This window comes from Eublepharis macularius, chromosome 4 (assembly GCF_028583425.1).
Source record: "Eublepharis macularius isolate TG4126 chromosome 4, MPM_Emac_v1.0, whole genome shotgun sequence".
Taxonomy (NCBI): Eukaryota; Metazoa; Chordata; class Lepidosauria; order Squamata; family Eublepharidae; genus Eublepharis; species Eublepharis macularius.
The window spans coordinates 49,887,642-50,149,422 of record NC_072793.1 but is presented as its reverse complement, the minus strand read 5'-3'; the positions used below and the strand labels follow the sequence as shown (position 1 = coordinate 50,149,422).

At 41.2% G+C, this 261,781-nt stretch overlaps 1 protein-coding gene across 2 annotated transcripts; it reads left to right on the top strand.

The window, feature by feature from the left end:
* Positions 1–93,703: 93,703 nt before the first annotated feature.
* On the top strand, positions 93,704–255,514 carry GABRB2 (gamma-aminobutyric acid type A receptor subunit beta2). Of its 2 annotated transcripts, XM_054977307.1 has the most exons (10): positions 93,704–93,780; positions 93,921–94,012; positions 94,929–94,996; positions 165,699–165,919; positions 184,944–185,026; positions 230,545–230,682; positions 232,469–232,621; positions 233,857–234,101; positions 242,132–242,242; positions 255,167–255,514. In XM_054977307.1, exons 1-10 carry the CDS (start codon positions 93,704–93,706, stop codon positions 255,512–255,514), a joined length of 1,536 nt encoding a protein of 511 aa, XP_054833282.1. The 2 variants fall into 2 exon arrangements, with proteins under 2 accessions (XP_054833282.1, XP_054833283.1); XM_054977308.1 differs by lacking the exon at positions 242,132–242,242.
* Positions 255,515–261,781: the final 6,267 nt, after the last annotated feature.

Below are 261,781 nucleotides of genomic sequence, written 5' to 3'. Positions count from 1 at the left end.
AGAACAGAAATTAGCATCTGTAGTAAGATAAGAATCCCATGTCTCTATTAAGCCCCAGGGGATTCCATTTCTCTGAATTTGTAAATTAACTCAAAATCAGCAATCTCAGATTGTAATGTGCCCTCGAAGCTTCTTTGTTTGAGGACAGCCACTTTTAGGTCAGCAATGTCCTAATTTCTGCTCTAATCAGCTAATTTCTCACCTAATCAGCTGTATTATACCTTTACATCTTGACTGAGAGCCAATTTGGTGTAGTGGTTAAGAGCAGTAGGACTCTAATCTGGAGAACAGGGTTTGATTCCTCACTCCTTTTCCTGAAGCCAGCTGGGTGACCTTAGGTCAGTCACAGTTTCTTGGAGTTCTCTCAGCCCCACCTACCTCACAGTGTGATTGTTGTGGTGCTGTGTAAACGGCTCTGAGTGGGTGATAAGTTATCCTGAAGGGCAGTATATAAACTGAATGTTGTTGTTGTTCCTTTCTTTATTTCACCCCCACACCTCCTGACTCAGGGATCTCCACTCCTCCCTGTATCTGGAGAAAGAGCTTTGACTCTCAAATGCTTATATCTTTCAAAAATCTTGTTGGTCTCTAAGGTGCCACTGGACTCAAATCCTACTATAAGTGTGAGTCTGTAAGCACTGACTCATTTTGAATCCAAGTACTTTAGATTAGGCAGGTCATGAAATGAGCTTGTGGTTCATATTTCTAAAAAGCAGTCTTTTGAAGAAGTTGGGATAATGATGAGCATTGCTCCATCTAAGTTGTAATCCTATTGTGTGTACTTATCAGGACTTCCAAGAGAAGTAGGATTCAGCTCTAAGAATTCACTCCTGCACTTAAACACTTCTGGATCCCACTGGCCAAACCAGCTGAGCAGCTGGGAAACTTGAATTCAGTGGGTATTAATCCTACCACACTAGTATGCAAAGTTGGAAGCCTTCTACCAGCCTAATGAGCCTTTCTCCAACTTAAGCTGGAGAACTTAACTATCACCTTCTGGTACTGGTATCCTTCCTTCCTTCCATATCAAGATTACAAAACATTTTATATGCTGTTTTATTGATGCCAAGTTGGCTGAATTTACATCTTTATATTGTTTTAGTTGCTGTTCCTTTTGATTTTATGGTAAATTATACTGTTTTCCTCTTTTTTAAAGTTTGTTATCTATTTTTAATTGCATTTTTTTTACTCTGGAGCACCCTTGAAAACCTTCTCTCTTATGAGAATGGAATATGAACAGTTAAACAGAGAAATTACCTTATGGCCCATGGAGCTAAACACAGTCCACCAGCCTTATATGGTGGCCACCAGGGGCTTGATTAAGCATTGCTGCCTTCTTGAAAGGAAGTTTGTCACAATATATGGCTGGTGGCATGGAAGGTGTAGCAGAACTGGATTCCTTAGTGAATCATCATAATTAAATTTATATACCATAACTTATGCCAGACATTAAACTTTCCTTTTCCACAATCATAAACAACAGCAGTACTAGATTAGAAAAACAAAACCACAAGCATTAACACATTGAAATGTATTTATCTATTAAAATATGTGTACCCCACCTTTCATTTTTGCTCAAGGGAGCTATTTGCATAATCATATATTTAACACACTGTGGACAAACAAAATAATGAGCCTGAAATCATACTACAAGTGAGAGTGGTTCATTACACTATAACTTCTGTATTATGTTAAATAATTTTAATATGTAAATAATAAACAGCTTTTTCAGGGCCATTGGGAAGAGAAACTAGAGGGGCATAATTCCAGCAGCCCTGGTGCTGTGCGGGACCCAAGAAGCTGGGCATTGTTATATGCCTTGTTTTCATGTGATGTTTAGGATGAGTCTGAATTGTGCAAGGGGGCTCCAGGAGGTAATCTTTGGAAGCCCATGGTGGCTGTCAGGATTCTAAGATACTTTAATTGATGCATCTCATATTATATTTTTTGTACAATTCTGCCTTTCCCTTTGATCTCCTTCTTTTGTTGACCCAAGTCTGTCAATGAGCTTTGACTTCATGTCACTCATGGACACTGATGTTTTGCCAGCTGTGATTCAAACCCAGAGCCATAGGGAGAGAGCAGACTTTATAAATCCAAATAAACATATTAAAATATTTTCCAGCAGCTAAACAGATACAGTTAGACTTGGAGGGAAGCAAGTTCAGGAATACTGTTATTCATCTAAAGCCAATTAAAAAACCAGAAGGCGTGCCTGTCAGACCAACTGTCAACTACACAACTGGATCTGTATGTTACAGTGTAGCAGTATTCAACGAAGTCCACCCAGTCTCATTCTTCATGGTCTTTTTAAAAGTTCAGATTTGTTTTTAATCCCAAAATCTATCAGCAAATATACTGACAGCAAAATTGACAGATGGCAATCCATGTTTGTCTCTGAAGATTCATTTGACATTAGAAATATGCTTAGAGCTCAACAGTGGGCTCACTAGGATTCTGCATTCACAGTGTTAGGCATCTTTTTAAAATAAAATATTATAAGACAATTTATTGTGAGGTTTACATGAAGTGCCAGCTGCAGACTTGATGTTAATATTCTCTTTGACTATATACTCATGTAGGGTTTTCGTTCTTTCTCGTATTCTATAGATTTGAATATACCCTGGTACTAATTAGATAAAGACATTGTGTATCGATATAAATTTGTGAAGCTGTTCTCTTGGATTCCAGAGCTACTATTTGTGTCTTTTGCCCCAGGCTCACAGATATGCTCAGACTTTCTACTTTTTGTATCCAGTCTAGTCAGAATTTAAAACAGCATTTCGCCTCTTCACTACTAACACCTTTTTGGAGTTTATGGTATGTGTTTTCAAAAACACAGTTCCATTAGTATTAAATATTTAAAAACCTCTTTTATGTTAACAGTTTTAGGCTACTAGACTTGCTTCTTGTAGAGCTATTAATATGTTGTGGTTCTCGATCACTCCCTTCCTAGAATGAGCCTTTCTAGGTCTTTAACATTCCTTATTTTGAATGGTTGGTCACAAGTCCCAAGGATTCTTAGATGGCCAATGGAGACAACATTAATGATTGAGAAATGTCTTTTATTTTTGAAGTTACAGATCTCTGATACTGCAGTACCTAAGGCAATAACACTTTTCTGCATGCTTTGCTATTCAAACAGTTGTTACATTTCCAAAATGCTTTCTCTTGAATGCTGTTGTTCTAGGGAAGTAAAATTTTCCTGTTAATCACCTCAAGCGCACTTCAAAATAAAGTGTGTAGGGTTGCCTAGTACCCTGTACTGCTAAAGTTATTGAACCTTGCAGCACATAAGTAAAATTGATCTACCACAGGTTTTTCCCGCCTTTTCTCTAAAGAGCTGAGGGTTGCATAGATGACTCCCTACTCCTCTGTTTTATCTTTACAACAACCATGAAATGTAAGGCTGAAAAGTGATTGGCCAAGGTTGCCTAATGGTTGCCTTGGGTGTCCAGTCCATGACTGAATGGAGATGTGAACTTGGGTGTCCAGTCCAGCACACTAACCACCACACCAGAGTGGGGAATTTAGGGCAAAGCTACAAGTGATGAATGTCACTTGAACGGCAAGTGGATTGAGTGGAGAGCAAGTGGAGGGCAAGTGTACAGGGAGGAATACACTTGCCATTCAAGTGTCATCCGTCACTTGTAGTTTGGCCCATAGAGTCACCAGAGCCTAACCCTCTCATTGGGCATTAGAGTAGCAGAGTGTATTCAACTTGGCCTCAGCTGTATATTGACTTCCACCAGTATCTTCAGTGATTGTGCCAGTTTTAGACAGCCGGTTTTCCCCTGCAAGATTTGCCAAACCATTGGCCTTTGTATATGTTGTTCTGTACTTGAGCATTCTAGAAATATGACCAAGGGGGAAAAGCAAGCTTTATTTAAAAAATCTATTATCACACACTTGAGCAGTTTGTTGCTTGCCTTTCTGAAACAGCAGCCTCTTAGGCCGTCGTCACACGGGCTTTTATTTAGCGCGAAAATGGCGCAATTTCCCAGCAAACACCCACCTTATTCCAACACTGATGCGATTTTCTCTCTTCTGCTTTGTGCTTGATAGTCGCGATATTTTGTGCCTCAGTGTGAATGCCTCACATCGATGTATTTTGCCTCGCAACGTCCTATGCCCTCCCTTCAATCCCAGAATCCATTTCTCCCCGCGACTCCCTTTTTAAAAAAAAAAAAATTACATTCTCATAACGACATAACACAATGCAAATTTTCTGCTGAAGTAAAAATGACTCAATCACCATTGGAGAAATATTTTAACCCAAAACCACACCTCGCTAAAGTTGGAAAAACAAAAGGGTCAACCAATGTTCTGACCACTCCATGGGCGGGAAAAAAGGGCAACCTATCAGCGTTGTTCTGGGTTGGTCTACGGGAATGTTTATATAATGTTATTCCGTTATAGCGGAATTAAACGGCAAAAAAATAAAAAAGGGGGGGGGAGCTGCTTCTGCACCATTAGAGAGAATGGAACAGAGCGCTTCGGTGTGGACAGCTCAGAGCGCAAAGAGCCGTGAGGTGACCCAAAGAAACGTTACTGTGCCGATATCAGGTATGACGCTATATACTGTAAATTTAACGGAACAGATGCCCGTGTGACAACGGCCTTAGTGTCACACGTCACTAAATTGGGAAGGACTTTGAAAAAGTATAGCTTGGATTCTCCTGTCTAAGGCAGAGGATCACAAAATTCGCTGCATGTGCTAAAATCATTGGAGCCTGGCAGCCTATATACTTTTTCCCAAAAACATCTTTCAGATTCAACAAAGGCTGATGCAGTCTGCTCATCTTCAAAAGCCACTCAAAAATGACTCATTTATTGTAGCTGCTTCATCCCTTTTGTTCTCTTATGTCATAGACATACCTTCACTTTTCCAGTGCTGAACCAACCTCTATACTGTCATTGTTTTGAGTCTAACTGATACATTCCTTATAGCACTTTTACAGGATTCCTGAGATAAAGGTTGGAAAAATGGAGGAAACGCACAAAAGAACACCTTACACCAGTATCCATGCCTCTGTTTACAAAATGAAAGGGTGATTACAGCAAAGAAAAACAAATGCCAAACATGACTCACACCAAAAGCAACAAAAATTCCCTGAAATAGGTTAAGTGGAGAAGCTATTCTTGCTATAGTGCTGTAGTATGTAAAGCAAGAAAAAAATTGAAATGATGCTGAATTAGGGAAGAGTGATCCCAGGATGCTCAAAAGCTCAATGAGGAGAGATTGCTTTGCTTACTTCACCAAGGCACACCTGCTTACAGAGCAGGTTGAGTCCTGTAGCAAATCACACCTCTTCAGCTATCTCTGCCACAAACCAGAACTGCTGGTTCATGATGTAGCAGTATTCTGTGTTAGTAAACCACCACGTGGCAATAGCAACCCTCTTCTCCGTAGTTACAGGCTCCATCATTATTGTTCACTGTTCCTCTATATCTGCAATCTGTGGAGGTGCATGATGCTGAAGACCCTGGCATGGCTCAAGCAGAAGTTCTCCCTATCAATCTTTTTTTAACATCAGATTTGCAAATCAAGTTATTGCGCCAGACCTAGCTGCAGGGGACACACCAAGCAGCAATGTGTAAAACAGACTTCAGCAAAGGTATGTCAGTACTTGCTTACTAGGAAAATTCAGCAGAGCAGTGCAGCCTTTTTCTCTTGTCACACAGAGATTTATTTTTACTCCCTGTGTTGAGATGGGGGGAAAGGATGGGGGGAGCTCTTCTCTGGCTTGGATAGACAATGTAAGTCAAAGAAGTGTTTGTGTGTGTCATGTGCCGTCGCCTCCGACTTGTGGCGACCCTATGAAGGAAAGACCTCCAAAACATTCTATCATTAACAGACTTGCTCAGATCCTGCAAACTGGAGGACATGGCTTCTTTTATTGAGTCAAACCATCTCATTTTAGGTCTTCCTCTTTTCCTATTGCCTTCCATTTTTCCTAGCATTATTGACTTTTCCAGAGAATCTTGTCACAAGATGTGATCAAAGTACAACAGCCTCAGTTTTGTCATTTTAGCTTCTAAGGAGAATGTTTTAGTTGAAACAGAGAAAAGTACTCAGGGTCATAAATTTGCCTTCATATTGAAGAATTGAGTGTTATTCAGTATGGTACATACCATTACATTCAGTAAAAGGCAGTAGAAAATAAGAACAGTTATTTTCTTATTTATTTACTCCATTTATACCTTGCCTTTCTCCCCAGTGGTGACTCAAATTGACTTACATCATTCTCCTCTCCTCTATTTTTCCTCATAACAGCCCTGGTTTAGTCATTGGTTTCAAACTCTGCACTTTTTCTGTAAAGAAAAGGAAAATGGCAGCACTTGTGGTGAATGAATATTGGTGTAGTATAGCACTATAGTGCATGTGATAAGACATCCCTCAAGTGAGTTGTCACAATGAACACCCCCCACAATGAACACCTCTCCCCCCAAAAGCTAATAGTGATTCCCTGAAAAGCATGTGTGGAAGGAAAAGTTTGAAAAACAGATGGAAGGAAGTGCACAGAAAATCCCCTTTCTGGAAGCTGCATCACCAACACTCATTTGCAGTGGTATGCAAGCGATGCAGAGAGTTCTTGCGATGAGGAATCAGCCTTACATGTGGCACAGAGAATTCAACCCATCCTTGTTTCCATGGATATCCAATTAACAATCAGATGTTGTGAGATGTTGTTCATTATGTGAGCAAATGCTATCGAGGCATTCTTATACATGTTGCAGTATGTTTCTTCCTTGTAAATTGTCATCTAGACGAGGGCTGCACTGAATGTTCACCTGCAAGTTTTCAGATTAAGATGTATGTCTTCAAGGTACTGCAGTGTTCCCTGAAACCCTCCCTGTCTTTGGAGCATTCACCTTTTTCATACCTGTTTGCAGCCCCTGCTTTTTGCTGTTTTGATGCCATTTTTCCAGCTCTTTTGTTCTTCTCTGTGTGATCCAAGTCAATCATGGGACATAGCAAATGTCCCTCCACCCATCCATTGGCTAGTTGCCTGGCTGCTGCCTTAGCTAGCATGTCATCATGACAGCATCTGCAAAGTCAGTAGGATAGGGGGAGGATAGGGGAGCAGCTCTTATCTTACCTGGATATATAATATGAGTCAGAGAAGAACTCAGGTTCATAATATTCACCTTCATATTGAATATTAGCATTATGAACTACCAAAGTTTATTGTCTGAGTCTTGGAAATGCACACTTTAGTATCATCTCTTATCACAATTGCCAAGGCAACCCTGCCAAAACTTCCTGTTCTGATGCACTGCAATGCATGTGGTATCTTCATTTTCCATAACACAATATGAAAAAACACAGCATTTCATCCCAGTTATCTTTGTATTGAAGAGATATTCTCTTGACCCCAAAACCCATTCCACAAAGAGGATGAACATTTTCACCCGTTCCACAGTATCGCTGAGAAGAGGGAAACTTTTGCAAAGAGCAAAAGAGGCTATGAAAAGTGCCTCCTCTCCATTTCTCTCTGGTGGTGGAGAGTGCCCTCAAGTCAGAACTGACTTATGGCGACCCTTGGTGGGGTTTTCATGGCAAGAGACTAACAGAGGCGGTGTGCCATTGCCTTTCTCTGCAACCCTGGTCTTCCTTGGAGGTCTCCCATTCAATTACTAACAACCTATACAAAAAGTTTAAATATGTTGATATGGGTCTATCTCCATGTTGGCAGTGACCTCCATTTACCTGAGAGTCTGACTGCTAAATGAGCATGTCGATTTGGAATCAGAGACATTCATGTTCATATTTTGTGGAAATAAAAAAGATCTTTTATATTACATTATTCTACATCCATGCACATCTTTTTGCACTCAGTATTCTTCCTGCCAGTACAGATAGGAGAAGTACTATCTGAAACAGCAGAAGGTTCATGGGCAGGGAAAAGAGTCTGCTTGGAGAGCAGATGTGCTCAAAATGACCTTTCTCCACATAAACTCCAGAAAGGAATATGACACTGCTTTCCTCCAGCAACTATTGCCCTTTTATGCCTAGGAACTAACAGGTTTCATTTTATTCATTAAAGGAGATTTTACTGGAACTGTAAAGAGAATCCAGGGCAGGAATTCTCTATCTTCTGACACTACAATATCAGGGGCAAGATGGACAAACAAGTTTTCATAGAGGCAGTGATGGTAGAGGAGCAAAGCTGGCCTTAAGGTTTCCTATACTACTCACATTACGAATGTCTGTTTCATTGCTGCAAACTCCTTGGGAAGCCATTTGGTCAAATGGGCTTGGGGAGACAGCATCTAAGAGTTCTCCTCCTCCTCCTAGGCATCTCCCAATTCCAAAGTTAACTAGGGCTAGGCTGCTGTAGCATAGTGGTTAAGTGGTTGGGTTGTGAATCAGCACTTTGCTGGTTTGAATCCTGCTACTGCCATGAGCTCAACAGGCAGCCTTAAGTAAGCCACTGCTCTCAGCACCAGCTCCCCAGCTGTAATTTGGGGGTGATTATGATAATAACACTAACTTTATTTACCACTCTCAGTGGGCACTATTCTGTCTAGAAGAGCAGTATGTAAGCACACGGTTATTATTAGGCTGCCTATCAGTAAATCCAGTTAATTAATATAGCCCCATCTCCTACTCTTCAGGTTGAGAATTTTGCATCCACAAGGTTCCAGGTTCCCTGGAAAGGTGGCATAGAAATTGTCTAAATAAATGAATGAATATGGATTCTACATGTTGATGGGGGAATTAAATCAACTGATCTACTTCTCTGCTTCTAAAAAATCAAGTCCTTGCACATTTAGAATTGAGTTCAACTTATGCAAGCTACTTGCCCCAATCTCAGTAGTATATGACTATACCCTTCTTGCTCTTCATTTCTCAGCACTCTTGGAAATAATTCTATGCCTGTTTTCCACAGCTTCTGCATGTAGAACTACTCAATCCACAGCATTTTTGAGATTGTAAGTAGTATTGGATTGGAGCTAAAGGTTTCAGTCCACAAATCATTTACTCTGGAACAGTATCCGTTGTAATATTAGAATTATAGTGGAGTACACAAGTATAAATTGACTTCTGTTGGTTGAGAATGAATGATGTGAAACTCTTCTCAGATCAAATCATCAGATGCAGGCAGCTGTGAATGTGGGGGGAAAACTCACTTGCCTTTCAGAGGTCTGCACTGGCTTGCCTTCTATCACATGTGCACATGCAAGCATTGCTGCTTGGGAATTGCAGTGCAGGGGAGAGATGAGCAAGGAAACAAGGTTGCAACTTTTAAATTAATTTGCTTCTTTTCTCTATCAGGTTTTTCAAACGGGTGGTTGATTTGGTGTTCATGAGGAGAGAGCTCCCCCCACCCCCAGTGATCAACCTCCCAACTTTTGTAAAGGTCACATTTGGAATGTGAAACTCTTGTCCATGTTGGTTGCTCCAGTCTCGACTCATAGGAGACAGGGTATTGTTTTGTAAATTAAACACCCATTTTAATACATTCAAGTCAATTTCAGCTATCAAGCTTGCAAAGCAGCCGCTGCCTTTTTTGAGCACCTTGAAAAGTATGGGCCACGTAGGCACCAAATCACCACATCAACTCATAATATTTGTATTCAGTTTATGATCAGAAGACCTACTGAGGAGCACAGCTTTGAAATACAGTTGAATATTGCATTATATATTGAGCCCATTATATTTGAACTTTGGCTACACAATTAGTTGAAACTGGATGAAATCCAAGCACTCCATCTTGTTAAACTTTCAGAACAAATTGTAAATGCTTCAGTGCCAACACGGTCACTTAAAGTCCATATAGAATTGCTGTTTAATTAAAAGGGTTGAGAAGGAATAATAATATTTTACAACAGAGCATAAGGTAACGTGTACCGTAGCGAGCCAGGCATTTTGAGACATAATCGCAATAAAATAATGCATACTTTCTATAGAGCCCCAAAAAATAAAGAAAATGTGGATGAAAAATTGAACTCAATAGCCCATAGTAAACCAACGCAGATAGAAATATTGCCCTAAAATCACATAGATGAAAAAACTCCACAAAGGACTATATTTGTTCCTAACTCAGTACAGATATTCACTGATTTATTTATTTTAATTGAAGCTATAAGTATAAATCAAAGATTCTGATCAATAGCATCTTAAATGTGTTGCGCTAGAACCAAGTTAAAGATACTCTATTGCACCCTAGTTCAGTGACTTTATAATTTTAGAATTATTTGCTACCTATATTACAAAAGTATAAAAACATGCTATGTTATTGCTTGTAATTTATGTCAAATTGCCATTTTCTGTGGAAAATATCTGTGCTGTTACAATCTATATTTCTGGCTGGCCATTTAGGGTGGAAAAATCATATTTCTCAGATGAGACTATTTGGTTCAGTGTAATTTATTATAAAACATAGAAATTGTTATAGTAATTGCTTTCTTGATATTTATAGATTTCAGTGGGAAGAAAGCTGGCAAGAACTGTAAGAAGAGCGAGGGAGAAGGAGGCATAAACAATTACAGTGCATCCTGTGCGGAGTTGTCCCAGTATAAATCCATTAATTTCATTGGCTTAAACTAGAGTAACTCTACATAGGATTGCACTGTTAATTTGTTCAGCATAATTGCCAGATGCTATTTTGCAAATTCTTGTTTAAAAGATGGTAGAATAACACAGTGGGCCCAATTCACTAGAAAATGCTCCCGTGCGACTCAACTGAAATGAGCAGAGATTTTGCAACGGGACAGCTATTCTATTGTACCCTCCCTCATACACATTTGGGTAACTTTATTACTGAGGTACTATAATGGGCAGTGTGTGGAATGACAGTTGAAAAGTTTGAAGTCTTCTCTTGCTCTCATTGTCCATATTTGCCAGTGACAGTCCTTATTTTCTGGTACCTCTTCCTAGTAAATAGCTATGGCTATTTTTTTCATAGTTATGCCTTTTGAAGATGCCCTGTTAAAATTTTGTTAGCATAATTTGCTAATGTGGCCATTCTTCAGGGCTCAGATTCCTTCTGTTGTGGTCTCTAGAGATCATGGTCTCCAGAAGTTTTCTGAAATAACTAAATGAATTGTTCTTAAATGATGCACAAAATAATCAAAACTTCAGTAAAATAAGAGTTTTCTATGCACTCTAGTACATGGCAGCCCATATTGCATATTTGAATAATATATCACTATAGGTAGTATGACAGACCTCCATTCCCCCAGTTTGAGGCAGATTTTCCGCCAAAATTCATTTGCCGGATTTGGCTTTGCAGCTCCAGGTAGTACGTATCTATTTCTGGTTTGAACATCTGTTTGTCCCACCCTGCTAAGCAATTATAATTTTGGCTTATTAGCCCAGCCCAGAAACTTGATGGGAGGAAAGCAGGAGCCCCCTTCCTTTGTGTTAGAAATGACACTGGAAACTGTATAATGCTCAAAATCAAACAACAACTTTATTGAACAGGCAGGGATGGAAAAAGTTTAGTCAAGGAATGAAAGTGCTGAGGTAGAATGTGTTTGATAGTACAGATTACACTAATAGGCAAAATATTTTCCTTGAAGCTTAGTTTTTTATGTGCGTGGTCATTGAGAGGTGGTTTACTTCTTTAGTTACAGCAACAATGTTTCTTTACAGAGTTCTCTTGGACAACTCAGGTTTAAACAACAGTTTAAAACTGTTTCCCCTTCACAACAGACCCAGGGTCCTTCTCAAAGCCAAACTCCCTTTAGAAACTGGGCAGGAATTAATCTTCTTCTCCTAAGAAGATATAGCCCTTCTTCACTTGGCTTGAAAGGCAGTCTCCACTTACTACTCAATCACTCTTGCCAAAAACACCCCACCAGTTCTATGGTGTGCGTCAAGTGGGCTTCAGCTTATGCTGACACACTAAGAATTCTGAACTAGAATTCTTCTTCAGGAAAGTGTTGTTACACTTAAGGCAAAATATTCCTTTTCCCTCACTCCAGAGGGGAACCTGTCTGACTTTCCCTGTCAGACTCTCACATACCCTCTCCTCCCCAAAACAAAATCATGTCAGCAACCGACTGTCAACCTGAAGGCTAGTCCTGACTGGTCAATCAGAGAGGAGGGAGCAGCTCTATCACGCTCTAATTCCAGGCAATTGTTAACTCTCTTCCAGCTGTTTGATTGCTACACTTAGGAAAACTCCTTTAAAGTGCATTTAGTTTTTTAATGTAATAAATTTTATAATGTTATAATGACCTAACATTGTAATAATAGATGAATCCCTCAGCTTTTATTTTAAAAATCTGTAGCCCCTTCCATTGTGGAGATAAGCTTTTGCCTTATATCTCCACAATGGAAGGGGCTAGAGACTTACTTTTTTTTAAATGAAAGCTGGTGATTCAGAGAATATGCTGGATCTATTGTTACAATGTTAGGTCGTTACAACATGACAACACAGAAGGTAATATTTATCTGACCTGAATGGCATAATTCTGTCAGATTAGAAGCTTAGCAGGGGCAGCCCTGGTTAGTACTTGGTTGGGAGACCACCAAGGAAGTCCAGGGTTGCTACACAGATGCAGGCCATGGTAAACCACCTCTGAATGTCTCTTGCCTTGAAAACCCTATGGGGTTGCCATAAGTCAGTGGTGACTTGACAAAACTTGACACATACTCATCAAATCTTATTTATCTGGCAGTTATCTTTATATCTGCAGTTTGGTCCATTTATTAGAACCAGTCCACACACAGGAAAAGATGGGTTCTCACATTTCCACACCATGTCACCTATTAAATCTTTTCTGCAGATGTTGAATGTTAGGCACACCCTTGCAAATTACAAATGCACATCTAGACATTACAGCCAATTATTGGTTCTAATACTGTTTTTCACATCTTGGTATACACACACTCCTCTCCTTTCAGACATTACAGATGTTAGAGAAAGGAGGTGGTCAGTGTGAGAATGCAAAGATCTGGGGGAAGGTTGTTTCTGTGTAGAGCAACATTTAGGATTCTGCTGGTTTCAACATTTCATGCTTTTAATTACAAATATATTCTTTACACCTGTTTTTATGTGAGCATTAAAATTCTTTAATAGTAAATTGATCATCATCAAGAGTTAAAGCCATTTCAGTTACACATGATAAACATCTGAAATATATCTGTAATAACTGCAAGAAAGCTGGATATGACTGTGTTAAATGTGTCAAGAAAAAGGATTTCTCCTAACCAATAACTGAACAAAAACCAGCTTGAAGATAATCTTTACTCCAACAATCTATCATCATTACTCCTAAAGTGTACTCATCTTCACACAAGCAATTGGTTTAAACCAAGAGCAAGCAGATCCAAAGTTTCCATGGTCCTTGATGCGTATTTTAGAGTGCCAGATCTCAAAGTTGAGACCTGAAAATTAGATGACTCCAGTTGAAATCTCATCATGGCCCTGAAGTCATATGGCATCCCCACAGACAAACACCATTTACAGGACAGTGATAATACCAAGGACATACCTTAAAGGGTTCTTGTGTTACTGAAATTCATGAGAAGTGCTTTGAACGCATTGAAGTGCTAGTGAATTGTAAATTATCATTGTTTCCTACAGTGAAATCCTAAACAGTTACTCTAGTCTAAGCCCATTGATTTCAGTGGGTTTAGACTGGAGTAACTGCTTAGGATTTCACTGTTAGTGTAGTTATGAAAATCACTCCAGTTAATTGCTAGCTAAGAAAAATACAAGTGTTTGGAATTACTTTTTTGCCAGTTCTTTTATTTTATTTTGAAGGAGTCAAATTATGTTCTGGAAAAAAATAGCCAGTCCTAAGATAATATTACTTACTTTTTGATACCATTCATTTTTCTTGTCTCTTTAGATTTATAGCAGTGATAGAAAATGCGGTCTGTAGGCATTCCTGTGGAAAATTTAATTCTATGTAATTCAGCATTCCTGTTATATACACCATTAACATGCTTGTGGAGACTTTTCCCCTTAGCTTTTAGATATGGAGACTTTCCCTGAAACCCTTTCTCACTCTATTAGTAAACTTGAAAGCTGGCTAAGCAAGTTTCTCTGTTTGTAAATTTTCTCTCCTAAAGAATGGGGAAGCAATCCAAGTATTCTTGTTCATGTTTTATTTGTTGGAGAAATTCTTGTTAAACCTAAAAACTATAATACCCAGACACAAATTTATTTTGTTACCTTTTCTTACCTACTTGGAGACACTGAAGTATTCAGTTATTTGACAATATATTCTGGCTGCAGTTTGTGGTACATAGAAGCCTCATTGAACTTAGCTGAACTAAAACTAACCTTCACAAGCAGTTGATGTGATACCCATTCACTTCAGTGGAAGGGCCAGCTCTGTGTACAGAGCCCACTGACTACATGCAGTTTTCTTCTTTCAGGTAAGCACGGAGGGACCAACACATGAGTGTCCTTGTTCACAAAGAATTGTTGGATCAGAGCATTTTATGAATCGAAAAATGACCTTTTCCATGTTTCGTAATTCAGTATTTTTGTACATCCTACTATATAAAAGGCAAGCCATATTGGTGATGACTCACTTTTTATCCCCACACAGGCACACTCACAGGCCCCACTGTGGGGATAAAAACTGAGTTGTCGGCAATGTGGCAAGAAGGCCCAGTGTAGCAGGTGCGCCCGCTGCACCGGGCCTTGGAAGGGCTGCACCACCTTTCAGGGCTAGAAGGGTGCCAGCAGGGAAGGCTTACCTTGCAAGTCCTGCCTGGAAATGCCCACTCCACTCAGCAGCAGCAGCAAGGGGCGGAGGACGAGGGGCCTTTGGAGGAGTGTTCATTGCTCCATCGCTGCCTCCAGCAGGGGGGCTGGGCTAAGGAAGGGGCAGCATTGCTGGGACAAAGGGAAGCACTGGAGATGCCTGGCTCACTTTGAACAGGATCCGTGATGACCCTGCCCATCCAAGCCTGTCCTCTCATAGATCAGACAGTCCTGAGCAGATTTGCAGGCTGGTGGGGGTGGGGGACTAGCCTCGGAGCTCCTTTGCCGACTACAGGACCTTTGGGCAGAACTCTTGGCAAAGGCTCCTGCACTATTAAGAGCTGCCAGGCACTGAAGCTTTCTCATCCTTTGTGGCTCTTCAAATAAGGGGTGAAGCCAGAGCTGTGCTGTGATGCTATTAAAGGTACAGGAGCATTAGGAGGATGCTTTTAGGAAGCATCAAGTACTGTGTGAACAGTCCTCCTTTGCAGTGTGTCTCCAGGAACTGGTATATCAGAGATAGACTGCTTATGGCTGTGAATGATCTACTCTTCACTAGCTTGGTTTATAGCTAATGACCTGGCTACTAAGAGCCCTCTCTCATCATTTATCCCACAAGCAATTGGCATTTGTGGGATTTGGTGGTGCGCCTGCTGCAGGGCCTTGGGAGAGCCACACCAGGCCTCCCTGCTCTCTGTGCCAGGCCTCTGAGGGGCCGCAGAGATGGCAGGGAGGGTCAGCGTGGCAGTGCGGCCTTCCCAAGGCCCCACAGTGGCCGCAGAGGTGATGGGGAGGCTCAGCGTGGTGGTGCAGCCCTACCAAGGTGCTGCAGTAGGGCCCTGCTGAATCATTTTCCTAAAGCTCGTAGTATTTTTCCACACAACCGGCTCTGTTGCTAGTTTATCATGTTTTTTCCTCAAGTTCACTGCAATATTAAAGTGGAAGAGTCCCACCCCCAGCGTATTAGTATCACACTTGCAAAACAATATGTTAACAACATGCAGCATGATTCCAATTTTTCACAGTAATGTGAACTAATTACAAAAGTAAAGCATAACAAATTAACAAAAGTCGTTTGCCACAACAAATGTACATTTTTAACAATAATAGTCTATGAGAAAGTAGACAATATGAAAAAATCTTTCACCTGCAAAATTGTACCAATATACCAGGGGGGGAAATGGGGGGGGGGCGGGAATCGCTCTGCAATGTGAATATGGGCGGTGGGTTTAACACATGTTGTTACAATTTATCTTTTTATCATATTAAAATACTGTTTATTTACATGGTATCATAATTGTGTAAAATTTTTAAAGTATATATGTATGTTTGCTTCATGGCTCATTTCTTATCTTTACTGCATTCTCCTCCTCTCTGATGTCATGTTATGTTATGTTATCAAAACTACGTGGCCTAAACAAATGTGATGTTTTTCACATATACACTTACAGGTAACTTAAATGTGCCATGCCCAGTTATGGCCACTAGAGTAGAGGTTGCTGCTCCTCCAGTACAGAAGAAATGAACTTATACTACTTGGGAAAAAGCACATGGAGAAATGTTAAAAATCCCATTGTAAATGTGGAGAAAAGTAAAGAAGGACAGTATACGGATTGTTTCCAACCCAACCAAGCAACCTTATAGCATAGTCATGAGGAGTGATGGTAGCAATAGAGGAGGATGCATCTATCAGAAGGGACAACTGCAGGGGCACCTTGCCTTCAAAGTTTCTCATCGCTACCTTCAAAGCTATTGTCTCCCTAATCTCTCCACTTCCATAACCTAAAGCACATCCCAGTCTGTGACCTTCTCTCCAGTTATGCCATTTTCTGCATTCCAAAAATCTTCTGTGCTCTTTCTCCTTTTCTGCCCCTTTTGTCTAGAACTAACTCCCAGAATAACTGTGTGATGCCACCACAGCTCTCTCACTTTATTTTCCCATGAACCCTTCGGCACTAGGTCCCCATTCACAGAGCCCAAATAAACTACAACTGAAATGAAGGCATATTTTCCACACTTCTACTCTTTTTGCTGTTCCATTATGTCAAATTTTAGATTGTAAGATCTTCATGTCAGACATCTTGTACCCTGTAAAGCTCCATTCACACAAGTGACGGTGCTAATATTAATAACAAAAATAATAAAGAGAGATTCTGGTCTCCAAAGTTCTTCCAATCTAAAGTCTTATCAGTGTATAGTGATTGGACTGATGGGCCAGAAAGGGATGGCAAGTGACTTAAGTATTTAAGCACAATTACATGTTCTGAAAAGGTAGAATGTGAGAAAGGATTGAAAAGAAATGATGGTTGGCATTGCACAGAGATATGAGATACTTTTCGAAGTGTACATTGATGATAAGCTCAGAAACAGGAGTTTATTAACCTGAAGTGGGAGCACAATATTATAAATATACTCTTTTAAATTCATATTTCTATAAGATTTTAACAAAAGAGTGATTTATTGTCGAAGGCTTTCACGGCCGGAGAACGATGGTTGTTGGGGGTTTTCCGGGCTGTATTGCCGTGGTCTTGGCATTGTAGTTCCTGACGTTTCGCCAGCAGCTGTGGCTGGCATCTTCAGAGGTGTAGCACCAAAAGACAGAGATCTCTCAGTGTCCAACACTGAGAGATCTCTGTCTTTTGGTGCTACACCTCTGAAGATGCCAGCCACAGCTGCTGGCGAAACGTCAGGAACTACAATGCCAAGACCACGGCAATACAGCCCGGAAAACCCCCAACAACCAAAAGAGTGATTCACTGGCTGATATAGAACCCAGTTAATTCAAACATCTTTTATTAAACCATTTGAATTCTAGATGCAGTTAGGCCTTTTTCTCTTCCATGCTACCCCCTACTCTTGAATGCTGGCAAACCAGTTATGGTAATTAGAGATGGGCATGAACTGGGAAAAAAACCAACCACGTGGTTCGTGGTTCATCGAATTTTATGAGCCATGAACTTTCACGAACCTGCCCCTGGTTCACAAACTGGTTCATTTGGCTTGTGAAAACGGCACATCCAGGCCAGAAAACCATCACTTCTGGCTCAGCAGAAGGTCGCTTCCGGGTCAGCAGAAGGTCTGCAGGAAGTCCATCCCCTGTTGCCTAGGAAACTGATTGATTGGCACCAGGCTGTCTGCAGTGATGAACCAAAAAATGAACCAAACGAACCAACCTAATGTTCATGGCAGCTCGTCAGAAATGGGATCGGACGGACCACTGGTTCGCAAACCACGAACCGGCCTGGTTTGTGCTTAATTTTGGTTCATATTTCGGTTCATGCCCATCTCTAATGGTAACCATGCTTTAGTTCAGGTGCATACCACCAGGTTATCCAAACCCCACTTAATTTTTCTAAGGCACTATGTCTAATCTGACCATTTTATTTTATGTAATTAGGATGCCATTCAGCTGCAAGTTGCAGTTATTTACTGTGGGTGAAGAAATGAGTCTGGAAAACAATACAATAACAAAAGGCAGGGAAACATCATTTGTTTTTTCTCTTGTCTTTCCTTCATCTTGAACTGGCAGCTATTCTGATGCGTATCTATTTTGTCTATATTGTCAAACATCTTTTAGCTTTTATGAAGTACAGCTGTAAACTTACTCCTTTTGGTCAGAATCCAAGAACAACACTGTAAAACAAATCTTATGATGAAGGAGAAGATGGCTATATTAGGCTTTTATCATCACCTGCTGTATTTTATGATGAAATTTATATTCAAAAACGGATGGATCATGATAGACATAATAAAATCACAATAAAAGTAGTTTGTCTTATCTTTCTGTGATGACTTTTTTTTAGTTATCAGAGGATGCTGATTTTCGGGTGTTACCAGTAAAAATCAGTTTCTGCACTCCTGCACTTCCCTCAACATTTCCTCTCTTGATTTTTATGACAAATATTCTCTTGATGTTGTCCCAATGTTCAAACATTTGGTATATACTTCAGCATCAGCATAAACATGTCCAATTTTACCAATCTACTTCCATTGGTCATACCTTTCATTTCTCATATAAGATGTAACAATAGCATGAACATACAAGAAAAGCTAATCCACTCTGAAAGAAGGTTCAAAGTAGAGCCAGTGTTGTGTAGTGGTTACAGTAATGGACTAGGTTCTGGGGATCTCAAGTTCATTTCCCTGCTCTGCCATGGAAGCTTGCTGGGTGACCTTGGGCCAGTTACATACTCTCACCCTAAACTATTTCACATGGCTATTGTGAGAATAAAATGAAGGAGATGAGAATGATGTAAGCTGTTTTGTGTCCCCATTGGGGTAGAAAGATGGGAAATAAATGAAGTTTTTAAAAGGTTCACACAATACAATTAGGTAATAAACTGCTTGGTGTAACATGCATATGGTAATGCCTTTTCAGTGTTTTAATAACATAAAACATATCATTTATAATTTAATTAGAATATAAAATTTTCCTTACTGGAATATTTATGGAATTTAAAAGTATAAATGCCTAAGTTTCCTATGAGCAAAATGCAAATATACCCAACAGTTGACAAAGAGCTGTAAAGTGCTTCATTCTATGCTACTTTAGCATACATATTTAATTTTTATCACCTTAGAGGTAGGAAAAAATAAGTTGAAAGTAGAAAACACATTTTGTAGTAAATAAAAGAAAGCGTATTATTGGGACAGAAACAGTCATAGGTAAGACAACCAGCATATTTGGAAATCAAACTTCATCACACTTATAACACTCTGTGTTGATAATTTATTTTCCTACTTATTATATCTTATTCATTGATGCCAAAATTAATCACATTTCAACAATAAATATATAATTAAAATATTTTATATGCATCTACATTAGTCATAGGAATTATCATTATTTAATGCTGTAGATTGTTTTTTCAGAGCTACCCCAAATGTCCCAATTTTACCATCAGAAGCACAGGGCAAGGTGGTACAGCTCCTTTCCTCTTTTTTGTGCTTTTGCCTCTAGTCTGTTTGAAGAAGCCTTAAGGGGTTAGGGGTGTGCTGTGGGCATGAACCTGTAGGGCATGACCCCTCCCCTCCCTGCCCCACCCCTCTGTTCCCATTTTTGAGTGTCTAAGTCTTGTCTTGAAAAACAGTCCACGCATTCCCCCCCCCAAAAAATGTATATATAGGATTTTTCTTTCAGTGCTGCCAGAGGGAGAATATTTTTTCCAGTCCTTCATATCTCTACCTATTTTAGCTGTATCATGTACATTTATCCAACTCAAGCGAAAAATCCATTTTTTTTTGGTGAGAATAGGAGCTACTACTACCAGAGTTGCTGGAGTTGCAAAAGCTGCTACTGTTTCTACTGTTTTGCTAACATAAACAATATTAAACAGGTCAAATCTATACACCCAATTAGATAAAACCAGAGTATAACAAAGGTACAATACGAACTCCAATTAGCAAACATATACACACTGCAACATCCATGTCTACCAAAGAGCATTCAAGAATGGGCAAGTCTTTGATATATGATCAATTTATCTGATATGTTTGAAAGTACTTAGGAATGAAATTATGCACACCCCTATCCAAAGCTGGAGGACTTTTTTTTTGTATTGCATTACACTGAAAATGCTAGTAGTTTTTTTTTAAAAAGAAAACATTTCATGATATCAGACAGACAGACAAATGCTTTTCACTTATTCTAGCAAGTCACATAAGAAGCCTCTTCTAAAATGATACAGAAAATTAACATACTTGATCTTAAATTTCAACTATTCTTAAAATCTATTGATAAAGTGTTAATTTTCTATTGTTTGCATTTATTATATTGGAGCCAAGCTGTATGCTGAGGAAGTTTAACATATTAGATCTTCTTTTAGTTACTTTCCCTGAATACTCTGCTGATTACCATCTTGAAATCTTCTTTTAGGGACTGGCAAAAGGACTACAGTAACAGTTGTCACATTTATTTCATGGGCACAAAAACTTCATGGCACAATCTTGAAGCCATTTTGGTAGGTGGGATTTCATGGGATGTGATTTAATGTTTAGAGATATATGTAATTTTAATATGTAAGGTTTTTAAAAAATTTAACTATGTTAATTATTTATTATGTGACTTTTTTCAGGGGTTTGATTTGTGTTTGTATATGTATTGTAGCTTACTCAGCCTCTGCTTAGAGTGAACAGGTTCGGATAGGCTAATAAACCATTATGTTTTATAGACCATTTTACTGAGAAAAAAGACAGTATATTAAGGCCAAAGAGATCACTTTGTACCAATAGGGAAAGTATGACTCATTTCCAAGTATGGGGGTTTCAGAGAGCAGGAAAGAGCCTAATCAGACAGCAATGTAATATAGATATACATGTTATTCCCTTCTGCCACTGAAGCCCTTGACAAAAATTCCAAAAGTAATGAAAAACCAAGTCTTAAAAACAAACTAATTATACAGAGCAGACACAAAAATGTGAACACAACTGACATACAGCTTTACAATGCAAATTTAAGCATGTTTACTCAAAAGTCCTGTTAGGCCAATGGTGCTTGCTCCCTAGTAACTATATTTAGGATTTTGCATGTATTCTGCACACAGAAGTGAGGCTTCATCAGAACTCTGATCATATTGGGCACAATCTATGGCTGTACAGGCTAGGGCTGCTAGGTCCTCTGGTAGGGGCAGGGGATGCTACACTGCCAGCCTCTGCCCCCAAACCGCCACTCACCTGGCTGGCAGCCCTAGCTTATATGGCCATGGGAACAGGCCCAAGAAGCAAGAAACTCCCAGGCTAGCACATAGTGGGTGCGTTGCCCATGGGCACAATGACATCACTTCTGGAAGTGATGTCATTGTGCCTGCTGGGAGTGCATGCACAAAAAGGGTGCGTGCAGAAACATTGCCAAGACAACTGTCAGATCCCTCCTTCCCACCAGGAGGTTAAGGGGACCTGGCAACCTTAGTGCAGGTGAATGCAAAACATTTCTTTTTACAAACACCTTTAGTGACTCGCTGCAAGCAGAGTTTGTGTTGATGATGATAATGGACTGTATCATTTAGATAGCAGTGACTGTTGTCATATACAGATTGAGGATTTTATCATACCTTAACACTCATTCCCTTTTGTCATTCGTTAGACAGGGCAGAAAAATTTTGAAGTAAACTGTGCATGCAAATTTTTCATTATTTTATGGCTGCAGAAAAATTACACACAGGAAGCATTCACATGCTTCTGGAAAATCATGAAAAATGCTGCAAAATGCTGTCAGATTATGACTTCATTTCTGTAGGCTGAGTGTGCGTTGCCAATGAACTCCAGCATTATGAGATATCTACTGCCAGAATCTATTTTGCAGTTCATGATTGGATTTTGATGGTCCATTAGTTATTTTTTTCAGTATTTACTTATTTGATCTATATCATATTTTATCCTGTAAATGGCTTACAGTAGATTGCAAATTGCAAATCTACTGTAAATTGCAAATACTGCTGACCTCAGAAGAACAGCCTAAGAAAATTAAGGTTGCTTTGTCCTCTGTGGCTCAAAGCAGAGGATGAGGAGCATGGGGTGCGTGACGGGGATACCTACACTGCATGTGTGCTCAGTCTATTCACCCTGGAATGTGTCATGATGGGAATGATGTCATTCCCAGCACAACATGGAAGCATTCAAGAGCATATGGAATCACACTCCGAGACGGGGAGGGAGTTGGACCATTCCCATACTTTCCCTCTGCTGGCAAGGTGAGAGGTGGGGTAGCAGAGGCTGGGAGTGGCGGATTCCCCCTTCTCTGCTGGGAGAACGATAACCCTAAAGGAAATAAATGATCTCAAGGATAAAAGCACTTAAATGAAGTAAATAGGAAAATTTATAGTGTGTGTGTTTTTTTAAAAGCAACCTTACCACAACATACATGGCTGGTCCCAGCAATCACCAAAGCCCATACTTTTTGCAGGCAGAGAACTAGTAAACAGCTATTTCTTGAAGATGTACTGCAGAGTGAGAGGGCTTGGGGATGGAACAGTAGTCCCAAGTGTGGTAATGATGTTTTCTCAGGGAATTACAAGACAGATGGATCTTCCATATCCTGAAATTTTCCTCTTTTCTAGCAGCGCCATTTAATATCCAATCTGATGGAAAATTCTTATAAATCTTGATTTCAGTTAGTTTTCCCTGAGATCTGATATTAAATAAGAAAATGTCTGAGACCAAATCCACTTCCATTCTTCATTTAGTATTCTCGCACTTAGCTCTTTTCCCCACTTCTGTGCAATCTTCAAACTTACTACTTGCCATTACACTATATGTGCTAGAGCCTGCCTACTACCCATGATATACTGCTACCTTCCATCATTAATTCAAAGTCATTTTCTCCCCTTAAAAATTATGTTCCTTTGAAAATAACGTAATCACATGCCTAACTTAAAAAAATTATTAAAATAAAAGAGGTCTGTGCCTTGCCATCACCTCCCTAACTTGATGAAAAAATAAAACCTGCCCTTTGCATATTATTGTGCCTAACAGTACAATCTGATGCATAGTTACACCAGTCAAACCCCATTAATTTAGATAGGCTTAGACTGGAGAAACTCTACAAGGGTAAGGAACACATATCATACTGTCTCTATTTGTTTCTATAACCACCCAAAATCAATCAATTTGGGAGACTGTTTTTTATTATAAATATCTGAATGAAAGGGGAGAAACCTGTGGATAATTGATTTCTAATTGTAGAAAATTTATACCAGACAGCCAACAAATGCAATACAAACTTGCGTCCTGTCCACTGTGCTTTCCTCACATGCCCACACCATTAACCAGCAGTGCAATAGGGAAGTGTGAGATCCAGAGACCTGTCCCCCCTCCACCGCCTCCCTTGCTAGGGCAGACATGCCTCTCCTTTGACCACCCCCAGCCTGCTCCCTGTGTGAGCTTCATACAGCAACCAACAGCGCTTGTGACTGGGGAAAGGGTAGGGACTGCAGAGGTATGGCTGAGTTCATCTGTGAACATCATATGTGCTGCAACACACGAAAGCTCATAGTGAACTATATGTCATCTGTCTTTAACGTACCATGGGACTATGTTATATTTTGCAGCTAAATGAAACAGGAGTTCAGTGGCACCATGATGGCTGGCAACACTGATCCCAGAATGAGCTTCCTTGAGTCAGAGTCCACCCACCCAGGTGGGTGAAAGAGAGAAATGGTGATCATTCTGGAAGACACTATGGGGAAATTACAGAAAGGGGTAAAGAATGGTGTACTTTGAGGGGGTGGGAGGGGGCATGGAGCAAACATCACCCACTCAACAAGAGACAGACAGGAACAGAGTTCATTCCAGACATTACTTAACAGTAACAAAGCATCTAATATGGCCCTCTGCCGTTGCAAGCTGCTCTAGGAAGCCATGGGGAGATGGGACAAGCCCTCCTTATCACAGCATGCCTGTGAGTTGGGTGGAGTTGCCGGATGCAGCTGCAGGCTGTGATCCTGGTTGCTTGGCCAGCAGATCCCTCGAGCTCAGTGGGGCAGCTGCCCCTCAAATGAGGGGCATGGGCACCCTTGCATGGGGCTGAGCTAACAGCCCAGTACGAAACTGCCAGCATCCCTACCACCAGTATCATGGCATCACAGCCAATGCTCCTAGGTAGTATGCTTCATTACATTCCTGGCAGTATGCCCCATCACATGACACAGGGAACATTGCTGAGTCCAGGTGCCTTGGACTGTCCCTGTATATATGCACCACTAGCCTTAGTTGTAGGTCCTGCGTTGTTGAAGTGGCATGCAGAGTGAGTGCAAAGGGGGGAAGATTAGGTGGGTGCACACTCCTAGACAGGGCCCTCTGAATCCCTCCCCTGCTCACCTGTCAGTGTGTGGTTGCGCCTTCTGTGTGCATCTCCAGAGATGAGCTACCTGTAAGGATTCTGAAATCAGATATGTTAGTCACATGGCAAGACTTACCCCCCCTGCCCCAATATGTGTTAAGTGGTGGTAAGTGATGAACTTAAAAACTACACTAATTGGAGCCCAGGTAGAATACATTCCCCAGGTTAGGAAATGTACAGCCAAGTCTAACAGGATATGTTTTAAAGTCCTGATTAGTTTTGTTTTCAAAATGAACACTATAGCTCATTACCTCTAGTGACAAGCATTGGTGTAGATTTGTTTAACCTCGACTGGCAGGTCAGAAGAAATGTTTTTTTCCAAAGCTGCTGCTTTACAGGTTTAAATTTTTCTTTGTACTATGTTAAATTGTCTTTTGGAGGATGATACATTACTTAATATAGTACAAGATGTTCATTTTAAATGTCCTTTTTCTAGCATATGGTTGTGGTTTTATTTTCATGATTAGATAGCAGTATTTAGCTAAATTGGGGTAATATTAAAAATGTGGTATGATTTTGATTGTGTGATATAAAATATTTTTATAATCTTATGCTATGTTTAAACATCAGATGCCATATTATTATTGGAAGGAGCAGATTACTAAAGGAAGCAAGACAAACAATAAACATTCCTTTAAATATATCCAGAACAGGAAACTAGCCAGAGAAGCAGTTGGGTCTTCATATGACCAAGGAATAGAAGGATTGCTAAAGGAAGATGGGAAGATGGCAGAGAAGCTAAATAAATCCTTTGCATCTGTGTTCACTATGGAAAGTGTGGAGTATGTACCCAGGCCACAGCCACCATTTTCAGGAAGGGAGTCTGAAGAACTGAGTCAACTTGAGGTGTCAAGAGATGAAGTTCTAGACCTACTGGGGAAATTAAAACCTAGTAAGTCTGCAGGTCCTAATAGCATAGACCTATACATTTTTGGGTACTCAAATGTGAGATTGTTGATCTACTAACCTGTATCTGTAACTTATCACTAAAATCAGCTACTGTACCAGAAGAGTACGTTGGAGAGTAGCCGATGTTACACCAGTTTATAAACGGGCGTCCAAAGGAGAACTGTGATGGACTGCACTTAACAGCACATTTCAGAGAGCTGCGGGAGGAAGGTTAACTGTTCCCTAGAACGGAGAGCTTGAGTAATAGGCTACTCCCTCTTTTCTGATTGGTCAGTTATTTTTATTCCATACTGGAGCTTTTGTCAGTTAGTATCAGTCTGAAGGGAGTCAATTGTTTTCTGACAGGATTTGGAGTCACGAAGTCTGACAGGAAATTACAGGCCACTCAGAGCAGAACCACAAGTGACAAAAGGCACAGATTGGACACTTGTCTGCTTCCCTCAAGTTTTGATGGGAAATGTAGGCGTCCTGGTCTTCCAGCTTGGCTCTCCGACTGCTGTCCAATGGACTTTTCAACTGTCACTTGTCCAACATTCCGCCAAGCTGCCTACATTTCCCATCAAAACTTGAGGGAAGCAGACAAGTGTCCAATCTGTGCCTTTTGTCACTTGTGGTTCTGCTCTGTCAGTCTAATGTCTATCCCAAGCAACTTAGTAGTACAAGATACAATTATTAGGCATGTAAAGGAAGAAAGCATGCTGAAGGAAAATCTGTATGGCTTCTGCAAAGGGAAGTCCTGCCTGACCAGCCCTTTGGGGTTCACTGAGAAAGTTAACAAGCATGTAGATAATGACTACCTGGTAGGCTTTATATACTGGGACTTTCAAAAGGCACCTCACCAAAGAATTCTGTGTAAGCTTAGTAGTCACGGGGGAAAGGAACAGGTCCTCTTTTGGATTAAAAATTGGTTAAATGACAGGAAGCAAAGAAATAAATGGACAGTTTGGGATTCCAGAAGGATTGGTATTGGGGCCAGGGCCATTTAATTTGTTTATAAATGATCCAGAACTGGAACTGTGAGCAGTGTAGTGGCCAAGTTTACAGATGACACAAAATTTTTCAGGATGGTGAAAACTAATGCTGACTGTGAAAAGGAGGATCTCCACAAATTGGATGAGTGGGAAACAATGTGGCAAATTAAGTTCAACGTAGGAAAGTATAAGGTGATGCACATTGGAACAAAAAATACCAAATTCAAGTATATGTTAATGAGGTTTGTACTTGTTGAGACTGAAAGGGAAAGAGACCTTGGAGTCATAGCACATAGCTCAATTAAAATGTTGACTCAGTGCTGCAGAGGTGAAAAAAAGCAAATTCTGTGCCGTGGATTTTTAGGAAAGGACTTGAAAATAAAATGGCCAATATTATAATGCCCCTGTATAGTGTGGCCTCATTTGGAATACTGTGTGCAGTAGTGGTCTCTGTATTCCAAAAAGGACGTTGCAGAGCTGGAAAAAGTACAGAAGAGAGCAACCAAGATGATTAATGACGGGACTTTTCAGTTTAGAAAAGAGACAAGGAGGGACATGATAGAGGTTTATAAAATTATGCATGGGGTAGATAGACAAAACTTTTTCTCCCTCTCCCCAAAATATTAGAACTTGAGGACATTCAATGAAGTTTGTGGGTGGTAGATTCAGGACAGTCAAAAGAAAATACTTCCATACACAATGAGTGGTTAAGATGTGGAATTCACTGGCAAAGGGATGACCATGGTGATTAAAGGGAAGCTCCACATTCAGAGGCAGTAAACCTTTGGATACCAATGCTTGGAGGCAACTTCAGGGAAGTCCTCAGCCTCTGTTCCTTCTTGTTGGCTCTCCATAGTAACTGGTTGGCCACTATTTGTGAGACAGGATTCTGGAGTAGATGGACCACTGGTCTGATCCAGCAGAGTTCTTCTCATGTTCTTAAGTGCCATCTCTGTGTATTTCCCACCATCAAGTGAAATACTGTGCACTCATAAGTGTGCAAATGGAAATTTTGGAGATGGTTTATGTACCCTGGCTCTGGTTTATCTGTGGCGGGGCGGGGGCTGTGATTGGGGCAGGGGGTTAGCTGCTGGTGGTGGTGGTGCTGCTGGGGAGGGGTGTGATTGGCTGCAGCTGTAGTGAGCATCCTATGCTATCCTGCAGTTTGAGGTGGGTCTGTGGGCACCTATGGTCTATGCTGCAGTTTTGAAGGCATACTTTTATGACCCAGGGGCCTTCCCAGGCTAAGGGGAGGGGGACTTAGGGGGCCAGCTCACTCCTACCACTCTCTTAGGCCTATCCTTCCCCTACTGGCACAGATGGTTGTACCAGTTGCACTCTGGTGGTGGTTCACAGTGTCGAGGTGCAGGCAATTGGCCATAGCATAGCAAAGCAGGGCACTATGAGAACAAATCTCTGAGAGTCTCTCTACACATGATGTCTTACACGGGAACGTTCAAGTGACTTGCTTCCTGTGTGGTCTTATATTCAGGTGTACTCTGTCTCCCTAGAGGTGCCTGTGTACCCACAATGGGAGAACAAATGTCAGATCTTTTACTTGATCCTACTTGTGAGATATGCCAGTGTAGAGGCTGGTTTGCCCCCTGAGTGCTTTCACCTCTTTGTAATCTTATCTCTACCCTTCTTTTCGTTTTCATGAAGTATATTAAAAAAACAAATTTGGCAGTGCTACATATAGACTCAACTGAGCAAGGATCCACCAGAACTGGTAAGACATAAATATGAACAGAATTAAGTAATGATGTAACTGGAATTGGGTCTAATTCAAAGAACTGGCATCCTCTTGCCCAATTCATATAGTTGGCAGGGTTCTGGCGCAAAGAATCAGTGGGCTGTGGGAGATGTTAGGTACATAGGATGAACCAACAGATGGAAATCACTCGTGCATGCTGTGAGACAGGATTTGAAACACTTTGTGTTATGAGATGAAGCTGCCAAGTGCACAGGCAACCAAGTATATAATACATAATCAGAAAGAAGGCAAAAAACTGCCCAACAACATAGAGTTTTATTATGTATAAAATGCATATTAATTACTAAATACTTTTTTACCACATATAATGGTACACACTGTCCAGGGTCTGAGTCCCAGCCCCCAGACTTGCCAGGAGGGAACAGTGGGAGGCAACCGGGAGGCAGCAGCCCTGCCGCCCCAGCCAGCAACCAGGTCCAGGACCTGCCTACTCCAGGGGGAAGGGGCGAAAGGCCAAAGCCTTAGAGGGCTGGAGGGAGCTGGGAGAGACCAACTAGTCCCACCCTCCAGGGGGAGAAGAGGGAGCTAAGCAGGCCAGAGGAAAAGGGCCAAGGCAGGGGGAATAGGGGCCCAGCAGCAGCCCAAACAGAGCTCTTACCTGGCATGGAGGAGAAGCAGCCACAGCAGCTCAGAGCCACACCCCAGCCTCCACCTCAACTTGAAGACAGCAGCTTGGCTCAGGAGATGCTCACAACCAAGCCCCTCCAGGTGCAGCTGCTGAAGGCATTCTGTGGGAAGAGCTGGGCAGCCAGCCAAGGGGCCACAGCTGGGCCTACTTTCAGTAATCAGCTCAGCCAGAGAGGCCTGGCAGCCAGCCAACATACCGCAGCTGTTGCTGATCCAGGCAGCCCAGCCAGGAACCCCAGCTGCAGCAGCTTGAGACAGCCCAGGCCAATGCTGGGAGGCCAAGGAGGGGTGTGGCCTGGCAGGCAGGACCTGCAAGGAGGGCGGAGTGCTGAGAGAAGGCCCTATAAAAGCTGGCTGGGAAGAGCTCTGGGGTGGTTGGGTGTGAGCAAGGAGTGATGGCGAGGGCGAGGGCGAGGGCGAGGGCGAGGGCGAGGGCGAGGGCGAGGGCGAGGGCGAGGGCGAGGGCGAGGGCGAGGGCGAGGGCGAGGGCGAGGGCGAGGGCGAGGGCGAGGGCGAGGGCGAGGGCGAGGGCGAGGGCGAGGGCGAGGGCGAGGGCGAGGGCGAGGGCGAGGGCGACCACCACCACCACCACCAAAGAGGGTGAGTGGCACAGGTTGAGCAGGCCAGCGAGTGGACTGAGAGGGAGTCTGGGTGATGTTTCAGCAATTCTTCAACTTTGTATTGGATCCTTGCTAATACTATGTCTTTGTAAAATTGTGTTTATTTACCCTATGGCATTGTTTATGGAAATGTTCTTAACACTGTATGTCCTTGATACTGATTGTACTAATCTCACTGCCGTGGACTGGGCCTGCCCAAGTTGATAGTCCAAAGTATGAGAACCAACACGAAGCCAAGGGGGAGTTCAGGATTCAAAAGCCAAGTCCAATCCATAGTCAAAGCACAAGGTAAACACCAGGGGTGTGTCCAGAATCCAAAAGCCAGGTCAAGTCCAGTCCAAGGTCAGTTACCAATAGCATCAGGTCTAAGAGTAGGCACAAGCACACAGCAAGAGACACACAGAGTAGTTACAGGTAGGTAACACTTTGCTTCCACGCCTGGCAGTTTCTCCAGCCAGGCTTCTATAGCCAGGTGTGGTTTGCAGCCAGCTGTTCAGGCTCCACCCTGACTTTACTCATCACTGCTCTCCAGCAGCTGGTGTCGGCTCAGGAGACAAGCACTGCACCATCTCTCCTGCAGTCCCAATCTCTGCTGTTGTCTACAGCACTCTTTGGGTGTGGGTGAACCTGGGGGGGGGGGTGGAAACCCCTGGCTGGGCTTCACTTGTGATGTTGGATGTCCCTGGCTGAGCTTCCCCTGTGGTATTGGGGCCGGAGGGTGCTGGTGCCTCTGCCCCAGCTGCTGGCTGTGAACTCTGATCAGCCAGCAGCTGTTGCTCCTGATTGCTGGCTTCTGCTGAACCAGGGCTAGGGCTGGCTACACAGGGCTCCTCTTCTCCTGAGGAGTCCTGGCTGGTTACATGAGGGTCCTGTCCTCCATAGGAGTCCTCACTCTCATCAAGTCCAGACTGGGCTATGACACTCACAGTATGTAATCTACCTTGAGTCTCAGTAAGAAAGGTGAATGATAAATGTCATTAATCAATCCATTAATTAATTAAATAAATAAACAAATAAATAAATAATGGACAGAAACCCTGTTTCTCAGAGCCAAACTACACGAGACAAATTACATGAGGACACTCAAGTGAAGGGAGATGCAATGTTAGCCTGGAAGTGTAGTTTGAATTTCACCTCTCTCTACAGAGCCGGCAAAGATTGCTCCTCAGAGGGGTTGTTAATATCACCTCTCTGCACCTCTCTATCACCTCTCTATCACCTCACTTCCCAGAAGGTTTGTTAATAACTAACAGAGCCTTTGAGGAGGCAAAGAGGAATTTAACAAACCCTCTGAGAAGCAATCTTTGCTGGCTCTGTAGAGAGGTGTTACCAGGGACCCCCCTCCTTCCGTTATGGGGCCTGCCATGGACTGTGTCAGTTTCCTGCGTTGCTGTTTTAAAGATCCACCAAAGACTCTGATTTGGGGCAGCATTGCCCATGCCTATTTCCTGTTCTTACTGTTACAATGAACTATGCCATCCATGCCTGTTTCCTGCCTCCTTGGGCACCTATCTCACCTGGGCCCAGAGCCATGCTGCCAGCAGCACAGTGTCAGCCGGAGGGAGTCTCCACGAGCCTGGCCAGGCACCCCCTGGTCAGTTCCCGCGGAGAGCCCCTTGCAGGCCGGTCACTGAGTCTGCCCTCACCACTGGGCAGCTTGCTAGCAAGCCCAAGCCATGCCAAGGAAGAAGCCATGTTCCCAAGCAGTAAAGAGCCAGCCTGGACAGTTTACTTCAAGGCTGCCATTTTGTGAAAGAAAGCTGGTCATGTCCGCAGCGGCCGACCTTGCCCCGCTCTGCATATCTTGAAAGCCGCCCCAGAATGGAAGCTAAGTGCCGACTGTCCAGAACATCTAATGGATGCATCTCAATGCAGCCACCGCATTCCAGAACTGATGCCATCAAGACAACACCAGCTTCCTGACCGATCCAATCAACCCGCCCAGTACTCCCCTCCCCTCCTTTGTCCCCTCTTCCCGAGGTGTCACGATCATGCAATTAGACACTAAAGTGGTCCATTAAGGATAGTTGTAGAGCCATCAAGCCTTTGTTCCCCTTTTGAGAACCACAGGGAAAGGCACCAGCCCCAGGGTATGTTTTGGGGTATTTAAGCTGGCTTCCATGGCCAAGAGGTGCGCGTGCCATTCCTATCCTGAACCTCCGCTGCCTCTCTCTCTACGGGTCTAGTGCAGGCATTAGATACCACCACGCTTCGCTGCTACATCTTTCTTCCACGCCATGACCAGGTGAGTATACCCAGTTCCGTCGATCTCAAGTGGGCTCTCCTGCTAATGCAACCGGCTCTATTTTTCCAACTCTTTATTTCCTAGTTCCTTGTATGTACCTTGTTTGTGTGTGTTATTTCAGGCATACGCAACACTATTAGTAAAACACGTCTGATCTTTATTAGTCTCGCCTCTTTATTTCACGAGTGATCTGGAAGAGGGACTCTGGTATAGCTAGCCAAGATCCGCAATAATAAAACCCAGACTGCAGCTAATTTCCCCATAAAAAGCAGTTCTGGTAACAGAACAAACCCTCTGAGGAGCAATCTAGCTGGCTCTGTAGAGAGAGGTGAAATTCAAACTATGCTTCCTGGCTAACATTGCGTCTCACTTCATTTGAGTGTCCTCGTGTAATTTGCCTTGTGTAGTTTAGCTCTCAGTCTCATATGGCAAGAAGCTTGACCCATGTCAAAATTGAAGGTAAAAGAGGAAAACTAAAACACAGTCCCAATAATAACCCTTATATAGAAGAAGAAATGAACTACAAAATATAGAACAGAACTGAAATGTTCTCTGGCATATAATTCATTGATACAGATACTGAGATCAATATAGTACTTCAAAGAAGAACTTTAGCAACTGTTTCTCCATGTTTATTCTGGTTCACTCTTTCTGTGTAGAAGTCAAATCTAATCTCCAGCCACCAGTGCCATTGCTTATCTTGGCCTGCTTCTTCTGACACTTTATCTAAGCAGTGACTAGCGGTCATTCCGAATGCTTCCTTCTCTCTGCAAAATGAGGACGCTTGTTCTGGAAGTGACCCTCATCTGCTATAACAGCCTTACTGAGTGCTGTAACAGGTGACAATGGATTTGATTCCATATATTCCCTGAATAACAATGTAACTAGTAAATCATCTCTCCTGTTACATAATGTACATTCTACATACTAGTTCAACTACATAGTTTTCAAAGTGTGAGGCAAGGGAGCACACAGCATTGATAGAACAAATACAAGTTCCAACCCTGATGTATGTCTTAGGTATGTCCATTATTTATATGGTCATACCTACATGTTCTAAGACCTACTGGAAGACAACTTCCAGATGTCTTAGAACATGCTTTAAAAGACTTGTGGATAAACCATGGTGCAGTCAAGTAATTTTAGATTGGGACATAATCATGTTATTGATAGTGATGTACACTCCAAATGCCAAGTTGCAGCCCACTTTTAGGGCCACACTGCTGAGGCCATGGAGGGGGGCTGGTCTTTACCCAAAAGTTTGGCCTTGATGGCACTACTGTGCAGAGGGTCCTTGTCATGCCCCCCCCCGCCAGCCTTCTGCCCAGCCAAGTGACTCTGCCTCGGAGTGCTCAAGAGAAGAGTTTGAGGAGCCAAGGCCAGGGAACCAGAAGGACCAGCAGGATCAGGGAGGGCCTGGCACCTGCTGACCATGCTACCTTGCTAGAGCCTGCAAACCCTTACCTCTGACCCCTGAGATCACCACGAGGCCTCTGCCAGGCAGGACATATATTCAGGTTCATAGTCTCCCCATAGGGGATTCTCTCATCTTACTCAATTTGGTTGGACAATCTGACCTGGAATTTAGGGATACTGAAATTTTATGTTATCCCTGATACCTGGATCTGGATTGAACTTTTTTTTTGGTGCACACTCCTACTCCAGACCCCTGCCACTCTATGTTTCTATACCTAGCTGGCCAAGCAGTTGTCCCTACTCCAGAGGAGTCCAGACCTGGCTATCTCAAAAGACTCAGGATAGTTGATCCAGTCCTCACAGATGAAGAGCTTGGTAGCTGCCAACAAGGGCTCAGGTGAGCCTTCTAAGCTGGCAAGTGGCCACCCTACAAGGACCAATGGTAGGTGGTTCCTCCGGTGCTGCCATCTGCTCCTCCACAAAGGAAATCCTTGGTAAGCCTATCTGAGAAATGTGAGGGGGGGGCAGTCTATTCCCATCCTTCCTGGTGCAGTGCAAGTTATATATGGAACGCAAGAAGATGATTTCTCTGATGATTTTACCAAAGTCTGCTTTGTGATCAGCCTTGTTAAAGAGCTGCAGCCTACTAGGTTGTTGCTGAAATCCTTGGAGAATTTCTAGGGATTTGAGGCCCACCTGCAGATAGTGTTTGCTTAGCCTCAGAAGGCCTAAACTGTTAACAGGAAGATTCATCAGCTCCAGCAAGGGAAAGACTTGGTCACTGAGTACCTGATGGAATTTCAGCTCCTGGAAGGATGCAGTATTGGCAGACAAGTCCAGGAGGTGCTCTCCAAGGAAGTCCTGGGCGAATTGACCCAGGTAGATGGGCCAATAACTCTGAAAGACCTGATTGAGCTGTGCCTCCAGATTTCAACAGAAAAATAGGAGGCCTGCCCACCAACTTCCAGCAAACAAGCCCGGCCTCACTGCCCCTGCCAGATGAAAGAGCTGTGCCAGGCAGGGCTGCTGCCATTCGCAGATTCACCAGCCACAGAAAAACCCATGCAATTGGGTGGACAACTGAAACTGACCCGTGAAGAAAAAAGCAGGCAGAAGGAGGCTAACCTCTACCTCTACTGTGGCAATAACTTCGTAGAAGCCATTATATGTAGACTAGCCTTGGATCAGAAGGGAGTGTGTCAAATAATCCACACTAAGTCACAATGCTATAGGCAGCTGTGAGTACCAGCTTTCTTTCTTGACAGCATTGGGAGTCCACAGCACAGCTGCCACTTTTTCACAAGTTTCCTGTCCTATTGACACATTAAAGCTACCAGAGCTGTCCAAGCAACCCTGTGCTCTAATCCATTTGTCTGCCAGCCAAATGTTCCCATCTTTGTCTTGTTTAGTTACACTTGGAAAGGTAGAAACTGTTGTTGTTTCTTTTATTTCCACTTGGGAAGGCTTATTATAGTAAAGCTTGAGAATCCCTGTTTTAGCTGAATTAATGTGTCCAAAGATCTGTCAGAACATTACTGTTCCCTGATGCATGCTGTCATTTCAGTCGGTAGTTCTCTCTCTCTCGCCTAAAATAATTCTGTTCTGGGCATCAGCCCAACGTGAAGATTTTTGGACCAAATGCCGCTATTCCTTCAATGACCTTCATACTTGATTTCAAAAAGATTGCAGCCAACAACATATTTACTAATTGATGTGTCACCTCTATAAACTGCGACTATGCATATGAATATATAACATACTGATAGGACTGATATCTGAATACAAATCTGTGTTTCTTAATCCATTCATGTGAACATAAAATCACAAGAATTGCCTTGCTGTACACTCTTGGGAAGCTCATAAGCTAGGCTCAGTAGGGAAAGCCAGTCCTGATGCTTGTCTCAAGCATCTCGTGTCTGAACATGAGATTACACTTAACTATCATGAATAAAAATCGTTGATAGATACTCTACATATTTGTCTAATAATGTTTTGATGTTATCTGTTTAATACTAGTGACCATCACAACATCTTGTACCAAGGAATAATTACATAATGCATGGAAAATTATTTCCTCTCTGTGTGTGTTCTGCAGTTTCACTGGGTGAGCCTGAGACCTAATAGTCTGTGAGAAAGAGAATAAATTCTCTTTATTTAGCCATGCTACATTGTTCATAATTTTGTAAATCTTTACCAAAACTGTAACTATTTAAACTACTGAAGTTTTACCTTAAAGCCAATGCGTAGGGCACATCATACTGTCAAAGTTAAGCACTTCTAAACTCCAGTTATTTCAATGAGACAGCTAAGTATCTGTTTAACTCTCTACAACTAAAGTCGGTTTAGACTCGCAGCCCAATCCTAAGAAGGGCACGGAAAGTGAACAGGAACCGAACTAAGGCTTGCGAGGGCGCATCTAGCCCGTACGCCCGCGTAAGTGGCCTTCCGCCCGCGCTGGGACGCGGTGCTGGCCCGCCGGCGGGCCAGCACCGGTGCAAGCCACAGGCGCCCGGGCGGCGGCGCAGGAGTGGCGTAGAGCCCTACGCCGACGCAGGGGGGGGCGGGGAGCAAGGCGGGGTCGGAGTTAGTCCGCTCCCTAAGCTCCTCCAGAAGCGGGAACGCCCACAGCGGCGCAAAAAAGCTACGCCACGGAAAAAGAAGGCGTAGCCCATAGGCGTCCATGGAACGGCGAAAAATCAGCCCCCTCTCTGAGCGCCCCGCCCCGCCCCTATGGCCCGAAGGAGCATAGGATGAGAACTATCCCGGGGACCAATCAGCGTGCGCGCCCGGCGTGGACGAGCCCCCCTCTCTGCACCCAATCACCTGCGACCGCGCCCTACAAAACATCCGGCCAGCGCCGCCCAAACCCCCAGGTAAGTGAGCACTCGGCCGGAGGCTCTGCCCGTCTGCTGAGTGGCATTGCCCCTTTGAAAACCGAAACGGGCTGAGGGCATTCACATTGGCAGGCGCAGAATGCACTCGGGGGACTTTGCGAAAAACTGGGGGAACTTCGCATAAAGGGGAAGAGGTGCAAATGTCTGCCTAACTCTCTTTCTACCGTGATAGAAAGAATGACTCCACAGCTAACTGATGCATGCTAGTTGCTTCTAACTAAGCACAAACAAACTAACCCTTCCGTGGCAGAAGGGAATGACACTTTGCAAATTAACCGCATGCTCTCCCGTTTCCTTGCAGGTGCCCTGACTCTGGCGCTCCCACCTGGTGATGACCGACGGAGCGCTGACAGGTAAGGAGGAGGTGGGGGGGCATTCCACAGATTAGTGCAAACCGCCCATTCACCTGAACCACCCGCTCACTTGCTGCTTTGGGTGAGGCCCAGCAGGGGTGGGGGGCAACCATGGCCGCCCCTGGCTGTCTCAGAGGCAGGCGCCTCGAAAACCACATGTGGCCAGGTGTTTGTTGTGACCAGCTCATTCCCTCCCATAAAGGTAAAGGCTTCCCAAGGCTGAGTGCATCCTCGCCAGACTGTCAGGCATCAGCTGCTGCCCTCGACCATGTGCAACCCCCCCCCCCCGGATGGCGGAGTGTGGGGCTTGCCTTGCCAGTGGAACGAGGCAAAGCCCACACGTGTCTTTTCCCCCCACAGGCACGTCCAGGGCATGGCTGCTCCCCCGCGCCCCGCCCTCCCCAAACATCTCTGACGGACGGTTGGCTGCAGCCCAGGAAGCACCGTCGCGCCGCGGCCTCCCTCGCCAGCCTAAACGCAAGCCCGCTCTTTCCAGTGCAATAAAACGAGATGTACAACAACTGTCTTCTGTGTCTGCGAGTCTGACTTCGTCCTCCGCCCCTCCCCCAACACTCCCGTCACATCTCCCCACCTGCACATTGCCACAAATGTATCCGACACACCCCGTCTTGCCTCCCCGCCCCCTCCCTCCCCTCACAGTAACACCCCCTCCCTCCCTCCTCCTCCCCCCCCTCCTCCTCTGTATTTGACCAGTGTCTGTACCACCCATCTGCCGAAGAGAACTTGATTCTCAGAAGCCTATGCCACAATAAAATTGGATAGTTTTAAAGGTGCTACGGGACCCTTTTTGAATTCGCTACCACAGGCTAACACGGCTAACCCCCCTGTATCTATGGCCAGGTAGAGGGTTGGGGCGGGGCATGTGAGCGGGGAGGGGGATCAATCCCCGGTGGGGAGAGTAGCTGGCACCCCATAAGCCAGGGAGAGGGTGGTGCGAGCTGCCGCTGCAAGGGGGTGGGAGATGGCAGGGGAAATGGTCCGCTCGCGGGAACCCTAGCCCCCACCAATGGAGAATCCAGGGTGGTGGCAGGCGGATGCCATATCCCGGGCAGGAGGTCTCGCGCGCCTGGGGAGGGTCGCCCCCATCGCAGCCGCAGCCCCAGCAACACAGTCCCATGAGCGGCCGCCTCCCAGAGTGGGTCCAGCCCCTCGGGCGTCTGCAGCAGCCCCATTGGTCATTCCAACACCTTCCACCCCAGGGCGTCCTGCCTCGCATCCAATCCTGTGGAGCAGTTGCCAGCCTCCCACGCCAACAGGCCATGGTTGTTGGGAGGGGTGGGGTGTGCCTCTCAAGTCCGTGCTGAAGCCCTGCTTGGGCAGCTCGTCGCCATCCTCGACCCTCCGGCCCCACCCGCTGCAGCAGCTCCACCCGCCCCAGAGGCACCCCTCCCTCGGGCCCAGTTGCGTGCGAGAGGCCGGGCCCGTGGACGGCCAAGGGGGTCCGGCCGCCGGCCTCGCCGGTGACCGCCGCTGCCGCCTTGGGGGTGGGGTGGGGTGTTTTGCTGCACAGGCGGCTCTCCTACACGCCTCCCCTTCCTCACGTCTGCTGGGGGAAGTGGGATGATATAATAATAAAGGCTGATTTCTGTGCAATGGGTGTCTGTGTTCTTTGCCTTGGGATGGGGACGAGGGGGCAGGCCCGCTGTGTCTGCCTCTTGGTGGCGGCCTCAGGCCAGCCCTCCCCTTCGGCGCCACTTGGGGGCTGTCCCCTGCTGCCAGAGACTGGCTGCTGCCCTGGATTCCTCATGGCAGGGCGCCTGCCAGTCCCATGCCAACCTCTCTGGACGCGGCCGCCACGGACTTGGTGCTACATTGGGCAAACGGGGGAAAGGCTTCTCAGACTACGCCCACCCCTCTCCTTCCCGACTGCGAGCCCCGCCCGACACACGAGCCGAGGCAGTCTGCCAGCATGGGCGCGGTTTGCCTGCTGCTCTGGGGCCTGGCCGGGATCACGTGCTGCCCATAGGCTGCGCCTTTCCTGGCCCCTCCCCCTGACGCTTGTCAGGAACAGCGCCCTTTGGCTGCGCCTGGCGGCGGCCGTGGATCAAACCCGCCCACAACACTTTCTGGTTCTCCAAAATTGCATCTCTGCGCCACTGCGGGCGCCGCTGCGGCCACACTTTGCTGGCACAGGATCCGGCCTGGCGGCGCCGCCACACCACCAGTGCAGCCGCGTCGGCGTTGGGGCCGGCCATAGGATTGCGCTGTTAAAAGTGCCTTACTTTGTCTGGATCATACCTTTACTTCTTTATTGTCTTTTCTGCATATTTTCCATCTCTTTAATGTTACTTTTTAGGTGACACAAGCCAGAATACAAGCCCAGTTTTCCAAATGTGAACCTAACAGAGATTTACATAATGGCATTATGATGTATGCTATTTTCTTTTTTAATTTCTTAAAAAATAATTCTAAAACTGAATTGGCCTTGGGGAAGGTCCAGTCTGCTTGTCAAACTTCAAAGCCATGCAGTTATGCTAGTGTGATCATCTCCCTTTTTCAAAAGTACAAACTCTTTCTTGTATTGCTTCATTATTTCCCTTTGTGGCCTTGTTCCACTTGAACCACAAATCAGCATAGTACACCACTACTATGGTTTCTTTATATTAACAGCTGGCAAATTCAATCAAATTTGGATTTTTTTTTTCTTTTGTGGGCTTTAAAAACTCTCAGTGCTATCCCAAGAACACTTTCCTGGGAATAAGCCCCATTGAGTAGACTTGAGTAGACCTGCTTAGGAAGGATTGCTTTCTTACATACACTGACTTTCTAGCTAATGTGCTTGGGTTTTATTGTTTGGGACTATTGTATGATTTATGGCTCTTCTTTTCATTCTGTATGATGACTGTTCTATTGAGTTTTATGTTGTCATTTAATTGTCATTCCTTGCTTTGAGAATCTTTTTACTGAAAAGTAAGTTATAAATTATCTTGAAAAATAAATCAAATTAAGAGTTTTAAAACCCTATTGGCTTCAATGGGAAAGAGTTAAGCAAGTATCTCACCTTGCCACTAAAATTACTGAGTCTTAAAACACTTAACATTGACTGGATCATGCCCAGTATGTAAAACTACTTCTACTACTACAATATTAGAAAAATATTCAAAATAAAAACAAAATAAAAGTCAATCCAACCCACATTAAACAGCTTCTGTTAGGCCCTCAAAGATGTCACTGGAGAAGACACCGGGCTCTTACTATCATATGTGGTGGACATATCAAAAAGCAGTGGAGTTTTGGAAGATGGTACATACAATGTTACAACAGATACTCAAGACTCCACTACCTTTGAAACCAGAACTTTTTTTATTAAACCACATATCGGTCCCGGTCAATAAAAAGCAAAAGCACTTGATGTTGAATACAATTACAACAGCTAGGATTGCATAAGACTTTGGAAAATGACAACTATCCCAACACAAGAAAACCTGGTCAAAAAAATACTTGAGATGGCTGAAATGGACAAATTGTCGAGTTTATTGACAGAGTTGGACAATACAACCTATAATGACATTTGGGAGCTTTTTTACAAATGGATACAAGATAAGTTTGGAGAAATTTAATTTTCAACTAAGATGTGGTCCTTTATGGACATTATAGAAGATAAATGGAAAAACTTGCAAATAGAGAGCTGACTAGCAGAATACTATGATATGTATTAGAGTGAATGGTGCAATGTAATAGATATGTAACTTCTTTTTCCGTTCTTTCTTTCCTTTCTATCCCCCTTCCCTCTACTTTTGACTCCCTAATCCTCAAGGAACACTGATAGCACCAGAAGTGTTCTTTTCAAGGGACAGCCTGCAAATTTCCATGAAGGAAATTATCATTAAATATACCAAAAAGAATTAAGCAAGAAGATCACATGGCCAGAAAGTATCACAACCAATCTTGCTACAACACATACCACATTTCTGACTCTTAATTAGAAATCTGATAGTCAGTTGAACACTTGTTGGAAAAGCATCACACAAGAATACAGAAATCAGGATATTTCTCCAAAGTCCACTGTTCTTTTTAGTATATTCCTGTTGTATGACAGATAATTATGACACTGATGGGTTACAGCCACGAGGAAGTTGTTTTAAACTTCTCTATGTGGGGGCAAGCTGTCTGTGTGCAGCAGCTCACACAACATGGCTGGAGAGAGATTCTCCATGCCAGCACTGATGTCCATCAAAAATTTGTACCGCTATGGGGAAAATCATTCCCCCTTGCTGATGAACAGCTTGTGATACAATAAGAACCACCAACAAGAATGATTTAAAACAATTCATGAATCAGCTGTCATGTACAGAAGAGGGTTAAGAAGAAAAAACAGGGTGTTTTATTTCTAGGGAAAAAAAAGAGCTACAGATCAAGCCCATCTGGATAGCATACCCCCTAGAAGGAAAACCCTTCTCTGTTCAATGTTTAATGTTTATTCCTGTTCAATGGTTATTCCTAGGAGAAGTAAAGACATTCTGTACATGCTCAGTGGCAATCTTGCATTTAATATTGTTTTATATGTTTCATGGATAAATCTCAGTCCCCCAAGACAGATTTGATTAACATCATCACCATTGTCATCGGATGTGTTAAAATAGGGAATAGATACTGGCAGCCCTGGATAGGCAGGCCTCCAGGACCTCTCATATGGCTCCCAAGTCCCAACAAAGACTCATATTCTCAACTGCTTTCTTGCAAATGAGCAAAAATGCAAGCAACGGCTGTTCACTCCCATTGGCCTGTCTCTTACTTCACTCTCAGATTGTCATGTTACAACTAAGCAAGCATGCCTTTGCTTTCAAGGTATCAGTAAGGTGGACTGAAAGAATACTGCAGTTGCTTGCCATCATCTCTCCCCAGGTCCTTTCATCAACCTTTTCCCTCCATCTACAACTGGGCTCAAATTGAGTTGTTGGCAAAAAACCCCAGGGAGGAATGGATGGAAGCAGCCATAGCCATGTCATTCCCCATTTTAAAAAGTATGTGCCTGTTTTCTAGGTCACAAACTGGTATCTCTTCTTGGTGGAGGCACTGAGTAATGGGAGTGCCTAAGTGGTTGGGTTGCCAACCTCCAGGTGGAGTTCCTACCAATTACCACTGATTTCCAGTCTACAGAGATCTGGGGGAAATGGCAGCATCAGAGGGTGGACTCTGTGGGATCATATCATATCCCCATGAAGCTCCTTCCCCTTCCCAAAGCTCAAATCTCCAAGAATTTCCCAAACCAGGGTTGGCAACCCAATAAGTAGAGAATGTTGAGCAATGCTCAGTTGTTTTTCCTGCTGGGCAAAATTTTAAAGAGTCTTTTGCTTGTGTTATGAATGTTCATTAAATTCTCATTCAGTGGATGGAATTAATTTCGCTGACCCATCAGCCCTTGTTTTGTTCAGAATATGACCCTGGTAACTTAGCTGCTAACTAAAGCATTAAAGGGAATAATAGTAGATCTGCTCAACACCCCTGAAGAAAAGTAATGATGCATTTTACAGAAGAGGAGGAAGGAGCTCCAGAGACAGCGAGAAACACTGTGAAGGTCTGGTTAGCTTCTGCCTTCAGCTGTAATGGTGCTCCCTAAACAGTAGATGATTTTTGAGTGTGAGAATGCAGGAGCAGATCCTGAATCTTGCCAGAACCTGTACTGCTCAGGGCCTTATATACGAGTAGCATTATATTAAATCCAGCCTATGCTCCATAAATGTTAAGAAAGTATGGCAATATATCTTTAAAATACCCTATATTTTAGATTCCGTGCTACTTTCCACTGTATCTAAGCCATGCTTTAGAAGACTTCATGGAAACAGCAGAATGTACAGAGTGATAATGCTTCAGCAGTTGACAGTAGGGATGTGCACTAAAAAAAATTAGTATTTTTCAGATTTAAGTATTAGGAAGTCCATATTATCAATATTCTGGATATTTGAGTCTTCTCATACTGGTTTGATATTCAGATTTGGGTTTTTTATATCCCCTATGGGGGATATTTCAGGGGGGGGCTGGATGGGTGACTTTTCAAGCAAACTATACCAACAGTAGAATTGTCTGCCTAGGGATGTGATGGCTTCTCCTTCATTGGCAGTCTTCAAGGAGCAGCTAGACGAATACTTGTCAGGGATGCTTTAGGCTTTTCCTACATGGGGAGGGGGGTTGGACTAAGTGGTCTGTAAGGTCCTTTCCAACTCTATGTTTCTATGAAAATTGCAGTGGAAATGCTTCTGCCTTCCCACTAAAGACTCCCCCAAGTTTCAATGGGTCCTATGGGGTCCCTAAACAATGTACCCCAGCCAGGGCCAACGCGCCCATTGAGGCCAGGTAGGCAGTTGCCTCAGGGTGCTAGGGGTGGCAGAGGAGGTGCTGGGGGTGGTAGCACGTGCCCCACGCTGCCGCTGCCACCAGCACACACCCCCGGCCAGGCACAGCCGCTGTGGGCAGGCATCTGGGGTAGCGCAGGGCAACTGAGCGGGAGAGCTGGGAGGCCACCCGCGCGCCACCCCAGCTGCCCACCACAGCAATCAGGCCAGCTCGCACACATGCCCATGATGACATCACACATGATGTCATCATGCAGGTTGGTGTGTGCGCGGGCGCCAAAAACCCTGGCGCCCCTCCTGACCCCAGCTACTCTCCATTGTTTTGAGGGGGGGAACCAATGTTTAATACCTCCATTCCACTCTCCTTAATTCCTTAGAATCATAGAATCAATGTTTGAAGGGACCTCTAGGATCGTCTAGCCCAACCCCCTGAACAATGCAGGAAATTCACAACTACTCCCCCAACTGCCCCAGTGACCCCTGCTTCATGCCCAGAAGATGGCAAAACACCTCCAGGATCCCTAGCCAATCAGGCCTTTGGAAAATTGCTACCTAACCCCAAGGTGGTGATCAGCATTATCCTGGGCATGTAAAAAGGCCCAAACTTTAATGTCAGTGATTTTTAATCAGTCATCTCTTCTATATTTTATCTTACTTTATCTTACCTTACTTTATCTTGGAAAGATTTCTTTAATTATTTAGGTTAAAACTAAGATAAAGTAAGGTAAGATAAAGTAAGATAAAATATAGACGAGATGACTGATTTTTTTCAGCAGTCCAATATTGGTCTATTGTGCACAGGACAAAGAAGCCAATAGCCAGGCACACAAGAACAATCACTAGCCAAAAGCCTCCTAATGCAAAAAGAAACAAGAAAGCCCAATAGAACCTATGTCAAACCAGAAAAATGGCAGCAGAACCAACCTGGCAATTTTTAAAATCAAAGAAAACTCCCAAAACTCCACTAACACCCCCCAGCGCACTATTAAGCTTTTAAAAATTAAAGTGCAAAGCAATTAATTTAAAATTCTAAAACAACCCAAGCCAACAGAACAGCACGAGCCTTTTTAAAATAAAAACAGCACAGAACTAAACCAGAGGAAAATAGGTTTGAACTGAACCAAACTGTAAACAAAGGTTCCCTTAACCCTCCCCTACTCCAAATCATAAGACCAAGGCAAACTATTTTGGAAAAGACCCAAAAAGAAAACAAAGGTTCCCCCCCCCCCTCTCCCCACTGCCACACAACAGGCAAAAGGGAGGAACTTGACATAATAATTTAAATATTTTTTTGAAGTCTAAATCAGTCCTGGCACACAGACAGGCAGGCAGCAGAAGTAAGTAATCCAAGGCACAGACAGACCAGAGCAGCCACAGACATGTGCCAAAATCTTGCCTTGAAATGTCAGTAAAGCTGCAGTCAGGTCAGGTTTTCTATGGGGTATGAGAGAATCATCCTGATTGGACAGACACTGAGCTCCCCCTAATGTGCAATGCCATTTGCCAGTGAGAGCTGCCTCCCTCCCCCCTCCCTCCCCTTTGCCTAGGAAATCTGCAAAAACCAGAACTAAGCTGCTGTGATCTTTAAAATGATGGGGCCAGTTATTCCCGGATCAGTGTACTGGTACACCCAGGAATCTGTATCTCAAATATTTTTTCAGACCGGCTGTATCCAAGCTCATATACCTAGTTTACAGTGTTGTGACCTTGACTGACAGAAGAACCTAACTTTTCCTTATGCAGTATGCCTTCTTCACCACCACCCCATCCACCTGAAGCCTTTGGGTACTGTCCACAGTGACAGGCATGCTGAACAGCTGACACCGCAAGGCAGGCAAGAATTATATGCTGAGATCTGCTAGTTCAAACCAGTTAACCAGATAGCAAGGACAGGATAGGATAGCCCAAGTCAGCAACTGTAGAACTAAACCTGTCAGCTGGATGGCACCTTTTCTATTTCTTACTACTTTCATTTAATGCTACAAGTGCTACAGAAAGCTGATTTCATCTAATAAAATTGTGCACATTTTTCAATATTATTTGTTCATCAAGTAGCATTATAAATTATGTTACATTTATATAAATACCAGATACCTTACATATGAAAACAATACATTATATATACACAAAGCAACTGATCCAACCATAAACAGAGAACTGAAATCACTGACAAAAATATAAATGAATATAAAAATAAATTTTCAAGTAAGACGATGAGAGACTGTGGCTTTACTGTCATATACTGTCTACCTATAGCACTATAAGATACCTGAAAGAAATGCCATTGTTTCTCCCCCAATGGGAACTGAGCAACAAGAGTTTATTGCCTCATTTTTATGCAAATCATTTCAACATTGTTCTATGGTTTACAGTGAAATCCTATTAAGAATTAGTCTAATCTAAGTCCATTGAAACCAATAGGCATAGACTGGAGTAACTCTGTATAGAATTGCACTGTCACTATGCTGCAGAAAGGGGTCAAGCACAAAATGGCCAGGCTCACAAACTAATTGGGACATGAGAATGAATTTCAAATAGTTATTATGGACTGAACGCACGTGGCTGCTTTGCTCTGCTTTGGCTTCCATCCTGGAGCTGTGGATTTTTGGAGTGTTCACACCGTGTCCTCAAGTCATCCACTTTCGAAACTGTCCCCTGCTTTCCAAGACCTGTTTTGTTCTGATCTTTCTGGAAAGTTCACAGTCTGAGAGGGTAAGCACCAGAACTGGAAAGGAAGGGGCGCATTTTTGAACCTCCACCAACACCAATGTCATTTTTCTATGGTCATGCACTGCATCACCACCAGAGAATTTTATGCCGGCTTGAAAAAAATCAGTATGGTTATGCTGTATAGTGTTATAACACTACAGCAGTATAGCAACTACTGATTTTTTTGAAAGTCAGTAAAAAAAAACTTCCAGTGGCACAGAAGGGGGGAAATGGTGGCCACAAGGGGGTGACTAAGTGCTGTTTATGGGAAATTCTTCTGTGGCTGCAAAAGAACAGTTTGCCTTTTGTTGTCCTCTGAATAAGAGACCATATTTGAAAGCAAAGGTCCAGATGAATGAGTTTCCAATTTTAAGAATGTGGCTAAGGAGGAATATGGAAATGAACTGTGACATTTAGACGGTGATCTGTTAAAAGTGTCTCTGTGTATTATAGTCTGCTGACACAATACATTTAGTTGCAGCTACAACCAAAGCAGTGGTAGCACTCTAAATGACAGAACCTTCTAATACAATTTAAAAATAAATGCCCCAGACTCTAGTTTAAACAAAATATCAGTGTATTTCTGTTGAAACAGCCCACTGTAAAGTACTCATTTTCTGGCAGAGGAAATCATAAATACAGGCATGATGTTAATTACGTCTCTAATTTATTGAATAGAATACAAAGAAATTAATTACTTGTTTATAATTCCTAAGATTAATTTTATATTCTCCAACTATATGATATTGCAGTATTGGATTCTCTGATGCTACATTAAAAAAAAAAAGATAGTTCTAAACCCATCTTTGCTCTGATCTTGACAAGTTTATTTTTACATGTAACTCATAACTCAAGAATAGGAAACATATGCTATTGCCTGGAGTCACAAACAAACATGGTAACAATGCGTATAGACAACTCACAAAGTGCCTGTTATTCTACAGGCAAACGTCTGTTCTTGTCGAAGGATATAGAGTGTATAGGAGTATAATGTAGGATGACTCAGACCTGAAAGACGGAAGGACAATAAAAAGACCATGATGTAACAGAGTATTGCCTACAAAACAGTTTCCAAACATCTGCTATATCAGTGTGCAATATCCATATTGTGCATAGATTGAAATCACCTAGTCAAATAGTATAAATACTTGATGTCTCAATATCGCAATATATTCAGGATACAGGAAAAAAACCCAGGACTTTCACCACTGATTTTTATATAGTTTGTTTTGATTTTAGATTATTTCTTTGGACTGTGACCTTAAGGATAGATGCTATGAATAAATGCACACACACACACTCAAGACAGCATTTACCATCTTCTCTCAGCAATGTGTGTGCACTGCTCCACAAGAGACAAGAGGCAGCTGGCTCAATAAAAGGAAGGGGGCTCTCAGAATCATACAGAATGTGCAGTTCTGCATTTAGGAAAGGAGAAAGGAGGGAAAGTGGGCAGGAAGACTGAATGGGGGTATGCAAGTTGCTCCCCTATCCTATTCCCTGCATTTCTGGTCAAATGATGGTATACATTCCTGGAAGGAGCTGTGGTTCAGTGGTAGAGCATTGTTGCAGGTTTGGTCCCCTGAGTAACTAAAATGAAGCACTTAAATTAATTAATATAATGAAATTGAATCTGGTTTTTCAAACAGAAAAGAACTGAAAATGAAAATCAATTAAAAATGGCACATATCCTCAAGGTCCACTGCTTGAAATGCTCCTGGAGAGACCCCTGGGCAGAGCAGTAGGCAATACTGGCCTAGATGAAGTATGGTCTAGCGATTATAAGGCACATCCGTTATCTCCAACTCTTTTGTTTTCTGCTCTGGCAGGTTCTGTACTATGATTGATGCTATGATTGATGCTATAGGAACTCCAGCCAAGAAGTATAGTCGGCAATAAAAGGAATGGCAATGAAATGTTTGTGAAAAAGCATCATTCATTAAGCTCTTCTCCAGATGTGCTGAATAGTAACAGTGTTGGGAAGGCATGCTTTATTCCCACTCTCCCCACCCTTCTAATGGGGTGAGCAAAGGTGAGAAATGTGGTGAGAAAATTTTTGTTGTGAGCAACTTAATGTTGAAATTCTTTGTATCCTTTCTTTCTCCATACAGGCTTGAACCAGTTTATACAAAAATGGAAATTAAAAATAAAAACAGACAAAACTCACTAATCTGTTTAAATAGTAAACAACAACAGCAACAACTCTCTTCTAAACCCTGTACAAAAATGCTCCTAGCCTTGTACAACTTCTGTGACAGGAACGAAGGACAAGCCTTGCTCACATATTCTGGAAGGTTATTCCACAAACCAGGAACCACAGAAAACACCCAAGAATGTGCTGAGGCTAATCTTGCCTGCCTGCCTTGATCTGAGGAGTGCAATTTATGCATGGGTTCATGTGGGGAAAGGCTGTCCTTCAGCTACTTATTTACTTCATTTTTACACCACCTTTGTCTTCAGTGAGGACTCAAAGTGGCTGTGGGCTACCATACCAACTCCATGAACATTCTGTATAGTTTTAGACTTTAACTGTTAGTGCTTCTGCTTGCTGTACACATTTCTTTCTTTTATGAATATAGATTAGCTGTCTTTTATTACTTACGGCTCCATTCCCAGATGCTCACTATAGGTAAATTAAATGGTGGTGGTGGTGGTTTGCTGAAGTTCTAGTACATATTAACTCCCCCAAGGAGTCAATCTTCCTTGTGGACATAAAACAACCAAGAGAACTGGAGAATTATTCTGATTTTTTAGGATATGTTAATGGCATTTAAAGCTCCAGCAACTACTTAGCTATGTATATAGAGCTACCTCTTCACAATACTTAATCCTTCTGTTTTAACTGGCTAGTTATGGGGTGCTGGGTTGAATCGATATGGATGCTTGCTGCTTTAGTGTGATTGGCACTGTCTGCTATGCCTGCTTCTTCACTATCTGCTCAACCTGTGCGATGGCAAATACGCAGCTGTTACCAAATTGCAAATCCTGCCCTCCAAAGGATGCAGGTCTTGAAGAACCCTAGGTAAAGAAGAACTATCATACCTCACAGAACTTCTTGTAATGGATCATGCAATCTATCTTTCTTTTGCCGATATCTGGATACCCGTTACTGTCTGTCGTTACTCGATACTGTCGTTACTGTCTGTCGTTACTTGATACTGTCGATACTGTCTGTCTGTCGTTACTCTTTCAAATCTGGGTTTGAAAATAATTTGCTGTGTTTTTCATTGACTCCCATAGAAAGGGCTTTCATATGCTTTCTGCTGCCACTTCCTTTCCCCTCGCTCATGCAGGCTGATCCTGTCCTGTACCTTTGCTCCATCAACTCATATTGTGGCACTGAAGCATGTGACACTTGAGCGATTGTCGTGGCATTTTGCACACATATCCTTGAAGCATTTCCATCCGGTGACTGACTAATCAGATGCTAGAAACCATGTTGACATTTCTTTTAGCTGCAGTTGCTGAGTCTCTGAACATATATATGTGAAATACTGCTGATGTGGGCCTTTGGTATACACTACTACTCCTAATTTTATTTAATGCATATTTATTCCCAAACATGTGCAAAATAGAATGCAGAAGCAATGTTGTAAGTATCTCCCATGACTTACACTCAAACAATGTCCGTTATGTTCATGGTATTACACTAGCTGTCAAATCCATAGTGAATTCACTAGTAAGTCAAAACCTGGAAAATCTTTCAAAAGTTGCTAAAATACTCAGCATGTTTCTTCAACTGGTCCTGCTATGTCATTGTTTACAAATTGTGAGAAGATTGTCAATAGCTTCAGCAAGTTTGGTTCAATGTTGCAGATGGGGATAAAACCATTAGCACATTTTGTGAAGTGCTTGGCAGCCTTTCAACATTCATAAACACAAATCAATAAGGAGTGCTATGAAAACCAGCTGATGTGATCAGTCACCTGGTGTCTTACCATTAGGGATTAACCTGAAGAACCCAGTAATTTCAAATTGTTAATATAGAGAGGTACGGTTTTCCATTAAAACTTATATTGATAACATAATAAAATTAATCTCTTTTACCAGGTTTGATACCATAGCCTGAATTGTGTTTTATTCTGAGCCCTTAAAAGCTGAATGGAAAAGGCCACCTGTCAGATTCAGACAATAATGGCTGGATGCCATTTAGAAATAGGTAGGCCATAGCGAAAAAAAATTCTCATTAAAAAGCAGCAGCTCTGGAGCAAGACAGAGCATCTGGGAGGAGTACAAATGCTAACCGGCTTCTGTAACATTCAAGCAGAGGGAGCAGTAACTTTAATTAAGGCACTAAGCAGCTCGTGGTACATGACTAGACTTGGATTAATACTTGAGGTAGCTATGTGTCAAAAATGAGGGGAAAACAGAAAGCAAGTGTGGTCTTGTAATGGCACTGAAAGCCAACTGGGTAAGAGAGAGCCTCTCTTTTTGCAAAGCACCCATTGTTATTTGTTCGTTCTTTACTCATTCTGATGGCATTGGATATGTTATGTATAGATGAAAAGTATAGTCTGAGATAAAAGCCATAGAGATATGAATCATATATATGCAGTATATTAAAGTGATGGTATAAGGAAATGATGACAGCAGTGGTCATACAGGGTGCCTGGAAAGGTGACAGGGTACATTATCATGGCAACTAAGGCTTAAGATTTAAGGTAATGCTGATTCACGTCCACTAGCACCGTAAAGACCAACAAGATTTCCAGGGTCTAAGTTTTTGAGAGTCAGGCTCCCTTCGTATCTGACAAAGGGAGTGTGACTTTCAAAAGCTAGACCACTCAAATAAAAAGAGAAAAATCAAGGTCAAAAAATCTAATAACCCCCAAACAGAGCAACTATCATATATTTTAGAACACTTTAATTTAGTTGATGTTTGGAGAAACCACCATCCAAACGAAAGGGATTACACTTTTTTTTCACCCAGACATGAGGTACACACGAGGATAGACTACATACTAGCTTCTCCAAATCTAATGCTACAGATCCCCTCTTCAAAAATTGGCTTGAAAATCTGGACGGACCATGCATGGGTGGAATGTTCATTTATGCCTCTGGAACAAAATAACAGACAACCAAATTGGAGCTTGAATAAATCTTTTATTTGATACCGAAGCCTATGAAAGTATAGGCAAAGAGATCCAAAATTATTTTGACCACAATTTGCAGTGTGGGGTCTCCCTGGAGATAATTTGGGATGCAATGAAGGCTGTAATAAGAGGCAAATATATAGCAATAGCCACTGCCTATAAAAAAAAGAAGGAAAGGGTTAAAGTAGAAATTTCTAATAATTTACTTAGCTTAGAACAGGCTCATAAAAAAACATGTCGCAAGAAAATATACAAACAAATCTTGACTGAGAGGAAAAAATTGGAGTCATTAGAGACAACGACTATCCAAAAAAATCTTTTATTTTTAAAACAAAAATATTGGCAGAAAAATACCAAGACATTAAAGCTACTTTCCTGGAAAGTAGGCAAAAAGATGGCAAACAAAATGATTAATCTTATAAGGGACGAAAAGGGCCAACTACAAACTAGTTCTAAAATAATTATTGAAACTTTTTCTAAATTCTACTCTAAATTATACTCAACAGATAACCCTCAATCAAATAAAATAAATAAGTTTTTAAGTGGATTCAGCATAAAAAATAAACTATCTCAGGAACATAAAATCTTTATGGATCAACATATATCTCTTCAAGAGACACTCGAAGTAATAAAAAATCTAAAGAACAACAAAACCCCAGGGAAGGATGGACTCCCAGCAGAATTTTATAAAAAATATTCAACTCTGCTAGCCCCAACATTAACCAAAGTTTGTAACCTAATCCTAGATCAAGGAGTCCTACCCCCTACGTGGACAGATTCAAACATGGTAGTTATTCCTAAACCTAACAAAGATACAACAAATCCGGCTTCATACTGCCCCATAACTCTCCTAAACCAAGATAACAAAATATTTACTGCAATTCTAACAGCTAGGTTAAACAAAATAATCTCAAATTACATCAATTTAGATCAGTCAGGATTCATTCCAAAGAGACAATTAACGGATAATATGAGAACACTGGACATAATACAACACAGTAGAAAAGCTAAACTATCATCAATTATTTTGGCTCTTGATATAGAAAAAGCTTTTGATCGGGTAGAATTAAATTATATTCAAAAACTATTAGAAAATATGAATTTTGGCAGTAGCTTTCTAAGAGCAATACACACTATTTATGCAGCTCCCACCACACAGATCAAAATAAACGGACAAAAATCAAAAAAATTAAACTATCAAGAGGTACAAGACAGGGTTGCCCTCTCTCCCCGCTCCTGTTTGCCTTAGCTATCGAACCTTTTGCTAATCATATAAGAGAATGTCCTTCCATAAAAGGAATAAAAATTGGTAAAAAAGAACACAAAATCTCATTATTTGCTGCTGATATGGTTCTGTATCTGTCAGACCCTACTAACTCAATGAAAGCATTAGAAGAGCTAGCTCACAAATTTGAAGAAGCGTCAGGTCTATCTATTAATTATAATAAGAGTGAAATCTACCCAATTTACCTAACTACAGACCAAACTGAAAACATTAAGCAAACCTATCAATATAGATGGATAAAACAATTTTGGCAGTATTTGGGAGTGAGGATCCCTATCAATCTAGGAGATCTCTTTACCACTAATTATAGAGAAATTACTCAATCCCTTTCCTCACTATTTTCTGATTGGAATAAAGTACAACTTTCATTAATAGAAAGAATAAATTTAATCAGGTCATTTCTTTCCCCCAAATTACTATTTTTATTTAGAGCGTTGCCACTAACAATCCCTGAGCAAACATTTAAAGAGTGGCAAGCTAAAATAAGCAAATTCATTTGGGATAACAAAAAAACAAGAATATCTTATGAAACCATGAAAAGAACCTCAAAGAGAGGAGGGCTTGACGTACCAGACTAGAGCATATTATGAGGCCACTCACCTTAGAAACATATAACTGCTATTGAATAAATCAGTAGTCATGGACTGGAAAGATATTGGACTAAACAACAAGGAGGGAATATCTGTACCAGAAAGCATTTGGAATAAAGACACTAGAAATACTACAAACATACCACAAAATCATTTTTTAAATAGCGATATCAAAATATGGGACAAACTTAGAGGCAAACTCTTACCAGATATATCTATTATTTCTCCCTTCACTGGGCAAAATTGGTTTTGCCCGGCATTAAGTTCTAACTCTTTTAAGTGGTGGAGGCAAAATGACAAATCCAGACTTATTGATGTGACATCAAAAGGCCTAATGCAGAAAAAAGCGAAACTGGAGCTGGGCACCCAAACACATATTCCATGGTTTGAATATTTACAAATCAAACATCTCACAGAAGATAAAGGAATTAAAAAAGCTCTAAAAAAACCCCTCACAGAATTTGAACAATTGTTAAGAAATGATACAGATAAACAAAATGGGCTAATTTCTAAAATTTACCATATCCTTATTAATGTAAAGCAGGGAAACAAATTGCTGTCCTATCAAAGAATATCACAACCAACAAACAATTCCGGGAATATGTATATAACTATCAATTTTTATATTTTTATATGGTGCAAAAGTGCAAAGTGCAAAATATGGTGCATAAATATATACAATAGTAATAAATATACAATAAATACAATAAAATTCTGATCTCTCTGTCTCAACACGCAATAAATATAATAAATATAATAAGGGTACAAAATGCCAATGGTTATGAAATATATTTTCCAAGGAAGCAATGTCCATAGGCTAATTAAGTTGAAAATGCAGCAGCATGCAGATTTCCTCAAATAGAGCTCCAATGCAGATGTGCGGGAGGCGTAAGGTGGGGAGTTCCAGTCCAAACTGCAAATAAGTCCACAAGTGCCGACGGGATTATGCGTGCATATTTATACAATTCCCGTTTCGTATAACATACTTCTTCATGGGCACAATAACTATGGACTGGTTCTCCAAATTAGAGTCCTGCTGCTCTTAATCACTGCAGCAAACTTAGCAGGCTGTCGCTTCTCCAATAGGGTGGATGTTGTGACAGTGAAGTCAAGGAGGGTGGAATGACATTGTGACTTGCTTTGAACGGGGACCCAAAGCAAGTCACAATGTCATTCCACCCTCCTTGACTTCACTGTCACAACATCCACCCTATTGGAGAAGCGACAGCCTGCTAAGTTTGCTGCAGTGATTAAGAGCAGCAGGACTCTAATTTGGAGAACCAGTCCATAGTTATTGTGCCCATGAAGAAATATGTTATACGAAACGGGAATTGTATAAATATGCACGCATAATCCCGTCGGCACTTGTGGATTTATTTGCAGTTTGGACTGGAACTCCCCACCTTACGCCTCCCGCACATCTGCATTGGAGCTCTATTTGAGGAAATCTGCATGCTGCTACATTTTCAACTTAATTAGCCTATGGACATTGCTTCCTTGGAAAATATATTTCATAACCATTGGCATTTTGTACCCTTATTATATTTATTATATTTATTGCGTGTTGAGACAGAGAGATCAGAATTTTATTGTATTTATTGTATATTTATTACTATTGTATATATTTATGCACCATATTTTGCACTTTGCACTTTTGCACCATATAAAAATATAAAAATTGATAGTTATATACATATTCCCGGAATTGTTTGTTGGTTGTGGTTCCTTACTATCCGGGCAGATTCCCTTGTTTTGCATCTATCAAAGAATATGGCAAAAAGAATGTAACATAGATCCTTCCAATGACAACTGGAAGGAAATCTGGAAATCTCACATCTATACTTCTAGAATTATAAATATCAAAATGCAGACTGTAAAAATATACTCTCACTGGTATCTGACGCCAGGCAAACTCAATCATGTAAACAATGCTATTTCTCCTAAATGTTGGAAGAATTGTGGTGAGCTGGGGACCTTTCTCCACTGCTGGTGGGAATGCAAATATGTAAAAGCATTCTGGGATAAAGTAATTAAGGAAATAGAGTTTATTTTTGGATATGTAATACCTAGAACATATGAAGTAATTTTATTGAGCCACTGGAAAGATCCAAGGATTCCAAAAATCAGAATAAATCTAATGCTCACATTATTAGCGACTGCAAAACTAATTATAGCTTCTAATTGGAAACAAAAATCCACACCGACAATCTCTAATTGGCAAGCCCGAATTTGGGACCATTTTATAATGGAAAAACTTTCGGATCAACTTGCCCAAAGGGAAAACCAAAACTATAAATCCCACCTTCTGGAGCAATGGTCCCCAATTCTAGATTACTTAACAAAAGATGAAAATATGACAAATGCAAGCAGGAAACATGACCTCTACTATTCCCTAGCATATTTATGATACCAGTTGGCACATTAATAGGATCACCACTAAGCAGTAACCAACCCTGGAAAAATTTTGTTTAACAGAGCTTTTCCTATATATTTTTGTTACACAACAGCCACTCAAATAACTGAATATTGAGTATTGATCCATGTAACAGGAGGTGTACTTTTCTGATTGTTGTATGTAGTATACTATGTTGTTAATTGGTTCTTGTTGTTTTAAAAAAATTATTGAAAACGTTGAATAAAATATAATTAAAAAAAACACTAAAGGTAATGTTGAACTCTAAACTACTGCACTTCAAATAGTAGTAGCTCGCTCTATTTAAGCATTGTTTTAGGCTAAGAACTGAGTATATGGAAAGTGGACTGCATGTTTTCACTCTTTCTTTGTACACTTGCTGAGCTTGAATGCTCGAATAGGCCACTTTTTATTCACTTATTTAACTTCCTTATATTTTGAAAGCTCTAAGACTGTACTCTGGAAACATCCAGTGCTCATCCAGTCTTGCTATTTGAAGTGCAGTAAAAGGGAGTGGCTGTGGGTAAGCTCGCCATTCCTGGAGCTTGATAGCTCTACATTGCGAAGTTGAAATAGAGAACTTGTAGGAGCAATGCAGATGGGCATGGCAACTAGGTAGAGCTTTTAAATGGCAACACAGGTAGCAGGAGATACTCTTAGAGTTACTACAGGCAGTGGAAGTTACCCCATTTACTTTAGGACCCTTAGCGAGCAAGAGGAAGGGCAGTATTGCTGAGCAGAGACTTTGGATAAGTTTTCTGACCTCCTGGATACCAACTAAAAGAAACAGGGCGGGCTTGAGAGCCCACTCCTCCACAGTCACCACTACCATCATTCATGATCCTAATACTGAAATGGCCAGTAGAAATCACCCCAATTTCTGCAAGTTAATTGAATGTTTCTCACTGGTGCTGCTGGAAAACCTGTTCTAATTTGAATTCCAACCAAATATACTTGAATAGTTAAAGAAGCACTAATAATATGCCAAGGAACTCAGATCATTCTATTTGAAGGGTGTTTCTTAAGCACTGTGCCTTTGCATTACTGGTGATGCAAATATGCCAAGATCAATTTTAAAAACATCTAGTGGCTTAAATTCCAAAGGCTTTTATGTCTAAATGAATTACTGTGGGTCAGTGCAAATATGACACTTCTGAAGCAGGCACTGTCCCAACATCTAAGGAACTGCTGACATCCTACAGATCAGAAAAATAGACCTCCCACTTTGATTTACTACGTATAAAATGTGTGCATCTGGAAATCAGAATGACTGGCTTTGGGCAAACCCAGTCGTACATTTGCACACTTCCTTGCTTAGTCTCAATTTCATGCTAGCACTATTGTAGTACACTGCAATTGTGAGACATTTTAAAACTCATAAAAGAAGGTTGGTTTTGCAAGCAAATCCCAGTTATACATCTCAAGGGACAATCTGACTATGCCTTCATAACCCAAAACATTGCAGGAGAGCCAGTTGGGCATAGTGGTTAAGAGTGGTGGTACTCTAATCTGGAGAACCAGGTTTGATTCCCCACTCCTCCACTTGAAGCCAGCTGGGTGACCTTGGGTCAGTCACAGCTTTTCCAGAGCTCTCTCAGCCCCACCCACCTCACAAGGTGACTGTTGTGGTGATAATAACATGCTTTGTAAACTGCTCTGAGTGGATGTTAAGTTGTCCTGAAGGGCGGTATATACATTGAATGTTGTCATCATCATCATTTATTTATTATTACATTGGTTTGGATCTATGAGAAATTTCAACTGATGGAGAGTTTCTTATCTCCTCCTCCAGCTGCAGCACAAAATACCACCAATTCTGTTTCAGGGACTCTGGAACAGCATGAGGATGAAGTTGGATATCAGCCATGAGAGGGAAGAATTGGGGAAAATTTCCCCCTTCCATCCATGGAAATTCTTTTCAGAATCCAACACATTGACAGAAGGAAAACAAATACATGTTTAGTAGAAAAGAAAGGACAAAAAAGGTTAAAGATGTTTCAAAATTAAAGATCATGGAAGCCCAAACACTGAACAGATTGTTGGAAGCTTGAATTACTGGATGCACAAATTTCACTTCTGCATCTATCAGAGCAAACAATCAAAATGGAATGAATGAAAAAACTAAAGTTTAATGGAACTGAGTTTAATGGAACCTAGGATACAGCTGGAAAGGAAAATCTCTATCTTTTACTAAGGACAAGTAAATAACGCTAATAGTTACTATATACTTTCTTCCATATAACTGAAACTGCCACACTCTCTAGTGCAGAGGTGGAAATCTACCTCAAGATAAAACTAGAGATGAACCTGCCTTAATCCAGGCTAACGTAGCATATCTTAAGCACAGAACACAAGCAAGAAATCTGTGTACAGTCAATATATCTCATACACATACACACTCAGAAACACACACACACACCATTTTTAAATTTTGTTTTAACAAAAATAATTTTCTGTTAATCTGTCAGGGTGAGCTGGGACCAAGTTCAATTAGACCACCGTCCCAAGCAGGAAGCTTGGAAAGGCCCGGGGCATGCACCAGAGTGTAGGCAAAAAAGCGGTCACATCCAATAACGTGCTAGAGGCAGGAAGCATAGTCGAGGAAAGCAGAAGATCAGGCCTGAGAAGCAGCAAGGCGGAGCTGCGTCCTTTCACACTGGACGGGTTGCTGGGGCTAGAGAGACAAGTCAGAGGCTCAGCCTCACTGACCCTTTTACAGAGCCATCCTAGGCAGAGTTAAACAAAGAAGAGTTATGTCAATGGATTCAGAAGGATGCTTAGGATGCTACTGTCAGTCACAATGCAGGCTGCAGTCTCCCAGCTCACCATGTGGAATAGTCAGGGCTTTTTTTCAGCTGGAACGCGGAGGGCAATCTCAACTCCTCTCTGTCTGGAGATCAGGGGGCGGGGCCACCAGCCATGTGACCATTTTCCCTGAGGGCAACCCACTGAGTTCCACCACCTCTTTTCCCAGAAAAAAAGTCCTGGGAATAGTGCTATAGGTACCTTCAGGCTCAAGCTTGTCTGTGATTGTGGGGGCACTGTAGGTAAGGTGCTGGGCTCTCAGCACCTTTACCTACATAAATTTGTACCAGATTAAATAGCAAAAGCCCAACTCAAGTAGAAAATAAACGAGGACCCACCCACACCCCCATCCAAGGCTCACACACCAATTGAGTCAGGATACATTAGGGCTCTGTTCTTGCTCCCTATTTATTCAATCTTTTTCTATATGACCTCCCTCAGAAATTTGCATCTCCCAAACTTCATGGCTGGTCACTCAATCTCTATTCTCCTATGCCAATGGCGCTCTCTTGCTCTCAGCAGTTTGCATGTGCCGTACTTTAAAAATATGTGCTGAATATTGCAAAGGTGAATCCTTAAATGTTAATTGTCAAAATCAAAGATAATTTTTTTCTAAGGTCAGTATAGAGTGCCCCATGACATGATTGCTTGATGCTCACCCACTTGAACAAGTTCTTCAGTTATCTGGGCTTCTATTTCCATTTATCTCTTTCCCGGAGCTCACACTACAAACAAGCTTTGGCCAGGTTTAGAACAAATCTTGCAGCTATTCAGAGGTTATTTTTCTCCCTTGGTGGGCACCAAATTCCCTCTGCCTTACAAGTATTTAGAGAAAAAGCTATTTCTCAACTACTATATAGAGCTCCAGTTTGGATTCAAGTTATCAGTCCTTTTATCAAGCACATTCAGTCTATATTTCTTCATGGCCTCTTTGGAGCACCTAGTTATGTAGCCTCATCGGTCTTGCAACTACAGGCAGGTATGAAGCAAATTTCAACCATAGCCTGGCCCGCAGCAAGTAAGTTTAGATTGTCTCTTATTCTATTTGACTCCCTTACAATCACAATGAGTCAGCTTCAATCTGAATCTTACTCCAGCTCATGGAACCAGAGGACAGACAAGAAAATTGCCAAGCTGAGTCTTTCTATGACTTACTTATCAACGTTGGGGTTAAACAAAGGCTGTGCAGAAGTAACAGAAGGCCTGAAGGGCTAGACTGGCCAATGCTCGTAGCTGACACTCTGCTCGCCTATCTACCCACGCTTTGTGCCTTTGTTTCCTTTTGCTTATCATTGTGTTACTTCTTTATTTCTTGCCCCTCTTCTAGGCTATTCTATTGTGGGTCTCTAACTCCCTTTTTGGCTGAGAGGCCAGACTAGATGTGTTTCTTTGTGCAGAAACATCCTTCACGATCTTTTGGTCAATCCAGCAACTGTTCCTCTATATTTCTGGCCATATCCATGTCAAAGCACTAAGGGATTTCTGTGCATGTCCCTACAAAGCAGCTGTCTCTGGAAATCATGTAAATTTCTCACAGGGCTGCCAAGAGCCACAATGGGGCCCCCAGAACAGGATTCTGTCTGTCTCCTCACCTGCTGTGTCAGGCTATGGATGACAGGATATGGTAGACAGATCCCTGGACCATTGCAGCAAGACACAGGTTCTTGGTTAAATGGCTTTTATTCAGAAATCAAATCATTTCCATATATATGTCCATAGAACTACTCAGAAGCAAGGTAAGCATCTAAGCGGCAAGAATAAAAGTTGACAGGAATGACATCATGTGAGAGAGACTTCTCTTTTAACATTCAAGTCTGCTCTTTTCCCCCCTCCCAATAATAAACAAGATTTTGGTGCTTTTCTTGTGTGAGAACATTTCACATATTTGTAATATCAAGTTGAGTCACTAGAAAGCAAGACATAGAAAAGTTTGAGAGCGAGTAGCATACAAGGTCAGAAACACCGGACGCTGTTGCAGTTCATTAGATAAACACCTGTGAAAGAAATAGTTATGACATTGGTAAAATGACGAGTTACAGCAGGATACATTGGCTCAGAACAAAAGGATCATTAAAATTGGCATGGATGGGGCTCAGACATGACATGCTGCTGCTCAGATTGAACTTAGAAGTCACATGGAAACAGATCACAGATCCAATTCCACGCACCTACTGGCTAAGCAGAATGTTGGGATTTTATCTCCCCTTGCCCCCACCAATTAGTAGCCCTGTTTACACAGTAATCAATGAAAGCTTAATTAAAAGCAAGAGAAAAACATTAAAGAGCATTTATACCTGTATAGCAGTTTGTCTGGCACTTTATCTGCTGGATATGGTCTGTCCACACACAGAATCTCTTTTAACATTCTTGGCAAATGGAGCTCAATGGCCTGTATAGTTGGGCGTTATGAGCTGGACAGAGTCATATATCAAACTAAGTCACACTTTTCTGTGACATTGCTACTGTTCATAGTTGTCAGAATTATAGAGTTGCATACAGAATGGAGCATGGTCACTGCTGCCCTGTTATAGGAAAAGGAAATAGGAGCCATTTTCTCTATTGTAAATATTTTTTTTTAAAACCCAGTGCAAAATGCTAATTAGGACTATGCTTCATATTGGCAAAGTTCCAGAGCAAGCGTGCCAATTTAGCTGAGGCTGTGCTCCATAGAAAACTTTTCATCATGTTTCATTTAGATTAATTGCATGAAATGCACACCTATACTACACTAACAGAACAGGGATATCATATTGCACAACCAAAGGGAGAGGCAGTGAGATGTGCAAATTCCAGATCATACATATAGCTCGTGCACTGACCATTCTAGTTTTTGTCTTTCCATTAATCTGAACATTTAATTGCCAGAATGAGTAATATATATAAAAAAGGTTCTTTTTGGTTTCCTGCCCTCTACATGCACGCAGAGCATAAACAGAGAGCTTTCAGATGGTGACTAGTATACTTAGACATGAGTAGCTCTATGAGAATTTTGTTCTGTGACTCATGAAAATATGGTTCTTCTGACCGGCAGCATGAGCCACAATTGCTGGGGGCCGCCCCTTGCCTCCCCGGAGGAAGAGGCAGCCATGCTTTCCCGAGCATCTGGGAATTGCAAAGGGGTGGAGCTGGAGACCTTATAAGATTGCTCCACCCCCTCAGCACTCTGTTGCACCTCATGCTCTGCCTACCCACCTGCCCTGTGGCAGTGCAGATTTAGCTGGTCGCTGATGGCCAGGGTCAGGTAGGAATTTGCAAATGGGTGGAGGCAAATGGGTGGAGGAGTTTTTCGTCTACCTTTTACTGCTTCCATGGGTTGTAGTAGTTGGCTTGTGGTGGAGCTGCAATGTACTCTCCTCCTGGCAAGTTAGAAGTTGGGGAAAGTGAGAGGGCTGGTGAGCACCCTTGGCATATCCCCAATGATGGGGAATTTAGGTCTGTAAGGAGCAGCTGACTGCTTCACAGCCCAGTTGCAAGGACAGACTGCCTGGTGGGGAACCCTTGGACAAGCTGGTCCTCCCCCAGCTTCAGGGCTGGGCGGTTGGAGCTTTAAAGGGAGAACCACTTCTCCTGGTCAGCCAGGTCCCAGACATGCACATGCATGGCTTGCACCCAGGCCAGAGGGGCTCACCCAGACAGGTCAAGGCAGAGGTCCAGGGTTGACCCCAGGGCTTGTCCTGTACTTCTAGTTAGGCCCTTGCCCTGTTAACAGTTATGTTGTTGTAATTTAATAAGTGGCCCTTTAGTTCCCAATTCTTGCATCTGCCTCTTTATTCTGACTGGGGAAGGGACAAAGTGCGGTGTTTGTAAATGGAACACACCCAATCTGAGATCTTCACAAAGCTCACTCTGATTGCATGCACGCAATGTACTTCATTCTAGCGAATATAATCTATTTTAGTAACTTACATTTGGGTCAATCTGTTCTCATACAAATTCTTTATAAATACATTCTCTTCCCTTCCACTACTCCACCATGTAGTCTGAATCTCTGACCAAAGTATAAGCAAAAAAGAGCTACTACCTTTCCAAGAGGGATTTCCCCCAAAACCTATTACTTTAAAGATTTTATGTTGAAATTGAAACATTACTTTGAAAACGAACATTTCTTGGAGACAGCTTCATCACATGGATCTACAAAATATATGCCAGATTACTTGAGTGTGTGCTGATTTAATTTACTGAAAGTAATAGATTTCATTAATTTAAACTCAAATATTCAAGTCCTCTTTAATTGTTTTGGTTTTGTCAAAAGCTAAATTTATTGTTGTTTCAGTATGCATCTGTGCTATGTAGTCATTGGTCCATCACTCGTATAATCTGATTGTTCCAAGTGAGGTTACTGGGACTCATCAAGCTAAATTCACTCTCTGATCTCTACTTTATTTATAGATTTACTTATTCTTTCATCGATCATTCTGGTCCCAATTGAAAGATGGTGTCTTTTTGCATTTGGTCCAACTGACCATCCTGCACTCCTCTCTGCCTGCCCCACTTATTTGGATGCCATTGGCTGATCTGTTTTAGTCTTACTTTCACAAGTGACTTAGCTTCTGAGCCATGGGCAAGCAAGCTTCCATAATAATGGATGCAGACAACAAGAGTCACAGCCTCTATGACTGTGGTTGAATCAGTCATCTTGATTTCTGAGTGGACTCTGCTAGCCTCTAGAAAGAAAGCTAAGTGAAAAAGGAAGTCTTTGATATTGAATTCCAAGTAGTGAAGTTGAACTCCTCACAAATAATGTGCTCAAAATCCAAACTTCTCTCACTGCCATTTTCCTCTTGAGTAGATCATCCATGTGTTCTCTTTAGAAGTCTGTTCTGTTGTAAAGCCCATATGTCCATTTCATTGGGATGTGACTCAAATCTATATCTCCTATTTTCTGTTGTGTTGCCCTTTCCCTTTCATTATTGCTGGGAAACTTATGGCTTGATGTGATACTGCTGTTTTAGCTTCGTACATGTAACTAGCAAGGGGAATCACCTCTGACAACCTGGTTGTATGCTGTGCATATAAAAAGTTGTATATATTGTGCTAAGTTTTTTTTTTTTTATAAATTTTTTTATTTTTCATAACTACAAAACACTACACCAGACTATCACAAGGAAAGGGGAGAGGGAAAGGACAAAGGGGGGTGGAAAAAGAAAAAGGGGGGGGAATGAACTACAAACACTAAACACTACACTTCAATGTTTCCCTTCATACTGTCATAATACAAAAATAGCTCCATGGAATAATGATGGAGTGGTTAATCATACAGAAAATAAACATTTCAAATTCTGATTAAACTTTCCTCCCCCTTCTAGGTCCCGGACGCAATTCTCTCTGTGCAACTGCTGTTGCGATGCTCTCCTCCCCCCCCCCCCCCTCCGGCTCCTCCTTTTCTTCGTTCTTGGTGCAGCAGAGTTCTGGGTTTTTATTCTCAAAATCCTTTAGTTGATCTTCTGATAATATCTTATAGGCCTGATCTTTATATCTGAACCATATTCCTTCCGGGAATAACCATTTGTACTTTATTCCATGGTCCCTCAGAAGAGCTGCAAACTTTTTATATTTAAAACGCCGTTTCCGGACTAGAAATGGAACGTCCTTCAAAATCTTGACTTTCAAACCCATAAAGTCCAAATCCGCATTGTATGAGTTATATAGGATGGTGTCCCGAATCTTTTTAGTTGAAAAGTCAATAATGATCTCACGAGGCAACTGTCGCTTTGTTGCATATTTTGAAGAAGCCCGACGGACCTCCAAAATGGCGCTTTTAACCTCTTCTTTAGTCGTCCTCGCGGGTGTCGCCAGTAGTTCCGAGACCAAATCCCACAGATCCTCATTTTCCTCCTCTTTCACGTTTTGGAGACGCAAAATTGTCTGCGTTCATTCCACCTGTAGCCCGATCAGTTGGTTCTCCACCAACTTCAGCTCCTTTTTTGTAGCCTTCACAAGTGACGCACTTTCCAGAGCAGACTTTTCTGCCCCCCCCGCTGCTGCCTTAATGGTTTTCACCTCGCTTTCAATTAAGCCCACCCTTTGATCAGTTTCGTTCAGCTTGTCAACAAAGGGTTTTATGGCTTCCACCACCGCCCTGCACACCAACTCTTCGAGCGACTCCCCTTTCTGCAAGGTGGCCGAGATTGACTTACCGAGAGCGGGACTTTGCTTCTTTGCTGCCATTTGGGGGGGGGGGGGGCGCCAACAAAATTCTGGAACTCCACGAAGGGGAAGAGCGAGTCTTCTTCAGATCAACCTCTCCTTCACAAACGCTTGTAGAACAGAAGGGATTCGCTTGTTTACAGGCTTCCGCCTGTTTCTTTTACTTGCCGTTTCTCGTTGCCCGGCGGCACTCGAGGCGCCGCGCACATCTGCCGGCCTCCATAGGGACAAACGGGCAATTCCCCCCCCCCCGCATTGATTTCGGGGAGTTCTTCCCGCCGCGTCCCGGACCCTGGCTCCCTCCCTGGGAGTCCTGGGGGCTAATCCTTACGGATCAGCCGCCCGGTCAGGGTGCCCGGTCGTTTCCTCCCGGACCAGCCGAGAGGAGCGTCCGGCATGGCTGAGAAAACGAAACCGAATCGTATATATTGTGCTAAGTGATGTCACAACACCAGTTGGCCATTGTCGTGTGTGTATTGGGTAATGTAGACTACAGCAACATTACCAGGGTCATTGTAGGGGTGACAATCTGCAGGTTCTGTTACATTGCCTTTTCCTGCAGCTGTTCTTGACTCTATTAGAGATATGCATCTGACTGCATCTATGTTACACTGGTGTTAGCCCTGGCACAATGTCCACTGCTGTAGCAGGATCATGGGATCAGTTTACAAACCTATTGAGCTACATTATGGGAATGTAACACTCAGGTGGCAAAAGCTGTGAAGTGGTTATACTGAAGACAATCTTGGTAAACTTTATGATTTCCATCAGTACAGGTTATACTGATTTAAATCAGTAGCTGTTTGCCCACAAGTGCATGAGTATATTTCCAAGTGCTTGCAGATTACTAAAATTACTAACATTTCCACTGATCCTAGTTTGGATACTCAAATACATCCCCTCAATAGACCTTCAGAATAGCAACTGGGTAAAGTAGTGGTTGCACAGTAGGCTAGAAGAAGCAGAATTGCCTTTGTACTTTTTGTTCTTACAAACAGCTTAATGTACCCTCCTTCTGTGTACCACCTATAGTTTAAACTTTACTTCTAATATGTCTACACTGCAACTCTCTAAAATTGCACTGTAACATAATAATCCATTCCAGAGTTATTAGTGAAACACTCAAAGAACAAATGATACTTTAACAGAGAGGAGTAAGGGGATGTAACAGTTTCATTGATATAATTTGACTCATAAGTGAAAGCAGACACGATACAGCAGTGACTAGGGAGACGAGAAAGGCAGACAGACAGACACCCACCTACCCCACATTCGCACAGTATGCCAATTCACAAAATGGCTAACATCTGTCCCGAGGAACTTGAAGACAGGCAATAGAAGATAACAATAATAATATAATAATAACATTTGATTTATATACCGCCCTTCAGGACAATGCCCACTCAGAGCGGTTTACAAAGTATGTTATTATTATCCCCACAACAAACATCCTGTGAGGTGGGTGGGGCTGAGAGAGCTCCAGAGAGCTGTGACTGACCCAAGGTCACCCATCTGGCTTCAAGTGGAGGAGTGGGGAATCAAACCCTGCTCTCCAGATTAGAGTCCCGTGCTCTTAACCACTACACCAAACTGGCAGAGAAAGGCAGAGTAAGGATTACAGGGGAAGAACAAGCATGCTCAGGAGCTTTTTATACATCTTGAGGATCAGTTCTGCAGATGGTAAAGTCCAAAGTATTGAAGTCATGGACATTATTTAAAAGGTGGCTCTTGGGGAAGGATTTGAAGGAAGAAAGGGAAGTATCACCCTGTAGGTGATTTGGAAGTGAATGCAACTTTACTTAGTGCCCCCCCATGCTTTTCATCTTCCAGTTCCATATAGGTTCCATTTATGTTTATCATTACTAGCACTGCCTTAACCTTTTCCAACATGCTATCAAACGTTGAAGGAAAAAATGGAAGCAGTGAAGGTTTGGAAGGATTTTTCCCCCTGTTCATTTCTTTTCACGGTGTGCAATCTATGTCAGTATCTACAGGTTACCTAGGAAACTAGTGGAGGGGAGAATTTGACTGGTTGTATTCTCAGTTGATGATTAAAGTCGTGGGCAGTTTTGAGTGGCTGGCAGCTATTTCATAGGTTTCATAAAGTAAGTTGCACTAAATGATTCACATTTTAAATATCTGTTATTTTGATACAAGTTGCATGGCACAATAGAGCTGTCGTACCTTTAAAAAGTTTTTATATAAGGTAAATATGGATGGGGAAAATTATTCTTTTCTGTGCTCCATCTATATATTTTTGGCTGGGCAACCATACAGTTATATCCTGTCTAGTTCACAATGTGCAGAACATGAAAAATCCCCTTTATACCTCCCCCCGAAATAACAATGTACAGTGTGAGGAAGAAGATGGAGGTGAAAACCTTTAGATTGCGGCATTCCCATAGAACGTTCAGCATTCCATGTGCCCCATTTTCCATTGAATTACATTGACTATTGAGACAGAACATTATAAGTTAAGAATGATTCACTAAATATTGAGGGCAGGACTAAATGTACTATCAAAAATGGCACACCAAAAGTGTAATAGGACAGTATGAGGTAGGATTTGTTGTATCTTTACCAGGTTTGGGAATCACTATCATGTTTGATTTTGTCCATGAAGGGGGCATGATTCCTTGTTCCAAAAGCTGGAAAACTGGACTAAAACTAACAACATGATTTTCAACAGATTTCTGCATTTAGGTAAGAAAAATCAAAGGCATAGTTATAAAATGAGGGAGACTTGTCTAAGCAGTAGTCCATATGAAAAGGATCTAGGGGTCTTAGTAGACCATACACTGAACGTGAGTCAGCAGTGTGATATGGTAGCTAAAAAGGCAAATGCAATTTTAAGCTGTATCAACAGTAGTGTTCAGATAACGCAATATGATGGTATCACTTTGCTCTGGTTACACCTTGCTTACAGTACTGTGTTCAGTTTTAGGCACCACAGTTTAAGAAGGATAAGTACAAAGGAGGGCAACAAAGAGTGATGCATTGTTTCCTGGGAACTGTAGTTTTAAAAAGTCGCTTGGGGTTGCTGTGGAGAGGAAGATTGAAAATATAAGCTAAATTAGGTTAGAAACATTTTCCTAGTGTAGTTTATGGGCACAAGCCTTTAGTCCCCCCCCCCTCTGGGTGGAACCTTCCAGATCTTAAAATAAAAGTATTCAAAGACAGAGCAGCGCGGTATCGCTGGGGGACAGGAACTTTGCAATTCCACTCAGGGTGCGGGCGGGGGGTGGGGATTGCAAAGCTCCATCCCCCTTTTCCTTTCTGTACCTCTTCATCTGTTTAGTAAAAATAAAATATAATTTAAAAAAGAAAAGAACCTCCAACTCCTTTTATTCCCATAAAGAAATAAGACAGGCATAGTACTAGCTTTTTTTTTTTTTACTGGGGTTAATATCAGCTGGGGAGGAACCCAGTTTGAATTGAGAAATGGAGCAGGGGAAAGAAAACCCTTCCCCAGTGCCACAGCTCTGATCTGTATTGCTCCCCCAACTGATTTTTGTGGCCAACTGGCACACTGAGGGATCTGATCACAGATCCCCAGATGTGTAGTTTGGCCCTTCATGGTTATGCAGTTTCCACAGAGTTAACCAAACATGTATCCTGTTGAGAGGTCCATTCTTTGCACCATAAATCTTGTCTCCTCATAAAACTTTTTGTTTGAAAAATAGAAGCAGATCCAACAACAAAGGGTGATTATAAAATGGATGATATTAATAAGTCACCTAGAAAATGGAAAGAAGAAACACAGGTATGGAATGGTGAGAGCCGCAGTTAACGCCCCAGGAGAGCAAAGATGAACAAAACAAAGAGACAACAAGCTCATTTTATCTCTGCAGGGAAATGTACTGATTTTTGATTTCTCTCTGCCTCTCTCTTGCTCTCCCCACCACCCCGTGTGTGTGTGTGTGTGTGTGTGTGTGTGTGTGTGTGTGTGTGTGTGTGTGTGAGAGAGAGAGAGAGAGAGAGAGAGTTTGTACAGAGGGACATTTGGAGAAATGCCTGTGGCATATTGCAATGGCAGAAATGGCAAATTTAGAATCACATATATATTAGATGTTTTACGAATTTGGTCCAGACTGAGGTCATTTTAGGAGGTCTAGGTGAAGATTTTTCCTCTCCTTAATGAAGACTGCTACCAAGTAACTAGTTTGTTGATGGGAATAGGTAAAGCTGATGTGTAAATAATTAGGGAGAAACTTTCTCAGAGAAAGTACTTCTGTTGCTAGAAAATCATCTTTTGGTGAACTCAACCTACCATTTGTTTTCTCTCTCTCTCTTTTAGTCCAAGGAAATGTAACTATTTTCTCCCAGTTAGCACTTCCATTCCATTGCTGTCATGAATGCCATGTGGGCTGTTGGACTGTGGTTCTAGACATCTCAGATTTAGATACCTCAGATTAGACAGTACTTCTGCAATTACTACTAAGCAGAAATAGTTATTCCTGCACCTTTGCCCTTTTGTGTACCTTCCAAAAGTGTTATTTTACTTTAGAAAACATTTGTGAAATGTTATTGGAGCTGTGGTGTAGGGAGGAGACAGTTGTGTTGAGCCTTTTTGAAATTCTACCATCTTGTAACTCATATTAGTTCTTAACAGGGACATGCAGTTAGATAGTTACTAATCATGATGTATCTTGAACAATGCCCTTTTGTAAAAATCATAAATCCCTGAATCGGAACAGAGTTATTTTCAAGATTCAGGAATGCTAGAAAAGCTTTCAATCTGACCATTATTCTGGAGCTTTATTATCTCCTGGGAAGCAGGAGGGGCAGTGAAGGAAGAGGATGACAGAATAGATAAAGCGCCTGGCAGGAATATCATCTATCGGGAACAATTAGTCAGGGATAAGAGTAACTTAAATTTCTGGTAATATTTCTTTCAGGGGGACCTTGAAGATGAGAGGTACCCTTTTCAGCCTCTGGTACTTTGCACTGGTTTATCGGGGCTTACTCACAACCTTGTAATTAGACAATCTTCCCACCTAACAGGATTGGTCACCCACAGGCACTTCTGTGCACAGCATTTCCACCTGCCAACCATTGTCTTTAAGGTGCTACTGGACTTGAACCTTGCTCACTGTCTCCCTGTGCCTGTTCTACAAGTTCACATGAGTATGTTAATTGTGTACATAATCTGACACTTTATTATGTTTGTCCGAAATTTGGGAGACAGGACACCTTTGTGAGGAGTGAAATTTTTGAAAATTTCAGCCTAATTTGATGGGTGGATATATATGTGTGTCCTATAGAAACCAATGGGAACAACTACTGAACTGATTTCTTAATTACTAGCTTTTATTTGGATACTAAATTTGGATGCAACAGAAGTTTTTTAATTCATGAATGACCGGACTCTGATTTCATCTTTTTTTTTTGCACACCCCTAGTTCCTAATATATTGGACCAACAACCTCTCTCATTTAATTACTAGTACTCCCTCCAACAGAAAGAACAATTTGTGATCAAAGTGATATTACCAGAGTCCATATAATGGTTTGTGTGATATCTTTGCTTTTGATATACTTTGCAAAAGATTTATTCTGAAATGACTAAACACTAAATACTTCCTAACTTACTTGATTCCTAAGTAAATTTTGATGAATTCTATTGGTTAAAGTGGGCGTCATTGGCATTGTGATGAAAATACACAAGAACCATAAACTGAGAGCCCCCTGCCCCAGTTTAGTAGGTACTGAATAATTTGTGAATATATGAACGATAAACATCCATTGTAATTTTTTCTCAAGTGTATACAGTTTGTCCATGTCAGCCTCTATTCTGGGAAAAGAAAGGGATGAAAGAAACAATCCAAGGAGGAACAGTAGGCCCATCGAAGAGCCATCAAGGGGCCTTCTCACAAGCATCTGAATGTAATAATATGTACTACAGAGGTGGAAATTTGTTTTTTTTTTAAAAAAAAATCTTGAAATTATTTCATAGCCTATATCAGCATCTGGATGATAGAAATTTCCCCCCACATTCTATTCCAGAGTAATAAGGAGATGCCTTTCCAAGTTCTTAGTTCAGTAAATGTTAAGATATCCGCATATTTCAAAGATCCAGACAGCGGTCCTCCAAGTAGCGATCCTTTGCAAGGATATTGCATTTCCCTACACTCTTAACAGTATACTGTTTCTGATAAATTTGGTTTCTTCCCCCCATTAATGTGTCTGCTTGCCACTGTGACTGCTGAGCTGGATGTGATTGTGCTAAGTATTATGGGACAGGCTGAATAATGCCTGCGGCATCACTGCCAGTGGGCAACAGGACACCCCTCCTCTCCTTGATTACAACACTTGTTTGGATTTTTAAAAAAAAAAGATTCTCAGCTTCAATCTGGTTTTTCTGCAAACCTGCAACACACAACAATTGCTTCACAACCTGAATCCTTGGCCAGCAACCACAGGAAGCGTTTCAAATTCTCATGCACCCAGAACCTGAATCAAGTCACCTCGTGATGTTTTGGCTGACAGCACTGGCTATAAACATTTTAAATGATAAATACAGTGATGTTTGGTTTGAGGACGTTGGTTCGTATGAGAACACTTCTTTTGCCTATAAACCTTCATCTTGTTAATATTAGATTTCCTTATTAAAATTCAATTAAACTACTTCACTGTATTTTATTTTTCTTTAAAAATATTTTTAAAATTATGTCCTGCATTTCCAGTTTCTGCCAAAAGTAGGAGTATCCCAAAGCTTTCTTATAACCTCATCTTTCAGCATGAGAACTTTTAAATTTACTTTCTTTCAATATCTGTTTCTGCAGCTGAATGGTATGTCCCTTACCATACAGCGTAACTTGGACATTTAGCTTGTTGGGCAATCATTTTAGATTACTGCTACACCACCCCCCTTCCTCAGTGTGCCAATCTGGATGTGCATCCCTGTTTCTTCCTTGACAATCAGCAGCAAAGAGAAAAGATGGTTGTTGTGGGTTTTCCGGGCTGTATTGCCGTGGTCTTGGCATTGTAGTTCCTGACGTTTCGCCAGCAGCTGTGGCTGGCATCTTCAGAGGTGTAGCACCTGCCAGCCACAGCTGCTGGTGAAACGTCAGGAACTACAATGCCAAGACCACGGCAATACAGCCCGGAAAACCCACAACCATCGTTCTCCGGCCGTGAAAGCCTTCGACAATACAAAGAGAAAAGAATTATCACAAAAACAACAGTAGCATCACAGGTGCAACCTACATTAAGTCAGACCCAAAACTAATGTTGCAAAATATTTTCAATTTAAAACTTTTTAATCAAACCAGTGTGAGTTTTCTAGTTAACAGAGAGTGAGTCCAGTCCAACCAAATTTAGTACTTTTTACATTCCACCAATTTCAATGGCAGAATTAAGCCAGTGTTCATTATTTGTATATTTAGAAAGCTTTCAGATTTGTACTCAGTCTCCATGAACACTGTTCGATATCTTCTCCATTTGTTTTTGATTCATTTCTTTTCCAAATATCAACTGCAGCATGTGATCACATGTGAGTCTGCACCATAAAATCATTCAGCTCTTTTATGTAGTCATGTACATTATGTTAATCTTCCCCAAGCCTTTCTTTCAGTCACTCTGCATGCTTTTTCTTTCAGAAGTCCCTTCAATTAGTAATTTCATTTGTAAAGTCTGAAGAATGAGGAAGTAGGTTGGATGGATCTGAGCTTTGCTTAAACTGAAGATCCTTACTATGAGTGTTCAGTGACAATAAGCAGAATTACTTGGGACAACATATTTTTTATTTATTTATTTAAAACATTTCTATGCTGCCTTTCCACATGAATAGGGTCCTCAAGGCAGCGAACATCAAAACATTGAAAAATATTGACATAAAGGAGCATGTTCAGAAGGCATATGGTACAGATTGCAGGGGGTATAATATATTGGAAAACGGAAAAGAGGTAGAATGGCCAAGCCACAACTGGAGGCACGGGAATGCTGATATTCCAATAATAAATCAAGGGTAAATCAAGGTATAATGAAGAACTAGTATATCCAGATATAAATAGACAGGGTAGCTCAATACAGTGCATAAAGTGACATAGTGCATACGTCAATGGCTATATTTCATTCTGTAAAATTTATACAAAATCTGATATTCCAGCAATAAATACACTTAATATGATGACAAATACAAATGCTCTAAGTCCATATATCACATGCAAGATCAGTCGTGTAAGTCTATTCCTTAAAGGTAAAGATTCTCTATTTCTTTCAGGTGCACCCAGGAGATGCCGCTGGGGTGGGGGTGGGGGAGTCTTAAATACAGGTAAGTCACCAGCCAAAAGTCTCTCTAGAAACTACAAACAAAACAATAATGTTGTGTTGTTTTCTCTTTTTCAGACGGACCCAATTCAGGGGAGCGTAGAGGGTTCTACACTTCCCCAGCCCAACAGGGGGCCGGCTATTTAAACCACTTGTTTCAACACTGCTTCTTGAGGGGCTTCAATAAAGGTCCAAAGCATTTGTCTGTCAATCTTCAAAGGACAAATATACATGAACGCAAGCATTCAGGTACCTCAATTCATGGCTGTCACCTATAGGCAATTAAATGCATGATTAATGCTTCTTTTAGTAGCATTTAACATATCATCAATATATGTGATTCTCAATGTGGATAAATCTGTAGATGCTTAAATCTAGAGATAGGAGCCATACGCAGACAGATCTTTTTACATACTTGAAAAATGCCCCAGGTTGCAGAACAATCTGAAATCTTTAAAAAAAAAATTAAAATGGGGTGTTAACCTCCCCCCCATAATAGGAGGAGCACCTGTAGCTTTAAGAAGTGGATATTGCTCCGCAATCATAACATTACTGTAAGCTTTCAACCCTTGATTTCTGTCAGTAAAAGGCATAAGAAGGGGGCAGGGCCCATTCCAGGGTTCTTTTGGCCTTTGGTGGGGAGTCATCAAGCCCAGGCTCAGCAGCAACCACCAGGTGACTCACAGGTTCCCCGCTGTACAACTGGGCCCAGCCCAGCAGTTGTCACCATACAACTGGGCTATAGTTTCCCCTGGTACTGGCTGCTAGGGTGAAGAAGCTGAAGACGGGGTCAGATAAAGCTAGAAGCTATGAACGAAAAAAAAACCATGATAATGGCAATCGCGCGATCGTGACCCGGCGGATCGTGATCGTCCGTGGCCAACGATCCAGCTATCGGGAGGGGCCTGGATCGGGGCGTCCGGGCTTGGATCAGGGATCCAGACACTTAGGCGCCAGCAATCTATTCCCCTGGCAACGGAGCCAGGGGAATGCCTGAGCTCTGTTTGCCCTCCTTCTGTCGCCCTGGAAACCCGAATGGAAGCCCAGCTTTCCTTGATCAGCAGGGCTTCCTTCCAACCATGGAGCAGCAAAGCAGTCACCAGTTGGGAGAAGACACCCAGGGGAGGGAGGAGGACGGGGGTGTTCTGTAGCCATGGGCACTCCAATCTCATCCCTGCAAACCCTGATAGGCAGTTCTGATGGCCAAACACAGATGGCCAAACACAAACACAGATACCACCAGCATCACCCACCATTCTTGTATCGCTGGGAACAGCGGGGCACCCCTCCACTTTTGCCTCCATGATCCACGATCCACGGATCGGGAACGGGAGATGTTCGGTGTGGGTCGTTAATTCGGGATCGTCGCCGATGCTGATCCACGATCAGCTTGATCGTTAATTTTTTTTGGATCATGCCCATCTCTAGTCACAACTTCTAAAACTGTTGACCACAATGCATCAAGAACCCTCCTTGGGAATGTACTAGGCACAATAGACAGGTTTGGATCTGACAATAAAGCCTATTTAGCATTATATGGAACCTACCCAGAGTCACATATTTAGCCTTGCCGGTGTTTTCAAAGTGCCCTTCATGGTTATTTTCTATTTTTAATAACATTAGAGTCATATTTCAGTACTTTTGTCCTTTTAAAAGGGAAAATAAGCCCTCTCCATTTGAATGTAATATCACAATACTACCTCTTAGTGTAAAGGCACAGAAGGTGTCAAATTTAATTATATTGTGTTTAGTTTATTGAGGCTCCACAACCACGCTTCCTTTCTGAACCAGTTCCTATATGTTACTCTGGGCAAAGTCAAGCATAGCCTTTCTTCTCCTGTGTTTCAGAATGAGCAGTTCCAAGGAGATTTTGTTTACTGTACTCAAATTGTCTCTCCAGATTATGTCCCTATATGACATCCAACTAGTCTATATTTAGTGCATTACTGTGGCAACTTGTTCAACAGGGCAAACAAGTGGGCAACTTGTTCAACAGGGCAAAAATAAGAAGCATACCACAATTCTGTAAAACATTGTTTGTTTGACGTATTTCAAAAATGTATATCATGATTGCTAAGAAAAATGTAATTTTACAAAATAGGGTTGATGTACAAATAATTTTTAAAATAACTACAGGTAAAAGGTTATAAAATCAAAACATCTTCTGGTTAGGAGATGAATTAAAGTAATTTCATTCATGTGCCAAAATCAAGGAACTTGTAAATTAAAGTGCCACCTTCTGCACTACAGTAGAGCACACACTGTACAGTCCTGCATTTTATGCTTTCTTGTAATTTTGTCTCCATACAACTATACTTTCCTTCATCCTTTGAGATTTTGTTTTCCAAACCAGAGTGCTGTCACATCCGTTCCTTCAAGTACATGGGTCCCAGATAGTGAAGAACTTTAAAGGGAAGCACCAGCATCTTACAATGAAGCTAGAAATGAACTGGCAGCCACTTAGGAGAGCTCAAAAATGGAGTAGTATTATTCTGTCGAACAGCCCCAAGGATCAGGCTGGTCACCCCATTCTGCACCAAGTAAGTTTCCAAGTCATCTCTGAGGGCAGCCCCAAGTAGAGGGAGTTATAATAATCAAGCCTCAGGGTTCTGATCAGCGGGGCAAGATTAACTGCTTGCAAAAAAGAAGCAAGGTTCCAAGTCACATACAGATGAAAAAAACCACCATTTTTACCCTGGTATTCCTCTGCTTCTCCAATAGCATGAGAGCAAGATCAAGAAGGACTTCTAATCCCTTCAAGGGTCCTTCAAGAAACTGCATTTAATTTGCAGTAGAGGTTTCCATCCAAAGCAACAACCTCAGCATTCGCCATTACCTTTGTCTTATCATAACGAGTTTCAACCTATTCTCCCTCAATCCCTTCACTCCAGCATTCAGGCATTGGTAGGCCTGGAGTAAGGAATTATACAGTTTGGAGGTGGAAATTACCAGCTCCTAGTGCTGTTGTGTCATCTAGATAGCCCTGGAGTCAGTTTGCCATAATCCTGAATGATTTTCCCTTGAAAAGGCAGACTGGATTCCTAGGAACCATCAACTGCTTAATTATCCTTAAAAGGGCATGTCTGTAATTGGCTGACACTTACTTCTCAAGTGATGGTGTCTTTTTTACCTATACCCTCCTCTGTCAACCAAATATTGGAAATTTTAATGGTGTAGACCTCAGTGCTACCCTTTAAACAGAACGGCTATAGAGTTAAACTGCAAGTAGTGGCTTTGACACTTCTTCGGGTCCTTGTCAATATTGCTCAGAGAGATTGAGCTCAAATGAGTCATACAACAGAGACCAAACAGTGCTACAGCTACCTCTACTACATTATTCGTTGAAAAAAGCTCAGACCAGGATCACCAATGATGTTCTAAATGTTTTCCCACTCTCTTCAAGTTGCCCAGTTCTGGCTAAGCCACGGAGCTGTGTTGCTGTTTGAAGGAAGGGGAGGACATGCGGGAGCTGGTCTGTCTTGTTGTCTGGCGGAATTGGCATTTCAGGCCCCCACCCTAATGGCAGCAGATCCGCCACTTAGGTTTTAAAAGCTATATCTTGGAATGCCATGTCATATCTTGGGATCACTCTCTGAGCGTGACCCTTAGCAGTGCACCACTCCAAAAGTTTTTCATTTTTTTAAAGAAAAATGGCTGAAGTGTATGACTCCTCTATGTTACAGTTTACACTTGATTTTTTTAGAAATTTGGCCAGACCATTTCTTTAGAACATTTGTATGCTGCCTCTCCAGACTTACTTGACTTGGCTCACACCAATAATACAAAAGGTCCTTTCCTCTGTGGTTGTTTTGGCTCAAAACAATAAGACAAAAACAAATACAATAAAAACAAAAACAAATCATAACAATAAAAGCACATTATGGTGTTTTGCTCTCTTTAAGAGACAAGTGATATGTAACTGTCTTGCACTCTGCAGGTAGTCTGGGTCTAGGCTCCTCTGGAAAAAGGCCTCAAGCTTGGCTGGCTAGTCTTAAGAAGCTGGAGCTTAGTGCTGAAGACAGAACCTGGAACACAGGGCTTGCACCCAGTGGATCAGTTGATCCAGCAAGGCAGCCTTCTCAAACCTCAGCCTAAATAGACTGGGTGTTGATCATGCTCAGCTGCACTTGCTTGTGTGTGTTGAAACTCTTGAGGCTGTGCTCTGGACATGGTCCTGTGATCCTGTACCATTCTCAGCACCGTGCTCTGAATCTAGGGGAATAACTGCATATTTAAAGCCAGGGAATAACTGCATATTTAATGGAGCAGTCTAAAATAATATTGATATAACAGTCCTCAAGTTAGGAACAGACTTCTCTAGATAAATTCTCCGTAATGGATCTCAGTTTTCCTTTGTCACCCACAAGCAACCCTCTTCTGAGCCAGCCCTGCTGATTCAGCTCATCTTAGAGTCAGATGGCAAGGGCACAGGTCTGGGAGGCAACATTATGCCCGTTGCCTCTTCCCAGATTGCTCCCCTCTACTGTTTGGGTACTTCAAGTGACTGCTTGGGTGGTGAACTAGCCCTGGATTAGTACCTAAAGTTTTATGTACCCCTCTTATTTGTCCAGGCTTTTGTTAATATTGTTATATTTTGGTGCAGTCCTTACTAAGACTACTTTGTTACTGAAGCTGCTTGGGTTTTTTTTTTTGTAAAATTTGCTCTCAATGCTATTTCATTTTGCTGCTTTGTAAAAGTTATAGATAGTTGGTTTAGTGGTTTTAATGTATTTTGATGTAAGCCACCTCAGGCATAGTTTATGATTGTAAAGCTACAAATAATCTGGAAGAATAAAATAAACAATGTAAACTGATTAATCCACAATGGTTCAGTATACATAGATGACACAGCAATTAAATCTACATTTTAAACACAGCTTTTCCAGGTCTTGTTATTTTCAAAAACAAATACTTCAATATTGCAAAACATTGTTAGGGTGAAGGTCTTGGCCTAAATTTCTGCTGTTCAGCTAGGTGGACAGGCTTTGGAATCACTGGAGCGGATCCTAATCTGCCCTGAGGAAAGTGTATTATGGTTATTTATGGATCAAAATATTTATATCTCACCTTTTCTTTTGGTTCAAGTTTGAAGCCTACCTTCAATCTAAATATCTTTTTTGGTGGCTCTTCCATTGGAGGAAGCCCCACAATTTGGAATAAGTCTCCCTATGCAGGAGAAAGTTTACTTGGACGATGGTTGGATACACTCCAAAGCATCTGCTTACTTGACCAAATTGGAGAAACTGCAGAGTTGAGACATAGCTTAGATGACTATTTTGACAAATGTTATGTAAGCCACAATCTGGGCTCACACTAAGGGCCAAAATTAAAAAGTCCATGCCTTTACGTTTGGGTCAACATATGCCAAGATCAAATTCTATTTGACATCATCCTGGCACTGGTATGAATGGTTTTCCGCCTATGAGTAGGGTTTGCAATTATTAAAAACTGAAGAAATTGTATATTAAGCCTTGTACTTCTGAGTGAATTGCTTTATACCACTGTGAGGCTTGACATTGGCTGTATTATAGATTTATTAGTGTTAGTAAGCCAGACGTGGGTAATTTTGCTTTTCTTGTATCATCCCGGCATGGCCAGGATCTTTTGGTTTTGCACCGAACACTTCTATGCCTCTTGTCCTTGTCTAGTACATGTTAGATGAGTTCCAACAATTGAACAAATGATAGACTGATCGTTCCTTTGTACTATCATCATTATAGTTCATTCTTAACTTGGGGCTGAACATTTCCTGGCTGAATAATAATGTAACAAGGAATGATTGGTTGGCATGCTGAAGTGTAAAATGTCATAGTGCCTTATGTGTGGAGAGCCTTTTTTCCCCTCTACAAAAGACCTTTCAATAGTCAGTCATAGTTGGATTGGGATCTCTGTCAAGTCTCTGCTATTAAATGAAGCTGACATTTCACTTTTTAAATAAAGGCTAATCTGGTTTTGTTCATTCACATTTGTGATTTTTCAAGCTGCATCCCAAAAGAGAAAATGAAATTGTGGATGGTACAAGATTTGAAATCTTCTCTCTATTCCCATATAAAATGCCGACACCAAGAGACAGTTTTGTTAGGATGAGGACATGTTTTATCTCTGGGCTGCTCTCTGCCTTTCTTGTTTCTGCCCACTTTGCCTTTTTACAGGCATCCCTAGAGTTCATTACAGAGGAGCAGGGCTTTTTTTCTGGGAAAAGAGGTGGTGGAACTCAGTGAGTTGCCCTTGGAGAAAATAGTCACATGGCTGGTGCCCCCACCCCCTGATCTCCAGACAGAGGGGAGTGTAGATTGTCCTCTGCACCGCAATCTAAACTCCCCTCTGTCTGGAGATCAGGGCGTGGGGCCACCAGCCATGTGACCATTTTCAAGAGGTTCCAGAACTCCGTTCCACCGCGTTCCCCCTGAAAAAAAACTCTGCAGAGGAGTGCTCAGAACGGCTGTGGCAGGAATGAGCAGGAGCATCTAATGGACTTGGATGAAGGAGACCTGGGTTCAAATTCTTGTTCAACCAGCTGGCCAACTACCATCTCTCAGTATAATCTACTTTGCAGGGTTGGTATAAGGATAAAATGGGATTGTGCCACATTGAAGGGGAAAATATGATAGTAGGACTGGCATGCCGACAAAGAGATTTTTCTGTTTCTTTTCCTGTCCTTCCTCCATGAACTGACAAGTAGTGATGCTTTAATAGTCCAGTCCCAAGCAGAGTTACACCCTTCTAAATCCAGTGACGTCAATGGACCTAGATGGATGGTAGATTTCACAGGTATCAAATTACCCTGCTTACAATGCCTGTTTTCTCTCAAGCTGAATGCCACATACAATTGCAGTTTGAAGCTAGCAGTGTTTTGAGTAGCTATGCATTTGTGCAGTTGGTGGCAGTTCACATGGCAATTAGCTGGGCAGTCATTGCTGGGGTATGTTATGGGCTTGCTTGGATTACAGGCCCCAAGATCATCATGGGTAGGTCATGTATCATTTAAAATCAACTAGATTTCAAATGTATGTGCAGCTATTAGCAAAATTCATCACTCAAATGGTGGCTTTCATCATGTTGGTGCATGCTCACTACTTAACTAGATCCAGCTATAATTACCAGAAACAAAATCTGAGTCTAGTAGCACCTTTAAAGCAGCAAGATTTTCAAGGTATAAACTTAGAGTCAAAGCTCCCTTCATCAAGTATCTGAAGAAAGGAGCTTTGACTCTCAAAAGCTTATATCTTGAAAACCTTTGTGGTCTTTAAGATGCTACTGGACTCAAATCTTGCTCTTCTACAGTACTTCCAGTACAATTTTAAAATAGTCAATGAACATACAAGCAGATTTCAGACTGAAATACTAGTGAGACAAGCCGTGCAGCCCCACCTACCCGCACCACACACACACACCTCCAGCTACACACACATGCACAAGCAAGATTAAAACAATCAAGAAAAACGTCTTTTTTTCAAAGGCCTTTTTATTGTTCAGTGAATTGGGCATATAGGGAAGGTAAAAGATGCTGGATTCCAGATAGCTAATGCGCTGCCTTTCTCAACCCAGATTGTAAAAGGGATCCTTACTCACAGTTTTAGCCAGTGAACGAGGCATGGTTCAAACATAAGCAGATTTGTTGTAGACAAGCGGTAAATTCATTATGGCTGTTGCATCCTTGAGGGAAAGGGTCCGAACAAAGGGAGGAAGAGGACCATAAACTTTTAACACCTTCACAGGAAGCCTACAATAAACTTCTATATTGGAGGGGGGACTACAATTCCCATGAGTACCAACTGTTAAAGGGACAGCACATAGTTATGACTGCGGTTACAGTACAGAAGGGGAGACAGGAAGAGCCATAGAAAGTAGTGCAAAATTGTCCAAATGCAGAACATTTGTAATACAACTTAGAACAATTTCAAGTTCTTGATTAAAACTGAACATTTCTTTTTCAAGATGGTGATACTTGCAATTTGAGCGTATTTGAGCAGAGGGGTTTCCATATCACCTAAATACTAGAAAATTCATGAATAAAGGAACAGGATAAGGAGTAAGAGAGAATCTCTCTTAGCATTCCAGAGTCTTTTTATATTTCAGCCTTTGAGCCTTCCCCGAACTCACAGTTATGACCACATTTCTAGGAACGTAATACATAGAGATCTCTGGTTCAACATATTTCCCAGGCCTTGCTCCTGGCAGTAGCCTTGCCCAATTTCTCACTCTCAGTGTTGCCTGTGTTCGGAATTCCATTATGTCATGTAAGTTCAGTACAAAGTTCCCATGTACTTCAGTGCCAAGTCTTCCAGAATATGATTTTATGAATTTGCAAAATATTTATCTGATTTTCAAAAGAAACTGAACACCTTAATATACAATGACTTGTAAGAACAATTATCCATAAAATTATTATTAAAGATTCTTGAATAAAATATCTACACAGTATGGTCCAAATGAAAACCTGACCTAAATAAAACATTGTAAAATAATGAAATATTTGCATAATAATGTTACATAATTACTATATTTGTTTATTTCAGTATTTGAATCCCATTTTTTCACAACGGGGAGCCCAAAACAGATTACAAAATATAAAATAAGAAAACAGATTTTGCAAAAAATATAATTTTGCTAAGTAAACATAAACAAAACAAACAAACCAATACACTACATCCTACGCCTGGGTGTGTTGGCTTGGCTCCCTGAAGGTTTCCATTTGCAAGCCATGAGCTAAGAGCCAAGGGACAGATACACTTTGGCTCATTTCCCTGTGCAAGCACAGTGCGGGGGAGAGGTTTCCTGTTTCTGCTGCTGCCCATGCACACAGTATGTCCACATGAAGCAGCAGAAATGGGGAAATGTCTCCCCTGCACACTGCTTTTGCATGGGGGGAAAAGCTTGGGAGAAAGGCAGGAGCTCTCCCTCTCTCGAGAGCATGTTGTCAAGCCCATTTGCACTCTAAGTAGGCCTGTTTTTTGCTGATGCTGAGAAGGCCTTTGACAATTTGAATTGGGATTTTATGTTTTTGACGATGGAAAAGATGGATATGGGGCAAGATTTCATTAATGCAGTGAAAGCTATATATTTTGAACAAAATATGTCATTAGTGGTAAACGGTGATTTGACAGAAAAATTTGAGGTAAGAAAAGGTACAAGACAAGGATGTCCACTTTCACCGTTACTATTTGTTATGGTGTTATAAATACTTTTGAGACAAATAAGAGATGATGACAATATCAAGGGTATAAAACTCAAAGGGTTTTCTTATAAGTTCAGAGCATTTGCAGACGATGTAATGTTTATAGTAGAAGATCCAATCCAGACATTACAAATATTGTTAGATAAAATTAAAGAGTTCGGAGATCTGGCAGGATTTTTTATTAATAGATCAAAGTCGAAACTGCTCTGTAAAAATATGACAAAAAAGAAACGAGAACAATTAATGAATGATTCAAAGTGTGAAGTGGTTCAGAAAACAAAATACCTGGGGATAGAAGTATCAGCTAAGAATATAGATCTATTTAAAAATAATTATGAAAAACTGTGGTCGCAGATAGAGAGAGATCTGTTGAAATGGAACAAATTGAATCTGTCATTGTTAGGACGTATCTCAGTTGTTAAAATGAACGTATTACCGAGAATGATGTTCCTGTTGCAAACAATTCCAATTGTTAAAGAAATGAAGCATTTTGATAAATGGCAAAGAAGAATCTTAGATTTTATTTGGGCTGGAAGAAAACCGAGAATTAAGATGAAGGTACTGTGTGACACAAAAGAAAGGGGAGGCTTGCAATTACCAAATTTGAGATTGTATTATGAAGCAATTTGCTTGGTCTGGCTGAAAGAATGTGTGAAATTATCTAATCTAAAATTACTAGCTTTGGAAGGGTTCAATAACTTGTTTGGTTGGCATGCGTATTTATGGTACGAGAAATATAAAATGGATGGTATGTTTCAGCATCATTTTGTGAGAAGGAATATCTTCATGATTTGGCAAAAATATAAGAAGTTTCTGGGTGAAAAAAGACCTATGTGGATTGTACCAGCGGAAGTGGTGAACCCAAATATGTATTATAGAAGGGAAGACTGGTTAACCTATAAGGAATTATTGAGTGGAGAGAAAGACACCCTCAAGATAAAAGGTAAAGATGAGTTACCATTTGAGTATGGTTGGTTACAATATAGGCAAATTAAGGATATATTTGAAACTGACAAAAGAAATGTAGGTTTTAGAATAAAAAATACAGATCTAGAAGAGATTTTGTTTGGTGAAGAAGTGAAAATGATTTCTAAAATATATAAAATTTTGCTGACATGGTATACACAGGATGAGGTTGTTAAAACATAGATGGTGAAATGGGCAATAATTTTTAACAAAGAAGTGCCAATGGAAAGCTGAGAATTTCTATGGAAGAATACTTTGAAGATATCCACATGTAACAATTTGAAAGAGAATGGATATAAGATGATTTATAGATGGTATCTAACACCGAAAAAATTAGCAAATGCAAATAGTGCAATGTCAAATAAATGTTGGAAATGTAAAAAACTTGAGGGCTCCTTTTTCCATATGTGGTGGACCAGTGAAAAGGCCAAAATGTTTTGGTCTAAGATTTATGGAGAAATGCTGTTAATTATGAAATGTAATTTATTAAAGAGCCCGGAAATGCTGTTGCTAGGATTGAATATGCAAGAAGTTAACATGAGGGACAGAACTCTGTTATATTACATGACTGTTGCAGCAAGAATTTTGTATGCACAATACTGGAAACTGAAGACATACCAGAAGTTGAGGAATGGATCCAAAAGCTGTTGCATATGGCGGAATTGGACAAATTGACAAGGAAATTGAGAGAGCAGAATCAGAATGAATTTTTAACTGACTGGAAGAAGCTTAAGGACTATGTGGAAAATAAATGGGATGTGAGAAGACAACTGTGGACTTCAGATAGTTATTAAGTAATATGAGCCATGAGAATGAACATGAACTTTACCTTAGATAATAGGGACTACATAGTAATTAGAGATAACGATAAGAAATTAAGGGTTTTTAGTGCTGTTGGAAGTCAAAAAGGGAAAAGGGGGAGGGGGAAGGGATGGGGGGCATATACTGTAATTATAAGGGTAAATGAGTATGTATTGTGTATTATGTAATATGTTAACCCATTCAATAAAATTTCTATTAAAAAAAGCCCATTTGCACTCTCCTTTTTTAATAAAGCCATTCCCCAAAGCTGCTGTGTGACTGTGCAGAGCATGGGTTGGCTCACTGGAGAATTTGCAAAAGAAGTAATATGTAGAGTGACCCTAAGACTCTAGAGAACTGCTGCCAGTCTGAGTAGACAATACACACACTGTTGGATCGATGGTCTGAGTCAGTATAAGGCAACTTCACGTGTATTCAAGATACAGGCCCTATGTATGTTCCAGCTGAGTTAAGAGGGAAGGAAAGATTTAATCCAAAACGTCAATATTTACAAAGCAAAAGTTCTTGGGAGCATTAAATTGAGAATTCCTAGCATCTCCTGTAGTTAGTTCCCATCTTGTTATTTAGGCATTGTGTCTAATAATTATTCCCTGATTATTTTGCTTCTGGTTTAAAGGCCAGAACTAAATACATTATGTTATTAAAGGGAGACCATGTGATCCTTTTTTTAAAGAGCTACTGAATAAGCTCTTCTTTTAAAATAAAGCCAGGTTTTAAAAAAACATCTAGTACTAATTTTAGAATGTTGTTGAAAGAAAGAGTTGAATGAAAAAAGTGAATTATGGCTCTAGGATCTGGTGTCTTCTCTGGTGTCTTTTTAAAAAAAATAATGCAAGTGGTTAACTGCCCAGTGGCATAACTCCCACATTGCTATTTGAATAATAGGCTGATATACTAAATTGGGAAATATATTTCTTAATTCAAAACCATACACTCACATAGACATGTTCTTCAAAGTTACTGTATTTTATTTTTAATTTTGTTTTTCTGAATCCTTCATCCAGTATAAGAATCCCTTTTTGTTTTCACATCACCAAAATCCTGATGAAAATCCAATTAAACAGCTACATGTTACATCACTGATTACTGAATTAAGTGTCTGTCAAACCCATCAATTGATTAAGGCTTTTAGTTTAGTCAATATAATTTGTGTTTGCTAGGCACTTTGTCAGGCTCACTCCTGCCTTTGAGTGATAGTCCATCTCTTGAGATGATTTTGGGCTGATTCAAATGCTAACAAACAGGCAAGTCTCAAACATGCATTGGAATATGGACCTCAAGATTGTATACATTCACCTCTACACAAAGCCACGAATTACCCGGGCATATAAACATATCAATAAATACATGTTTGATCACATTCTGCTTTCTTTATATAATAGTGGGTGAGAGCAACGCTGAGACTTGCCGCAATATCTGACCCTATGACAGGAAGCCCCTAAAAATTATAAATAATCAAATAGGCTACAGCATAATCATATCTTGTTCCCCAAAAGCTTAAGTGGCATCTCTTATGACATCGTCCAACCAAGCATCTTGAGGCTAGATTAGGTCTGCAAGCACAAAATAAAGCTAGATTCAGCTACAGCTGAACAGGCTTGCCACATCAAGAGGAAAATGAAAGTTCAACTTGGCTTAGAAACCCTAATATTTGACCTAGGAGAATGTTAACAGAAGCAGCGGGCAGGCTGTAAAATCAGGGTTGGGAAGAAGCTGAGTATAACAGGACAGAGAAGAGGTATGAGCCCCAAGGGACAAAGGCCCAAGAACACTTACAGGAGCAGGAAGCACAGGAAATAGTAGAATAAATTTTTGGTTCATTTGTAGCCTATAAAAGAACAGATTTCTAATGAAAGTGCTAAGAACAGACTTCTTTTGCTCCAAGAAATGGGCAGAAAAAGCTCTCCAGGTGGGTTCAAGAAAGTAATTATAGGAAGTTTCCTGAAGAGCTCTAGAGATAAGAGTAGGTGCTTTCCTTAAGGGTTGAGGAAACCCACAACTATTGCTTCCCAAATGTTTGGTTTCTACTTAAACTGTAGGACATCAGAAGAAATGTCTCCTCTTATCTCATTATTATCACGTCTTCATTATTAAATATGTCAAACGTGTGACATATTTAATAATGAAGACGTGATAATAATGAGGTAAGAGGAGACATTTCTTCTGATGTCCTACAGTTTAAATAGAAACCAAACATTTGGGAAGCAATAATTGACACAGCAAGCTCCCAAATACAGTCTCCTGTTCTTCCCCCAAAGCCAAATGCTTTTCAAAAAACTCTTCACTCCACTCTCTTCTCAAAAGCTCCCAAATCGACTCTCCCAATTCCAGCAACAATTCCTCCCTCTCCCTCTATCTACTGGAACTTAATGAGGCAGAGAAAGCTGTGCCTTAAATAAGAAATGCTCACATAGAGCAGAACAGGAGCTCTCTGGTGGTTGGCAGACAGACCAGGCCATCAGGGTTTGGAGGGAAGAGATTGGTGTTCCCATGGCTACAGAAGGCCCATCTCCTCAGTTGCCTAATCCCCTCCCCCTTGCTGTATAGGGCAAACTGGGAGATCTCCAGTTGGTAGGGAGAACTGCCTATCAGGGTTTTGAGGGCTAAGATTGGGGTTTCCAGGGCAACTAAAGGTCTGCAGACTTTCCTGGCCTCCATTACCTAGGGAATCAATAGATTGGCACTAGCCTGTCTGGTGTTACGAATCAACCACGAAGCTTATGAATCGGCCAAAAAAGTAGTGGATTTCATGAAAAAATGGCCCCAGAAATCACGGTTTCATGAAGCATGAAATGGCCCAAATCGTCACGAAATTTGAGTCGTATTTCGACTCATACCCATGTCTACTCCAGACCCCCCTCTGTTTAAACTGTGGTGCTCAAAACTGAACACAGTACTCAAAGTGAGGTCTAACCAGAGCAAAGTGCTATCATCACTTCTCATGATCTGGACAATATACTTCTGTTGATAAAGTTTAAAATCGCATTTGCCTTTTTAGCTACCACACAAAGAAAGGGAACCATGGTGTAAAGTACACAATAAGGAAAAACCACCACATCTAATCACTTTATAGTTGAAATAAACCTCTGTTCAATTTTAGTGTACATTTTGTAAATCAAACTGTTATTGTTTTTATAACATTTCCAAGAATACCACATTACCAAAAACTACCGTTTGCTATATTGCCCCACAATATACACAAAATATTGACAAAATACATTGTCAATTGTTTTAAAATTCAAAACTAATTAACTAATTTATTTACTTTAGAGGGGAAAGATCAGGTGAAATCGGGTTGGAAATTTCTGAAGTAATTCAACACCTCTCTCTCTCTCTCTCAGGTAAAATCAGAACATGCACAGACTTCAGTTCTTATGCTCTTCACAGATACTTAAAGACTACTGTTTTGAGGTTTTGGTTCCCTTGTGCCCCCTCCCAAGCACTCTAGTATACTTTCTTTTAGTATTCTCTTTTAGTATTTCTCTTTTGGAGTTAGGAATGCTGGTACCCGCTTTCTAGTACCCCAACCCCCTTCTCTCCAAACATCAGCACTTTCCTTCAGTTGTTAACTGAATCTGAAGGTCTCCATAGGCAGTTTCCAATCACACCCAACCAGGGATCTCTTCACCCTCCAGAGCTACCTCCCTGTTTAACTGGGTAGGAACATCTCCTATCCTTAGAAAATCTATCCCTTTTCTTTGGCCCAGTTGGGAGTCTGCATCTACTTCCCAAACTTCCTTGCCAACTTTTCCCCAGTTCTTCTGTCCATGTTAAAACTGCTCTTCTAGGACTCTATCTCCCCCGCTTCTTCACGCTTGATCTCTCTCAGCTAGACTGAAAACAGACCTGCCTCTTTCCAGCTCATGCTACCCAATCAGATGCCTTGGAGTAGCCTGTCACTCCAAACTCTTTGTTTCTGTGAAGGATTAACCCTTCACAGGCCTGCAGCTGTGTGTACAACACTTCCAGGCTTTTTAAAACGTGCCCTCCATCATATATACCTTTGATTTTTCCTATCTAATTGCAGAACTTCACATTTGTCTCTGTTGAAAATCATTTTGTTTTAGCCCAGTTTCCCAGCCTGTCAAGATTATCCTTAATTTTGATTCTGTTTTCTATTGTATTTGATACCCCTCCCAATTTAGTATCATCAGCAGATTTAGCAAGCACCCCTCACCCCATTCCTTCATCTAAGTCATTTATAAAGATGTTAAACTTCTAGAGGATGAGAAACCATTGACAAGCAATCTTTGGGTGCAATCTATCAACCAGTTCTAATCCACCTAATAGGAGTAGGATTCAAATGACATTTTATCAAATTGCAACAACAAAAATATCATTATGAGGAGAAAGCAGAGGCCATCATGATAAGGCCATGCTCTGTCTTGCTGAGTAGGTAATGGTTTAGGCTGAATTTCCAGCCCTAAAAGCAGACCTTCCCTCGAAGTCTCAGTGCAAAGATTAAGTCCAAGATGTGTCCTTTTCATGTCTTGGGCCTGTCATGATTTGAGAGAAGCACAAGGCAATCAAACACGGTATAAAGTTTTGGGCCAGCCCCAGCAAGGTAAAGTTGAAGACCCCCCAGAACAACCAGTCTAGGTGTCTCCAGGACCTACAAGGCCCTTTTGTTGTAAAAACTGGACCCCTGCCTATGCTTTGTATATGATTTGGGCAGGTCTGAGTTTTCAACAAACAGGTTTGTTGCCATTGTGTGTACTTTTTTGCTTGCACAAAATGGTCTATTCAAGCTGTGACCCTTCTAAGCCTAGTCTCACATGTGGTCCTTCAAGCAAGAAATGAATTTAATTGGTCTGCTAAGGAGATGCACAGAGCCACTAGCGAACACTATAGTTAGGAACATCATTATCTCATTTAAATCAAGAGGATTTAGAAATGCTTTTGCTTTGGCTGCATTGTTCCTCATGTTTGGGTGAATATACACCAGTGTGGTATAGTGGCAAGAGCATTGGACTAGAATCTATAATACCCAGGTTTGAATTCACACTCTGCCATAGAAGTTTGCTGGGTGACCTTGGGCTACTCACATTTTCAACCTATCTTACCTTGTGAGGATAAAATGGAGGGGAGTGTTGTAAGCCACTTTGGGTTCCCATTCACTGGAAAGTGGTATATAAATTAAGTAAGTAAATTTTGCATATATCTCCTGTTTCCGATCAAGTTTTATTAACTGTCGGAAGGTAATCCAAACAATTATCTGCATCATCATTGGAAAAAGGAGGTGAAGTGTGATAGTCATTGTTCTGTTTCTAGACCACATGCTTGGGGGGAGGCACTTAAAAACCATTATAGATGAATGATGGCAATGACAGTTTCTCATTTCTCACTATCATGGCAAAATGGCAATAAAGATATACATTCCAGTGATAGAAGCTACTAGTGTTAGCTTGATAAGATTATTATTTGGGGCAAGAGATGTCTTGAGATGTCATATGGCTACTGTTCAATTTAGGCCAGTGTTTGTTATGTACCAACCTTGGTTATTTTGTTCAGGTTTTTGCAAGAAGGGACAAGTATGATTTTTGGGGATGCAATATAAATGCCAGTTCAAGACCATTTGTCGCTTCTTTTTAAAACTGATTAGTTGAATTGTATTATTGTTCCATAATTATTTCCATAAACTTGAGCTGCCATTCACACTGATTATCAAGGAGAGTCATCTTCCTTCCTTCCTTTCCTCCCTCCATCCCTTCCCATGTCATTCTCTTTCAATATCCCTTCAGCCTTTGCACTGGGAAAATAAGGAGTATGTGAGACAATCTGCATTTAGAAACCAACAACCAAAGAACTTTGAATCAATGTGTGAAATTCTGCTCAACTCCATGCCAGTCCTGGTCCATAACAGTCAGGTTACAGTTAGGGATAGAGTGAAGCTTGATGGGTGTGTGTGTATCCGTGTGTGCTAACTTAAGAGTTAAACCATTACAAAGTGGGCCCAAACTCCTTATAGAAATGTCACCGCCATCTTCTCTTTATATTGACCTCGTGCTGTGGGATGCTACTTTAAGAAATCAGATTCTTCTGACTGTAAACTATCATATTTATTTTCCATTCAGATAATTTAATATTTACTATAATGCTTGTTTTTTGGAGGCAGTTAATATACCTTATACTGTAGTAGTAGAAGTAGTAGAAGAAGAATGCAACTAGTTAGCCTTTGCAGGATCAACAAAACTGAAACCTGAAAGTGTTTATTCCAAGACTGCATGATTTTAACATAAATTATACTTTATATATCATCAAGTATATATGAATGCTGCATTACCTGAAGTTACTCATTCCTTGTTATGTCTGAAGTGGGCTCTAGTCCATGAAAAATTATGATGAAAAATGCTTGTCTTCAAGTGCCACAAGATTCCTGTTTATTTTTTAAAGTGCTGCTACATGGCTTTCCCTGTGGAATAACCAAACAATCATACAATAATATTCATACTGAAGGACTATAAAAATTCTTGCTTTGATCTGTATGACCCAGGCTCGTTCAATCTTGCCAGATCCTATGCAGAGTCAGCCTTGGTTAATACTTAGATGGGAGACCACCAAGGAAGCCCAGGGTTGCTACGCAGATGCAGGCAATGGCAAATCACCTCTGAATGGCTCTTGCCTTGAAAACCCTACTGGTTTGCCCTAAGTCAGCAGCAACTTGATGGCACTTTACACACACACACACAAATACTTACAGGAAACACCATACATTTTTCTTCTGATGCAATTTTGCTCAAGAAACAGGGTATTGAGACGCTGGTTAGTACAGTGTACAGTTAGTACATTTTAAAAAAATACATAAAACACAAGATAAGAAAATCAGATGAAGACAGAGCAAAGGTTCATTTACTCTAGCTTGGAACACTGGCCAGCCAAATGCTTCCAGGTTTGAAAGACCGTGAACACAAAGAATAGGCCTTCCTCTACTACATGTCTTCAGAATCTGGTATTTTGAGGTATACTAACTCATCATGAAGATTCTGTTTAATATCCTCCATGAATGTCCCTAATCCTTTTCTTAAAACCCATCACTTCATCTTTGGCACTGAATTCTACAAGTTAATTATGCATTGTGTAAAGCACTTCTGTCTGTCTGTCTTGAATATGCCGTAAAGCTGTTTTCTTTATTGATTATAGAGCAAGCTTTATCAACAGTCTGCATGCCATTTATAATTTTATAAACCTCTATCATGCCCCTTATAGCCATTTTTGTTTTTGTAAACCAATACCCCTTCATGCTTTATCCTTTCCTTTTAATAAGGAGGATGCCTCAACCTATAGATCATTTTGACTCCCCTTTACTTAGTAGTTTCATCTTAATTCCAAGACTTCATAGGGAGAAAGTCTGTTAAAATAGAATATGTGACCCTTGAAAAACCACTTAGAAAAAATGATTCTTATTTATTTTACAATATTTATACCCAACCTTTCTGCTCTAATCAGGGCCACTAAAGCAGCTAACAATGAACACAAACTCACAAAATAATAATAATAATAATAATAATAATAATAATAATAATAATAATAATATACATCTTAAAGAACATTAAAACCAAGTAAAACACAGCATTAAAACAATTAAAACCAGAGCTAAAATACCCATACTAAAACATTAAAACATTGGGCAGAAAGGAGGGATCACTGAGGGAATGCCAAATGAAACAAAAAAAGTCTTCACCAGCTGATGGAAGATGGCAACAGAAGGGGACAGACAAATCTCCCTGGGGAGAGAGTTCCGGCTCAGGCACGGAGACTGTTAGGCACTGGGGTAGCAGTACGCTAAGATAATCCCATTCTATATCTTGGTCCCACCATTAGGTACATAGCCTCAAAACTGGAAGTGTCCTGGATGGGGCACAATGCTAGGGAGACAGAGTCCTCATAGACTACAGCAACTCCACCTCCCCACCTGCCAAACCTATGCTGGTGTATTAGACTACCCCTGGGGATATCCACTAGGCTGGTTGTCCCATGAAAAATCTGGAGGATCAATGCCTCATTTCTATGTTTTTCATTGCACAGGTGTCAAGAAGCATTGGGGCTGTAATTATAATGCCATATTTCATGGATATGAGATACGATTTGGTTATAGATTCATTGCGCCATTTTTAGTGCCCCCCCCAACACTGATAAGTGATGTGATTTGGATGGGGGCTCCTAAAACTGAGAGTCCACAAAGATCCATGCCTCAGATCATATTAGCACCATGGGACTGAGAGGAAACAATCCACAAGTGAAATTCGTCTGTGAAGAATTGTATGGGGAAGGATGCTATGTAAAAACCATTAAGAATCTATAAAGACCTGTTTCTGGGATTTATGTCCCTGTGCCACACCGTTGCCATAAAGTGCTGGATCCATGAATGCAACAGTGTAGTCCATGGATTCAAACTACAATTCTACAATGATTTTTTGAGGAGCTCCATATGAAAAATAGAATCCAGCAAGATCTATTTCCTGGGTCTATGTTTTTGCACCATGGCAGTGCCACTAAGGGCTAGATCAGTGATTTGTAAGTTGGAGTCTGGGGACAGGAAGGGAGCTGGCTTTAGGGAGAACTGTATAAAAACCACGAGGATGCGTGTCACGGTGGTGCAAAGCGCGAGAGCCGTGATTTTTGTTTCTGTCAGTGCCGCCCATGCACAGGGATGTGAACAGTGATTTGATGGAGGGGCGGCTTCGACCATCCCTTCTCTCCACACAGGCCTTCGTGTTCACCTGAGCCGCCCCCAAAGTCCATAGCCAGGGTGGGGAGCGGCGCAGCGCCAGCGACCTGCTTGGCTCGGCGCTTCACGGTTCGCGCAGCTCCGCTCGCAATTACTCCACGCCGGCTAGGGCCGCGCGAACCGTGAAGCCGGTGTGGCTGCCGGTGCGCGCCGCAATAGCCCCGCTCTCCTCGCCTGCCGGCACAGTGCAGTCATACGTGCCTCTAGGCGCCCGGCGGCCCCTGCTGCTACCCCCCGCCCCCCCGGGACCGCTCCTCTGAACGGGAGCTCCGTCTCCGTGCCGGCGACCCAAAGGGGCTGCCTTGTTCGTGCCAGGCTGTCGCCGAGCGGCGCCTGTTGTGACTGAGGCGGCCTTTCCCGCGAGCGGTTTTGGCGCGGGGGCGGCGGCCGGGCGAGCGAGCGAGCGAGCGCGGGAGCTGGTTGCCAGCCCTCGGGAAGGAAAGCAAAGGCGGGCGACAGGCAGGTGGGGGCTGGGGAGCCGCCTGTCATGGTCTGTGTGCGCGGAATGACTAAACGTTTACCGAGGCGCTCTCGGAAGCTCTCGGCGTCTCCTCTACAAGCACAGTTCGCAGCTCTCTTGCCGCCGCTGCCCCTCCACCTCCCACGGCTGGCAGCGCTGCCCTCCCCCCCTCCTCCTTCTCCCCTGCAGCGAATTAAACATTTCGTTGCTTAATTGAAGAATCCGAGGGTTTCTGCCTAATTCCCCCCCCCCCCGCCCGTCCGCCCTGTTCCCAGTGCAATCCCCGGCAAAGCGAGCACTTGAGCCCTGCCTGCGCCCCGCATCCGTTCAATGAAGCAGCACAGATCCACGGCGGCTCCAAGTGGGTTTTTGCAGGACGAGGAGGAGGAGGTGGCGGCGGAGGAAAGGAGCTGTCGGTAGCAGCGGCGGCAGCAGGCATCTTTGCAAGGAAGCCTTTAAGGGGCTCGGGCAGCTTCTGGGGATTTAAATGTCACTCAAAGCATCCCCGAACCGGCTCGCTGCTCCTCTCCGCTTGCTTCGGAGGCGCTAAGTGGAGCCCCGAGCGGTGCATTTCTGCAGCTTGCTATCCGCGAAGGTAAGGAGGCTTGCGAGTGCAAAATGCACCGCGGCAGCAGCGGCAGCAGCATGGTCACTGGCAGCCTAGAGCCCTTTGCAGGGTAACTTCCCCCGCGTTGCCTTCCCCCACCCCTTCGGCATTTCCCTCTTACGGCGGTGCATTTGGGCACGATCGCCCTCCCGCCTTGCCCGTTCTTCCTGGCCACTTGAGCTCCTTGGGTGGACAGATAGAGGGGGAGAATGGGGGGGGGGGGGGGACGAGGCCTTTTGAATCGGCGCCTTTGCATGCTATGAAGGCTGTGTGGATCCCACTTTTACTCTCCACCCCCCCGCCCCGTGTGAAGAATCCTGAGGATCGCAGGGCCGACAACGTCATTCAGCGATTCTCAGTCCTCCATTTCTATGTCCCGAAGACCCCCTCCCCAAAATAGCAGACAACCATCTGACCCCTTCCAAGAAATTCGTCATCACCCAATACCCCCCCCTCTCCGAAATGCTATAGGCTGAGCCCTTTCCAGCCACCCCTTGCAACTCAGGCTCCCCCCCCCCCCCTTCCCTGGTCGCTTCACCCACTTGCTGTTCACAAGACTGTTCCCCTCACCCCACCCCCCTGCACGCTTCGAATCCCCATGGTTAACCTCTTTCCCCCTCCGTTCCCAATTCGATTTTGCACATTTCCCCCTTTAAACTAGGTTGCAAAACTGCTGTAGCCTGCAACTCCTGAAACTTGCTCGGTTTCTGTAGTTCATGCTGTACTACACAGGACAACAAAAATATATTTAATCTTGTGGATTACTTTTTTTTAAAAAAATAATGCATTTACTTCTTCCCCTTTAATTTCTTTTCTTTCTTCTTTTTTTTTGGCAAGGAAATTTGCTCCATCTCCAGCAGCAACCACTGCTCCTTTTGATGTTGTGGTACACCGTGCGCATGCGCTCCACATTAGAATTACTGCACTGGCTAGAATAAGTTGGATCTCTTCTTCTCTTCCACTGAAACCCTAAATCATATCAAAAGCTAAAGGGATGCTGAGAGTCCGGAAAAAAGGTTGCTTTGGGATTTGGTCGTTGCCCTTAATCATAACGGTGGTGTGTGCACAGAGGTAAGTGACCAAGGCATCGCTTTTTTCCCCTTTCAGTTTGTACTGTTTGCTTTTGATAAATTGAGAAAAGCAGAATGCATCTTCAGAGACATAGAGAGAAAAATCACGCCTGATTTTTTCCCCTCCACCCTCCTATTTAGTGCTAATGACCCCAGCAATATGTCACTGGTAAAAGAGACGGTGGATCGGTTGCTGAAGGGCTACGACATTCGACTGAGGCCAGATTTTGGAGGTAATTCGGTTGCTTTCGTTTAAGAGTCTGTTCCGTGCTGGGGCTGCTGCTCTTCTCGGTGTGTGTGTATTTAAACGTGCTGTGGGTGCTGCTTCTGCAGGTGGATTGCCATTTTCTGAAGCCTGAACCAAAGTTAAGCCGATTGCTCTCCAATATCCTTAGCACAAAACGACCGTAATACGAGCATTTAAATCTCCTCGAATATATGCTGTCGGTCTCAGTGCAAGGGAGTATATGTGCGCGCGCGAATGGGGATAGCTTATTAGCCCGCAATTAAGCCCTTGCTTAATTGGCTTTATAGAGATGCAAAGCTCCCAAGTTTACCCCGCGCCCGTTTCACCGAGCCTTCTGTGCCTTTGGTCGCAGCGTATATTTTTGAGAACAAGATGTACCGCTAGCCGAGACATGTCATTTGAACCCTCCGCGAACGTTTGCATTTGGGAAGCCGCGGTCGGGCCGGGGGGGGGGGGGGGTGTTTAAAACCCGTTCGGCTGCTTGTACCGGCTTCGAGGGCGTTTGGGTGCTTTCCTTCTCGACCGCGGTCTGCTCTCGTTTCGGAGAACGCGCAGTCAGGAGAGCCCGGTCGAACCCCTTTCGAATCCCGAGCGCGCTCGGGGTCGGCAGCGGGAGTGACAGCGGGCAGCCGGCGGGAACGGGGAAGCCGTTCGGTGTGAACTCGAAACTCGGTTCGCTAAGTCGGCTGGACGGTGCCTCGGGGGTGGGGAGAGAAACTTCACCTTATTATGAACACGTGTTTGTTATGCGAGGCGCTTCTATGCGGAGGGCGACCCCCTGAAGCGCTGCTGGACAAGAATGTGTCTCGGCCATGGCCTCCCCCCCACCCCCTTCCTTGACCCCAATAGCCAGACATGAATGGCCGAGATCTCTGAACACAGACCCTGTCGTTGCGTTGCAGGTCCCCCCGTGGCCGTTGGCATGAACATAGACATTGCCAGCATAGACATGGTGTCCGAAGTCAATATGGTGAGTGTTTGATCTTTTACTCCCCGTCTCTCCTCCCTCCGTCCCAGGGGCTGTGGGCTAAGCAATACCTGGGCGTGGGCAGCCTTTTCTCTTAGTCGTTGGCCTCCCCAGGCAATTGGGCCCTCCCTGCACTCCAGCCGAATTAGTATTTCCTCTACTTCGTGTTCTTCTGAGGGCCATTCTGTGCAGTAGCTTACAAGGCATTCATTTAAGGCTTTAGAATAGGGGAAGTATGAGGGTCATATCAAATTCTTAAAAAGAAAAGAAACCCTCCCCTTTGGGCGCCTTTTGGGGGGGGGGAGAATTAGATGCTTTAAAATGCCCCTTGATTTGAGTGAGCGTAGGAGGGGCTCTGTGCAGCAAGATAAATCCAATTATTGCCTTTGGATTAATATCTGCAACAAATTAATGCCTACAGGTTTTTCATTTTATTTCTTGCAGAGTATTCAAAGCTGGTACGATTTATTGACGATCTTGCTGTTCAGCAGATACCGTTTCACACATACAGTTAAGCCTATTGAGGGAGTTAGGCGAACAAGGCTAGGGTTCTTTTGCTTCGTGCAAGAGCGCCCCCTGCTGACATCAGTTTACACTGCAGTTCACAGACTATTTTACAATCTCCAATGTCTGTTGTTTTGGGACAGTTTTGGTGTGTTTGCGTTGGAATAAGTGGGGACTAATATATTGCCCATTGAAATAGCAATTTTGTTGTAATGTCTTGACCTAGGTTTTTAAATGAATTTTTAAACATTGTAGGTAGGGGTTTCATTATCCATTTATGAGGTGTGGAGGCCTGTATGTGGATGAAAATATATACCTTAGATTTACGTGGTGGTGTAGTATAATAATGTTTTTTTGTTTTTTTCCCCATTTTTTAAAAAAATAATTGAAGAACCCATTTTAACACGCTGAAAAGTTGTGCTTGCTAGGTAGAGTGGCCTGTTGAGCATATTGTGGCAGAAACAAGGTTTCGAATAGCAAACTTTTTAGCTGTTTACAGGCATCAGATTAATTCACCCCAAGTTAATAAAATGCAAATGTACTGAAAGATGTTAGGAAGTTCACATCTGTGTCCCAGGGTAATAAGGCAGTGATGAAAATAGCAACTGGGGTTAACATTAAGTTTTGAAAGAAGCTGTTCACATGATTAGTAACCAGAGGTTTTTTTACAACTTGCTAATAGTTTTTAACCTTAACTTTAGTTGTTTTTTTTAAAGGATCACACTGGTCTTGGCCTTGATACATACATTATAAATGATATCAGCCTAGCATTATAAATTGTGGAAGTTTATGAACCATTCAAATGACCAAAATTTTAGCTAAAACACTTTATATTGACATGAAGCAGGCTCTTAGTTTCATAATTAGCAAATGTAGTTCAACTATGAAATGTTTAAATTATTGATGCAAAATGTTAAAATTTATGTGTGTGTTTTTTGCTGTATGTACTTTTGTGAAGGATGCTTGGGATATTTGGATCAGTAATTCATTGGCCTGGGATGAATCCACACCTTCAATAACTGCTGCATGAATGCAAGAAATTATTTGACATTACAAAACTTGTCAACATGTTTTTCTGAAACACAGGATATTCCATAGCACAAAACAGCAATATTCTCTTGCATTTTGAAATACTTGTGTTAATGTTAGATATCATCTGTTTCACTTAAAGTGTTTTTACTGCCTCCCCTTCCTTCGTTCTGTACATATGCTGTTTGCACTAAACTTTATTGTCCCCTCATGTTAAGCAGAAGAGTTAACTTTCATGCTTAGCTAAGCTTTACCAAATTTTAAACATATTTTATTATACTGAACTTTGTTCACAATCCGTAATAATCAAACACCACCTTTTAAATATTCATTATATTTTAACATTGACTTTTAGCTTCTTATTGCTAATATATGTCAATGACTATCTCCTAAGCCACAGAGTGAGAAACAATTGTAATGCCTGCCCCTATACACTTACCCCAAATTTCAGATGCATAGATATGCTGTTTTTTCGTACTTGGGTATAGTTTTCCCATGCTTCCTTGCTAGTTTTCCCATTTTGCTTACTTTAGACCCTCACTATTTGCTGGGGAATCCATTTCCGAGATCAGTGTGAATGGCAAAATCCACAAATACTGGCAGGCAATCTCCAGGTGGTAACTAGAGATCTGCCAGAATTACTACAGATTTTCAGGCCGTAGAGGTCAGTTCCTCTGGAGAAAATGGCTGCTTTGGAGTGTGGAGTGTATAACATTATATCCCACTAAAGTCCCTCCCCTTCTCCAAGCTCCAGCCCCCAAATCTCCAGGAATTTCCCAAAGTGAAGCTGGCAACCCTATTTCCAACAGTAAAAAAAAATCACGCAGAATTTAATTATGTAATGATTTTGCCAATAGTGCAGTGGAAGTAAAAATGGAGCTGGAGGTTGTGTCACATGATCAAGTTGTAGAGTGTGAATAAATGAAATGGCATGTCACAAATCCCTTGAAAGGCGAGAGTTTGCTGTATTTATTTTACAGCACCACTTTTATACCATTAATATTAAAAGGTGTCAAATTTAATGTCAATTTTAATATTGAACATTGTTATGAGAAAAAAATGACCACAGCTGCATCCTGAGTGCTGAGAAAGAGTACAGCTTTCAAATTGGAAGCCATGAAATTTGGTAACACCTCTGTTCTAATAATCATGATACAGAATGCACAAATATCTGAGGTTTTCTTCATGCAGAACTGAAGATACTGGAGAACCATCTGAAACAGCATACAAAGAAGCAAGATGTGAGCGCATATACACACTTTAGGTAAAATAAGAAAAATAACACAGTTTTGATGTTACTTTAATAATTACAAGGTTAAAAACCAGCAATCAGATCTTAATTTTATCAATAGGGTGTTCCAGATTATTTTTAAAGCTGTAAAGATACATTTGTTGTTGCTGGTAATCCCAAGGAAATGTTTGCACCAGTTTCCCCAAATAAGAACACACAACAACAGCATGTGGGTAAACTACTTTATTAATGGCTGATCTACATCAATTTTAACATCCCTGAATTAGAGCAACTTGCTGCTAACAAGAAGCTTTGTTTATCATCACCTGCACAGAAATCAGTGCCAAGAGGTGTTGTTAACCCTCATCTCCCTCACTTCACGTGCTACTGGAGCAACTCGGGGCTCAGTTGGTGCTGCTCAACCACCACAGGCATTTATTTCCCCTTCCTGGCAGGCCACTTGAGCCAGCGGTGGGCCAGCCCACCATGCTCAGATGGCTTAAAGTGCTTGAACGTTATCCTTACCTATACTGGAGTAACTTGTGTTATGTTAAAACTAGTTACAGTTAAAAAGACCTAATGAGAGGATGCCCACTTCTCAGAATCCTGTGAAACAGGCAAAAAAAGGCCCCCAATCAGACCAATTTTAAGGAGGCCCCCAAATTTCTGCCTAGTCCTTCAAAACGTAACCAGCGAATCCCACATTATCCACATGGATGGCAGGTGGGTCAACTTGCAGCAAAAGCCTACTGCAAACTTCAGTAGCTTCTCCAGCATCCTTTTGATTGGTTGTTTCACACAAGGCAGGAAATGATGGTAGGCACAAAGCAGTACTCCAGCCTGGGAACTAAAGGGCACATTTTCTCAGCACTCAAAACAGCTGTATTTTGTAATAGGGTAAATGGCATTTTCCCCAGATAGGACATCTGTTAAAATCCTTTAAGAGTTCCATAGTATTCAGCCAGCCAGTACTTCTACTCCATGCATTTAGAACAAGGTTGCCGGGTCCCCCTGGTGATTGGCGGGGAAGGGAGCTTATCATCTTGCAATGAGTCCTTGCTATAATGTGCTGATGTTGTTTCTGGAAGTGATGTCATGTTGGCCCACCAGAGCCACTGTGGTACTTGGGCAAAAACTGTGGTTTTTGCCGAAATACCAGGGCTTCACTTAGCAATGTGATGATGTCACTTCCAAGTGTATGGGAAGTACTGTTGTCATATCTCCAGCAACTTTATGACATTACTTGGAAGGGCCCACCATGACCAGTAAGTCCCCGTTTCCCTCTGTTTTTTCCCCGTCGGCCAGCTGAGCAACAGTTCGGGGCTGGTAACTGTATTTTAGAAGGGTGCCGTTCTGTTTAGGATTGCACTGTATGGCTCTTTGTCACTCAGTACCATTTTACCGTTTTTTAAATTTATAATTTCACTTCTAATTTTACTACTCACTCAGCAACCGTACTTCCAGTTGTACTAATATGGCTACTTCTCTCGCCAACCAGCAGAAAAATGTGGGGAGGAGATTGTAACAAGGTGGCCATCTTGTAACCCTAGCCCTGACCATGCAAAAGTGATTTTAGTGGTAATCCCATTATGGGATGTTTATTTTGGGACTGAATAAGATGGTTCAAGTGTAACACTCTGTCCACTGAACCACACTGACTTAAGATTTAAAATATTATTATTATATATCAAAATCAAAAGGTTCTAGCTCAAGAAAAAACTTTTTCAATCCACAGGGGCATCCTATAAACGTAAAATAAGAAAGTGAGCCAAACCCTGTCGTGAAGTTTGGCTCCAGTCCTAATTAGCTTGTCCAGGTTATCTTGCTATCAATTCCTTCCTGACCCTTCCAAAATTACATAGCAAAGCAGGAGAGGAGGGAAACAGGCATTGGGGGAGGGTGGGGACCACAATGGATTGGCGAGGAGCTTCTTCCAGCCAGTCTTTCTGAGGAAATTCTCAGAAAGGAACTCAAACTTCCTTTGACAGACATCTCAGAAAGGTAGGACTGATTCCATTTTAAATCTAGATTGGGGGAGGGGATGAATTGTCCATTGATTGACAGATAGTATAATGCTTTTAAGGCAACCTACCTAAGGAAGTTTACAAAGAAAAAATAATAAAAACAAAATGTTAAAACTTATTAAAATACATCATTGAAAACATAGCCACAGCATTAAAACATAGACCATTAAGCATCTTAAAATAACAACAACAGCATTCGATTTATATATAACCCTTCAGGACAACTGAACACCTGCTTAGAGCAGTTTACAAAGTATGTTGTTGTTATCCCCACAACAATCACCCTGTGAGGTAGGTGGGGCTGAAAGAGCACTAGAGAGCTGTGACTGACCCAAGATCACCCAGCTGGCTTCAAGTGGAGGAGTGGGGAATCAAACCCAATTCTCCAGATTAGAGTCCTGTCGCTCTTAAAATAACAGTTTTAGCACAATAAAAGTGCAATAAAATGGTGTTAAGAGATCACTTAATTAAAAAGCTGGTTGAACAGAAATATTTCAGAGAGTGGCATAGGCACCAAGCAAACCTAAATAGAAGAGCGTTCCATAAGCAAGGTACCACTACTGAAAAAGCTCTACCTTTGATTGCTATTCACCTCACCTCTTAAGGGGGGGGGGTGTCGTCGAGAGCTTAGTTTCAAGGTAGATCTTAAATTGGGGAAGACTAGGAAGCAATTGTATGCTTCTCAGCTGAGATGGGACCATTTTGTCAAGTATCATCTTAATACCTTACAAGAGGATGTTTAAGTGGTGAATAAGATCAGAAACACTCGATAGTCATATACAAATAGGTTTAATTGCAATCATAGGGAACAGCTCAGTTTTGTTGCTAGAAATTTAATATGGCACTTCTGGCAACTGTTAGCTGTTGGCCGAATTGCTGTGATATCACAGAATGCTAAAATGTTCAGAAGCAATTTAACTGCTGAATTGGAAGTCAGCAGTAGAATGCTGACAAGTAGTGTGGTTTCTCTGACGTACTTCATTCTTTCAGATGTAAAATACAAACATTAAATTGTAGTTTTAAAAGCCTTTCCTCACCACACTGTGGTTTCCCTGGGTTTTTGCATGCTTATATCTTTCAACATTTGGATAAAGAGGCAAGGCTGCCAAACGAGAGCTGGCTCTTCCAGGGAAGAGCATTTAAGAATGTGGCCTGGAGGACAGTTTTGTTTGTGAAGAATGAACTCAGCCACAGGAACTCAGGTGTTTTTGTTTTTTTTTAAATTGACTTTGTCTAAATATGGAATACTGCACGTAGAGGCTAGAAACTGTGAAACAATGTCACAAGTAACCCTTATATAACACAAAGGAGAGAGGAATAAGTATTCAGGAAATAAGGAACTGTGTAGAGATCAGTTGACTTTATTTGCAAACTTAACATTATAACAAAAAGTACAGTGGCTTAAGAAATCAAAGACTTGGAATGCACCTGATGATAGCAGTTAAGGTAGTAGGGGACAGGGCTAATAATGTATCTTTGATCATAACATGAGCATTTTCTGTTCAGTAGAAGTTCCGAGCAGCCTGACTTTTCCCCACCAGAATCACTTTATTTCGAGAAGCAGATCTTGAAACATTGCTAGGTTTGCCAACCTCCAGTTGGTAGCTGGAGAACTCTCAGAATTGCAACTGATCTTTAGACTACAGAGATGGGTTCCCCTGGACAAAACAACTGCTTTGGAGGGTGGACTTTATGTCATTATACCTTGCTGAGGTCCCTGCCCTCCTCAAACCCTGCCCTCTCCAGCCCCCCCCCCCTAAAATCTCCAGGAATTTCCCAGCCTGGAGCTTGTAACCATATTGAACACTCTTGAAAAGCTGTCTCCTTGCATAAACTAACTAGGCTTTAAGCTTCTTTAAAAACCTGTTATCAATTGCAAGTCCTTGGAAAATTTCATCTCTTAGGCTGCATATTAAATGTTTAGTGGGTACTTCAAAAGATGAATTATTTACTTGAGGCACTGATCCATTTTAACCTACTTCATATAATTTACATTTTGGCTTGTCTGAAGCAGTATAATTATGTGCTTTCTTATTCCATCTATATTCTAATCTTTGCGTCTTAAGCAGCACCTACAGAAGTATATAACAGTAAAACAATATAAGTGAAAACAGTTGAAAACCCATTTTAAAAAATGTATTAAGATTCATACGCCTACTTCAAGCACAGCTCCTCAAAAATCTTGAAATCAGGGCCCGGGAGAAGGGGGGTACTGCCTTTTAAATAGGCACCAGATGCCTGCTTGAAATCCAAGGTTTTAACTCACTTTCCTTATGAATAAATGTGGTCCAGTGGAAACATTAGAAACATTATCATCACCACAAGAGAAGGCTTGATTCCATGCCCTCACAATTAAAAATTCTGTAAAATGCAGGACGCGAAGTGATGCCTGCCTGTCAGGTCTACAGAAGCAAGAAGAAACATGGAAAAAGTGAAGAGTTGACTCTGAAGACAGACTGATTAGGATTATAGAGATGCTATTGTAATTGCCACGTGTCATTTCCAACATGGATGTTGTTGTTCTTCTGGCATTGGTGTTGGCCCAAATCATCTTTATATCTCATCAGCCCAGATTTGGCAACCCTAGCTATCCTTGTTAAAAATCAAAGTATGCTTGTCTCCTATTTCTCAGATTGCTCATGAGCGCCAAGCCTATGGAAATTGTGATACAGCCACTAGTATTATGCATATAATAGTGCATATAAAATGTCAGCACACATGTTCTGGACTGCATTTTAGAGAATGATCTGAGAACTACCTAGGTGCAGATCTGTCCAGAAGGTCAAGGATAACTCTCTACAGAACTTGCGTAGATATCTGAGGATATAGGAAGATAGTTAAAAATTCCATGAAGATAATAAAAAGGTAGAGTTTGCACATTTCTACTTTAATGGCAGTCAGATGCACATTTAATCCATTTTATGTTCGGCATATGATCTGTGTATCTGCATTAATAGGTTAGACAGTTCTAAAGGATTACATCTTAAGTTTCTTCCTTGAATAGTTCTTCATGTCTTCCATAGCCTGCTTGAAAATCTTCATACTCCAACTTATTAAGCAATGCACAATGATAAAATGTCCAAGGCTTGAAGATAGTACTGTAGTTCTGTCATTACCTATAATATACAAATTTAGTTTTCACATTCCACCCTTGTAAGCTTTCATGGTGCTCAGACTTTTACAGTTTAACTATGCTGTGTATCCTTCTCAAGGGCTTAATTTACTGGTCAGGATATTTTGCAATTCTACTTCCACAGGACTCAACCCTGTGTATGCAAAATGTTTGTATCATTAAAAAGAATAAAAAGAATTAAAAAGAATTAAAAGAATTAAAAAGAATAGGATGGATCGTCCTTTAGGAGCATATGTGATTAGGCTGTGCTGCATAAGAGGTCACAGAGAAACCCAAGGCTTGTTTCCCATGTGTTTCTACTTATATTCTGAAATGAATCATAGGTCTTATGTCTTGTACCAGTTCATTCTTGCTTGGAATGTGAGTGGACAAAGTAGAACTGAAGCTGCTTGGGGTAGAGTATTTCCAGTATGTGACTTGTATCTCATTCCATGTAAGTGTGCTGGACAAGCTGATTAGATCCCATGTTGATACTTGAGTTGTGTTTTAATTGTGCTTTGTTGGTATTTATTGTGTGTTATTGGTTCTGATTGTAACCCACCCTGAGCTCGCTTTTGGGGAGGACGGGCTAAATATCCAATATAATGTATAAATAAATAAATAAAAATGGTGGAAGCTACTTCTTGTCCTTTCTTGATATGGCTTAATGGGGTTAAGAGGTCATCCTTTCCCTCCCAATCAGCAACATATAGGAAATTATTTGTGAACACTGCTGAGATCTGTGGTTATCCTTCTTTCCTTCCCAAGTGTCCTTCCACTGAAAAAGTATAATTTTATTCTTTTTGATCTTAATTTTCCATGTGTGTATGTGTGTTTATTCCCATTTTCTGAACAGAAAAGTTCATGTTGGGAAGGAGCTGTTCTCTTTTTGTTTGTATTAATTACACGATGAAGGCCCTGAGGCATTATTTCTTTGCCTCGGTGTGATGAACTTTGACAACCTGTCAGAGCCGTTGCACATTTTACGAGGATACTCAAATAACTCTCGTCTCAATTTCTGATATCACACTTGAAGGGGAAACTTTCATTTTCACTGCAAGGATATAATGTGCAAAGTTAGTATCTGCACACAATTCCCCAAATAAAACTGTTTTAGATACCTATTTTTCTCTGTTGTGCTGCATGAATGGTATGGATTATCAGAAATTTAGCACAAGGCTGAAGACACTATGATGAAGATAATGACAGATTTTGCAGTAATAAGCCATGTGGAATATTTAAATATTCATCTGCTGTGATAGTGATCCCCATCAGTGTTCTTAATTCAGCTTGGACAGGCAGGGAGACCCACAAGGACTTACAGGGGGCATATCATTTTCCTCTCCCCCACCATTTCCTAGTTCTCTTTTCTGAATTGAAAGTGTAGTTTTTTTCCTTTTCCTGCTTATTTCTGACATTCCCACCCACCAGGTAGCCTACTTTTATCTGCCTCCCATTCAGCATTTCCTCCTTCCCTGGCATCCTCTTCCTGGGAAAATTTTGCATGGTTCGGGTCGCCAAGCTTGACCCTACCTAGATGCGTGGTTCCCACCACTAGGCTGGGCCCAGTTGTACAGTGGGGGAACCACAAGGACTTGCAGACACACTATTTCCTCTTTTCATCCTCCTAGCAGCCTCTGTGTCCTTAGTTTCCCCAGATTTCTTCTCTTCTTTCCACCCACCCATCACTTTCGTGTATGTGGCTGCTATTGAAGAGTAGCAAGCAGCTGGGCTTGGGAGAATCATGCAGGTTGTTTGATATCAATGCATTCAGTGGTTGCTGCCAGGCCTGGTAGGGCCTGGATTTTAGTGACAGAAACCAAGGCTTGAAGGCTGGCAATACTAGGAACATCCACTGAGTACATTTGTTCCTTAAAATTACAGGCACTGCTTCTATTATTTTAAGGGTTTTGACACACACATACCTTTTTTTCTTTTTTTTTTTTAGATTTCCTGTATTTCTACAAACCTGGGGCTTTTCTCAGGTTTGTAGAAAGATCTGACATCAGGTCATGGCTTCAGTCTCTGGATTTTAGTATCCACAGTTTTGGTACCCTTTCTGTTCTTTGTTCTTAAAATATGTGAGTTGCTTCCTTTTGCCTTATATATTGTATTTGGGCTTTGTTGTGGACCTACAGAAATCTTTGGCAATTGTTATTCAGATTCCTTGTTTATAGGATGTTTGTAGGGAAGCTTGGATATATGAAGATGATGCTTAGTTTCTAGCTGTGTTGCTCTGGCATCATTCAGCCTTAATTGTGCAATAACACAATTCACAATGAGCAAATAAATAAACAAGCATTTTTTTCATGTGAATTAGAAGTGTGCATGCGTGTGTTAGGTAAGGTACTCATAAATCAAGAGGACTGGAATGCAAGATTTCATTTTGATTAACTTTTTAATTGGATTGACTTTTTGAGAACAGAATGATGTATCAACACTTGATGCATCACTTGACATTTTGGTGATGAGGCATCTATTCTGTGGTGCACAATGAGTAGATAACCATCTTTTTACTGTGCTAAATTTAAAAATCTGGAATTATCTGCAACATTCTTAGAGTAACATTTCTGTAATGGTTAAACAACCTTGCATCCATGAAGAGGAAATCTTTTTCAGTAAGTGAATACTATAGAACCTGTACTGTGAACAGGAATCTCAAAATTTATCATCTTTGTGCTGTGAAAGTCAAAATAGGAAACTCAAACCCTCCTATCCTTTCCCATAGTGTACAATTTTAAGATGGTCTTTACACATGACAGGAAAGTTTTAAAAAAAAATTCTCATGAAGACAAAATCAGTCTTACTCATATTTCTCCTGCAAGTGTTTCTGGAAGCAGTGTAGGAACAATTTATTCTAGTGCAGCTGTTAAACTGAGGGCCAAGCTACAAGTGACGAATGACACTTGAACGGCAAGTGTATTTCTCCCTGTTCACTTGCCCTCCACTCAATCCACTTGCCGTTCAAGTGTCATTCGTCACTTGTAGCTTGGCCCACAGATTAAAATCAGCCTTGATCAGATGTCCAAAAAGGCCACAGATTTTTGAAACCGGAGAAAGGTTGACAAAGTTACATGTCACAAAGATAAGAGACTAATAAAAGAGGCACACAATGATGCCCAGGCCAGTTTGCCATCTTCTGGTCATAGAGCAGGGCAGGGGTCATTGGGGTATGAGGTGTGGAGGAGGTAGTTGTGAACTTCCTGCATTGTGCAAGAGGTTGGACTAGATGACCCTGGATGTTTCTCCCAACCCTGTGATTCTGTTCTATGTGGAGAATCCACAACATGGTTATGTTCAATATATAGCTTTTTTGTGGAAACGCTGCAAGGTTTCCATACTGCACACATTTGAGCAGATGTTATTCTGCTGGGAAGAGTCTGGTTTTTGAGTGTAAGAAGCATCTTGTGTTACGTGTTGTTTAGATACACCAACTAGATCAGATAATGAATAGGAAAGAATTCAGGAAATAAAATGTATTCCTTCTAGGCCGGGGTCATTTCGTAGAGAAAAAGCTGCAGGAACTTATTAGCATAACTTATTAGCATAACTCATTTGCATATGCCACACCCCTTGCCGTCACTGGAAGTGTGTCATTAGCATAACTCATTTGCATATGACCTGCCCCCTGACATCACCTATCCTAGCTGTTTTAGACCCAATCCTGGCCATTCAGGGCCGAAATTGGGCCCAAAATGGCAAAAGGAGCTGAAAATGGCCGAAAAGGGGCCCAAAATGGTCAGGATTGGGCCGCTGCTGAGCGGAAGAGTGATCCACCACCCGTCAGAGGCCCGATCCTGGCTGTTTTGGGACCAATCCTGGCTGTTTTGGGCCTGATTGGCCATTTGGGGCCCGAATTGGGTCGTTTTGGCCCTGATCCAGGCCAAAACAGGCCCCAAATGGCCAAAAATCAGGTGGGTGGGGCCACATGACGTGACCTTTTTGGAGAACTACTGGAACTGCGTTCCTGTGCATTCCCCCTCAAAATGAGCCCTGCTTCTAGGTAGACAGAATGTGCCTGGGAGGGAAAAGCAGGACTGTGGTAGCAGGCTCTGCTCCTGACCTATGTATGTTCAGTCTGCTGTCTGAAAAGGCTCTAAACTATACATGTGTTGGGTTTGCACATGCAATCAGGAACCTTACAAAAAACAGAGTTGCCCATGCTGCTGGGTCATTCATATAACAGGAATAGATTGGTGGGCCTGTCACATCCCAGTAAGCTGAATGTGTTCTAAAATTAAATGTGGTATTTTGCCCAGTTCAGTCCAAATTTTAATGTATTGCTCAATACACGATACAATACTGTGAGAGAGGGATTTCTAGTCTGTGTAATAGTCTGCCATTGCTATGTCAAGAGTCAGGTAAGTCCTTTGCATTGCACAGTTGTACCAGACAGCAGGTAGATAGCAGTGTAAACTTTACCAGTGTCACTACAGGTTCCCATGAAGGTATGCAACTCCTAAACAGTATCTTGTGAGACCCAAGGGTGCAGAGGGGGTGACTCTTGGTGACAGCATGATGTCACTTCTAGGAAAACTGGGAAGTGATACCAAATGGAGTTTCTGGTGATTTCTAGAGAGAACTGATATCAATTCTGGGTCCCCCCTGGAAATGATGTCACGTTGGTGACAATTTTTTTTTAACTTTTCTGTTATTGCCACTTAGAGCAGCCATGACAAATGAGCATAAGGGGCTGGCAAGCCAAGTGATAGCTTGTGATGGTAGAAAGGGCCATCATAGCTGATTTATAGGGACCCCTGCTGGGGTTTTCAAGGTAAGAGACTACAGAGGTGATTTGCCGTTGCCTGCCTCTGTATAACAGCCCTGGTCTCCCTTGGAGGTCACCCATCCAATTACTAACCAAAGCTGATCCTGCTTACCTTCTAAGATCTGAGAAGACCAGGCTTGTCTGAGCTATCTGGGTCAGAGGAGTGATAGCTTACAACCCTTTCTATGCATATTTTGGGTTTAGGTGCAATTTCATCTTTGATGTGTTTTTAAACACTGGTGTGGAAATTAAACAAATTGTTTTAAAATTAGAAGAGTCATTGAGAATTGACAATTGCACCTACTGATAATAGTTACAAAGACAAACGCAGTTTTGCCCCCTCTTCTTTCCCTTCATTTCTTTACTGTTACTTTTTACACTGACCTTTCTGTGTTCGGTTTAACAATACCAATGTATCTACTACTGCTTATGAAAATGGCTTACTTTCAGGATGCTAATATTTCTGATATTCTGTAAAGAGATGTTAAGGTTAAGTATTGTGTTTAGGGATATCTTACATTTTAATTAGTTTTTCTAGAATTGACAATCAGTACAGATCTGCTTAATATGCTTTCTATAGATTGTCAAAATCGTGTAGAATTTTGTGACAAATAAGCCATCTGTATTATAAATAGGCTTTTAACACAGCTTTTTATCATGAAGGCACATTCAACAGGTGAACTGTTTTTACTTGTGTCTACTTTTTGATACTCGTGCATTTGGAAGTCTGATATCCAGCCCTCATGAAATTATCTATGCAGATGAATTCTAATATAGAGCTATGACACAAGCATTAAACTAGCACCAAATCCCAAACAGTGACATAAGAACAAGGGGTGCTTATATCTTTTATGACATTAATCTTGTTTATATGACAAGGAAAACAGAAATCGACACTCAGAATTAACACGCAGATTTAACAATCCAATCTGTATTTGCTCAGAAGTAAAGACTTGCTGAGTTAAAAGTTTCTTGCATACAGCTAATTCACAAACAGCTAAGATACAACTTTAAATAAAAAATTAATGGCGATTCACTTTCAAAACCTATATTCATCTTTCATACCTTAATTTTAAGGTATGAAAAGCTGCCATATGAAAGGATTTAAGTGATAATATTACAAAACTGTAATATTTCTGGTGTTTGAGTGTTACTCACTATGACCCTCTGCATTAATGTTTATTGTATAGAAATATTAAGCTGCAAAATTGAAGGATTAAAAAATGAAATAAGGCCTTAAGGTTTTAGATTTTGATTGAGAGCTACAAAGCTTGTGATTGAACATAGAAAACTTTCCCCCATCTGCATGACACATTTCAGGGATCAGATTTAGCCTTCAACACATCTATTCACTGCTGTCATACACACAAGTTCCTTGCTTATCTCCATAGCAACTAGAATGACTGGCTGAATATCATGTGGCTTCACTGTGTTGGAAACAGATTTGTGCAGAGCAGAGATACTTAACTGTTCTGAGAGTGGGGTAGGGGAGTCAAACTGATCAGCACAATAAATTAATAGATATTGGAAGCTGACACCTGTAGGGTTTCAGAAACATGCAATAGAGGGCAAAAGCCTCCATGGTGGGGTACTAGTAGACTACTAGACTCAAGTATCAAAGCTAGAGTCATTGAGATCTTTAATGCTATTTGTTGTCCATCTCTTTGGCAAAAGGAAAATGCTAACCATGTATATTTCAGTCCCTTCACTGTGTTGTGGGAACTTTCCTTCTGCTACTATTAGGCCAAGGAAAGATGCTTAATATTTGAAGTATCAATATAATACGAGTTTTCACTCTTGTTCTTTAGGGACTAGAGGTGTGTGCAGGAAAAAAAATTCAATACATTCAGGTTCAGAAATCTGAACTGGAAAAAAACTCAGTATCTCGCAAATACCAAATTGATTTTCTAGTTTGTTTCAGTAATACAGAGCAAATTCAGTAAAATTTGACTGTTGTTTCCTATGGGACATTCAATTTGGAAATTTTCAGGGGCCTGGGGGTGTCATATTTTGACCAAATTTCACCAAATTTGCAGGGAACCTACTCCTAACTGTCCTCTAATGACCCCCCCCCCCCAAGTTTCATGAAGATTGGACCTCGGGAGGGGGCACTTAATAGCTTCTAAAGTAGGTTCCCCAGATGCCTCCGATCTCCATTATTCGCTTTGGGGGAAACTATGGGGGCTATCCAGAGGACTGAGGGTGGCATTTTGCAAGCAAAATCCATCAAATTTGCAGGGGAGCTCCTCCTCACTGTCCTCTAAAGGCCACCCAAGATTCAGGGAGATTGGACCCTGGGGGGGGGGCACTTTATGGCCCTCCCAAAAGAAAATGCCCCCAGCGATCTCCAATCTCCATTATTCCCTGTTGGAATAAGACACACCTCTATGTGAAGAGAAAACACCAACCAAACTACTATAAAGAGAGAGCAACCCCAACAATGGGAAAACAGCCCCCCCAGCAAAAATTTACAGCACAAAACACATGTACAATGACCCCCCCCCCAAATTACCCACAACATATTAAAACAACCCCCGCCCCAGAAGAACAAGCAGCAAAATTGTATTTGGTAATACAGAATTAAGTTTGGTAATTCAGAATGTTACTGAATCAGGTAAAATTCAGTATTTTTTTACAGAATACCAAAGCCGAATTGCACACACACCCCCCCCCAAAATCAGGGATCATGATACAGTGTAATATGAATACTTTTACTGATATCCTCCCACCACAGCCTCAAGCACAACTAATTTAAGTGGAGGAACAGCATTGAGGAATGAAACTTTGCTTTATTTAATTAAAAACTTAGGGGAAGGATATGCAACTGAATGTCATGCCTAGTTTGTCCCTTAAACTAAATATGCTTTGGTAATTCACAGTCAAAATCTTCAGATTTCTCATTGTCACATTCATGGAATAAAATTGCAAAATAAGTTTAATGGATCACTTGACGGTTTGCAGGTCTTGGAATCTTCCAAACTGCAATCAAGAGTTTCCAGTCTTCCAAACTGCTATCAATGACATCTTGGGCTGGTCCAAGATTCTATAGCTGGCTCCTCCAAAGGCACTGCCTATAAGCCACAAGCTAAGAGCCTCATCTAGGGTTCCTAAGCTATGGCAGGAGGCCTTCTGCTGATTCCACCATTGTCACCCACAGCTCCAAGCAGTGGTAGAAGAAAAATAAAACCAAGTACCAGTATCCTCCATGACTGCATGTCACTTCCAGGTACAACCAGCAATGGGTAGCTCTCAGATTCATTGGAAAGGGTTTCTGGGGATTCCTAGAACCAGCCATCATCACTTCCAGATTGTACCTGGAAATGACGTTAGTGACATTGGTGCTGGTATGATATACACCCCCATGTCCCCACCCACTGATTGTAAGGATTGGCCTGACAACCCTACCTCAAGGGCTTGTGCCTCTGGCCAAGTTTTATTTATTTATTTATTTATTTATATTTCAATTTATATACCGCCCATCCCCAGGGGCTCTGGGCGGTTCAAACCTTATAGGTAACAGGAAGGAGAGAAAATAGATCCGAGATGTTGGTCAGTTTCTTGGATATTCCCTTCATGTTTCAGACTATAGTTGTAATCTTACGCACCCTTAAAAAGAATCAAGTCTTGTTAAAATCAATAGGATTTATTTCTGAGAAAATGGGGTATGATTGTGCTGCTGTTCTACTTATTCAGGGTTCAGATGTACAAAACTCCTTCAATCTGAAACACTAATTTTTCCCAATAAGGCATTTTTAACATTAAATAATACACAGATTTTGAATATGTATAGGATATGTATTGGTTTACAAGTGAAATTCATTGATGTGATGAATCCAAAGATATTAGGTACACTTAAGTACTATTGATTTCAGTGAATATTAAAAATTTCATTGTGCTCCTAGTGCCACATTTTAGATTACTATCTTCCCAGAATGTTTCTTAATAAAGAATTGCTTGTGTTTTGCTGTGTCTTCATGTAATCTAAAGGATTATTCTACTGGTTTCCACCTTTTATATTTACTAAATTATTTTGTGGTGTGAAAGTTCTAAGAGAAGTATAAATCATTTCAGTTATTTTTTATTTAGGATTAGGCAAGTCATTCCTTTATTACTTAATACACCATTATTTTATTTACAGGTAACAAAGGAGCACTCATTTGCTGAGTTTATTGATTTATCATCTACTTTATAACTTGCTGTTGGATTGGTGTCCCCCAAGTTTTGCTTCCAGTATCTCTTCCATTTACATCTAAATAGGGGGCAGGGAGAAAACTCAATGAACATGTCATGTAGGGAAATAAGGGAGTTCTCAGAAGATGGGAAGGCCTGTTGTACCTATTGTACCTCCCATTTGCTGCCTTTGGCTAGAATTCCTATCCTGCTGTTTTGTCTTTTATCTGTCACAGTGCCACCATACTTAAGCTATATACTACCACAATTCAAGGTTTTGACCTATAAAGCCCATCATAACGAGGAATGCTGCTATTTCCCCAGCAGATCTGTCTGGCACTCAAACTTGCCTTGTTTGACACTCATGATCAGACCATGAACCGATCAAGGACATGTTTGAATTGAGCAACTTGAACAGTTGTAAAATGAGGATGCGGCTGGTTAGATCCAACTCACAATTGGTTAGAATCCAACTCACAGTTGACTGAAGGATAATGTGGGGGTTCTGACCCTACCCCACACCAAAATAATTATATGTAGCCTGTTTCTGAGAATACACACAAACATGGTGCAGACAGCCAAACAGTTGATTAATTGGCTGCCTGATTATCGCTGACGAATGGAAAGTGAGCCGAACTGTTAGGTGTTCAAGTATACCTAAACACAAACTGGGAACCACATACTTGAAGACACCCCCCTCCCCAGCCTATGCCCACATGCCATATGTTGAAGTTGGCAGGATCATAGTGATGCCATCCTTACAAAACCTACTTTGCCATCCATAATAGACACAGAAATCTCTGCAGCAGCTCCCATCTTGTGGAATGGCTTGGCAGAGGAGGTGCTGTGTGTCTTGTCTGGCAAAACTTTGAAAGTTGTGAAAGACGGTATTCTTCCTGTGGGCCTGTGGAAATTTGATTGATGTTGGATCACACTGGACTGGAGGCCTGTGTGGATTGTCCTTTAAACCCTTGGAGGTTGATGCCTTTTTACAGTTATAGGGCTAAGGACTGGGTCTATAGTGAGGTCTCATCTATTCTTTTCTAGTTTGGGGTCTGTTTGATTAGGCAGGATTTTACTGGTGTTGTGATTTTTATGGTAATTGATGAGGTTTTTAGTATTGTGTGGTTTGTTTTCTATACTTATTCCCAGTGTCATTGTTATCCCCAGCTGCTGAGCTTCTGCCAAGATTGGAGCAGAATTTTTCTCAACTTCTAATGCATTTCTAACTGCATGTAAAAATCTAGAGAGTAAAGTTTAATCTAAAATAATATTTTTAAATGATTTCAAATGCACAGAAATGTTAATTATCTCTGTTAGGTTTCTGGAACATAAATATTAGACATCTCTGTTCTTATAGCCATTTTCAAGGTGGCTTTAAAAATATATTGTTTTAAGAATTGGCATTTCTTTGATGTAAGCCACCTTTTTCTTTTTTACAAGATCCAGCAAAAATTCTGAAATTAACTTGGGTAAAGGGAGTGGAAATATAGAGAGTATAAATGGCAACCAAAGTAAAATTTAAATAAAAGTGAGGTTTGTTTTTGTGGCTGCACATTTCTTTAAATTTTGTATATTGATAGGAACCTTCTTAAGTACAGTTGCTTGTGGGGGAGGGACGCTTGGGGGGTACTTACTGTGCACACGTGCAAGATATGTGCTCTAGACCTTTCTTGTTGCGCTCTTAATGATGGCATTCCCAGAGGGACAGTCGTGCGCTCCAGAGTTCATGGGCCCATTCTCCATACTGTTTTTCCCTGCTGGTCAGGTAAGAAGCGGGGAGGGGGGGGGGAGAGGCTGGGAGCAGGGGACTGGGAACCCTAAGCTTAAATGAAATCACTGTCATGATCACTATGGGCACATTATTATTATACTTTCGTATGTTGACCAGTTTCAGAGTTTTCAGGGATCATCATTAGTTGCTGGTTAATGAGAAATACATACACAGTTTAAATCTCTATTTGCCAAACTGCTTCATGCAAATCATGAAAATTTGCAGTTGCAGATCTCTTGATTAGCATTTTTATTGTGCATCCACAGAAACATTCTTGGTGTAAAATTCCACAGCATTTGCATAGACTCATCTTTAAATGTGGATAAATTTGCCGTGTTACCTATTTTTGTCCTCTTAAGATAAATGTTCATTGTGACAAGTCTAGGTTGCAAAGCTGGCTTTGCTTTTTGCAGGTTAATTAAAACAACCATGTAAAAATGTCAGTTTGGAAAGAATCAAGTTAGCATCACCAAGGTTTCCCAAACATTCTTCTTTTTTTTTTTTACTTACGTTGGGGTTTTTTCCAGTCATTGCAAATAAATGAAGTGATCCACAAACAAAAGAAATGAGCTAAGATGAATAAATCAAACTAAAATTAGAAACAAGCTAAAGGCATGTGTGTTGCTTAGGGCATCCTGCAGCTGACACATGATGTGATGACAGGCAACAGATGAATTTTTGTTCTGAATCTTTAAATTCTATTACACAAGGTCAAAACATGTTGCTCAGTAATAGTTGCTGCATTAAGTTGCTGCATGTGTAGACTCTTGCTTCCCTTCCTTATTCTCTCTCTTCCAGCAACTTGTTTTCTGGTTTTCAGATCTTATTTTCTAAAAACAGCACATAAGAACACAGAAAATATACCTAAATACATAATGTATTTCATGATACCTTAGATGAGCATTCAGATAGTAGTAAGGAGATCACAGGAGTAGGAGGGATGGGCAGTGCAATCCTGAGGCCTGCAGCGGTGGCCACATGCCAGCACAATTGTGGCACCACCAGTCTGCTCCCTAAGGACTTTGGTGGGAGAGCTGCATCCACGGCAGTGCCCGGCAATGTGCAGTGTGGCCACTGCCAAGAGCACCTGCCCACTGTTCCCCTGGCAATCCCACCAACATTAGCCAATGGCTGTGCCACTCCCATGACAGGCGTGCGAGTGGGAAGCAACTGGGCAGCCAGTGAAAGGGTTGCGATCCTCACTGCCTTCTGACTCCTCCATCCCCCCAGCCAGGGAGCTGGGGACTGCACGCCCCCATGGTTACAGCACCTGCATTGGGCACCTGGCCGGGGGTGGCTGCCTGTTCAAGTGGGAAGTAAGGTGCGGGGTCCTCCCCTTGGAGGTGCAGCCCACAACATGAGAGACTTGTGGCAACCGCCCCACTGGCAGAGAGGACCCACTGGATGGGCCCGGCCAGGATGGGCACCCCTCCAGGGGATGTAGAGGGGGCGGCAGCCCACATGGGAGTGAGCCCGGCAAGGCACAGCCAGGAGAAAATGCTCCCCAGATGCCCTGGCAATGCCGGCGGAATCCACCAATTGCCAGGTATTTGCAGTTGACAGCACCATGAGTGGCAGGGGGGACGGCATAGCTGGTTTGCAGGCCGGGCCTTGTTTGCTATTGCCAGCTGCCAATGTCACTTCCCCACCCTGCAGAGAGTGGGTGCACAGAGCAGAAAGACCCCCTCCCCCAATTGGATTTGCTGTACCCCAGCAGAGGTGCCTGCCTTGAGAGGAACCCTGCCCCCTGAAGAAGAGGCACACCAAAGGTGCAGTCAGGGTGCCTGCCCACCCACTCTCCCAACCCTCACATTTGTCAAGGTCCAGGTGGGCAGATGAAGCACCCCCTGCTTACAAACTCCCTCCACAGCTGCCACTCTGTGAAGCATGCACCCCCTCCATGAAATGTTAGACCAGAAAGGCATTGGGACTTGGCGAGGGTTGCATTTGCAGCCCCCAGCATTCAGGATCTGTCCCCAAGTCTTGAAGAGGCAGCTCCTAAGAGGCAAGTAGGGGGTGGGTTCTGAAATGAATGACAAGAATGCCCATTGGAAATGATGGGCCTGAAGGCCCATTGGATATGGTAGGAGCCATGAATGCCCATTGATGAGCAGTGACTCTGTTGAAATACATTGCTGCATTGGAAAGATGTGAGGGAAATGCCCCAAGTCTCACCATGCGGTCTGCAGTGAATTTGAAGGGGGGAGGAGGGAAGCTGGGCAGGTCTGGAGCCTCAAGATTGCCATTGGATGCCTGATCTTGTAGCAGAGCCATACAAAGGCACGGAGGCACCTTGGAGCCTCTTTGGGGCCACCCTATCCATATCAGCCCAGAGCCTGAGACCATCCTCTGGGATATGTGAAAGGACAGCCCTATGGGGAAGAGAGGGGGGGTATACTGTCATCCACAGGCAAGCAGTTGTAGTTCGACACAGACTTTATTGAACTGCCAAAAGAGGATGTCTGGACGCGTGTTGCTAATTTCCCTCATCTGGAAAGGGAGCTGAGCCTGTTTGTGAAGCAGTCAGAATCACAAGATACATTCCTAGTGCTGCCTTCTCAGGAATGAGGCAGAGATGCGGGCTGCCCAGGGAACCACACCTGGGGCTGGGCTCAAATGTCAGCTGAGGGGGATTACTGGGGGCTGGAATGCTTCTTGCGCTCCATGATGGCTCATAGCCTGCCTGAAGGGAAACAGACATGTGGCAAGGGCCTTACATAAGCCACAGCCTGATCTGCCCTGGTCTGGGAGGGTGTCCATGGTTGGGAGCAGCAGCAGCAGCAGTTCCATTGTTGCAGGTGCTGCCAGCAACCAGATGGTGGATTCCCCTCCCCCGAGAAAGTACTCAAATGCACCTGGAGGTTCTGCTCCCAAGGCTCCTTGCATCTCTGATCCTGTGAGGGAGACAGTTGAGGGTTGACGCTTCCAAAGGGAATTATGAGTGCAAGTGCCCAGTCACCCTGACCTGTGGCCGTGCTCTCTGCCTGAGAGGGGAGCCTCGCTGGGGGAGTGAGAACAGAGACCCTGCATGGGCTGCTGGAAGCCTCCCTCCCCACTGCAGCTCCATCAAGCCAGGCATCTTGGGTGACTGTTTCTTTAGTGGACATAAACTGTACTGGCTTGTGGGCAGGGGCTGTTCCCTAGTGAGTCTCAACCTCAGAGGCCAGTATTCAGGGGGGGGGATCCGTAAGTGATGGGAGAGGGGAGGCTGATGCGAATGAGCAACCTGGGGCAGCTGCCTCCCCAGCTCCTTCTTCCCTGTCAGTGCGCCCTCAGCCCTTCCAGAGCCAGGACTCAGGAGACAGGTATCCTGCAAGGCAACTTTGGTGTTAGTTGTTAGTTAGACATTTTGGATTTAACGCTCCTCCCTATAATGGGTGCAGAGTGCTCCCCAGAGTTCACTAAGTTTCCCCTGTGCACTCTTGTCCTGACACTGCAAGCATTCTCTCCCGCTTTGTGCTCTAAGTCCCCATGGCAGGGGATTCTTGGGCAGAGACTCTGGCCATGTTCTTACTTATTTGGGGCCATGGATGCCCCAAATGGGCATTACGTAGGGTGGGTTGGGGACTGATTGGCTAGTGGGAAAGTGACTCCATTGGCTCTGCCAGGCTGCTGGGCCAGGGCCATGCACGGGGAGATCAGGTTTTCTTTTGCAATGGGCGCCTATGGGCTATGCTGTTGCTTTTTGTGGCATAACTTTCTGCTGCAACGGGGGGTGTTCCTGGACCTCAAACAGCTTAGGAAGCAGACTAACTCATTCCTTGCACCGTGGCCCACCCCCCTGGCCATTGGCACAGAAACTTACTCTTCACTTGCGCCAGTGGTCAGTCACAGGGGCTGGTGGACAGCCGTGGTGGAGCGGCACCATGGCCGGTCGTCACCGAAGGGGGAGTTACAGCAGTGTAAGTCCAGGATACACCAGCAAAACTCTTGGTTGGTTCCTTGAGCTCTTTCAGCCCTCCCCCTCAGGATGGCACTGTAAGTCTGTTGTTTTATCCAGTACTTTGAACGTTGCCAGGAACTCCCAAGGGCAAATCAGGGCGTACAAGGGGCAGTGTGGGGTTGGGGGTGGTGGCTGATGATCACCCCCAGCACATGTATACTTCTGTGTCACCAGAGAATGTAATTTTGGACCACGTTTCAAAGACTTGTCCCTGATGCTACCTTTCACTTCTGAGTCACGCTAGAAGTGACATCATTTTGGCCATGTACCTTTTGGGCAAGTGCATATGGTCAGGCCTCCGCACCACACCTTTTCCCCTTGTCGGTCAGGTGAGCAGTGGTAGGGAGTGGTAGTGGTGGGGAGGGCTGGGAGCCCTACCTGCTGCATTCGTCATATTTGTTCCCTTGTATTGTTCCTTGTAGGAGAATGATTGGGGGTAGCAAAAAAAGCTGCAGTGTCTCTGAAAGAGACACGGAAGTTAACTTCATATAGCACGAGTCTAGTAGTACAGCTTAGGATCCCAAGCCAATGTATGTCAAGTGAATTCAAAGTAAAAGTCTGTCCAGCTGCTGCTTAGCCAGCAAGGAAGGAAAGTTTTGAGTAGGGATCAGCAGCTGAGCGGATTGAATTGGTTTTCAGTGATAAGAACTATTATACATAGTATAATTGTTGCTATGAGCTGTTAATCCTCAACTTCGGATCCACACATCTTTGTGATACCACAGATCAGCTGGTCCATAGAGCGTTTTGTAGGGAACAACTGCATGGCTGACTTCCTAAAGCTGCTTAATGCCTGAACTATCCCATTTTATATGTGATACATATTACAATTTTTAAAAAATATTTAGCTTTGTAATACTATATTGCACTGTCATTAGATGTATTGGTCTTGAAGGTGCTCAAAATTACATGAGTTGGGGTCTTGGTGACTCAAAGAATCATCCTAAGCAGGTCTACTCAAAATTCTAAACATATATGACTTGTTTCCAAGAAAATGTTCTCCGGATTACTTTGTCATTTATTAAGATCACTAGAAAAAAAGCCTGTTGTGCAAATAAATACAGTGGACTCTAGAAAGCTGGGGCTGGGGAGGACTGGTGGGGGTGGGGGTCTGAGAAGGGTTGGCAGGCAGGAAGGGCAAGGGGGGTCTGAGGCAGGAGAGGTCTGGGGAGAGCTGGCAGGTAGGGGGACAAGGGGGTCTGGGGAGGGCTGAGAGGCAGGAGAGGTCGGAAGGGCTGAGAGGCAGAAGGAGTCTGTGGAGGGCTGGCAGGTAGGGGGCAAGGGGGGTCTGGGGAGGGCTGAAAGGCAGGAGAGGTCTGGGAAGGGCTGAGAGGCAGGAGGGGTCTGGGGAGAGCTGGCAGATAGGGGGCAAGGGGGTCTGGGGAGAGCTGAGAGGCAGGAGGGGTCTGGGGGGCTGGCAGGTAGGGGGCAAGGGGGGTCTGAGAGGCAGGAGGAGGGCTGGCAGGTGGGGGCAAGGGGGGTTGGGGAGCGCTGAGAGGCAGGAGGTGTCTGTGTTACGTGCAAACTTTGCGCTTCTGTGGTATCTTTCCCCCCTTTGACCAACCACAATAAAAAACAAATAATCCTAGAGTCCTGTTTGAATTGAAGCAAAATAGATTGTTTAATTAAACGGTGGATGAGCCCCTTTTTACACAGAAGTAGATGGTCTCCTTGTGTGCAAAGCTCATCAAAGCTACAATAGGAGTGCAAAGCAATTAGTACCTTCAGGTTAATTACAATAATATTACAATATTCTAATATTTGTTATCTTATTGGCTCGTAAGGTGTCTAGGGTCAGTTCTGATTTGAAGATGCAATTCTGGATCGGCCCCCTACTTGGGGGAATTCAAAATCTTGCAGCCCCTTTATCTTGTCTCCCCTTGGAAGGCCATCTTCTCTCGCTATGCCCACTTCCTTTTGCTACTGTTACCTTCGATGGCGCCAGGGAGTCTCAATCTGGCAGCCTTGGGGCCTTCAGATAACTGAAGTCCGTGGGCAGAAAGGAATGTTTCCCCCATTTCTGCACTCTCCCTCCTTTTTGCAGCCTTGAGGGAGATAATGCCGGGTAGCCAACCCAGTTTGCTGCATAAACCAGTTTCTACAAAAGGCTCTCTGGTATTGATTCCCATTGGAATCTTATAGAATAATATAACATGTGTGTAATCTTTTTTTTAAGTACATCTCTACAAGCAGTATATTTTTTAGTCAGCATACATTCTTCTCTGTTCTTCTTGTTTCAAGTGTCATATTCTTACAGGTTGCATTACAAATACTACATTGGCTCCTGAGCATAGAAAAAGTGCAAGGCATGTAATACTGAAAGGCACAGAAGTAGTATATAAAAGAAGTATGTAAAATCCCTTCAAATCTATATCCATCATCTGGGGAGGGCTGGCAGGTGGGGGGGGGTCAGGGCCAGGGAAGATGGAGCAGGTGGGCTCAATCTTCCTGTTGCATCCCCGGCTCCAGTGGGGCTCGCAGGGCAGCAGGCGCATCTCTTTCGCCCCATCGCCCTGGCTCCAGCAGGGTGCATCGCTCTCGCCCCGGCTCTGCCAAAAGCAGCATGCCCTGGCTCCAGTGGGTCTCGCAGGGTGGCGGGCGCATCGCTCTTGCCCCAACTCCACCAAGAACGGGGTGCGCTGGCTCCAGCAGGGTTTGCAGGGTGATGGGTGCATCACTCTTGCCCCATTGCCCTGGCTCCGCCCAAAGCAGCGCACCCCGGCTCCACCGGGGCTCACAGGGTGGCAGGTACATCACTCTCTCCATGTCGCCTTGGCTCCACCGGGGCTTGCAGGTGCATCGCTCTTACTGCGCTGCACTCCCCCTCCAGCTGGGCTACGTAGTCCAGTGGCAGAGGGACGGGCAGGTTCGCCTGGCTGTGTGCCGCCAGTGGCTTCCTCAGGAGGCTGTGTTCGACCACGCACTTTTTATCCTGGTGCTCCTGCACAGGTGCACCAGGATACAGTGTGAGTCGTCGGAAACCTGCTAACACAATTACGTTACAGGATTCCAGTACTGCTTCTCCAGGGAACTTACTCAACACAGTGAAAAGAAGGACTAGTGTTTAGGATTATAGCAGCTTTCTCTGTTGAGCTTAACTTTGGAAGTGTTTGGAACAATCATCAACAGAGTAATTAAAAATCAGTGAAGTTTAAAAGATTTTTAATTCAGCATGGAATTAATGAGATGTCGAAGCATTCCACAGTTTTGCTTATTTATTAATTAGAGCTTCTATAAAAAGAAATGAAGACTGGCTTCAATAATTTTAGTCTGTTTATTTGGACTGCATCTGTGAGAAATAATCTACTCCTTAATATTCAGAATTTTCCTATTCTGTTTCATAAGTAATACAAGAGGAAATCTGATTTCTGCATTCTGTTTCCTTAATGTCTCACATTTAAGAAAACAGGAGGGAAAAGTAGCATCCATGAACTGTAAAATATTCTATGTGTTTTCCAAATTAAACAGTTGAGAAGCAAAGGAATGAACTAAATTGAATAAAAATACAATTAAAATGGGATACAGTTCCTCTTTGAAATTTTCATGTAATAATATGCATAAGTAATCTTTATAATTGTACAACTGCCCTTACCAACTTGCCCTTGAAAGTGTTATCACTTCCTTCCTTCCTTCCTGTTTGTCTTTTTACTAAATCCCATTACTACTGTTTACTCTTGAGAAGTGAATATATTTAAGATACAACATTATTTTTGGTCTTTTTAGTTGTGATGCATTATCAAAGAATCTGTTGATTAGGACCCACAAAACTACAGTTTAAAATAATAGCTTTCTCTCGTTTTGTTTTTATCTCTTTTGCTATTATGAATAAGAGTCTTTTATTTGTTTTTATGGATTATCTAGATTTTACAGACATTGCAGCTGTGTGTAATATGGTAAATTTTGCGAAATGGAAATAAATCTCATTAAAGTTGTATTTTGGTATCTGTGGGAGAATGCAGTCCAGTTCCAGTTCCACTAATCTTTATTGGCATAGTAAAAGTCTTGAGAAAACAATGACAATGGCAATACAGTACAATTTGTCGAAATAAGGGCAAAATAAATTACAAGTGGTTGTAACTCTAACTACTACTACTACAAAAAAAGACAGTAAACCTTCCCCCCAGGGACCCGACAATAATCACAGGAATCACCGCAAACCCTCCCTCTCCTGCTTCCCCCTCCCTCTCCCTTCCTATCTCCTTTACCAATTTTTCCTTTTCTCTCGCCCTCAGCACATTTGCCAGAAACTCTGCCACCTGTTCAGTAATTTCAGGAGATCTGTCTGCTAACAAGAATTCCATGCTTCTAGCAGTTGCTATCTTAAGAGTTTGAAAAAGAGGGCTAATCAGTCATGAGCGCAGCTGGATAAACAGCGGGCAGTATAAAAGTATATGCTGAATGGAGTCAGGTTCACGGTGGTGACACCTGCAGAATCTTGCCTCATGAGGAATACCCTTATATCTGCCGGTGACCACGTCTGAGGAAAATATATTAAGTCTGGCCAGCATGAAAGCTCTGCGTTGAGAGGGAATTGCTCAAGTTGAGAAATACTGGGCCATAGCATTATGTGGAAAGACCTAAAAACCAGGGGAGCAAGTTTCCTCTCCTCCAGCATTTATCATCTGTGAATCAATGTCCCAAATTCTCATGCAAATTATTTGGAGTATATGAGTTTCACTAGAATTAGCAGAGAATCTAAATCAGTACCCAGAGTATTGATTTTTTTCAGATATTGATTGGGACCATTGAGAGACAAACAAGTCAGCCCTTATAGAGGCAATTAGGCTATTTGGGGGAGGCCGGTAATAAAGATGTAACCAATATTTAATGGTAGCAATCCAAGCGCTGGATTCTATGTTATGTAGGCCCAACTCAGCACACAGAACAGAGTAGTGTACAGAATTGGGGATGCCAAGCATGTAGCGCAAAAGATTGCATTAACTTGTTCGATCTTTTGGTTAAAGTCCTGGATCCACATGGGTACCCCATATAACAACTGAGAGATCACTGTAGCTCGAAAGATCTGAACGGCAGCTGGGACATACTGGTTGCCTTTTTGATGGTGAAAATGGATTATAGTAGACATCTTGTTCTTAGCCAAGGTAATAGAATGCTCTCGATGTAAAGCCCACTTTAAGTTATAATGAAAAAGGACCCCCAAATATCTGAAGGACTTAACCTGTTTGATTTCTCTTCCATTGATTTTTCAAACAGATTGCTTCGATGATTTAGAAAATGCCATAATTTTAGTTTTGTCAAAGTTAATGGCTAAAGAATTCTGACTACAGAATGAGATAAATGCTGATAGGGAGCACTTCAATCCTACCTTAGTCAGGGAAAGAACTACTGCATCATCCGCATGTAGAAAGATAGGGACTGAGTCAGAATTTATTTTGGGGACGTGCGCGTCTGGTTTAACCAACTGCAGGAAGGTCTGAGATAAATAAATTAAAAAGAAAGGGGCTAAGACGCAGCCTTGTTTTATGCCCTTCGTCACTGGGATTTTTTGAGTTAATGAGCCTCTGCTATCAAGTCTAACCTGGCAGGTATTAGCAAGATGTAGTTGACGGAGCAAAAACAAAAGCCGTTGGTCAAGGCCCAAATTGTGTAGTTTGCTCCACAAAATGTGCCTGTCAGTTGAGTCAAAGGTCCTACGTAGATCAATGAAAGCAGCATATAACCTGCCTTTGGGATATTGGAGGTATTTTTTGTCTAAAAAGGATAGCGTGACACAGTGGTCTAAGGTAGAATGATTTGCTATAAATTCTATTTGCTCTTTCCCTGGCAGGTTGTGAAGAGCCATCCACTCAGATAGTTTCCTTAGGAGATGCCTGGCATAAAGGTTCCCTAGGATAGACAAAAGACTAATGGGTCTATAGTTCTCTAACTGTTTGGGGTCACCTTTTTTAAAAATCGGAACTACTATTGAATTTAGCCAAGTTTCTGGTAAGGTACCAAATTTATCTATTAACGTAAAAAGGCGTGCAAAAGAATGGCACCACCAATCAATGTTATTCTTCATAAGTTCAGCGGGGAGGCTGTCGGGGCCCGAAGCTTTACCCACTTTAAAACTCATAATATGATCATGTATCTCCTCATGAGAGACGGGGCCACTCTGGCATGTCTAAAGACGTTAACTTATCATTAGACAGTTCCATTGGGGAAGGGTTATTAAATAGATTAGTAGAGTAGGAGACTCAATCCTGGGAAGGGAGTAAACAAGCATTAGAACTGCCAAACTGGTGTTCAGACTCAGAGACCAGGGTCCAAAAGGCATTATTATTGTTATTTTTAATTGCTTGGAAAAGTTGGAACAAATCCTCCATAGAATAGGCATGTTTCTTTTGGGCTAACAACCGTTGGCATTCCCTTTTCATGTCATAATAAACACAGGGAATTCATGGTAAAATGCCAATACGCATTTGCTGAAATAATTGGTGTAGCCTTTTTTTTGCTAAATGGCAGTCAGTGTCGAACCATGGGTTAATCGGGCTTTTCACCTGTTTGCGACTAGGTGGTTGAGCAAAATCACTAAGCTTATTCATAATGCAATTAAAAGCAGAAAGCACCTCAGCTAAAGAGTTAGTATTGGATAATTTATGATTTAATTGTACCCCTATATCGCTGTGCCTAAGTAACTAAGTAAAGGAACTTTACTCAGAACTAAGTAAAGGAAGCCTATCTATGGCACAGCATGATCTAAGAGACAGCTGCATAGGGGAGTGGTCACTTTCTGTATGATCGCCTATCATAAAGTTAGTAATATGATCTCTCATATCTGTTGAAGTAATCACATAGTCTACATCTGCGTGAAGAAACATAGGTATATTGACCAAATGGGTCATATTGCAAGGACCCATTCATTATGCATAAATTAAATTTCATGCAAAGATCAGCCAAATAGTGGCCAGTCTGGTTTATAACAATCTTTATAGTGTCTTGCATCAAAAAAGGGAAAGGCATGTAGTCTGCATCATCCCCCAGCTCAAAAAATGACCCAGTTGTTCATTATTAGACCGCAGTCTAGTGTTAAAATCCCCCGTCAGAAGAAGGGCTGCCCTGGGCAATTTATCCAAGAGCTTATCCACATAATCACTCCGTGATTTCCAGGCAGATGCCAAGGTACTATTGTCAGTGTAAGGAGGAAGAATGCAGTCATTCCATTAAGTCCAAAAGCCTTAATCATTGCTATTCTATTGAAGATTACATTACTTGCCCATCCCAGGTATGACTTCCTAGTACATTTCACATCTTTCCTTTCTCTTTCATACTTAATTCCGTCTCTTCTTCCAGTTGATAGGTGCCATTTCTAAACAATTGTTGTTGGTGTTTTTACCGGAATTTGGCAACCTGCACTTGCATCATGATTTTTTTTTTAAACACAGAGAATTATGTTAAGCCATTAATAGAGATGAAGAGGGCAGGTATAACTCAGCTTTATAACAACAACAACATTCAATTTATATACTGCCCTTCAGGACAACTTAATGGCCTCTCAGAGCGGTTTACAAAGTATGTTGTTATCCCCACAACAAAACACCCTGTGAGGTGGGTGGGTCTGAAGCTCTGAGAGAGCTTCAGAGAACTGTGACTTACCCATGATCACCTAGCTGGCTTAAAGTGGAGGAGTGGGGAATCAAATACGGCTCTCCAGTTTAGAGTCCCGTGCTCTTAACCACTATACCAAACTGGCAGAGAAAGGCTGAGCAAGGATTACAGGGGAAGAACAAGCATGCTCAGGTGCTTGTTGTACATCTTGAGGATCAGTTCTACAGATGGTAAGGTTCTGTTTAAGATTGCACTGTTTAGTATACATATATATATAGAAAAAAAGAGAAGAGAAACATATTTGGAAGAAGCAGGTGCAATTTAAATTATTGTGACCCTGGGACAAAAGTCTAGGATGAGGCCTCGAAATCATTGGTACCTACCAGTGGTCTCCTACTGTTCCCTCTGCTGGAGCCATGCAAGGAGCTACCGGGCTCCAAACAGGGAGAGTGTGAGTGGCTATTGCTGTGATAGAGCAGTCCAACCCCTGGAACGGGTAAGTGTGAGTAGCGGTGGCAGGAGCCTGTTCTTTTTCTTTCCCTCCTATGTTGCTGTGGCAGAGCCATGTGTAGTCAGGAGGGCCCCCAGCCCAAGGCAGCTGCCCTGTTGCTCATTAGTTAAGACCACCCTGGGAAGAAGTAACCAATATTTAACATGCAATATAGCCTGTCATAATAGGGCAAATCTTAACTCATGTAAGATGTCTTCTTAATGAGAGAACATGAAGTAAGTGAAAGACAGTCAACAACCAGTTCCATGAATATAGAAATTGATTCTAGTTTGAAAGACGGAATTCTTTTTGATACATAATTTTTAAAAAGTACTCGATTTGTAAAAAGTACAAAAGAAAGAAATGAGGTTTAAAAGCTGCTAAGTATATTGAAGTAAAAACTAGCAAATTCATACACATTTCTCATTCATACAGTTAAATATATTTCTTTTACTTTGGCTTTTTTATTGGCCAGTAAATATACTGAGATTATGCTGGGCTTGTAAATACCCTGGTTAACATTGGTAAATTTTAGTGATCTCTTTGCAAAAACCGGTTTCTTTCCTTGAGGCTGCGAGTGGCTAAAATGAACACATGTAGATATGGAAGCAAAAAAGTTTGTAGGCTGGTAAATTTTTCAGTGTTTATTATTATTTCTTTGGCTGTTGTTAATTATTTAATGACTATTCTCTGTACACAAATTATCCTTTCTCAACATAATTCTATTTTACAATGTCTAAATCTATATAGTCAGGTTTTATACTATTAGAGGATTAATTAGCGCTATTTATTAATTCATTGAACTTCAGAATTAAAATGTGATTTTAATCAGTCTAGTGATAATTTTGGGTACTAGGTAGATTTTAATTAGTGACTGGTGAATCCTGACATGTTTGTATAGGCATTAACACAAATTTAAGAAAATGTTCTTTTAAAAATGTTTACATAAGAATATGATGGATTCTAATTAGAGATGGGCACGAACCAGAAAAAAAGAACCACGTGGTTCATGGCTCGTCACGTTTCACGAACCACAAACTTTCATGAACCTGCCACGGTTCACGAATTGGTTCGTTCTTGGTTCATGAAAATGTCACTTCCGGGCCAGCAAATCACCACTTCCGGGGCAGCAGAAGGTCACTTCCAGGGCAGCAGAAGGTCTGCAGGAAGTCCATCCCCTGTTGCCGAGGAAACTGATTGATCGGTGCCAGGCTGTCTGCAGTAATTAACTGAAAAATGAACCAAACGAACCAGCCTAAAGTTCGTGGCAGTTCGTCAGAAATGGGATCTGACGAACCGCTCGTTCACAAACCACGAAGTGGCCTGGTTCGTCACAGATTTTGGTTCATATTTCGGTTTGTGCCCATCTCTAATTCTAAGCACTCTTGATTTCCAGGAACAGCCAGTTATATGCAGCTGGAAGATTCCCCACCTCCTTGATATAGCCATTTAAATAAAGCATATGCCATCCACATGCCTTTGGGAGAAAGCCTTACGAATTAGTGAAGAGGCAATTTTGACTCATTTTCTTTTGTGCATCCAGTTGCAGGGTTGAACATTTTGGATCCTGATTTTGCACTCTGCAGTTATTTGGACAATCTTCTCCATTGAAAATGGAAATGAATGCTTGACATTCATGTATTTTTGTAAAAAGAAATTAGTAATGCAAGCATAAGAGCATCTTTATGAATCAAATGAACAATTTACCCACACTGATAGCAGCCTGCCTTGAACTCTAAAAAGGGGTAATGGAACAGGCTAGTAATAAAATGCATTCCACTACTTTTGTTATACCCTAGATGCTTGCTGTTAAATTTCTGCCTTAGGATACGTTGCCCTGAGCATCTTACCCAATGGTTACAGATATATGATGTTTTTCCTTAGTATTTTCCACTGTTCTAAATACCCCATAATGTGTGATTATTTTACATTAGATAAAAATAGAGAATATTCAACATAAAATATAGTACATGAAAATCTTACTAGCTATAGTTCTTCCAATTAAATGCCATTTTAAACAATAAAGTTATATGCTGCTTTCAGAATATGTTTATTAGAATAATTGAGCTGCACATTTCTAAAGTACTATAAATTGCTTTTTATGTGTTGGTATTCCCCTAAACTTGACCTCATTTTAATATTATTACTACTGCATATACTTTAAAATGAAAAATAATAAAAAACACATAGATCATAATGTGTCCTTGTTAGTTGTTTTCTGACATACCTGTTTGAAATGTGGATTTTTAGATGGTCACTAATACATGCTGGGCCCAAGATATTAATGACTTTATTATTCAAAACGAGAAACCTTAACATATGGCATGAAAGCTACAGGAAAGCATTTCTGACTAGCAACCTTTAGTGTAACATGTACCTTGTCACCCATTCCTATCTTATTCTATACCAGCCAGTTTTGGAATATATTCTATGACAGCCACACACAGAATGAATCACTAAAAGCTATCAGGGAGCTTGAAATCCAATAGAGGAGGTTTTATCACTAGGTGAGAAAGGTAGAAAGATATAAAAGGATTATTGAAGGAGGACAGGGAAAATGAAGTCTTTGTATCACTTTTCACTGCTGAAGGAGTAGGACAGATACTCTTGGCTGGATCCCTTTTTTTGGAGGAAAGCACATCTGAAGAACTAAATCCAGGGCTTTTTTTCAGGTGGAACGCGGGGGAACGGAGTTCCGGAACCTCTTGAAAATGGTCGCATGGCTGGTGGCCCCGCCCCACAAAATGGTCACATGGCTGGTGGCCCCGCCCCACATGGCTCACATGGTCACATGGCTGGTGGCCCCGCTGAGCGGCGCGTAGGGCAATCTCAACTCCCCTCTGTCTGGAGATCAGGGGGCGGGGCCACCAGCCATGTGACCATTTTCTCCGCAGGCAACCCACTGAGTTCCACCACCTCTTTTCCCAGAAAAAAAGCCCTGACTAAATCAAATAGAAGAGACAAGTCTGCTCCAGGTGAATTTGTGGAAAGTGTTATTAAAGCTAGAATTACTAGAAAGATAGAAGAACATGCCTTACTAAGAAAGAATCAGCATATGTAGCAAAAGAGAGCCTTGCATTACCAACTTTTTGGAATTCTTTGCATTAACAAGCATGTGGTTAAGAGTGGAAGTAGACATTATATAGTTGGACTTCCAAAACAGCACCAAAAGCAATCATAGTAATCATGGGATTAAAAAAACAACCATGGATTAGTAACTGGTTAAACCTGAAGCAGAGGGTAAGAGTAAACAGACTTGTTCTCACAATGGAAGAAAGTGAGCAGTAGGGTCTCTCATGGATTTCTATTAAGGCTGATTATGTTTAACTTCATTCTCTTCCACTATCACAGGATAGGCCATTTATATGAATTCTAGCAATGACATCCAAACAATATGACAGCATCCATTGAGAAATATAAACACTCTGCCAAACATTTATATTTCCTGTTTTTCTGCCATTGTTCTTTCTCTTCCCTACTCTTTCTGCCAGTTAAGTCGCTGCTCATTATGAGAAGCATCTGTGTTGCAGCCATCCAAGAAATCAATATTCTTTTGCAATTTTTAAGTCATAGTAAGATTGTATTGAATTGCAATCCTTTAACAATGTAAAGCTTCAAATAAAGGAATCCTTATAAACAATTGAAGGTATTTTTCTTACGCCCACATACATACCATCCCCCCCCCCCCCCCCGGCATACTCAGTGAGATTACACCCACCTCTGAGAAACGTAAATGGTGTAAACAATTAGTGCTGGGGAACTTATTTTAACCATAAAAATCCCCTATAGCATTTCTATGCCAAATGTCAAACTCAGGCCAATGAACTTGCTTGCTGGTAAGATAGAAATAGATTCAGTAAGACAGATGGCCTGTCAGGCCAAAGCTAGACCCATTTGCCCCAGAGGAATGGTTGGAGTCAACAAGGTTGGACCTCCAGGGTGACTTCTACACCATTCTGAAAGGGTTGGTTTTTAAATCATTTTCTACATGCTTCATTCCTTGGTTAATTTCACAGTGCAATGGACATTACACTAGATAAGAAAAATAGGACAGTGAATTATTTTAAGTTATTGGAAGGAGATTCATAATTAGTTTCAAGAGGAAATGTATTGCTTGCATTATGAGGGGCTGTTTTTTTGTTTTCTTAATAAGCATGTAGTATAGAGGAGCCCTGACACATCCAGGATTTTTGCTGGTGCTGTATAACTTTTTGCTAGTGCTAAAACAGTGGTGACCACTTTTAGACCTAGTTACATCTTTTTGCAGGACGCAGAGAATGTCAGCACTCTGAGGATGGGCTTGACTTCAGAACAGCCATTTTTTACATAATTGTAAGATCCTTTTATTATCAGAACCTCGCACTGGAAGATGTGGACCAAAACCACATGTATTATAAAGTACAGGGAAGTTGAAATGCATTTGTAATTAACTTCCCTACATGGCTAGCAAACAATTCATAAACCCAATATAAATGTATGAGAAGCTGCCTTTTTGCTTTCTACAAATAGGCAAAAGCTGCCTTTTTGCTTTCTACAATAAACTCGAGGTCCATTAAAATCTTGTTAAAATTGGCATTAGCATTAAAATATATCTGAATGGTCAATTGGAATATTATTGACGTGTGTAAGTGCTCTCTCACACATACTCTGACTTTTGTCTTTCCTTTGTAAAAGATCTGTTTATGCAGCGGACATATTCATAGAAACTTCTGACTCGAGGCCAAACTACATGGCTTTTGAAGAGAATTTAGCTGTTTAAAAATGCCCCGAGAGCCCAATCCTGATCAGACTGTGGTGCAGCAGAACCATGCAATCTTGATTCCTTCTCCCCACACCTATTCAGTAGTTGAAACATCACTTTTTTGCAAACAGGTCATTTCCTCAAGGACTGGGTCAATCTGGTCTGTATGAATGAACTCTAAATTTTAAATTCACCGTGTAATGCTTGCCTGATTTTCAACAGCATCACATTGCTGATGTGTTCAGCCAGAAATGCCCCATTAGCTTTTGTGAAGTTCAACTTGAGATGTAGCCCTCATCATGGAGCTTTTTGTTTTTTAAGTCTGCAATATGTCCTAGTTTCAGAAAATTTTTACCCCTATGGGTGTAGAATTACAAATGGCATTGCTTGTTGTCCCCCTGTTGTGATACAGTTGTGTTTATTGGGAAATCAAGATAGGCGGCTTGAATCTTAGAATCTGGCCTGTATCCTTATAAAAATGAAATGCTTAAACACATTAAAATGCTGTTTTCTGTAGTGTTAAGTATCATAGCCAACTCTTCAGAAGCAATTCCAAAAGAGAAAATGAGCCAGATAGACTTTATGAAATGTGTCCACGGTGCTTTTTTTCAAGAAATGTTTCCAACATCAGTTGTCTGTATTTATTTATATCCTTTCTTCTGTGTTTTCTTACAAAATTAATTAAATTTTTAAAATACAAAATGGACAACACACACAAAATACAATAAAAACAAAGATCTTATAATAGTTTACAGAAAGAAAACATAATGGGTTGACTCCCAAGGTTCTAAGGATCCTTCCACTGGCTCAAGTACCTGCTTCTGTGGAAGAAGTGTCCACCTACAGAAGTATCCTTGCTGTCAAGGGAAGTGCCACTATTGTCTTTTGGTTTGGGATCCATGGAGGTCTAACACAGCTCTAAGTGCTGAGCTGTCCGTGCCACTGTTTGGAAGGCTGGAGGGGCGCAAGTTGCCCGCAGCCACCTGTTCTCAGGCAGAGAACAGGCGAGAACGCTCGAGGACCTGAGGACGCGTTGATCTTGGGTGAGGGGGGGGTTCTACACAACGAACTCCCACCCACCCTTGAGGTCCCACCCGAAGAAAGGTTGCTAAGATCTCTGCAGTGGCTCTGGAGTCAAATTCTGGCATAAGACCTACATGCCCAAGCCTCAGTAAAACAGCAAAAGGGATTGGATTCGATCGGATTACAGAAGCAGCGATTACAACCCAAGAAAAACGTTTAAGAAGGTAAAGATCGCTATCTCTCAGTACGGGACAGGTTACAAAAAGAAATAAGTGGCTAAAGTGGATTTAAGAACTGCAACAGACTAGTTACATAAGGGGGAAGATTCCGGCAAGAAAAAATTTGAAAAAGTAACTTTGTAAAGAGAAGCTAGCGGGGAAATTGGATTATTGTTTACATACCTGTGGCGGAGAAGAGATAATGGACTGTGAGAAAGTTTAAAAATCACGAGAACTGCTGTGCAATGTAGGGGAACAGGAAGTACGTCAGAACTATAAAGAGAGTGGAGAGAAGGGCCCTTTCCTCAAACGCCGGAAGTAGGGCGACGCCATTTTGGAACAGGGCAAGCAATGACTTCAATGAAAAAGGAAGTAAGCCATCTTTGAAGAAGGTAAGGGCGAGTGCTTCAGTATAAAACCATAGAGAAAAAAACGCCCGACATTTTGGACACTTTAAAATAGTCTTTGACAAAAACAAACTGGAATTGGACTTTTAAAAATAATAGAGAGCATTAAAAAAGCGGCACTGATCTAAGGAAAAGGGCAGACTCGTGGGAGCGAAGCAGAGCCAGCCCCACGATGTCGAAGAAAGAGTGGCAAACTACGATGGAGAACCTGGACAAAAAAGTTTCAGAGGGGAATAAAGAGCTTAAGGACATGATGCAAGAGATGGCGAAAGAACTAAAAGATTTTAAAGAGACACTTAAATCGGAAATGGCAGAACTGACAAAAGGTATGGATAAAATACAAAATGACTTACAAGTTACACAGCAGAGAGTTAACGTAGTAGAGGAAACGGTAGAAACTTTAGCAGATGCGCAAAGGACTGAAGTGAGAGGAATGAGAGACAGAATGGCCGTTGCAGAATGTAAACAGATGGAAAAGCAACTGAGATTTCGTGCGATCCCAGAAGTAGAGGGAAAATCAGCCCAAGACCAGATTACAGAAATCTTGGCAGACTACCTGGGGAAAGAAGAGCAAGAAATTGCAGCTTTTTTGGACGTGGCGTACAGAATCTATTCCAGATTTGCAGCCCAGAGGAAACTCCCAAGGGACATGATTGTGCAATTTACGACTAGAAACACAAGAGAATTAATTGTGAGCAAACAGTTTCAGGATCCATTAGAAGTTGATGGAAAAGCGGTGAGAATTATGAAAGAGCTGCCCAGATCGGTGCTATTCGAGCAGAAGAAATACAGAGAACTGGTACAGATGCTAAAGGAACTGAAAATTAGATATAGATGGGAAATACCAGAAGGACTGGCATTTGAGTTTGGTGGAGTAAGAAAGAGCATCAGATCTGGTCACAAGATGGAGACTTTTATTAGGGAAAATGAAAAGGACTTACCAAAAAGTAAAAGAAAGTGATCATGGAGTGTAAAGTTATATCTTGGAATGTTAATGGACTAAATTCACCTTGTAAACGTAAGGCTATTTTCCACTGGCTATCAAAACAAAAATGCAATATAGTCTGTCTGCAAGAGACACATATTAGAAAGCAAGTTGAAAAATATTTGAAATTTGTTAAATTGGGAAAAGAATTTGTTGCTGCCTCTAAAAAGAAAAAGAGGGGAGTTGTACTGTATATAAAAGATGAATTGCAGCCCAGATTAGTTTTAAAAGATGCAGAAGCCAGATATCTAGCAGTGGAAATTATTTGGAATTCTAAGAAGATATTGATGATTGGGATTTATGCACCCAATGGTGCAAAAGAAAATTTTTTTAAGGACTTAGAGAAACAACTAGATGAACTGTCCTATGATCACGTAATTTTGGCGGGTGACTTCAATGGAGTTACAAACTTGGAGGAAGACAAGCAGTCTAAAGTTGCTCACAAAAAGAGAGGACTACTGCTAAAGGCGTTTTTTATGCTTAAGGAACAAGAAAGCTTAGAAGACATGTGGAGGAGACAATATCCTAAAAACAGACAATATACATTTTACTCTGCAAGGCATTTCACACTATCAAGAATAGACATGATCTGGGCCTCTAAAGAACTGGCACTATGGACTAGAGATGTGGAGATAATGCCAAAGGTAGGCTCAGATCACAATCCAATTATGTGGAGGTTTGGGAAAAACAATAAAAGAAAAGGATGGAGAATAAATGAGGACTTGTTACAAATAGAAGAAAATATCGCGTTGCTGCGAAGGGAGACCAAATTTTTTATACAATATAATTTGAACAAAGAAGTGCCGACTAATAAAGTATGGGATACATATAAGGCGGTGATAAGAGGCATACTAATGGACTTGAATGCAAGAAGTAGGAAGAAAAAGGAGGAAAAGAGATCTGAAATTTTGGATAAAATAAAAGCCAAAGAGGTACAACTTAAGAAAAGACCGGGGAAAAAGAAAATATACCAGGATATTAAAATTCTGCAGGAGCAATTGACAGCAATGGACAATAAAGAACTAGAGTGGAATTTAAAGAGGATGAATAAGAGGCCGTTTGAAGGTGCAAACAAGCCCGGGAAATATTTGGCGTGGCAATTAAAAAAAAGGAAGGAGAAAAAAATTATAAGTAAAATTTTAGAAGATGACAAGGTGTTTATGGACCAAGCGGCCATTAGTAGAGCCTTCTTCAAGTTTTATGCAAAATTGTATGAAAAAAAAGAAGTGAGCAAAGAGTCAATAGCGGAATATTTAGAGAAGGTGAAAATCCCGACAATTTCTGAAAAATGGAAAGAGAAATTAAATAAGGAAGTGACGGAAGAAGAAATGAAGCTATACAATCAACAAAAATAGGAAAGGCGCCAGGACCAGATGGACTAACGGCAAAGTTTTACAAAGTGATGGCTAATGAACTGGCGCCCTTCCTGAAAGAAGCAATGAATGGAGTGATGCAAGATCAAAGGATTCCTGATTCATGGAATGAAGCCAACATATCACTGATTCCGAAGGAAGGTCAAGATTTGACCAATGTTAAAAATTATAGACGCTGCTGAATAATGACTATAAAGTATTTGCAAAGGTGTTGGCAGAGAGGATGAAAGGATGGATGTCGGAATTCATTGCTGAAGAGCAGGCGGGATTCTTACCTAACAGACAAAGACAATTTGAGGGCAGTTATAAACGCTATTGAATATTATGACAAGCACTGTGATAGAGAGGTTGGTCTTTTCTTCGTAGACGCGGAAAAAGCATTTGACAATCTGAACTGGGACTTTATGTTTGCTACCATGGAAAAGTTGCAAATGGGAGAAAAGTTCATACAAGCGGTTAAGGAAATTTATAGAGACCAAAGTGCAGCAATTATAGTGAATGAGGACTTGACTAAAAAACTGGAAATCAGCAAAGGAACTAGGCAGGGTTGTCCTTTGTCTCCATTGTTGTTTATTTTGGTTTTGGAAATACTGATGATTCAAATACGTGAGGATGATACAATTCGAGGTATGAAAATAAAAGAGTTTTCCTACAAGGTCAGAGCTTTTGCGGATGATATAATGTTAATAGTAGAGGATCCAATTGAAAATATGCCAAAAGTAATAGAGAAAATAAAACTGTTCGGAGATTTGGCTGGATTTTATGTGAATAAAAAGAAGTCAAAGATTTTATGTAAGAATATGACTAAACAGAAGCAGCAAGAGCTAATGGAGATAACAGACTGTGAGGTAACTAATAAAGTAAAATACCTTGATATCGAACTGACTGCGAAAAATATAGACTTGTTCAAAAATAACTATGAGAAACTGTAGATACAAATAGAGAGAGACTTAATAAAATGGAACAAACTGAATTTATCATGGCTGGGAAGAATAGCAGCAGTAAAAATGAATGTCTTACCACGTGTGATGTTCTTGTTGCAAACTATTCCAATTATCCGTGACTCCAAACAATTTGATAAATGGCAAAGGAAAATCTCAGACTTTGTGTGGGCAGGCAAGAAACCACGAGTGAAAATGAAGGTTTTGCAAGATGCGAAGGAAAGAGGTGGCCTGCAACTGCCCAACATAAGACTGTATCATGAGGCAGTATGTCTTGTATGGCTGAAAGATTGGATAACGTTAAAAAAACGCAAGTTGCTGGCCCTGGAGGGACACAAAAAAATATTTGGATGGCATGCATACATGTGGTATGATAAAGTAAAAGCGGACTCTATGTTTTTGCATCACTATATTCGGAGAAGCCTCTTCACGGTCTGGAAGAAATACAAGGTGTATATGGAAAATGGAATTCCTTCATGGGTGGTTCCGTACGAAGTAATAGATCCGAGAACTGTGGATAATGAACAGCAATGCTTAACATACAAGGAAATCACACAAATACAATATTCAAAGCTGAGAATAAAGACAGAAGAAGAATTGTCTTCTTGTTATGGATGGTTTCAGTATAGACAGATCAGAGATCTTTATAATGCGGACTGCCTGAGAGGAGGTATAAGATTGGAAAATTCGGAACTAGAGGAAGTGATACTACAAGAAGGCAAGAAGGAAATATCTAAGATCTATAAATTACTTCTAAAATGGTTTACAGCAGATGAAACGGTAAAAGTCCAGATGGTGAAGTGGGCAATAAACTTTCATAAGGAAATAACAATGGAGGCATGGGAGTACCTATGGAAAAACACAGTGAAGATTTCAACTTGTACGAACATTAAAGAGAATGTGTACAAAATGATTTACAGATGGTATTTAACACCAAAGAAAATCGCGCTAGGAAATACTAATATGTCAGACAAATGCTGGAAATGCAAAAAACATGAAGGATCACTATATCATATGTGGTGGACATGAGAAGTAGCTAAGCAGTACTGGGGAGAAATAATCGAAGTAATTAATGAGATTTTACAAATACAAATAAATAAGAACCCAGAATTGTTGCTCCTGAACTTGGGAATGGAGACTGTTCCAATGCAGCATAGAACATTGTTATTTTACATGACTGCAGCGGCAAGACTTTTGTATGCGCAGAAATGGAAGACACAAGAAATACCAACTGTAGAAGACTGGATTTATAAATTGCTGTACATGGCGGAAATGGACAAAATGACAAGGAAACTCAAAGATCTTGACCTAGGGCAATATATTGTTGATTGGGGGAAACTGAAACAATTTTTGGAAAAAAAAATGGGATGTAAAAGGAGAACTGAGGCAGTTTGAGAATTTTTAAAGAATAATGTTGGAAGGGGGAGAGAGAAGGGATCTTACCATTTAGGGGGAATGTAATTACAATCTAAGCCTGCATAATATTTAGGGGAACTTTACATAGAATATATGGGATAATGAGAACGGTTAAATAGATACATTATTACTATATATGTATATTATTACTACTATATATTATAGGTATGTTATATACAATATAAAACAATGGGTTAATGGATCAGATTTAATACAATATCAGGTTGTTGTGTTATAGTATGTTGTGTGCTGTGTTACATTGGTGGCATAGCATACAATATATGTTTTATAATATATACTATATTGATAGTATATTTGACGGAGTATATGTTTAAAAGAAATAGAACATGTTTAAAGTAAGAGATACTGTGATCCTTGCTATATACTAGGATATATGGTTATGCTTTATTGACACGATATATATCATATGGATAGTATGCTTGATAGAGTCTATGTAAAAGAATTAGAATGTGCTTAGAGTAAGAGATATTATGATTTATAGAGGATAGGAAAAGGTAAATGAAATAGATTTAAGCAATAAGAAGGGTTAAGGGTTGGAAAGCTGTTGGAAGTCAATAGGGAGGGGGAGGAAAAGGGTGGGGGATAGAGGGGGGAAATGAGATTATATGTGTTAAATTTGAAAATTCTTTTCTTTTTTCCACTCACCAATAAAATTTTATTAAAAAAAAAGGGAAGTGCCACTATTAAGTAGAACAGAAGCTTTGGATCAAACCCAATAAAAGGAGCATTTTTTCTAAAAAGTGAGCTTTACACTTTTTCAGTATGTTGAAGGGGATGTGCATTCATGTAATTGATCAAGAGGGAACTCCACAAGTTTAGATATAAAGTCTTGCTGTTCCCCATGGCTTAATTATTTTTTCTTATTGTTTGGACTTTAACCTCAGTCTTAATTAATCGGAACAAGTGGCAGCCTTTTCAACATGGTGAAAGATAAGGACGCATGCAAAAAATGTAATACCAAAAGTTTGCCACATGCTTCATAGAACAAAAGAGAAGTTTTGAGAACCAATCTGTTGCCCATATAGGTCTCCTTAATTAGTTAGGGGAATTAGCTTTAAGGATGTAAGAGAGGGGGGGTTACTGGAATTCTGCACCTATGTTTACGGGGATTAGTCCCTTAGAGAACTCTAGAAATAATGCAAGGCAATGTTCAACTGGAAAGGTTTTTTATTACAAGAGAAATAAAAGGGCAAATATACATAACTCACACACAGCACACATACAAGACTAACTAAGAATATCAGGGAGGAAAGGGGGAGAAAGCAGTTTAAGGGAAGGTGATAATTACAAGTCTTGAAGATAGAGGTTGATGAAGACAGCAGCAAAATGACCAACATTTTCATAACAAAGAGAAGGGGCCCAAACAAATTTGGGAGTGCGTGGACAGATCCGGAACATACACACAGCACATGATTGGGGAGCCCAATTATAGGGCTAGTTGTTCCCTGGGGCAAGCTGATGTCTTCGCCCCCAAAATAATAATTTAATGGGTTGTCCGGAAATTGGACAATAAGTTGGGAGAGATTTGATGTTTCCTGTTTGAGGCAGACGGTAGATGAAAAAGTGTTTGAAGGTGCTTTAAGCACCGGATGGGAAAAGCTACCAGGTTTGCTGAATAGCTTTGATTAGGGTAGGTGGGTGTGGGGAAGTGAGATCAGGAGTTTCCTGGAAGTCTCATTGTTCTAAGGTTCTCTCTGCAGGGCATGGAGGGTCGTCAGTCAATCAGCCACTCTGACTCACACTCGAGTAATTTTCCAAGCTCCCACTGGCTGGCATCTGCTTTGTGCCAGGCAGTACCTTGGATTTATGATATATGAAGAAGGGCTGTTTATGATATTCCATCCATAAACTGCCTTCTTAGCATGAGGAGGGGGTCTGACTGCTGACATAACCTGCCTCACAGATCTGTTAATATGAGGATAAAATGGAGGAGGGGAGAATAGTGATTCCACTCTGAACTCCTTGAAGCAAGGGTTTTTATTTATATATACACACACATACAGATATGCACACATACGCACACTAGTTCATATGGTAGCTTTTATTTCTAGTGCACATTTATTTTTCCTTTAATAAATGCTCACATACCTTTTTGCAGCATTCAGAGTGCTGCTTTTTTGCAGTTGGCTGTCTTCTGTAAGAGATGCAGCTGTGTGACAGTGCAGTGTGCTTCCATATGGAGTCGACTCTTGATTGATGTTGATGTTAGCTCTTGGCAACACATAATGATGAAGATAAATTTGTTCATGTTATGAAATTTAACTCTAGCAAAAAAAAATTGAATGTTTACAACAGCCTGCATTTATTTCCTGATAGATACTCTTTTTTTTATGTGTTTGCATCATAAATATTTTACAGAACCAATTCTTGAAATGAAATAGATTATAAATCATTGGTCATAAAAGCAGAATTTGAAGTACTGTTCTGCTGTTACATTTTACTGATTTGCTTCCCCCCCCCCCCTCATTATCTACATGTACTATATCTTTGGCTTCATCTTCATAGAGAACTTTTATTTAACAGCAGATTTAAATGCCCTGATAGATGCCTGAGACATTGGAATATGTAAGTAATATTGTCATCCGAAGCCAGGGTTGCCATTTGCCAGCCTCCAGTGGCGGTGAGATAAATTTTTTTAAAAAATGGCTGTTGGACCAGTAATGTGATGTCACTTTTGGGTTTTCCCTGGAAGTGACATCAGTCCTCTATAGGAATCTAGGGATTCCTAGTGTGTGATATCATTTCCAGGTTTCCCTTAGAAGTGATTTGATCATGTCTCTGGCGGCCTCACCCCATGTTCTCCACCCTGTCTCCCACAGGTTGCCAGACTATGCCTGGCACTCCGTCCTACACAGGTGTACTCAGAATCCTACTCAGATCTATTCAGTGGGGCTTCCTCTTAGAAAATTGTTCTTAGGATTGTGCTCTAAGGTACTTCCTTCTGCCCATGCCAAGCTCTATTTCAGAAACTTAAATTGCAATCCTTTGCTGTAAGTTCCACTGTGTTCAATGGTGCTTGCTCCTGGGTAAATATTCATAGGTTTGCAAACTTGCCTCTCTCAGATTTAAGCATTGAGTCCATTGCTGCATATATAATATATATTCATACTAAAATGCATATTACAGGAAAGAGGTAAGCAGACATCTAAAAGACTATACATAAGGTAATTGCAATTTTTTAAAATCAGAAATTTCTGGAGACAAGCATGTTTTGCCTTAGGTCATTTGAAAGTTCATCTTGAAATTTTGACATTAGTAGATAATTTAAGAGGAATACTTAATTGTAGTTCTTGATGATACTAATAACAAGATGTATGATACAAGGAATCAGGTAATTAACCTCTTTCATTTGTGTCTTAAAGCATCCGGCAAAGTAGCTGCCTTAAATTATAATCAGTTATGAGTCACTGAATCTAGGTATTTATTAAGAATGTGCATAATATGGTATCTTTTCAGCCTGGAATTTTGACAATAGTGCAGGTGAGTGAAAGATTAAAGAGATGTGTAAAAGAAAAAAAATACTCTGAATTTCAATTTCAGAAGGTGAACATTTTAAAAGGAAAGCTAGATCAGCAATCACCTCCGTTGTGGGTTTATGTGTTTGGGAATGCAGGCATATTAAGGGCAGTTTCAGGATGCTAACTCAGTCTTGGGAAATTCCTGGGGACATGGGGGGGGGAGGACCCAGGGAGGGGTAGGATTTGGGTACCGGAGGGATCTCGATGGTTATAATGCTATATCAGCCATTTTATGCAGGGGAAATGATCTATGTAGTATGGAGGCAGTTTAATTTTGGGTGCTATCCAGGCCCCATTTGGAAACCCTAGCAGAGACTGATGCAGTGGGAAATTTAGTTAATTTCCTTGCCATAAGCAAACACTCTTGCTTTATTCATGAGACTATAAAATACTGTGTTATATAAAATTTTTTGACTAGAGTCCAACTTGGTATGGCTTTTAATAAGCCTTCCTTTTATTTTTATATCGTTTGACCTCTCAGCTTCTAAATACTGTTTTTTAAATATTGTTTTATAAGTATCCTACAACTTAACCTAATATATATTTCCTCAGTTAACTAATTCAAGCTTATAAATGTGGCTGGTAATAAGAACTGCTTCTAGGCAACCAAACATGGCAAATCTATAGAAGATGGCGTTTTATTTCATTTAGGCCAGAATTTATGGACATAGGTAGGTGAGGGCAGTGGGTTAATAAACATTGTACAGGCAACTAAGTTTTGTGAAATTATTTACAATACTGAATCTCATGTAATATTTATTTTCTACCCTATAAATTAGTAGGTAGTGCCCACTAAGCCAATCTGGTCATATCGTGGAAGCTAAGCATGGTCGCACTAGGGTTGCTAACCTCGAGATGGTGGCTGGAGATCTCCTGGAATTAAAAGTGGCCTCCAGACTACAGAGATCAGTTTCCCTGGAGAAAATGGTTGCTTTGGAGGGTCAACTCTATGGCATTATAACCTGCTGAGGTTATTCCATTCCCTAAACCCTGTCTTTCCCAGGCTCCACCCCCAAATCTCCAGGAATTTCCCAACCCAGAGCTTGCAACCGTAGTCATAGAATCATAGGGTTGGAAGGGACCTCCAGGGTCATCTAGTTCAACCTCCCGCACAATGCAGGAAATTCACAAACCCCCCCCCCCAACTGCCTCAGTGACCCCTGCTTCCATGCCCTGAAGATGGCAAAACATCTCCGGGATCCCTAGCCAACTGGCCTGTAGAAAATTGCTACCTGATCCCAAGGTGGCGATCAGAATTTCCCTGGGCCTGTAAGAAGGCCTCAAGAACTAAGCACTAATGGAACCCATTCTGTCCTCCTCCTCATGATCTGCCCAGGTTCACAGAATCAGGATTGCTGTCAGATGGCCATCTAGCCTCTATTTAAAAACCTCCAAAGAGAGCCTAGCACTTTCTTAGGAAGCCTCTTCCACTGAAGGACTGCTCTTAACTGTCAGAAAGTTCTTCCTAAAGTTTAGTCAAAAACTCTTTTGATTTATTTTCAAGCTGTTGGTTCTGATCTGACCTCTGGGGCAGCGGAAAACAACTCGATGCCATCTTCTATATGACAGCCCTTCAAGTACTTGAAGATGGTTATCATATCACCTTTCAGTCGTCTCCTCTCCAGGCTAAACATTCTGAGATCCTTATCCTTTCCTCATAGGACTTAGTCAGCGCTGATTTGTACTTAGACGAGAGGCTACAAAGGAAAACCAGGGTCACTATGCAGAGGCAGGCAATGGCAAACCACTCTTGCCTAGAAAACCACAGCAGGAGTCACCATAAATCAGCTATGCCTTGATGGTATTTACACTCAGACAAATTAGCAGATAAACCAAAGTAGCCAAGCACAACCACTTTGGTCATTGTTTGTGTTATTTGCTGCATAAATATCATGAGCACATTACAGTGGCTGGTCTCTTCTCCAGGGTCGGGGACAGAGGGTGGCGCTCGGGGGAGATCTATCACCCCGTCACCCTTTGGTGTGCGGGGTTCCCCAAGGGGCGATACTCTCCCCAATGTTATTTAACATCTATATGCGCCCCCTCACCCAGTTGGTGCGGAGGTTTGGGCTGGGTTGTCATCAATACGCGGATGACACCCAACTTTTTCTGTTGATGGACGGCCGGCCAGACACGGCCCCAGACAATCTGGCCAGAGCTTTGGAGGCTGTGACGGCATGGTTGAAACAGAGCAGGCTGAAATTGAACCCAGTGAAGACGGAGGTCCTGCAGCTGGGACGGGGGTGCCAGATGTTGGGATCCAGCTCCCTGCCCTGGATGGGACACCACTGACAACTTTGCCAGTGGTAAAGAGTCTGGGTGTGCTCCTGGATGCCTCCCTATCAATGGAGGCCCAGGTCACGGCGGTTGCCAAGTCTGCATTTTTCCATCTTCGTCAGATCAGGCAACTTGCCCCCTACCTGACGCCCCAGGACCTGGCTACAGTGATCCATGCAACGGTCACCTCCAGGCTAGATTACTGTAACTCACTCTACGCTGGGCTACCCCTGAGCCTGATCTGGAAACTACAACTGGTCCAGAATGCGGCGGCACGGGTCCTGACTGGTATACCTTACCAGTCACACATCACACCTGTCCTGCGCCAGCTGCACTGGCTTCCGGTTGAATTCCGAATCAGGTTCAAAGTGTTGGTTCTTACCTTTAAAGCCCTGAGTGGGGTGGGACCGGCATATCTTCGGGACCGCCTCTCCCTGTACGCTCCCCGGAGATCTCTTCGATCAGCGAATAAATATTTACTTGTGGTCCCCAGCCCTAAGGAAGCCCGCCTCGCTTCAACCAGGGCCAGGGCCTTCTCAGTCCTGGCCCCAGCCTGGTGGAACGCTCTGTCAATGGAAACCCGGGCCCAGCGGGACATATTATCGTTCCGCCGGGCCTGTAAGACAGAGCTGTTCTGCCAGGCGTTTGGTGATTGAAGGGGGCGGTGCCATGTCGGCCTCCCACCTTTGGTGTGGGGGAGGGTTCTCCCCACCACTGCACCTTGTTAATTTGTTTTATTATTTGTATATTGATTTTAGTTTTTGTTTTTATTGATTTTAACTGTTCACCACCCAGAGCCCCTGGGGATGGGCGGTATATAAATTGAAAAAATAAAAATAAGTAAAATAAATATCATGAGCACATTACATAGGGAATTTAACAGGTCTTCAAATGAGAAATACCCAACTGCATTAGTGTAAATAGTGTTTCATGATATATAGAATCTTATTTGCAAACTTTACAAAAAAACCTCACAGATCAAGTCTGTAGGGTTGCCAACTCTGGCTTGGAAAATTCCTAGAGATTTAGGGACAGTGTCTGTCATGGTAAAATCTGGGGATGGATTTTACCTAGAATCCATGGTATATAGAATTTGCCCTCTGAAGCTGCCCTTTTCTCCAGAAGAACTGTTCTCTGTGGATACACACTTTAACATGGGGAATGGGTTTGAGTGTGTCAGTGAAGCTGAGAGTAACACCGTCAGGAGTCTTTACTCCTGGAAGAGTTACTCAAGGCGGAATGGTCAAAGCTGAGGCACCAGCCTGAGATACGTCCACCCCCTTCAGGATTTAACGGTCACATCAGCAGAAGAGAACTGACTGTTCAAGAGGTGATGGGAGCAATGGAATTCTTGGAAGCTAGCTTCTGGGCAGCAGCAGTAGTGGAAGGAGACACTGGCGGAGGATCTTTCATAGACAACAGCAGTGTCTTCAGCTAACCCTGGTTAGTACTATGCAGAAGGCGGCAATGGTAAACCACTTCTGCTAATCTCTTACTTTGAAAACCCTATGATGAGACAATCTAAAATGAAAAAAGATATAATGCTGGAAGACAGGACCTCCAGGATGGATGGCAGTCACTTGGCTACTAGGGAAGAGCCGAGGACAAGTACGAATAGCGCTATTCTTAATGATGGGACTGGATTAAAGCTGAAAGGACATCCAGTTGTGGATATGAATAGATAGAAAAAGAATGCTCAAAGCTGTGCGACACACATAATAGGAACATGGAATGTGAGACGTATGCAGCCAGATAAACTAGAAATAGTAAAAGAAGAAATGGAACGTTTAAACATTGCAGTCCTGGGTGTGAGTAAACTAATGTGGACTGACTCTGGATATTTCCAGTCAGAAAACCACAAAATATTTTACTGCGGAAATGACAAACTTAAAAGAAATGGTGTTGCTCTAATACTGAGGTGAGACATAGCGTAAGCAGTCAAGATTTATAATGCAAAGTCTGAGTAATATCAGTCAGACTTCATGGAAGGCCTGTTAACATAATCATAATTCAAGTTTATGCCCCAACTACAGATGCTGAGGAGGAAGAATTCGAAAACTTTTATACAAGTATCCAAGAAGAAATTGATCATACACTTAAACAAGATACGCTGATAATCATAGGTGTCTGGAATGCAAAAATAAGAGACAAAGCAGAATCAAACATTGTGGGAAAATTTGAACTAGGATTACAAAATGAAGCAGGAGATCAACTCATAGAATTTTGTGAAGCCAAACAGCCTGTTCATTGCTAACACATGCTTCAGGCAACCAAAAAGTTGATTGTAACCGTGGAAATCGCCGGGTAACCAATACAGGAACCAAATAGATTACATAACTGGAAGCAGAAGATGGAGAAGCTCTATTATGTCTGCTAAAACAAGGCCAGGAGCTGAGTGTGGTACAGATTGTGAGTTGCTAATATCAAAATTAGAATAAAGCTGAAGAGAAACACTAAAAGAATCATAGTGCCAAAATACAATCTAAATAGTATTCCCAAAGAATTTAAAGTCCATATAAAGAATAGATTTGCAATACTAAGTTTGTTTGTGAACCAAAAGTACAATGGGCTGAAACCAGAGATATTATCAAGGAAACATGTGCAAGGACTATTCCTGTAGCCAGAAGAAAAGAGAAGCCTAAATGAATGACTGAAGAAACTCTTAAAATTTCTAAAGATAGACGGGAAGGAAAAGCAAAAAGTGACAGAAATAAAGTCAAAATTCTAAATGCAGCTTTTCAGCAATTTACATACAGAAATAAATCTATTATAGTCAGTGCAAAGAAATAGAAGAGAACAACAAAAAAGGAAGAACAAGAGACCTGTTCCACAAGATCCTGGAAAGGGAAATTCAAGCCACGGCTTGGGATGCTGAAATATCAACACAGAAATACAGTATCTAATCAGGACAAAATAAAGGAAAGATGGAAACAATATACTGAAGAATTGTACAGAAGAGATGGGAGAATGACAGATGCTGTTGAAGAAGACTCCTTTGATGAAGAACCAGACATTTATTAAGTGAAGTAAATGCTGCACTCAAAGCACAGAAACAAAGCACCTAGAATAGATGGAATACAAATAGATCCATTTCAAGCTACAGAAATTGAGTCCATCAGAATCTGAACAAGAATCTGTCAACAAATAAGGAAAACAAAACAGTGGCCCACAGACTGGAAACCTTTAGTCTCCATTCCAATTCCCAAAAAGGGGATGCCAAAGAGTGGAGCAAGTATTGAACTATCACATTAATTTCCAATGCAAGCAAAGTGATGCTCAAAATTCTATAGCAAAGACTCTTACTATGTATGGAACGAGAAATCGCAGATGTTAAAAGCGCAATTCAGAAACGAAAGAGGCACTAAAGATCACATTGCAAATTTACAATGGCTAAAGGAACATACTGGGGAATTTCAGATGAAAATCAGCCTGTGTTTTATAGATTACAGCAAAGCTTTTGACTGTGTGGACCATGGAAAGCTATGAAGAGTCTTAAAAGAAATGGGGGTACCCCAACATCTGCTTGTTTTGAAGCGCAACCTGTACTCTGGACTAGAGGCTACTGTTAGGACAGAATATGGGGAAACAGAATGGCTTCCAATTGGCAACGGTGCCAGAGAAGGATACATATTATCTCCCTACCTATTCAACCTTTATGTAGAGCATATCATAAGGAAAGCTGGATTAGATCTAGAAGTTGGAGTAAAATTTGGTGGAAAGAACATTAACAATTTGAGATACACTGATGACAGCATGTTACTGGCAGAAAATAGTGAAGACTTGAAATGACTACTGATGGAAGGTTAAAGAAGAAAGCGCCAAAGCAGGATTACATCTGCACATCAAGAAAACAAAAATAATGACAATGAGGAAGTTTTTCTATTCCTTGGCTCAATCATCAACCAAATGGGAGACTTCAGTGAGGAAATCAGAAGAAAATTGAGACTTGGAAGAGCAGCTGTGAGGGAACTAGAAAAGATCCTTAAAGATAAAGATGTCTCTCTGGGGACCAAGATAATCCACACTGTGGTATTCCCCATTATGATAAATGGATGTGAAAGTTGGACAATGAAGAAAGCTAACAGGAAGCAAATTAATTCATTTGAAATGTGGTGCTGGAGGAGAGTTTTGTGGATACCATGGACAGCCAAAAAGTGGGTTCTAGATCAAATTAAGCCTGAATTCTTCCTAGAAGCTAAAATAACAAAACTGAGGCTATCATACTTTGGCCACATTATGAGAAGACAAGATTCTCTGGAAAAGTCAATAATGCTAGGAGAGTAGAAGGCAATAGGAAAAGAGGAAGACCTAAAATGAGATGGCTTGACTCAATAAAAAAAAGCCATGTCCTCCAGTTTGCAAGATCTGAGCAAATCTGTTAATGATAGGATGTTTTGGAGGTCTTTCATTCATGGGGTCACCATAGGTCAGAGGCAAATTGATGGCACATGAAACATACACACAATATGAAAATAAGTTGCAATTCTGGGAGATGTATTGTCGAAGGCTTTCACGGCCGGAGAACGATGGTTGTTGTGGGTTTTCCGGGCTGTATTGCCGTGGTCTTGGCATTGTAGTTCCTGACGTTTCGCCAGCAGCTGTGGCTGGCATCTTCAGAGGTGTAGCACCAAAAGACATCTCTGTCTTTTGGTGCTACACCTCTGAAGATGCCAGCCACAGCTGCTGGCGAAACGTCAGGAACTACAATGCCAAGACCACGGCAATACAGCCCGGAAAACCCACAACAACCATAATTCTGGGAGAGTTTTGCCCAAATTCTACAACATGACAAAACTTCTGGATGCATGAGGAGTGGTGTCCGCATGTTGGGATGTTGCCTCTTATCCCTGCCCCCCCCCCATTATCCCACTTATTTTTCTCCCGCTACCCAGCTGAGCAGTAGCTGGAAGTGTCTGTTGGTAGCAGGGGATCTCCCTCCACTTGTGGGAACTTGTCAAGCTTGCCTCAGAGTGAGTGGCCTGCAGTCAGAGATCATTGGCGCCATGGAATTAACAGGCCAGTGGACCAACTTCAGGAGAAAGGCATATGGGGAAGAGGAAATCTTTCTTTCTCTCCGTAATTGACTTCAGCCCAGCTTGCAAAACCATCAGGTGTCTGTTTAAAAAATGGCATCCCCCCCCCCCCCCCCGGAACATTTTGGTTACACCAGTAAATGTTTTGAGGGAAACTTCTTACAACCATATACGTTAAAAGGATTTGATAAAACACACATCTGGAAAAAAATGCATACAATACTATATGTTAGCAGCAGCAAGAATTTTATATGCTCAATATTGGGAAAAAGAAGAAATACCGGAAATTGAAGAATGGACAAGGAAGCTGTTGTACATGGCCGAAATGGACAAACTGACTAGAAATTTGTAAGAGCAAGATCCAGAACATTTTTTGGAAGATTGGAAAAAGTTCAAGGAATATTTGGGGGAAAAATGGGATGTTAAAGGACAATTGTGGTATTTGGAAGGATTGTAAATTAAATTATAAGAATATAATGAAGGGAAAAGACATTAAGATTTTTACCATGGTTAAAGTAATAACAAGTATAGCAAATAATAACGTATATAAATTAACGGGGGGTTGGAGTGTTGTTGGAAGTCAACAGAGAAAAGGGAGAGGGTGGGGTTCTATATTTAGAAGGATATGATTTGGATAAGATGTATGTACTAAACAAAATATTATATTACCTCATCCAATAAAAAGAAAAGAAAAGAAAATGCATACCACATTTTATGTGGATCACCTGGAAAAAAAAAGTTGTTGACGGTATTAGGACTTATATGGGTCAAATCTAACAATATTTAATCAGAAGTGAACTGTACTATTGCTTATGGGTAAGTATAGTTAGAATTGCCTCTGAAATGGTTGGGTAAGACTGGAGGAAGCAGGGGCTATATTAAACAATTTTCCATTACAGACATCTTTTTTGTTATATTCTAATGATTATTGAGCTCACTGAATGAACTGAACAGCTTCATAATATGTCTGTGAGATGTAAGTTCGGTATGATCTTGACACACTATTATTCTAACTCTGATATAATAATTAGGTCAACTTGCCTACCTTGCTTGGCAAAACAGATTTGATGGTAGCTTAGCCATCTATCATTCTTTTTAAACATTATTCTGTGCGGAGTTTCCTGAGGAGTCTGCAAAGTTGTTTATGCAGTTCTCTCACATGGCAAAGTACATTTTCTCTAGTGTACAGTTTGGATGTTCATTTATCTCTGTTAAGCACACTGGTGGCTTGTTTCTGCCAAATTGGTTTTTATGCATTGATGGACCATGGTCCCAGCTGCCAGCTATTTTAAAATTACTGCTTTATTTTTCATTTAGGCCTTAAGGAGTGTCAGCGTTTGCCAAACATGTTATCTAAAAACAGTGGGTTGTATACTCTCATTCCATGTGCGAATGGTGTAGTTTCCCCATGTTCTTCTCCACTGCTGTAGCTCTTTCCAACTGTAAGGAAGATTATACCTCAAATTGTAGAATCTATGCAGAGAAACAGCCAAATAGATTGGGATTAGGCATGCAATTTCACTGTTGGGTGAGCTGTCCGGCCCCTGTTCCCATTGTTCTCTGTTAGCTGGTGGGAGGAAAAAATAAAAATCAATTGCAGTTGAGCAACAGCATTATGTCACTTTCAGGGGACCTTTCAAGGAAACGCCAGAAACTCTATGGTTCTACCATATTCTGATGATTCGTAGAAAGGCACAACGTCACTTTTGTTTTTTCCCAGAAGTGATGTAACACCATCGTCAAACAGCACTCTATGTCAGACTCTTGCCAGTTGCCAGCTGGAGGAAAGAAGAATGAGAAATCACTCCTTCTTGTGCCGCAAGCACAGCCCACTGAAGGGAGGGGACAGTTTTATCCCTTCGTCTCTCTTCACTGCAGCACACTGACTCTCATGGCTATTCTTCGGTATGATCCTGCAACCTCAGGAATGATCTTTCTAGGATCCTGAAAGAGCTGCAGAAATGGAGAGGGAATATTTATGTGTGCCTTCCAGGATAGGATATACGGTCCAGTATCTCTGCACGTGTACAGAAAACCCTCTCTCTGTTGAATGCTGACCTTGTGATTCAAGACACCCAGGTGGTATGGCTCTTTAGAGGTGAACTACTGCATCCACAAAGTAACATTAGTATAATGTAATGATTAAAATTGTACATTTCACACACCCATATTTTCTGTGTACAGCTGTCCATCTTAATGGGCTGTTTCAGAATAAAAACTCAAAGCTGAGCAAGTGTAACAGGTTCTCTAAATAACTTGCTTTCATTTGTTTTTTAAAAAAACAAACCTGCAGCACACTTTTCAATGGAGTTTTAAGGGGAAAGGTGTATCTCTGCAGTGAAAGTGTCTTGGACTGACACCTGTATTGCCCTCCCTGCACACTCCTCAACTAAGCTACCTTTCAAGTGCCCCCCCCCCATCTTCATTTTTTAATTTATACCATGCTGTTCTCCCCAATGGAGATTCAAAGCCAAAGATGAGGGGCAGATAAAAAGTAGATTGGTTGGTGCATGGGAGGGAGAGAAAAAGGAAGGGAATGGTGACTAGCCAGTAGGAGGAAGAGATGAAATGGTTCGGGGGTTGTGCAATATGTGTGCTGCTGTTTTAATGGATTATTTTACTGATCAATATTTTAATATGCTTTGTCTTGTATCCATTATATTACTGTGATCTGCTCTGAGCCTGCTTGGGGGAGAGTGGAATATAAATTTATTAAAATAAAAATAAAAATACTGTTCTTTATTGTTTAGTCTCATTTTGGAAGTCTACTGTTCCCTTTTTTTACTGAAAAATGACAAAATATCTTGCTTTTAGTATTAGAATTTTGTTCTAATATTTTTCCTCTTTGGCATAGAGTTGATTTTGCTGCACCTAAATTTTAAAATTATACCAAAGTGAAAAATTTCTGCAGTTAAGGGATGAAGAATGTCATCTTATTGATACAGATTATGAAAATCTGATCCAGAAAATAAAATAGCCATCCTGTTGAAAATAACCAGTTTCATGTTGGTTGTCATTACATCTGTTCCTTTTGGCTCATTGCTGTAGTCTTAGAATCAGCCTCTCCCATTTATCTAGGCTGACTAGTTTTATATGAGAGACATTACTTCCTGCACTGATTTCCCAGATGCCTGCCAGATGTGGGCAATGTTCTGGAGATTCCTTCCTCTTCCCTCTGATTGATGGCGATCAACAGGAAGAGGTAGGGATCCCAGAGATTGCCAGCCATCAGCAGGCAGCCGGGGAAATGGCTGCATGGGCTCCCATGCTCTCACCACTGATGTCACTTACGATGACACCAGAAGTAACAGAATCATGCTAGGGTGATTTTTTTAAGAATTGGCCCCCAAAATAGTGAAAATGCTGTGTTTTGGGCTGATTCTTAAATAATCGTCCTTGGCATGATGACATTGGTTCCAGTCACACCAGAAATAATGTCATCAACGGGAGGTGGAGGTGGTGAGTAACTGGCACCCCACCCTCTCCTGCCAATTGCCGGGGGGGGGGGCAGGCAACCCTATTCCTGAAGCATATTGTATATATGAATTCACTAAGTGATTACTTTGACACCCTCTTATTTTGTCTAATGCATAATCATCATATGTAAATAGTTTTGATGATAGTTTTAAGGAAATAATTAGTTATTACACAAAGCTTCATTTAAGACAAAACATCTAAATGCTGTCATTAGAATAGCAAGTATGTTCTTTCAAGCTAAAAAAAATGAAAGTAGCAAAGTTTTTTTTTTCTCCTTTCATATGCTGAAGTTTTCCTGAAGCAGGCATCAGTTACAATTGTACAGTTGTGCTAAATTCTCTTATTGCACTATAAAAAAGTTAGTGTGTGATAATATGATGTTCCCTCATCCTTAAACCACAGAAATGACACCAGAGGTGTTTTTTAAAACTCAAGAATAACTAAGGAGATTATTTACATTAATGGGGCGAGATTAGGTGAAGGCAGGTGTTGAAACTTTTAAATTTTATTGGTGAGTACATAAATTTTACATAAATTCCCCATATTACCTAAATTATAACAGCCCCCACCCTTTCCCCCCCTCCTTATTGACTTCCAACAGCTTTCCAACCCTTAACCCATCTTATCGTTTAAATTATTTTTAACTATATTCTTCTAAATCTTATATATATTGTATCCCTTATTCTAAGCATATTCAAATTATTCTGTATCTCAGATTCTCTAATATATCCATTCTGTTCCTAACTGTTTAACCTATCTATTTTTAATACAATCTTCTTAACAATAGTGTTAGCTTAGATTAATTAATGACTAAATTTCCCCATTAATGGTAAAGTTACTTCTCTCTCCCCTTTATAAAATCACAAATTAATAATTCTCAAACTGCCACAGTCCTCCTTTCACATCCCATTTTTTTTCTAAATATTGTTTCAGTTTCCCCCAGTCTGCAAAATATAGGCGTTGAAACTTTTTGAGGTAAAATTCAACATACATACATCTAGATCACTGAGGTTACATTCAGAACATGCGCAGATTCCAGTTTTTAGGGACTTCACTGTTACTTAATGCTTCTGTTGTTAGGCTTCCCCCCCCTTGCTTCTCCCCCCAAGCACTTGAATATACTTTCTTTTTAGTATTCTTCATTTCTAGGGTTAGGAACGTTGGAACCCTCTTTTTAGTACCCCAAGCCTCCTTTCTGCACACACTAGTGCTTTCCTTCAGTCCTCAACTGAATCTGGAAGCCTCTTCAGGCAGTTATTCACCACACTCAACTACAAATTCCTCCTCTCTAGATCTGTCTCCCTGTTTCAACTGGGAAGGGACAATCTCCTCTCCTTTAAAAAGCTTTACTCCTTTTTTTAAAAAACCCATTTGGGAGTCTGCACTTACTGCCCAAACCTTCTGCCAACTTTCCCAGTTCTCCTGTAAGTATTGAAAATTGCTTTCCCTGAGGACTCTGTCTCTCAACTCCTTCACACACCCAGATCTCTCTCCCTCTCTGCCAGGACTAAAACCCTCCTCATTCAGCTCAGCTGCCCAATCAGAGGCCCCGGAGCAGCCTGCTACTCACAACTCTCTGATTCTGAGAGGGATTAACTCTTAACAGTCTGCGAATGTGTATGTAAACAGCCCTTCCAGGGTTCTTCAGAACATGCAGTCCGTCACAGATTAATATTCTTGTTAATTTAAATCACCTATATATCAATGTTCTGCAATTTCCACCAGTTTTTCTATATGTTGATTTTTTTTACGACTTAACTGTAAGGTGAAATAAGGTGTTCTTTAAAATCCAGATGAGCACTAAACATTTATCTCCATGCCAGAATGATCTAACAAAAATTTATTGTGTTAATTTGTTTAAATTCTATATTTAACCTTCTGTTCATTATTCATATATTATGAGTCAATTATATTTTCTGTACACCATATGCCAGGTATCAAATAACAAGAGGGAGGACTCATGGAGGAGGGATAATCCCTTTGTCCTCCCCCTATTCCTGCCTCATTTTGCTCACCAGTGTTTGCATACTATTTGGGGTTGCTCTAGCATTTTTTTTAAAAGGCCAGAGTTCAAGAGCTTGTTAAGCAACTCCAAATGCCTTTTGTAGGAGAGGTATAATATGCATAAAATTAACAACTAGTACTGTTATTTTAAAGATGCCACAGGGGCTTTGCATGCAGCACCCAAGATATGTTTCCTTCCAAGAGCTCAGGATTTTTTGGGAGGTAAGGGGGTGGGGGCAGGAAGGGAACCACTGGTCAGTCTGCGCTCAGCTCCGAGTTATATAAGATGAATTAGCAATTCTATGGCTTGTAGTTTTCAGTTGGCCCCCTGCCTTACTTTCATGTTGTGATAATTTTGCTGGGCTGGTTTCTTTGAGCTTCTTTTGAGTATCTGGCCCAGTTAGTTGTATTAAAGACCTCTGCCAACTGAGCTTGTGCTCAATTTTCCTTTTAGCTGAAAAAGGATTTGCTTGCACCTTTTCTGCTAAAGATGCAGAGTCTGAAAACTGCTAATGGGTGCGTGTGTGTGCAGGATTCCCCATCTCTGCTGTGCTGTCTTCCACAGATCTCATTCCCTGTGAGGGTCTGAGCATAATTCTTAACAGCTGCCAGTTTTTGTATTACTCATTACCTAGTAGGCAAAAGGCATTTCAGAACTAACCTTAGCCATGTTTCAAAAACATTTCAGCCTGTATATTAAATAATCCTCCCCATAGTGATTGTTATCATCTTTCATTTACCATTAATCATGGTTAACTTCTTCCCCAACTGTAGGGTATTATTTATGAATCCTTTATTCAGATAATAATCTTCCTTCCCCCTAAAATATACACACTGTTAATATCCAATCCCCCCTTTTAAAAAATAAAAAATAGATAACCACGTGATAGCAATGATACCTATCATCAGTTAGTAACTCTTTAATTGTTGAACTGTCTGAACATTATCTTTTTTATCTGAGCAGGAAGGTATGTAAAGTTGGGTGTGTATGTGTGTGTATGTTGTATCTACCAGTGTATGACTAATCAAGTTTTCTTAACAGAGAAAGTACAATAATGAATGATAAATAATAGAGGTTAATTCTCAATTCTGAGGGGAGAAGATGTTTTCAGATACATAGTGTCGTTTTTATTAGCATTTACCCAGATGATGGTGGATATGCCTGTGGATTATGTGCAAGGCTTAAGTGATATGTGTGTATTTACTTTCATGTTAAAGGAAGATGGGAGAATGTATTGGAATTCTCATTCCTAAGGGACTTCAGTCCATATACTTCAGAACGTCCTCCTTCTAACTTCATTTTATTTATTTTATATATTTAAAACATTTTATGCTGCATTTCCACCCAAATAGAGTCTTCAAGATGGTAAACAACAAATATTAAAACACTGCAATATTACAAACATTTAAAATATATATACATATAGCCCTGACCTCTTGCATCATTGAGTTCCTGGGGGGGGGGGGCATCATTTGGAGAGGTTAACTCCTGCTCCCCCTCTCAGCCAGCTCTTAGTGATACATGCCTGCTCAGCTCTCTCTTCCAGAACTGAATTTACTTTATTGTATCCCACCATTCTCCCCAATGGGAACCCAAAGTGGCTTACATAATTTCTTTTCCATTTTATCCTCACAACAACCATGTGAGGTAGGTTGGGCTGAGAGTATGTGCCCAAGGGCAACTTCGTAAGCTTTCATGACAGTGGATTTGAACCTGTGTCTCTCAGATCATAGGCTAACATTAACCACTGTACCACACCAGCTTTTTAAATTCCTTTTTTAAATACCATAAAGCAAATACGGAGTGGAATAAAGTCCTTGTTTTGGTAAGCTCATGAATGACATTCATAATGGAAGAGACTATGATTCTTTATTATATAAAATTTAAACTTTTGGTTATTACATTTCTGAGGAGAAACAGAGTGTAGCACTTTTTATTTGCAATAAATTGCTGCATGCAGACATAGGTTCTTCAAATTATTAACTCCTTACTCATCACAAAGAAATAACTAGGAAACCTTGAGGTGTAGATTGAATCCAAGCCACGAATTAATTAGTCGGGTGCAAAGTTGCTCTGTTGTGGGGTTGTTGGTTTTTTTAGCAAAGTGGTGGCATAGATAAGGTTATTTTCTCTACACTGTTACAGTCATAATGAAAAAGTAGCTGTTTCGTATGCATAAAATCTAAGCTTATAATTGTTTAGAGAAAATACATATTCAAATAGTGGGACTACATAGGTTGGTCTAATTCAGAGACCCGTCTGAATTCTCATTGACCATGGCAGTTGTTTGCCAGTAGTTTGCTTAGTCTCTGTAACAGTTGGCAGACTCTAGCCATAAACAATTGTTCTGTCCTGCTGCTTCCTTGTCACTTCTCGCCATGTTCTGTATATAGATGAAGCAGAAGGGTAAGAGTTTGGCACACAACTCACTTCCACTGTTTAGTGAAAGTTTGGCTGCGGCTAGGAGTGGGTACAATCCAGCATGTTGAAACTGAATGCATAACACTGCAGCAATATCTTTAGGGAATCCTGTTGGACTGAAGAAGGGGACTGTTGTGGATATCCTTGATGGGATTTGGTCACAGCTGTACTTGAAAATCTTGGTTCAAAAGCACTCCCGCTCAATTCCCTTCTGTTGAGAACTTACTCTCTTGCTTATTTACATGGCCTTGAAAACTATGGAAGCTTCAGTACTCCGGAACAGAAAGCGGCAATCCCCTAATGGTATGAATCATCAGGATCATTTTATTCAGTACTCTTCTGTTACATACAGGGCTGTTTTTGTCATCTGGAACATGCATACATACGTATACATACATATACATGTATACACATACACGTATACATATATATCTATGTTGGCTGTTTTTATTTTCATCAAAAATGCCTGTATATTGCTTGGAAGGGAAGTGACTGTAGAAGATGTAAAGGTACACTGATCAATAAATTTTGACTGTAGCCAACCATTATTTCTGATCTTTCCAATCCTGCCCTCATACCTTTATAGGCACATGATCCTTCTCAATAGGAATGGAACTCCTGAACAGGGATTCATATAAACAGAATTCCTTTTCTCCTTTCCCTTTCCATCCATGTGGACCAGTGTTGACTGAGGAGTGGGAAGTCTGTGCTTTATCCCAAAGCAGCAAGTACAGACCTCTCATTCATTGGGCTGTCCTAGTACATCACAGACACACAGGAGCACATCTCCAGCAAATTTTTCAGACTTGGATAGATGACATCAGTTGGAACTCTTGCTGGAGAGAGATTACTGCTTTAACACAATATGCACTCTGATCTCAGGAATCACTCTATCCTGAGGCTTGCAGAAGCTGTGTTTGGGGGCAGCATTTATATCTTAGTATCAGACAGACCTGCCTTTTCTATAATACTCACTTTGTATGCAAAAGGGCAAAACACACTGAGAATCCTTTATGCCCCCCCCCCAAACAGCCAGCTCAGTCTTTTAAAAGACCCTAGAAATCTTTGATCAATACATTCAGCAGGGACTGTTGTTTTCTTTCTCCATATCTTTCTTTTTTTGAAACTGCCTGCCCATCCCAATCTTTCTTTTTCTCTTCCCTGCTTCTTATTCCCAGAAGGCTACAGTGCAAGCGATCTCTAGCTAACTCTGTTTTCTTATCTTTGCATATCTGTTCAGCATTCCACAAAGGATGCTAACAAAAGTTCGTGACCTGAATAACTTCCCCTGTCCACTTTTTAACATCCAGCATGATGGAAAGTAGGGATGCTCAAGCCTCTGCTCCCAGTTAAGCTCACTTCTTACCTGTTACAGATAAAATAGCAATCAGCCAGCCAGTTAATTAACGAGCTGTTTGGCTGTCTGCACCTTGTTTGTAGCCTGTTTGCATGTATTAGCAGGAACAGGCTACTTGTAGCCACCAGAAGCCAGCTCCCAGCTGATAAGAGATGGTCTGGGAGTTGGTGTCTGATCTCCTGCTAGGGAATTTTTGCTCTTTTTGGTTTCATAGGCAGAAATCCTGCTATGCTCGTATACGGACTCCCAATATTTGTTTAAATAGCCTGCTCTTGGACTATTTTAATGACTTTTTAAAAATTGTTACTGATTTTATGTTTTTGTGACTTTTAATGTATTTTTTGAATATTGTTAACTGCCCTGAGCCCATCTGTGCAGAGGGCCCCCCCCTTGTAGGGGAGAAAAGAAATGAGCTCTTTTTCTCCTTTTTGCAATGCAGAGATCAAAAGCATTGCTTCTGATCTCCAGCTTCACTGTGTAGCTATTTTTCTGAGTAGGAGTGACTCAGAACCTGATTCCCAGCTGATCCCCTGTGAGCCATGAATCAGCTTCTGACAAACAGGCAGTTGCAAGCTTGTTTGGCAGCTGTTTTAGTTGCTGGAGGCAATCCAAACATGATCACGAGTGTCAAACAGGGTATGTTCAACTGCCAAAACAGGTTCGCTGTGAAATTCATGGCAATTCTAAATGAAGAATTTTTCAGAACTTGAAAAATTGAATGCTGGTATGTATTATTCTGGTGGGTCCTAAAATTTTTTTGTATGGCTTTTGTTTTATACTAATAAATTTACCTTCCAGTTTAAGGAAAGAAATATAAAGTTCAGTTTTTGTATAGTCTTACTTTTTGTGTGTGGCCATGGAGTATTATGAAGAGCTTCTACACTGGGTTGGGAAGAAACATGGCTGTTTTGAGGTCCCTGTTCATATACTGCACACAGCCAGAGGGAAGGATGCAATCCTATGAATGGTGTCTGGAGATTTTCCAGTTATTGCTACAAAAATTAGGGATTATACCTAAATTAATATCAAAGATTCAGATATGTTGATTTTAATTTAGACAGTAATTGGATTTTTGGTCACACAGTGTTCTTTATTGTTAACTTTTATTTTTCAAGCAGAACAAATGAAATACAATCTAAATAACAGGGTTATCATCCTAAATTGAATTGACACAGGTGGACTTTGAAGAGTTTAACTCTGCTATGGATTGTACTGCTAGAAAATAGAAAAGGAGGGAAAGCAGAAAGATTTATTAAGAAAACATTTCAACTCTTCATGAGATTTTTAGTAAACTGAAATGGGTTTTGTCTTTTTCTTTTCTTTTTTCTAATTTTAATTTTTCAAAATAAAGGGGGGTACAGAAAAAGGGGGGATAACAGGGTCAAGGGAACAGTAAAATTTTGCACTACAATAGTTATTAAAATACAGAGTACACGAAATATATCTTAATCAGAGTTTCACTACAGGAATTCTTAGAATACCAAGTGCACAAAAACTTAAACCTTTTTCAATATTTATCCACATAGCAATAGAAATTGCAACTATTAAGTCCCATTACTCTATACTACGCATACTTAGCACCTCCCACCTCCTTCCCCATACTTAGTAGTATTTTTTTTTCTTTTTAGACTGTCTTTTTTCTTTTTAGACTGTTGATGTGGTAAAAGTATGACACACTGGCAGGTACATTGGCAGGTAGACTAGTAAAATAATAGTAAAACAATAGTGGGTTAGTAACACTTCTTGACTTCACAGCATATTACTGTACTGTCTGTCTGTCTGTCTGTCTGTCTGTCTGTCTTTCTTTCCCTTCATTTTAACCATTTAATTATATTTCCTCTTCTCACTTTTTGTTCACATCAGCGGTTAGTATCAAAGAGTGAATATATAACTGTTAAGTTTGCCAACTTCCAGGAAGAGCCTTAAGTTTTCCAAACTACAGAGATCAGTTACGTTAGAAAAAATGGCTCCTTTGGAGACTGGACTTTGACATTATACCTTGCTGAAGTCCCTCCCCTCCCCAAATCCCAGCCTCCCCAGGTTCCACCCCCAGAGTAGGCAATCCGAATAAACCGTGCATACATATGAGTCAGGAGTATAGATGATCGCAAACTGAAATACAAACCAAAATTCGGCAGGAACCAGGCCACTTTGTGGTTCGCGAACCAGTGGTTCGTCAGAGCCCATTTCTGACGAACCACCACAAACTTTAGGCTGGTTCGTTTGGTTCGTCACTGCAGACAGCCTGGCACTGATAAATCAGTTTCCTAGGCAACAGGGGATGGACTTTCTGCAGACCCATCTACTGACCCGGAAGTGGCCTTCTGCTGACCCAGAAGTGACATTTTCATGAACCAAACGAACCAGTACTCAAACCAGGGCAAGTTTGTGAAAGTTCGTAGTTCGTGAAAAGTGATGAACCACGAACTGGATGGTTCGGGTTTTTTTTTTGTTCATGCCCATCTCTAGTCAGGAGTTAGGAATCCATATATACAACATTAAAAATATACAATATATAAAAACAGAAAACAAAGCAAGTCTTGAATAAATAAATCAATGCTTTGTTGATGCAGGCAAGCTCATGTTGATGATTTGCATATGTAACAGCCATCAGAAAGAAAATACCACAGGTAAAGATTTCTTATCTCCTTAAAGAGAATTATTTTCCATGGCAGGAGTTTAAATCTTGGACTACCAGTTGATGAACAGAGATATTAATAATTTTTTCATTTTCTGTAGTTCAGTTTGGAAATCAGAGTTTCCAGAGTATATAAATTGAATGTTGTTGTTGTTGGTGTTGTTGGTGTTGTTGTTGTTGTGGAAATCAGAGTTTCCAGAGTATATAAATTGAATGTTGTTGTTGTTGTTGTTGTTGTTGTTATTATTATTTTGATATTTTGTATACCTTGGGATGAAATCAGCCATCTTTTTCTCAACCAGAATATCAAAATTGGATATACTATGAATATATATATATATATATATATATATATATATATATATATATACCTTTTATTAAAACCGTGTGCAAAGTATAAAACAAGAATGATGTAAAATGCGGTGAAATTCATTAAAATCAAATAGAGAAACTGGCAAAGAAAATAGGTGGGAAGAAAACATACAAAAATGGAAAGAAATTTTAAAATGGCGTATTACACATATCTAGTGTTGAATGATCAAGTTGTGTGTGTGAGTGAGTGAGTGAGAGAGAGAGAGAGAGGGGTGGGTGCATAGGCCAGGGAAGTCCCTGAAGAGTTCCAGGGATACACATGATTAGTGAGGCAGATGGACCTTTCCTTCTCTCAGTAGCCTAGATTAGTTGAATGTTACCTGGCAAAGTTTCATCGTTGCCCCACATTTGATGTGTAAAGGTTACTGCGTCTTACTAGTAAAGGAAGGTAACTGCTTCTTCCTCATTTAACATAGTGGGACTTTTGGGTACAGATGCATAGGATTGCATTTTTCTTTTTCTTATTTATTTACTTCATTTATACCCTACCTTTCTCCCCAGCGGGACCCAAGCTGGCTTACATAATTCTCTCCTCCGTTTTGTCCCCACAACAATCATGTGAGGTATATTAGTCTTTGAGTGTATGACTGATAAAGTTGCCGCATGGGCTCCGGAAAAGTACTGGACCATGGGGAGGGGGTGCTACTCACCCCAAGAATGATCTCCTGGCCCAGTGCAATGATGTCTCTTCCAGAAGTGACAACATTGTGCTAGGCTGTGCAGGCCCCCAGCTTACATTTCTCAGTGATAGGGCCTTGTAGCTGGGGGCAGGTGGCGGGGAGCTGACCTGACCAGTTCAGTCCTGGGGGCGCCCCTCAGCAGAGAGCAGAGAGGAGGGGGTGCTTTAGTGAGTCAGCCGACTTCCTGCATGCTACACCACTCACATCCCCTCCTCACCTTTCCCTTCCTCTTCTCCTCTAGCTTGGTGACTAGTATTTTCAGGACATTTACCTTGAATAGTCTAATGAAATACTGGACTGTCTGGTTGAAAACCAGACCAGGCAACCTAATGACTGGCCCAAGGTCACAGAATCACAGAGTTGGAAGGGGCCATACAGACCTTCTAGTCCAACCCCCTGCCCAATGCAGGATGAGCCTAAAGCATACCTGACACCCATCCAGCCTCTTCTTGAAAACTGCCATCTCCCTAGACAGCTGATTCCACCTTTGAACCACTCTGACCATGAAAAAGTTTTTCCTAATATCTAGCCAGTACCTTTCTGCATATAATTTAAGCCTATTGCTTCAATAGCCTATGCTGCCAACTAGAACAGCTCCTTGCTCGCCTCCAAATGACAGCCTTTCACATATTTAAAGAGAGCAATCATGTCTCCCCTCAAGCTCCTCTTCTCTGAACTAAACATTCCCAAGGCCCTCAGCTTTTCTTCGTAGGGCTCAGTCTCCAGAACCCTGATCATTCTCATCGCTCTCTTCTGCACCCTTTCGATTTTGTCCACATCCTTTTTTGAAGTGAGGCCTCCAGAACTGCACACAGAACTCCAGGTGCGGCCTGACCAAGGCAGTATAGAGAGGGACTATGACCTCCAACAATTTCGATGCAGTGGCCCATTTGATACAGCCCAAGACAGAGTTTGCCTTTTTTTCCACTGCATCACACTGACTGCTTATATTTAGTTTACAGTCCACTCTTACTTCAAGATATCTTTCACATACACTACTACCCTGAAGTGTATCCCCCATCCTGTATTTGTGCTTCACATTTTTGTGGCCCAGATGTAATACTGTGCACTTATCTATGTTGAATTGCATCCTGTTCACAACCGCCCACTTCTCCAGAGTATTCAGGTCTTGTTGAATTTTAACTCTATCTTCTTGAGTGTTTGCTACTCCTCCTAATTTGGTATCATCTGCAAATTTAATGAGTAGCCCATTTACCCCTTCATCCACATCGTTGATAATAATATTGAAAAGTACCAGGCCCAAAACCGAGCCCTGTGGCACCCCACTGGACACCTCCCTCCAATCTGATGAAATGCCATTGACCACCACACTTTGGGTGTGGTCCTCTAACCAGTTCCCTATCCACCGAACTGTCCTATAATCCAGTCCATGGTCTTCCAGTTTACCCATTAGAATGTCTTGGGGAACCTTATTAAAAACTGAAATCCAGGTAAATCATGTCGACAGAGTTCTCATAATCCAGTAAGCTTGTCACTCAATCAGGAGGAAACTAGGTTGGTCTGACAAGATCTGTTGGGGACAAAACCATGTTGACTTCCCTGGATCACTAAGCGGTCCTTCAGATGCTTACAGATAGATCCCTTTAAAATCTGCTGTAATATCTTCCCAGGAACTGACCAACCTGTAGATTCCCAGGTCATCCTTCTTCCCTTTCTTAAAGTTTGGGATAACATTTGCTCTTCTCCAGTCTTGTGGCACATCCCCAGTCCTCCAGGAAGCCTTGAAGGTGATGGACAGAGGCTCTGCAAGTTCTCTAGAAAGTTCTTTGAACACGCTTGGGTGCATACCATTCGGCCCAGGGGATTTATATTCGTCCAGTGCAGCCAGGTGCCTCTCCACAACCTCTCTTGTCAATGTCAACTAGCTCTCCAGGTGTCCTGTCATGTCTACTACCATCTCTAGATGGCCTCAAGTTCTTCAGGGAGAAAACAGAGGCAAAAAAGCCATTAAGCCTGTCTGCTTTTTCTCTGTCTTCCACCAGAGTTCCACAGCGGTCCAATTGTCTTGCGTTTGCTTCTCACATATCTGTAGAAGTTCTACTGTAGTGAGCTCCCCTAGCCAGACCCAGCTCATACTGCGCTTTGGTTTCTCTGATAGCTGATCCGCAGTACCTAGTAACCCTCATATATTCCTCATTAGAGGTCTGTCCTCTCCATTTCCTGAACATTTCCTTTTTCTCCCTTAGCTTATTCAGGAGCTCTCTGTTCATCCACATCGGTTTCTTGGAGTCCTTACCATGTTTCCGTCTTGCTGGAATAGTGAGGGCTTGAGCTAGCAAAAGCTCATGTTTGAGAAGAGCCCACCCTTCACTTGCTCCTTTCCCTTCCAGCACACTCCCCCACAGAATAACTCTCATCAAGCCTCTGAGTTCATTGAAGTTGGCCCTACGAAAAACTAACCTACGAGTCTGGCTACGAACTTCCTTGGCCCCCCACAGCAACTGGTATTCAAGAAGGACATGGTCACTTCCCCCTAAGGTCCTCACCACCTTCAACCCATCTACCAATTCTTCCCTGTTGGTTGATATTAAGTCTAGTATAGCCAAGCCCCTTGTAGCTTTCTCCACCATTTGAAAAAGGAAGTTATCGGCCAGGCAGGTCAGGAAGTTGCGTGATTCTTGTCGCTTTGCTGAGCTTGTCCCCAGTACCCATCGGGGAAGTTGAAGTCACCCATAATTATAAAGTTCTGATGTCTGGATATTCTACCAATCTGTTCAAGGAGGGCAGCATCTATTTTCTCTCCCTGGTCAGGCGGTCTGTAGCAGACTCCAACAACAATACCCTTTGTCCTTCCCTCCCTTATTTCCACCCATATAGTTTCCACTAGGCTGTCAACCACATAACTTGCTGACAATCAAGCCCTCTCCTGACATACAATGCCACTCCGCCTCCTCTTCTACCCTTCTGGTTTATCTTGAACAACTTGGGAATCATCCCACCAAGTCTCAGTAATTCCTACTATATCGTAGCCCTCTGTTTGCAAGAGAAGCCCAAGTCCTTCCTTCTTATTACCCATACTTCGGGCATTGGTATATAGGTGCTTGTAGCCTTGTACCTTTGTTTGACCTGTCCTACCCAGGTGGGTCCCCACTGTTTTCACTTCGTCATTGAAATCCCCATGTTGATCATCCTCTTCCCCTTGCAGCATCAGTTTAAAACTCTCCTGATGAAGCTCTCCAGGTTCTTTCCAAACATTTTCTTCCCTGACCTTGAGAGGTGAAGCCCATCATGTGCTAGAAGGCCTTTTCTAAGAAAACTTATCCCGTGGTCCCAGAACCCAAAGCGCTCCTGCTGGCACCACCACCTCAGCCAATGATTCACCTTGAGTATGGACTGCTCCCTTTGCATTTCTCTTCCTTTGACAGGAAGGATAGAAGAGACCTGTGCCCCCACTGTCTTCAACTGCCTTCCAAGAGCTTCATAGTCTTCTTTAATTCTTGCGATGGTATTCAGGGCTGTGTCATTTGTTCCCACGTGAACCAGCACAAACGAGTACTGATCAGTCGGTCTGATCAGTTTTGGCAGTCAGTCTGTAATATCCTGAATTCTGGCTCCTGACAAGCAACACATCTCTTGGAGTACATGACACTTCATACTTGTGAGCAGAGAGTCCCTGATGACCACCATTTTCTTCCTCTTCCGTGTGGCCCCATGCCCTCTTCACTCCCTCCTTCAGGTTTTGTGGTTCTCCATCACAAGCACCTCAAAACAATTCTTGAGTTCCAGTGGACCAGAGCGTCACCTTAGTTCACGTCTTCTGGTTTGTACTGCAGAACTGAGAGGAGGCTCAGAAGGGAGATAGACTCTTCCTTCTCTTGGACTTCTTTCTTCATGCTTGTGCAGAGCCCCCAGGCTCCTCAATAAAATCCTCCCCTTCCTTGATTTCCTGAAGGTTGGTGATCCTCTCCTCCAGGCTCTGAATCTTCTCCTCCGAAAGCCTGACCAGCTTACACTTCTGACAAGTGAAGTCCATCTTCTCTTCCGGGAAGAAAACAAACATGGCACACTCCATGCAAGTGACTAGAAAGGGGCCTTCTGTCAACATCATCGCCTTCCAAGTATATTCCAAGAGTATTCTTCTAGCTGCAGGTCCCTTTCCCAGGAAGCTTTTGCTTTTTGATCTGTTATTTATTTTATTTATTCACATTATTTATAGTTTGCCTTTCTCACTGAGATTCGAGGCGAATTACACAGTGTGAGTTAGTACAGTCAATTTCAAGGACATTTGAATAAACGTTGTAGTAGGATCAATAAATGCAAATTTGCAATGATTACCGATAGGATAACTCTATGCAAACTTTGTCTGAAGTAAATCCCACTGATCTATGTGACGCTTACTTCTAAATGGTAAATCACAGATTGTGTAATTTATTAAAAATGAGGTAATATTTCCTGTACCCCAAACCAGTATTGGAATGTCAGAAAGAGCAATAATTTCATAAAGCTATGAATTATTTCATTTGCTATTTTCATAAATAAGGGATTTTTATGGTGTGCATTTGGGGAAAGGAAATTGAAGCATGCCATATTAAATGTGGGTCCTTAAAGACAAAACAATTCTGATCCAAACATTCGCTGAGTCACTATGTTCCTTTTTTAAAAAACAAAGATGCTATGTTTCTCAGTAATGAGACATGTATATTTGGAATGTGTGTGTGCCTTTTAATTTAGAGGGTAGAGCTTTAACAAATATGCTTCAAATGTAACACTAAATCATATTGGCTGTAGATAGTTCCAGAGTCTGTTTTAGTCTATTGAAGCAGAAATAAACAGGAATCTAATGGCACTTTAAAGATTTTTTAGCATTCACTTACTAGAGCCTACTTCTTCAGATACATGAAGTAGATACTAACTATGCTTTTATGTAGAGGTATGAAAAAAACAGCACAGTGAAGGAACTGAAATGCAGAAAGCACAGAGTGAATTTAATTATGTAAAATTCAAAACTAATAAAAAAAACACAGAGATCCCTTACTATTCCCAGGGTTTGCTAAAACATTTTAACATCCATAATAATTTCAAGTCTTTGTTTGGGGTGGGGGGTGTTGTTAATTAGACTTTTGCTAATTTGATTGTATATGGATACTTATGGAAGGATAACTAACTTACTTGTTTATCTCAAGAAATATAAGCAATGTTAAAACCATTTTCAACCTATTTTCCCCCCCTGTCTCTTCTATGATTTCAGGACTATACCTTGACAATGTACTTTCAGCAAGCGTGGAGGGATAAGAGGCTTTCGTATAATGTAATACCTTTAAATCTTACTCTGGACAATAGAGTAGCAGATCAGCTTTGGGTTCCTGATACCTACTTCCTGAATGATAAGAAGTCATTTGTACATGGTGTCACTGTGAAGAACAGGATGATTCGTTTACATCCAGATGGGACAGTTCTCTATGGTCTCAGGTCAGCATCAAACATTTTAAAGATCACACTTTAAGCCTACAGTTGATTTCTTTCCTACTTCCTTTATTTTATTGGCCACACATCAATGCATTCTAGATACGATGCAGAAACTGTGGGGTGGGAATGTAGGAAAATATTTTTAAAAGTAAAAATAGCTTCAGATGTGTTCTCTTTGAAACTATTTGTAATTCATTTTTCTCTCTTAATTATTTCAAAAGATGCTGCATTTTATTCAGAACGGAACAACAAAGTTTAGAAAGCTACCATAAGAAGGAATTTTGCTTTCTTGAGACTTGATATATGGAACACATCTTTCAGTTGTTCTGCTTTTTGCCATTAGTCTGATGCTAAATTGTGCATTGATCTAGAAAGACAAGTCTATATTAAATAATATGGCTTTGTTTTAAAGGAGGGGGATGTCAGGGTATTGTCAGGGTTATCACAAAACTGGGTATTGAACTAGGTAAAGAAGCACACACAAAACATAACTTGCAATTTTGCAACTCAACCCCATTTATGTTTACTTAGAAATAAGTGTCACTGAATTCAGTTAGATTTACTCCCAGGTAAGTGTGCTTAGATCTGTATCATTTGGTAAAGAAACACTGGACTGAGAAAAGTGAAATGTTTACTGATGATGCATACTTATGTGTTACAGTTGAATACTTTGGATCACTGACTAGACTAGTTCAAGACAAACAATTGGTTTTATTTATGAGACATTCTTTCAAACGTGCATGATTACATGTACGTATGAAATATTTGTGTCTAACCTTCAAAGGCAGTGCCTTATCTTGACTCTTTAACAGTATTGCAGTTATTTATTTCTGACATTTTAGTTTTTGTGTGATCTTATATCATAAACATTTAACAAACTCATTTTAAAGCCTGTATACCAAAATGCGATAACCATCTTTCTGTTTGTCCTTGTCGCATAGAAAGTGAGTGAGCCAAATCATCACGAAACCAAAAAAATGGTTGTAGCAATTAAATTTTGATCAGTAGTTAACAGATGTTGATAAAGGTAGAAGGAAAAGCAGCTTCTCTGCTGCAAGCAGTGAAGAGAAAGGGGACATTGGCTGGGGAGAAATGGCATGGATGGGTAGACTTAACCCTTCACTCACTAGCTTCTTTTCCCCCTGCAAACAGCCACTCTCCCTAGGGTAGGGTATGAACTTTTGGGAGCCACAAAAGATGCCTGAAGAAGTGATCTGTGGCTCATGAAAGCTCATACCCTACCACTAATTTTGTTAGTCTTATAGGTGCTACTGGATTCTTGCTCTTTTCCACAGGGAGAAGGAAAGTTTAACTTTAATAAAAGTGACATCAGAGAATCAGTTGCTGATTTTTGTTAACATTCTTAAAAGCAGAGTGGGCCTTAAGATTATGCTGAAATTAATTCCACATTTAGAAGGAAATATAATTTAGATTAAACTCACTAGAGAGTACATGCCATTTAGCACAATGTGGCTGATTTTAATGTACACAAGCTTAGGATCTGTGCTTTTGTAGGTAAATAAATACAAAAAGATCAAAGAACCAATTGGTGAGTTTATAGGACTGTGCTAAGATCTGAACAGGAAGATTTGGCTTGTGTTCATAATTGGCTGGCTGCACCAGCTCTTTGCATTAAAAAGTACACTCTAGAGAAGCCCTTGGCAGTGAGTCGACTGCCTTAAAGGCAAAGACTCAATACATTAATAACACTTTTCTGCACTGAGACCAGTGAGTGTTGTTTCCTGCACCCTTTACAGTGCAGTCCTGTGCAACATTCTCCAGTCTTAGTTCATTGACTTCAACAGGCTTAGACTGGCGTTATTCTACATAGGATATTTTCTATTGCTAGGTAAATATGACACCTTGGGAGGGGGATTTAGCCATGGACCTACACCGTTAAATTTCTGTATGCATCCTTCTTATTTAATCTTTATTGGAAATGTTAAGACCTTTCCTTCCCCAGTATTCTTTAGCATGTTCTTATAAGGGTGGCATAAGATGTTTGGACACCAGCTCTTTTGACTTTGCTGCAATGTGCCATCTGTATGAACAGATGGGAAATATGTTACAGGGCCAGAGGGAGATGTCAGAAATCAAACCAGAAGAGAGAAACTACATTCTCTCTCTCTCTCTCTCTCTCTCTCTCCCCTCCCCCCCTCCTTTAGTTGAATGGATCCTAGATGTTGATATGTCCTTAGTAGTCTCAGATGGTTGTGATAGGGTTGGGAATTTCTTTTTCCAAAATTCACTTTTTTAAGATAGAGCCATTGGTTCCTCTTATTCTCTCTCTCTCTTTCTCTTTTAAGAGCAGGATTTCTCTTTCATTTCTTGTTGAAGAGAAATCCAGGCACCCTTTTGTAACTTCAACCCTTGTTGTTTTTTATGGTATATATCCCAGGGTGGTGTTCTAGCAGGAAGATAGGAGGGTTTGGGAAGACATTGCCTGCCTCTGAGCATTTGCAGAGTGGAATTCTGAAATTTTACAGAACCTCTCTTCCTGTCCCTCGTCTTTTCAGAGTTCTCTTTGATCAAAAAGGAATTTGTTTAGAGTCTGACTCCAAATTCCTAAAAAGAGAAAAAGAAAAGGATCATTGGATTTCAGGGAGGACCTGGGTAAAGATTAATTAAGAGAACTTCTCTTAACTCTGTTCTCATTCTGGTACTATCAACTAGAAAACCTCTGTTTCTGCAGCAAGTGATGGTCTTGCAGTAAACACAGATTCATTGTCTCTGAGGCATATAGGTTGTGGTCCTTCTTTGGCATGGTAGAATAAATGCTTGAATACCTCCTTTACTTTTCTATGTTAGCTACAAAAATCTGATTTGATTAAAATTCCATATGGGAAGCTGTTAGGCTGTAACAGCAAATAAAACAGGACTCCAAAATTTATTCCTGTATACATTTTCGCTTGCCAGAGCTCACTTATATTCACAGGGTCAATAAATTTATATTAAAGATTGAAAACAACATAAAGGTGGGCTGGAGAGAACATGTTACAAAGGGAGGCAAATTTAAAGCATCTAATTAAAAGAGTAACCAGTTCACTGAGAGTGGGTGAGGACCACTGCCAGTTGTTGACAGATGGGCAAAGTAGGATTAACATAAGATCTGATCTAAGAAAGTGGAGGATGAAATATGAAAAGAAGATCCAAAAGGAGATCCATCTTGCTTATCCCACCAAGGGGTGGGATGTGCAAGATACAGCACCTGTACTGAGCAAGAAATCTCAGGGCTTTGTAGAGATGAGGGAGGGAGAAGATGGCATTAAACTTCTTGATGAATTCTAATTCAGAAAGTTCTGGTTGAATTTTCTTTGTGAAGTTATTTTTTGAAGGAGAATACTGACTTTTACAAATCAGCAACAGAAAGCCCCGGAAGACAAAAGGTTCACCCACTGATTCCTGAATGTTGTGATTTTTAATGTCAGATTTGTGGCTATTTATCCTTTTACATAGAGATTGACTATTTTATCCAGTTTAGACAGTATAAGGGCATTGTTGAAACATCATGCCATATTTTTCATTGTAGGAGGAGCAAATAAATGAGTCAGATATAGTATAGCTGATGTTATTAGGTCTTGAGATTGTATTGCTTGAGTACATATGAGGACAAAGTTGGCATCTAATTTTATTTATTTTTGTTTAGTAAATTTTTATTCTGCCCTTTCTCTAATGAGTTCAGGGCAGTGTATATCGTTCCTCCCCTCCTCCATTTCTTCCTCACAACAGCCCTGTGAAATAGTTTAGGCTGAGGGAGTGTGACTAGACCAAGGTCATCCAACACTTTTGCATTGGTAGAGTGGGGATTTGAATCTGGGTCTCTCAGATCTTAGTATGGTGCTGTAAGTACTACATCACATGTTCCAGGATCTGCTTCCAGAACATGTGTCTTTTTTATGCGGTCCAGTGTTGTAAATGAGAAGTTATTTTAAGTTAGAGTGCTGTCTATAACAACAACAACAGCAACGACATTTGATTTATATGCCACCTTTCAGGACAATGCCCACTCAGAGTGGTTTACAAAGTATGTCATTATTATCCCCACCACAAAACACCCTGTGAGGTGGGTGGGGCTGAGAGAGCTCCAGAGAGCTGTGACTAGCCCAAGGTCTCCCAGGTGGCTTCAAGTGGAGGAGTGGGGAATCAAACCCGGTTCTCCAGATTAGAGTCTCGCACTCTTAATCACTACACCAAACTGGCTCTAATAAGGAAAGGCCTGCCACCCAAAGCGTTTGTTAGAGAAATGTCCTACAGGTCACTGATGGGGCATTGGACTGGTTTGAACTGCAAACTGTAGCTGATAGGTGGGGTTCTGTTATTTCTAGTGTTTGGGTCTGCATTGGAGTAGGCCATTTCTGAATAGCATTCTGGCTTTGTCAGCGTATTTCTTTACCTCATTAGGGGTAGGTATTGTAATCCCAAGATTACTCCACATCTGTGGTAAATTCATCAAGTAGGAGTCCCTGGCTGGACAATTTGTAAAAAACACACTTGTAATATGGTGCTTGGCAGAAGACATAAGATGATTCTTAGTCCTTTTTGAGATATAAATAAGTTTATTTATAACAAACACAGGTTCGTTTACCTTTTTTTAACAGGCCACATACACAATAATCACTTTCTTCAATATTAAACAAAAGAGCCTCAATTTTAGCAATGTTTATTTTATAACCCGAAATATTTCCGGATTCTTCTATCATATCCTCTAGAATCTTGCTCAAATTCTTAATATTATTAAAACATTACAATATCATCAACATATACATGTAGTTTACAGTTATTCTGTTTATATTAGGTGTTTGACTAATTAAAGCTGCAAAAGGTTCTAGATAAATAGCAAATAAAAGTGCAGATAGAAGGCACCCTTGTCTTACTCCTGTCATTATATCGAACTGTTGGGGAAGCTCCTTAATGTATACACTGGTGGTAGAACTAGCGTATAATATACCTACCCAATTTATAAATTTTTCACAAAGCCAAAGTGATTAAGACATTTAATTAAATAACTAGGTTCTACCTATCAAAGGCCTTTTCAACATCTAACCCCCCCCCTTAAATATTGTACTTTTTGACATATTCCATTAGTGCCAAGACTTTCTGTATGCTTGGATTTAATTGCTTATGTGGTATAAAACCAGCTTGATCTACTGATACATATGTGTCAATTATTTTCTTAAGCCTACTCAAAAGAATTTTAGTAAAAATTTTATAGTCGCAGTTGAATAACGTTATTGGCCTATAAGAAGCTGATAAGGTTTGGTCTTTCCCTGTTTTGGGGAGAACTGTCAATTTTCCTTCCCTCCATGTTTGCAGTAACTTTCCCATTCTTTTAATTTCATTAATCATATTCAATAAAAATATACCTATGGATTCATTAAATACTTTATAATACTCAGCTATCAAACTATGTAAGTCTGGGGCTTATTCTTTTTCAAGGCTTTTATTACTTCGTGGATTTCTTGGATCATGATGTTAGCATTAGAGATGGGCACGAATCAAGAAAATGTGATGGTTCGTCAATTTTTAAGAACCAAGAACCACAAAGTTCAATGAACTTGCCCCAGTTCACGAACCCATTCATGGTTCATGGGGTATAAATGCCCCTTGCAGCGGCACGGGAAGGGGCATTTCACCCCTGCCGGTTTGGATCAGCTGTTTGATGGGGATCTCCCCGCCAGGCAGCTGATCCTGGGGTTTAAATGCCCCTTTCCATGCCACTTCACAGCGGTACGGAAAGGGGCATTTCACCGGAGCACACTGAAAAGGCATTTAACTCTCCAGCCCTGCTGCTTACTTACTATGGCCAAGGTCTGAATATATGATGCTCTTTCAGTGAGAGAAAAAATTGGGCATTTGTTGCTAATTCGAGTGATACACTACACCAGTTTGATGTAGTGGTTAAGAGCGCAGGACTCTAATCTGAAGAGCCGGGTTTGATTCCCCACTCCTCCACTTAAAGCCAGCTGGGTGACCTTGGGCTAGTCACACTTCTCTTGAGCTCTCTCAGCCCCACCCACCTCACAGGGTGTTTTGTTGTGGGGATAATAATGACATACTTTGTAAACCGCTCTGAGTGGGCATTAAGTTGTCCTGACGGGCAGTATACAAATCGAATGTTGTTATTATTACTTCTTTAGTATGCAAAAGGAGGAGGTACTATGCTTTGTGAGGTGGGGATTTTTGTTTCTATTTAGGTTTGAATTACAAAATGACAGTTAATGTTGTATAAGGAAAATGCGAAGTTGAGATTTTTTTTATTTACCTAAAAAATGTTTGGGAATTTTATAGGCTTCTCAGTTCCCATTCCAGTTACAGTTCAGTTATAAACATTCCTCAGTCTGTTCTGTTGAGTTCTCTCCAAATAGATATCCCTTTTCTTACTCTGAATGTGTTTGATAGTATGTATTCATGGCTTTCTGTTTAGTGAGTGTCACCTCAGAACAAAATAAAACTGGAACAACAATGTTCTGTATTGAGCACTGTCCCCAAAGGAATAATACGCGTCATTTTGCTTGGTGCACCAACAGTTAACTGTTCATCTGCTTGTTTATCACTATGCAGCTTTGCTGTATGCAGTGGGTCCTTTGCAATGTACAAACTAGTGGACAGGTCAGTGTGCATTAAGGGGGTATGGAACATAGTGTGCTGGTTCTGTCACCCCCACCCACCCACCCACCCCCCACTAAGCATGCTGTCCCACAACCTATGTGCATATTCCTGAACATAATTGCAGCTTACAAACTGTGTGTACATATGATCTGTCACTGTGATAAGGAATATTCACATGAGTAGTCCATCCTTACTCTGTCACTTAGAGCTTGACATACCCATGGCCCCGTTTTGACCCAACTTGGGCCCGAAATAGCCAGGATTGGGCTGCTGCCGGGCGGGAGAGGGTTCCCTGCCCAGCAGCAGCCGGTTTGCATTTACTTCCATGGTATGTGGTTTGCACCCTCAGTTGGCATTGATGTTGCTGATAGAAGGAACATGGCTGCAGGGGAAAGAAATGTAAACAAAATCAGAAGATTGTTCAGTTTCGGTGTTGGGGGAAGCATTTTTCATAGCAAGTTACTATTGTTTTTAAAGGTGATTGAAGGAATATTAAAACGATGTCTTGGAAGCTCTTTAGTGAAGCTTTGAATTGCCAAAAACTGCCTATTTGAAGTGTAGCATGCAAAATGTGTACAGTACTTGATTTCATGGATGGTTGATCATGGGCCATTTCAGCCATTTTGGGCCCGTTTTGGCCCAATTTGGATCCATTTCGGCCCAATTTGTGACCAAAACTGCCAGGATTGGGCCACTGCCGGGCAGGCGAGGGTTCCCCGCCTGGGCCATTGTGCTCCCATTTCAGCCCAATTCAGTCCTGAAACGGCCAGGTTCAGGCTGCTTCTGTGCGGGGAAGGGTTCTTCCACACAGCAGTGGCCTGTTCTAGGGTGATCTGGGCTTGATCCTTGGCATTTCAGGTCCATTTTGGCCATTTCGGGCCCATTTTGACCCATTTTGGGCCTGAAACAGCAAAGATTGGGCTGCTGCCGAGTGGAGGAGGGTTCTCCTGTGTGGCAGGCTCTTTCAGGCCTGAACCAGACTCTTTTAGGCTCATTTGGGGCCCTTTGGCCAAAAACGGCCAAAACAGGCCCAGGTTCGTTTCGGGCTCAATTCAGCCCACTTTGGGCTCGAAACAGCCAGGATCAGGCTTTTGTCGGGCAGGGGAATGCTCTCCCACAGCAGCAGCATTTTCCAGGCTGATTTGGGCCCAAATTGGGCCCCTGTGGAGCATGGGAGCGTTCCTGGGGTGGCCGCTGCCTGCGTGATGACATCACTTCCCGAAAGTGACGTTATCACGCGGTCCCAGGTGCACGCACACGTACTTCGCATGCGCGTATATGGTACCCAGTGAGTTATACCATCTCTTTTCCCAGAAGAAAAGCCTTGAGCACATGTAAAATACTTTTACTTACAAAATAGCACCTTTAAGACTAACCAACTTTACTGAGGCATAAGCTTTCAAGAATCACAGTTCTCTTCGTCAGATGCGTTAATCTTAAAGGTGCTACTGGACTCTTTTCCATTTTGCTACTACAGACTAACACGGCTAACTCCTCTGGATTTACTGACAAAAGAACTGATGTAAAGATGGTGATAAATCATATGTTTTTTCTCTCTCTCTTGAGTTCAGATCAGAACAGAAAGTTCACTTGTTAAAACAGAAAATGAAATTTGCAATCTTTGGTTCCTATGTGACAAGCATTTTACAGAACAAAGAACATGTTAAATATTTTAAGGTACCTAGGAGAAAATAATCTGTCTTAGAACTTTGCTGTTGGAACACCTGTGGTCCCCCCGCCCCAAAAAAACATCTTTTCTTCTCCAACCTATAATAAGAAAAAAAGTTTAGCTGACAGTATTTCATCCCGGTATGGCCCATCTTCTTTACCTCTTTAAAAAATAATCTGTGTATTCTTCCCAATATGTATAAGAATTTAACTATATAAAAATGCTTAAAACATTAATTTTGAGGATTTTTTTTTGTTCAGATTCTTATTACTCCTAGTTTTCTGTTTGCTGTGGATAAATTTTAAAATATGAACAGTACTGTCACAAAATGTGCAAATAATTAAAATTTGTAATATTTCCCCTTGTGATACCAGGGGAAATATTACAAATTCCATCTTTATGTATTTAATTAAACCAGAAAAGGTTATTGCAAGTTGTATTAAATATCTGTTTTCAGTTCTTCACCATTATTGTATATGTGTGTGTGAGAGAGAGAGAGAGAAAGAGAGAGATTGCATCTGGACACATTTTGCCTATTTCACTTCATTTAATTTTCTCTAAGATTCATCTGTTCTTTAGATTACAATACCATCTAAATCTGCATTCTACAGGATTGCTGGGACAATATACAGCATCCTGGCGGAAAGAACAATGGAAAGAATCATGAGATTAATAGTTACCCACTCCTTCAAAACCATTAGGCATTTTACATTTACTTCCATGGTATGTGGTTTGCACCCTCAGTTGGCATTGATGATACTAATAGAATGAACAGGGCCACAGGGAAAAGAAATGTAAGCAAAATCAGAAGATTGTTCAGTTCTGTTGTGGGGGGAAGCATTTTTCACAGCAAGTTACTATTGTTTTGAAAGGTGATTGAAGGAATATTAAAAAGGTGTCTTGGAAGCTCTTTAGTGAAGCTTTGAATTGCCAAAAACTGCATGTTTGAAGTTTAGTATGCAAAATGTGTACAGTACTTGATTTCATGGATGGTTGATCATAGGCCACTGAAATAAAGATAATTATATCTGTTTATTTTTCTAAGCACGGGTGTCATATACTTCCCCTTTTCTAGTGTAGTCTAATCCCAGATGTCTTGTTTTTCACCCACCTACAGGTTAGGTGGGTTGAATTTAGCAAAATGCATGAACCCCAGCTGCACTTTCAATCAGTGGTGGGTTTCAAACCATTTGTTTGATAGTGATTAGGATATTGGATGATGATTATGTAGTCATATATGCTTTTGCAAGCCTACTCCTTTATCTTCCCACCACTGTTTGACTATTCAGGTGGGAGACTTGCTACTTTTCTCTCCTTGTGTTGAGTTCTCCCTCCTTTTTTTCCTGCTCAATACTGTTTTTTCTTTTTAAAACCAAATTCTGAAGAAACAGGTGGCAGATAGCTTTAGAGATTCTTGGTTGTCGAAATTGCCATCAGGTCACAGCTGACCTACAGCAGTCCCATAGATTTTCAAGTCAAGAGCTGTCCAGAGGTCAGTTGCCATTGCCTTCCTCTCTGTATCGACCCCGGGTTTCCTTGGTGGTTTCCCATCCAGTTACTAACCAGGGCTGACCCTGCTTAGCTTCCAAGATCTGACAGAATCAGGCTTGCCTCGGCTATCAAGGTCAGGGCTTAGAGTTACTTAAAATTGAAGACTGATTAAAAATGATCAAGAGCACGTGTCATCCAAGTAAACCTACAGTTGTTCTGCTACCATCCTTTCAATAATTCCCCTCCTAGGCATATTTGACAAATCTATAGTTGGCTAATATCTGCTTATCTGCAGAAGGTTTCTTTTGAAAAGATTTGCTAACTTCCTCTTTTCAGGGCCTTGTAAAAAACCCTTCCAATAAAAGGGCATTTACTATTTTCTGGATGGGAGGTGCCATTACTAGGAGTGTGCACCTGGAAAAAAATCAAGTTTCTGCTTCTAATTTACCTGAAGCGGGAAAATGATTTATAATAACCTGAAAGCCGAAGCAGCATGCTGCTTCGGATTTGGGAATTGAGATCACTTCAGTACGCTCCGTAAAGATTTGGAGCATATCAAAGTGAAGGGGAAGCTATCCACACCACTTAGCCTCCCCCACCCCACTTACCTGTCTATGGAAGGTCTCAGCCGCCACTGTAGCTGCCACTGCCATCACCATGGCCAGCTGGGTGGCGGGGAAGGCTGGAGCTGCATCTGCCGCCACAGCAACCAGCTGAGTGGTGGAGAAGGCCGGAGCCGGCACCTCTGCCGCCCACGCCTCCAGCTCCACAGCTCCAGCTGGGTGGCAAAGAAGGCCGGAGTCAATGCCTCCACCACCTGCACCGCCACAGCCAGCCCCACTGCCACCCCCGCCACTGCAGTGGTCAGCTGGGCGGCAGGGAAGGCTGCAGCCTCCAGGAAGGCCCAGGTAAGTGGGGTGGTGGGAAGGAGCCTTTAAAGAGACCTCGGAGTTTACCAAAGCAACCCAAATCACTTTGGGAAGCTTTGATTCGGGAAACCCGAATCTTTATGGATCGGGTCCAATTCGGACATTTTTCCCGAATCAGAAACCCGAAGTGCACACCCCTAGTCATTACCTCACTTCAAGATTTTATAAACTGAATTGTATGGGACTAGACTACTTCATACTCCCCAGCAGTATGCTTCTTAGCATTGTTTTCACCATCGTTCTGGGAACCTAAACTGAACTGATCCAAGCAATTATGATTAGATGGTGCTATAGATGCTATAAAGTAACACCTTGTCACTCATCAAATTAGTGACCATGTGAGCTGGGTGGTTATGTGGTTAGTTGAGGGTACTTGGGAGTGACCCTGTCAATCGTCTGGTATTCCAGGCTCCCTCTAGACTGATTGGTGTCTCTGAGGATACACCCAATATCTCATATATATCATGGGATCCAGTAGCCTCCAGTGGGAGACTAACTTAATCCATCTTCCATCTTTGAGGAAGAACACCACTGTCTGCCAGGCCTTCAACAAGTAATGATCTGACTATGGCATAAACTGGATTTCCAAAGCTTCAACCAGACCACTAGAACCCTGTTCAGTGCAAAACATTAAATCAAGTGTGTGACCTTTTATGCGTTTGGCACATTATAACCTGGGACAAACACTTGATGGACATGCTGATCCAGTCCCAACAAGGCCTCTGCATGTATATTGATGTTTCCCAGAATACCAAACCTTGGAGCCTTCAGTAGTTTCAATTGAGAAACTAGATAATTCTGAGAATATCCCAGCGGATTTCAGGAATGGCCTTCTATGATGCCCCCCCCCCCTTTGACAAACTAGTTGCGGGTTTTATTTTCGTATCATGATTCTGCCACCAATTATTAGCCTCTGCCCCCCTTTGACTTAAATAACTTAAATGGTACTAGAAGCACTTTTAAATTTAAAAATAACAAAATATTGTATTTAATGAAATATTTTATTTAACATGGAAGGGCAAGGTCAGGTGAAATCAGGGTCAAAAATTTCTGACGTAGCTCAATATTGATAACTCTGAGGTAAAATCAGTACATGCACAGACTTAGGGTCCAATATTTAAGACTAATGACAGTTTCTTAAGCTCTTCATAGTTACTTAAACCCTTACGTTGAGAGGCTTTTGTTCCAATGTTTTCCTAAACACACTAGTACACTTTCCTTAAGGATCCTCTTAATCTTTTTGGTTTCCAGAAGGCTGATACCTCTTCCAGTACCCAACTCCTTCTCTTGAAACACCAAGAGAAGGAGTAATTTAAACATAAGTACTTGTCTTGAGTTTTTAACTGACCCATAAGGTCTCCAAAGGCAGTTTCTAACCGCACCAGACCTGGGATCTCTTCACTTTTCAGAGCTAACTCCCTGTTTGACTGGGTAGAGGAATTCTCCTCTCATCAAAAGATCTGGCCCCTTTCTTTGGCCCAAATGAGAATTGTGCCTACTTCCCAAACTTCCTTGCCAACTTTCCCCCAGTTCTCCTGTCGGAGTTAAACTACTCATAGTCAGGGCTGAATTTTGAAACTATCAGTAGAGTACTCGACTCCTCTCAGCGAGGGCTGAAATCAGACTCCCTTCTCCCCAGCATCCAGTTCAGGTCTCTTCTCTGTTCAGCTCATACTACTCAATCAGATTCCTTAGAGTAGCCTGTCACTCAGAGTTCTCTGTTTTGTGAAGCATTAACCCTTCACAGTCCTTCAGCTGTTTATACAGCACTTCTAAGCTTTTAAAAAGTGCAGTCCATCATACCTACTTATTGGTTATTCTACCTCTCCAAGACAATAATTTTAAAGTTCATAAAAGTCAAAATCATTTTTCATTATCAAAATATATAAGCTGCAAAAAGAAGAAACAGAAAAAGAAGCTTCAATTATTTTTGCTTCTGGTGGTTTATGCTGTGCATGAAATGTGCATGCATTGTGCAGTAAACATAATGGCATCACAAAAAGGGGGGACCTTTCCAGATTACATCCTGTCTAGATCCAGGCTTCTCCTGAGACTTCTGAAACCTATCACAAAGCATACTCTCTCTTTCTCTTTCGTCCTTCCTCCTTCACTGATCTTAATCATAGTTTGTTGACAGTTTTGGAATGGAGAGAACAACAGTCCCTGACAGCAGGAACTCAGCAGAGGCTGGAGCAAGCAACCTCGATTCCTGTGTACAGAGAAAGTAAATAGGTAGTGTCAATCTCTGGTGTAGGATGACCTCTTCCAGCCAATGAGTTCCTCTTCCTCATTTCTTTGAAAATAAAAAAAAGGCATGTCTCACTCACTTTTCTTTTGCTATTTCTTTACACATATGGATTGCCTTCTTGTATAGCTATGTTGTCTGTTGTTTTGATACAGCACTATTGCCTCCTACATTCGACCCATCTTAATGACTGCAAGTTTTTTATTATCCTCATAATACTGCTGTATTTACTTTTTAAGCCAGTCAACTGGTAGACAGTAGCCTTAAATCTGTTATGTGCTTCTTTCTCAGCTTTCCTCTATGTTGTGACCAAATGCTCTGCTGTGCTTAGTGGCCTTCTGTGGGTTCCTCCTACATAGAGTTTAGATTGTGATTCTACAACTGCCAAGCTTAACAGACCTTGATTTCAGTCATTGTAAATGCTGCATTTTTGTGTATAATGGTTGGCCACAGATTTTAAGTTTAGCCCTGATAAGCAAGTGACCATCTGCATGCCTGTTAATTCTGTGTGATAAATTTCATAGCTGGTATATTAAGAATATGCATTTGTGTGTATATTTTTCACATTGATCTGAAACTACTGTCCCTTTCTGTCTGTCTTGATTTAGCTTTAGCATGTATTAAAATGCTTTGCTAGTTTTTTTTTTTTAAATCAGGGTGATAAACCCTTAAATTCTGAAAATTATCAGTGGCTATATTTTTCATTATATAGTACTTAACACAATATCTAAATTTATTAAATAAATAGCCTCCTATTTTCTTAAACAGTCTTGTGTTTGTGGTATAACATTGGAGGGAAAAGAATTAATCTAAGTGGTTTTCATAATTTCTACTGCAGAAAACCATTTACACAAAATCAAGGAACACCTGTATCTCTGCCATGAAAAGTAGCTATAAGACAACTTTCATAGTCCACTTATTCCACAACAGTAGGACAGCAACAGTGTCAGTTAGATTGCTTTCTTAATCAATTTTGGTATAAATGTGCTGGTTAATCTTTTCCAAAATTAGAGCATCTGTCTGCTTCCATTGCTAACATAGAGTCTCTCTACACAAGGCATGAGTAGGATCAAGTGAAAGACCTTACGCTTGTTCTCCCATTGTGGATACACATGCACTGCTAGAAAGATAAGGTACACTTTAATATAAGACCACACAGAAAGTAAGTCACTTGAGCACCCCCCCATGTAAGATATCTTGTGTTCAGAGACTAATAGCTTCCAGTGCTAAAATAGCTATTACTGAGCATTCAAAGCAACTAATTCTAAGATTTCTCAGGTAGAATTTGACATGGAAATATTTGCTATCAGCTTATAATATAGATTGTCACAAGTATATTTACATATCTAGAACATTTTTACGCTGCCTCTCCAGGAAGCTGCCAAAGGCAGCTAACAAAATAAAATATTAAATGATGCTTGTGTATCATTGTTTTGTCTCCATAGAAGTATGAAATTAGTAATTAAAATGTGAGAAATCTGAGGAAAACAATGTGGGAAAGGCTTATCTTATCCAAAACTCAACTCACACTTAATACTTAAAACACATTGACAAGTTCTTTACTGTGCTGAGACAAAGAGGGACAAGATGCATATGGTGGGGCGGGGGAATCTTCACATTAATATATGCTGGGGTCTGAACTGGTGGACACTGAGTGAAAAAGACATGATGGTGTCTTTGACTGAATGGAAAATATTGGCACAGAGTGTGGCAACCAGTGAAAAGGGCAAACTCTATGCTGGTGATTATTAGGAAAGGGAAAGATTCTAATGCCCTTGTGGTGTGGCCTCATTTGGAACGCTGTGTACAGTTATGGTCACTATAGCTCAACGATGATACTGTAGAGCTGGAAAAAGTGCACAAGAGGGTGATCAAGATAATTAAGGGATTGGAGCACCTTTCCTATGAGGAAAGGCTGAAGAGTCCAGAGCTTTTCGGTATAGAAAAAAGATGTCTAAGAAGTTTACAAAAGATGTGATAGAAGTTTACAAAATTATGCATGGGATGGAGAATGTGGATACAGAGGACTTTTTATCTCCCTTCCAAATTACTAGAACTTGGGAGTATCTAATGAATGTGATGGGTGGTAGATTCAGAATACCAGATTGATAAAGCATCATTTCCAGCCTGCAAATAAGACTGTATAAATCAAGAGGAGTTAGCTGTGCTAGTCTGTAGTTGCAAAATAGTAAGAAGTCCAATAGCACCTTTTAAGATTAATAAATGATATTGTAGCATAAGCATTCGAGAACCACAGCTGTCTTTGTCAGATGCGTGGCCATGCATCTGACGAAGAGAGCTGTGGTTCTTGAAAGCTTATGCTACAATAAAGTTGGTTAGTCTCAAAAGGTGCACATAAATCAAGACTCCGAAATCCAAGAAATTTGGATAGGAAAGGTTTCGTACATATTTAAAGGAATGCCACTGTATTTAAGGGTCTCCTAAACAACTTTTTTCATCTTACTGTGTAAGAAGAAAGGAAGCCCTAAAATGTCTTCTTTTTTCCTTTGAGGAATAAGGAAGCAGAATCATTCTGAATTTTGCAAGCAGTAGAAAATTAAAGTAAGAGGGAGTAATACTGCTGCTAAAAAAAGTGGCTATTTTTCTTCAAAGCTGAGCTCTCTGTGCAGGAAAGAAATTAATCACAAGGCAGTTTTGTCCTCAGATTTCCATATATTTATAACTGGGGCGGCTGCCAACCTGCCCAACTGTCACAAAACAGGCCTGCCTCCAAGAAACAGAAGTGAAGACTGGGCATAGCTACAAGTGCACAGCTCTGGTGACTATTTCAGACATAAGAGTCACTGACGCTTAGTCATTAAGCATGGAAGACTCCTGATAAGAGTTCTAATAAAAGTATGCAATCAGGTGAAAAAATGATTTATACTGAAGGATCATTAGTGAGATTGCTAATTAGCATCTGGAGTCTCTTCTCTGATGTGCGTGTTTGTTTTCTATTGGTCCAGGTATGGGTGCAGTAAACGATTCTATGCAAAGAATTAGGAACATTTACTTTCCTAACATTTCATATCTTGCCTGTACTCTTTTAGAATGATTCCATTGTGCATGCCAAAGCTTAGAAGATTTCATGAGTGTAAGGAAGGAGGACACTGATTACTAGCTGTCGTTATAACAACCAGGTGTAAGAGAGAAATTGTGGACTTCACAAAGAAAAATATAAATATTACAAGCAGGAAACCCACAAGAAGTTGCAGGGGGCATCTCATTTCTCACTCCACTCTCCCTTTTGCTGCTTCTTAGCTTAGTCTGTATGTGACTAGGTCAAGGTCCCTCAATGAGCTTCCTCAGCAGAGTGCTAATTTGAACCTGGGGCTCCCAGAACCTAGTCTAAAACTCTAACCACACTGGCTTTCAAGAGGGGGCTGCTACTTGCTGCTGGAGTGGGATGGGGGATGGTGAAGACTAGAGGCTAGACAAAGGTGGGTGAGCAGAGAAGGAAGCAGGAAAAGGGAGAGAGGCTGTGGGAGGCAGTGAAATGGAAGAGGACATGGTAGGGAAGGGAAAAATGAGATGCCTCCCACAAGTCATTGCAGGTCTCCACTTGTATATAACTGTTTTTGAAACCACTGAGCTTATGAAGTTATTCTGAACTCATCAATACTCTGCAACCATCACACATAGGTACTTGTTCCACACAATCAGTGGTTCGAACGTCCCTTAGCCAATTCCAAAGAAGAGACAGATGCAGAGTCCTATGGAAGAAGCAAGTCTGCTATGTTTATTAAACGTGGAGGAATGCTGGCTACATGGAGAATGAAGAATCACATGTGCACCACGTTCATCAAAGTTACAGTGGCTTTGCAAGATGTTTTATGCCTTTTGGCTCATTACAGTATTGGGGTTCCATTGGTGCAGGCATAATTATGACCCTCATTGGCTTGTCTAGGGGGCCACCTCTAATGACCAGGTGACCACTTATTGGAGGAATAACTTTGGTCAACAGCTTAATTACAATATTTCCCAGTTAGCTTTGCTTATCATTTTAGTGCATTGTTTTATCTTCTCAGAGAACATCTCTTTCCACTCCAACACTTTCCCATTCATAGAGCTTCTCTTTATTCTTCACCAGCCTGATAGTGTAACTCTCTGCCAATGGCGCCAGAGTGTCGCTTCGGCAACCTTGTACCATGCAGGCAGAGATTGCTCCCTTTGAGTCTTATGGGAGAGCAGCCCTTTCCCCTCCTCTGGAATGTGCAGGAAGTTACTTTCAGTGTATGCCATTCTTGCTAGGGACTTCTCACAGCCTTGGGAGGTTCAGTTAATCTAATTAGGAGGAACGCAAGCCCATTCCTCCCACTGAAGGGTGTATTGCTCCCTTCTTTGTCCCGTGTCTAGGGACAGGTGTTCCAGATCCTCCCATCTGCAGCTGGCTCTTGTCTACTTTCAATTATTCTTGTGGCTACATGCAGTCTCTACTTACCAAGAAGTGGGTTTCCCTTATCGATTTCTTAGCATAGCATAATCTGAGTACAGGTGTGGTTTTCTTTGCAGCAAGCTTTACTTGGTAAGCATATCTATTGCCCTGGGCTATTCCCTGCATGTCATGTGTTTCCAGTGTTAGCTTTTTGCATACTACAATAGTACCTGGGAACATCATATAATTGCATAAAGATAGTAATGGCACATAAGATATTCCAGTCCATAGAATCCATTTCCATCATACTTATAAATAAATTCTTATTCTCATTAAGCAAAATTACACCTTTCTTGCTACTACAGGTGTTCAATTGCCTAACATGTTTAACTATTTATTTTCCCGCCCTTCTGCCAAGGACATCAGAGCAGCGTACATGGCTCCTCTTCCATTTTTATCCTCATAACAACCCTGTGAGATATATTTGACTGAGAGAGATTGACAGACCCAAGGCCACTGGCAGTGGAATCCTGGGCGGAGTTTCTTCCGTCTGAACCAACTGATTTCATTTCAGTGGAATAGTCTGAGGTTATTCTGTATGGAATTGCACTGCCAGCTGGGATTTGAATCTATATCTCCTAGTTCCTGATCTGACACTCTAACCACTTCACCACACTAAGTTTTCACTTAGCTGTTACCAATTATAGCCATTGTGAATGATCTCTGTACTTACTTTATTTTGCATTTTTAAAGTTGTAAAGGCTGTATCTCTTCCCTTTAACATAAACTTCTCAATTTATTTTTGTTCCCTGTGCCATTCTATTGGTGTACTGGAATAATTAGTCTGTAAGGAGTGGTAACTACCTCATTTCGATTCTGTTGAACTGTTAATTGTCTGTTCAAGAGCTGATGATGGTACAAGGTTCCAGCATGAACTTCTTCACTCTTGAATTTCTCTGAAGACTCAAAAGTCTTTTATATTGCTCCCAGGGTCAGTGGTGTAAAAGTCTGCACTCTTTTTAAGCCATTGGTTCCAATGATTAGATATCTTTGGACTGGACATGCTTTCCTCTTGCTTAATTAGAGATGGGCACGAACCAAAATACGAACCAAAATTCATGATGAACTAGGCTGGTTTGTGCTTTGCGAACCAGCAGTTCATCAGATCCCATTTCTGACAAACTGCCACAAACTTTAAGCTGGTTCATTTGGTTCATTTTTTAGTTCATCACTGCAGACAGCCTGGTGCTGATCAATGTTTCCTAGGCAACAGAGGAAAGACTTCCTGCAGACCTTCTGCTGACCCGGAAGTGACCTTCTACTGGCCTGGAAGTGATGATTTTCTGACCTGGATGTGACGTTTTCATGAACCAAACAAACTGGTTTGCGAACGGGGGGGGGGGGGGCAGGTTTGTGAAAGTTTGTGGTTCGTGAAATTTGACGAACCACAAACCATATGGTTCTTTTTTTTTCCGGTTCGTGCCCATCTCTACTGTTAATTATCTGGAGAATATAAAACCAAAATTAAAGGAAATTCTAATATCTCATGAACCAGTGGAATGTGCTTTCATCTTCTTCATTCAGACAGACGATAGTGTTCTTGCAAGCACGTCTGCATACTCAGTAGTTGAGTTTCAACACACAGAATGAAGTCATCCATTTCTGAACAAAAGCTATAATAATTGTCTTTGTATTTTCTTCCTTTCTAGAATTACAACAACAGCTGCCTGTATGATGGACCTACGAAGATACCCCCTGGATGAACAAAACTGCACTCTAGAAATTGAGAGCTGTAAGAACTTTCTGTTAATCCCACTTGACTGTATGTGCAAAATGATTCAAATGCTTAACCCTTTTCCATCAACAATTAACTTAGCTGTTTCTGTGTCTGATGACACTTCGTTCAATCCTTGTAAATGCACAAAAGAAATCTAGCTTTCCAGATGGATGAGTAATTTATGGCACAAGGATTTGAGGAACTTGGTTTTTTCTGTATTTATTGGACAGTTTTAAAAGTCTCACTCCAGTGCCTTTTGGAGTTCATTTGAGGAACATGAGTGTTTACTATCAACTCTTTATCCCTTTGTGCTGCTTCACAGCATAGCTATTTGTCTCCGGTTTAAGAAGAGTTTAGATTTACCACTGCAGTTGATGTTGTATGCCCTGTACAATTGTGATGGCAGTAGAATATGTGCTGATTTTAATTATTACTTCCTACCTTTCCATTTCGATTCATAATATTTGATCTTTTGTGTCGTTACAAATTTTACATTTTCTATACCAGCACATATAGTTCTTATATCGGTACATTTTATATACTACAACATATACCAGGATTCAGTAGAGTACTGTTTGTGGAATATCTTTGCCTACTTCCATTTCATGCTGCCCCCATGGCTTTCTAAGAATAACTTTGTCTACTGAATAATTTTGTGAATGCACATTTTAAACTGAGGTACTTTCTAAAGTTAAGATTGTGTTTCGTAAGTGGTTTATAGGAATATATCTCTTTTGGGACACTGGTTTCCTGCTATTGCTCAGAGCTGCTCCAGATTTCTGTAAATTGTTCCATGAAGAATAGCCTATGAAACCTAAAGATCCCAGGATATGGTTGGAGCAAACTTAACATATTCCAGGATAAAGATAGCACTGCTGAATTAAATTGTGTATAGCTAGCTATCTGCAGTTCCTCCAGATTATCCATATTCTGATAGATAAAGCTTGTCACTTCCTAATGATTGCCAGATTGGGGACCCTGGATTGGGTAAAAAAACCCTACTTGCTTATCTTAAAGATAAATTAATGAGAAACCAAAGAGAATTCCTCTTTTGAAAGAAGAAAACTGAATAAGAGGAACCAATTGCTATATCTAAAAAGAAAATTTTAGAAAAAGAAATTCCACCACCCCGTAAAAACCCCAGTTATTAGTTAATGCTCTTTGTAAACATGTTGCATTTATTATTTGAGGAAGATTTTTCTTTTCAATTCATGCTTCTTGTTCAAATAAAAGTGCTGATAGATATAGTGTGAATCCCATGACCTCAGGAATGTTTCTAGGAGTTGGAAGAGACTACAGGAATAAACAGAAAAATCCATGGTCTGTGCATGGATGGTTGGTTACAAGCTATTATTTCTTTGTAACCCCAAATCTTTACTCTAGCTTTCGCTATTCAGTTCTCTCCTTGAAACTATGTCTTCATAGGTAGACCACCAGCAAATATTTGATTGGTTGGGATTTGTTCAAGTGGCTTCATATCTCATGTTTAATATCTATTTTAAGCATTTCATGTTTGTAGTATTTGTGTAAATACTATGGCCACTTTTGCTTACTGAAAATATATTTAGGATTAAGTCCTCGTTAAAGCATTGCTACAATTTATCCTAGTATCTGAGTAGCAAGAAAGAAAAGCCAAGGCATGCAATTATATTAGTACAGAATGTGACCTGGATTATACAGTATTCTCTGGTTGTTTCCAATACAGTGATAATGACCGAGAATTAATAATGGCATATTGAACTATTAGGGAGAAGGAAATTTCCTTTCCGTTTATAACTCCTTCTGAGGGAGTGCTTGCACAATCTATAAGATATATTGCCAGCTTTGTGTGTTTTATATATTATCAGCACGATGGAACACCTTACATTTCATTTACTTTGGTACTAAGTAGCTGTGCGTAAAGGGAATACAATAGTTTCCAGGTAGTGGAATTAGGTTATATAGCAGCTCTAAAAATGCCTTTTACAAAGCACATTTAACAATATATAAAATATAACTGAAACAATACTTGAAGCTGCAAAAATGGCCTTAAATCACTTTATTCTTAGTCTTACATAAAAATGAAAGACAACTTTACAAGAAAGCAAGTACAAAGAAAATAGAGCCTGTTATTCTGGATTTCAACAGTTCATTAGAGAACTCTAGAAAATAGAGTCTTGAGGGTCAAGGGGAAAACTGGGTGTCTGTACATTGGTAAAGTGTGATTTCGTAACAGTCAGTTGAAGACAACTTTTTTACTGTTGAAAAAAGATGAAAGGGTCCTCCCTGAGCATGCACAAAGACTAGGGCTGCCAATCCCCCACCCGGCGGAGGATCCCCTGCTCCCACGTCCTCCCCTCTGACCCCACTTACCGGGCCAGCAGGGGTGTGTGCCCCACGGGGCGCCCCCCAGTGATGCAGCAGGCCCGTGGGGGGGGGGCGATTCAGCCCTTTGGTGAGTGCGGGAGCACACACTGGGCCACCCTTTGACCCGCACACAGGAGTGCATGTGCTGCACGCATGCACAAGGAGAGAAAACAAGGTGTGCAGAGGGTGAATGCAAGGTTCCCATCAACATGGCCAGATCAAGCATATGCAAATAGGGAGATGTAGCAGGACATAGGAACCAACACCTCCAAACTCCTATTTGGGGCGGTGACCACAGCTACACCAGACCCCTTAGGCAGAAGGTAGGCATATCTGCTCATTTAATTTGTGAGACTTTCCGGTCTCCAGGCTCCCTGAGGTTGTACCCATGTACAGCTAGTGATAGTAAAGGAATGATGTTAATGAAGAAGAGAACCAAGTGTGTGCTAGGCAGCCATCTTTTTAGGCCTGCCAGCATCATGCTATCAACCAAGAGTTCACTTGCTTAATTGGCATTGCTAACCATGTGAAATTGGGGGGTAGAGATACAAGCTGTGAGAGCCAGTCACCCAAGGTGGAATCTCCAGGGAACTGGCAGTGGCCTGCAGGTGTTCAGAATTAACAAGCCAACACATTTTTTTCTAGCTAGGCCAAAACTAGGCCTGCAACAACTTACCAAAGTCCAGTAACTTTTAATAGGAGTACAGGGCTTGACTGAGCATGTTCCTTAGACCAGAGAAGGACGGGGGAGGTGTCTTTTGCTGTCATGGACTTCTGTCCAGGAAATCAGGATACATCAAGACTCCCACGTCTGTAACTGAGTGAGAAAGCTGCATACAATCAATGGTGGAAAGAACAATCCCAATTAGACTTTCCAGAGCGCATCATTTGCATCTTACCTGAGTTCCACTTCAGTTTTATATGAAAAAAAAATTATGGACAAAACAAATTTATATATGCATTTTTCTACCAAAGTGCAATATTATTAAGGTTAATGATTAAGAAATCCATATTACCACCTTTGTTTTGGATATTGTGTGATCCAGATTTTCATCCTTGCTGGTGACCTGGTCAGAAACATTGGTGAAATTATGCAGATTACTTGGCAGAGGATGCCAGAACAATTACTATTAATTTTCCTGTTTGTTACAAAGCAGTATGAGAGTCAGTGTGGTGTAGTGGTTAGAGTGTCAAACTAAGATGTGGGCCACCCAGAGATTTTCTGCTCAGGGTTTTTTTCTGTTTGTTCTTGCCCCATACTACTTTGGTTTTTCTCCTGACTTCCACCCACTGTATTAGTGTTTCCCCGACTTATGTATTCCTTTTTTTGCCTTCAGTTTTCACTACTTTTTGTGTGTGTTATCCCTGTGTTTTTAATGCTTCTTTTCAGATCACTTTTACCACAGTGTTTTTTTTAGGAGGCAATTTTGGGTTGCTTCTTTCTTTGAGTGGAAATACACCTGGGAATGCTCAAGTGCAGGATCTTATGTGTGGTCCTCAATTCATGTGCAGGTTGTTCTTGCTTGGTGCACATAAATGCCACTTTCAAGCGAGCTCCCTTTGTGTTACTGCATCTGCAATTGTGTCTGGAGGACAGAGCACAAATTCAGCTCTGTTTTTGTTGGGAGAACAAGTACTGTAGGCTCTTTTGACTTGCCAATTTGCATTTCTTTAAGGTGTGAGGAACTGTCAAGATCTGCATTTCAATGAATAGATGTGGGAAGTGGGGGAAACTGGGATACTTTTAGCAGTTGAGGAGAAACTGATAATGAATGCGTGAATGTATTCATGTGGAGCAAATTGAAGTGTGACTGTGCAAACGAGTGCATGGAAAGTTGGAGGGGGGACATGTGAAATGAGGTTCACTTGATCATCCCTAGGTACTTGATAACATGTATTTCCATCCTTTGTGTGTGATGTTTCTTTTGGTTTTGTTTCTCCCACACAACTCCAACTCATTTTTTTATGATTGATCTTTCTTTATGATCATCAGTGCTCTCTGCTCTTCCCCCTCCCTTCTGTCCTTTTGCAGCTTTCTGTCGCTTGCTTTTTTGTGCAAGGAGCAAATGGCAATTCTCAAACGTTCACATTTACCAACTACCAGAGAATTACCATTGAGACAATTCTTATACCTGAGCATTAATCTACTATTGAGCAGAGAATTGCCATTGTGGCAGTTCTTATGCATGAGCATTTATCTACTACAGAAACGTCATCGTGGTGATTCTCATTCATGAGCGTCCCCTTTCTTGCTTCTCAGAACCCTGAAGGAGCATGATTGGGAGGCATCACACTGGGGTTCATTTTCATCTGGTTAAGCCCTTGGATGGGTTCCAGTGTGATTATTTGGGCTACTTCCCATGCAGCTTGGCAATTTCTTCTCTCTTTTATATACCCCCTCCCCCCACCATTTAACTCCCTGCTTCGAAACTGAAAAGCCAAATGAAATTTCCAGGCAGTTTGCAACATTTATGATTCGTTTGTTTTTTGCCTTTTGTATTTACATTTCTTCTACTGTTTGTTTTAAAAAAAATTCTCTCTTTTGCCATCCCCCCTTTCCTATTTTAATTCATTCTTGTCAGCTGCCTGCTTTGAGTATGGCTTGTATCAAGGGCAATGAAGAGTCATTTTATGCAGAGGGGATTTGGAGGGGGGAGTAAACTCTGATGTGAAGTGGGGGGGGAGGTGGTGGCAATGTGGGAGGAAGAGTGCTTGTTGGAACAGCTTGCCCTTTCTGTGTGCACACACAGAGACATTCAAACAGAGCATTCACCGTGGTTGCCCCTCCCTTGTGCTTCAGGATGGTTGCACAGAATTGGAGTTTGTTAGTGGTTCACAACCCAGTGAATTCATGAAGAGCTGGCATTCAGGCTTTTGACTGTCCCCACTCAGCCAGTCTCCCTCTCCTTTTAGAGTTTGGCAAGAAGTTCGGCTTGGAGCTGCCAGAGGATCCACAAAGTTTCATTTTTCTCCCCACCAATTCCAGAAAGGGGGGGGGGGAGGCTGAAGGCAGTGAGGGGAGGAATCAGGACGTTTTTCTCCCCTCAGCTTGGTTGATTTTTTTTAAATTAAGCCCTTAAATCCCTACAAGCATGTGTACAACATTTTAAAAGGGTGTGTGCGCTGTGATGCTGCTCCTGACACTGATGACTACAGGTTCCTCACTCGAAGAACCTGATTATTTAAGGCCTGTGCAGAAAAAAAAAACGCATTCCACAACTGTAAGAATGCAGAGGGAAGGCAGACATGCAGAGCAACTGTCTGCACACTAGGGGTGTGCAAGGAAAAAACTTTCGGCTTTCTTGTTTCGGGATTACCCGAAACAAGATTCTCTACCGTTAAAGCCGAAAGCCGAAACAAGAATCTCTTTCGGGATTCGGGATTCGGGATTCTTTCGGCATTCTTTCGGCATTCTTTCGGGGTTTTTTTTTGGGAAAATGCCTCCGTCTTTCAGGACGCCTGGAGGAGGCATTTTCCCACCGAATAAGCCCAAAATTGGTGGGGACCTTCCTCTAACCCTTCTCTAACAACCACCCAAGTTTCAGACAGATTGGACTTTGGGGGGCCATGTTATGGCCCCCCAAAGCAGGTCCCCCCATCCTCCCATAAGAAAGCGAAGGAGCAGCATATTGTTAGCATGCTGCTGCTGATCTTTCTTCATTATTTCCTATGGGGAAAAAATGAAGAGGCAGGCTTCCTTTGCCAGGGGTGGCATTTTGCATGCAAAATGCCCCCCTACCCTCAGGGGCCCTTCTCCCACCCCTCCTCCCACCCCCCACCAAGGCTCAGCCTGCTCCCACTTGGGGGGGCCATTTCATGGCCTCCCCAAGTAGGTGCTCTAATCTCTACCACTGACAGCTGGGGGAGGCTTGTGTTGCCAGGGGTGGCATTTTGCATGCAAAATGCCCCCCAACCCTCTGGGGCCCTTCTCCCACCCCTCCTCCCACCCCCCACCAAGGCTCAGCCTGCTCCCACTTGGGGGGGCATTTCATGGCCTCCCCAAGTAGATGCTCTGCTCTCATCTCTACCACTGACAGCTGGGGGAGGCTTGTGTTGCCAGGGGTGGCATTTTGCATGCAAAATGCCCCCCAGCCCTCTGGGGCCCTTCTCCCACCCTTCCTCCCACCCCCCACCAAGGCTCAGACTGCTCCCACTTGGGGGGGCCATTTCATGGCCTCCCCAAGTAGGTCCTCTCAGCCCCTAAAGTCCACCCCTTACAGCCCCACACAAACCCAATTCCCCCCCCCAGCTGCCACACACAGACCCAAATCCCAACATTAGCCCCTCACAGACCCAAATCCACCCCCACCTGCCCTACACCCATAACCCCAGGAACAGGCTGGCAAAGGCCAGCCCTCTCCCTTTGTTCCCTATGCTGGGAATTTCTAAACTCTCTTTCCCTGGGCAATTCTGCACAGCCCAGGGGTGCCACAATGGTGGGCACACTTCTGAGTGCCAGCTGGTCCCTGTGAAAGAGCACCTGAACCACAGACACCCTCCCTCAAATTCCCCCACCACCTACAGAGATGGCTGGCCAGCCAGCCCCATTGTTCCCTATGATGGGAACCAACTGCACAACAAAGAATAAAACAAGAACAACACAAAATAAAGTTTTAAAAAAATTATATTCTCCCTTCCAAAGTACAAGTAGGCAAAGCATTATGACACATTACACCAGCAGTCCCCCACACAGAAAAATTAAAACAAAACTCACTTAACATCAGAGAATCACAAAGCATGATTCCTGTCAAAAACACTTTATTTCTTGAACAGCTTTAGGTTACACAGCAGGGGGGAACACCAAAGGGCATGGCAGCACTATCTTACACAAAAATAACACAACTCGCTTCACATTAAAGAATCACCCCAAAAATTGCTGTCAAAAGCACTTTATTTCTGTAACTGCTTTAGGAAGGCACCACAGAGCAGGAAAGCAGTGTACTACACAAAAATAACACAACTCACTTCACATCAGAGAATCACACAAACACAATTGCTGTCAAAAACGGTGAAGTGGGTTGTATTATTTTTTGCAGTACATTGCTATCATGCCCTGTTGTGCCCTCCTACTGTGTAACCTAAAGCTGTTCAAGAAATAAAGTGTTTTTGCCAGGAATTGTGTTTTTGTGATTCTCTGATGTTAAGTGAGTTGTGTTATTTTTGTGTAAGATAGTGCTGCCATGCCCTTTGGTGTTCCCCCCTGCTGTGTAACCTAAAGCTGTTCAAGAAATAAAGTGTTTTTGACAGGAATCATGCTTTGTGATTCTCTGATGTTAAGTGAGTTTTGTTTTAATTTTTCTGTGTGGGGGACTGCTGGTGTAATGTGTCATAATGCTTTGCCTACTTGTACTTTGGAAGGGAGAATATAATTTTTTTAAAACTTTATTTTGTGTTGTTCTTGTTTTATTCTTTGTTGTGCAGTTGGTTCCCATCATAGGGAACAATGGGGCTGGCTGGCCAGCCATCTCTGTAGGTGGTGGGGGAATTTGAGGGAGGGTGTCTGTGGTTCAGGTGCTCTTTCACAGGGACCAGCTGGCACTCAGAAGTGTGCCCACCATTGTGGCACCCCTGGGCTGTGCAGAATTGCCTAGGGAAAGAGAGTTTAGAAGTTCCCAGCATAGGGAACAAAGGGAGAGGGCTGGCCTTTGCCAGCCTGTTCCTGGGGTTATGGGTGTGGGGCAGGTGGGGTGGATTTGGGTCTGTGAGGGGCTAATGTGGGGATTTGGGTCTGTGTGTGGCAGCTGGGGGGGAATTGGGTTTGTGTGGGGCTGTAAGGGGTGGACTTTAGGGGCTGAGAGGACCTACTTGGGGAGGCCATGAAATGCCCCCCCCCAAGTGGGAGCAGTCTGAGCCTTGGTGGGGGGTGGGAGGAAGGGTGGGAGAAGGGCCCCAGAGGGCTGGGGGGCATTTTGCATGCAAAATGCCACCCCTGGCAACACAAGCCTCCCCCAGCTGTCAGTGGTAGAGATGAGAGCACCTACTTGGGGAGGCCATGAAATGGCCCCCCCAAGTGGGAGCAGGCTGAGCCTTGGTGGGGGGTGGGAGGAGGGGTGGGAGAAGGGCCCCTGAGGGCTGGGGGGCATTTTGCATGCAAAATGCCACCCCTGGCAAAGGAAGCCTGCCTCTTCATTTTTTCCCCATAGGAAATAATGAAGAAAGATCAGCAGCAGCATGCTAACAATATGCTGCTCCTTCGCTTTCTTATGGGAGGATGGGGGGACCTGCTTTGGGGGGCCATAACATGGCCCCCCAAAGTCCAATCTGTCTGAAACTTGGGTGGTTGTTAGAGAAGGGTTAGAGGAAGGTCCCCACCAATTTTGGGCTTATTCGGTGGGAAAATGCCTCCTCCAGACGTCCTGGAAGACGGAGGCATTTTCCCATAGAAAAGCCGAAAGAAAGCCGAAAGAATCCCGAAACGTTTCGGCTTTTTTCTTTCGGCTACCCGAAACGTTTCGGCATTCCCCGAAACGTTTCGGCATTCCCCGAAAGAAGCCGAAACACTTTTGTTTCGGCATTCTTTCGGCATTCTGAATGCCGAAACGCACATCCCTACTGCACACCAATTCCAATCCTTTGGGTATAGACTGCTAACAAAATCGTAAGTTGAGCATGCCAAAAGGCCCCCAGGTTTGAATCCTTACTCTGCTATGAAAGCATAGTTGAATATCAAGATGGTAACTGCAGCTTCTCCAGATTTTGACACCTTTAGTTGTTTGTTTGTTTCCATATTCTGATCAGTCACCTTGTTATTACTTGTTATACCTCCACTTTATTTATCTACTGGACTTTTGTCCTACCTTAGGAGATCATGGTGATCTCCTCACTGTTTTGTCCTCACAACAAGCCTGTGAGGTAGGGTACGCTGAGAGAAAGCAATAGACACAAGGCCAACCAGTGAAATTTCATAACACAGTAAAACTTGAACCAGTATGACGCTCTAATCACTGCACCTCACTGGCTGTCTCTCCTTTATGGTGCAACAGAATCTTTTAAAAGAAACTGCACATTTACTGTGTTTTTGTATGAATGCCTGAATTTTTGCAGACAATATTTTGAACTTACACAACTTTGATATTTTGCTAAAATTCCCCTTTGAGTAAATTCTTGTATCAGCTGTTAGCATTCAAATTTCTGCAGGATTTTACCTTGTTTGTGCTTCATTTTGTTTGCAGTTTGCTTGCCAGGATTCTTTGATCCCTGCTAATACTACAGGGAACAATACGCTGAAAAAATATATTGACCACTTGCAGTAAAGAAATACCTGCTGTGATAAGTGAAGGTTTCTTCCCACTCTCACTGTATAAATGTAAGATCTGCTTACCATGACGAAAATTGTTCTCTCCCCCCCCCCCCCTCTCTCCTGGTATACTTGAATCTTTCTGCAGTGAAGAGATGATGTGGAAATGGCGTGAAGGGATATACAGTATTTTTAAGGCATGGCGGGAATTGTTTGGCAAGGTGGGGTGATTTTCTTTCTCCTGCCTGTCTTGACACAAGCTGATAGTAGCCCTGATGTCAGTGACAGTTCCAATTAGTACAAACAGCTGTGTCATCTCACACAGGCACATGCAGTGGCAGGCAGCTGCTGCTACCTTGCCTTTGCTAGCAAGTCAAGTGGTTGTACATTTCAGATGTGTAGTAGGCCGTTTGATAAGGAAACAAACCAAGTGACAGATGTTATGAACCTCATTCCATTGCTTATTCACCATTTATCGATCCATTCTGTACTTTGTGGAACTAGACTTTTGAAAAATCAGGACTTCTTTCTCTCACCCACCTTTAGAGAAATTATTATCAAATATAGGAAGCAATGAAAAATTCCATTTAATATCGTGTACCATGTGAGTCCTCACACAGTTGCCAGTAAGTCAACTTCTTTTATAACGTATTATAATACAGCACTGTAGCTTGCAAGGTTGGCATACTTACAAAATGAGTTAGACAACACTTACGAGTATGTGTGTGGGTTTAAAGACAATTCTTGGAAATTGCAATTCTGTATTTTTAGCAATACAAACCAGCTTAATCAACAAATTCAACTATCCAGGCATCAGTTTTCAAGCACCTGCACTTTCTGGAAACAGTCTGAATTCAGACAAATGACAAACCAATTGTTTGTTATAGGAATGAACCTTAGAAGTCCTTGGGCTCATGCAGTCTCCTCTACCCTGGTTGTGCTATGAAGTACATTTTCAACTAACCGAGATTTGTTGGGAACCAGTTAAACCACATATTAAGGAATGCGGGGGAAAGAGTACACAAGCCTGAAGACTTAGAAGTAGCTGCTGTAGCACAGTGGTTAAATTTTTCAGCTGCAAATTTGCACTCTACTGGTTCTAATCCCACTACTGCCATGAACTCAGTAGGTGGCCTTGGTAAGCCACTCCTCTCAGGCCTAGCTCCCCAGCTGTACTGTGAGAATAATAATAACGCTAACTTGTTCAGTGCTCTGGGTGAGGCACTAATCTGTCTAGAAGAGCGGTATATAAGGGCAGTTATTATCATTATGTCTGAACAGAGCCATGGAATCAGGTCTGAACTGATCCTTTTTGTTTTGTATCAAAGACAATGGCTCTAATTGGGCCTAAAGGCACAGAAAATTTACTCAATCTACTGTCAAAAATCAGTTCCCTGTATACCTTTATATAGGTTATGTTTTCGAGTATTGGTCTTGATATCAGTCAACCCGCTGTTTCCTTGTACTAAGTGATTCATTTTAGACCAGTAGTGATTTTCTCTCTGTGTATTGAATGTTCTGAATACCAACAGCAGGACACTGGTTTATGCCTTTAGTGGCTTCTTATTTATCACATGACATAAAGGCTCAGCAAAATGGGCTGTGATGGTCTATGTCTTTTCATTTCTCAACTAACTGTGATCCAACTTTGAGTCTATTCCTACTGCAAATATACATATGAAGATAATTACTTTTGTCATTAGTTCTTGGCCTCATGGTCCATTTTTATCAACATCCTAACATTTCGAGTCTCTTAGTGTATCCCTCTTCATGCATTAATATATCAAGAGAATTGATTCATTTGAAATGCAATGTTGGAGGAGAGTTTTGTGGATACCATGGATGGCCAAAAAGGACACACGAGTACTAGATCAAATCAAGCCTGAAGTCTCCCTAAAAGCTAAAATGACAAAACTGAGGCTATCGTACTTTGGTCACATCATGAGAAGACAAGATTCTCTGGAAAAGTCAATAATACTAGAAAAAGTAGAAGGCAATAGGAAACGAGATAGCTTGACTTAATAAAAGAAGCCACGTCCTCCAGTTTACATGCAGGATCTGAGCGAGTATGTTAATGATAGGACATTTTGGAGGTCTCTTACTCACCATAGGTCGGAGGCAACCTTATGGCACATAACACATACACAATTCAATGATACTACAAATTTAATCTATAAAAGTCAGATATATTATTTTCCTTTGCCTGAAATGGTAGGAATTGTACAGAAAATGGTACCCATTGACCCTAGAAGAAAGGGCAGGAAGTAAGAGCATGACCAAGATATCTTCCAAGCAAGGTTGTCCTAATAGAGGTTTGTCAAGGCTACAGAGAAAGACTATCTATGGGTGAGCCAAGGAGAAGCAACCAGAAGAGTAATCCAAAAGTCATAATTGATGATGAGGCAAATGCCAGGTTTTCAGCCAACAAGGAATACAAGAGACAGAACATAAGCAGAGGTCATAAGTCTAGAAGAAAAGATAGATTAGGTTGAAGCAAACAGATACACAGGATCAACTGAAGCAATCCAGTTGGGTTCCGCTGCAGGCCTGCTGGTCCTTCCCCTGGCAACCACTGAGCTTTTCAGAAAATGCATGGAGCCATGGTAAGTCAAAGCTTTTATTGGCTGCCCTCATTTAAAGAAAAGAGGTTTTCACAGCTACAATAATACTCTTGATTTCCTTAGTCAACATTTCTATTCTGTCTTCAGGCTTTAGTTATTTTATTCCCCCTTCTCTTTCTCTCTCCCCACTTAGGCTTTCCTTCATTTCTTTTTATTCACCTTCTCCAATTCTTTTGCAAAGCAAGGAAGGAGGTATTGCGTTTAGCTTTGCCTCACATGGCAGCCATTTTGATTTTGGCTCCACCTCCCATGGCAGCTATGTGGGGGTTGCCTTCGCTTCCTGTGGCAGCCATTTTTTCATGGGACTCGACACCGCCTTCCAAAGTTCCAAAGATACCCGCAGGTTCAGAAAGGTTAGGGACCCCTGCTATGTAGTATAGAGACAAAGGACAAAAAGGGATGCTCAGATTAAATGGCTGAATCCAATCCAAGGGGTTGGATCCACACTAAATCCTCACTAAAATCCATACTAAATCATCAGCTAATGGAAGGGGTGCTTCAGATTCGCAGTTTGCCTCTCATGCTGTTTCTGAGGGATCCTGTCTCCTAGGAGTAGCATTTTGGGGAGCTCTATCAGCTATTGTGGGAGAGGGGTAACATTTTGTTCCACTCACAGAAGTGCCTCGCGTGAGCAGAAAAGTCTGGATACAACCCAAGTTCAGTTTAAGGGGTCAAAATTGACCACCAACAACTATAACCTTGGGATCATGATGGAAAACTTACTATAAGCAGTAGTGCTTATAGTACTACTATAGTACTTATCGGTTATCCCTCTCCAATGCATGCAAGATTGGAGTCCAATAGCACTTTAAAGACCAAGATTTTCAAGATACAAGCTTTAGAAAGTCATAGTTTTATCCATGGCTACTCACCTGAAACTATCCATTATGCACAGTAGCTCTTCCACTTCAGGGGGTCTGGAAAAAAATGGTTGAAACTCGGGGAAAAAACAGGAGAGCAAATGTTACTGTGTATTGGGAGGTGGGGAGAGAATACGGTTGTGACGGACTCAGCTTCAAAAGTTGAGATTGCCAGACAGTAAAGAGGATGATTGACAGGTCTGCCCCCCCCCCCTTTATGGCTAGCCTGAAATGGCAGTTGGTGATAGAATGTTGAGGGGTTGACAGTTGGAGTAAACTGACAAATGAAGGGAGTTAGAGTCTGGCTTTTTACCAGAGAGGGTCAGCTAGAGAGTCCTCTGAGTGAGGAAGGAAACGGAAGGTGTTCCCTTAAAAGTGAAATCAGTACGTTCCTGAAGCACTTGTAATCCTTGGGCTAAAGTGGGAAAGACAGCACTAACTCCTGCATTTACTCAAGAGATCTGGGAATTATAGTGGGCCAAGGAAGTGGGTAGAAAGGAGTCTCCCCTTCGGCACCAGGAACAGGGTTATAGCTCATAACTATAGCACCTGCTCAGTATATTGTAAGGGTTTGACTCAGTGGAGTACCCTAAGGTCTGGAGAGGAGGGGAAGTCGTGCTGTGGCTGTGTGTTAAAAGTAGAGCATTTGTGAAGCAGTGCCAACCTCTGAAAGAACTCACTTTAACATCTTTAAGTCTGATAACACCAACATCTCTAATACAAGCCAGCAACTTAAGAATCATCTCAAGTATATTGTTGAAGGCTTTCACGGCTGGAGAACAATGGTTGTTGTGGATTTTCCGGGCTGTATTGCCGTGGTCTTGGCATTGTAGTACCTGACGTTTTGCCAGCAGCTGTGACTGGCATCTTCAGAGGTGTAGCACCGAAAGACAGGGATCTCTCAGTGTCAAACATCACCCACACTACTAAAGGCTTTTACTAGAGATGAGCATGAACCAGGAAAATTCCGAACCATGCAGTTCATGGTTCATTGCATTTCACAAGCCACAAACTTTCATGAACTTGCCTCAGTTCGTGAGCCAGTTCGTTCAGTTCATGAAAACATCACTTCTGGGCCAGCAGAAGGTCTGCAGAGAGCCCATCCCTCCCCATTGCCTAGGAAACTGGTTGATTGGCACCAGGCTGTCTGCAATGATGAACTGAAATATGAACCAGGCTAAAATTCATCATGATTCTTGAGAAATGAGCTACCACAAACTGCCAATTTGCAAACCACAAACCAGCCCGGTTCATGACAGATTTCGGTTCGTGCCCACCTCTAGTTTTTACTACTGTGCTTACTTACCAGGGTGTAATCCACACTGAACACAGTGATACTTATTCCTGATTCAACATGTATAGAATTGGGCTAGTTGTACACTGACATGATGTACATGTATATGTTTCTGTTCTCCCAAGTACATGATGCAGCTCAAAGAGCCAAGCTTGAGTGGAGAAAAAACATGGAGGTTTTGAAATTTATTGCTGTTTTTTGGTTTTTTTCTTTGTTTCGCTTTTCTTACTTTGTCACTTTCTGTTCTCTCAAAATACTTTTTTTTGCTTTTGTTGATTTACGATAAAAGCAGTTTGCACAGTTTATTCTCTTAATCTAGGAGTGATTCCGCACACGTTGGATAATGCACTTCCAATCCTCTTTATAGATCATTTGGAACAGATTTTTTTGTGTGCGGAACAAAAAATCCACCTCAAATGATTGATAATGTGCATTGAAAGTGCATTATCCAGCGTGTGCGGAATCAGCCTAGGTTTTATTCAGGAACTGAACTCTAGGTATGACCGCAGCAGAATGAGTAACATGGTACATGACAGCTAGACTGTTGAAAAGCTGCAACCATTTGACCTTTTTTTCACTCTGTGCACATGTCACTTAAGGTGACTGTGGTTTATCTCTCCCATAACCAGGTCCTTGTGTTATTGATTGCTACTTGAAATTTGATCCTTCAAATCTGCTGTGCAAGACAATGGAATGTCAATATTTCTAATATGCTAGTCTCTTAAAATATGCTGATAATTTGTTTATTCGTTGTTCAATAAAACTTTCTATAAACAAAACAAAGCCTACACTTGTGTTTTGAAGGAAAGAAAAATGCTGAGTTGTTTTTTTCTTACCCTGTTCAAAACACCAGAAAGTGAATTGTAGCCTTTCTCTCATTTATTTAATAATTATTCGCCAAACATATCAGTGTCAGAACCAATCCACAAGATCAAAGATTAATTTTAGGATTTCAGGCAGGGACACTCACCACTGCTTATATCCATCGTTTGTATTATTGTGTTATTAAAAATCAGGCAAATGGTTACATCATACCATTAAGACCATGAGAAAGTGTAATTAGCAGGGCTCATTTTGAGGGGGAACGCGCAGAAACCTGATGGAACTGAACAGCTATTTCTGGAAGGGATAACAAAACATGAAAATCATAGTATGTGGAAGTGTTACCAGCTCAGCTTAAAAGTGTTTAGACTCCCACTCCTGTAATTGTCATCAAGTAGAATTATATAATTGTGCTAATTTCATTCTTTCAGCACCATGAAAAAATATTGTTCAAAAAGTAGAAAGACGTTGCCATCTTTTATCAGTCAAAATTGTAAAGTAATGTGCATTCACTGATATCTTGCATTAAACTGTATTGGTGAATAGAGTTTAATGCAATACAGTGTTATTGTTATCATAATGAGTATAGTGTTATTGTTACCATAGTTATTTCTACAGTCCCTGACCAGAGGGACTGAAGAGTACATTGGATGCACAAGAATGCTGAGGAAACAATGAGGAAAGGGAGAGAGTGAAAAGTCAATGATTGAAACACATGAATAGGAAGTTCAGGGAATTGCCACACCTGCAGTCATTTCCACATGGTCACCTCTAGGATTGTACAGGGCCACTACGAGGCTTGCAGCTAGGAAACATTCGTGCAAAAGTGCTGCCCTTATGTGGGCTGTGTATGCACATATTATCATTTGGTGCAATTTTTCAGATTATGATTGGGGGAGGGGTTCTCCCTCCCAGATATTTGACTCCTCTGGTAGGCCACCACTACCCCATCTGAAACAGGCTTGCCTCTTCACCAGCTGTTTAGGAAGCTGGTGAACTTCTGTTTGCGTGCAGAGTTCTAACAAGTGGTTGAACAGAAGGCTCATAGGTGAGGCTTGGACCCAGCTTGACTTAACCAAAGGAAGGCCTTTATTGTACTATAGTAGACGATAAAATACATAGAGCACAAGAATATATATAGAAGGAGCAATGCACAAGGCTACAGCTAACGAGAGAAAAAAGAAATCCCAAAGTCGAATATCTCATTGTCCCTTTAGAGTTACCAAATAGTACCTGAGGCATCCCCTGCCAGGATGGGTGTCCAGCCCTTGAGAAAGCAAGCCCACCATTAGGCTGAACCACACACACAAAATGGGCTGCAGAGCTTTTTTGTACTCTCCCAAAAGGCCATTGTGAGCTGGCCCCTTGTCACACCTCCCAGGTCTCTCATGCTTCTGATTTTATGATGGCACCAAAAGACTTGAACAACATCCCTTGATCCATACCAGGATGTCCATTAGAGCAAATGATGTTTATTGCCCTGTCCTCCCTGCTTTCTCAGGACTGGCTTTGAAAAGATGGATCACGGGTCAGTTTGATATAAAAGGCCCCAACGTGGAGGCACCTCACATTTACGCATTCTGAGGGATGAACACATGGGATCTGCCAGGGGAATGAACCATCCCAAAGCAGTAGGTAGTTAACAGTTGCTTGGGCAGCTACCACCTCCCAAGTTAGCTTTTACACATTCCCAAAGAGATGTCCATATTGGAGCTGCAAGGTACATATAGGGGCTCAGGCAGTAGATCTTTAGGAGATACATGAAAGGGAGGGGAGTTGTTTTGAAATGAAAATAGAAAAGATTAATCCTCAACCAGTTTGTCTGCTAAAAATATTATAAATGATATCTGCTGAAAGACTAAGCCATGTACAATCTTATTTTCATTAGGTTAAACTGAATCTTGCATAGAATGAGCACGTCATCCACATTTATTTTTGTCCTTTTCATTCAGTGTTTCTTTGTATTGCAAATACAGCATGCTCAAAGTCTGTACTAATCAGGAAGGAGTAGCTGCATTCTGCTTCTGGAAATATTCCTATTTTCCATGCCTTAGATCTATGAAATCTGGAGTGATGAGTTAGCTTATGTCTGACAACAGCAGTAGTTCATTTAAAAAGAATTCAGCCATGGCTTCATCTAACTTTTAGCAATGCTAGGGGATACAGTTGTCATTTCCTATCAGCCTAAACTACTGTAATTGATGTGAGAAAATGCCATTGCTTTAGAAAGAAATTTACACGTTATCAGAAATCACAAAATACATATGGTGTGCTCAGGAAGGAAGGTAGCATGGTATAGATTTTGGAAGCCAAGCAGGGTTAGTACTTGAATGGGCGACCACCAAAGAAGACTCTACAAACGAAGGAACCAAAAGACCACCTCTGCTTCTCACTTGCCTTGACAGCCCCTTGCTGGGGTCATCATAAGTCGATTGCTACTTGACAGCACGTACACATACACACAGATCTTTCTACAAATATGAAAAACACCCTAGGTTTGCAATCTAAAAAGAAAATACATGTTTTTTAAACTTTCAAAATAGTAAAAGGAGTACATGTAGTTTTAAGAAACTCATGCCCTCAATAGCCATTGCTAGGCAACCGGAACAGTCCAGGGTTGGTTTCTGTCAGAAAAAGGCAGGTGAAGAGCGGCAAGCTCTTTCGGGGGCTATTTTGGTTTTTGAGGGAAGACTATGGGGCATACCAGCAACTACGGTGTGACTTGCTACCACCTGACTTGTATGACTCACCCTGAGGCAGCTACTTGCTACTGTTTAACAGCAGCCGCACCATGAAAGCCAATGTGGTGTAGAGAATCTTAAGTCTCCATTCTGCTGTGGAAACTCACTAGGTGACCTTGGATCAGTTAATACATTCTCGGCCCAAGACCTCACAAGCCGGGGTGGATTGGCCATTAAGAGTATTGGAATGCCTCCAGGTGGGCCAGTGATTCTCCACACCTGGGCCAGGCCAGCCCTGTGGCAGAAGGGCTGAGTCCAGGCTGCCCGGACTCCATACAAGGTGGGGGAGGAGGTGCCCAAGCCCTTCATGAGGCAAAGCAAGAGTGGTGGTGCCTGTCTCAACCTGCCAGAGCACCTGTGATGTTAAGGCAATGCCTAGCTCGGCCTGCATGAATCTGAGTAATTCTGCTTAGCCTTTGCTCTCAGGCAGCTTTCTGTAGGCCTGTCCTCCTTGCCAGCTGCATGACTGGGAAAAGGGAGGTAAGTTGGCCTAAGACCTGCAGGTTCCACATCAGGCCACAGTTCATGTTTAAAAGGAAGGGGCTGCAGGTAGGCTGTGCAGTCATGCATAGCAGTTGCTGATTATATGCTTTGTATGTTTGATTGTACTGTCAAAAGACAAAATAACTCACAATTGTCAGAATGCCAATTTAAGTATTAGCTAGGGGACCTACTGCAGAGGGTGCAAGGATGGGTTCCCTGAATGACCGTAAAGGGGGGGGGGTCCCCTTAAGGATCTTTGAGGTTGGGTGCCACCCTCAGGGCTGACATGTTGACTATGCCCCCAAGATGCTGGTGATAAGCAGGAATAGTGGCTTCTACCAGTTCTAGCTACAATAACAGCTGTAAGAAGCTAGCTATAATAAGAGTAATCTTTCCTTGATTACCTCAACTAGTGGATCCGGAGGTTCAATATCAGCAGTTATGACTGTCAGTTACATCCATTGTCTGCAGCCTATGCTGAGCTGAGACCTGAGGAACGTATAATCAATAAAGTTGTGGCCTGATTGCTCCCAGACCATTGTGTCTGTGTTGTCCTCCCCCAGTTGACTGGTCCCCACTCTAGGCTCAGATTTCAAGTTATATCATTGTTAAAATCAAGTCTTACAAAAAAAGGTTGCGCAGAATTGTGTTTGTTATTCAAGTACTAAACATTGGCCAGTTTTCAGCTACATTTATTTTCCTATTGTTTTCCCTTTCTTACTCTTAACTAGAGATGGGCACACAAAAAAACAACCCCAAACATGATGTTCGTTGTTCGTTGCCATCCACTAACAGGGACTCACGAACAACTATGAAAATGGCCCTGTTCACGAACATGTTCATGGCTGGCTGTTCGTGGGGGCCAGCAGGCTCTCCTCCAGCCATCATCCAAGTCAAGATCCCTACTGCACCACTCCCAGAAACCTGACCTGAGCAGGCAGCGGGAAAGGTACCAATAATAAATAATAGCTTGGCCCCAGAGCCTAGCAGCAGCCCTGGAACTTGAAGGGGTAGATCCTTACCGCACCACTCCCAGAAACCTTACCTGAGTAAGCAGCAGTAAAGGTACCAATAATAATAGCTTGGCCCAGAGCCTGGCAGCAGCCCTGGAACTTGAAGGGGTAGATCCCTATCCCACCACACACAAAGAAAATTCAGGCTCCAATGCACTCTATCAAAATGCCAACAGCAACTGTCTCTCCACGGTCTGCAAAGTCAGAGCTGGGAGCCCCCCTCCTCCCTGCTCTTTGCTTCCTTGTTGGAACAAATTTGGAGCTCCACACTTGAAAGGAAGACCTGCCTATCAAGCTAAATTGGGCTTAGATTGGGGTTTCCAGGGCAACAACAGAAGTTCAGACAGAGTTCAGACAATCCCTGCCTAAGTTGCCAAGGGAATTGATTGCAGGTGCCAGACTGTCTGGCTTGACGAACAGCAATAAACGAGGCTTGCAATGACCACCTGTTCGTTTAGAATGGGGCCTCACGACCAGCTTGTTCGCGAACAGCAGATTGGGCTGTTTGTGGCTTTTTTGTTTTGTTCGTATTGCTGTTCGTGCCCATCTTTACTCTTAACATAATTAATTAGTCTGCTATGCCAGATTTGTTTCAGATAATTAGCAACTATCCATCCATTTTGCTGCTTAGTACAGTCTTGTAGCTCATAAAAAATATGTAACAAGTTCCATGTCATTTTAAAAAATTAAAATGTGTGTTTTGTTTAGTGTTTTCAGCATTCTTGCATATGCAGAGGGGGTGAAATCACCTCTGAGCAAATCTTACTACAGTTTCAAAGTTTAAAAAAAAATGAGGAGAGACTGACAAACCTTTTCACCTTATTCCTCCATAGAGGAGCAGAAATATGGAGCCCACACTAAGAAAGAGGTGGGTAAGAAACTTTCCCTAGGAGCAGTGCCTGGTAATTAAGAAGAAGGAGTATAAGCAGAGGAGGCAGGAGAATTCTCTTCATAGAGAAAGGGGCAACCTCAGCATAGTAAGTGCCCAAGTTCAGGAGGGAGGGATAGGTAGTTAAGATTTCCCCAATAAAATTATCTTTCAGAAGAAGGGATGATCCATTGCATGGGCCTCTAAATAGAGTAACCCAACTAGTACTGAGTTGGGTTAGTGTTTGTATAATATCAGCAACAAAATCATTGTTTTATTATTGTCACTTAGAAGTCATTTTCATAGAGTAAAATCAGTCATATAGTATTCTAATCTCTTTATTATGTCGCTCTTTTAAAACATTGGGGTTTTCTTACAGCTTGTTTTGAAACCCCTGATAACAGTTTCCTATTAATAAATGGATGAAAATCCTTGACTGTGACAGTTATCCTAAAGAACTGATTGGCATTTAAGCAACAAATGCATTGTCATACTACTTCATGTGATGGTTCATGCAACCATTTCATGTTCTATGTTCAACTGAAGCTAATTTCTCCACTGTGAAGACAGTTTTCTCTGTGCCCATGACATAATGCTTCTTTTTAAAAGAATCCTTGAAAATTGTGTTAATCAGGTAATGTGATGATTTACTGTATGGTTTTATGTTGAAAGATTCACAAGACTGCTTTAGCATACCAGAAATCTAAAGGACACTGAATTTGTGTTGACTTGCATTAACAAAAATGATCAAGTAAATAGACACTGAAAAATGTACTTTACACGTTTGCTTTGTGTAAAAATCCTTGCATATTTTAAAACCAAGTTAATTTTTCTTTACTGTCTCTTTTTTCTTTATGATATAACTTCAGTTATTGTATTGCTCATAAGAGCCATGAACAGTTAATTCAAGGTCTTTCAGGGCATAACTGAATGTCAGACACACTTACCTCTCTATTTTCCTAACAGTTTGTGGAGGTTTTTTTTTTAATTAAATATAAAACATCCTTGGGAGGCAGCAATTTAAAGTGGAGGAATTACGGCTGCAGGGAAAAGATTGCTTAACTGTTTTCTTGCCTCCGGTTGCCTGCACAAAATCCCCTCTCCAAGCTGCTTTTATCCTCAAAAGGAAAAATATTGGTATAAATACTGCCATTAGAGGTTGTCTGTGTTCTCTGTAAAGGTTCTACATCTAGCTTTGCTTTAAAGTTTTCAAGTCTTTACAGAACTTCCTTTAATACTAACTGTTGAAAGTGATAATGTGGTAGGATAGGATGTAATGCCATGTTTCTTACCACTGATGTAGTCCATCAAAAGAACTCCCTTTCTGCTCTTCATCAACACAGAAGTATAATGTGACAAGCAATATGTTCTCCATAAGGTACGTTATAACAAGTGGGGGACAAAGAATTGCAGGAGGCATTTGTTTTAGGTGCTGCTACAGGAATAGCCTCTCTCTCTTTGGGAGGTGTAACTTCCCCGGTGTGTTTTTCTTTAGATTTCAAATTTTCTGCAAACCTGGAGCTTTTCTCAGGCTTGTGGAAAAGCCCTGTCTTGTTTGTTTCTAGTGGCAGTCATAACCAGCCTTCCCTTCAATTCTTTGTCAGTTCTGGGGGATATTCATTTGCTTAGAGCCCTAGGCAATTCCACCTTAATCCCAGGCTCACTGTGGACTAACAGGGCAATCTTGTACAGCGTTACTGTAGTGTAAGTGTTGGCGGGTAAGATTAAAAAGAGATAAGTAAGGTAGCAGAGTTTGATAATAGCGCATTGGAAATAAGTGGACAGACTTCTGTGGGTTTAGCTCTATAACAATTCTTTACTACATAACAAGGAAAAAGGGTACATTTGGTAAGAAAATAAAGAATAGCTAGCTAACTACATCTTTTTTTTTTAAGATTTTTTATTTTTTTAATTAGCTACATTGACTAACAATACAGAGGGAAAGAAAGGGGGCAGGGGAAGGAAAGAAAAAAAAACAGCAACATATAACAACACTACACTACAAATAATGTTTTCCCTTCATACTGCCATTATTAAAGAATTAAAACTTTGTATGATATTGATGGAGTGGTTGACCTTGCAAAATACAAATTACAATTCAAGTTAAGTCTTCCCCCCCCCCCCCCGGGCCTCGGACGCAATTCTCTCTGAGCAACTGCAGCCGCAGTGCTCGTTCACTCCCCCCCTTCAGACTTCGCCTTTTCTTCTTGCTTGGTGTCTTGCTGAAATTCTTGATTTTTGTACTCAAAATCCCTTAGTTGATCTTCTGATGTTATCTTGTAAGCTTGATCTTTGTAACTGAACCAGATACCTTCCGGAAATAGCCATTTGTACTTTATTCCACGTTCCCTCAGAAGAGCTGCGAGCTTTTTATACTTAAATCTTCTTTTCCGAACTAAAAATGGGACATCCTTCAGTATCTTGACTTTATTACCCAGAAAGTCCAGATCCGCATTGTATGAGTTGTATAGGATAGTGTCTCGGATCCTTTTAGATGAAAAATCGATGATGATCTCGCGAGGCAGCTGACGCTTCATTGCATATTTTGAAGAAGCCCGACAGACTTCCAAAATGGCGCTTTTTACCTCTTCTTTAGTTGCCTTCACGGGTGTCGCCAATAGTTCCGAGGCCAGACCCCATAAATCCTCATTTTCCTCCTCTTTCACGTTCTGGAGGCGCAAAATTGTCTGTGTTCGTTCCACTTGTAGCCCGATCAGCTGGTTCTCCACCAGCTTTAACTCTTTATTCGTTGCCCTCACGAGTGATGCATTTTCCCGGGCAGACTTCTCTGCCCCCCCCGCTGCTTCCTTAATGGTTTTCACTTCGCTCTCAATTAAGCCCACCCTTTGATCTGTTTCATTCAGCTTGTCAACAAAGGGCTTTATGGCTTCGATAACCGACCTCTTCACCAAGTCCTTAAGCGACTCTCCTTTCCCCTGCAGGGCAGCCGAAATTGACTTGCCCAAAGCAGGACTCTGCTTTTTCACTGCCATTTTAGGGGGGGGGGGACCGCCAACCAAATTCTGAAACTCAGCGAGGGGGAAGAACGAGCCTTCTTAGCTTCAGATCCCACCACTCCTTCGCGTGCGCTTGTAATAACAGAAGGGATTCGCTTACTTACAGGCTTCCGCCTAGTTCTGCTCTTTGCCGTTTTCCATGGCCCGGCAGCACTCAAGGTGCCACGCACGTCTGCCAGCCTCCATAGGGACAAACGGGCAATTTACCCCCCGCATCGATTTCAGGGGGCTCTTCCCGCCGCGTCCCGGACCCTGTCTCCCTCACTGGGAGTCCTGGGGGCTAATCTTCGCAGATCAGCCGCCCGGTCAGGCTGCTCGGGCGCTTCCTCCCGGACCTGCGGAGAGGAGCGTCCGACATGGCCGAGAAAACGAAACCGAATCGCTAGCTAACTACATCTTGATGGCTAGACTAGGAGCTTAGAGTGAGAAATTTAGAGACTAAGACTGAGCAAAGACTGAAAATGAAGAAAGAACAATAAAACCTTAATATATGGTGCTAGCTAATTGCCTCCCAATGAACTGGCTCATCCAATAGACAATCCTAGATTCCTTCATTAAAACTAAAATCTCCCCTTTCTGTGGTGGGAACATTTACTCAAGGCCTAAGTGGTTCTATGCTAACTAGCTATCTGACTAAACCAACAATAACAATTTAACTCCTTCATGACTGAACGTAGGACACTTGCAAAAATCCCAACAGTAAGTAAATGGAAAGCATTGCAGATCAATGGCTAGTTGCACTCACTGTTAAGTCAGTGCTATGCCTTTTACCATCTGCATATCTCAACCTACATTCTAAGAGCAACAGAAAGCAAGCCTCCTTCCCAGCTTAAATGGCCTTAAAGTTAAGGAATGCTGCCCTGCCCCAAGAGAGCACTGTCTCCGATCCCTGGGTCTGGTTAGCCATAACAGTTTGATTTCTCACTACTCGAACCGGTGCCTTGGGAAAACGTATGCTGTGCAAGTCCATAGTATTGGCTTGAACAGTTCAAGATTTATTTATTCATTTTTTATTTTTATTCTGCCCTCCCCCATTTTTACAAGATGTAAAAATGGTTCCAGTTTCACAAGACTCTTTCACTACTTGCTTACAATGAGATTCTGAACCCCTGGACCTTCCTAACCTACTGGCTGTAGCAAGCTGTGCTCTTAACAGCATGGATACAAAGAATGCCAATCATAGTGTGAGTAGCTGCATCTGTTGGTACAGAAGAATGGAATTCATCAGTGGCTTCTTCCTAGAGGACTTCCAAGATTTGTGGTTGTGGCAGGGCCCACTCTCTCCCCCTGCTTTTGATGTGTTAATGGTAACACTTGCCCAAATCTCTGCTTTTCCATATCTGTATAGCAATGGGAATTAGCTGAACAGTAATACTAATACAGGAAATCTTAAAGGTTATGGTGCTCAGCAGGAAATTATGTTCAAAATGAAATTTGAAAAGGCAGTACAATGGGGAAAGGAATCAGTGGTTTGCCCTACAAGAAGGCACTGCATCTATAGTGCAGCCACTAAGCTTTCATGTCACACAGGGGAAAATTTTTTTTACCATGTCTGAAGTTCTTTCACAGCCCAAGTAGAAAAGTTCCAAAAATTACAGTTAACATTTGAATGTGGAAGATTCCACTCAGCTAGATGGTCTTGCACTGAGTACAAGACAATAGCGTCTTTTCTAACCATAATTCTTTGAAATCAAAACTTACAACAGGATGTTTCATCTTTAGCTACTAATAACTCTCTAAAAGAATTGGACACAGGTTGGACACTTGTCAGCTTCCCTCAAGTTTTGATGGGAAATGTAGGCATCCTAGTCTTGCAGCTTGGCTCTCTCACTGCTGTCCAATGGACTTTTCAACTGTCACTTGTCCAACATTCCGCCAAGCTGCCTACATTTCCCAGAATTCTACAGTTACCAGAATCAGTGATATTACTACTATCCCTTTTTAAAAAGTGTCTAAGGAAGACAGAAGGCATGAAGTCCAGAACAGGATATCTGAATGTACCATTCAGAAAACTTCCAAAGGAACCTCTTAAATAAGAATGAAATTCTTTGTGATTGGTCCATGATCAATGACAGTTTAGTATTATTGAACCTAAGTTGATGTGAAGCGGATGGAAAACCTATTTAAAAATGTCCAGTCTTCTTAAAGGAAAAACAGGATAGAAGAATAACAAAGAACGAGAATAAATAACTATGGAGTTCTATTTGAAACAGTTTACTGTTGTATTCTTTGACTTTATGTCAGTCCTTCCTACTTTCCTGCCTTGCTCCACAATAAGAGGATCCAGCAATGCTCTTGATAAAATCCAGTAGTTCTCCACTGCTCTGAGAAAGTTAAGGTTTAAAACATTGGTAGGGACTTCTTTTTAAAAGGATCAATTTCTTCATCAAGCTGTTTATGAGAAGTATGATATACATCAACAGCTGGGTGCTGAGCTTCCCAGTCGATATAATTTTCATCAAATAATGTACCTGTACAGAATCGTTTTCTCAAATTTCAATGTCTCAGCACTTTTGCATTCTAAATTAACTTCAGTGAGGAATGGTAATATAATTTATAGGCTGCAAGCAAAGAACCAGTAAAATTGCATGTTTATATTCTTGCTCTCAGAACCAGCATGATAAATCCTTGTGAGACAGGGAATTTCAATAGATCTGGAAAGGTGGATGGTTTAAGTTCCATACTGCCTAATAACAACAACAACAACAACTGTCCTTCTGGAGAGATTAGTGCCACACTCAGAGTGATGAACAAAGTCAGTGTTACTACTATCCCCACAATACAGCTGGAGAGTTGGGGCTGAGAGGAGTGGCTTATTCAAGGCCACCTGTAGAGTTCATAGCAGTAATGGGAGTTGAACCACTAGAGTGCTGATTTGCTCCCTAGTCACTTGACTACTACACTACAGCAGCTTAGAAGTCAAGTAGCTGTACTAAACGTACTAAAGGAAAATACCATAAACTTGCAAAGACAAAGCTTCTTGTGACATAGGGAGATCCTGTGAATGAATTTTCTGCAGTTTTCTCAAGTGAAATAGCAGCTGTGAGGAGGGGTTCAGATTACAGCCAGGATGATTAACTCTATGCCGTGTTCCTAAATTCAGTACCAACCTTCCAGTTCCTTTTTGTCCTGTAATGGTGATGATATAAGACACTATCTATACAATTCCCTCCATAGCCCAGAATCCAGAGTAATTGAGGTCAGGAAAATGGCAGATGGGAAAAAATGTTAAATGGCTCGCTATAGCCCAGTCTACATTTTTAAAATAACAAGAGATCTGTTTATTGATTTACAGTGCAGTCCTAAACAGAGTTACTCCAGTTTAAGCCCATAACCCATATTTAGTTAAATCTAAAACATGTAACGTATGAACAGCTGGACTTTTTTTCCTTTTTCAGAAATATGTAATATGTTCATGTACCTCACTCTCCCTTAGGAAAGCAAAAGAATGTCACTGCAGTGAGGTGGTTCCCACCTGTAAGCATAAGGTATAGTAGGGATATTTATTATAGGGGGGAAATTCATAGATGTTTGTGTGTTACCTCGTGTATTTAGTACTCTTGGAATGGTCAAGGCCGCAGGTGAGGATATTCAATGTCTGCTATGGTAAACTATTTTAAAGAGCATCCCAGGCTTGTGAGAGAGAATGTGAACAAGTTGTATTGATAGGGATGCTCACATAAGACCAAGTGAACCCACTGGGTTGTTCAGTTTTATTATACACAGGGGCATCCAAAAGATGTCTAATGGTGCAGATTCCAGTGAGAGTTGCAATAGTGAATTGGGATTAAAGTATCCAAGGGCAAACAATATTAGGCTGATGACTATTAAATTATTTCCTGTAAATGTATTTTGGCAGCCCTGGGATGAATGAAAAAAGTTGTGCTGACTCAGGTCAGCAAATCTTCATTAGAAGTCCCACAGCACCCTCTTTCTTCTTCCCACTGAATAACCAATGTGCTAAATGAAAAGCCATCCTTCTTTATATGAATTTATTTCATGTATACTATCAACGGTTGGAACATAAAAAACTACTTAAATCCACAATGCCCATTAATAATAGCTGTAATATTTATATCACATTGTTAGGTTTATGAAGTAGATGATGAGAATAATATAATGCAAAGGGATCAAAAGGATCTAAGTGATTTCTGAGAGATGCCAGAAAACTAAGTAATGACTTCTACATTTGGTGGTACATCAATTTCAAACACACAACATGTTCAGAGGTATTTCAGTATGTTTCTGGCTAAGATACTTAAATTTCAGTGTACTGTTTAATATTTGATATCATATGCTGATGTTTGGCAAAGTAGTGCCAGAAAAGAAGTCAATTGCCAATGCTTTATAGTATTAGAGTTTTTTAAAAAATGTCATCAAAAATAGTTGCAGACTGGGAGTAAGGAAATTAGTTAATTTGTCTCAGTAAGTAGTAAAGATTGCTCTTTAAGATATACTGTAATGATGTACCTTCACAGGTGATGTTTGTATAATATTGTTGCAAGAGAAGTGTCATTTCTTCATGAGGATTTGTTAGGATATATATAATACATATACAAAATAGAATGTATAATACTTTTGGTAAAATAGGTGAAGAATAATGCCTGCTAATAAAGCAAATATTGATAGCACCTGAGTAATAACATATTACTTCAGTACTACTTACTTAGGTCTGTATTACTTACTTCTATACACTTGTATGAAGACAGAAAACACATTTTTTGTATTGTATGTGTTATATGCCAGGGACTTTCAATTCTCTGAATGGAACCCTGTAGAGTGTTAGATATGAGTTATTGTTTTGGAAGCTGAAGGATGGGGAACCAGAAATAGGGGAGGGGGGTGACAAAGGGAATGTAAAACACAGGGGCTGAACTAGAACAGAAGAAAACACATTAGAATGAAAGGGGACTGGCAAATGTTTACTGAAGCAGGCAAAGAATAGAAACTGCAGCAACTGGATTTTGGTATTGACTTTTTAAATTGAAGGAGTCTGGAACAGTGTGAAAATATATTAAAAATGGGATGACAAAGTTTTATGCTCTCCAAGAGATGGAAATGATTTGTTTTAAACAAATTTGCATTACATTGATGTGTTATGCTTTGAAAACTTATATAATTTGATATCACCCCCTTTGCATAAGGACTTCCTAGCATTATGATTTCAAAAATACAATCCTAGTTTCTTGAGGATTCAGCTATAGAATTCCAGTAAATCAATTCAATAGCCTTGTGTTTTTGTACTTGATCAATAGAAAATGCATGAGTGTGGAACCCACAAGGACTTGCGGGGAGCATCACATTTTGCCCTGTATTTATTTCCTCACATGGTTTCCTTTCCATGGAAGCCCCATAACATCTCCCCTGTTTTTGCTTCTTTTGTCCTTCCTACCTACTACCCATCCTCGCTTGTATTTGCCATCCTACCTTCAGCTTTCCCTACTTCTCTACACTTGACAGCCTGTTCCCAGGAAAATTCTGGCCAGGTTACATGAAGCTGCCAGTACTGGGCCAGGGCCAGTTATATGGTGGCCTCCAGTGCTAGAGCTGCCAGCACCTTGATGGGGGTGAGGAGTTCCCTATCCACCACTTCCCATTGCTGCTCACCTGGCCAGTGGGGGGGGGGGGATGAGATTTACTGGCTTCCAGGCATCTCATTGGTGATTTACTGACATCACTTTGTTTGCGCCTGAAAGTGATGTCAGCAGTTTGCTGGGTGAAGCTGTGATATTTGGTCAAAAACCATGAAGATTTTACCCAAATAGAGCAGTTCCAGCAGACCGGTGATGTGATGTCACTTCCAGAAACGACATCAGTATGTTACCTGAAATGTCACTACATTGTAGTAGGTTCCAAATGAAAATATTTATTACTTTAGTTGCATTTCTCTATACTTTAATAACGTTTTATAATTATTACAATTAATAATTGATGATGAAGAGGAAAGAAAATACTTTGATCTAATGATAAAAAAATCATAAAGGTAACAAAATATGTCATCAGTACATCTCTACAGGAGGGATGTTAGAGGATGAGAGCTGAGAAAGAGCTGTTTCAAGTCAGCCATGAAAACGTTAGCATATTATTATCCCATGGAAAGAAAATCAATATTACCTTGCCATGAAAAATTGGACCAGATAACATCATTTCTAAACTGGTATTTTATCAGTATGTTTCCATATGTTAAATAATATAGCAGGGTCAGCATTCTTCACTTATTCAGAATTCCTGCAAGCTATCATGTTGAAAACATAATCCACGTTAAGATGGGGCAGATTAGCTATTAAGGCTGCTAGAGAAAGTCCTAGTAGGCTGATGGCCTGAAAGGTCAGGATGGCCCCACAAAAAGTGGGCAGGAGCTGCCACTACTGCAGCTTGGTGGGCCTTGCTCCACTCAAGGCAGGCGTCCCCATGCCCCCGCAAACATGCAAACATAATTTCAGACGTGGAGAATTAGCTTGCATGTTTGTCCAGGGAGTGGAGAAAACAGATCTTTTACCTAAAGATGGGGCTGTGAGTAGCGTGTTAAGCAGAAAAAGGTGATAGAGGCCAGATTTAAAGGTTTAAAAAGAAATATGAAGTTGGAGGGATTTATTAGAGTGTTAGGAAGGAGGAAACGTATCCTAAGCATATACTAGCAGTACTAAAAATCAAGGCACAACCAAATAATACATTTCTACAATATCACAGCTCTCAAAAATCAACTGGAGTTCAACCAGTTTGGTGCAGGAAGTACGTTTAAACTAGTAGTCAGGCAGCACAATACTGAGGACTGAGGTGTCCTGGTATCTGCATAATTACAGCACCACTAGTATGTTCCCTGTGGGCATTCAACAAGAAGATATGCCAATGTACACCCCCCTCCAGGCACGAACAGCAGAGCAGACAGTTTGGAATCCACAGTAATGCTGGCAGCATCCGCCAGTGACACAACAGCAGCCAATGAGAGTCCTATGAGTGGCACTTACAGGCACAGCCAATCACCAGCAGCCAATGTTGCCATTGCCCTCCACGCCACTCCCCCTCTCCCTACAGAGAGCCAGTGGACATGGAAGAAAGACCCTGTGACTGTGGCACCCCAACAGAGGCACAGGGCCCAAGAGGTCCCTTCCCCATCCCAGAGGGGATACCTACCCCAGCAGTAGACAGGATGCCCACCCTGTCTCTGGCAAGGGCCAAGCTGGCAGCAAAAGTACTTCTCATTTGCAAACACCCTCAAACTGAGCCACGCACACCATTCCCTTGGAAAAGCAAAAACAGAAAAGCAAAGGAGGAAAAAAGACCAAGATCAGGCTCAAATTCACAAGACCTGCCCTCTAACATCAGGACCAGGGCAGAAGAGTCTGAAGACTGCAGCCACCGTACCATCAAATACCTGGAAGAAACATTTTAAAAACTTCTATAAGTAACATAACCTTGAACCAGAATTGAACGCCTCAAAATTAAGACTATTATTGAGTAGCCTTTGTAAAAACTGCATTATAGACGTGGCAACCTTTTCTTTAACTGCTATTTTTAATTCTTAAACTATAATTCTTGAACTTTAATTCCCTGAAGGCCCAGGGAAGTGACAGTGGCAAAGCCAGCTGCCAGGAGAGGCATGGCCTGGTCCTGCAAGGCAGCAGACTGGCCTGCCGCCGGTTTCCCAGCACAGCAGGACATGCCACCCGGAGGTTCAGGGGGAGCAGACAGCAATGGCGCCAGCTTCCTTAGCCTTGCACAAGCTGAAGACATATTCCTTTAAGGGAACCGGGAGTGTGTGGAAGGGGTGAGGCACAGTAAGAAATCCAGTTAGCCCTGGGTCCTGCTACTCTCCAGGGATCATTCCCGGGACAGGAGGAAGGGGGCGAGCACACAGATTTCCCACCCCCAGCAGTGAAGTCAGGAATTAGGCGGCTTGAGAGGGGGGAAGGTGAAATAAAAATACTCCCCTCTCTGTAGCCTGAGGCTCACCCGCGGCTTGGCCAACCAGGGACACTTACTGGAGGGCGCTAAAGCCTCAGACTCTGACCCGACTCAGGGAGTGTCACCAGTTTGAATCAGAGATTCCCAGCTGTCACACAACATTCAGTGTCCAGGTTACATTAATGGTTAGTGATTGCATACCATGTAATGGACATTATAGGAGCATGGCGCCTTTGTCTTCCAATCTGGCATGGTTTGATTGCTTTTTGTTCTGTTGCACAACTTGGCCTCCTCAGTTTTCTCCCACCAAAAAGCTTCCTTGAAAGTTGTCTTTGCTACAAGATTATAACTGTGTTAATAAAGGTTGTTGATGCAAAATCATTACTGTGCTGATGCAGGGTTGTTGCTGCAAGAACCATCTTGAGACACAAAACATGGCAATTACTTCCCAGGCTCTGTGCTTGCCTCACAAGGGCTGAAACTTACAGTGTTACAGACGCAGTATATACCTTCAGGCTGGGAGTGAGGGATGTGCAGGTGCAAGGGGGAACTTGCTACACAGCCTGGAGGGAGATCCACTACAGTGGCAAGCTGGCAACCTCCCCCCTCCCTCGCACAGTGTGTGGACAGGTGTGAGTGGAATGGAAGCCACAGTGAGCCTGCTTCTCTTCTTATGGTGAGTGGAGGTAAGGCCCTCTTCCTCCTTCCCTCCTCTTCCATCGGGAGTGGGACACTTTTTAGGGCCATTTTTATCTCCTCATTTACTTCAGGGTTCAGAAATAAGTTTTCTCAGATCTGCTGAACTACATGCAGAAAAACTTGTTACGTAAAGAACACAGAGAACATACCTGATGATCCCTGTGAAGCATATATGGATTGTCCCATCAGGATCTGCCATGCTGCAAGCCATTTGCAGCTACTATGAGACCCTCAACTGTGAGCTTCAGTAGCAAGTGAACAGACTTTCGCTTTGAGGACAATTCCTTTTTATGCATGTAAAGATATTATTTATCGGCTTTGTTTTGATTAATATTTGCAAGCAGTTATTCTCCTTTTCTAGCCCAGGAGTAAATATTATGTAATACTTGGACATAATGTTGATTCTGGGAGAACTTAGATGAGTTGCTGACCAAGCAGGATTAAGAATCTTCTTGAAAATTCAGATCTTTGATGACTGGTGTCACAGAGGATCTAGAGTTGTTGCTACGTTGTCTCTTGTCATCATGAGCTGTGAAAAGCAGGAATGGATATACTGAAAAATGTTTAGTCGACAGCAGGAAAGAAATCTTTATGCTTTTAAAAGCATAAATGGGCTGTCGAACCTAAAAAGATAGGCCAAGATAGAATGTCAGAAAGAGAAATGGTTTACAAAAAAAATACGTTGTAGGTTTGCTTAAATATGTACACATTGTACATAACTTGGGGATAATAAGTAAATCTGAGTATACAAGTACTTTATGAGCTTATTAGCTCTGTTAACAGTAATGGTTTAGAAGTAATGTTTCTTGATTATGAATTTTTTTTTAGTGTAACACTTTTGGAGCGCTGTTGTCATTAATACTTTATATGTTGAATCTCAAGCCCAACATACTTGATTTGTGAGAGACATAAGCCATATGGCTCTTCCTATCTTCCCCTCTTCCCTGTATGAAAAAGTTTCTGACAAGAAGCTGATGTCACTTGAAATGAGAAGGGAAACCAATACTCGTACCCAACTGTGGCTCTTCGAGATGTCCTCCTGCTATGAATTTGAGTATGTATGCACTTTCAAATTATATCAGTCGCCACATGGTGAGCCATCATGGAACAATAAACTTTTACTGTATTGCTGCTACTAAACTTCCTACTTGAAGGCATTTGCAGGGCAATAAGAGGCAATGATTGATTGTTTTTTGTTCTGCCTAAGGTTTTGTATTGGCTAAAATGATTTTGAAGTTGAAGAGGTCAATGCTTTGAAGCCATGGAACTGCGACCGTGCAACAGTACCTTAAAAGTGGTCACAATGGATAAGTCATGGACTGAGATAATAACCAGTTTTTCTCATTAATTCCTGCCTTAGGCTAATGAGTAAAATATTTAAATGGTTTCCTAAGTGGAACTGTTGACATTAGGCCTATATGTGAAGAGCCACAAGCTATGAGAATAAAATATTTGGTGGACATAGTGGGAAATCTATGTAAGCCTTGGACCCAGACTCACTTGGGACCCCAATTTACAGCCCGCAGAAGGTGGTGGGAAACAGGACATGCCGACCACCATTATCAGTGGCCTGGCAGCTCCCCTCCAGGCCAGGCAGTGCAACGGCCTGCAGTGCAAGCACTCAGCTACCCAATCAACAATGGGCTGGCTGGGTCTGTGTGTCAAGGGGTCTTCCCACTAGAAGAAAAAGCAGTCTTCCTTCTGGCCGCCAGCTGGGAGGAACAGTGCAGAGTTGCCAGGCACTCAGCTCCTAAACTGGCTTCCCACCCAGGCCACCCTCATTCTAGGCGTTATTGGGATTTGTAATGGCTCTTGGGTTTAATAATCTGTATTTTGTGCTCTCAGCTTTTCTATCACAATTTTGGGTAGGGTAGTTTTGGCACTGAGCACACTGGCCATGTGCCCAGTTTCCCCATACTTGGAGATCTTCTTAAAGGATCTTGGGGGTGTGGCATTACAGGGACAAGCCCATTCAGGGGATGTTGGGGCATGCTCATTTCCAGGTGGCAGGAGATCCATGCAGAGATGTGTACCCTTGTAGAATCCTACAGGCTGTCATCCTGTGGTTTCCCCCTTCAGCGGGTGGGCTGAAAGGGTGAGGAGGTCATTGGCTGGCAGGCAGGTCAGCCAGTGCTTGGATCCATACCCTGTGCAGCGCAATAGGATTGCCAGGTGTCCAGTTTTACACCATACAGCCCTTTTATATTGGACTGTCCCAGGGAAAAGCAGTTAAAATTCTGGATATTTAAATGTCTGGTATTTTTTGCCTGGTGGAGGTACCATAGGCCTGCAAGAGCGGGCAGCAGCACCAGCAGGCCTCCCTGCACTTCCTCCACCCCTCTTGCTAGAAGCACTCCTGGGGAAATGGCCGGCAGGCCAACCCAGCTTCCTTTGCCACCTATGCCACCTCCTCCCTGTTTCCAGCAATGCGTGAACGCTCCTTCCTCCTGTGTGATGACATCACTGCTGTGCCCCAGGAAAGCAGCCAGCCTGTGTCCCAGGGAAGCAGCCAACTACCTGCCCTGGGCACCTGAGCAGTGCTGCCCAGGACTGACTGTCCAGCTTCTCACCCCAGAAGTGGGACAGCATGATGACATCACTCCAGTAGTGATGTCATCACACTGGAGGGAGGAGCATGCACACTTTGCGTACACTATTACTTTTCAAGAGGCAAGTGTCATCCCCCTCCTTGGAGCCTGGTATTTCTCTGGACCCCATCTGACACCCCTGGCTGTAACAAATAAAGTTGCGGCCTTTTTAATTGGAAGAAGTTGTCTGTCTTTTGTCTCCTTTCCCTTGCCCCTTGTCCCTCCTTGACACTTGGTCCACAAGCAGAGAGAATGTGAAGCTTCTGCTTGAGTGTGATTCTGAGTTGCAGCAATAATGATTTTTTGTTAGCGAGTTTGGATTTGTGGTAGAACTATAGAATACTTAAGCAAAGCAGACTACTAATGCAATTTCATTTCCAGGATTATTAAAATTGCCAGATGTTATTCACTTGTTCTAGCTGTTGTTCAAATCCACTGAAAAATACCATTGTTAGGTAAAATTCCTGGTCTCACTGAAAAAGACTTGATTACCTTCTGTCTGATAAGAATGCCAAGGTTACTTATCAGGTAGCCAGATACAGTTTGATGACTTTTAGGTCTCAGAAATTTTATTTTACTGTAACTAGATCTTAATTCCAATTGTTTTATTTGTTCTATTTTATGCTTTGAATTCTTTTTTAGTACAATAGTGTTACATGATTGACCATAAATAAAGAAATGCACTGCAAAAGTAGGCACCTGATCAACAATTATGTAAACATTATATATGTGTGAAAACTTGAATTAGAAGATGTTGTTGTACCTCATCTCCATTAGTCACTTATGCTCCATGGAAACCTAGATGGTAGTTTTGGATTCCGGGCACTTCTTGGTGCTGCATTTTTAATATTTGCTCTCTTTTTAGTAGAAAAAAAATAGGCACTGGGTTGATGATGATTGCCCTGTTTTATAAATTAAACCCTTCTTTCTTTCTGGGAAAGGGGAGGGTTGAGTTTGGATTTCAGTTTTCTTCAGAACAAAAGTCAAATTTAGAGGGCCTGCAGCTACTATAAGCATTTGCAATATGGAATGAGTCCAAAAGCAACTGAGTACAATAGCACTTGATGAAATTGCATGGAGAAAACAAAATACCTTTATTTGGCCATTTCAGCGCTCACAGAATTTGACCTATCATTTCATTGGTGTGGAGAACAGAATAGCGGTGGAAGCTTATGATCCCCTTCAGCATCCAGATCATTTTTAGCAAGATTATCTTCTTGAAGTTATCTAACTTTTGCCTTTTATATGAAACATTTACTGATCCTTGTTTATTGGTTTGTCTTCACAGTGGATATTTTAAAGTTTTAAAGCATATACTTTAACATCACACAGCAATAAAGATTGTACAGCTATTATTTGTGTAAGCAGTTACCCTAGGATTGTGGAGTGATTTTTTTTCCTTTTCATGAAACAGAGCTATTTGCAAATAGAAATGGATGTAAATGAATGTGTCACATATCTTCTGCGTTGTTTTTGTTTTTTCAAGACACTTACATGGCACATTTTGTAAATTCAAATCACTTCACTTGTATTAAACTTGACCTGGATAGCCCAGGTGAGCCTGATCTCATCAGATCTCAGAAGCTAAGCAGGGACAGCCTTGATCAGTAATTGGATGGGAGACCTCCAAGGAAGACCAGGGTTGCAGAGGCAGGCAATGGCAAACCACCTCTGTTAGTCTCTTGCCATGAAAACCCCACTTGGGGTTGCCATAAGTCAGCTGTGACTTGAGGGCACTCTCCACCACCACCACCATGTGCATTACCATAGTACTTCTCACTGCCCTGTTACAGTAAGCCAGTCTTACTGTAAATGGGAGGAAGAGGGTGAAGCTGAGAGAATAGCGTAAGATTACATTTCTGGTTAATACATAAACCTTGCTCTTCACAGCTCTACTCCTTTAGTAACTGTATTACATCATAAAGAGGCATAACGCAAATGCTGAGTATGAATTTCAGTTGGGCTTGGATTCAAGTTTCCACTATGCTAATAGTGGAGCCTTCCAGTCAAGGAGTTGGTGGAAGAACCGTGGTCTGCCAGCACAGAATTCCTTGTATAAGGAAGTTCCTCCATGGCAGAATGAAATCTTTAGAGCCAACAACAATGTTATTTTGAGTGATTCTTAGGTCTCTTTCAGCTTTCCTGTTCAATAACCCATGGGGAGAGTGTATGTTTTGTTGTTAACTTCTGGTATGCCATGAGTTACTTTGGATAGAAGAATAAATTGTGACATCCAGATGTACAACTGAGAAAACTGTAAGTTCAGAGAGAATAGCTTTCTCAGCCCAACTTGCACATCTTATAACGAATTACAGTAGAAGCAAACAAGGAAATGTGGAACATTTGTATAAAGGAAAAACAGGACTGCTGCACATTGCATTGATTTCACTTTTAGTAAGAGAGGTACAGCTACAGGAAAGTGCGTAAAATACATAAGCAAAAATATTTTCTCATTTTAAAAAATGAAAAATAAATTGTACATTATCTGCTTAGCTTCCAAGATCTGACTACCGTGTCACCTTCCCTCCTAGATAAATCTTAGAATATGTTTAAACTTTGGATAATTCAGTTCTTTGGATACATGTACAAGAATATTACACATTCTTTGGCAAAATTAAATCACTAAAGAAATTCTTTCAAATAAATCTGATGCATAGTATGGAGACAGCCAGCTTCTTCGTAATTTTAATTCACTACCATAATACAGTTGAATTCATGGAGGATAGGTCCACCATTGATTTCAATGGGCTTAGACAGGAGTATCTCTGCTTAGGATTGCAGAGTACCAGTTTCTGGAAGGATTGTAAACAAGTGGAGGCTTGGCTGTGTTCCCACTGTGGGCACACAGGCCTCTGGTTAACTTCTGTGGGCCTTCATAAGCATCTGGCTAACTTCTCTGTTAAACAGGATACTTGCCTAGCAGTCTTCTTATGTTCTTATTGCTCATATTGTCAGTTCAACATGTAACTTACTAATATATTTTTCCTACTTTGGATGTAAGGTATTCCACTTCACTAATCTGATAAATAATAGTAAATGATTGTGGAGGGCATAGTTTCTGACTTAAACTGAAACAAGAAGCCTTCTTCAAATTCTGAATCTGAATGTAAATTTTGATTTCCCCCTCCTCTAATTTCCAGATCTTTATTTAATTTTTTTTTAAATTATGCTCTTGTAGAAAACTGGCAAATTCATTTTCCATGGCTCCAAACATCCTGACGTTGCCACAGTTATGTGCAGCAGCACCGTATCTTAGCAAGTCACACATAATCCTGGAGTGGGAGGGTCTCACAGGAATCCTAAAGCTGATGAACTGAAGCTCCTATGGTCTGGAGTGTGGCAATGGGACTAAAGTTATTTTCTCCATACTCACTCTGGATTAATACTATAGTGTAGACCTCCATAATGGCACAGGGGTTGAACAGCATGAATGGCTGATGGTTATGAACTGAACAGATAATTGTACATTACAAATCCATAATGCATGGCCGTTTCCAGACAGCTTACCTGCCTCTGGAACGTCGCGCCATGTTGCGGGGAAAACGCGAAATACCGCGTTTTCTCCCCGCAACATGGCGCGACGTTCCGGAGGCAGGTAAGCCGTCTGGAAACGGCCCATGTGAATCTTTTAGAGAGATTCTGAGTAGAACTTAGTTATATTAGGGTTAGAGAATCCACATAATTAAAATATTAGGAAACTTGAAGGATCAGAGGATTACTTATTAAATCATTAGTTACTATCTTCTATCTAGCATTGTTCTGAGATTGTGCTGATCCCTCTCTTGAATGATTTTAAATTATAGGCCGTTTCCACACTGTCTATAAATAGCGTGAGACTCACGGAAGGCTGCCGGCTTCCTCACGCGATTTTTAACACCATCCGACTACAAAACGCCATAAATCACCGTTTGTGGCATTTTGTAAACAGATGGCGTCAAAAATCGTGCGAGGAAGCCGGCAGCCTTCCGTGAGTCTCGCGCTACTTATAGACAGTGTGGAAACAGCCATAGTTACGTATTATTCTGTGCTTTTAGGTTGTCATTTGATCTCTCTCTTTCACATTCACACACACTGGTGTTCATTGCTGTTTTCACAAAAACAGAGTCAGTGTAAATTGTTGTTTATAAGGATACAGAAAATCAGTTTATGAATCTTAAAATGCAAGAGTTTGTTTCCTGCTACACGTTAAGTTGTTCAGTCTCTTAAGAACCAAGTAAACAAAATGTGGCACAAATCCTGTGGAAATATTACAGTCAAATACAGCACATGTCCACCAGTTTAAGGAAGGATTCAATATAATGACCCAGTTAATCCTTAAGAAATGAGAGATTAGTTCCTTGAATGTTGATCAAACAAAAATTTGAAGACTTGAGTATAAACTACAGTTGCCAACACTGGGTCGGATAATTCTTGGAGATTTGAGGGTGGAGCTTGGGGAAGGCTGGCTTTGAGGAATGGAGGGACCCTGGACAATAGAGTACACCCTTTAAAGGAACCATTTTCTCCAGGGCAAATCTCTGTAGTCTGGAGATCAGATGTTATTCTGGGAGATCTCCAGGCCTAACCTGAATGTTAATTACCCTAATATGAACAAATCTTTTCACTTCAGCTCCCTATGTTTAATTTCCAGAGCTTTGCTTGAGAAAACATTGAGTCCAGTAGGACCTTAAAGACCAACAAGACTTCCAGGGAGTCTTAAGTTCCTTTCGTTAGAAAACAACATGCAAATAGCCTATTCACAATAATCAGAATTTCTAACTCATTCAAAATTTTCTTTGAACTGAAGCAGATTCATTGTTGTCAGCTTCATACAAACCTAGAAGATGTATGGTGCATTTCCCATCCACCTGACTTTTCACTTTTCTCATAAAATTGCACTGGTTACCATCAGTCTAATGCCTACAGTTCTCACACTGACTAAGATTCTGACATCTAAGCAGCTCAGCTGGTAGCTATGTGTGTAACAAATGCTATCAAGTTGCAGTCAACTTACGGTGATCCCATAGGATTTTCAAGGAAAGAGATGTACAGAGGCAGTTTTCCATTGCTGGCCTCTGCATCGTGACCCTGGACTTTCTTGGTTGTCTCCCATCCAAATACTAACCAGGACTGACCCCGTTACCTTCCAAGATCGGGCTAGCCTCGTGGGGTCATAAATGTTATCTTATAAAAATATTTTTAAAGTAATACTTTAAAGCAGTTTTGTCTGACAGGGACAGTGCTTGTGGATTTTATTGTTTTAATATTTTACTAATATGCCTGTAGTTGTAGGTGTACGGATGTTCGTTTATGGGCTGCTTTAAACTTCTCATGGGAAAGGCAGGATAGAAGTAATTTAATAAGTAGATAAATGTATTTAGAGTTGCAATTTTTGTGTATGCTTTTCTGTGTGTACACAAATACCTACAGTAAAAATCCACAAGTAAATTGTGTGGATTAACCTAGGAATATTATGTATACTGTATGTGTGCTCATCTTAGATTGAAACAGAATAAAAGGATTAGGTCACTAAATGGTGCTGCTAGCTCCCATTAAGGGATAATCATATGGAAACATTATGTAGGTGACCAGTTTTTCCATCAAAAGTAAAGAGTGAATGCTCCTGGTAACCAAAATTTTAAAAAGTGGAAATAAAGTTCAAGGACCTCATCATGTTTTCCCTAAGGTTGCCAGGTTTGTAAAACCTCCTGATTGGGGGGGGGGGGCTAGAACTGGTACGTACCTCAGGATAACCCCCCGCCATGCACGTAAAGCGTGCACGCTCTCCCAGCACCAACATCACGCCAGAAGCAGGCTTGCTCCCGTGCTTTGCATGGGGCCAGTTCAGCCCATTGAGCACAAAAATTGGCCCCTGCAAAAAGTGCAGGAGCATACCTGCCATCAGAAGCAATAACATCACTTGAGGAAGTGATGTTGTTGCTCCCGCCGAGAGTGCATCCTTTGAGCACTTGCCCAGGAGGTACCTTGCCTCCCAGTAGAGATGGGCACAAACTGAAATACGAACCAAAGTTTGTGACGAATTGGGCCAGTTTGTGGTTCGCAAACCGGCAGTTCATCAGAGCCCATTTTTGACGAACCGCCACGAACTTTAGGCTGGTTCATTTGGTTTGTGTTTTGGTTCATCACTGCAGACAGCCTGGCACCGATCAATCAATTTCCTAGGCAACAGGGGATGGACTTCCTGCAGACCTCCTGCTGACCCAGAAGTGATGATTTGCTGACCTGGATGTGACATTTTCACAAACTGGTTCGCGAACCGGGACAGGTTCATGAAAGTTCGTGGTTCATGAAATGCGATGAACCATGAACTGCATGGTTTGATTTTTTTCCGGTTCGTGCCCATCTCTACTCGCAGGCCCATTCCTTGAGCCTTCCCCACCCCCACCCCCCACCAGCCAGGTAATGTTTCCTAAGAGGCTGACAGATTAGTCAAGAAAGAGACAACATAAATTGTTTAAATACAAAATACTTCTCTGGTTTAAGTATAGAATCATGTCAGTACTGGCAATTAATGAAGAATTTTAAAATGTTAAATACCTCAGAACTGCTGTTAAGTAATAGTGAAATGAGGGGCTCTGCCTTTAGTCATTTCTGTTTACTTTCTCTTTGAAGAGCTGCTTCATGTCTTGAAAAAAAAACAATATTTTCTGTGATTTCATAAGTGTGCTTCTTGAATTGCGTAGGGACTTAGATCCATTTAACCACAAACCGTTTATGTAATTCCTTGATTTCCAGTAAAACAATTAGTACCCTATTATGTCTGCAGTAGGATTGAGCAGATTTCCCCTGTTCCATTCCATTATTGCAAATTTTTGCTCTGCATTGTGCTCTACTTTTCCTTAATTGCACTTGTTAATTGTTAATACTAAGAAAGTTTCTAAAATTAACTCAGGAACTGGAACAGGCACAGTTTACTGGCCCTTTCAGTTCCTTCCCATGCTAGTGATCTACAAATGTGCATTGATAAAACACTGCAAAAAAGAAACCTTGATGTGAATATACATATGCTTGTATGAGAACTATTTTCCTATGGTATGTTGCTCATGTACATATGTACTTCTGTATATTTATATAATACCAGACAAAAATAATCTCGATTCAGTTGTGCATACAAGATTGCTTTTATTTGTGAGTTATCAGTGTATACTTGCTCATTGGTAATGTTGAGAAATACACTAAGCTAATGGAACTAAAAGCTATGGCAAACCATTTTGTACAAAATCTGAAAATAACAAGTGGGGGACCCTCAGGGTCTTGTGAGGGGGTATCTTATTTTCCCGTGTATCTCCTTCCCCCAGTCATTCCCTTTCCTGGCAGCCCCCATAGCCTCCCTCCTTTCCCTGTTTTTCATTTCCACTCGTCGTCCAATTTACCTTTTATTGTCCACCTTTCTTCAGCTTTCCCTCTTTCCATACCCCTAGGAGCTTCTCCTTGGAAAAAGTCCAACCCAGTTGCGTTGTGACTACCACCAATACAAGTTCAGACCTGGTTGTGTGGTGGCCACTGCCATTGGGCCATGCCCAGTTCTGTAGTGGATGTTGCCACTGGGCCTGGTTCAGTAGTGTAGAGGCTTCTGCTGCCTGGCCCAGGTGTGAAGTGCCCACCGTCATTGGGCAACGTGGGTAATGAGTGGTGGCAACCACCATGCCTGTTCCCAGCGAGTCATTCTCCATCAGGAGACATGACAGGAGGTGAATGGGACCCTTTCCAGGGCTGCCTTGGCCTCCAAGGCCACCTCTGCTCCCTCTCCTATGGTTTGCTTTACAAAACCCAAGGCCTGGAAGGCTCAAAAATATTGTTGTGCGGTTGCCTAGCAACCTTCAGAATGGCAAATGAGAGCTCAATGGACAATCTTTTCTTAAAGCTACATGTATTGTTTCTGATTTGGAGGGGATTTTTAATTCCTTCAATTTTTTTTAAGACATTTTTCTGGTAACCTGGGACTTCCTTCAGGTTTGTAGGGAAATCCCATCATTTCTTCTTAGCTCCATTTTGCAGATCTATTAATCATAGGGTTCCCATGTCCCCATGTCAATTAGTGGGTGTGGAGAAGTGGAGGTCCCTCACTCCTTTTCTGTTTGTGTGCACGCATCAGCACATGCATCCTTTCGCAGCACCAGTTGATCACATCACTTCTGGTACAACCCAGAAGTGACGGCAACACATTTTTTCAAGATGTTTGGAATTGATTCCATGACAGTCTGCCCTGGTATAATGCCATCACTTCCTGGTCACTCTGGAAGTGATGTCACCAGCCAGGGATGCTGGCCATTTCACTATCAGTTGATAGCCAGTAATCTCTGGGTGGCTTGCCTCCTTCTACCAATCACCAGTGATCACTAGATAGGGGCAGGAATCTGTGAGAGATGGTCAACACTGTCAGGCACCCGATAACCTAATGAATCCATACTCTGTGGCCTAGTTTAGAATTAGATGAATTGATAAATGGAACACTGGAGGATTCCTAATGCTTCTGTCATTCTCCAGAAATAAGACTAGATATGTCAAAACTCCAACATGTGAAGAGAATTTCAGATCCCTGGTTTGCATGCAGCATAACACATGAATCAGCTAAGAGAAGATACAGATGATACTCTTTATTCATAAACATCAGATGTTCGCACTGACTTTGTTTCTGTTAATTGTCACTCTCCATTTCTTACATTTATTTCTCTGTTATGTATGTTGCCTGTCAATCTTTGATAGTATAATTACCAAACTATAAATATCCTGAATACTTTCGATGGAATATATTCATAGGAAGGGTAGTTTAGTTTGGCTGTCAAGACAGAATGCAGAGCATTCCTGGTGGATGGGCAAGAAGCAGGCAGTTTCATGTCGGCAGAGAAATGAGAGAGAGAAATCTCATTTGCCACCCAACAAAACTTTCCTAAAGCTTCCTCACTTTCCATTAGTATTTGCTGACATTCTTTCTAAACACACTGGCATAAAAGGTAGCATTTGTTTGAGAAACTGGCAGTGGTTTTAGCATTTAAATATTGAATAGTCAGTGTGCAGCCAGGGGCAGCGCGCCTATTGAGGCCAGGTAGGCGGTGGCCGCAGGCACGGTGTGCCGGAGGGAGCGCTGGAAGAGGCGCAGGGGGCGAGAGCGCGCCCCCCAAAGCAGAAGCCTCCTATTCCTCCCATGCCGCTGCCAGCACAAGCCCCCGGCTGGGCGCAGCCACCGCGGGCAGGCATCTGCTGCGGCGGAGGCAACCGAGCGGGAGAGCTCAGAGGCCGCCCGCCACAGCGATCGGGCCGGCGGCGGCGCGTGCGCTCCCGTGATGACGTCACGCATGACGTCATCACGCAGGCAGGTGCGCGTGTGCTCGTGCGCGCACGGGGGGGCGCTTGGCCGGCCAGCCGCGAGCGCGGCAAACCCTAACACCGCCCCTGTGTGCAGCACTCATGCTACAAGTATAGGATTGCCAAGCTACTGGAAAAAAATTGACCTGCACAAACTTCTCCTGCTTTCTACCAGAATTATTTCTGTACAAACCAAAACTTTTGAATGAGTAAAGCTGAGATGATTTAAGCATTATCATTTCACTGGAGCACGTTAGAATTGTGTATCCCAGTTACAGGGAACCAGGATGTTGATCTCCTACTGCTAGTTCCAGGGGCAAATGGAGAGCAATCTGCTACCACTGGAGTCCGTCAGGCTGCATTTCCCTGGCTACATACCAGTACCAGAGCATTTGAAATCATAAAAAAATTGTAGCAGTCCTGCACAGGAGCAGGAAGTCCCATTGGCCCAGCTATGCAATGGAATGTCTTATATTCCTACCTGTTTGTCCTATGCTGTGTTTCTTCCATGTTCCCTGATTCAATAGACCAAAACCACAGCAAAATATGGGAGGCTGCCTGTGTACTGTGGCATGCTCTAGAGTAATGAACACTTGGCAAAAAATTGGCCACTAGTACTTTACATTTGTTTGAAAAAGAGGCCTAACATTTAAAAATATGAACGATTCTCAAGAATGTCTGAGCTTTCTTCATTTTGAAATGATGAAATGGAACACATTTTCATTCATTTAGCAACTTCTGTATGCGCACCAGCCCTCACTGTGTTGTTTCATTGCAGTCAAACCAAAGTATATTCAAAGCCAGTATTTGTTTCTCATTTAATTTTATATTAAGGCCACACTCTAGCTGCCCACACATTCAAAGCTCAGCACTCTCAAACTGAACATATTTACAAGGCTTACTTTCCTGGAACTTGTTGAGGCAAAGGTGGTGGAGTGACTTTTCTCTTTGATTTTCTGCTTTTATTATACAAGGATAGTAAACTGTTAAATTATTGAAAAACAGCATTCTTGAACTTCATCCATATTTACTACATCTGCCATCTGATAATCCTTCTAATGAAGTACTTTTTGATTTTTCCAGATGCAGAAAACTTACTTTAGCCTAAATGTGCAACATGGAACCCATTCCTTAACTGGTGCTGCTGGTGTGGCTCACCTTAGATCAGGCTGTGACACAGTTGTGGCTCCTGTCGTACCCATGGAAGATCAGTGATCTAATATGTAGAAACATGTAAAAATTAATAATAATAATAATAACAACAACATTCAATTTATATACCACTCTTCAGGATGACTTAACACCCACTCAGAGCGGTTTAGAAAGTATGTTATTATTATCCCCACAACAAAACACCCTGTGAGGTGTGTGGGGCTGAGAGAGCTAGAAGCTGTGACTGACACAAGGTCACCCAGCTGGCTTCAAGTGGAGGAGTGAGGAATCAAACCCAGTTCTCCAGATTAGAGTCCTGCGCTCTTAACCACTACACCAAACTAGTTCTTAAGCGGGCAAACTACTAACTAGATGCCCAATATAGTTAGTAAAGTAATTCATATTGCTATGGTACATTCTATTTCAGATAAAAAGCATAGGTGTTGTACAGCAAATGTATTCAATAGATTTTTATTTTAGCCACATGTTTTCAATGGTCCAAGTACAATGACTGAATTATTCTTGCTACGTATGTGTTACTGCAAGTATACCATATCCTAAAGATTTTCTTCTTTTTTCAGATGGCTACACAACAGATGATATTGAATTTTACTGGCGTGGGGAAGATAATGCAGTTACAGGAGTGAGAAATATTGAACTGCCACAGTTCTCTATTGTAGAGTACAAACTTATCTCCAAGAAAGTCGTTTTCTCAACAGGTTTGTGAAAGGATAATATAAAAAGAAGGCTTCAGTCCCCCGTCCCCCCTCCAGTCAGAATGAAGAGGCAGACACAAGAGTTGGGAACTGAAGGGCTGCTTTATTAAATAACAACTGTCAACACGGCAAGAGCCTAACTATCGGTACAGGTCAGACCCTGTGGTCGCTCTTGGACCGCCACCCTGACCTGTCTGGGCGAGCCACCCTCTGCCTGGGTGTAAGCCATCCAGGCGACGTGGTTCCCCCCTTAAAGCTCCACCCCACAGCTGCAAAGTTGGGGGAGGACTGGCTTGTCCAGGGGTTTCCCATCAGAGTGCATGTCCTTGCCATTGGGCTGCAAAGCAGCCAGCTGCTCCTGACAGACCCCAATCCCCCACCAATGGGAATATGCCAAGGGTGCTCACCAGCCCGCTGATTTTCCCCAGCTTCTAACCTGCCCATCAAGTAACCAAACAACCCACTTGAAGCTAATTCTGCCCCCCCCCCATCCACAGTGCAAGGTAGGCAAAAAACTTCTTCCCAAAAGGCCCATCGTGGACAGGGAGAATATTCCTACCTGGCTTTGATAAATAGCTGTTAAAAATAGTTTGGGATCTCACAGAATATTTAATTCATGGGTTTCTTAATGTTATCAAATAGTTTCAAATGGCAAAAGTTAATTGGAATTTCTATATTAAGTTGAATACACAGTGGTAATTACACTGAGTCTATTAAATACATTTGAATTTGACCAATGCAACAATTTTTAAAATAGTAATAGCTGATTGATGTTAGGCCTGAGCCAAACTATTTTCTATCTCTGCAGCAATATAGTTCATAAGAAAAGCAATCAACTTCTTCTATCCACGTTCATTATTGAAACATACACAAACCTTATCAGGTGCTTGATGATGCCCTGTGGAATAGAAATTAGCTCCCTTTCCTTTTTGTTACTCAGATTTTCAATCTTAGTCCAGTGTGCTATTTTTAATTTCAACAATCAACAAAGAGATTAATTTCTGTGACTGATAGTAAGAAAACAAAGCTTTTAGATTGTTGACTAAGTAGAACTGTAATTATTTCTTTCTCATGTCACTTATTTGTTTAAACAACTATCACTTTTCGGTTTTCCTTGGACAGTAAAAAACAATGCCTTGGAAGTAGATTTGTGATAACTGTGTTCCCTATGTTGGAGATCCATCTCTTATACTCCACTGAAAGCAGTGGCAACCAAGAAACTGGGGGAAAAATGCTAGAGCATTGGACATCCTGAGGGTCATATATTGTTTTCATATGATGCTTGGGTAAGATCTAAGTGAGCCCAGAGTTATCTTATCTCTGGAGGGCTATGGTAGCTGTCTGTTGCCCTGAATGCAATTGCCAAAAAGGCTGCATTAAAGGAACAGAACATCTCCAGAAAGCTCTGTGTACTGCTTGCTATTTATTATAAATAAGGAAGAATGGTTCCGAATTAATAGGAATTTCTTTATTGATCAGCGTTATGTAGTCATCATGTGCACTAATTTTCAATGTTGGCGCCCTAAGTATTTTCAGTATTGCTATAACCCAGTGGAATTTTCAAGCAGTCATGAACTGAGAAGATGTTTTGTAGCTTAGTTGTATACATGTATGCATGTTAGCAAAATGGCAGTTGTCCTTTGACAATTTTGAGCAAAGAATTGAGAAACTGGCTATTATGTGTTGCTTAATGGGTGGGGGTACTTCATCGCCATAAAACTCAGTGGGTTGTAAATTAATATAATTTTGCAAACTTACAGAATTTTTAAATGTTCCTTTTTTGTTGTAGGGTCTTACCCAAGGCTGTCCCTCAGCTTTAAACTAAAGAGAAATATTGGCTACTTCATTCTGCAGACCTACATGCCTTCTATTCTGATCACAATCCTCTCTTGGGTTTCATTCTGGATTAACTATGATGCTTCCGCTGCAAGAGTGGCTTTAGGTAGCTATTTTTGCTCTACTTATTACCTCTCATGATTATGTATCGGTAATGCATTCTAATAGACCTGTTTAAACACAGTATTTGCAGTTAAATCTATTTTGCCCAAATTATTTAAAAGGATTAAAATAAATGTTTTCAGCAACATGTGAGGTTTTATATGGTTTTCAGGACTGTTGCATACTCATTAAGGTGCATTTAAAATTCAGCATTTGAATCATTACAGTTCAGCTAAAATTTTCAGCAGTTGCATCTCTGAATTAGTTAGCTGTATAATCACTGCAACAGAAATTAGTTCTGATAACATGTGATTTTTATTGCTCTATATTTTATCCAAAAAGAGCAAATATTTATTTAGCTTGCCAATCACAGGATTCCAACCACAAGCCAAAGGTGTTTGACTGTATTACTGACTTTGCTTCTCAAGTATAAATTAGACAACTTTATAATAGGTCTGTAGTCATGCAGCAAATAAGTCTTGTGCTTACTGTCATTTCAAATTGTGCAAACAAAATAATTGGCCACCTTTCTGAGAAGTGTCTTCCTGAGAAGACACTATTTGCACATATGGGTTGCCTAAAAAATCAAGGTTCCAATACAGTTTTCTCTGTGGATATCAGCTCTTAGTTATGCAGACAAGGAAATTCAGTATCTTCAATCACACAGTCTTGTTCACTGTCTTAAATCTGTTCAAGAAGTACAGAAATCTGCTAAATAAATAAATCCATAGTCCCTGATACCCATGGTCTGAATGTGAAGTCCAGCAAACAGGATATCCAGCTCTGTTGACTTGGTAGAGAGTCTCACTCACAGTATTGATAGTAGGCCCAGAATTGCAGGAGCTTATATGACATGTGCCTTTTCCTTTCCATACCTCAGCAAGGTTCTGGTATGGAAAGGTTCCAAGGTTTTGGTACATGTGTACATACATTGCCCCTTTCAGGCAAAATGGCAACTGCACATGTCATGTAGCCCCTTGTTTCCGTTTGTGTGGTCAAAAGTGTAACACTTGAAAAACACAATAGCATTTTACATTTTCTCAACATTTCTATAACAAAAAGGCTTGGAAAATGTAGGGACACTATTTCTTCTTGTAACTTTCTTATTTTCCAAAATAAAAAAATAAATATTGTTGTACCGAGAGTAGTGCTGGTCTTTAAACATCATAGCATACATTGATGACTTTTTAATAACATTTGTGTGTTAAATTTGAGGTTATGTTTGTTTGTTTTTTTCAGGGATTACAACGGTTCTCACAATGACAACCATCAACACACATCTACGAGAGACACTGCCCAAAATCCCCTATGTGAAAGCTATTGACATGTATCTAATGGGATGTTTTGTCTTCGTCTTCATGGCCCTACTGGAGTATGCCTTGGTCAACTACATATTTTTTGGCAGGGGACCACAGCGTCAGAAGAAAGCAGCAGAAAAAGCTGCCAGTGCAAACAATGAAAAGTTACGAATGGATGTTAATAAGGTAAATTGAAATCAGGTGTATTACAGTTGCATTGTTAGAGCTTTAGTGTGCACCTGTATTTCAGTGCAAGACTAGTAGCAATATTGTGAGTCTGCCTTGACTTGAAATGGAGAGACTTTCCAGATGACTTTTTTAAAAAACCACTTCCATTCTCAGTGTTAGCCTTAGATTAATCTTAGCTTATTGCAGAAGAAATAGTCTTGCTTGGGAAAGAGAAGATAGTCATGTAAATTAAGAGTGATAGGGATCTATTCAAGGAGGTGGAATACCAAAACCTTCCAAGAAAGAAAAGAAATTGAAACATTTTCTTTGAAGCAAAACAAAAGTTGGGACTATGAAGTAGGGATTGATTCCCTACTTACTTTCCCCCTTATTTTTGGTCTGTTCAGTTACTTCTCCCAAATGATGAAAAAATAAATGAATTGATCAAAATAGAGTAAGTGTGTCACTTTCTAGACCCTTTTGCAATTAGATTCTCATCTGCATTTTCAGTTGTAGATGAGTATACCAGCTGAAGGAATTGCCTTTCCTGGTGACACAATATTATAGTGATGGGATAGAAATTAATATGCATTTGCATTGGAAGTAAGTCCATGAGGGAAGGGGCCTGAATCCTGAGAAACAATTGCACACTTACTGCACCCCCCCAGAAAATCATCTGGAAAGGCCCTTTGATGCCTCAGCCATCCTCCATTCTTTAGCTGGGATCATCTCTTTACTGAAGCTTTATTTTCTTCTAAACTTTAATGGGTCTTTGAACTGTTCCTTAGAGGAACAATCCAAAATGATGGCTAAAATATGAAGAGCTGGAGAGCTGTATGAAACTTAATGACAGAACAAAATGGCCCAATATTTATATCACTTGTAAAGATGCCAGTGAAGCTGAATGAAAATACTGTTTCCCTTTCACGGAAATACAAAACAAACTGCTCTGATATACATTGTTTTAAAGTCATTCATATGTGAAACAATGTGTACAACATAGAAGTATTTGTACAACAGATATTTGATAGGGAAAATGCAAATTTAATGTCAATATTTTCAGAAAATATGAAGTCTATAGATATTAAAGAATATTGACCTAAAAATCTAAGGTTGGTTCATACAGCTCTGGCCTAGAAGTTTTCATTAACACACCATTGCTACCTACAGCTTAGCATACTAATGATGTATAATAATTTTAATCATCTCTAGGTTGCAAATAGGGTTGCCAGCGCAAGCCTGGTAACTGATGGGAAGGCTGGAGGATTAGAAAAGGAGTCATACATATGATGTCACCAACATCCCAACATTACTACATCACTTTCAGGTTCAATCTGGAAGTGACACAAGGGTAGCTCTAGGAATTACCAGAAACTCTGTGGTTTTAGCATAGAGTTTTTAGCAGTTCCTAGAGCTACCCTCTGTCACATCTGGTTGCAACCCAGAAGTGACGTAGGAATGGCAGAGACATTGCTGTTTTTTGTTTTATTTTTCTCCTGTCACCACTTGAAGTGGCAGCAGGCAACAAGGCTTGCTTGCAGGAGGCTTCCCTCCATAGCAGGAGGCCTGGCAAGCCTAGTTGCAAATGAGCTGAAGCAAACTGCACTGAGACAAGGTTGGCAGCTGGCATTACTATCACACTTGTCTTATGCTTCCATTCATATTTGAAACAGTCTGGATAGATCCTGCATGCATAGACACAAAGAAAACTACATTTATTGGTATTTACTGATTCTTCCAGTAGTTGAAATAAGATGCTGTTTTTGTTAGTGACTTTGCAAGAATCGATGAATAAACAAAGAGTATGGATTGACAGACAATCCAGTCTGTGAAGATGAAGGAATTTGATACACAGTCTAACTTTAATGATGTTTACTCAGAACTTTATCCCACTGATTTCAGTGGAGTTTACTTCCAAGTAAGCTTGCTTGGGATTGCAGCCTTAAGCTGAATGTGATTCTGTTGCAGGAATTTCAGTCTGAATCCTCATGCTTCGTTGCAGTGAGCTGTTGATGCAGCAGTATACGCTTGAGAAGTTTGAGATGTAGTAGAGTGCATTACTTATTTCAATAAAAGCTCCTGGGATCAGTCAAAAGCATTTTCTCTGTCCAAAGGCATAACAGAAGAGATCCATGATCGCATATCCCATGTCCTTAGTTTCATTGAAAAGCACCCACAATCCGTGTGTGAGAAAGAGAGAAGACAGAGAGAATAATGGCTGCAGTGCTGAGGCAGTGGGTATTAATCCCTTCCCCTGTGTGTTTCTTGTTTTCCCCCACTGGAGCAGCTATTAGTCCAATAAAGAAATGAAATGGACAGCTGTTATTCTGCACATTATACAATCAGATTTAGTAATAACCTTATCTTCATGATAAAATACATTTATTTTCCAAATGTCTATTGTCACGCTTGTTTCTGTTTCCAGGGTGTATACTTTTAACTCTGCATCCAAACTCTTGGCATCAGTTGCTCTGTGACAGCCCCAGCAAGCAAGAAAAGGAGGGTCGTAACAAGCATGGAGCAAAAAACCAAGAGACAACTGATGCAGTGAGAGGATTAAATTTAATTCAACTCTGAGACCTCAGCTCTGAAGTGTTCCACATATGCTTCATCGAGGGGGTCTGAAATAAATACAAGAATAAATAAAAACCTAATTCCCTGAGCCTAAGATTATATGCTTGGATATTTAGCTTTTGAAGAACTCCTGTATTGTTTTCTTCATATGCTCAGATTTTTCTATCTTTTAAAAGTGTGTTTTTTAATTAATGCCTTTCAGGTTTTTATTTACTCTTGTATTCATTTTAGATTCCCCCTGATGAATCCTATGCAAAATGTGCAAGGGTCTCGGAGTTGAATTAAAATTAATTATCTTGCTGCATCAATTCTGGCTAGTTTATTGCTGTGTAGCAACCCTTTCAGACTCTCCAGCCATATAAGCTAGTAGGGATGCTGTGAACTGTCATTGTCTGAAGTGAGAGCTTGAGTTCTATTTCCCTCTCTGAATCCTGCTCAAGACTTCAAGCTACATTTTTCACGGGAAAATACCTAGAATACAGAAGGGAAACCATGTTGGGGCTTAATAGTTTCTTCTTCTAATTCATGTTTTACAGTGACACAATACTCACCTCTAATTGGCTTTTTCCTCATTTGTACCATAAAAAAATACCATGGAGAAAGATATGATACACTTCTAGTCAGGCAATGAAAAGTAATTTTTTTCTGCATTATAAAGTGTTCATTATTAGGGGTGTGCACCCAAAAAATATTTGGGTTTCCTGAAGTGGGAAAAACTTTGGAAAAACCTGAAACCTGAAGTGGCATGCTGCTTTGGATTCAGGTTTCTAAGTCGCTTTGGTATGCTCCATAAAGATTCGGAGCATACTGAAGTGACAGGGGGAGGGGGAGGCCCACCCTTAAACTCCCACCCTTAAACCCCGTCCCCCACCCCACTTACCTGGGCAGGTGGAAGTCTGGAGCCGCCGCTGCGCTGGCCAGCTGGCCTTTCTTGCTGCCGCAGCCTGCTGCCGCAGCCACATGAACAAAAAGCATTCTCTGCCACCTCTGTGCAGCTGCCACCATTGCAGCCAGCTGGCTGGCAGAGAGGACATTCCTCACCGCTGCACAGCCGCGGATGACGCAGCAAGCTGGCCGGCACAGAGAGCCATTGCTGCTGCTGGCAGAGGCCAGCGGGGAGGCGGGACGGCCTCCTCCTCCAGCGCAGTTCCTGGTAATTGGGGGTGGGGAGGCTAAGGGTAGGGAATGGGAAAGTTTAAAGGGCCCTTTCCTGTCGCTTGCAAGCGGCAGGGCCCTTTCAACTTCAGCTCGGAGGTGGGGGGAATTCCCCCAACTGCCAGCTGAAGTTGAAAGGGCCCTTTCCTGCTGCTTGCAAAAGAGCCCTTTAAACTTAACCGCCAGGGCCCCGAAGCATTACGAATGCTTCGGGAAGCTTTGATTTGGGATTTCTGGATCAGGGCCAGCAAACTTTCCGAATTGGGCCCGATTCGGGTATTTTACCCAAATCGAATACCCGAAACACACACCCCTATTCATTATATAAAGGCACCAGTTCTTCTCCCCAGAGGGAAAAACAATAAATGAAGGAAGAGAAAGCGGAAATAGTGGGGGAAGGAAAAATGAGATGGCCCTTTGTCAGTCATTGCCAGTCCTTCACTTGTTAATATATCTAATTTTCAACATGGCCCCATCTGTGGATATTTAAATTCAGAGACTAGAGTCATGAACAGACAAGACAGAGCTTTTTCAAACCTGAAAAAAGCCACAGGTTTGCAGAAAAATCTGAAATATTTTTAAAAAATCATTGGGGGTTAGGTAGGTAGGTAAAGGTGCAAGCACCAAGTCATTACTGACCCATGGCGGGGACATCACATCACGGCGTTTTCTTGGCAGATTTCTGTTATGGGGTGGTTTGCCATTGCCTTCCCCAGTCATCTGCACTTTACCTCCAGGAAACTGGGTACTCATTTTACGAACCTCGGAAAGATGGAAGGCTGAGTCAACTTTGAGCTGGCTTCCTGAACCTGGCTTCTGCCAGGATCGAACTCAGGTAATGAGCAGAGCTGGGGCTGCAGTACTGCACCTAACCACTCTGCGTCTTGGGGCTCCTATTGGGGGTTAAACCCCCACAAAATAATACAAAACAGCACACCTCTCAGTGTTGTGGCAAGAATGAGATGAAGGAGAGGAGAATGATGTTAGTTGCTTTGGGTCCCCGAGGTGGATAAAGGCCAGGTATAAATGAAGTAGATAAATAATAAGCATAGACGAAGATTGCAGGGGGAGCAGATAAAAGGTAGGTTGCTTCTGGGTGGGTAGAAGAGAAGAAAGCAAGTAGAAGTGAGGATATGGAGGTTGCCAAGAGGAGGGAAAGAGGAAATAGTGGGGGGGGGGTACAAGGGAAAGTGAGGTGCCCCCATAAGTACTTGCATTTTCCCCATCATGCAACTGGGCCAGAGTTTTCCCATGCTGAGGGTACTGGGAGAGCAAAAAGGGGAAAACTGATGATAAATGTATGTTGGCTGGTTGGCAGGAAAGATAGAAGGAAGCAGGAAAGGGGTAGAGGCTATGGGGGCTTTTAGAGAAGGAAAAGAGAAAATAGTGGGGATGGGGAAATGTGATGCTCCTTTAAGTCCTTGCAGACCCTCCCCCTCTTGTTTTACTCTAAATCTGTTTCAGAGACTTTATTGTGAAAACATCTGATGCTTATGTTGTCAGAATAGTGTAAAAAGATGAGCCCAATGAAAATCCACAGGATGTATTTACTTCAGTTTACAGTTAGGGAATGACTGTGATCTGTAGAAATTATTTATGTATATGTAAAAGACCTGAGCAAAAGATTTTTTTTGTGTAGCAAACTTTAGCTGGTCAAAAAGTTTTAAAATCCAGCTATAGCAAAGCTAAAATATTAGTTATTACAAGTATTCCTCCAAGGGTTGCCAGGTTGTGCCTGGTGACTGGAAGGGGGTGATTGTGGGCAGTGGAGGAAATTTACCCTTACACATGCATTAAAGTGCACGCATTTGCTGCTAATGTGATGATGTCCCTTCCAGTAGTTATGTCACCACCACTCTGAAACGACTCTGACATTTGGGCAAAAACTTCCATGTTTTTTGCCCAAATACCAGGGTTTCAGATGGCAACATGATGGTTCACTTCTGGGCATACAGGAAGTGATATAATTGCATTGCTGGCAGCATCACGATGTCGCCAGAAGGACCAGCAGAAACAGGGTAACTCCCCCAGCTGAGCAGCAGTGGGAGGGCAGTCTTGGGTGAGAATCCCACACCCCTGGGTGGGGCTGGCAACCCCAATCCCTCATATAATCTGGTTGTTTATTGTGGTTTATTGAAGTAAAAATTGTGTGTGGTATATTTACTGTGCATGTTAAAAGTTACATTTTATGAAAAATAGATGAAAAAATAGTTGATACAGAAATGTAGAACCACACCAAAAACCAGTATATGTTTTGAGGGGTGGAGAAGGTTGCTGTGTATTGAAAGAGAAGTCATCAACGTACTTTATGGCTTGCTGAATTGGTTATTAAGCCTTGTTTTTCCTCAACTCCATATACTGGAATAGCCTAAATAATAATTAACTACAGATTGAGATATCAAGCAACCAGTTCTACTTATCCAATATAATGGCTCCTCTAGCCAAACAAGCTTCCAGATTGTGTTTACACAAACAGTACTTCTACTAATCTGGATGGTGACTGCAGCCTAGAAATGTTATTGCTAAAGCTTTCATTAAAAAAAAAAAGAATTTATAGTTCCTGTAGTGAGAATTCTGCTTAATTCATTCTATTATAACTCTGTGACAAACATTACATTTCAGTTGAGCTCTATCTTTGTCCTAATTACTGTGTCCTTAGAGTTGACTGTCCACCACTCTGTTTCCTGGTTTTTGACGTGAATGCAGATGTTCAGTCAGTTTTACCCAGGTATTGTTATCAGATGCCTCAATATCAGAAGGAGAGTTAGGACAATCAGAAAACTTGTAAACAATGTGGTCTCTACAGGCAGTGTAAAAAATACATAACCTAACGACTTCAGTGTTTCCCCTGTGTATAGACACCTGCTAAGAAATTCACAGCGGAGTTTGTTTTCCTTAATAGGATATGAAATATAGTTGTCAATAACAGGAAATGAAACAGGTGTCAAAAGATTGTTCATGATTCAAGCATGCTGTGAAATCCATTTATTCTATGTTTTGGTCGCAATGTTCTCTTACCAGATATCTCATGGTTTGGGGTGTCTGTATGACATATATGTGAGATTTAAATTTGTTTATTTCAATTTGCATTTAGTTGTAAATCTTGTTCTGATATTTTCGTAAACAAAGAACTCCTGGGTTTATTAAAAACACTGATCCGTGGAATCATTTGAAGGGCTTTGGAAAGATAACAGCCTTCATTACTTGAGGACCCTTCCTGATAATCTAGAGAATATATACCACACCATAGAGAAATATATTTGTAGGGTATAAAAATACTGCAATGTAAAAACATCAGAACACCATTAATTGTAGATGTTTTTAGATGTTTTCCTTTAAAATTCATCTCAGTTATGTAATACCTCAGGTTCCAAATATAGTTGTTTCAATTTTTTTTTAATTATAGTTTTGTAAAAGAACCGTACTTGTGTGAGTTATTCAATATGCAAAATAGGAGGGGTGAATCTACACAAAAGAAATATTTTGCCTCCTGACCAAGTGTGTTTTCAAGCTCTGGATGTTTTGGTACTGTCAAACAGAATGGCTTGTGCCACCACAAATATTTTTTCTTTTTCTGAGAACTTTTTTCCTCCAATACAATTTGATTCTGGGGTAACTATACCCCAGAATACAATAGGACGGTCAGATATTTAAATCAAATTATATTTTCCATGTTATATTTTAATCGAAAACTTCTTCATATGCAAAAACTGCTCCATCCTGAAATGTTCATCGATTTCCTGCTTTTTTTTGTTTTGAAAGGTAACTAGACAGTACAAACATTGCTCATGTGCCCTGGGAAGTTAGTTCCAAGTGCTGTTAGCATTATTTTGTCTGACTTTTTTAAAAGTTTAAAAATGTCATTTATTTAATCTCATAGTTTTCCCAATTCTCTCTTTAATGTCACATACCTCCACTTTAGTGTATTGCCATATTGTTCATTAATTACTTTATTTGCCTCAAGTTCTCTGTGCGCTTAGTTCTTAGCATATACCCACATGTGTAATGATATTTCCTCATCTGTCTTTTCATGTGATAATTGCTTTTTTGCATGATATAGGAATGTCCAAATGCACAAAACATTTCAGATGTTTGACACAGCAAAGTCTTCTCCTAGGGTTTTTTTCCCACTGAACTTCCTGTATTCTGTTGTTCTCTTCTGTCTCTCTGCTTTTTTAGAAATAATAGTCTATAAAATCTAATATTCCAATTTCAAAGAGGCATATAGGGTTACATTGCTAGTTCTAGCTCTGATCACCATTCCCTAATTAGTAGAAGCTAAAAGACTTATTTAGCGTATTCTCTACTTTGTCTTCCAGATCTTTTATAAAGATATAAAACAAAATGGGACCGAATTGCGATCCCTGGATCCCACTGGAAATCTCTCCCCAACTAGATGGACTGCCACTTACGATTACTCTCTTAATACGGTTAGATAGCCAGTTTTTGATACATTTGATTGTACTAACTGTCCAAAACATCTTATGTTGGCTTTCTAACCATAAGATATTGTATAGTACTGTATGAAATGCTTTACTAAATCCCAGCTAAACTATCAACTGCATTCTCATCGTTCATTATATCGTAAGTCACTTTGAATCCTTTTAGTGGAAAAGACACTAATAGATAAGTAATTTACATGTGTTGCAATGTCAAGATTCATTAATTGGTCCAGTAGTTTGGACCCATGCTCATTTAGTCTTTTTTCTCTGAAAATACACCTCATCCTTTGTTTAATTGTTATGGAATCATTGACTATTGAGGATTCTAAAAAAGCACAACAGCAGCTTATATCTTTTACAAGAAAAATGGCTCCATCTAGACACTTCAAGTGTTAAATTTTTCACAGCTTTATAAAGACTGCTTAATGACTGAAAAGTTCCTTTTTGGGTGCATTTCTGTTTTCAGATTTGTAGGAGGCCTGTTGGGATGAGTGTGTGCAATTAAAACAATTACTTATTTAGAATAGTTTTATATACTTCAGTCAAGTGTTGTTCTTCCACTCCTAGCTTGGTAGTTATTTGTAAAAGTCAAAGCATTTCCATACCTTCAGCCATCCTGAAAACTTATTCCATGTCACTTTTACACTGCTTGGCTGCAATGCCATCTTGGATTTATTTTGCTCTTGATTTTGTGCAATTGTTTCCTTCAGTGAGGACAATTTTTTCTCTTCTTATTCCATGCAAGCTTCTATCAATAACCTCTTAGCTTTGCTGCAAGCCCTCTTTCTATATTGCATTTGCCTGAAGCCTTAGTGGGCTGAATCCTGTTTGGTAGATAGCCAACAAAAACAAGAAGAGAATTGCATTGATTACCAAAGAAAGAACAGAACTGGAAAATTGATTTATATATTTGTTTAAATCATGTGTATCCCACTTTTCTCAAGATCAGTGGGATTCAAAGCAGAAAAGAAAGTCAGAGGATGGGACTTCGGTAACATGGGTCTGCTGCACAGAGACTGCCTATTGTCAGTTTTCTCAATACCTACTTGGTACATCCTGCTGAAGATATCTACAGCTGCTTTCTCACATCCCCTTTACATTCTCTGCAAAAATTACTCAGGGATGTAATTTATCAGCATATTGGAACTACTGTAGCTAAGCATTGTTACAGTGAATGTCATAAAATTATGGAATGGTTTCAGGCATTCACACGCAATGCCATGCAGGGAAAAACAGCAGTGGTGCTGTTAACCAGCATCCCAGTGGTGGTGACTGTATCATGTAGATCTCTCAGCAATGGAAATTTGTAAAATAATCAGTTTGACTGAGGAAGTTTGACTGAAGAAACAGAAGTTATGTTGAAAGACTAACTAATGATTGCCACTGGGTCAGATTAATTCTTATTTGCTCTTCATATGATGTAATCTCTGAAGAAGCTGCTTCTGTTGAATTAGTGGTAAGATAAGTATAATCTTAAAGCAGGAAAGGGGGAAAGTAAAATAAAGAAAAGATGTTTGAGGTGACTCCCCCTCAGCATTCCATACTTGAGGACTGTATAACTTCTTTTTTAATATCCAGAACAATTCTTATTATTTAAGATTCTTACTACAAGTTTAACACAGTTAAGTAAACCAGATATTCCATCATGGGAACATGCACATTTGAACCATAGCATCAGAATCCTGAGAGAAGTTATATTCTAGACCTTGAAAGTAAAAACTCTGTCAAAAACAATAATAGTAAAAGTACTCTATCACCAGTAACCACTTCCATCCATATTTTTCAATTGGAGTTGATTTCTTGAGGTACTAAAAGGTTTCTAAAAGTACAAGAAAGCTATTGTTCTTAGTGTTGTGTTGCTGTTGTTTAAGGATTTGCCATGAACAGCAGTGACAAGCCATGGTGTGCAATCTCATTATTAGCATTATGTGAGCATTTGCGATGGACGTAATGAGGAGGTGGTGGCAGAGACTTATCCTGTCACCTGTTACAGAAAAGGTCATAAAGTAACTTATCTGTACTTTCTGTAGTGCTAGTCCTGCTGACATCAGAAAAAGATACGAGTCCGTTCTTACTGTCCTTAGCAGTGCTCTTATAATGACATCTTTAGCTTGCACAAGAAGGATGTGTATCTGCTTGTTTCAGATGTATCATCTCTCTCACACAATCTTAAGAATCTATACTCAAGTACTTTTAGGCAGGTAATTAACTGACATAAACTTTCATTAAAAGTAATCTATTTTTTATTAAAGGTCTTTTAACAGAGACTTCCTTCAGATGCAACAGTCATAAAAAATAGAACAGGCCAGACAATGCAGCTAAAGGACAACCATTTAAGAGTTCATATGTGTAAGGTATTCTGTGTCATAGTTGGAGCCAAATTAGCCAGTCCATATTGTGTTCTGAGCTGATCTATAATAGTATGTCTGTTTGATTCCTCCCCTCGCCTATTACACATAGCTATCACGTATTTGCAGTCTCATAGATTGTGACATGGGGGAACCAAAACATCCTCTGCCTTAACTGCCGTTCTGCATAGCCACATGATTCCACATGAAGACACTAGGACTGTCTCTGTGCTGGAGCTTTCTTCACAATCCATGTATACCACTCAAGAACAACTGAACTCTATTACAGTTCCCTTATAGATAGGATTTCAAGCTGGCCAGTTTTCCAACAGTTTTTCATCCCTCTGGCCAATTGCCAGATGTGATTCTTTTTCATAGAGTGGAGGGGAATAGATGAGAGTTTTTAACTTGTTTATTTTGTGCCTTGTAAAGCAAATGATTTTGCTACATTATTCTTAAACACACACTCACACACACACACACACACTCACATGGCTTGCAGTTTATTTTTACTTTCATGTTTTTTGGCCAAGACTTTTCTGTGCATCAAAAGCAGCTTCTCAACCACTGCAGCTGACGTGTACAGCCATTTCTGCTTTCCTTTCTCTCCCAGTGTATGATCACTAGAAAGAGAGAGAGCACAGCACCAGCTATGAAAGCACTCCATTTTGCCCTTTATTTGTAGATTAAAACATAGAGTTGTTCTTTAAAAAAACACCTGTAATTATATTTGCTATCAACTTCTATTAAAACGTTTTTCAGTCTTAGTTACCAGAGACTTTTTTCAGTCTGATGATAATCCTTGGAGAATTTCCACAGGCAAAGGGAGGGTGATTATTGATTATTCTCTCTCCCTCTTCAGTCCTCCAATTCTCCTAAAACTATTCTTGGGGATTTCCTATCTGCCAGGAGCAGCGTTTCATGGGGGGAGGGCATTTTGGGCTGCAGCAGAAGGGAGCAAGAAAGTCAGAGTCATGGACAGAAATGCCTTCGATCCATGGAAATCCTCTGTGGGACTCAAGCTACTTGATATAAATGAAGTTCACTCCCAGGAAAGTGCATGGTACTGAAGCCTGGAAGCTATGAAGCTGCCTAATCAGACTATTGATTCAACTAACCCACTTTGACTGGCAGTGGTCCTCATCTTTGTTGGCATTTATAATCACATGGAACAACTGTGCACCTTAAATAAACAGAGTATTTTCTGTTGACTTCACTATTTTACCCCTCAGCTTGATCCTGAGCACAGAGAATCACATCTAGGGTCCATTGGCCCTGGCTGTGGATTTGTGCCATCCAATAGTTGACAGTTCTACTTGTAGGACAACTTAGGTTGAATCAAATGGTGTCCTTGGTACAAGTAAAAGGTATTTCTGCTAAAGCAAGTAGGAGATTTGCAATTTCTACAGATTTCCTAGTGGAAGTTCTCTGTTCTCTATTCCATGATGTTCTCGAGGGTCCCCGTGTGACTCAGGAGAGGGTGCAAGTGAGTGTAGGAAGATCTAACCAACAACTTGCATTTCTATTCATAATATTTAGGATCCAGCCTTTTAGGAGCTCCTTTTTTTAGTCCTTAGCCAATACAAGAATAAATAAAGGCCAATTCATGTTAGCCAAGTGGAACAGAAGACACTTCTGTATCGTATCGATCCCATGATACTCTGAGCAGTTCTACTAGGACAGGAGATGCTAACATGGGAAGGGTATCATTGTAGTATGTCTTAAGAGATGTTAGCACAAGAGATTAGTCTCTAAGCTAGGGACAGATTGGGACAGAATAATATTATTTCAGATGGTTTAAGGAAGAGGCATAGCGTGGGGAGGGCCAGGGGGCGGCCACCCCGAGCACAAAATTTTGAGGGGGCGCCATGTGCACAGTCCTCCCAGGAGTGCTCCCCTCCCTGCCCCTTTGCTGCTGCCGCCAACACAGCGCCCAGCGAGCCAGGTGTCCCAGCGGCGCAGCAGGCGGCCTGACCCCACTCCCGCGGTTTGGGCCATTCGCATCCCCGTCCCCTTTTCATTGCAGCCACCTGTGCCACTGCCATCAGCTCAGCGCCCAGCAGTGGCGTGGACAGCTGCGGCAAAGAGGTAAGGGGCAGTGAGGTGAGCAGCCTGAACCGCGGGAGCGCTCTGCGGCTAGCGGGGGCGCACGCCCGTGCCGCTGCTGCCAGCTCAGCGCTCAGTGAGCCAGGCACCCTGGCGGTGTGGCAGGCGGTGCAGCAGTGGTCCGCCTCCCAGCTCCCCCCCCCCCCCAGAGCACTCCTGCGGTTTGGGTCATTCTTGCCTCCCTGCCCCTTGCCTCTTCGCTGCAGCCGCCCGCAGCTGCAGTGAAGAGGTAAGGGGCGATGAGGCAAGCCGCCTGAACCGAGGAGCGCTCTTGGGTGGGCGGGGGCGCACCCTTGTGCAATGATGTCACAGAAGTGATGTCATCACGCAGGGCCCAGAGCATGTGTGCACTTTACGTGCAAGCACAGGGGAAAGGAACCACCTCCTGCCCCTGGCAGCACTAAGGCATGCTATGCTGCTGGTTTAAGGTTTTATGAAGGGGGCCTCAGCACCCAGGTTGTGCTGAGCTTCAAAAAACTGTTGAACACTTTTTACTAAAAGTGAAAGAAAATATATGAGTCTGTGCAGCTGCTTAGAGTGTTGTGTGATATTTAATATGCCTGTTTACTAAAGACTGAAAGAATGATTCAGTATCAGTTATAAATTCAGTATATGCATCAAACAAGCAAAAAAAATGCAATTTCTGTAGAATAGGACTGTAGCAAAGGAACTTGGAAGACAGCCAGAGGAAGACAGAGGGTTGGATCCAGCCAGCTTTTATACTCTGTCATTCCCAGTTTCCTTTCCTTCATCCCATATGGTTTTTGACCATGCAAATCCCATGTCACTCTCTCTCTCTGTCTCTCTCTCCCCCTCTGTCTGTCTGTCTGGTTTTCCTTTTTCACTAGTAGAAAACATGGTTGGATCCAACCAGGAAAGGAGTCGTGAAATATGTCATGGCCCGGTAGAACTGGGTTCAAATCCCATGAATCTCACCTTGGGCCAGAGACTGTTAGGGTTGCCAGCCAAGGGAGACTTTATGAGTGGGGACTGACCAGAATGAGATCCCTGACATCAAGATATCATTTTGAGCTTTGAGGGTCCTATGACACAATGGCATCACTTTCTGTTTCACTGCTGGGAATGATGTCAGGACCATCTGGAGGATGCCATTCTGGCCCTCGTGTTTCCCCTCACTGGAGCAAGGGTGTTCAAAGGCCGAAGGGAGGTCCTCCACCTAATAAAAGTCAACCCTAATCACTGTTGCTGAGCACAGGGTGGTTGTGAGGATAGAAACAAGGGGACTTTTTGAAAATAGGGGAATATAAAATAAAAATTAAAGAAAAGTGTTAATGGCCAGTAATTGCAGTAGCAAAAGCAGCTGAGGTTCACCTATCTGTTTCAACAAAGGTGATAAATATTTGACAAAAGGCTTTTCAAAAGAGTGAAGGTGAATGCATAAGACATGCCTTCTATCTTTGACCCATTCGTTGACTGAGGATAATACCTTGGTTTCTGTCAATGTTACCTAGCTCTCTGAAATTGTTTTGCTCCATTTGTCTTCAAAGTCAGATAACATTTTAAGGCTAAATCTATTTTCGGCTTTGTTTTGAAACTATGCTTTAAGAACAGGCAGCTTGCAGGCAATGGAATATGACTGTAGAACTGGAATTCTCTGCCGCATCAACATGAAACATGTTTGATCATGTGAATAAACGGACATTTCAGAAGTACATTAAGAATAAAGCTTTAGTTAAAAATAGTAATTTCTCTGATAAAAATAGTAATTTCCTTGTAATATAGGTAGACTTATATGTAATGTTTCTCTGTACATGTTACTCACTCTTCCTTTAGATAGCCATCATTTTGGACATTGGCTGGGATTGGTTTCTTATAGGTGTACCTGGTGTTTAAACTGGCACGATCAGCAGGGTCTCATGCTCCGAGGTCAACATTCAACAGGTTGATCAGGAGTAACAGTGAAATCCATGTTTGTCATTTATCACGTTATCATTTAGAGTGATTGTACCACACCAATGATTACTGAGTTTAAGTAAATATTTTACAGTTTAGCATTCACTTTCTACTTGTGTGTGATTCCTTAATTTTTTCCCTTTCTCATCTTTATCCATCCTATTTTCCCTACTTTTTGGAATTTCTCCATTGTATACCTAATATCTGTTTTACATCATCAGGAAACTTGGTCTGTGGCTGAAGTATTCCTTTAGCACCCAAAGCCTTCTTTTTATCCCCTTCCTCCATCATGTTCTAAACTCGTGTTTTCCCTTATTCCATGTCATCATTTCTTTCTAGGTCAAAAGTGACCAGTTGGGGGAGGAAAAAACCCTACATTTCCATCATGAATTTATGTTGTCTACAATGTCAGGGCCAAGACAACAACAGCAATTCTAAAATGAGGATACACTTCTGCTGATTGTTGGCTCAGAGTGCCCTGTGCTTTTAATTAAATTGCATAATTTATAATCATAGCCTATCATGCATTAATTTTAAATGAAAGCTAACAGCTACTTTTTCTCTAAGGAAACTGGTCTTGATTTTATTAACTTACAGGACAGAAGAATAATTGGCACATATCATTGTCCAGAAATGTATTCAACAAAGGTATCTTTTATTGTTTTCTAATGATTTTATCCTTAGAGACATAAAACTGAGGTCTTGGACCACTAGTGGTCATTAAAGATCCCATGGCACTTTTTTTTTTTTTTTTTACAAAAGCTGGCATATTACCAGAATCCTATCCAGATTTCAGTTGTATTATGAATTGTCTTCTACTTTCTGAACCATCTCCACCACTCACCACTACCCACTGTATAGTTTCAATTGGCGACAACATTTTTCATTTCCAGTTCTAAAATATCGTGTGTCTTTTGGCAATTTCGCCAGAGAGGTGACTGCATTTGTTGGTGAAGTGATGTTGCTTTCTAAAGTCTGTAAATTGCTTTGGGATCCTTCTGGATGAAAGGCTTCCTATAGAGTTAGTGTGTTTCACTGTTGTATTGTAAACTTTTCTTTAGCTACAAGCATACATTTTCATTAGGGATGGGTGAACCTATCTGTCACAAAGAAGCTTGAAGATATCTTCCTAATCTAAAACTCAAACTTCGGTTTCAGGTACAAAGATTAGGTCAATTTTCTTTCTGTCATTTTTCTTTATCCTAAGATTATGTACTTTCATGGTTTGAAAGTGAAAGACAGGCAATACTGAAAAGAGGCATCCAAGGAAAGTTGGCTTTTTATGACAAAGCATACATTCTCTTACCTATCTACTCTCAATGTAGGACAACTGGAGGTTCATCCATTACTAACTTACTGTTATCAAGTAATTATCCATGTCTCTTAAAAAGATTAAGAGACGTCTAGCCTTCTCAAGCAGCGTTGTTACTAGGCAAGCATCTGATAACTGCAGAAAACTTCTTATAAGAAAACATGAGTGCTGGTAAATGCCATATGTGCTAGAAATATTTTTCTCCTTACAAAATTTCTTGAAGATGTGGCAGCTTGCTGAAGTTAGTCACATTGCATTTACTGTAATGGTATCTTTGCAACATTCATACAAGACTCCTGGCTATTTGGGAACTTGATATGTCTCATTATCTCAGTACAGTCTTTTTCCTGTGTTTCAATCACACTCCATATTCTCATGATTATTATGTGTGAGTATATAAACTTTATTTTTAAATTCCCCCCAAAAAATTCTGTCTGGCCAAGCTGCCCATTTTCCTTTTGAAAACAAATGTGTAGGAGGCTGAAGATGGTTCTACCATTGATTGGAAATAGAGAATTAAACTTTCAAAAAGCTTTGCTATCCTGCTTGTTTGATTCACTCCCATTCAGCCTCCACTTCCTCCCCACTGACTGCTCTGATTTATCAGTTCTCCGATTTTTTTAACCTAATGTGATAGAAAAATGCTTTATTTGTTTCACAGTCATCATGTACTTGTCTCAAAGCTAATTTCCTTCTTTTAAAACAGTTTTATATTTAGACGTTAAAGAGTTTACTGTTTGCTAAATGGTAAAATCTTTAATGCTTGGTGCCATTAAGTGCATGTCATAATAAGCAGTTGTTTTCCATGAAAAAAAATTCATCTCTTCCTAGGACTTCAGAAGTCATGTTGGAAGGGTGTTGTTTTGAGATATTGCTGTGGTTATATGTACATAAGTGTTTGTTGTGGACTGCAGAAGATGTATGCTTGAGTATTGATCTGTTTTGTTTAAACTAGAAGTTTAAACAAAACAGGCATTCTGATCAGAATTATGTTATTCTGTTATAGGCTCTAGACACTCAATGGCTAATATCTAAAACATATCCTATTAGCAAGCATTGTTGTAAACATCAAATTGATTGTCAGTGACAATTTTATTCTATCATATCTGTGTGTGAATTTCACACAATACCTAAATTGGAAGATCCATGGGATTTTGATTTGAAAGAAGTAGTTTGGTGTGGTGGTTAGAGTGCTGGACCAAAATAGGGAAGATTCAAATCTTTACCTAACATGAAACTGACTGGATCTCATTGGACCTCAATCTAACTGAGATATTATGAAGATAAAATGCAAGAGGCGTGTAACAACCTCTTTATCTTCATTGTTATTTGTGACAAAAATCTCATTCCCTGGATTTCAAACTAATATGATCCAGTCCTTATTTCAATGGCTATAGTAATGTGAGTTGGTTGATGAGAAGAATAGTGAATTATTTGTAAACATTACTAAGGTGCAGGAGGCAGGATTACAATAGAATAAACCCATTCTTTTATTTACTCGTTCAACAGACAGGGTTTAACGCTCATGAGTATCTACTAGAGATGGGCACGAACTGGAAAAAAAACCATGTGATTCATGGTTTTTCACATTTCACGAACTTTCACAAACCTGCCCCGGTTCGCAAACTGGTTCGTTTGGTTCATGAAAACGTCACGTCCAGGTCAGCAAATCATCACTTCCGGGCCTGCAGAAGGCCACTTCTGAGTCAGCAGAAGGTCTGCAGGAAGTCCATCCCCTGTTGCCTGGCGCTGATTGATTGGTGCCAGGCTGTCTGCAGTGATGAACCAAAAAACAAAACAAACGAATCAGCCTAAAGTTCGTGACAGTTCGTCAGAAATGGGCTCTGACGAACCACCGGTTCGCAAACCACGAACTGGCCCAGTTTGTCATGAACTTTGGTTTGTATTTCAGTTCATGCCCATTTCTAGTATCTACTGTTTCAGTGTTACAGTAACAATATAGCCTCACAGTTTTCTGCTCAGGCAACAATGGGTTTTTTCCCCAGAGTATTACTGTTACAGGAGAGTTTAAATAAAAGCTAATGCAACTCCTTTCAGAGCTTAAATGCACTTTCAAGTCTGACTGACAATACATTAGTTGACATTAGTCAACTAATGTATTACATCTCCAACTTTAGGAATTCTTCCAACTAGCCAAACCACACAGTCAGAGCAATTTAGATATATCCTTCCCTGAGAAGATAGATTCACTCTGGATTAACATAACTTTTCCTTAATAACCAGTCTATACTACCTGAGCCGGACTTCTAGTTCACTGATCTCAGCAGTCAGACCTTTTCTTTCTAGAAAAACTATTAAAGTCTTGAGTTCACTCTCTGCTTCACCTCTCCTACTCAGCATTCTAACATTCTCTCCTATTGCTGTGGCTTTGCACTTTCAAATCTCAGAGATGGGTCTGATAAACGACTCTCCCTCACCACAGGAAGAACCATATATGTTACGCTGTGCTCCCAGGATGAGATAAAGTCCCTGAAATAAAGGAATGCAATACCACATGAACTTAAGGTTCAATCTGCAAGCCCAAATTGTTCAGCTACAATATCTCAAAAACCTTGCTTGAAAAATTCTGTGATCACTTACAGATTTCTGTGGTCTTTAATAAGATATATTATGAGTACTTAAATGGGTTATATCAGCAGTAAAAAAAATTAAATGAACATTTTTCCTACGCAATAATAATTTAAACACCTAATAAATATGTAAGACTTTTGTTACAACATTCTAGTTACTCACTGTTAATGTCTAAATGTTCCTTCCTGGCCAACATGTCTGATGATGTCTAGGTTTGTGGACTGTATATGTTCTGACTATGCCATAGTTAATCAAAGCTGATGGTTTTCCAAATATGAATACCAGTTGTTAGGAAACAAATGTATGTCTATCCTTATCTCTCATCAAAATCCGCACTCTAAACATGCTCTTGTTGCACATTGAACAGTTATGATTTGTGACTAGTTGCATGAGAACGTATTACTAGGATGCTTGCTCAAAAGTCCCATCCCACTGAAAGCAACACAGAGAGGATATTTATTTACTTGTAAGCCATTTTATATTAAAATTCATAACAGTTTTTAGAAAAAATTAAAAATATATAAGAAGTTACTTTAAAAATACAGACACCATTTACACCCACTTGCAGAATTACACCATGTATAGACACCATTTACACCCACTTCCCATGGTTCTTGATCAAGCAAGTAGGGTTGCTCACTTTAAGGTGTAAGGGGGTGGACTCCTCCTGGAATTACAGTTGTTCTCCAGACAACAGAGATCAGTTCCTCTGGAAAAGTGGCAACTTTAGAAACTATGGAACACATCTCTACTGAGCTCCCTACCCAAAATCTTCCCTCTACAGGCTCTTCCTTCAAATCTCCAGGAATTTCTGAACTCAAAATTGCCAACCCTACTGGCTAGTGATACACTCATGGAAACCCTTTCACCAGAGGATTGTGTTCATTTTGTCTTAGTTTACAATTAGAGAGGCAAAGAAGTCTGTCTTGGATACGGAACGCTCTCTAGAATTGTTGAGGAAACCCCTTTCCACTGGTACTCAGTAAAATGATTCCATACTTGCATTCCCATTAGAACTAAAATTCTCCAAAGGAAGGCCTTTACACATTGAAGTAGGACTGTCCCCAAAACGAAAGAGAAAACAGAAGCCTGGAGTATATGTGAGAACGTGGGAATGAATAACACTGTGCTTAATAATAGTGTGTTTATGGACCACTCTTCTAGACACATTAGTGCCTACTCAGAGCCGTGAATAAAGTCACTATTATACCCACAATTTAGCTGGGGCTGAGAAGAATGGCTTACCCAAAGCCACCTACTGAGCTCATGGCAGTAGAGGAATTCAAACCAGCAAGAGTGCTTACTCACAGCCCAACCACTTAACCACTATGCTACAGCAGCTCTCAATTCTATGTATATCACTCTTTCCCCAAGCATGGAAGAAGTTGCTGGAGTGGAATGGGGATTCTTTATAGATAATATACAGGTTGATTAATCAGGCAGTACATAAAAACAATTTATTTGTGTTTATACAAAAGCATGTAAATCAAAAAGAAAATACATCTTACACCATTAGAATATGGTCTAGTAAAATATGTCACTTAGCCTTTTCAGGTCTGCTAACAAAACTTACAATGATTAAACTGTTAAAGTTTCCAGATTTCAAGTTACTTTCAAATGTATATATAAAGAATTTACCAAGTTGGAATAAAATGTGACAGCATAATAATTATTGTCAGTCTAAACATTAAATTTAAACTTTTTGATGTGATAACTTGGAGTGAAAGTCACCTAGTTTTAAAAAAATCATTGTTTCCTTATAATACCTATTGAAATTAAGGACTGGTCCTTTCTATTCAGCAAAACATCTGTCCTAAATAAGCAATAGATACTTTCCTGAAGAAAAAATTGTGAATGACATACTTCTTCCCAAAGTAACTCACTGTGGCTCCTCTCACATCCTTTGTACATTTAATACCAGAAAAATAAAATGTGATTTTTTTAAAAAAAAAAGTTCTATGATACACCAAAACGCGTGTAGTTGACACTCATACTCTGAAATGAATGCCTGGTTATTTTTGCTGCTGAGGTACAACCTAGTGCCATGGCCATTACCGTGTTCTGACAGGACAAATTGTTCCAAGATAAATTGTTTATGAAGAGCGAACATTTATCCTGATCATTGCAAATGGAAAGAGATCCAATAGCAGATAATATCAAATCCTTTACATCAAAATCTGAATTCTGAACTGAGAGTTTCCATGTTGTTTTCAGTAGAAGGAAGACTGATCAAAACACCAGGACTCTAAATGCAGAACTTTTGGTTAAAGACAGAAACCTTATCTACTTTGTCTCATTCTGCAACCGTATTGAAATCATTTTTATTGTGAATGCTGAGTAGTCTTGTCAGAACAGAGATTTTTGGACTGAGAAGTATAGCTTCATCCCAGTACAGTATAGCAGTGCCACAGACTTCCAAGACTTCTAGCAGCAAACATGTGGCCATAGATATTACCATATAATGTGTTTGGCTGTGCTTTCAAAATATAAGATCTAGAAATGAATGTATACATGCACCATTGAAATATAGGCTTCTGTAGATTGACATTGAGAGCTGGATGTCTTAGGTCTGATTTTATTTGGTAGTTGGTTTGGTTTGAGGGTTTATTACACACTAAGACACTTCTTTATGTTTTCCAGATGGATCCACATGAAAACATTCTGTTGAGCACACTTGAAATTAAAAATGAGATGGCTGCCTCTGAAGCTGTTATAGGTCTTGGAGACCCTAGAAGCACTATGCTGGCCTATGATACCTCAAGTATTCAGTATCGGAAGGCTGGCTTACCAAGACACAGCTTTGGCCGTAACGCCCTGGAACGGCATGTGGCACAAAAGAAAAGCCGGCTACGGAGACGTGCCTCTCAGTTGAAAATTACCATCCCTGACTTGACTGATGTAAATGCCATTGATCGATGGTCTCGCATATTCTTCCCTGTTGTTTTTTCCTTCTTCAATATTGTCTATTGGCTTTATTATGTGAACTAAAATAAAAAGCCACACAAATATCAAGAACTCGATTTCACTTCAAAACCGGTTGTACAGCCAAATGTGGGACTTGGGGAGGGAAAAAAAACCTATTCAGGACAAAAAGTTATTTTAAAACACCTTAGTTGCTGGCCCACTCTGTAACATTGAGATTTCCTTTGCAAAACTGTGAAACATGTTTAGTTAAAGTACAAATGTATGCAACATGACCTTTAAAGATATAATTGCATTACATGTGTGGAAGTAGAATTTGGCACTTAATCGTTTCATTGTTTCCCCTAGCCTTCATTTTAACACTGATGACTTTAGAAAGAGAAAGCTGTAAGTTTTGAGTTCTAAGTGCAGTGTATCGTGCCTCATCACCTCTGTAACATGCACTGCATTACCTGACTGGAGAACGGGTAATCTTATGTGGCTCGTGCTTACAAACCATATTCCTACATTACCTGTGAAATACATGAACTTGAAAATAAGTAGAGCCTACCATCACACCATGAAATTGAGTATCAATGTTTTCCTTAGTAATTCATGCTACTGACTGAGATTTAAAAGTATGTGAAAAGTTCATGCAAAAATCTAAACATTTATTTGAAAGATACAGCATCTTATCATGCTGTGATCCATGGAATAGTCTGAGGTTTGTATGAATACGTGCTATATAGTACGCCATTAAGCATAATGTCTGAGAACATTCTATGTGTAAAGTGCCAAATACCAGTGGGCCATCAGTGGCTTCATAGGAGACTTTCCATTGGTATTCTGCCTGCCTTTATGAGAGAGAGAAAAGAGAATGTTTGTTTTTTAAAATAATGGCCGGGTTATACATATTGTACAAATGGTTAATGTCAGTTTGCCTCTTAGTCTGAACCCTTCCAGTGAACTCTATTACTAATTTGATTTATATTTTATTTCTGAATCAAAGAGATTGAACAAAATCATATGTGTAAATGATTTTTTTTTTTTTTTGCTGCTTAGACAGGATATATTTTAAAAGAAAAGAACAACTAGCAGAGAGAAAGATTTGTCATTCTATATCACTGCATTCAATATAGAGGTGTGTTATAGTTATTGTTTTATATGGGAGAATTTGGGAAGTATTACTTGTATTGTTTTTATATAGCTGAATATTCCACTATCTTCTAGTGAAAAAAACTGAATTATTTTAATTTTAGGTTTTAAAATAGCCTCTTCACATTTTTCGTCTTTTCATTTCCTCACATTCTTCGGGTAATATTTATTATTATATGGTCTCTACCTTTGGTTCAGTAGAGTTTGTGCTAGATTCAAACTGGTTCGTTCTTCTAATGTAAAAGAACTAAGACTAGGGAATAAGGTGTGTTTCTGTTTAAAGAAATAACACATTGTTTTTTTCCTTGTGCATCTTTTCTATCTAATTATTTGTTTAACTACACAAAACATGAACACATTCATGTATCTTTTATAAAATACTTCTAAAATTGGTGTTGCTGAGGGCCCATTCCTCAGAGCCAGCTGGAATTTCTGGATGCCACAGAAGCACCAACCGCTTGACTCAGACAAGAGATGGCTTCTCATCTACATTTTTCCCCCGAGTGCACTTTGAAAGCCAGAACATTCTTTTTGTGATGTTGCCCATATGCAAACTAGCAGTGTTTTAAAATAATTTTATGTGTACTTGGGTGTTTCTGTGAGCTTTGTCATGATATATACAGGTTTTTTCCCCCATTACAAACAAAAAAACCTATTTCATAGATGTTTGAAAAATAACACTATCACTAATATCTAAGGTACATGGACTTTATAAGAAAGTACTTCTCTTTTTTCCACCACCACCCCTTCACATTGGTTCAACAGGTCAGCTTTGGGGGATTGTAAAATCAACTCTTAGTACTGCACTTTAAGATATCTGGAAGTTACAGTAAAAGCCATAATGTTTTCTGACTTTGCCACTGAGGGGAAGAATTTTATCCAGGGAGATTACAAAAAGAAAGTACACAATCACCTCAATGAGGTCCTTTTTAACAGAAAAATGCTTTTAGAATTAAATGGGATACCATGTTTTCAAACTAATTAATTCTAAAGTACTATGAGGTTGTAAGGAGAAGCAGGACAGTAACATAACTTGTAACATACAAACATACTTGTTTTCTCCTGTTTAATATCAGCATATGATAATTAAAGAGAAAGTATTACATCATTTGTTTCAGTAAAGAAACCAATAAGCTGTTATCTTCGAATAGTTGAAATACATTCTTGCTTATTTTGTTATGGTCACATTTTCACATAATAATTACTCAGTCTTTTCAGGTTTCAGGATGCTACCAGCCAGCAATTAAGGTGTTTTCTCTCCATCTTTGTGAAGTTCATGGCAAAATTACAACTATGTAACATGGCACAGTTTTATCAATATTTGCAATCAAAGCTCTGTAAATATGTTCTGTATATGACTGCTACAAAGTCTAATATGCATTTTCCAATCTGACAATTCATGCAGCATATTTGTGTTTGCCTAAAGAATGTTACGTTTCTATACTATTGCAGTTTTAATGACCGGGAAGAAAGAACCAAGCAATGTTGTTCTGAACATTTTCTGTTTTCATCCCCAGAGAAGCAAAGTCTTAAACAATAGCACTGAAGAAGACAGCTGAGACTTTTTACATTCTAAGATAAAAATCTTAGAATCTGCCAGATACAAAAGCACAATGCATAGAGAACATGAGAGCAGGCAGGCATATAGATATATCTGGGGAACAGATCCCATTTAAATTTAGATAAAAATGCATATTAAAAGTGCAACTGAAGTAATTTTTAAATTTAAAACAATGTTCCAGTATCATAGTTAGCAAAGGTAATCTAAGTGAACAAAACAATAAACATTATACAAGTATATAATGAGTATATATATACATACTTCAGTATGTATATATGTGTGTCTTTATTAGTCAGTGTGTGTACATGCCGTATACACGCACACTGGTGTCCCAGTCCAGTGAGAGCAATCCATATGCTGAAATTGGTTTCTGCCTATGGATCTGCTATGCCAAAGATGCAGGCAGGCTACTGAATGTGATGAGAATAAAAAATCCCCACCTCCAGCAACTTCTTTGCACTCCTTCTAGTACAATATCATTGCAAGAATGTTGTCTCAATAGGTCTTGTATCTGATCAACACTATAAGAAGCATCAAACAGATAGTAAATGAGCTGTTAGGTGAGGAGGAGAAAGGGTGTATATGGGTGGTTTGACTACTACACTCACATTGCAAAAGGTGGCTAGTACTATAGGGGGCATGCTGCTCACAGTGATGATCCAATATGGGAATGGGAAAGGGCACTCTAAGAAGAGTCTAGCATTGCAATCCTATGTATGGTAACTCTAAGCCCATTGATCTCATTGGACTTAGACAGAAATAAATTGACATAGGACTGCACTATAAGGCAAGCCTGCCCATCCCTTTGCTCTTGCTTTCCTGAGAATGGATCAGGACTGAGACCTCAGCGCCTGATTTCTCTTTGGTACTGCAGGCATGCAGCATTCAGTGGTGCTCATGTTTCTCTGGATTTGGGCTGCAATCTTACGTTGATATTTTAAGGAATAAGCTAATAACAGTTTTGTTTCTATAATCAACTGATATGTGAATATTTTTTGAGAAAGCAAATTATTAATATATTTAAAATCTTACTATACAGGGTAACCGGGCATTTCTATATCAGCAGATCAATGCATATAATTCCTACAAAGCATTGCACAGTTTGACATTACGATAGTACTGTACCTCCAAGCATCTCAAAGTAGCGTAGCTCTCACATTGCTTGCCTATTTCTTCTCTTTTTTAAAAAAAACACTAGTAACTTTTTAAAAAGTCCTAATATCTAGGGGAGAAAAAGCAAAATTGTGAAATATTTCTATGGGGAAAAGGACAGGAAGGTCAGGGTACAATACTTTTCCAGTAGTGATCATAACATTTTGCTATCTGTACATAGAACATATAATGTGAGCTATCATAACTGAAGCGTAATGTGTAAATATTATCAGATTTCTTAACATTTTTAACTTCTAATTTGTACTTTAATGTAAGGCAAAAAGCTGATTCTATTTATGGTTTAGATTAGTGTCCTAAAATTATGTAAATATTTAAATAAGCTGTAAATGATCAGTCAAATAGAAACAGTAATTGTTCAGTGATAATTTTTGAGGTTTCTTTTTTTACTAAGTACTATAATTGCAGTTCTCTAGCAGAATAATTTAAACACCCTTTTGCATAAGACTTGGATTCCAGAGAAGAGTTTTAATATACAAATCCATGGAAAGTGCAGAATTACAATAATCAATTCAACAGCATCAGATTCATTTGCACAGTGGTGGAAAAAAACTACTGAAGATAGTTCAATAGAACCCTCTCCGATGGCTCTGATACACACATGCAAGTCCAATGAGGTAGGGAAAATATCCCAATTACATTAGGGTAGGGGGAAATTATGTGTATATAGAGGGATTTCATATTTAAGCTTTCTCTGCCAATAAAGAGAATTTGTCAACTGCAGCCAAGTAAAGAGCTCGGTGAGAATACTGGAGCCTTCTGGAGCTTTAGATTGAGAGTCAAGGATACAGCAACAGAAAGCTTTGTTTCAGTGTTCATTTGGACTAAGACTATGATTGTAAGAGCATTGGGCTGATACAAATTCACTTCAAAGGCAGAGGTGAATTAATCATAAGCTAATAAACATTGTTTTAAAAGGAGCCCAGGTCATCTTTGGCCATGACGTAGTTAACTGAGCATGCCTCTGGGTAGAGATTACTCTTACACTGTGTGTCATGATGGGCTCTGTTTAAAATTCCCTGTAGCTTAGAACATAGTGCCTATTCTTTATCATGATATAGAAGCAGAGCTCATGTTTCCAGCTTCAGGGAAATTGAACAGCTCAAAGTGCAGAATGGTGGTGTGGAACTGGCAACAGAGGAGTACTGTACGCTATTCATGGGTTTACCATAAGCTGAGAGCATCTTTAACAGGCACTACATTCATTCTATGTGCATTTAAAACTCCCTGTGCACATGAGAACCTGACAGGTCCTTTTGGATTTTTCCCATATTGTGTAAATGAAAGACCTCTAAAATCTGTACCATGAAGATAAATACCAGACTTCAAAAAGTCACATCTGCCAGTGTATAATATTCTTTCCACCACCCCAACTCCCCCCCAATGCCAAAGACTCTTTATTTTAGAAATTTATTAAAAGGGAACATTATTGAGACACTGCTTAACACCAAAGGTAAAGTTTTTTTAAAAATGCACTAGGAAATACTTGTCAGAATTTTTGAGGAGTAAATGGAATGTTAAATGAAACACATCCATATTTTAGCTTGTACAAATAGTATCTCTAAACATCCATTTTAATGAATTAATGATAAATTGGAATGGATCATCTTTGCAGGCTATATGCAACGTTTCTTATGTGTCAAGTTATTTCTTTAAGTGATTTGATAATACTTTTTTAACAGCAGAACTCTTAGCTACGATTTGATGTTTGGGAAGTTAATTTAATTCTTCCGTATTTTTTTCTCATCTCCAAAGTTCTCTCTTTCAAGTTGATCAGCATTTTACATGTTTTCCTTGTTGATGTCGTTTAAGAAAATGTCACCAGGAAGTACATTTAAGCTCCATTGTGTAGTTTCAGTTAGTTTACATGGGTGTTTGATACATCCAAGAATTCTATTGTTGACTGTGTTTTAAGTTTCACATTTTAATTTGCATGGGTGTTTAAATGATTCTGTTAGTACTGTCTTTGCACCATTCTATCTCTCTTGCTCTCTCTCACTCTCTCCCTCTCCCCTTAGTCCTATTTACTTCATAATGTAGTAATCATCAGCCTTACTAATGACCTTGTAGCCTTTCTAATATGCACATAATGCACATTTTCCAATGGCTAGAAAATGCAAACTACTAGTGGATATCATTGCATCAGATTTTCATGTTTTTCTCAAAAGGACTACTAACCTCTGAGAATAACAGAGGTAGTTAAATGATGATTGTAAATTGAGTAGCACATAAGAGATATTTTCTTGAATCTAAACTTAATACAGCCAGTTTCAGCATGTAAATATATAATAATGTTGGCTAGTGTGTAATTCTTGAACTAAAAAAATATAAATAAAGAAAATGTAAAAGAATCTACCTGGTTATAGTCATAATTCAGTATTTTATGAGGTCATATATATATTCCTTTCTCCCAGGCATACCAGGACCCGAGGGTGATATATGTGCCAAGGTCAAATCACACTTCCCCC

What these genes read in the sequence shown, in the direction of transcription:
- GABRB2 (XM_054977307.1), top strand. Translation starts at nt 93,704, where the DNA reads ATGCTGAGAGTCCGGAAAAAAGGTTGCTTTGGGATTTGGTCGTTGCCC. An exon ending in ACAGTTCTCTATGGTCTCAG is followed by an intron (nt 165,920 to 184,943) that starts GTCAGCATCAAA and finishes CTTCCTTTCTAG; the next exon opens with AATTACAACAACAGCTGCCT. An exon ending in ACGATTACTCTCTTAATACG is followed by an intron (nt 242,243 to 255,166) that starts GTTAGATAGCCA and finishes TATGTTTTCCAG; the next exon opens with ATGGATCCACATGAAAACAT.